Source organism: Gymnodraco acuticeps, unplaced genomic scaffold (genome assembly GCF_902827175.1).
Source record: "Gymnodraco acuticeps unplaced genomic scaffold, fGymAcu1.1, whole genome shotgun sequence".
Taxonomy (NCBI): Eukaryota; Metazoa; Chordata; class Actinopteri; order Perciformes; family Bathydraconidae; genus Gymnodraco; species Gymnodraco acuticeps.
In genome coordinates, this window is record NW_022990565.1 from 1,744,602 (window position 1) to 1,984,704 (window position 240,103).

At 41.9% G+C, this 240,103-nt stretch overlaps 9 protein-coding genes and 3 long non-coding RNA genes across 16 annotated transcripts; 11 read left to right on the forward strand and 1 right to left on the reverse strand.

The window, feature by feature from the left end:
* Positions 1-37,594: 37,594 nt before the first annotated feature.
* LOC117553747 lies at positions 37,595-39,434 on the reverse strand. The gene is made up of 2 exons (XM_034227817.1): positions 39,080-39,434; positions 37,595-38,808 (listed from the first exon to the last, which is right to left on the reverse strand). The coding sequence occupies exons 1-2, from the start codon at positions 39,301-39,303 to the stop codon at positions 37,827-37,829; spliced, it is 1,206 nt and encodes a 401-aa protein (XP_034083708.1). The 5' UTR covers positions 39,304-39,434; the 3' UTR covers positions 37,595-37,826.
* A 40,663-nt stretch (positions 39,435-80,097) lies between these two features.
* Positions 80,098-146,022, forward strand: LOC117553713 (F-actin-uncapping protein LRRC16A-like). The gene is given in 39 exon segments (XM_034227759.1): positions 80,098-80,479; positions 90,962-91,059; positions 99,763-99,813; positions 116,673-116,732; positions 117,360-117,481; positions 118,354-118,451; positions 118,538-118,608; positions 118,928-119,001; positions 119,612-119,687; positions 119,834-119,922; positions 120,212-120,306; positions 121,098-121,184; positions 121,271-121,374; positions 121,580-121,657; positions 121,976-122,052; positions 122,298-122,402; positions 122,957-123,026; positions 123,455-123,536; positions 123,623-123,722; positions 123,925-123,979; positions 124,151-124,323; positions 124,664-124,732; positions 124,843-124,936; positions 126,275-126,373; positions 126,739-126,867; positions 132,129-132,251; positions 132,384-132,559; positions 132,912-132,999; positions 133,091-133,258; positions 133,448-133,514; positions 134,487-134,740; positions 135,307-135,422; positions 135,686-135,827; positions 135,829-136,200; positions 136,812-136,854; positions 137,043-137,240; positions 137,425-137,562; positions 139,208-139,366; positions 144,317-146,022. Coding segments are annotated over 39 exon segments (4,365 nt in total). The 5' UTR covers positions 80,098-80,439; the 3' UTR covers positions 144,442-146,022.
* A 44-nt stretch (positions 146,023-146,066) lies between these two features.
* Positions 146,067-174,398, forward strand: LOC117553714 (secretagogin-like). Its single transcript, XM_034227760.1, has 11 exons — positions 146,067-146,386; positions 147,904-147,974; positions 148,408-148,503; positions 149,069-149,158; positions 149,733-149,789; positions 172,047-172,124; positions 172,201-172,256; positions 172,364-172,409; positions 172,621-172,680; positions 173,648-173,716; positions 173,844-174,398. The coding sequence occupies exons 1-11, from the start codon at positions 146,101-146,103 to the stop codon at positions 173,967-173,969; spliced, it is 1,035 nt and encodes a 344-aa protein (XP_034083651.1). The 5' UTR covers positions 146,067-146,100; the 3' UTR covers positions 173,970-174,398.
* A 1,483-nt stretch (positions 174,399-175,881) lies between these two features.
* On the forward strand, positions 175,882-176,596 carry LOC117553726 (sporozoite surface protein 2-like). The gene is made up of 3 exons (XM_034227776.1): positions 175,882-176,079; positions 176,113-176,458; positions 176,505-176,596. Exons 1-3 carry the CDS (start codon positions 175,882-175,884, stop codon positions 176,594-176,596), a joined length of 636 nt encoding a protein of 211 aa, XP_034083667.1.
* A 1-nt stretch (position 176,597) lies between these two features.
* Positions 176,598-177,110, forward strand: LOC117553701. Its single transcript, XR_004570188.1, has 2 exons — positions 176,598-176,955; positions 177,040-177,110. It is a non-coding gene; the product is annotated as an uncharacterized LOC117553701 (long non-coding RNA).
* An 8,334-nt stretch (positions 177,111-185,444) lies between these two features.
* LOC117553742 (sporozoite surface protein 2-like) lies at positions 185,445-187,811 on the forward strand. Of its 3 annotated transcripts, XM_034227811.1 has the most exons (6): positions 185,449-185,712; positions 185,800-185,843; positions 185,931-186,547; positions 186,581-187,083; positions 187,126-187,419; positions 187,504-187,811. In XM_034227811.1, the coding sequence occupies exons 1-5, from the start codon at positions 185,690-185,692 to the stop codon at positions 187,391-187,393; spliced, it is 1,455 nt and encodes a 484-aa protein (XP_034083702.1). In that variant the 5' UTR covers positions 185,449-185,689; the 3' UTR covers positions 187,394-187,419; positions 187,504-187,811. The 3 variants fall into 3 exon arrangements, with proteins under 3 accessions (XP_034083701.1, XP_034083700.1, XP_034083702.1); XM_034227810.1 differs by having other exon boundaries at positions 185,445-185,712; positions 185,931-187,046; positions 187,101-187,419; XM_034227809.1 differs by having other exon boundaries at positions 185,447-185,712; positions 185,931-187,083.
* A 7,327-nt stretch (positions 187,812-195,138) lies between these two features.
* LOC117553753 (sporozoite surface protein 2-like) lies at positions 195,139-197,086 on the forward strand. 2 transcript variants are annotated; one of them, XM_034227829.1, is made up of 5 exons: positions 195,139-195,226; positions 195,314-195,357; positions 195,443-196,595; positions 196,638-196,931; positions 197,016-197,086. In XM_034227829.1, the coding sequence occupies exons 1-4, from the start codon at positions 195,204-195,206 to the stop codon at positions 196,903-196,905; spliced, it is 1,488 nt and encodes a 495-aa protein (XP_034083720.1). In that variant the 5' UTR covers positions 195,139-195,203; the 3' UTR covers positions 196,906-196,931; positions 197,016-197,086. The 2 variants fall into 2 exon arrangements, with proteins under 2 accessions (XP_034083720.1, XP_034083719.1); XM_034227828.1 differs by having other exon boundaries at positions 195,443-196,931.
* An 11,629-nt stretch (positions 197,087-208,715) lies between these two features.
* LOC117553741 (sporozoite surface protein 2-like) lies at positions 208,716-209,943 on the forward strand. The gene is made up of 2 exons (XM_034227808.1): positions 208,716-209,788; positions 209,873-209,943. Exon 1 carries the CDS (start codon positions 209,169-209,171, stop codon positions 209,760-209,762), a length of 594 nt encoding a protein of 197 aa, XP_034083699.1. The 5' UTR covers positions 208,716-209,168; the 3' UTR covers positions 209,763-209,788; positions 209,873-209,943.
* A 10,947-nt stretch (positions 209,944-220,890) lies between these two features.
* On the forward strand, positions 220,891-235,879 carry LOC117553709 (sporozoite surface protein 2-like). Of its 2 annotated transcripts, XM_034227751.1 has the most exons (5): positions 220,891-220,979; positions 221,067-221,110; positions 221,196-222,357; positions 235,431-235,724; positions 235,809-235,879. In XM_034227751.1, exons 1-4 carry the CDS (start codon positions 220,957-220,959, stop codon positions 235,696-235,698), a joined length of 1,497 nt encoding a protein of 498 aa, XP_034083642.1. In that variant the 5' UTR covers positions 220,891-220,956; the 3' UTR covers positions 235,699-235,724; positions 235,809-235,879. The 2 variants fall into 2 exon arrangements, with proteins under 2 accessions (XP_034083642.1, XP_034083641.1); XM_034227750.1 differs by lacking the exons at positions 235,431-235,724; positions 235,809-235,879 and adding an exon at positions 222,862-222,932 and having other exon boundaries at positions 221,196-222,777.
* Positions 233,590-234,580, forward strand: LOC117553711. The gene is made up of 3 exons (XR_004570190.1): positions 233,590-234,005; positions 234,093-234,136; positions 234,222-234,580. It is a non-coding gene; the product is annotated as an uncharacterized LOC117553711 (long non-coding RNA).
* A 1,991-nt stretch (positions 235,880-237,870) lies between the features above and the next one.
* On the forward strand, positions 237,871-238,332 carry LOC117553710. Its single transcript, XR_004570189.1, has 3 exons — positions 237,871-237,999; positions 238,087-238,130; positions 238,216-238,332. It is a non-coding gene; the product is annotated as an uncharacterized LOC117553710 (long non-coding RNA).
* Positions 238,333-238,536: 204 nt separating this feature from the next.
* On the forward strand, positions 238,537-239,618 carry LOC117553728 (extensin-like). Its single transcript, XM_034227777.1, has 3 exons — positions 238,537-238,551; positions 238,658-239,029; positions 239,133-239,618. The coding sequence occupies exons 1-3, from the start codon at positions 238,537-238,539 to the stop codon at positions 239,616-239,618; spliced, it is 873 nt and encodes a 290-aa protein (XP_034083668.1).
* The last annotated feature ends 485 nt before the right edge of the window (positions 239,619-240,103 follow it).

Consider the following 240,103-nt stretch of genomic DNA (forward strand, 5'->3'; position numbering starts at 1 on the left):
GAAAGAAATATGCATCTTAAAAGCTGAACAGACAGCGTGGAGGATATATTTATGTGCTTATGAATAAATAGAATATATTATTGAACATAGAATAGCCTTAGTCAGATAAAGAAATACGAAGTCATTCTTGTTTCAAGAAAGCCCCCCTTCTCCTGAAATGCCTGACAGCTCTAGCCGCGGTGTCTGTGAGAGTATTCCCCCCCCCTTTTTTTTCTCTCTCCTGTTTTCTCTCTTCTCTAATGCCTGGAAAATGGCTGCTGAGCGTTGAATTTAAAACAAGGAGTGAATAATCAACGAGTGATCTGAAGTTGGAGTGAATAACATTGAAAATTAATAGATCAATGTGTGATTTAGGTGGTAGATATTTAAATAAATAAGAAACTATAATTTGTTGTTTTTAGCATAGTTTTTGTGGGATACAGTTACGTCACATTGTGGTTTTTATGAGAAGTTTTGAGAACTGATTGTTACTATTGCATTGCATTGTGAATTTCGTGGTATTCGTCATTAACTGAGAATTGTACTTAATTATATTTCAGAGGAATTTAATTACATACAGTAACGTTGAGGGAAAGTAAAAATAGGTTTTACTGAGTATATGAAGTACATGAGGTTAAGGTTCGATTCAAATTAATATAATAGTGGATTATTCCACCTAGATTGACATAGAAAGAGGAGAATTTGTTAAACATTAGATAACAAACTCACTGTAAGAAATATATATTGTAATGTTATTTAGGAGTTGTATTGATCATACAACAGTGAAGTTCAGCTCTAAGTGTTATGAACTGGCCTTGTCTGGTTACATTTTTATTGAAGCCAGACTACAAGTCGTATGGTTTAATTTTATTGAACTCAGTCTCCAAGCAGTGTGGTTTATATCTGCACATGTTTGAGTGTTCCCCTCCCCTTCCCCCAGTCACATGAGGTTAGTGCTATACTGCTAAGCTAGTTGGCCAGCCAGTTGGCATTACTAGATGGTGAAATAGTTGGAGTAAAGATGTACACGAACAATGAGAGTAGATTAAGTTGTTTTGTTTTTCATGCTTTTCACCAAAGCTCATTTGAATGGTTATTATTTTAATGTAGTGTTGTTTTGTGTTATATTTCAAACTATAATGTACCCACACGCATGTGGTTTATTTGTCACAGTTCATTTTAAAGTCAGCCACCTCATGGCTAGATCTCATCTCTGAGAGTCCATTGTTAATGATTAAGAGGTCCTTTTGTTCTTCAGGCCACATGTTCAGGATGATCCATCCAAGTTATTTGACCCCATGAGGTCAAGAGTCATTCTGTTAGACCACAATCTTGTGTAAGACAAATCATTGTTCTTTTGTCACATTTTGAATTACATAAGATTTAATTTTGCTAAATCAATTTATCTATAAATGTTGTAGTTGGAGTTTGGTGTTTGCTAACATTTTTAGGAACGACATAGGACTACACTTGGGTCAAATTACATTACTGTGATCTGATTAGTGTGCTCTGCAGGTTTTCTATTGTTCTAACCAAGCAGTGGGATGTTTAAGTACAGGGAGGTTCTTTCATAGTGTGTGAAATATGCGATGCTGGAAACATGTAGGTGTTGAAAAACTTAGTTTGGGTAAATATGTCACAATGGATGAAACGATTATTAGAGGGAGTTTTTGTAATATCATTAATAGACATTAATTGTGTTGTTTAGATGGCAGTTAACTACTAAGACAAATAGTATGATTAGAAAGAGACAGAGTGGAAAGGGTTGGATTTATTTAACCTCAGTGTGCTAGAATTTCTATAGGTAATGCGTCCCGAGACCTGGACTCTCTCTCTCTGCCTGTCAGACGGCTAAGACCCCGATCCGCCTGAGCAAACAAAGGCCTATCCCAACCAGGAGACTGCTCCTTCTCAATAGACCAGACAGAGAACCAGAGCTGAAGCAACAACAACAATAAGAACTGCATCCAGAACTATCTCCACCTGTGGCATCCAGAACCAAACAGCTTGCTGACAGGCAGAGATCTACTCTCATCAGTCACTCAGGCAGGGCATGAAGTTCCAAGCTGAGCCACGAGATTTGGCACAAGAGCAAAGTGTGGGACATGAGAGCAGAATCCGCCCTCCATAAAGCAGCAGAGAGACTGTAAAGGAGGAGATGAAATGCAAAGCAGTACAAGAACAGTGACAGGGCCAAAGGCTGCCTCAAAGAACTACAGCAAAATGGATTCAACAACTGAGGGACAAAGGGGGAGGAGTCAGAATCAGAGGAGATGGTGGAGCAGAATGTGAGGTGGCCGGGGTCGAGGCTTGAGATAAACCAGGGAGGGGAAGGGAATCAACGGGAATGAGTGAGTTTACACATAAACACACTTATTATAAGCGCACATTTAAAGAACTTGAATTGACTTGATAAATAAGTGAAGATAAAAAGTTGTATTAACCATGAATTAATCAATTGGTAAATTAAAAATAGCAGTAAAGAGGAAACTATTAAAGTAAAATGAGAATCATCCTAAAACACACTGAGGGATAAAGGGGGAGACATGACAGAGTAGAACCATATGCTTCAATCTTTTCATCATGTTAACAAATTATTCTTCAAGAGATTTTGTATTCACCTGTGAATAAAGTACTGATCTCATTGTTACAATATTGATCACCATTAAAAGGATAATTTTAGGAACCGCTCTATAAGACAAATCTTTATTTGTATGGATAAGGTTAAAGGGAGAGCTGGTGCCAAGCCAAATATAGTATTCCAATCTATAAAGTATTGATTTCACCATTGTGCCATAGTTATTACCATAGGATAAAGTAGGGAGTAATTGTTGCATGTTCGGACACCCGGGGTTCCACACACTGCTAAAGAATTTAACATTGTTTTTGGGTAGACCAGAATTGAAGATTAATGAAATGCAGAGCTACACAGGTCCTAATAATAAATAATAATAAATAATATTTTTATAGCGCCTTTCAGGAAACCCAAGGTCGCTTTACAAGTCGGGTAGGGGGGGGGGGGGAGTAGGGGAAAAAAGGCAGACAGGTTAAGGGGGGGGGGGGGGGGGAAGTAGCGGAAAAATAAACCTATTAAACTAACTATACAGTGGCGAAAGCCTTGGTAAAAAGGTGCGTTTTGAGGGCTTTTTTGAAAATGTCCAGGGTTGGGGCGCTGCAGATTTTGGGGGGGAGAGAGTTCCAGAGGGTGGGGGATGCCACACTGAAGGCTCTGTCACCAAAAGTCCGCAACCTGGTGCGGGGGGTGGAGAGGAGATCCTGTCCAGATGATCTTAGCTTCCGGGATGGAGTGTGGTAGCGGAGAAGGTCAGACAGGTATTGGGGGGCGAGGGCATGGAGGGATTTGTAAGTCAGAAGAAGGAGTTTATAGGTGATACGGTGCTTGACTGGGAGCCAGTGTAGGTGGATCAGGGTGGGGGTGATGTGCTGCCAGGGCTTGGTGTGAGTGAGCACCCTGGCAGCCGAGTTCTGCACATACTGGAGCCTGTCCAGGGCTTTACTGGGAACCCCGAACAGGTCCTAGTAATGGTTTGACTCAAGATAATAATTATATGCACAACTTTCTGAATTAGATCTATTAGACATGTTAATATAGATTAGGTGTTAATAAACTGCAGTAGTAGTACTATAAGGAAGTGACATTTTTTTGGCTAACACTTTTCAGGGAATGTGGGAAACAGCTGTTCCGATGAAAAGTTAGAGATATCTGGAAAATTTGTAATCGTGAATTAATTAATGATGGCGCTCCATATATGACAGGTTTTTGTAGACAAAGGATACTTGCCTATGCTGAAATATCAAAGTCTCTGCAGAGCACGACACATGGCCAAAAAGACTGAGACCAACTGACCTTTGACCCTGACCGACAGTGTAACTTGAGAAAGCACTGTCAATGACTGACTCTGGGGTGTACCTGACCAAACTTGACTTTACGACCTGACAGTGTGAGTGTGAATGTGAGTGTATGTCTGCATGTGATCAGTGCAACTGCATGATTTAAAACAATCACTAATCAAGCATGCTTTTGGACTAACACATTATTTTGGGGCTCTGTGGGAAATGAGAGGTTTCCTAACATTCCACAGAATTGCAAAACCGCACTTGTGACCCGTTTCTAATGTGATATTTCACTCCCACAGGAGTTTGCAGAATGTGAACCTCAAACTAACACATGAAGATTCTGTTTCTTTTGGGACTGAAAGATGGAGAGAAACACTTCATTTCACTGAAGTGTTTACTGTGGAAATGATGGATGTACATTTGGGAAACATTTTTGGTATTTTCTTATAATCCATTATTACCTGAAGGTTTTTCTTACCATACAGGATTTTGGTTACACATGTGTTCATGTGTAAAAAGGGGGAGTGTAAACTTCACAATCTACATTTTTCATTTAGGGACTGAAAGGAACCTGCTGCCCCAACTCGATGTTCAAATCTGACCATTGATGACAGTTTTAGAATTGACCTGCTCCATATCTGGGGATAAGATACTGTTTGATGGATGTTGACATGTTTCTAATATTGATTGAGTTATAAAAGGTAACACAGATGCAGAATCAGTGGCCAAGGGGCTATGTGAGAGATGTAATTCCAGAAGGAATACTGAAGAAGTTGACCTGTGATGATTGAAACCATTGTAATATTTCAACAGGTATTAAAGTAACTGAGGTTTGAAATGTAGAAAGAAACATATTACAGTTAAAGCTAAAACATAGTAATGTAATGAGACAGAATTTAATTTTGACAACATCATGTAATTAGCCTGGTAAAGAAGTAAAAGCCATAGACTTTATTGTTTAGGTCATTATGGGGATACATTTCATCTAAATCATAATAGAAAGACATTTGATGACAGTTTGTTGGAATTCTGTATTCATACGCAGTGGTGGGGTCAAACTGCTGAGGCCCAGGAGCCCTGAGCGTAGGCTTGAGGGATTTGTATCAGATTTCTCCACACAGGTTGGTGACGCAAAAAGGGGGACCCAGGAGGCCGACACAGCGAGTTCGGCTGGCTGAAGGTCATCAGGCCAAAGTGGCTCAACCCCAGGCTCTCCGGCCCCGACCGAGTGACCCAGCGGATCTCTCATGCCGTCCGCATAGGAGAAAGGGGGACAGCTGGTGCCAGTGTGCGGCAGGGAAACACCTGCTAGGACCGGGGACAATCAGGACGGACGTGGCCCTCGCAGAGGAGGTTGACTCGGAAGCAGCCATCAGTGGACTGGAGGAGCAGGATTCTGAAGACATCCTTACAGCAGGACTACTCGAAGCGGCTGTCAGCGGCTGGGGGACTTGTCGAGGCAGCAGAGGAGTCTACTTCTCTCTGATCAGTTCCACCCGTGAAGGGAAAGCCGCATCTCCCCCTCCCTATCAGCTGCCCTTGTTGGCTATTCCTCTGAGGGGGGGCTGGATTCACCACACACAAGGAGACTGCTTTCTAGCACTCAGGTTGCCCCTCTCATGGTTCCTTCACTGCCTATGAAAGTGGTGTTCTGTTCCCAAGATTCAAGTACTTTGGGTCTCAGTTTCTGATAGATGTATACAATATGGGGGACATACACAGTAGAAAAGAATGATAGTAGATATGTTTCAAAAGCCTTGTGGTAAGTTTATCTCTTGAGAATGAGATAGAAAGTGGGAATGTGGAGAATTAAAGATTATATTCATCTTAATGTCACCCATATTATAAGAGTGTGTTGCATCATGTATCCACTAATATAGGTGTGGTTTATATACATTCCTGTGGGAAATAAGGAGCAGGTTTGCAGGACAGGAGACTAGATGGGGGAGGGGAGCAGAGAGGGAAGTCTGAGAATGTGTGTGTGTGGAAGCTAAAGCCAGATGTGTTTGTTTTGCTTCAAACTAAGAGACTGTTTCCGGATCATCTCGGCTGGCGCGCCACTGATACGCTATGAAAGCCCATCGTTTATATATGGGCCAATAGATGACCTGTATGGGAGTAGCATCCACACAGCTCCTCCTGTTGTTTTTACAATATCTCCTGTTGAGTCCTTGTGTCCGGCCTCTCTTCCTCCTGCTGCCAAGACGAAGTAAGTAAGATTTTCCCCAGCTGGAGGAACCAGGGCCGGGTAATCCGGATTACTTTGTGATGTTGTGTTATTGTGTCTTTTGCCCATTAAATCAGAATATTTGTTATAACCTTACCAATGGTTGCTGTGAATTCTTCCTCTGTTAATCTGACCCATTCACAAAAGGACGCGCGGAGGCAGAGGGGGGCCTTAGAGGCCCCCGCCAAGAATGACGTCTGCTACAACAACACCCATATGAAACACAACTGTAACAGATTTTATTTTTCTTTATGGATATTTACAAATCACTCCCCTTTTAAACTGTATTCTTGTTTTACTGCCATAGTATTTCATACCTGTTTTTCATTTATTCTCTTATTGTTTGTATAACTATAATGATCATATGAAGGTGTGCCACGGAAATAATCTTTTGAATAATTTGTGACAAAACCGTTCTAAACACTCAGAGTCCTTTAGCTCACCTGAGCCCCCTCAGTCTGACAGGGGAGGACTCTCCAGCTTGTTGTGGAAACAGCTCCTTATGTCCGTTAGTGCAGCTAGCTAACCAGATGCTAATATCACGGTCCCCCGCTAGCACCGGTCTCCTCTCTCTCTCTCTCTCTCTCACACACACACTAAATGCGCTATTGCCACACACACACAGAGCCGAGCTGAATGACACATGCACACGTGTATTTCAATGAAACTCTCTGATTGGTCTGGTGACTTGCCTCTGTTGGCATTCACTGAACACGGGAAATTGCATTCCTGCCATCCTCTCTTGTGTCAGGATGAGGTTCACGGTAAAGCACGGTTAATGTATTATATTATTGAGGTGTCTCAAATATACGTCAATCAAGTGGCACCTGCTAACGGGGTGGTGGATGATAGGTTTACATCTAAAAACGTATTTTTCAAACATTATTATTTTTCTTTCTTTTGTTACTCTTTTTTTTAACGGTCCGCGATCTACCCGCACCACGCTCGTGGTAATCGTTCCACAGATTGTTTAGGTATAGTATCATCACTGAGCAGAGATGTTCACAAGTCTTTTTTTGCAAGTCCAAGTCAAGTCTTTGGTCACGAGTCCAAGTCAAGTCTCAAGTCTTTGTGGGGTGAGACTTGATCAAGTCTCAAGTCTTTGGTCACGAGTCCAAGTCAAGTCTCAAGTCTCTAAAAAATAAAAGTCTCATGTCTCTTCTGGTTGTAATAAGCCTTCTATTGTCCTGCTGCTATCCAGTCTGTTAAGAATACAGCACAACTATATCTAAGAAATTCAAAGCATTTGCTGTATTATTATCACTCCTATATCTATTAGCATACAGTATCAGTACTGATTAGTTGTTTGTTATATGATCACTTTAAACAGGCTATTGCAATGCAATATGAGGAAAAACATCACACTTTAGCTAAATGCAAAACAACTTATAAGCAAAACACTTCAGAATCAGAAATCAGTATCACAAATACTTATTAATCCCCCGCAGGGAAACTGTGTTAAAAGTACTTAAAAGTAAACATTTGTTCTGTGCCATTTGCAACTAAAAAAACTATTGCTGCAATATTATCTGAAATATACTGAACTGGTGATATTAAAACATGACCTGTTCCAAAAGAGATCCATCCATCCATCCATCTTCTTCCGCTTATCCGTGGTCGGGTCGCGGGGGTAGCAGTTCCAGCAGAGAGCCCCAAACTTTATTTCCCTGGCGACATCAACCAGCTCTGACTGGGGGATCCCAAGGCGCTCCCAGGCCAGCGAAGAGATATAATCCCTCCACCTGGTCCTAGGTCTACCCCTTGGTCTCTTCCCAGCTGGACGTGCCTGGAAACACCTCCCTAGGGAGGCGCCCAGGTGGCATCCTAACTAGGTGCCCGAACCACCTCAACTGGCTCCTTTCGACGCGAAGGAGGAGCGGCTCAACTCCGAGTCCCTCCCTGATGACCGAACTTCTCACCTTATCCCTAAGGGAGACACCAGCCACCCTGCGGAGAAAACCCATCTCGGCCGCTTGTATCCGCGATCTCGTTCTTTCGGTCATGACCCATCCTTCATGACCATAGGTGAGGGTAGGAACGAAAATGGCCCGGTAGACAGAGAGCTTTGCCTTCTGGCTCAGCTCCCTTTTCGTCACAACGGTGCGGTAAAGCGACTGCAGTACCGCTCCCCGCTGCTCCGATTCTCCGGCCCATCTCACGCTCCATTGTTCCCTCACTCGAGAACAAGACCCCGAGATACTTGAACTCCTTCACTTGGGGTAAGGACTCATTCCCTACTTGAAGTGGACAGTCCATCGGTTTCCTGCTGAGAACCATGGCCTCAGATTTGGAGGTGCTGATCCTCATCCCAGCCGCTTCACACTCGGTTGCGAACCGATCCAGTGAGTGCTGAAGGTCGCAGACCGATGAAGCCATTAGAACCACATCATCTGCAAAAAGCAGTGGTGCAATCCTTAGTCCACCGAACTGCAGACCCCCTCCCCCATGACTACGCCTCGAAATCCGATCCATGTATATTACAAACAGGATTGGTGACAAAGCGCAGCCCTGGCGGAGGCCAACCCTCACCGGAAATGGGTCCGACTTACTGCCGAGGACCCGGACACAGCTCTCGCTTTGGGAGTACAGAGATTGGATGGCCCTGAGTAGAGACCCCCTCACCCCATACTCCCCGCAGCACCTCCCACAGTAACTCCCTGGGAACTCGGTCATACGCCTTCTCCAAGTCTACAAAACACATGTAGACCGGATAAGCGTATTCCCAGGCCCCCTCCAGGATCCTTGCGAGAGTAAAAAGCTGATCCGTCGTTCCACGACCAGGACGGAATCCGCATTGTTCCTCTTCAATCTGAGGTTCGACAATCGGCCTGACCCTTCTTTTCGAGTACCTTAGAGTAAACTTTCCCGGGGAGGCTGAGTAGTGTGATGCCTCTGTAATTGGCACACACCCTCTGATCCCCCTTTTTAAAAAGGGGGACCACCACCCCGGTCTGCCACTCCTTCGGTACTGTTTCCGACTTCCACGCAACGTTGATGAGACGTGTCAACCATGACAGTCCCTCAACACCCAGAGCCTTCAGCATTTCCGGGCGGATCTCATCCACCCCCGGGGCTTTGCCACTGTGGAGTTGTTTGACGACCTCAGTGACCTCCCCCCGGGAGATTGGTGTTGATCCCCCGTCATACTCCAGCTCTGCCTCTAACATAGAGGGCGGAGTTGTCGGGTTCAGGAGTTCCTCAAAGTGTTCCTTCCAACGCCCTAACACTCCATCAGTTGAGGTCAACAACGTCCCATCCTTACTGTACACAGCTTGGATGGTTCCCTGCTTCCCCCTCCTGAGGTGTCGGACAGTTTTCCAGAACAACTTTGGTGCCGCCCGAAAGTCCTTCTCCATGTCTTCTCCGAACTTCTCCCACACCCGCTGCTTTGCCTTCCAAAAGAGATATCTACCATTAACACCATTTACCAGCCAAATGCTGGTAAATCATGCAAGTGGCTGGTGCTGTATGTTGCACGCACCAGCCAAAAATAACAATGGCAATCTATTGAGTGGCTGGTAACATTTCAACATTCACTAGGCTAGCCATTTGGCCAGTGGACAAAAATGTTAAAATTTGACCTCTGCAACCGTATTGTTTAATTACACTGGGTCTCTAATTACATCTTTTAAGTCTACTATAAATAAACATATTCCTATATCCTCTCACTCAAACCCAGTGTAATGGTAACCTGATAAACCTGTAACATTAACGTTACGTGGTCAACAATAAACCTGTAACCTGCCTATAAACCGACAGATGTATTTATGTATGTAACTATGTATTTTTCTACGTTTAACGTTAGCCAGTAGATGGTGGCAGCGGAACGTAATGATTAACGTTACCGACCTTTTTATGTCATGTCAAGAGTTGGATGTCAACGCCACTCAACGCAAACAAGTGTGACAAGCAAAACATTCACTCATCTTTTCAAATATTCAGTTACAAAGCTAGTAGCAAGCTAAGTTAAACATTATATAGCTGATGCTGAGCTAAACATGTTTGCTAACCAATGCTAGCAGTACTGCTCGGAGGGCCGGAGCCCGCCGACAGCATAAAACGCTGCCCGGCGGACGGCCCGTTCGCAAACCGGCCCGGCTCCGCCCCCCCCCGCGACCTTCGTAAAATGGCCGGACCCCCGGTGCGGTCCCGGGACGGTCCCCGGCCTCCGGCCGTCGCCGCGGCCCGCCCCGGCGACGACCCCCCCGGCGACCGGCGGGGTTTAACCCGTTAGGGGGCTCCCGGACGCCGTCCCGTCTCCGGCCACCAGGCGGAGGTGGCGGGGGGCGTCCGCGGAGCCCGTACGGGAGCCCTCTTTCCCGCGTATTACGCAGCGACGCTAGTATTCGCATCGCCGCGTACTTGTACTTGGGGGGGGGGGGTGTCCTTCAACCCAATATGGGCGCCCACTTACCATATATTACACAGTAACACATGTATTCGCTTGCCGTGTACTTGTACTTGGGGGGGGGGGGGTGTCCGTCAACCCAATATGGCGCCCACTTACCATATATTACACAGTAACACATGTATTCGCTTGCTGTGTACTTGTACTTGGGGGGGGGGGGGGTGTCCGTCAACCCAATATGGCGCCCACTTACCATATATTACACAGTAACACATGTATTCGCTTGCTGTGTACTTGTACTTGGGGGGGGGGGTGTCCGTCAACCCAATATGGCGCCCACTTACCATATATTACACAGTAACACATGTATTCGCTTGCTGTGTACTTGTACTTGGGGGGGGGGTGTCCGTCAACCCAATATGGCGCCCACTTACCATATATTACACAGTAACACATGTATTCGCTTGCTGTGTACTTGTACTTGGGGGGGGGGTGTCCGTCAACCCAATATGGCGCCCACTTACCATATATTACACAGTAACACATGTATTCGCTTGCTGTGTACTTGTACTTGGGGGGGGGTGTCCGTCAAGCCAATATGGCGCCCACTTACCATATATTACACAGTAACACATGTATTCACTTGCTGTGTACTTGTACTTGGGGGGGGGTGTCCGTCAAGCCAATATGGCGCCCACTTACCATATATTACACAGTAACACATGTATTCACTTGCTGTGTACTTGTACTTGGGGGGGGGGTGTCCGTCAACCCAATATGGCGCCCACTTACCATATATTACACAGTAACACATGTATTCACTTGCTGTGTACTTGTACTTGGGGGGGGGGTGTCCGTCAACCCAATATGGCGCCCCACTTACCATATATTACACAGTAACACATGTATTCGCTTGCTGTGTACTTGTACTTGGGGGGGGGGTGTCCGTCAACCCAATATGGCGCCCACTTACCATATATTACACAGTAACACATGTATTCACTTGCTGTGTACTTGTACTTGGGGGGGGGGGTGTCCGTCAACCCAATATGGCGCCCACTTACCATATATTACACAGTAACACATGTATTCACTTGCTGTGTACTTGTACTTGGGGGGGGGTGTCCGTCAACCCAATATGGCGCCCACTTACCATATATTACACAGTAACACATGTATTCACTTGCTGTGTACTTGTACTTGGGGGGGGGGTGTCCGTCAACCCAATATGGCGCCCACTTACCATATATTACACAGTAACACATGTATTCACTTGCTGTGTACTTGTAACCAATATGGGTCCCACTTTCCGCATATTACACAGTAACACAAGTATTCACTTGCTGTGTACTTGTAACCAATACGGGTGCCCACTTTACGCATATTACACAGTAACACATGTATTCACTTGCTGTGTACTTGTAACCAATATGGGTCCCACTTTCCGCATATTACACAGTAACACAAGTATTCACTTGCTGTGTACTTGTACTTATGGGGGGGGTGGTGTGTAGATGTAGGTGCCCACTTGTAGATCCCACATCTCAGGGGAGGCGCTCTCCGTCGTGCTGAACCCCTGCCCCATCCTAATATGGAAGCCCACTTGTAGATCCCACATCTCAGGGGAGGCGCTCTCCGTGGTGCTGAACCCCAATATAACCCTAACCCAATATTTCCGCCATCAAAATGTACAAACGACACATCAAATCACATCTACAGACCAAGACGAAGCGAATGGATATACTTTCAGACACCTATCGTGTGTAAATGTTTGCGAAAGTGTGAAGTATCCGAAACGGAGCATATTTCCACTTGGGTTATTGATTAGTAGTTAACAAATAATGACTATGCTATTACACTTTTGGTTTGACTTTAACAGCATGTGGTTAGCCACCATTTTAGAGGAGGAGTCACAGATGATATAAATATAAGACCCCAAAAGACGGACGCAGCAGCCCCAGCATCTCTCCATGTCATGAGCAAACAGGTTATATCACACTGCAAGGAGACAGAGCGCGAAAAGCACCTCTTTTGGGCCGCTCCAAGACCCCCAAAACACGGACGCAGCAGCTCCAGCATCTCACCCTGTCATGAGCAAACAGACTATATCACACTGCAAGGAGACAGAGCGCTAAAAGCACCTCTTTTGGGCCGCTCCAAGACCCCCAAAACACGGACGCAGCAGCTCCAGCATCTCACCCTGTCATGAGCAAACAGACTATATCACACTGCAAGGAGACAGAGCGCGAAAAGCACCTCTTTTGGGCCGCTCCAAGACCCCCAAAACACGGACGCAGCAGCCCCAGCATCTCTCCCTGTCATGAGCAAACAGACTATATCACACTGCAAGGAGACAGAGCGCGAAAAGCACCTCTTTTGGCCCGCTCCAAGACCCCCAAAACACGGACGCAGCAGCCCCAGCATCTCTCCATGTCATGAGCAAACAGGTTATATCACACTGCAAGGAGACAGAGCGCGAAAAGCACCTCTTTTGGGCCGCTCCAAGACCCCCAAAACACGGACGCAGCAGCCCCAGCATCTCTCCCTGTCATGAGCAAACAGACTATATCACACTGCAAGGAGACAGAGCGCGAAAAGCACCTATTTTGGGCCGCTCCAAGACCCCCAAAACACGGACGCAGCAGCCCCAGCATCTCTCCATGTCATGAGCAAACAGGTTATATCACACTGCAAGGAGACAGAGCGCGAAAAGCACCTCTTTTGGGCCGCTCCAAGACCCCCAAAACACGGACGCAGCAGCCCCAGCATCTCTCCATGTCATGAGCAAACAGGTTATATCACACTGCAAGGAGACAGAGCGCGAAAAGCACCTCTTTTGGGCCGCTCCAAGACCCCCAAAACACGGACGCAGCAGCTCCAGCATCTCACCCTGTCATGAGCAAACAGACTATATCACACTGCAAGGAGACAGAGCGCGAAAAGCACCTCTTTTGGGCCGCTCCAAGACCCCCAAAACACGGACGCAGCAGCCCCAGCAACTCTCCCTGTCATGAGCAAACAGACTATATCACACTGCAAGGAGACAGAGCGCGAAAAGCACCTATTTTGGGCCGCTCCAAGACCCCCAAAACACGGACGCAGCAGCCCAGCATGTCTCCATGTCATGAGCAAACAGGTTATATCACACTGCAAGGAGACAGAGCGCGAAAAGCACCTCTTTTGGGCCGCTCCAAGACCCCCAAAACACGGACGCAGCAGCCCCAGCATCTCTCCATGTCATGAGCAAACAGGTTATATCACACTGCAAGGAGACAGAGCGCGAAAAGCACCTCTTTTGGGCCGCTCCAAGACCCCCAAAACACGGACGCAGCAGCTCCAGCATCTCACCCTGTCATGAGCAAACAGACTATATCACACTGCAAGGAGACAGAGCGCGAAAAGCACCTCTTTTGGGCCGCTCCAAGACCCCCAAAACACGGACGCAGCAGCTCCAGCATCTCACCCTGACATGCAACAGTCATATTGTAATAATAATAAAATAATAATAGTTTCTATAACTATTAAATATGCACCCATATTGATTTGGGTCACATATTATGAGATTATCAAGATAACCCTAACCCAGCATATCTCCCTGCCATGTAGGGGTGTGCACAGATCAATATGGAAGCCCACTCTCAATATTATTAATAATTACAAAATAATAATATATTTTATAACTATTAAATATGCACCCGTATTGACCTGTATTGACTTGGGTAACATATACAAACGAATTGAGGGAGGTCAGGATCTGATGCCAAGGGCGGGAGTCGAACCCGGATCTCCCGCAGCAGGGGCCGACTCTCATTCCATTGCACCACAAGTGGCGCTAAAGCTTATTGAACAAAAGCATTATATATAGACTCCACTATAAAGTAAAAAGACATTTCTCTATTGTTTTGGCGATCAAAATTGACAAACAAACACATCAAATCACATCTACAGATGAAGACGAAGTCAATGGACCTACTCCGAGACTCCTAGCGTGTGAAAAACGTGTGCAAAGTATCCCCAAACGGAGCAGTAGCTGTGATGTTAGCTTTGCTGCTAGCGGTTAGCATTTACAGGCAACACATGTACCGGGGCCAGAGTGCACATGAAGCGGGGAGATATTCCTCAATGAAGTGAGGCAGCCGTTTTTTTTCCAAAAATATTTCCGGTTTCCGATTTCGCGCAGACAGTAGTCTTTTACACCATCAAAATGGACAAACGATGCACCGATAGACATCTACAGATCAAGACGAAGTGAACGGAAGTACTCCCGGACTTCTAGCGTGTGAAAAACGTGTGCAAAGTATCCCCAAACGGAGCAGTAGCTGTGATGTTAGCTTTGCTGCTAGCGGTTAGCATTTACAGGCAACACATGTACCGGGGCCAGAGTGCACATGAAGCGGGGAGATATTCCTCAATGAAGTGAGGCAGCCGTTTTTTTTCCAAAAATATTTCCGGTTTCCGATTTCGCGCAGACAGTAGTCTTTTACACCATCAAAATGGACAAACGATGCACCGATAGACATCTACAGATCAAGACGAAGCTAACGGAAGTACTCCCAGACTTCTAGCGTGTGAAAAACGTGTGCAAAGTATCCCCAAACGGAGCAGTAGCTGTGATGTTAGCTTTGCTGCTAGCGGTTAGCATTTACAGGCAACACATGTACCGGGGCCAGAGTGCACATGGGGCGGGGAGATATTCCTCAATGAAGTGAGGCAGCCGTTTTTTTTCCAAAACGATTTCCGGTTTCCGATTTCGCGCAGACAGTAGTCTTTTACACCATCAAAATGGACAAACGATGCATCGATAGACATCTACAGATCAAGACGAAGTGAACGGAAGTACTCCCGGACTTCTAGCGTGTGAAAAACGTGTGCAAAGTATCCCCAAACGGAGCAGTAGCTGTGATGTTAGCTTTGCTGCTAGCGGTTAGCATTTACAGGCAACACATGTACCGGGGCCAGAGTGCACATGAAGCGGGGAGATATTCCTCAATGAAGTGAGGCAGCCGTTTTTTTTTTCCAAAAATATTTCCGGTTTCCGATTTCGCGCAGACAGTAGTCTTTTACACCATCAAAATGGACAAACGATGCACCGATATACATCTACAGATCAAGACGAAGCTAACGGAAGTACTCCCAGACTTCTAGCGTGTGAAAAACGTGTGCAAAGTATCCCCAAACGGAGCAGTAGCTGTGATGTTAGCTTTGCTGCTAGCGGTTAGCATTTACAGGCAACACATGTACCGGGGCCAGAGTGCACATGGGGCGGGGAGATATTCCTCAATGAAGTGAGGCAGAACGGAGCTGTGATGCTAGCTTTGCTGCTAGTGGTTAGCATAATACTAGGATTTCACACATTCACTGTTCACCCTGACATATAATGTAACCCATTTTCCCTCTCTTAATTCAACACAATTGTTTTATATTTAATAATTCCAAAATAAATAAACCTATAATAATTAACCTAAAAGTAAAGATCCTTTCTCCCTAACTAATTTTAAATAATTTTCGCATTTTCATTAAAACTGCTTAGGCGGGTATCGTACCCGGGTCTCCCGCAGCAAAGTCCAACGCTTATCTCAGTGCGACACAGGGCCGCTAAGAGACTACTGAGAAAAACGTCTAATATATAGAGATATATTTCTCAGTATGTATATCAACGGAACATTATCTTTTCCGCCATCAAAATGTACAAACGACACATCAAATCACATCTACAGACCAAGACGTAGCGAATGGAAGTACTCACAGCGTGTGAAAAACAACTATACTTTCCACATATAATTCTCTCTTGACTAAATGTAAAAAATGTTGCATGCATGCCACAGCATGGATTCGAACACGCGATCAATGAGCAACCCTTATATCACTGCAACTGCACTGCTTAGAATCTGACAGGCTCGTGGTGGGGGAGGGGAATAAAATGAAATGGCTCTTAGTACTGTACACGGTCACATTTTGCAAGCGGGTTCCACACAAGTGCAACAACATACTCTCAAAGGCTCAGAGTGCCAAGCACATTTTTTGATTTTTTTTCATTTTCTTCCCCTCTGCCACCACAAGCCTGTCAGATTCTTAGCTCCAGACAGCATTATGTGAGAAAGTTTGACATTTTATTGAAAAAAAGTTCTGGGTGGGTGAAGGTTCCCATATTTCAGATTATTGATATATGCCCTATTTAGAGGCCCCCTGTGAAAAAATTATCTCTTTAGCCCTTTTCAAAGTACTTCAAACACTCAGCTTCTCAAAAGACCTTAACGGAAGGTTTTGTTACATTTTAAGCCATAACCTTTCACATTTTGTTGCACCTGAGGCATGAATCTGCATCTGCTCTCCGAGACGGTTAAAATGACATCAAGCTCAAAGCGGTCGGACCTTCTTTTGTGCCGTCAAGGGTACTGTCGGCATTGCGAATGTGACCTCTGACCTCCGTTTTGACCTTGTCGAAGGTCGCAGGGTCCCCATATTTTGCAAGGGGGTTCCACAGACGTTAAGCAACACACTCTGAAAGTTTCAGAACGCCAACTACATTTTTTCAATTTTTTTCATTTTCTGCCCCTCCCCCACCACAAGCCTGTCAGATGCTAAACTGCATTGTGTGAGAAAGTTTGTCATTTTATCAAAAAAAAGTTCTGTGGGTCAGGTTTCCCATATTTCAGATTCCTGATCTAGGCCCTATTTAGAGTCCCCCTGTCAAAAAATTATCTCTTTAGCCCTTTTCAAAGTACTTTAAACACTCATGCAGCACTACAGCATCTCAAAAGGCCTTAACGGAAGGTTTTGTTACATTTTAAGCCGTAACGTTTGACATTAGGAGCAGCAGAGGCATCAATCTGCATGTACTTTTCAAGCCGGTTCTAATGAGAGCAAGCTCAAAGCGGTCGGACCTTCCTTTGTGCCGTAAAGGGCACCGTGAAGCATGAAAATGTGACCTCTGACCACAGTTTTGACCTTGTTGAAGGTCGCAGGGTCCCCATATTTTGCAAGGGGGTTCCACAGACGTTAAGCAACACACTCTGAAAGTTTCAGAACGCCAACTACATTTTTTCAATTTTTTTCATTTTCTGCCCCTCCCCCACCACAAGCCTGTCAGATGCTAAACTGCATTGTGTGAGAAAGTTTGTCATTTTATCAAAAAAAAGTTCTGTGGGTCAGGTTTCCCATATTTCAGATTCCTGATCTAGGCCCTATTTAGAGTCCCCCTGTCAAAAAATTATCTCTTTAGCCCTTTTCAAAGTACTTTAAACACTCAGCTTCTCAAAAGACCTTAACGGAAGGTTTTGTTACATTTTAAGCCATAACCTTTCACATTTTGTTGCACCTGAGGCATGAATCTGCATCTGCTCTCCGAGACGGTTAAAATGACATCAAGCTCAAAGCGGTCGGACCTTCTTTTGTGCCGTCAAGGGTACTGTCGGCATTGCGAATGTGACCTCTGACCTCCGTTTTGACCTTGTCGAAGGTTGCAGGGTCCCCATATTTTGCAAGGGGGTTCCACAGACGTTAAGCAACACACTCTCAAAGTTTCAGAACGCCAACTACATTTTTTCAATTTTTTTCATTTTCTGCCCCTCCCCCACCACAAGGGTGTCAGATTCTTAGCTCCAAACAGCATTATGTGTGAAAGTTTGACATTTTATTGAAAAAAAGTTCTGGGTGGGTGAAGGTGCCCATATTTCAGATTGTTGATCTATGCCCTATTTAGAGGCCCCCTGTGAAAAAATTATCTCTTTAGCCCTTTTCAAAGTACTTCAAACACTCAGCTTCTCAAAAGGCCTTAACGGAAGGTTTTGTTACATTTTAAGCCGTAACGTTTGACATTAGGAGCAGCAGAGGCATCAATCTGCATGTACTTTTCAAGCCGGTTCTAATGAGAGCAAGCTCAAAGCGGTCGGACCTTCCTTTGTGCCGTAAAGGGCACCGTGAAGCATGAAAATGTGACCTCTGACCTCCGTTTTGACCTTGTTGAAGGTCGCAGGGTCCCCATATTTTGCAAGGGGGTTCCACAGACGTTAAGCAACACACTCTGAAAGTTTCAGAACGCCAACTACATTTTTTCAATTTTTTTCATTTTCTGCCCCTCCCCCACCACAAGCCTCTCAGATGCTAAACTGCATTGTGTGAGAAAGTTTGTCATTTTATCAAAAAAAAGTTCTGTGTGGGTTAGGTTTCCCATATTTCAGATTCCTGATCTAGGCCCTATTTAGAGTCCCCCTGTCAAAAAAGTATCTCTTTAGCCCTTTTCAAAGTACTTTAAACACTCATGCAGCACTACAGCATCTCAAAAGGCCTTAACGGAAGGTTTTGTTACATTTTAAGCCATAACCTTTCACATTTTGTTGCACCAGAGGCATGAATCTGCATCTGCTCTCCGAGACGGTTAAAATGACATCAAGCTCAAAGCAGTCGGACCTTCCTAAGTGGCAAAAACAGTAGGCTATAGCATGCACAGGTGACCTTTGACCTTTGGATCTTTGTTACATTTCAAGCCGTAACCTTTGACCTTAGGAGCAGCAGAGGCATCAATCTGCATGTACTTTTCGAGCCGGTTCTAATGAGAGCAAGCTCAAAGCGGTCGGACCTTCCTTTGTGCCATCAAGGGTACTGTCGGCATTGCGAATGTGACCTCTGACCTCCGTTTTGACCTTGTCGAAGGTTGCAGGGTCCCCATATTTTGCAAGGGGGTTCCACAGACGTTAAGCAACACACTCTGAAAGTTTCAGAACGCCAACTACATTTTTTCAATTTTTTTCATTTTCTGCCCCTCCCCCACCACAAGGGTGTCAGATTCTTAGCTCCAAACAGCATTATGTGTGAAAGTTTGACATTTTATTGAAAAAAAGTTCTGGGTGGGTGAAGGTGCCCATATTTCAGGTTATTGATCTATGCCCTATTTAGAGGCCCCCTGTGAAAAAATTATCTCTTTAGCCCTTTTCAAAGTACTTCAAACACTCAGCTTCTCAAAAGGCCTTAACGGAAGGTTTTGTTACATTTTAAGCCATAACCTTTCACATTTTGTTGCACCAGAGGCATGAATCTGCATCTGCTCTCCGAGACGGTTAAAATGACATCAAGCTCAAAGCAGTCGGACCTTCCTAAGTGGCAAAAACAGTAGGGTATAGCATGCACAGGTGACCTTTGACCTTTGGAGCTTTGTTACATTTTAAGCCGTAACTTTTGACATTAGGAGCAGCAGAGGCATCAATCTGCATGTACTTTTCGAGCCGGTTCTAATGAGAGCAAGCTCAAAGCGGTCGAACCTTCCTTTGTGCCGTAAAGGGCACCGTGAAGCATGAAAATGTGACCTCTGACCACAGTTTTGACCTTGTTGAAGGTCGCAGGGTCCCCATATTTTGCAAGCGGGTTCCACAGACGTTAAGCAACACACTCTGAAAGTTTCAGAACGCCAACTACATTTTTTCAATTTTTTTCATTTTCCTCCCCACCTCCACCACAAGGGTGTCAGATGCGAAACTGCATTGTGTGAGAAAGTTTGTCATTTTATCAAAAAAAAAGTTCTGTGTGGGTTAGGTTTCCCATATTTCAGATTCCTGATCTAGGCCCTATTTAGAGTCCCCCTGTCAAAAAAGTATCTCTTTAGCCCTTTTCAAAGTACTTTAAACACTCATGCAGCACTACAGCATCTCAAAAGGCCTTAACGGAAGGTTTTGTTACATTTTAAGCCATAACCTTTCACATTTTGTTGCACCAGAGGCATGAATCTGCATCTGCTCTCCGAGACGGTTAAAATGACATCAAGCTCAAAGCAGTCGGACCTTCCTAAGTGGCAAAAACAGTAGGTTATAGCATGCACAGGTGACCTTTGACCTTTGGAGCTTTGTTACATTTTAAGCCGTAACTTTTGACATTAGGAGCAGCAGAGGCATCAATCTGCATGTACTTTTCGAGCCGGTTCTAATGAGAGCAAGCTCAAAGCGGTCGGACCTTCCTTTGTGCCGTAAAGGGCACCGTGAAGCATGAAAATGTGACCTCTGACCACAGTTTTGACCTTGTTGAAGGTCGCAGGGTCCCCATATTTTGCAAGCGGGTTCCACAGACGTTAAGCAACACACTCTGAAAGTTTCAGAACGCCAACTACATTTTTTCAATTGTTTTCATTTTCCTCCCCTCCTCCACCACAAGGGTGTCAGATGCTAAACTGCATTGTGTGAGAAAGTTTGTCATTTTATCAAAAAAAAAGTTCTGTGTGGGTTAGGTTTCCCATATTTCAGATTCCAGATCTGAGCCCTATTTAGAGGCCCCCTGTGAAGAAATTATCTCTTTAGCCCTTTTCAAAGTACTTTAAACACTCATGCAGCACTACAGCATCTCAAAAGGCCTTAACGGAAGGTTTTGTTACATTTTAAGCCATAACCTTTCACATTTTGTTGCACCAGAGGCATGAATCTGCATCTGCTCTCCGAGACGGTTAAAATGACATCAAGCTCAAAGCAGTCGGACCTTCCTAAGTGGCAAAAACAGTAGGGTATAGCATGCACAGGTGACCTTTGACCTTTGGAGCTTTGTTACATTTTAAGCCGTAACTTTTGACATTAGGAGCAGCAGAGGCATCAATCTGCATGTACTTTTCGAGCCGGTTCTAATGAGAGCAAGCTCAAAGCGGTCGGACCTTCCTTTGTGCCGTCAAGGGTACTGTCGGCATTGCGAATGTGACCTCTGACCTCCGTTTTGACCTTGTCGAAGGTCGCAGGGTCCCCATATTTTGCAAGCGGGTTCCACAGACGTTAAGCAACACACTCTCAAAGTTTCAGAACGCCAACTACATTTTTTCAATTTTTTTCATTTTCTGCCCCTCCCCACCACAAGCCTGTCAGACCCATATTGGTTACAAGTACACAGTAAGTGAATACATGTGTTACTGTATAATATATGGTAAGTGGGCGCCATATTGGGTTGACGGACACCCCCCCCCAAGTACAAGTACACAGCAAGTGAATACATGTGTTACTGTGTAATATATGGTAAGTGGGCGCCATATTGGGTTGACGGACACCCCCCCCCCCCAAGTACAAGTACACAGCAAGTGAATACATGTGTTACTGTGTAATATATGGTAAGTGGGCGCCATATTGGGTTGACGGACACCCCCCCCCCCAAGTACAAGTACACAGCAAGTGAATACATGTGTTACTGTGTAATATATGGTAAGTGGGCGCCATATTGGGTTGACGGACACCCCCCCCCCCCAAGTACAAGTACACAGCAAGTGAATACATGTGTTACTGTGTAATATATGGTAAGTGGGCGCCATATTGGGTTGACGGACACCCCCCCCCCCCCAAGTACAAGTACACAGCAAGTGAATACATGTGTTACTGTGTAATATATGGTAAGTGGGCGCCATATTGGGTTGACGGACACCCCCCCCCCCCAAGTACAAGTACACAGCAAGTGAATACATGTGTTACTGTGTAATATATGGTAAGTGGGCGCCATATTGGGTTGACGGACACCCCCCCCCCAAGTATAAGTACACAGCAAGTGAATACATGTGTTACTGTGTAATATATGGTAAGTGGGCGCCATATTTGGTTGACGGACACCCCCCCCCCCCAAGTACAAGTACACACCAAGTGAATACATCTGTTACTGTGTAATATATGGTAAGTGGGCGCCATATTGGGTTGACGGACACCCCCCCCCCCAAGTTTAAGTACACAGCAAGTGAATACATGTGTTACTGTGTAATATATGGTAAGTGGGCGCCATATTGGGTTGACGGACACCCCCCCCCATACGTACAAGTACACAGCAAGTGAATACATGTGTTACTGTGTAATATGTGGAAAGTGGGCCATCATATTGCCTTTGGGCCACCTCCCATGCAGTATAAGTACACACTGGTGAGAAGAGCGCCATCTATTGTCCGATACATGACTACACACTCATATGCTGTGTAAGTACTCAAATAGCCTGCCGAGCGACGGTAAAAAGTTGAGTCGGTCCCTCCTCCTGGATATACTGCCCACGACAATGTTATCCCAATGGGAAGAATGTCCATGCCGGCAATAGACGACTTACCGTCCATATGCGTTAATGTGACTGACCTCTCCGGGTGAGTTTTCAAGTGCCTGATGAAATTTGACGTTGTTGCACCAGCATCCTTGATTTTAATATTGCAGACTTTGCATTGTGCGCTCCTTTTGTTGGTGCCGCCGGCGTTTTGTTAGAAGTTTTTATAGTTGAACCTAATTACAAGCGGTACAGCTGCAGGTGTGCCGCCGGTCGCCATGGTGTTACCATGATGTTAATGTTAATGTTAAAGGTGGGGTAGGTAAGTTTGAGAAACCGGCTCGAGATACACTTTTTGTTATATTCCATGGAATGCTCTTAACATCCCGATAGCCGGCCCGGCTAAAGTAACTGGATGGCCTACCTGCCTGTCAGCCTCCCATCGGGGCACAAACTTATCTCGTGCCCTCATTGGTCATGTGCGCGTTCGTGTGTGTTGGAGGAGGGGCTCTGTGAAGAAGTGGCAGATTGTCTCCGGTTGTGTATTTTCAAATTCTAGCGATCTCGAGCCGGTTTCTCAAACTTACCTACCCCACCTTTAATACGCCAAAAATAGAAAACACAATGATTGTTCACGAGTCCCAAAACACGAGTCCAAGTCGAGTCCGAAGTCTTTTGAGCGGGAGTCCAAGTCAAGTCTGAAGTCTCTGTGTGTGCGACTTAAGTGCGACTCGAGTCCGAGTCACAAACTCGAGTCCCCATCTCTGTCACTGAGTGATCCGAACTCGCGACAGGGGAAGCAAACACAGACATCACAACACATACCTTTACGGAGCTTTTACGGGAGATCGTCTCACCGTAGCTGTCAATCTGATCAAAAGACTTGTTGAATGGCATTAAAACGAGAAAAAACGCGGCTGAATCGGTTAATCCATAGATTGATAATGTTTCTGTGGAATAATCTTTTTTCATTTATAATCCATAATTCCATTTGTATGTAAAAATCGGAGAGTAAAAGTTAGCTGCTAATGGTAGCCACCAGAGTTATCGCAGCTTCCGGTTTTGGCTATGCGTGAGTTTCACACACACACATTACCAAATAAGGAGTAGGTGGTGTAAGAGAATATTTTCATCTGATCTGTTTATAGAGTTTCTTATTGTTTTATAGAATCTGTGATACTGCAAACATCTGCTTGTAGTCAGTCAAAGACTCCTGTGTAGGTTGAGGCTTGTCCGGATCTCTTTGAGACAAGTAGACTATTGTCTCACATCTGCTACTAATTAGGTATACGCGGGCTTTCTGGAAGCCCGCCTCTCCTCGTGTTGGTTAGATGTTTTGTGTCTTTTGGGGCAGAGATTACCTTGGTGGAGCACAAGGACAGTGTGAAACTAGGATGATCCCCGGCCGTATGTAATTGTCTGTCTCTCAATAAATATCAGTGTATTGACGGGTGAATCCAGTTTCCCTCATTTCATGATGCGCTCAACATTGCTGCAAAGAAGTTTTTACTTCACAATTGGCGTCGCGAACGGTTACCAACAAATCGTCGAGCTGGTGAGTGTAATTTCAAATCTATATTTTGACATTGCCTCGCCAGACTCTGTGATTGACGGTATAAAATTACCTGTGGAACAGATAGATGCAATATTTTTGGTTTCCTCTGTGTGTGTGCACGGCAAATATTCGGAGAGACCTTAAAGAGGGCATCAGTAATGTGGAACTTCGGTTTAAAAGCAATGTAAAGATTTGTACTGAAACGAATCGCCGAATTCTGGAGATTTCAACGGTTTAACTAGTTAAATCAACTCGCCTCGAAATGTTCCTGTTGCTGCTGCGGGGTGCAGGGTGTGGGTAATTCCCCTCCCCCCCCCCCCCTGTGGGGAGCAGCACACACGAGGATAAACACAGCACAGTGTCGTATCTTCTTAAATCGCACCATTATGAGTTTTGGAACTAAACAGAACTCTTATTAACGGGAAACGTGATACGAAATATTACGTCACGCTGTGTTTCATAAACTGAGGGGTTGTTGAATTTGGCTGTTGTTCAAATAAAGGGTACTGAATTCATTAAAAGTCTCTGCTCTCCGGATCGGGGAGGGCAGAGCACCACTAAATTAGCATAGTGGTTGTTGATTGAGAATAATGTGGTTATTACTCTTCAGCAGATTCCGTTCTTAGAATTAATTTAATTAATTAATATCTCTGCTCTCGGTCGGTTGAGCAGTTTTACCACTACATTTGCATAGTGGTTTTGATTGAGAATAAGGTCGTTTATTGCTCATCAACTGAATTAATGTTTAACAACACAGACTTGTATTTTCTGTTAATCACACCATAAGCTCAAGAACTAAATTGAGCTATTAAATGGGAAGGGTGGTGGCAGAATATAATAGATATTTCCCTACCCCCGCTGAAGTTTCCCTAATTCGGATTAAAATTAAACTGGATGAGTTTAGCTGTCACCTGATATTTGTTGCGGGTTCATGTTTGTTTGTATAATTGTTTCGTGTTTGTTTGTATACCTGCCGTCTTGTGCATGTAACAACTAATAAATTAATCAGTCCACAGCCAAGGTAAAATGAATCTAAATTTCCGCAAAAGGAAAATAAATAGCAAAAAAGTCTCTGTTTTACACCCGGGAACCTCAGAGGCATAACTGCGGGTCATCTGTCTGCTCAAATAGGTCAATGTTGTATTATTTGTTTCATTTATTCTTAATCTATGTATTGTATGGTAATAATGAAAATAAAATAACCTAATGTATTTAACACATTCCGAAACAAAGCAGATAAGACAAGACTTAGACACAATGGTGATTGAACCTTTTTGCACGATTGATGCAAAATGAAAACTTTGTCATTATCTGTTTCCAACTGGCCACTGGAATCAGATAATGGATATGAGTTGAAGTTCAATTACAGTTTTAAATATAGTTCAACATCCTTTTCTATACTCTGCTTGGTGCTGCAGAAGAAGACAATAAAATAAAACGCAAGACACGGGGTCAGAGACAAGCGTGACCTCTGGAAGGAGAAGATAATCTGAAGCAGACCACGGCGCGACCCATTTGGGGTTTTATGACCACAGCACAAAGGAAGATCTAATTTCAGCAGTCAGTTTTTTTTTGGCAGAACTTTTGAGCATTTTGAAAATGTCTTTTCTTGCCTCTGTGCAAGGCTTAGTCTTTCTATCTGTATAGCCACTGGTGTAAAGTAACTAAGTTCATAAACTCCACAAGTCCTATACTTGGGAACCATTTTGAGATACTGGTACTTTATTTGAGTATCTAAAATGTTTTGCTGCTTTATTTTTCTACTCCACTACAGTTCAGTGGTACATGGTGTACTTTTACTCCACTACATGTATTTAATACCTTTAGTTACTTCACAGATGTGGATGAATGATGTGAAATCTAATCAAGTGTTGAATCAGACTTTAGTTCCACCTGGAGTAAATCCACCAGCTACCCTGCAGTATACAAAGTACTTCAAACTAGCTTCTCCTTTACCAACTTTGAGAACACTTTAATGATCAATCATTATAAAACATATCATATATATTATTCTGAAATAAACCAATCTGCACAACGACTACTTTTACTGTCGCTATTTTCACTATATTTTGATGACAATACTTTTATACTTTTACTTGAGTAACATTTTGAATGCAGTACTTTTACTGTAACTTAGTATTCCTACACTCTGGTACTTCTACTTGTACTCAAGAACAAGATCTGAGTACCTAAGCTAACGTTAGCCAGAAACCTTCCATTTTGACACAAAGAACAATGGGGTAATTTCAAAGTAATTCGAAGTAATTCACACAGCCTCTTCCCTATGGGAGGAGCAGCAGTTTCAGTTTCATTTAAATATGTCGTGCAGTAATAGATGGATTTATTTTTTTTCATCTCAAGAGAGAATGTGTATTTTATGTTAGTATTTCAAAAATCTCCTGGGGGAGAATCCCCCCAGACCCCCTGCGGGGGTTGGGTTTTCAGCATGTCAACTCTTTCACTTGTGAGGAAATGGCAGGATTGGCTCCAGGTTGCTTTTTTTATTTGCTACAAGACAAATGTTTTTATTTTATTTTAATTTCATACAGTTCAATTTGGATTGAGACAGGGAAATATTCTAAACCTCACGCGTGGCGTTTCACTGACAAGGGGGCGATATAGCGTGTATGTAATTACATTTCAAATACTGATTTGAGCCCCACCACTGTATGGGTTAGCCCTACCATAGATTACCCAACGCAAATATCGCAAATACTCGGGAGCCGATAAGTCAATAAGTTGCTTATCGCGACAGGCACACAATAAAACAGTGGAAACAAACATGTGTTTGACTTTCATTATTTAATGAAACTGTGTGCCCTTTATAGTCTGTGTCCAATATTGTGTATTTGTATATATATATTATATATATATATCCTAACATATATGCTAAGGTCCCGCTACGGACGATAGCAGTCACTTCGTGCGCATGTGTGTAATTAAACCCATGATATCAAAATCTCACTCCAGCCAGGTACCCAAAGTTAGCAACCCTGTCCATACCCCAATTATATTTTATTGATGACAAGTTTGCATCCCTGCCTGTTATCGTTTTCATCACGGAGCTGAAAAAAAAAAAAAATGGTGTATTGATTACTGATCTGTGCAAGTCAAATTTGTTAACTGACTTTGGTTCTAATGTTAATGTTAATTTGATTTAAACCCATAAGTAATTATTTAAATTAACTCAACATTCCACATGATGGATTAGTGTTCCACATTTTTCCCACTAATTTGTTTATGATTAGGCAAATGGTAAAGAGAGACATTGATGACCCTGTGTTTTTTTGTTAGCACGTGGTTCCATTTTGTCTAATGGCGTTGGACAGCTTCACTAAGAGTCACCCAGTTCTACCCTGCTACAGTCCGGCTGAGTGGAGTCACAGAGATGCTATGGCTGCTCTACATGACATTAATGGTTTGGTCCGAGAATGGACACCATTTCCTGCTCCCAGAGAGAATGACGCTCCTCACACTGAACAATACAGCCATTGACACTGTCTCACGTGGGTCTGCTCCCCCCCACCGAGCCATGAACTGGAAGCTGGAACACTTGGAACTGTCACACCAGCACCAACCCTTGGGTCAGTTAGATGAGACTAACGGCTTCACTTAGGGCATATGGGTCAGAAATATGACTCTCGTTACCACGGAGTGGGTTGTTTGTTTTTTTAAGGCTATTCATACTGCTATGCAGAGTGAAGAGCCCCTACTATTTTAACAAATACGCCTGATGTCAGGGGCCTCTTACTGTCTACTTCTGCATGTATTCACATTATATGGACCATGTTTACACCTGTTGAAACTAGGGCTGCACGGAACTCAGGCTACAATACAACCATTTTGTTCTGCTCTAACGATTCAATTTATAAATTCTACATCAAAATAGTTCGGTTTATTGTTTCCAATGATAACGTCACCTTAAGTGGAGGAACGCAAACCTGTTTTAAAATGTAAGGTTTTGAATTTCTTTGACATTTCTCAGTAATGACACCCTCAGACGCCCACTATCATTTATGCCAGTGGTTCCCAAACTTTGTTGTGCCCAAGGCACACCAAAGGACAAGTAAAAAAAAATCTCAAAGCACACCTATTGTGAAAAGATAGCCCTTATAACACGTGTTATCACTCATATTATGTAAAGTATCTGTAAATGTGCATAATTATTTACTAATGCCAAATAAAATGTGACAAAGACAACTATATTACGAAATATTTCCGAAATTAATTTGAAACTTTATCAAATTAGGCTTCATCAAAGCAGCAACACACTCATTTACACCAGACATGTCACAAAATAGAAAATGAGGCAAAAGAAACTCAGCAGAAATTCAGCACAGACAACTGTCAATGCAAGGAAGCTGCATTGTCCATGGTCCGGAACTACAAATTATAAATGTATTACTTTAAAAAAAATGTAATATATTACACTACTTCGTTACTATCTACATAAAGTAACTCGGTACTTTACTCGTTACTTTCCTCGCCGAGCACGTACAAACTGCGCATGCGTGAGTGGCAATAACTTTCCTTACCAGCAGGCGGCGGTAGTCAAGCCCCCAGGTAGTGCGCCGGACTCAGATGAAAATATTCGTGCTGGCCAAACGGTGGTACTACACTTCCGGTTTGGTTGCCAGGCCCGAAAACACTTTTCCCATTGACTTACATGGGGAAAGAGTGGTCTGTAACTCGTTGGATAATTTTTTAACTAAATAAACTACCCAGTACTTGTATAGCCCTTATTAAAAAAACATTCGTTCCTCAAGTTGTAAAACATTTGCTAATAACGTTATTCTGAGAGTTATTTCCCTCTGCATTATGAACGCGCATCTAATCCACGGGACCGCGCAGCCCGGCACGTTCATGTTACGTGTCCCGACCAATCAGAGCACACTGTGCTCACAGGGAGGGTGCTGGAGCCAGGCTCTGGCTGGAGCTTTTGGAGCTACAACGAGCGTTAAAGGCAGAGAGTGAAATTCAGTGAATACACGTAGTTTACAGAGATGCTGTATGAGGAACCATTGTGAGTTGCGTTTATCTTTACCCATGGATGCACAATGGGAACGGATCCATATCGTCTTACTGCCATCCCACGGAGCTGTAATAATGGATATATTGCACATGTTTGCTGTAATTCATTGTCATACTACATGGGCTGTATGATTGAATCTTGTACCGTAAATGTTGTATTAAATGGAGTTAATATTACCGATATCACTAGATCATTACTAGCTAGCCGCTAGCTGCTAACTGCCGCCTCGTTCATATCAAATCCATGGCGGTAGTGTGTATTTGTCATTTAATACAGGCAACAACCGGAAGACAGAGAAGAAGAATAGACTGCGTGATATATAAATAATGGGCATACCTCCACCCCTCGATAGTTATCGCTGATTCAGCCATGTTTATGCAGCACTGCACGTGGAGATGTGGACGCGCAAGTCGCGCAGATTACGTACATAAACCTACAAAGTACTGATATAGTAAATTAAAAAAAAAAAAAAAGATTATTTTTGTGTAGTTGTATATTGAAAAAATAATGTATGGTTGTCACAAAATCCCACGGCACACCCGGATTTGCCTCACGGCACACCAGTGTGCCGCGGCACACCGTTTGGGAACGGTGGTAACTCAGATGCTTACATGGACTTGTATGTTTTTTCCTTCATATCTAACAGAAATAAGAGAGAAAGAGATGGGAACGTGAGTAAAGAGGGATAGGAAGGAGGAGAGATATTTGCGAGTTGCATACTAACTCTGAGTTTTCTCGATTAATAGCTTATATAGACAATACCATGCTTAGATAGACTCCTAAATTATTATTTCATATGTGACAATATGTAAGAAAAGGGAGGGAAGAGTCAAATTTATATTGAGAAATTGAGCAATTGATTTCATATTGGAACATTAATTTCTCAAACCTATGTTTTATGGAAGAGGAAATGTACTTCTGATAAACTAATCCTTGATCAAACGGTAAATGGTGAATTAATATAACATTTAGAATCATTGAGAAAGGGTTATTCCACAGGGACTAGCTCACATTTAACTTAATATAACATTTATCTGCTTTGGACTGATGAGTATAGGATTCTTGCATGTTAAATGACTAACACAAACCTTACATTTATAATGTGCATGTCTCAGGAAGGCTCCCAAATCATTCTGAGGGGGCCTATCCTATTTTTGTAATTGAATGATAATGTGCTAATCCATTACCTTGAGTTGTCTGCACTCAGGAAAACATCCCTATCAAGTGTTAACCCAATAACTAGGAGAGCTCTGAAGGCCAAGGGTCAGAGAGAGAGGATCACACTCTGCGGCTGCAGAGAGCAACTTATCCACGGGCAAGGAGGTCGTTCGAGATGAGAGGATTCTAATCTTCAACTTTCTGATGAGATAGGATGCTTCTTCATTTTCGCTCGCAGGACGAGCGATGGCTTCAGAGGTCGTCATACAAGGTTTCCATGTTTCATTGGAGGAGCAGATGTTTTCATAACCTCTCCCATCACGGGGGGGGGGCATCTGGATGTGCCACTTGGAATAGGCAGGTGCACTGCTCTCAAGCAGATAGCAGAAGGAATGCAGGCAGATGAGCCTCTGTTTCACTGGGAGATCATAAAGTGCTCACTGAATTGAGCCACAAAAGCAGAGCAATTGGGGGGGATTGAGATATGGCGCTCTGATGAAGAAGAGTTTTGAGCCAATCAGCACCTCAGTGCTAATCTACAGATAATTGAGTTATGGCGCTCTGATGAAGAAGAGTTTTGAGCCAATCAGCACCTCAGTGCTAATCTACAGTATCAGGATGCCTTTACACACCAGACATTCTGTGTCATAAAGAGAGGAGGAAAACATGTCTTCTAGCTCTCGTACAAAGATAACATTTGAATTGAATGACCAGATGATTACAGATGTACAATTAATGATTGTTTTTGTATTCCCAATGAACAGATATGTGTTAAATAGTGGTGATAAATATATTTTATCAGATTACACTTTCACACTAAACTAATTAATTAATTGATATTTTCAGATTTATAAGGTATTGAACAATAAGATATTTCTAATATTATAACAGACAATGTTACTATCCTTAATCATTACCAGGTAAGAACAGATGTTTTGATATTGATTACAGTTGATGCTCTGAATAAAGAACAGATGTTTTGATATTGATTACAGTTGATGCTCTGAATAAAGAACAGATGTTTTGATATTGATTACAGTTGATGCTCTGAATAAAGAACAGATGTTTTGATATTGATCTCAGTTGATGCTCTGAATAAAGAACAGATGTTTTGATTTTTTCCTTTTCAGGTCGTTATACAATAAAATGTTTGATTCTTCAGATTGTTAAACATTTTGAGAATTGTTTAGTTTTCCCTTCAGATTTTGAAATGACATAATGATTGATAGTTGAAGTAATGTAATTAATTAAATATCATGCCTTACTCTTGAATAAAGCGTAATGAAGTAAACGTAAAGTAATGTTAAAGATTGAGGACACTGTAACTTTACAGATTACAGATTGATCGATTCATCACTGTGAATTTATACCTTAACTAGGAACCTTAGCTGGATCTCTCATGATTCTGATTTAATACCTCAATTGGATTTATTATAAATCCTAAATTCTAATTGTGTTTTAATAAGTAATTGCCTTAAAGTAAATCTTTGAGATGTAAGATGATTTAGAATTTGTGTTTGATGAATGAGATTAACTGAGGGATAAATGATAAAATATCTTATTTTTGAAACATATATTTTGCTATAATATTTTGTATTCCTTGTGTTTATTATTGTACCTTTTGCCAAAAGATGCCAAGCACTGAAGAGAGATGATTTTTATTATGATTGACTGTGTTCAATCAGTGTGATTGAAGTGTTTTTCAATCTTGTTCTATTTTTAATGTAATGAATGTATCTGAGCCCACCCAACTCTGAAGACGCTTATTGATTTTAAGTATTGACTGAAATATTCTTAGACTAATGTTAATTGGTTATCAATAGATTGATAAAAGAGTGAATCTGTAAGAGAATATTTTCATCTGATCTGTTTCTTGAGTTTCTTATTGTTTTATAGAATCTGTGATACTGCAAACATCTGCTTGTAGTCAGTCAAAGACTCCTGTGTAGGTTGAGGCTTGTCCGGATCTCTTTGAGACAAGTAGACTATTGTCTCACATCTGCTACTAATTAGGTATACGCGGGCTTTCTGGAAGCCCGCCTCTCCTCCTGTTGGTTAGATGTTTTGTGTCTTTTGGGGCAGAGATTACCTTGGTGGAGCACAAGGACAGTGTGAAACTAGGATGATCCCCGGCCGTATGTAATTGTCTGTCTCTCAATAAATATCAGTGTATTGACGGGTGAATCCAGTTTCCCTCATTTCATGATGCGCTCAACATTGCTGCAAAGAAGTTTTTACTTCACAGGTGGGAGTTCCCCTCGATTCCATTGGCTCTAACGGTTAGAAAGATATGTCAATCAGCAAAATCGAGCAAGGGGGGCCAGAGATAGGTCAAATTCACCCAAATGACCCCAGAAGTGGGTTTTTTTGTCTAAATCTCTCTAAAAAGGTCAAACTTCACTTGTTTTGCATCAATCTTGATAAAGGGTACTTATTATATGTTGTAGTTTGGATTCCTATAGCTTTTAGTCTACCATCCCATCATTCAAGGGTGGTTTTCACTATAAGTAATAATAATAATAATTTCCATTTTTTTACTGTGTTCAATCTGAATTCACTTTAAAATAAAAACATTTATATTGATTCTGACACTTCTACATCCAACTCACAGGTGTAACCTTGCTTTGAGAAAAAGGATTATGAATGTAACCCTTTTAGAAGTGAAGATATGGTCATTTGTTCTGGGAATGTCATAGTAGTTAATCTATAGGTTAATCCAGTGGTTCCCAAACTTTTTCAGTCGGGACCCCCTTGGGTATTGGAAATATTTTCGGGACTCCCCAACCCGGTTCCCATCTATATTGGTAGGATTAATTGTATATTGTTGTAAAAACATTACATTTTCTCTGCTAATAATAAGAAGATACAAAGATCCAACTATAATTGTATATTTTATTATAGATTACATTTACACATGAACAAAAGTGCTTGTAATAGATACTGTGAATTAATTTGGCCTAATTAAAACTGTTTGGCCTTCTTCCCTGAGTTGTAGATTTTTAAATTCAAATTTCTTTAAGGAAAATATATTAATTAACTACTATTTCTAGTGCAGGTTGCAAACGATCACATCACTTTACCATTCCTATTCCACACTAGCTTATCAATTACTTGTGTGTGCTTGCTTTCCCTTGCAGATCTTCTCAAACCAGGGCTGTTGTTTTGAGACTGCCACTCTCAGTTCATTCTCAATGTTCAGCTTTGATCTGTATTTCGTTTTGATGGCAGCAACAGCAGAAAAAGCCTATCTCACACAAGTAGGATGTTGCAAAAGGCAGCATTATGCCCACAGCTCTCTGACCAATGAGATATTTTCGAGCAGTGTTTGTTTACAATTGAATAATAATAATAACAATACATTTGATTTATATAGGTGCACTTTAAAAACAACGTAATCTCAAGGTGCTTCACAAATAGGCCATAAGGTGAACCCTGTTATCGTTTCAACCCGCTCCACAGAAGTGAAACTACACAATCTTTAGTTCATAAAAAAGAACGAGTCATGCTTATCCACCAAAAAAAATATCGTCGCTAAAATTCCTGCCAATTCTTCTAGGCACGTAATTATTGGCTGAACTAGTCCCTTCGAAGCGTAATAATATCTTGGTCCAAAGTCGTGCCACGGTTCGTCACGTGATCATGCTACACCAATTGGGTAGCTGCATATTGTCAACAGAAGTGAAAGATGGCGGCCGCCATGGTTACGCTAAACCAGACCAAATGGATTCTAAACAGTGCTGTATGCTTGTTTTATGTCATGTTTTGTCATATGTCTTAATACATCACTAAGTCCGAGGTATTTGCGTTATATACGCGGTATTTGTGAGAGGTTTTACTATCTGGGAACAGAGTTGACCATCGAATCAACATTGACTAGCAGCGTTTATCAGCCAACTCCAGCTACAAACAATTTCCCCACGGGGATTAATAAAGTATATCAAACTCATATTTATCAAACTATCATTCCTGGACTGCCATGTTCACATCGCTAGGTTCATTGGGATTATTCCATTAGACTGAGGACTTTTTGTCTGTCTGTTGTTACCCTGTACACGTTAAATGCACTCTTAAAATAAACATGACTTGATTTCTGCGTCCAAGAAGAAGGTTAACTTGTTACGTTAAGTAATTTAGATCAATAAAATGCAGTACTTCCAGGCTGAAGACTTTTCTTTTTGTTGCTGCTTTTAATTGAACTATTCATATCTTAGACTGCACTGTAACTTTTATCCATGAATTTTTTCTTTTAATGTTTCTTTTATTAGCTTTTCTTTTGAATGACTGATTTTAAATGCCATTTTCTTAATGTCTTTAATTTTTTGTAAAACACTTTGAATTGCCTTGTGTTGAAAAGTGCTATATAAATAAACTTGCCTTGCCTTACTTATACCAATGTCCATTGATTCATTTATTTACTCATTCATCCCTCCACAAATGAAAACAACACTGATGAACCATAAAAACGAGATTTATTACAAATATAAAAGGTATGACATAGAAAACAGTAGAAGGACATGTAATGTAGTATAATTGATTGGTGTCAGGCTGGGCGGAGCGGCTGATTGGTGCTGTGATTGCCTCAGCTGGTTAAAAGAGTCCTGCTGATTATACTCTGTTCTAGTACCAAAAACAAACGTATCTATGAGTGATGTGTGAGCGCGTCGGCCAGGCACTAAAACCAAAAGAACAGAAAAGAGCTTAACAAAGATGGAAAGAAGGCTCTTTTATTCCTATTCCTCACTGTCAGTGTCAGGGCAGTCATCGTTCTCTTCCTCTGTTTCTTTTTTATTTGCACAATTTGAGCAACGACATAAGTCTGTGCAACAGAGTCCTGCAGAGAAGCATGAACATCTGCCTTTCTCACAGGCAGACTCTTTGCAGCTGCAGTGTATCACATGCAACACACTGTCAGGGGCAGGATTTCTTGTCATCCAGGTGACGTGTAAGTTCCCATCCTCTATTTCCCAACCATATCCAGCAGGTGATGGAGCATTCATTTCTCTTTTGAGACAGGACCTCATTATTGCTGCCTGGTAATTTGCCCTTTTGCAGTGCTGATGGAGGGCATCATGAGTAGGGGGAATGCTTAATTCTGGCAAGGCCGATGATGCCATACAGAAAGCCTTGTACCTAGCATCATTTACATGTTCGGCTGCTGGCTGATCATACAGGTGACATACATACCGGCAAAGAAGTGCAAATGTTGATTGCTCCAAGTCAAAGTTAGTACCTAAACTTCTGAAAGCCTTAAGGTAGTCATCTTTCTCACATGCAACAGCAAATGACTTTCTTTTGCCTTTGCCATAGAAAGCGCTTGTGAAGTCACACCCAGAGAACGTGTGAATTCCAATCAAGGCTGAACACACACTGGTTCCGAGAGCTGATGACACCATGGCAATGTCAATGATCCGTGTCCTGTTGCCAGTCCCTGTGAACACATATAAGCTGCATGGCAAATCTGCCTGCAGACTTACAGCAATGACTGCCACATCAGTGTCCGAGCTCTTGATGATGACAGCTTTGTGCTCCTGTGCAGCATGTTGGGCATGTAAAAACACCCGTGTGTCACATTCCTCATGATCACACTGCAGGTCTTCAACAACATCAACAGACTGTACACCCTCCATGACAGTTACACAGTGGCATTGATTTTGATGGGCAATGTACAAGCTGAGGTTTTTACCCACTGTTGTGAGGTCTGCATGTGTCCATGCCACATAAAGGAATTCGGCCAGTGCTTCCTTATTTTTTCCGTCAGAGAGAAACTTCTTCCACTGGGTTGGAGTTCTCTGATCTGGGCTGAAGATTGTTATTAGTTGTGACCCTGCATCAGCTCTACGGGACCGTTCTAGGCTTTTGATGCTGATGGGTGGATACCGGTCAGTGACAAAATCAATGCGTGTACACTTGTGATGCAAAGCAAGTTGGAGTATGCTCTGCAGTATGGTCTCTGCAAGCTCTCCAAATGTTGCTGGTCTGGATGGCATGGCCTGCATGACTGCCATGCCATCAAAAAGAATGGCACCACCTATTGGAACTTTGTCAACCAAGCACTCTCCACCTTTGCTCTGCAATAGATCCATGAGAGCTGATTTGTTTGTTTTGGCAAGTGAACCATCAGCACTTGCTAATGGATATGACACAGTTCCCAAGGAATATGACAGAATTTCCCTCATTTCAATTTTCCTGCTCTGGCCAAGGATGAGGAGCCTGGAAAATAACTTCTTGTCAGCACGCAAAATCACTTCCTTGCCTGCTGCAGATTTTTTGGGGGGCTTTTTCTGATCACTGAGAGTCTTGAGTTTTTGTGATATTATGGGGGCAAATATGTCAACTGTTTTGGATAACAGTCTCTGCTCCATAAACTCCTTTACAGCATTTTCACCCTTTTCTGAGGCAACAAGCAAATCCTTTGTGATTTCTCCTGTTGCTACTCTTCCAGAGCTAAGACACACAATGCCGTCTTGGTGTACATCAAAAGGGTTGAGCATGGAATCAATAGTGTCCAAGATTCTACTCACAGCCTTTGCATCAGCAGAGATGCGTGTCTTGTCCAGGTCTTTTCTTGTCCGTAGCTCAGGAGATATCCCTGCCATTGATTCACACTGTCTTGCTATCGCGGCTCTTTCATGCTGTGACAGTATCCAGCGATACACTGCAGACCGATTTTGTGTGATCCCTGTCCAGCCACCTTTGGTCTTGGCATCTCTGTTAAGCATTTGCTCAATAGCCTGGTCGCAAGCAATGGAGGCAAATCCATGAACACTTTGTCGCTGGACAGTCCACTGGCCTTTCACATTCATGTCACTGTGGCAAGAGGGATGTGTGACAGGCAGATTCATCATTTCCAGCCAGTATGCAGGTAAATATCGAGCGTAATTTACTCTATCGTAGGCAAAAAACCATGGCATCATTAACCGGACGGTTGACAGGTGAAGCTGCCAGTTTGATTCTTGCGTTGCTCTCACAAACAGGAGGAGTAGCTGCATCATGTCAATGTATGAGCTCCAGAAAGCAAATGTTGCATTCTCTGTACTCCTCCTCTGCACAAAGTCTGCATATTTCGAGCACATATTATCAAACCTCTGATCTGCACTCAAAACATCCATCAATCTGTCTGGAAAGGCACATTCCATCTCAGTGATGACATCCATGCACGCAGCTCTCTCTTGGGGTGGCAAGGAGTCCATGAAGGTGATAAACCGGATGCGCTGCAGACTCTCATATAGAAGTTTATGAGCCCTCATGCTGCGATTGTAGTGATGGCCATTGAGTACCCCATTGATGGATCCTGGGGCAACAACTTCAGATTCAATGAGGATATCTTGCAGTCCTGCATCTCCGAACCTTTTCCCTAGAATACTCAGGTAGGACATGCATGTATGGAATTCACCTAGTCTAATCACTAGACGCTTTGTAAACTCAACATCCTTCCAGCGTATTTGCTGTGCTTTGGCATATAGCCTGGTCAAACACTAAAACTATATGATCCAGTTCTAGCTGGTCAGCAATCTGGACACTTCGCTTCAGGATAGTGTTGACTGTTGACATCTCTGTTGGTGAGGCTTCAATGACTGGAAGATAATACAATGCGGACTTCTGCAGAGTGTTTTCATCCTGAAGCAGTGTATGGAACCCTGTCCAGCTTGGGATTGTACAACTATCCGTACATGTGGACTTCACAAAAGCATATGCCATTTCAGCTTGTACAGCAAAGTGGGTGTCCATTCTGCATGTCGCTGACTGCACTGGTTGACACAAGTTCTGTGGCCCTTGCCTTTTGGACTGATGGTAAGGTTGTATAGGCATTGGGGGGGGGGGCTATGAATGAGGTAACTCCCTTTCTCAGTGGCTGTCTGATTGCTGTGGACATAGGCTCGCCGGGCACACTCTGGAGCATAATTCCATTTGTATGGTGAGTAGTTCCACGACCCGATAGTGTCTCCTCACCAAAGTCAATGTTATCCCACACAAGTGTTGTGGGTGTCCGCTTTGAGAATCCCTTCGGTATTTTGTCTCTGCCTTCTACTAGTGTCAGTTGGGCAAGGCTAGTGTCTAGACTCAAAACTGTGTCCCATGATGCACAATGTCCCAGTCTGTTAAGCAGTGATACAATGCGTGATGATCCAGTTAAATGTCGAACAGTTAAACCTAAAGCCAAGGACTTGGGTGTCTGCTTGCGGCCCTTGGAAGCAAGGTACACAATGTCTTGACAAACAGACAACACTTTCAAATGTACGTCATCATCAATGTTGACATAATGATCCAGTGTTGGCTCCTCAGTGGAACCTATAATCCAGCTGAGCAGATTGTATAGTCCAATGGGGACAACAGTTTGAGATTCAGTGACATTTACATTTTCAGAAGTGGGAGGCCATGGGCATGACATGCCAGGAGTGTCACTAAGCAGTCTTTTCAAAAACAACGCTGCTGTATACAGTGTCCTTGTGTCCTCATGTGTTGTTTGGCACTTTGTTCTCCCTGTTTCATTGTCGCTGTCTGTCTGGCTCAATTCACTGGACTGTGTTGTTTCCGTACCGGATGGATCTGGTAGCATGTCCACGAGTGCATCCTTTGACAGAGTCTCAGCAAAAACCAGTTCGCAGACGTTGCGCTTGGTGGGCATGTGAAACGCTAGCTGAGGGAAATCTTGAGCCAGCCTCTTCTTCAACAGATCCTGTCTGTAACACAACAAAACAGTGACAATTACGAGTCACAGGAGTACCATCAAAAGCAGAGTGGTGGAGGTGATACAAGACATTACAGACTAGAACCTATCTGCCATACAGCACATTTAACACCAAAGAAGCCAAATAAAGGCCCACATCATCACAAACAACACTACACACTACACATCATGGGGGTTTCTCCAAACAGGCCTGTCATACACATTTTGTTTAAAGCTGGCCTTGCACATGATAAATAATAAGACTTGTATTACATTGCAGTTACCTGTAGTTTGAAGCATCAACACCTTCGTTTGCTTTCACCATGTCAATGAAGGCCTGCCTCAGCTGGCCCATTCTAAGCACCTCATTGTTGACAAGCAGCCTCTGGCGGATGATCCTCTCACAGAACAGCTTGTAACTGGCATCAAACATTGCCTCATCCCTACAACACATGAATGAGAAGTAAATAAATGGATAAATGAATAAGTGTTGTGATTGTGTGCACATATAACAGAAGGAAATTGGATGTTTACTTATAATGTTAAGTATGTGTATGTGTATATATATATATAGCCATCGCCGACACACACCTGGACTTCAGTCTGGTGGTAGTGCAAATAGGTAAAGCAATCCAAGGAGAAATAACTTACTGTTTTGTCTCTGGTTTGTCAGGTCTCAGCAAAAACATGGTGTACTGACTGTAACAGCTTTTGTGGTACCGCACCTCCAGAGCCACACAGTCTTTGTCTTTTATATGTAAAAGAACACTTTGGTCATCTTTCTTCTCAGCAGCTTTCTGCAATTTGCCTAAACGGAAAAAAAGGACAACTCAATGAGTTTGTTGACGTATCTCTCACACATAATTGTACCTTTCAGTTATTCAACCACAGAGAATGTGTGTGTGTGTGTGTGTGTGGTGTGTGTGTGTAGTGTGTGTGTGGTGTGTGGGTGGGGGAGGGGGTTTGCTTACCTGCTTTTAATGTTTCAGCCTTACACAGTTGATCCCTTTGTCGCTTGCCTGCTTTGATGATCATTTTCTCCTTCATCTTGCATATAATGCACAGGGCAGGAAGGACGGGGCCAGAGCCTGCGATTGGCAGGCCTGACCTTGATCGTAGCTTCTCTGTTTGGCTTCGGTACGTGCTGCGAGACGTCGATGGGATGGGCTCGACCTCAAGGTCCTCCCTAACGTCTTGATCTCCCTCACGTGCGAGCCGTCTTTCCACCTTCGTCATGGCCTTTGTGTCGGTAAACCTTATGTAGCATGTGTGGTGGAAGCCAGCGTCCTCAGGAATATCTTCGAACTCGAAATCAAGACAGTGCTTGTGGTTTTCAGCCACCACGTTCCGAGAGTCTCCCTTCAAGCCGAGCGACCATTGTAAGCTTGTCCTGTACGTATTCCATCTTGTATTGGTAAAACAATCAACCTTTTCGTGCTTCACAGACGTAATATGCATGTAACAATGTTTGTGTGTTGACAATTTTGACTTTTTGAGACTTTCTGGTGCGTTTTCCTCGTCTCCGCTACTCGATGAAACCATGGCGGCCGCCATCTTTCACTTCTGTTGACAATATGCAGCTACCCAATTGGTGTAGCACGATCACGTGATGAACCGTGGCACGACTTTGGACCAAGATATTATTACGCTTCGAAGGGAATAGTTCAGCCAATAATTACGTGCCTAGAAGAATTGGCAGGAATTTTAGCGACGAAATTTTTTTTGGTGGATAAGCATGAATCGTTCTTTTTTATGAACTAAAGATTGTGTAGTTTCACTTCTGTGGAGCGGGATTTATTTTCTAAAGGACTTTTCGAGGTTCACCTTGCGGCCTAAAAGTTAAAGGAGAAAATAATCAAATTAAAAAATCTTCCCGCGACCCCCCTGCAGTACCTCCGCGACCCACCAGGGGTCGCGCCCCACAGTTTGAAACCCACTGGGTTAATCCAATGTGTCTGTGTCCCCTTTGAAATGTTCTGATAATCCAACCCAGTCTCACAAAAAAACGTGTAATAACTACGTTGGTCCACAATGTAGGACGTAGTATTTCTACAAAAACGCCTCTGAAATTGTAAGATCCCTACATTTGTTTTCACCATTCATTCCAATGGCTGGCGTCTATGTCACGTGATCTTCACATTTCTCCCTGCAGAAAAAAAAAACATGGCCGAACTTCGTTTTATTCTCGGTGTAAAATGCCTATTTTAAAGTTAGTTTGGCCATTAAAATGCCTTTTGATGTCATTTGATGCGAGAAATATGAGTTGTTATTTCAGATTATGTGTGCAGTGGATGTACATGATCTTTAGTTTGCTAGTTATTACGAAGATTACTTCAGGAAATTGTGTCTATATGTGACGAAGGTAACTTCACTGTGAACTGACGGCTTCGGGCCTCGTAACTCAGCACTTTAGTGCAGGGGCGGCGCCAGGGGGGAGCTAGGGGGTGCTGAAGCACCCCCCAGGATTGCCAAAGCACCCCCTAAGCACCCCCAAGAAATATGTGTTTTTGTTTTTTTTTTCGAAAATTATTATTATTATTTTTATTAAATTAAATTAGAAATATTATTGATTACATCAATGCATATGTGAAACAAACACATTTTTGACCAAAAACATAAAGCCAACACAGGTGATATGATTAGGCCAATGGTCAGCACCCATTCGATTTTTGACCTACCCATAGGCTAAATTACTTTGTGACACTTGATTGACTTCCTGTTAGCTAGAGCGCCAAATGATTTGCTAACAGCAAAGTGAAAAATTGATCGTTTTCTAGTCCTTAAACGACCACGTGTGGACACTCAATCAAAACCAACTGAAAGCGAGAGGGATTCTGCACATAATAGGCCTCGTGAGTACAAGTAGCTTACTTCTGGGTCTCTGTGTTTCATTCAAGCCCTGCTCTGTGTGTGTGTGTGTGTGTGTGTGTGTGTGTGTGTGTGTGTGTGTGTGTGTGTGTGTGTGGCACGAGCTATTTTGTGTGCGTGCGTGCGCGAGCGAGCGAGAGAGCTCGCCTCGCGCACCAGTGGGTATCTACCGGAGATCGTTGTGGTTAGCATCTGGTGCTAGCTAGCCAAGCTAATGGATATAAGGAGCTTTTTCAACAACAAGGTGGAGGGAGAACTCTCTCCTGTCAGACGGAGAGTCTCAGGTAACCTCAACTCAGGTGAAGTAAAGGACTCTCTCAGTGTTTAGATAGTTAACTTTAGTCTAGTTATCTCAGTGGGTCTCAAACGGTTTGTTTTAAAAGGGGAGTGATTTGTAAAATATCTATAAAGAAATAGAAAATCTGTTGACAGTTCTGTTTCGTATGGGGGTTGAGATGTATCCATAGATCTCTTAATGTTGCTCTCAAAGTGCACCAGATTGATGCTTTTAACTTAAATATGTAACAAAAAATCTTCCCGGGGGAGCTAGCCCCCGGACCCCCCTAGAGGAGGTGAGGACCCTCCTAGAGGAGGTGAGGTCCGCTCCCCACTTGTAAAAATAGCACTTTACCCCTGCCTATATGCCGTGAGCTGATTATCGAGCCTTCATTGTAACAGTCGCGGGTGCACTGTGTGTGTGTGCGTGGGGAGTGTTGCAGTAGAAAATTCAACTGTAGCGCTGGTGCATTAATGGGAAACCCTAAATGTTTGAGCACCCTCTATGAAACGTCAAGCTACCCCACAGCACCCCCTAGAGAAAATCTCTGGCGCCGCCACTGCTTTAGTGAACAGTTTTGCACTTTATTAGCGTGATTGCACAGTACCGTTTGGCATGGCATATTTGCACATTTTATGTAATTTATACTAATTATTGAGATAGTATTTATTAAAGGATTACACCGTATTGATTGAAATGTCGTCTGGCAGGTGCTGGTCGGGTCCTCGGCTCCGCCTGACAAGATAGGGGAGTTAGCGAGAGCGCCGAAAGTGCTTATGCTGGGGTAGAATGACAGCGGTTAAGAATAATCCGGGTGCAAATAATATGTGGGGGTGTAGACATCATAGCGTTAAGTGGCAGTAATTGTTCAAGTGCTGACTGCGTTTAGTTGGGTTTGTATGTGTGTACTTCTGTACAGTTATAAGTTTGTGTTCTAAAAGTGTTCCCCCTCCCGTTATGTCTGTTGCTGATTGTGTGCACCTGGTGTCCTATGTTCGTTGTCTCCTTCCCCCTCACCCGTGTCTTGTTGTGCTGATTAGAGTGTGTGTATTTAGGCTCTGTTTCCCTGTCTGTTGAGGAGGCAGGGACTGTGGGTGCAACACACTCTCACTCCCTCCCTAAGCGTCCAGGAGCGACGTTTGGTCAGTGTCCGTGGCGTCCAGTTGTGACGCTCCTAGGCTCCTTCAGCGTCATAAAGGGACGCAAATAGCTTTCAACTGACTGCAATGTATTCCCATCTGCGGCGGGATTTGACGCTCATGGAAGCACGGCATTCGTTTGTGTCGGCTGCCCTTAAAGGCAATGTGAGCGTCCATCCCCATTGGATAACGGAGAATTGTACACCCGGAAGTAAGTATTCCTCTTACTGTCGATTGATTTTACAGTGATATCTGCACTACTCATCGACTAAAAAACACCAGATTATCCTTGTTAATTACACAACATTGATTGGTTTAAATTATGTGCAATGCTTTTGTATTTTTCCCCTTCGATTCGGAGAAACAAATATTTTTTCGGAGTAAAGGATGGCAGAAGACACTACACTACCCAGAATCCCCAGCTATCATTTGGACTACACCATGTGCTCTGTTTGACAAACCCCGTGATAGTCCTCAAGCTCTGTGATTGGAGAGTTTGCTCCGAGGGTTACGCCGATTCTCGAACAGCACTTGAAATGGGATGGAACCACGGCAGACTGTCCAAAACTGGATTTGAACGGGTCCACCGCGCACCCCCCGTCCCCAGAACTACACATGCTGGCTATTCTGTTTCGCAACATGTTATCTATCTATGGCACGTCTCTACTGGGAGTTGTAGTTTTAAAAGACGTTTTCGTATTTCCCATAATAAGAAGTTGCCAGTATTAAACTGTGTACATCCCTGGAGGTTTAGGGGATAGGAAACACTCAAATTTAAAACATATAATTAATAAATGGGTGAAAATTGCTTGTGCCCATAATGGGCAGCATTAATATATATACACACATGCCAGCTAAGGTCACAAGAGCTTTATTTAACAGCTGGTCTTATGTTTGTGACCCCTGTTGTTAATTGATAACATTACATTACATGAATTGATAAGCCTGAAACATGCACTTGTCAAGGTTCAGAGGCAAATTTTGCAAATATGGCAGTAGCCATCGATCAGCTTAAGATAAGATATACTTTATTGATCCCAAGTTGGAACATTTGCGTTACATCAGCATGTGTAACAGTTGTACATATGCAGTGGTGTTTATTTGTAAATCATTTAGTATAATCACACAAATTCTGTGTTTTATATTTAACAATTCTGTGTTTTTATTTATTGATTGTTCAATACCTGACAAGGCCGGAGATGAAATATCTACATACATCTTATAAGAGTATAATACATTATGTATAATATCAGTTAAAATAAGTGCTTCAACATAGTTAACATTGCTGGAGGTATGCACAAATATTGATAGATGTCTTGTCACTATTGAGGAACCTGCGACCCAAGTTTTTCATTCAATGCAGAACTACACCATAGTTATGTAGGCCTATATGATATGTCAATAAACCTTAGAAAATCTTGAAATCTCGAAAGGGATGTTTAAAATAGTCATTATATACAGTCTTTAATTAACTATTAGTAGAGAATAATGAGTAATGAATATACTTAATAGGGATCCTATTAATATCTAACAATAAAAATAATGAAATTCAATAATATGCTTTAACCACTAGGTGTCCCTTTATATCAGCTGTGCCCCGTTATGGTGTAAATACAGCCTATCTACCAATTGGATCAAATATAAAAGTTAGCCGAATTAGTGTTGATACTGCAAGCAGACGTATTGTGTGAAAAGAAATGTAAGATGTTGTTTAATTGCTGATATATGATCCTTGTCACGTTTTCAGTGTTGGCGGCAGTTCCTCATGTTTGTCTAGAAGTCTTCTCATCAGGGCTCTATAAATAGAGAACTACGGCAGATATGTAATATTTAATGCAGCCGAACCGTGTATTACAATGCCGTTATGTGATGACCTCCAAAGAAAAAAGCAAGCACACTCGGAATAAATTGTTTTCGTTATGTTTCCGGTATTTGTTTATGACGATGTGATGTGAGATGTGAGACTGGAATTGCACAGGGGAAAATAACGTATCTATGCCACAATTTTAGATGAGGATTTTGTTAAACTAATACAGGGACGTGCACAGACATTTGGAGGGGCTTTTGCTCTAAACAGGAAAAAGGGCCTCCCCCCGAAAAAAAATATAAGACCAAAACGATTATTACATTAACTAATTTGAACAGTAAATCACATCATCATCTCATAACAAAATAAGAAACTACTTGCATTCGGTGACTTGATTTTTAAAATGAAAACCAGGGAAATGTTTTGTTTGGCGGTCCATATCTCATTAAAATATCTAATGTTAGTAACTATTAAAGAAAAAATGGGGACAATTCAATGTAGTTTGACCATTGCAGACATACTGATAGAATAGGGCTTCTATAATTACCTTAAATAAACTCACTAATTAACAGAGGTGTGGACTCGAGTCACATGACTTGGACTCGAGTCAGACTCGAGTCACCAATTTGATGACTTGAGACTCGACTTGAGTAAATCACAAAACACTTGCGACTCGACTTGGACTTGAACACCAATGACTCGGGACTTGACTTGGACTTGAGCCTTCTGACTTGAGGTGACTTGATCATTTAATTCAGAGGTCTCCAACACGCCGATCGCGAGCTGCCGCTAGAAGAGAAGACTCCCGTCGGGGAGAGCAGAATCTTCAGCCGCTCCTACTCTTGCTGAGAATCCTTGCAGGCAGGGGCGGGACTTTATTTAGCTGGGCCACTATGTGGCCAATCATATGCGAGGACACACTAGGATCATACCATTATGTGAAAGAAGGGTGGGGGGCACAGCAGGTGTAGTGGTACAGGCCAGCTGCACAGAGCGACGGGGAGACGGATTTAAATGCAAGTGCGTCGGAAAAAGTCAAGAAATTAGCGAAAACCGAAAAAATAAGCATTATCTGGCTGCTTTTCAATGATATTGGAGAAAGCAAAGCTGAGTGCAGGATTTGTAAAATGAAAATAACCTTTTTTGGTTACCTTTATTTTGGTAATCACTCAGGATTTACTGTCAGAGGTGGGAGAAGTTCAGATCTTGTACTTGAGTACAAAAGTACCAGAGTGTAGGAATACTCGGTTACAATAAAAAGTCCTGCATTCAAAATGTTACAAGTAAAAGTTAAAGTACCACCTGCAGAGGGATCTAGATGCAGGTGTTCTTTATAGAGACCGCCTCGAAACACATTATCCCTTGCATAAAGATAGATTGTGGGTCCCTTATAACATGTTGTACACAGTGGAAATAAACATTCTGGTTACCTCAACATCAGGGATCTTATACATTAAACTCCTTCTGAATCAAACCGTCACGGTAGCCTTACCTTATGTTCCCTCTTAAAATGGAAAAAAACACGTTAATTTACCAGCAGAGAGAAAATGGATTATTAAATTATGAATGTGACTAATTAAGAGCTGTTTGATTATTAAGTATTATTCTGTTGATCGATGTCATTACATTTGGTGAAAAACACATAATGACTTGTTTATGACTCGTTTTGTCAAAGTTTAGGACTTGGACTTCACTTGAACTTGCCCAACCTGACTTGAGACTCGACTTGGACTTGATCGCAAAGACTTGAGACTTGACTCAGACTTGAGCGCAAAGACTTGAGACTTGACTCGGACTTGAGCGCAAAGACTTGAGACTTGACTCGGACTTGCAAAACAATGACTTGGTCAAAAGAGAGAGAGCGCCCCGTTGAGGGAGTTTACCATGGATGTTTAATAGGAGTTTACGGAGCAGATGAAAAGACACAGAAAGACAGAAGCACAATAACAAGGGTAGGTAGATGTTTTTCTGTAAATAACCGACGGTGTCAAGAGGAAGTAAAGTCCCTGCCATGAGAAAACTCAAAATCCATTTTCCAAAATCCGACACTAGAGGTGGTCTTAACGCACCGGCACCAATAGGCCTACAGTAGCTTATAATAAATATTATATATAGGCCTAATACGTAACATGTGTAATCACACACTTAGCGATATAGAACATAAATAATAAAAACGTAGGCCTAGCTGGTTTAAAACACTTTTGTGGTCATACTGTGGAATGAGTTCACACTGAAACGAGTTCTTCATTCAAAATTTCGCAGGCAATTACATGTAAGAAGAAGGAGAAGAAGAAGTAAAATAAGTAGTAGAAGAATAATGAAGCTGGTGTGTTTCCCGCAGCGAGACACTACAATACTAATTGTGGGCTTATCATGTTGATTCGACCACAACAGAAACAAAAAAAAACCTCTCGCTCTCTCCAGAGGGGCAGGTCAGCCAAAAAGGGGAAACGGGCCATTGCCCGGGCAACAATAGCCCGTACCTGTGCACGTCCCTGAACTAATACGTTTGTGCTGTGGACCAACACTATACATTGACGGGGAAGGGGGTACCAATAAAGATAACACCATTAAACAGTTACACAACATAACAGAAATAATATCGATAGCAGCGTCCCTAGCAACCACCTTGGTAACAATGAAAACGTTGTATCGACACAATTTCCTGAAGTAATCTTCGTAATAACTAGCAAACTAAAGATCATGTACATCCACTGCACACATAATCTGAAATAACAACTCATATTTCTCGCATGTTTTTTTTTCTGCAGGGAGAAATGTGAAGATCACGTGACATAGCCATTGGAATGAATGGTGAAAAAAAACGTAGGGATCTTACCATTTCAGAGGCGTTTTTGTAGAAATACTACGTCCTACGTTGTGGACCAACGTAGTTATTACACGTTTTTTTATGAGACTGGGTTGGATAATCCATAAGCAATAAAACAGCTTTTCCGTTGCTTGATATCAGGGCAGGATATGTCTCCCCTCTGCTGCAAGTTAGCATGCGCAGAGACGGCACTTTTTTTTTACATGAGTGTGTGCGGGACGATTTCCCTTGGATTCTATTGGCTCTAACGGTCAGAAAGAGATGTCACATGTCAAAATCGAACAAGGGGGGCCAGAGATATGGAAAATCCACTCAAATGGCCCCAGAAGAGGGATTTGTTTTGCTAAATCTGTCTAAAAAGGTCAAATATCACTTGTTTTGCATCAATCTTGATACAGGGTACTTATTATATGTTGTTCCTACAGCCTTTAGTCTACTAACCCATCATCCAAAGTCAGTTTTCACTATAAGTACAAAATATATTTTGGACGGACACTATAATTTACAGTTTTTTACCATGTTCAATCTGAATTTTCTTTAAAATAAAAAACATCTATATTGATTCTGACTTTTCTACATCCAACTCACAGGTTTATCATTACTTTGAGAAAAAAGATTATTAATTTAACCGTTTTAGAAGGGAAGATATGGTCATTTGTTCTGAGAATGTCATTTTCGAGCCTGAAACCTGAAAAACAGGCTTGGGGCCTAACAGGTTTTAATATGGCAATTGGCAATTTGACTTATACAACATTCGCAAGTTGTACATTTGACTCATACAATAACCCACCTTCGAGTGATGCTCTAGTTTCTTCATGTTTTGTTTTTTTCCCTCTAGCTTGCGCCGGACTGAAACTGTCTTTTCACCGACATCTCTTCACCTGCACTAGTGGCGGTATCAAAGCTGTGATTGGTCAGATGTCGATTCATTGCAACGGTGTCGGGTTACAGACGTGCTCCCCTTGTCACCTCTCACCCTCGCGGGGGATGCGCGGAGAACTTAGCGGAGAACTGCGCACAGCAGCTGAGGCCCTCTGGGCGGGGCCCCCTGATTGGCCTGTAGGGAGGGGCGGCCCTGACAATATGCATTATTTCAGGCTAAACATTTTTGCTACATTTACCTATAAAGTGCAATGTTACAGTCTGGAACTCTTTTCATACTTTTTTTCAGACATGGGTAAATACCATAGACCAGGGGTGGGGAACCTTTTTCCTCTCAAGGGCCATTTCAATTTTTACAACATCCTTCGAGGGCCGTACAAATTATTGAACTCAACGTCTGCTTAAAAAACTAAAATCACAGCCCATTGATTTGGCCTTTCTTTCATGCTGTGCAAAGAAAAAGCAACCTCTTAATCCAGATATTTGACCATGACCTGCATGCACCGTGGCATGACCACCAAAACAGAAATATATGGACACAAGATGTGTGCAAATGTATTTAGTTTCATATCCATGTGGACATGATTTAAGTGGAGGGGATCTAACCTCATCTAGGGGGGTTTGGGGGCATGCACCACCAGGAAGATCTTTTTTTAATGTTGAAGTTAAAAGCATCAATCTGGTGAACTTTGAGAGTAAAATTAATATATCTATGGATACATCTCTCAACACCCATATGAAACAGAACTGTAAGCAGATTTTTTTCTTTATGGATATTTTACAAATCACTCCCTTTTTAAACTGTATTCTTGTTTAATAATAACTTTTTTTTACTGTCATATAGTATTTTATACCTGTTTACTTTATTCTCTTATTTTTTGATAACTATAATAATCATATAAAGATGTGCCTTTACCTCACTGGTTGGAGAAAAAGCTTCTTATATTCGTTAGCATAGCTAGCTAACCAAATGCTAATAACAACAAAGTTATTGACTGTATGATCAGTAAGACAGATGAACAGATCGCCACTGGGCTTTCAGCTAAAGACACAGACACGCAAAAACTGCGGCATGTGTACAGCTCCTTGTGGGTATTGCCGCGTTCTGGTGCTCTCGGTTAGAACTACACCCCTGTCAGACGAGACATATACCACGTGATGACACGTTAGGCTCGTGTTGTGTTCAAGGACCCTGACCATGGCCAGGAAAAACAGGCACTCGCTTGTTTAATTATTCTACGGTCTAGATTTATTTTATTTTTTGCGTGTGTTTATAAATTACCTCGAGGGCCGTACCAAATGGTCTCGCGGGCCGTATACGGCCCGGAGGCCGGAGGTTCCCCACCCCTGCCATAGACTGTATATATAAATGGACGTAGAGTCTGTGACGTCAACCATAGGATTCTGCAGAGTTGCAGAGAAGCCCTTAGTAGGCATAGTCAGCCACTGTCACTACCCGATCTGCACCCCTGCCCGATCTGCACTGCGCATGTGCGAGATGGTCCGCCATATTTGACAACTACATACGGCAACTCTAATAGGACACTTGACACAGTGGCGTTTGGCAAAGCAGAAAAAGAACACTAAAAAAAACCCGACAATATTAATCTGAACGAGAGAGATGAGTTATTGTTATTACAACGTGACTTCACTATTATTTAACAACTCCTTTTATTGGGTCATTTTATTGGGTTAAGTACATTGTCAGAATACGTGAGAAATGGATTTAACTTCTGTTAGACAGCTATCATACATACTGAAGAAATATTTACTGTGAATGTATGCAATATGTATGGCATTCATAATTGATATCTAATTACATTAACTGTGAATGTCCTTCATTTTATTTCAAATAAAATAAAATAGCAAAAGATTTTTGTATAGATATTTGAGACGTTTATGACTCGCGCATGCACGATGCAAATCGGGCAGCCGTCTAGACGTCAAATATCCTATTTGAGTTGCCGAGTTGTCAAATATGGCGGACCATCTCACACGTGCAGTGCAGATCGGGCAGGGGTGCAGATTGTCACTACCCGATCTGCAGTGCGCATGTGCGAGATGGTCCGCCATATTGGACAACTCCGGACGGCAACCCAAGTAGGACACTTGACATAGTGGCTTTTGGCAAAGCTCAAAAAGAAAACTCGAGAGGGATGAGTTATTGTTATTACAACGTGACTTCACTATTATTTAACAACTCTTTTTATTGGGTTCTTTTATTTGGGGTTGTCAGAGAATATTTTAATCCGATCTCTTTGTGTCTTGAGTTTCTCAGCTATTCTGAGAAACTGTTAATCACAAAGATATGCTTTTCGTTAAATCGCATATACTCCTGCCTGTAATGTGAGGAGAACACAGGTCAAGAGGTCCTCTGTCTTCCTGTGGGTGAGGGGTTTGGCACATGTGGGTTTGTAACACAACGGGTCTTTGTTCCAATGTCTGGTAATGATTAAGATAGGAAAGCCGGGCTTTTTAGGACACTCCTTTAAGGATATATCTATCTGTGTTTCTACCCTTTGTCTTTAGAGTGCTGCTTGGTTGCTCACATGAAAGTGTGATATACTTTGTGATCTCTCCGGCCGTATTCTACTCTCAATAAATAACAGTGTTTGACTAAAGCCGCTCCAGCTTCCATCCTTTCCTGAGCCTTGGCTCTGCATTGCTGCAAAGAAGTTTCACTCACAGGGGTTAAGTACATTGTCAGAATAAGTGAGAAATGGATTTAACTTCTGTTAGACAGCTATCATACTGAATAAATATTTACTGTGAATGTATGCAAAAATGTATGGCATATAGCTGTCTAACGCGTTAATAAAACAAATTAACGCCACTAATTATTTAAACGCGATTAACGCATGTGTATTTTTTGTCCTCGGCCGTCCCGTAGTTTCAGAGCGCATCAAGTTTAAAATACCATCTACAAGCTGATGCTGACAGCCCCGCTGCCGTCCACTTGCGGCAGACCACACTTCCACGCTCACCGGCAGGCACCGACTGGCCATAGGGAGGGTGTGTGTATGTGTGGCGCGAGCGAGCGAGAGAGAACAGGCACACCTTACATGTATTGTTGTTGTTTGCATCTGGTGCTAGCTAGCTGCTAACGATATAAGGAGCTGTTTCAAGTAAAACAGAGGAGCAACATTTCGCCGACAACTGCGCCGAGCACTTGACTTTATGCAGGAAGCCAGACAGTGGGATATTGTACGAAAAGTCAGCACACTCAGCACGGATAGTGCGCGCAACATGATTGTAGCGTCCAGGCAGCTCCCGTTCGAGCATATGCCTTGAGTTGCACATAGCTCCAACGATCCATCACAGTGTCTCCACACACACACACACACACACACACACACACACACACACACACACACACACACACACACACACACACACACACACACACACACACACACACACACACACACACACACACACACACACACACACACACACACACACACACACACACACACACACACACACACACACACACACACACACACACACACACACACACACACACACACACACTTTGTATTGTATGAGAGAGGTTCCAGGTTGAATTGAGGCGGATATTTGTAATGTTCAGAGGTTGTTTTGTTTAATATTCATGAGAATATTTGTCATTGATCAAATGATAATAAACAAACATTTGCATAAAGAATATTTGTCCACTCATATGTTGATAAGAGTATTCAAAACTTGAAAAAATATCCCTCTAAGGAACATTTAGAACAGATAGAAAATGTGCGATTCATTTGCGATTAATAGCAATTAACTATGGACAATCATGCGATTAATCGCGATTACATATTTTAATTGACTGACAGCCCCTAATATATATTAGGGCTATCATTTGATTAAAATATTTAATATATATATACTGTATATATACATGTATAAAGGGTTACATCCTTAGCTGGCTAATAAGCTATATAACAAGCTGAGCTAACAAGCACACAAACACCTGCTAACATGTATAATATTATCATTTTACTCAATAAAAAAAGCTGACAGTAGACTTCTTGGAAGTTCTGTTTGTACATTCAAGCGCACAGCACGACATTTTAATTATCTAGTATTTGTAACAACATTCCCTGAAAGGCACAATCACCACGAACACGGCTAAAGGGTCAAGTACAGTAACTACAACTAGCTAACGTTGTAACCTAGCAGAGTGGACAAGTTGCTGTTAGCTGACAGTGTGGCACGTACCTGTCCATCAAAGTGACCACGCCCTAATTTGTGCAAAAACGTTAAGACCTAATATAAATAAAAGGGTTGCGTTATAAAACAATTCACTCAACAATTAATAATCATTAAGGTGGAATCTAACTATGTCCCGAATAATTTGTATTGCATCCAGGGGTAGAAACATGTTTATGTCTGCTGTAAAGTTGGGCATTTTAACATGGGGGTCTATGGAAATTCCTCCTTTCTGCAGTCATCGCCTATCGGCCAATAGATGAACTGCAGTTTGTGGCACTTCCTTATTGGCGTCACGGCTCTGCCCCAGAGTTTGCCGCTTGGTAAATACCATAGACTGTATATATAAATGGACGTAGTGTCCGTGACGTCACCCATAGAATTCTGCAGAGTTGCCGAGAAGCCCTTAGTAGGCGGAGTCGGCCACTAACGGCTCGACTGTGACGTCAGAGTCTAATCCCGCCTGCTCCAAATAAGGGCAAAGAGGCGGAGCCGAGGCGGGACCTGCTGCCTCCGAACTGGAAATAAACAGAGCTAGCTCAGGCTAAGAAGCTAAGCTAACATGAAATACATGCATACCAAGTTACTGCTAACAGTGTAGTTCCCCTATATAAACGTTACATTCATAATCAAATGAGACAATCTGCAAGAGAATTAGCTATATTTTGTTATTCTTAATGCTTGTCATTCACACGTTAAAAAAAGACGGACTCCACCGCCCGGACCTAACGGAGCCGCAGTGGGCAAGCTCCGGGACGCCGGCTGGCGCTAGCCCCCTGCGGCTCCGTTAGCTCCGGCGGCCACCACTGGGATAATTGGGTCCCCTATTAACATTTGCTCCCGTTTAGCATTATGGGCGTCATAGACTATAAAAGTCTTACCCAAGGCTGAATCATAAACTAAAATGTATATGTATTAGGGCTGCACGATATTGAAAACATCTGACATCGCGATTCCCCCCCCCTGCGGTATATATTGCGTTTTTTTTAACCTGTTAAGCCCCAAAATCCCGGCGGGTACTTTACTTTTTTTTTTTCACGACACTGTGTCTCAGGGGATCTTAATGTTTAAGAACCTATTAATGTGTTATACCAGATTAACGGAAATAATCTCAGCTAACTGAAGATACAAACCATTTTTACCAAAACAAAACACAAGTCTCATAAGAAGCATCTAAATGACCCCTGAGTGAAAAATGCTAACGCACTTTGGCACAGAACTCAAGATAAAAGTACCCTTATTACTTATCGTAGCTGCACATACGAGATATCCGATTAAAGCTGAGGTTCCACAGATTATTTAGGTATATAGTATCATCACTGAGTGATCCGAACTCGGACAGGGGAAGCAAACACAGACATCACAACACGTACCTTTACGTAGCTTCTAGGGGAGATGTATCACCGTAGCTGTCAATCTGATCAAAACACGTGTTCAATGGCATTAAAACGAGAAAAAACGCGGCTGAATCGGTTAATCCATAGGTTTTTAACTTCTCTGTATAAAAAAATGATTTCATTTATAATTCATGCATTTATCAAAGCACTTTGAATTGCCTTGTGTTGAAAAGTGCTATATAAATAAACTTGCCTTGCCTTGCATATAATCCATAATTCCATTTTTATGTAAAAATCGCAGAGCAAAAGTTAGCTGCTAATGGTAGCCACCAGAGTGGCTGCTGCTTCCGGTCTTGGCGATGCGGCAGTCCAGCGCAGTCTAACACACACACACATTACCAAATAAGGAGTGACAGTGACGCGTAGCCAAAACCGGAAGCTGCATACACTCTGGTGGCTACCATTAGCAGCTAACTGTTGTGCTCCGATTTTTACATAAAAATTGAATTACGGATTATAAACAATTGCTTCAAAGCCACAGATACATTATCAACCTATGGATCAACCGATTCAGCCGCGTTTTTTCTCGTTGTAATGCCATTGTACACGTCTTTTGATCAGATTGACAGCTACGGTGAGACGATCTCCCGTAAAAGCTCCGTAAAAGGTACGTGTTGTGATGTCTGTGTTTGCTTCCCCTGTTGCGAGATCGGATCGCTTAGATACTATACTTAAATAATCTGTGGAGTCTCAGCTTTAATCGGATATATTGTATGTGCAGTTTCGATAAGTAATAAGAGTATCTTTATTTAGAATTATGTGCTAAAGTGCGTTAGCATTTTTTTTTTTAAATGAATAAAACCGCACGTCCCTGTGGTGTGAATATCGCGCATGCGCATATTGCGGTTATCGCCATGACACGGTATATCGTTCAGCCCTAATATGTATGTATAAAGGGTTACGTCCTTAGCTGGCTAATAAGTAGCAAGCTAAGCTACCAAGCACACAAACACCTGCGAACGGGGTTAACATGTATAATATTATCATTTTAGACTTCTTGGAAGTTCTGCTAGTACATTCAAGCGCACAGCACAACCTTTTAATTGTCTGGTATTTGTAACAATATTCCCTAAAAGGCACAATCACCACGAACACGGCTAAAGGGTCAAGTACAGTAACTACAACTAACTAACGTTGTAGCCTCTATGGTTGTAGCCTAGCAGAGTGGACAAGTTGCTGTTAGCTGACAGTACATGTCCATCAAAGTGACCACGCCCTAATTTATGCAAAAGCTTTAAAGAGCCTGTGACAGCATCCCAACAACTGTTGTGCAATGAAATATTGGGCTACTAGTAATCTCGAACCGTCAGTTTAAAAAAGAAAAAGCGATACCGTTCCGTTAAATATCAATAATTTCGAACATCGCGGGGAAATTCCTTCGACTCATTTTGAAGTTTTGGGGGAAGCCGGAAGTGACGTCAATGCGGGAACGCTTCAATGTGCGGCGAGAGAGCCAAACACGGACAAAGTGTGTTGTCATGCGTAGAAATGGTGAATTACTGAGTTTAGGCACGTTAATAACGTTTTAATGAAGTTGACTACAGTATATTCATATTTGTCAGTGCTTTCATGTCAATTCGGCGAACATAAACAGAAATGATCGTGGTGAAGATGATGATTACATTAGGATTACAAATCGGTAGTGAGAGCAGCTGAATTTCCTCCCGTAGGATGTGATATAAAAACAAATCGATTATTTTTGTAGTTGTAAACTCAAGTGGATGAAACTACATTTATTAGTGCTTTCATGTCAATTCGGCGAACATATGATAGATTAAATGATCGTGAGAATGATGATTAAAAATCGTTTGTTTGTGCTGGTCTGCATTTCCTGATGAGAAAACCACCCGATGCTTTTTGTAGTTGTAGTACACCAACATGGATTAAACGTGTGGTTTTTTCACCACAATGTTGGGGAAATTAATGGATAAAATGCACGGATTATTATTATTATTATTATTCCCACTCCGATCGGGACACCAGGTCCACCGTTTCCCCGCAGTGAGGCTCCCCCCGTTGATAGTTTACCTGGGCTGGGTGCAGTGGTGCAGTGGCGGACTGCCCATCGGGACGAATCCCGATGGGCCGGTACCGAAGTGGGCCGGTCGGATAAGTCACTAGCACATCCCCCATAGGCGGCGCGTGAGGTTCAGGTTTGGGAAGGCTAAATAACTTGTTTTACCTGACGCTGTCCGCCTCCGGCGTCTATAGAAAAGAGATCAACTCAGTGTGCAGAGTTTAAATCTCTCAAGTCATATTACAGGATAAAGGAAACAGTTTAAACTGCCGTATGCAGAGAAGACGCCGACGTGTCGCACTTATCATTCATATTACATCATCAATCAGATCATCGATCATATAATGTATCATATTTCCTTATCTGAGTCAGCTTCTCCAGCCGTATCTGGCCGTGCAACACTCACAGTGTCACATACTGTATGCAGAAGAGAAGTATTATTTTAAGCAACACATTATGTTGACGAAACACTCGAGTCAAATGTAATTAAAGTAAGATCCACTCGTGTCTTAGACGGGAACGCGCTCTCAGCTGGTGAGAGAAACCCTGGCTTGATTTACCGAGTTGATAACCAGCGTCGTAGGACCGCTTAGCGAGATCTCGTTTGTTAGTTTGTTGTTGTTAGTTTGTTTGTTACTCAAACATATCCAGGGTCTGTTGAACTGGCTTCGTAGTACAGGGCACAGATGGCTAGCAGCGCTAATGTCAAAGACACAGACATTGCATTATATTTGTATTTTACCAGGATGCAGTGACACAAATATTTACATTTACTATCTACAGCACCCGCCGCCCCTGACATCCCCCACTCCCCCTGTTGACAATTTACTAGCGGTACCGAAGTGGGCCGGTCGAGAGCCCCGGGATGATTTGTAGTCCCACTGGCTACATGACCGTATGATCGCCCATATTGACGCACCTAATTCCTAAACTTCTAACAGATACAACATAAACCGATCCTTCAGCCTCATGAGCTCTCAGACACGTTCAAAATTAAACTGTCATCGCTGTCTGAGCTTGCTGCTGTGTGCGCCATCGTGCGTTTACATGCAGATGCTGGGATCCTGAACGGTGCAGTTGGAGCGCTGTGCCCGCAATGACGTCACACGTAATTTGGCGGGACTTGAAGAACCCCGAGAAGATCCAGAAAATGGTCAACATTGAAGAGCAGATTAATGGTTATCAAAGTACAAATATCCAAAATCAGTTCAGTAACGGTTTTCAAGGGGACAATATTTACTCAAATTGATGGGTTTGGATGATGGGGGAAACTCGTGTCACAGGCTCTTTAAGGCTTAATATTAATTAAACAGATGAGTTGAGAAAAAATCCACCCCCCCAATCCATATTCATGAAGGGGGGATCTAACTATACAGAGAATATTGTTTTTTGAACCACGATGTAAACATGTTTATTTCTGCTGTAAAGTTGGGCATTTTAACATGGGGGTCTATGGAAATTGCTCCCTTCTGCAGACTGCTCCTACTGGCCACTAGATGAACTGCAGTGTGTGGCACTTCCGTATTGGCGTCCCGGCTCTTCCCCAGAGTTTGCCGCTTGGTAAATACCCATCGTCGTTCAATGTCAATTGTTTCTCATCTGGTCTTTATTTTTGACCTACTTTGTCACATATAGTTTTAACATAGTCCGTTGCTACCTTGTTAACAGTTCTGCTTGTGCAGCATGTCCAAGTGAACTACACTCCTTTAAAACAGGTGAGTGAGATATGATTGACTGCAACAGTGTCATGTAAATGGTATATTGTGTGAAACCACGGCCCATAAATGTATCTCATGTCAAACAGTCACTTTGAATGTGAAATCTGCCGTCCATTTTCTTTTTATGTGTTCTTTGAGTGTAATGTATGTGCATTTACTCAGTTCAGTAGTGTGTAATGTCACTACCCTCATATCCATAGTACTGCTGAAAGTGGTATGGCGGTACAGTATGTGTCCATGGTACCTTTAAGTTTGTATGCAGAGGTGGTGCTTTTATGTTGTAGCAGGCTGGTGAGCCAAGCCTATCATATGTGAAGACCTTGGGCCGTCTGCATTGTCGTTGATGCCCCTGAAGCTCCTCAATACTGGGGTTACTTGGAGCAGGTGATGGGGCAGCATTCTCCACAGGTAGATCTTCAACGTAGCTGTCCTCTCCCTCCGGCAAGTACTGTATTAGGGTTGTATTAGGGATGCACGATATTGGTTTTTTGAAACCGATACCTTCCTGCTTCTCAAGACCGATACCGATAATAATATAATATATATATTAAATGTACCTGTAGTTTTTGCACACCTGGTGGTAAAAAAAAGACTAGTAGTGAGCATATGACATGAGCATTACTACTATGAACAAAACAAAGCCAAGAACAGTTTTGACTCTTCAAAGTGACCATATTTATTTTCTACGGTGGCCCTGAAGTAAAAGACACTACAGCATTTCAGAAAACACCACAGCATTTCACAAAACACTACAGCATTTCACAAAACACTACAGCATTTCACAAAACGCCACAGCATTTCACAAAACACCACAGTATTTCACAAAACACCACAGCATTTCAGAAAACGCCACAGCATTTCACAAAACACAACAGCATTTCAGAAAACACCACAGCATTTCACATTGGACGGAAAGGGTATTCCTTAAAGGCCCTGTCACACTGTCCCGAAATTGACACCCGATGGACACACGAATATGGAATTGTGAATTTCGCACGATGATGGCCCCGAACCACACACGAAGGCAACATTTACATTACATTTAAGACATACAACTGCAATGAAAGTACCAAAAACAATTATGTTACAGTACTATGATACCGTACTGATATCTTCAGACTTTGTTCTTTACTTTATCCGTCGTTATATGTAGAAAATATTACGTTTTCTCCGTAATGTTGTTTCCATAACAACAACAACTTCCTGTCAACTGTCCTTCAAAATAATATATTATATCCTTTTTAGTTTCACAGAACACAAATTGGGTTATTTACATAATATATTTACATGATTTTGTTGTGCAATAAAACAACCCGATGGACACACGATAAAGGAAATGTTCAAATTCGGCTGTGATCGTAGCAACATCGGGCCATTCGTGAGGGCATCTTAAGCCATCGTATAACCGCCGGTGGAGTTTCTCAGGCTCCGGCAGCAACTTCGTGAGCGGTGGCAAAATCTTTGGCATGCCAAAAAATTGCCGAAGGACCTTGCGAAGGTTCATTTTCGTGTTGAATTTGTGTGTCAATTGTGCCCTTCGTAAGGCCATCGTGAGCGCATCTTGTTATCATCGGTGCCATCGGGCATTCGCCCCGATCAGAGTGAGGGTGAATGCACCGATGATAACACGAAGATGACACGATTTGACAAGATGCCCTCACGAGTGCCTTACGAAGTTGCCGCTCACGAAGTTGCTGCCGGAGCCTGAGAAACTCCACCGGCGGTCATACGATGGCTTAGACGCCCTCACGAATGGCCCGATGTTGCTACGATCACAGCCGAATTTGAACATTTCCTTTATCGTGTGTCCATCGGGTGTCAATTTCGGGACAGTGTGACAGGGCCTTTAGGGAGAACACTTCTTGTTTGTGATTGGACAGAGCCAGCCAGAGAAGCACTGCTGTGATTGGTTGTTTTTGCTGCCAGTCAAGAAATGACGCTTCGTGATTGGTCAACACCGACAGCGAAATATGTCCCAACACATCAGCCGTTAGCACACACTCAGAGCTCACAGCTCCTCATATCTGTTCAGAAACTGGACAAAAGTTAAACATGTACAAACCACAGACTGTCTGTGTCATGGCGAATACAGTCGCTGCTTTATTTATGTCTGTATGACATTGTTGTGAGAGTGGACGGAGCAGCTACAGGTTAGTTTAGCCTGATGGATCCGATTCCATTCAGAAAACACGCATTTTAAAAGCTTTTCGCCTGCCGTCTTATCTGCAGACTTGTCAAAGCGTTAATTCATGGTTTTTACTAACCGTTATCAGTATGTAGTTACTTCGGCATCACTTTGAAACGTGTATTACAATTAAATCACGGTCAAATATGTTCATTTTGTTGGAGTTGGTATCTCCCATAGGATTTACTTGGAGATACGCCCCGCCCCTTCTCAGCGCCTCTTGTTTGAATGACAGGAGCAAACACAGCTGACAGCCGCGGTGAAACTCGAGCGATTAGAGCGATGCGAATATTGGGTGGTCTACCATAGTATTTACATGGAGATAAGCCCCTTAAAAACCATGAATTAATGAAGCATTAATTCTGTGTTTACTCCTGTCATTCAAACAAGACGCTGGAGAGGGGGCGGGCCGGCCGTATCTCCATGTAAATCCTATCGGAATCGGATCGATCAGGCTAAACTAACCTGTAGCTGGTCCGTCCACACTCACAATAACGTCATACAGACATAAATAAAGCAGCGACTGTATTCACCATGACATAGACAGTCTGTGTTTTGTATATGTTGAACTTTTGTCCAGTTTCTGAACAGATATGAGGAGCTGTGAGCTCTGAGTGTGTGCTAACAGCTAACGGCTGATGTGTTGGGCCAATCACGAAGCGTCATTTCTTGACTGGCAGCAAAAACAACTAATCACAGCAGTGCTTCTATGGCTGGCTCTGTCCAATCACAAACAAGAAGTGTTCTCCCTAAGGAATACCCTTTCCGTCCAATGTGAAATGCTGTGGTGTTTTCTGAAATGCTGTTGTGTTTTGTGAAATGCTGCGGCGTTTTGTGAAATGCTGTTGTGTTTTGTGAAATGCTGTGGCGTTTTGTGAAATGCTGTTGTGTTTTGTGAAATGCTGTGGAGTTTTCTGAAATGCTGTGGTGTTTTGTGAAATGCTGCGGTGTTTTGTGAAATGCTGTTGTGTTTTGTGAAATGCTGTTGTGTTTTGTGAAATGCTGCGGCGTTTTGTGAAATGCTGTTGTGTTTTGTGAAATGCTGTTGCGTTTTGTGAAATGCTGTGGTGTCTTGCACTTCAGGGCCACCGTAATTTTCCTTAAATAATAAATATATAAATATTATATTTATATAATAAATATATAAATAATTCCTTTGGATTCGCCACTAGTTTAGCAGCGCAGGCGTCTTCGTAAGCTTTTAACACACCATCGTAGCGATGGCGATGTTTCAGGTGACTAATCAGGTTGGAAGTATTATAGCTCGTTGCCTTTTTCCCTCCTCGTGGAACTTCTACATTGCATTTGTTAATACAAATAGCAAGCGAACTATCTAACTCTGAAACTTTGAAATAGTCCCATACTACCGACGACATGTTTGTTTACTGTCCTGGCTTCACGTCCGCACAACATTTACGTCACAGCCAGGCATGAGTTAGGGAGCGCTGGATTTGTGAAAAACTCCCCTCTTCCTAAACCACTAATACCACAGTACTGGCAAAACGGGAGGAGCCGAGTGAAAAGCAAGCGCCCCTCATCCCAATCCACCCACACCGCAGTATTTTTTTCGTTTTTTTTACCCAAAAAATATATTGTATATTATCGGGGCTATTAATACTTTTATCGGGTTTATCGGGATGACGTCATAATTCCTAATATCGGACCGATAATTATCGTGCAACACTAGAGTGTATGCATTCAAGCTCCAAAGGTGTACTAGTCAGGGTTCCCAAACGTTGCCATGCCAAGGACCCCCATATCGCATTATCCTCTGGCGGGGACCCCCTGTTGCAATTTGTATTTTATTTTTTAAATGATGTGTACAAGTGCCTCGCGATGGAGCATACAGTGTGTTGCCACTACATTTGGGGCCTTCTCCCTGAGCAAAGCTGTCACTCCGCTTTCTTTGCCTGTCATAGCCCCACTGCCCCATCTGAACACACACCCACACAACGAGACCAGTCAAGTCCATTAGAGATGATGTACTCATCTAAAACTTGGAAAATGTCTCTTCATGTGGTCCTACCTTCCAGTGCTTTGCAAAATAATATTTCCTCAACAAAGTTGTCTTCTGATATAAATCTGATGTATGCAATCAATTCTGCGACATTTGCTACATCTGTGCTCTCATCCAGCTGCAGAGCGAAATATTCACTAGCTCTCACTTGCTCCAAAAGCTGAGCAGATACTCAGTTTCACTCTCAGTAGCGGCATCTCGATTCTGATTGGCTTGAAGGGCGGTCGTGTGATTCAAAAACAAAAAATATTAAAAGATTGGCATCAAAGGACACATAGATTGATAGATATACAGTTATTAATAACATCTGAAAAAAGAAAAGAAAAAACCTGGCGCCCCCTTGCGGCCCCCCGGGGGGTCGGGGCCCCCACTTTGAAAAACACTGTACTAGTGCACGCAGGATTCACTGTCTCAGGTGGGCATGGTTTTGATTGCTGCTTAAGTGGTGCTAGATAATACTCATCATCCTCGTCCTCTTCCTCTGTTTGCTCCGCCTCCTCATTTCTCTCCACACTCTTTCTCTTAGCACGTGGCTGTACTTGAGTTTCCAGCGGCAGGTTGTCACACGGGAGGAGAAGATTACGATGTAAAACCCTTGATCTCCCTGTCCCTCTCTCAGGTCTGAGTTCATAAACAGGGATATCTTGACTCACTTGATGCACAACTGTGTGAACGGAATCTTCCCAGTGATTTCTCAGTTTGCCTGGACCACCGCGAGGTGTCATGTTCCTGATTAATACACGATCACCAGGCTGTAATACTGAGCTACTCACCTTACTGTCATAATGTCTCTTGCTTCTCATAGCAGCTTTGTGAGCATTTTCTCTTGTGATCTCGTATGCCTCCTCCATGCCCTGCTTCCACTTTTCCATGTAACGATGATGATTACTGTCCCCTTGCTCTGTGTTCAAGTCGAACAGCATATCAACTGGCAACCGTGGAGAGCGTCCATACAACAGGTTGAAGGGTGAGAAACCTGTAACACCACAAGGTATACAGCGGCCTTCCGTCTGCTCGACACCTGGCCACCAGCAGTCGTGGTCTGAAGTGGTGCGCAAGAGCTTTTTGAATGGGGTAACTTCACCGCCTCGCCTGGGTCTTCGGAACCGCTTCGCGGCCCTGTCCGACAATCTGGTCCATCCAGTTGATGCCCCCGCGGCACTGACCCGTCCAGATGATCCGGCCCGTCCAGCTGGTGCTCCCGCGGCGCTGGCCCGTCCAGCTGATGCTCCCGCGGTCCCGACCCATCCAGATGATCCGGCCCGTCCAGCCGATGCTCCTGCGGCACCGACCCGTCCAGATCTGCACCCTGCCGCCTCTGCAACTTCTGCGCCGGCAGCCGACAGCATTTGTTCTGCTTCCCAGGCCACTGTGGAGTCAACTCGGCGTCCATCATCCCGTCCGGCGACCACCTCTTCACGTCGTAGACTCCTCAAAGAGGCCGTGCTGAGACACTCGGGAAGTTTTTCGGCCCTGAAACGGCAAGGAAATCCTCTCCGAGCTCAGCTCCGGCACCCCCTCGTCCGCTGTTCGCCCCAACCACATTAATAATTGGGGATTCCATAATCAGAAACATCCGATTTTTCAACGCGGCCACGCGCTGCCTCCCTGGAGCCACCGTCCCGGTTATCCTGGAGAAACTCCCGGGGCTGCTGCACTCACCCCCATCCTCTGTCAATCGTCTAATCGTCCATGTGGGGTCTAACGATACAGCCCGCCAGCAGTCGGAGCTGACAAAAAAGGATTTTAAGAAATTTTTATTCTTTTACAGAGCTGTGAAAAGTCGTTTTTTATCTCAGGTCCGATCCCAATGCTAGGCCGTGGAGCAGGGTGTTTCACTAGGATCCTCAGCCTCCACACCTGGCTTCAAATCCGCCTGCAGAGCTGCCAATTTTGGTTTTATTGACAATTTCAATCTATTTTGGGACCGACCCGCCCTCTTTGGCACTGATGGAATCCACCCCAGCAGGCTTGGTAGCCGCATGCTAGCGGCTAATAAGCCTGCTGGATTTTTACTCCCTCAATTGCCCATGCTAACTTCTCAGTAAATTAGCTAGTTGATCATTTTAATTCTAAAATAACAAATGTCATGGATACCATTGCTCCCATTAAAACAAAGGAAGTATCTGGCAAGAAAATATCTCCATGGAGAAAAGCCATGACTATGAGAACAGCAAAAACTGAGTGCAGAAAAGCTGAACGCAGGTGGAGAAAAACAAATCTCCAGGTTCACTTGGAAATATATAAAGACAAACTCGGTTTCTATAATCAGGAAATAAAAAAGGCACAACAGTCTTTCTTCTCTGACATCATTAGCAAAAATAAAAACAACTCACGTGCCTTGTTTGCTACTGTCAACAGACTAACAAACCCCCCAGTGTCGATAGCCTCAGAATTTCTATCCACCAGGGCCTGCAATGATTTTGCCTCCTTCTTCACTGACAAAATCATGCAAATTAGACAGGCAGTCAGTGCCTCTGCATCAGGTACAGCAAATGTACTGTCCCTGTGTTCACCTAAAGCCAATTCAGACACCATGTCAAAATTCCATCTGATAAATGCTAAAGACCTGGAAGACATTATCCAACATCGGAAATCCTCCTCCTGTAGCCTCGACATCATCCCGACAGGATTTTTCAAAACTGTTTTTCATTGTTTGGCCTCAGATATACTACACATTAGTGTTGCACGGTGTACCGATACTTGAAAGGTACCGCGATACCCTGCCGTTAAAAACGGTACGATTCCTCCGTTTCATTAGTATCTGTACTTTAAGAATGACGGGGAAAAGTACTCCGGTGAGAAAGCGCCGTTTAGAAATCTGCACTGCAGCCGTGCCTGCAGTCCCGCCCCTCTCAAGCACGTTCTAAGTCCCTCCCTTATCTCGTGCACGCGGCCACGCGCTAGCTGCCAGTGAGCCCCCAATTTAACGATTTTCTCGTTAAATTTGGCGGCTTTCCAAACCCTCCGGCTACTTATTTGTGTCAAAAGCGACTAACGACTAATCTAACGATTTATAATGGTGTTATTAGGGACTTTTCTGGTGTTTGGAGACTCACATTGTTCTGCAGTTAACGAGCCGCGGGTGCTGCCGTGAGCCCCGCCTCCCTCCCATAGTACTCATAGGCGCTCAGACATAGCCGCGGGAAGTAGGGGTGCTGGGGGTGCTGCAGCACCCCCTGTTGGCGAGTGGTGTACATTTGAAAAACTGAGTGACCACCTAAATAAAAATGATTAAACTACATAAAATAGTTATGATTTTACTTAAAATAAAATTAGCTGTATACAGTAGCATATAATAGTCATAGTATATATTTGTATATATCAGGTGGCTTGAATTTATTTTCCAAATAAATAAAATCCGAGTCATCTAGGTCATAGGTCGTGGGAGAGTGACGTAATTGACGCGACACACACACTGCAGAGTGACAACTTTATAGAATGGCGCAAAAAAGGATTTTGGATTTTTTCTCCAACAAACAACCCAATAAAAAGAGTGGACCACCAGCTACTCCTCTGCCCACCACCTCTACAACTAGAGTAATATGACACAGAAGAGACTGACACATCTGACTTTAATGCATGTCCATAGTAACATTTTGGACAATGTGGATGTATCTGCTCTAATGAGGGTCTTCATTAGTGCCACCCCAGGCTACATTTGGAGTTTTGTGAAGCCCCAACACAAGGTAAGACGATGTTTCCTTCAATGCTGCTGCCGCTGTGCAGTGTTTTGCCTTGTCAATCAGTTAAAATTGAATTCATAGTTTTATTAATATTGTAAATAATATTTTCTGACTATTTGTTATGTTATGTAGGTTTGTAAGACCCATAGTTAGCATGTGGGCATGTGCAGCTGTTGCTAAGGTCTATAATGGTTTATTAAAGTTAAGGCGAGACACCCCAGGTGAATAGGGTAATTTCTCCAGTTAATTACCTACAATAAGGCAATTGTTTCTTATATTACAAGTTTTCTGAATATGCAAATGAGCCATTATCTCATTAGCGCATATTTTAACACATTTCAGGAACCGAAATCTGAACTTTGGATAAAGCCAGGTTCAAAATGCTCGTTTCATTTTGTAGTCATATTAGCATCTAAGGCTTTTACAGAAGGGATTTTGGATATCTCTTTTTATCACTCCATAAATCAGAAAATACTGTCAACAGCCCTAAAATATCAATTTTCGCCATATTTCTAGGTATAACATCTCATATAATTCAGGCTATGAATGATCTATGAACAAACCCTTCTGTAAAAGCCTTCATAATATTGATAGGAATATAACTGGAAGGTTTGGTGTATGTACGTGCAACTGAAGTGGACATTTCGAACTCAGAGTAGGAGAACAAACTCATTTTGAGGAAACGACCTTTAAAGATTGCAGTGAGGCGCTAGCTAAACCCTCCTGTTCTTTGGATGACAGCTTGCGCATCGACGCACTCCGTGAAGGTATTTCATGTTCGGGGTGATTTGTGTTTTGTATAACCTTGCTTCGTGCAAGTGACAATTGTTGTTGTCTTCTCTGTGAACGTTTTTTTCGCCGTTCCTTTGCCATTTTGAGATTTAAATTTCTAGCGGAAAGCTAACCAGGAAGTGTTTTAGCACATCACGTGACGCATCTGAACGAATCACGTTGTCAGAAGTTGACACGGGCCAATGAGATTTCGTTTCTTGGTTTAAGACCCCTTTGTGCTTTCACGATTGGTTGCTGATACAAAGGAAATGACCATATTTGGATCCGATGAGATTATGCAGGAGAGACTCAGTTTTCCAACGATGACATGGTGCAAACAGCGGTCGCGGTACTTTATGTTACGTTAGAATGCTAACTTTTGGTGAATTTAGGAGAAATATACAGACGCAAATAGACCAACTATAGTAAAATGAACACTTAAATGTGTATTTTGTACGTTTTACTTCCAAAAGCCTTAAAGAAAACATGTTATGGAATCAAAATAGTACAACATCTAAAAATTGACCAGTGCATGAAAAACGATGTTTTTGCCTGCCGTGTCTCGCCTTTAACAAACAATGTATGCGGCTCGTATCGCTGACAGCTGGGCCCGGCCCGGTGTCAGTACCAGATATGTTCGGGCTACCAGATATGTTCGGGTGTATTTCCGTCGCATCCGTCATCCGTCATATTCGTCATATTTTACGGCAACTCAAGAGGGCCATCACGGTCAAATTCCGAACATTTAAACATAGCCGACACTTCATTCTTTACTTTGTCCGTTATTATATGTAGAAGATTATACTTTTTCTCCGTCATGTTGTTTCCTTAGCAACAACTTCAAACAATAACAACTAACCGCTAGCCGCAAAGCTAGCATCACAGCCACTGCTCCGTTTTCGGAGACTTTGCACACGTTTTTCACAAACATTTTCACACGCTAGGAGTACTTCCAATAGCTTCGTCTTGATCTGTAGATGTGATTTGATGTGTCGTGTGTCCCCCAACTCCTCTCCAAAGTTCAGATATTTAATAAAATACTCAGGGGAGTTTCCTGAATTTTCATGCCCAAAGCCAAGCACTAGGCCCTGGGTAAATTAAGAGGCTGATCTCGGGCACTTTTGTCCACTTTCCCTGGTGGCCGAAACTCAAGCCAGACATCCATGGAATCGTCTCAGAGAGTAGATGATCAGTGGGGCCTTGTTTTTTACTGAATGATGTGTTTTTTTATGGGGAATTCAAATATGAGCTTATTTTTAGGATTTTCGGAGACTTTGCACACGTTTTCACAAACATTTTCACGCTAGGAGTATGGGAGTACATCCATTCGCTTCGCCTTGATCTGTAGATGTGATTTGATGTGTCGTGTGTCTCCCAACTCCTTTCCAAAGTTCAGATACTATATAAACATACTAAAAGGTAAATAAAACATTAAACATAATGACAAAATAACAACCTGAAATATATGTATTCTATCTACACATTTCGTAATTATCTAATCTAGTGGCCTTATAAAAGTGTTGGCTAAAGTAACGCAGAATATATATTTTTTAAAATTGTAAATAATTAGAAACATTATTTATGTGAACAAGTACATGGGACCCCACCATAGCACCCCACACATAACAAGCTGTCCCGAGTTCCTCCGGCTGCAGTTCCGCAGACGGCCGGTGTGTGGCAGCAGAGCGCTGGGAGCAAAGGGAGGTGAGTATATGACGGATATGACGGATGAGACGGAAATACACCCGAACATATCTGGTAGCCCGAACATATCTGGTACTGACACCGCCTTTTTTTTTTTTTTAAGCCGCTCCCTCCTCACTTTTGGCAGCACCCCCTGAGCAAAATGACTTCCCGCGGCTATGCGCTCAGACTGACAGTTGCCTGGCCGCAGCAGAGCTGCTGCTGCAGTCAGAGCAGAGAGGAGACAACCACACTCCCCCGCGTCGAGACTGCAAATGAATTGCGCATGCGCCAACTGCCAAGCCGTCCTGGTTTTGAGCGGGATTTAAATGTAAATGTTTCTTCACTCACTTTCACACTATAATAAAAGGTATGTTCTGCTTAAGACGGGGAAGCAACAAAGTAATTTTACCTTGCAGAATAGAGACATTTCTGATCTACTGTCGTCTGGATTTCACTCCGGTGGTTTCAAGTTTTGATCCTTGAAGGGTTGGGAACGTTTTTTGTACTCCCCTCTACCATGCTCTCTCCTACAGCCGCCATTACATGATATGCAAATTAGGCGATGACGTCATTTAGCGACTTCTGGCGACTTTTCGGACAGCCAATAGCTACTTTCCTTACTATGGAGTTGGCAACACTGCTAGCTGCCAGAGCATGTGAGAAAACGAGAAGCATGGCTGCAAGTGGGAGTGCAGCTGCCGCTGCGCCTCGGCTTGTTGACAAAAAAGACGCCAGAAGCGACATTTGGAAGTATTTGAGCTATATCTCTGACAGTGATGGCAAGCCTACGGACACCACGAGGCCTGTCTGTGAGAAATGTTTTAGATCCCTGCAAACCAAGGGAGCCAACACATCAGACTTGGCTAAGCACCCGCCGACCGGAATCCAGAGCTGTTTAAAGAATTTAAAGACAGACAGGTTAGCGAATGTGATAGATAACATAATTACATCATGCTCAAGCCCATGCCCTCAAATCTAAGTCAAACAAGTGTAATTTATTTTGTGACAAACGAACGTTTTCGTAGTTTGACGAGGCAATTAATGGCAATGATAACTGTCTAATATGGCTATCTTTTTAGCTAACTTACCAATGTGGCTAACATCTGCAATATACATTTTATCAATAATTATTTATATTACTGTACTATTACATGTTAATAAAATATAAAAAAAATTATATTTTATAAAACAAAAAAGTTGTTTGAGATGATGCTTAATTTTATTTAATACGAATTCTTGTCATTTATTTTGTTTAATGTTCTCATTGTTTAAAAGTTTGTGTTATGGTTATGGTTCTGGTGTGAAATAAAGCACAATAATTACATTTAAGACTGTTTCCCTTTTTTTTAGAAAAGTATCGGAATTGCAATTCTTGACTTGGTATCGGTATCGAAACCAAAATGTTGGTATCGTGACAACACTACTACACATAGTAAACAAGTCTCTTCAATCAGGTGTATTTCCACAGGCCCTGAAAACTGCAATAATTAAACCGCTCCTAAAAAAGCATAACCTAGACGCAACCATAATGAATAATTACAGGCCAATATCAAACCTTTTTAAGCAAATTGATTGAAAAAGCAGTTTTTCAACAGTTGAGTAATTTCATGTTTTTAACTGACTGTTTTGATGTGTTTCAGTCGGGCTTTAGACCAAACCACAGCACTGAGACTTCTCTTGTTAAGGTCTTAAATGACATCCATTTGAACACAGACAGTGGCAGAATATCAGTGTTAGTATTATTAGATCTCAGCGCTGCCTTTGATACTGTTGACCACAACATATTGCTAGACCGTCTTGAAAACTGGGTGGGAGTTTCAGCAACAGCTCTAAACTGGTTTAGCTCCTACTTGAAGGACAGAACAAACTTTGTCTCAATAGGCAATTACAAATCAACCCTGATAAATATGTCATGCAGGGTTCCTCAAGGCTCCATCTTAGGACCTTTGCCTTTTTAATATTGATATGCTACCTCTGGCTGAAATTATTAAAAAGAGCGATCTAAGCTATCACATCTATGCAGACGACACCCAGATTTATTTTAAAATTACACCGAGAGACTATTCTCCGATTAGAACACTGAGCAAGTGCATTGAGCACATCACTGACTGGATGACTCAGAACTTTCTCCAATTGAACAAACAAAAAACTGAGATCATTGTTTTTGGAGCAAAGAAGGACCGATTAAAAGTAATCACAGAGCTTCAGTCAGCAGACTACAAAGTAACTCACAAAGCAAGAAATCTGGGTGTAGTGATGGACTCAGACCTGAATTTTAACAGTCACATTACAACAGTTATTAGGTCTGCATACTACCACCTGAAGAATATATCAAGGATTAAAAAACTAATGTCGCAACAGGATTCAGAAAAACTTGTCCATGCTTTTGTTTTCAGTAGACTCGACTACTGCAATAGTGTATTCACAGGGCTCACTAAAAATCTATCAGAAAGCTGCAGCTGATTCAGAACGCTGCTGCTCGAGTCCTCACTGACACTAGAAAAGTGGATCACATCACTCTGGTTCTGAGATCATTACACTGGCTTCCAGTCTGCCAAATAATTGATTTTAAAGTACTACTGTTAGTTTTTAAATCACTAAATGGCTTAGGACCGAGGTACTGTATATAGACGACCTATTCCATCACTATGAAGCATCCAGGAGTCTCAGGTCTTCTGGGTCGGGTCTGCTCTCTGTTCCGAGAATAACCACTAAACATGGAAAAGCAGCTTTTAGTTATTATGCCCCAACAATTTGGAACAAACTGCCCAAATCATGCACGTCCGACCACTGAAACACTTCCTATATTTAAATCCCGACTAAAAACGCACCTATTTGCTGCTGCTTTTAATTGAGCTGCCCATCCTCACACTACAGTATGCCTTTTTAGTCATGTATTCTGTACCTGCTGTTTATTTATTTATTTATTTTATTACCTTTGCTTATTATGCCTGTTTTTAATTGCCTTTTTAATAATGTATTTATGCTGTATTGGTTCTTAAACGTATTTTGCTTTTAATCTGTAAAGCACCTTGAATAGCCACGTGCTGAAAAGTGCTATATAAATTGCCTTGCCTTTCCTCGCCTTGCCTCGCCTCGCTTTGCCTAGCTTCAATGCCCACAAAGTTAGCCAGAATTAGCAAGAACCTTCAAACAAATCAACAAAGTCTAAAATACACACTTCTCTCTCACAACGAACCACGGTGATGTAATACGGATTATATATAACATGGGTTGATAGTTTTATAGTGCTTTGTATATTGTAATTACCTTAAAAAGGGAAATAGTGAGTGAGAGAAGTGAAGACATAAAACCACGCAGCTCCCGCCTTCAGTCGTCTGAATCGAGCGAGGAAGCACGCAGTGATCCCTCCCACCGGAACCCCAAGGCATTAGCAACAGATCAACACACAATCAACCCATACAGCAGGATACATCTATCACTCAGAATTGACTATTCTTGTCTGTCACATATGCAAGGCGTAGGATTTATTTATACAGTGACAGTGAATTTAGATATGCGGGCCAACATAATAGTGAGGTAAAAAAATGTAAGCAACTGATGTAAGAAAGAAAATTTTTTTATACAACCCTTTTACGGTGGCCCTGAAGAGAGTGCCACAGTGACGCGTCCTAAAACCCGGAAGTAAGCTGCGCATGGGTTCCTTCGACAAAAAAGCAATGCAATTTCTCCATAAGATAAATGGAGAAATTGGTCTGTGGTTGACATACATTTAAGAGACGGATCACGTGTTGTTCAGTCGGATAATCTCGATAAATCTATCGATCATAAATCTATCGGTTAGATTTATGATTCGAAAATTATAAAAGTAGGGTAGACATGTGGAGATTATCCGACTGAACAAAACGTGATCCGACACCTCGTTGTCTGATGCTTCCGGGGCCGGCTTCCAAGAGGGTCCACAGCACAGGTCCGTGCGGCAGGACTTCCCGGCGGTGATGACTATGGCGGCGGAGCGTGCAGGCTTGCCGCTCCCCCCACCGTTGCCACCGAGGCCGGTGAGCCGCCTCTGTCAGGGCTTCTACGGCCGGCCCGGCCAGCGCAGCCGGCCTTCGTTTCGCCCCCCCCCTGCCAGATATCTGGCAGTGTGTGGAGGCGACGTGGCGACAGCCACTGAGAATGAAGGCTTCGGTGGCAACATGGGCGGAACGGTTCACCAGACAGTACCACAGCTTTATCGCTGGGCCCCGCAGCTGATTGCACATCCACTAACGCAGTGTTATGGGTAATGGAAGCACAGCTGTGTATTAACGGAGTGGATGGACAGGACGCTGAGACTGGGTTATTCACTCCAGTTTTGCAGCATCCCTCCTCCGTTCACAGGAAATAAAAGAGGCGAATCTATCATCCCAAGGGAAGATAGGTTCCCTCTCGGCAGAGATTCAGGCCCTGTTGCAAAAACAGGCAGTGTCTGTTTTACGCTCTCAAGACAGAGAGGAAGGGCACTATTCCCTGTACTTCCTGGTTCCCAAGAAGACAGGAGAATTCAGGCCCATTCTGGATCTTCACAGCCTGAATCTCCACATTGCACGCAGAAAATTCCATATGTTAATGTTAAGAATGTCACGAGGCTCAGGACCCAAATGCACAACACCAGAAACAGATTAGAATTAACAAGGTCTTTTAATTAAGGTCAAATACAAAACGCTCACTTGGAGGATCAAAAACTCTAAACCAAAAAACATCTACATGACTATCAAAAATATACTTCACACGATCAAGGGATGACTGGCAGGCTTGACGAGACAAGACGAACTGACACAAGACAAAGGGAGACGCAGACTATATATACACACTAGGTAAGGGGACACAGGTGGCAACAATTAAGGGAGGGGCTGACAATCACACTGGTGGGAAAAACACACCAGGGCAGGAATGCTCTGAAACGAGAGGGAAAGGTTACTACAAAATAAAACAGGAAATCACAAGACAAGGCAAAAGACAAAAGGACTGAACTAAATAAATTAACTTAACACAACTGTCTAGACACCACAGTACCCCCTCCTTTACGGACGGCCCAGCGAGTTCAGGATGGCTTTTGTAAAAATCCTTTATCAGGTTCTGGTCCACGATGAAGCTAGACGGGATCCATTCCCGCTCTTCCGGTCCATAACCCTCCCAGTCCACTAAAAACTGCTGACCCCTTCCTCGTTTTCTGACCTTCAGCAGACGCTTGACAGTGTAGACCAGACCTCCATCAATGAGCCTGGGAGGAGGGGGGGGCTTGGAAGCGGGAACCATTTTGCTTTCCTTGACCGGCTTGAGTTTGCTTACGTGGAATGTTGGATGGACTCTGAGTGATCTAGGCAGGCGCAAACGAACAGACACAGGGTTAATACACTTTTCCACAGTGAATGGGCCTACAAATATTGGTGCCAGCTTCCTAGAGACTACGTTCAGGGGCAAGTCTCTGGTGGATAGCCACACTTTCTGACCCGGTCTGTACACAGGTGCAGGACGGCGATGCCGATCAGCCGCTTTTTTCATGCGGGCCGAAGTCCTAAGGAGGACCCGACGTGCTGAAGCCCAAATGCCATGACAGCGCCTGACCAGTGCGTGTGCCGAGGGAACCATGACTTCTTTCTCTGTCTCTGAGAACATGGGAGGTTGGTAACCGTAGACGCACTGGAACGGGGTCAATCCGGTGGCAGAGGTAGGCAATGAGTTGTGGGCGTATTCTACCCACGTGAGGTGTTTTACTCCAAGAAGCTGGGTTTTGGGACACCAGGCACCGGAGGCAGGTTCCAGTTCTTGATTCAGTCCTCTCTCCGTTTGTCCATTTGATTGGGGATGGTAACCGGAAGAGAGGCTGACAGAGGCCCCGATGAGGCTGCAAAACTCCCTCCAGAAACGGGAGACAAACTGAGGACCCCGGTCTGACACGATGTCCTTGGGAAAACCGTGGAGACGACAAACATGGTGCAACAACACTTCAGCCGTTTCTTTGGCCGATGGCAGTTTAGGCAAAGCAATAAAATGTGTCATTTTAGAGAATCTATCCACCACCGTGAGGACGGTGGTGTTACCTTTGGATTCTGGCAGTCCGGTGACAAAATCCACTGAGATGTCGGACCAGGGCCGACTGGGGATAGGCAGCGGCCTGAGCAGACCCATCTGGGGCCTGGAAGAGGTCTTATTTCTGGCGCAGATGGTGCAGGCGGCCACATACTCCTTGACATCCTTCTCCATAGATGTCCACCAGAACCGTTGCTTGATGACGTACATGTTTTTTTTTACCCCAGGATGGCAGGTGAGCAGCGAGGTGTGAGCCCATTGAATGACCTTAGGACGCACAGTTTGAGGAACAAACAACCTATTTGGGGGGCAACCCCTAGGTGTCGGGCTCTCACCGTTAGCTCGTTTCACCTCTGTTTCTATTGGCCAAGTTACCGCTCCAACCACACAGTTTAGTGGAAGGATGAGCTTTGGTTCCTTTGCCGAGGGTTCAGGATCAAAAACACGAGAGAGTGCATCTGGCTTGACATTTTGTGAACCGGGTCTAAATGACAAGGAAAAGTTAAAACGAGTGAAGAACAAAGCCCATCTTGCCTGACGTGAGTTCAGTCTCTTAGCTTTTCGGATGTACTCAAGATTTTTATGATCCGTCCAGACTATGAATGGTTGCTCTGACCCCTCCAGAAAGTGTCTCCATTCCTCAAGCGCTGTTTTGACTGCCAAAAGTTCTCTGTTGCCTACATTATAGTTGCGTTCAGCAGGTGTTAACTTACGTGACAGAAAAGCACATGGGTGAAGTTTGCTGTCCTTGGCTGAACGTTGTGACAACACAGCCCCAACTCCATCATTGGAAGCATCCACCTCCACCACAAACTGCCGTAGTGAATCAGGAGTGATGAGAACAGGAGCAGAGGTAAACCGTCTTTTCAATTCCTGGAAAGCTTTGTCGGCCTGTAGAGTCCACAAAAACTGAACATGGGTTGAGGTGAGTGAGTGGAGAGGTGCAGCTATGGAGCTAAAATGTCTTATGAAACGTCTGTAGAAGTTAGCAAAACCGAGAAATTGCTGTACCTTCTTCCTGTTGGTGGGTGTGGGCCAATTTGCGACAGCACTGACCTTGCTTGGATCCATCTTGACCTGGTCCGGAGCAATGATGAAGCCCAGGAATGAGACAGTGGTCTTGTGAAATTCACATGTCTCCGCCTTCACGAATAGTTGGTTTTCCAGAAGGCCTTGGAGGACCTGGCGGACATGCTGAACATGGGACTCTTCATCAGGAGAGAATATCAATATATCATCCAGATAGACAAACACAAAATGATTCAAATATTGTCTGAGCACGTCATTCACAAGAGCCTGAAATACAGCAGGAGCATTAGTTAGCCCAAATGGCATTACTAAGTATTCATAGTGGCCACTGGGGGTATTGAATCCAGTCTTCCATTCGTCCCCCTCCCTTATCACCAAGTGATAGGCATTCCTCAAGTCAAGTTTAGTGAAGATCTTAGCTCCTTTTAACAGTTCAAAAGCAGTGGAAATGAGGGGGAGAGGGTACCTGTTTTTTACCGTTATATCATTCAGGGGAGAGTAGTCTATGCAGGGTCGGAGGGATCCGTCTTTTTTACCCACGAAGAAAAATCCGGCGCCAGCAGGAGATGACGATGGACGAATGAGGCCCGCCTTCAGAGATGAGTCAATGTAATCCGTCATAGATTGTCTTTCAGGACCAGAAATTGAGTATAGACGTCCCTTGGGAATGGGGGCACCCGGTAGTAAGTAAATTGCACAGTCATAAGGTCGATGAGGAGGCAACGTAGAGGCCCGAGTCTTACTGAAAACCTCCCTCAGGTTGTGGTAACAGGAGGGAACATTGGGCAGGTCTGGTAAGTCAGAGGCATGGTCATGAGTTACTTCCTTCGTCTCCACCTCACTACCTGAAGTAACCCTTCCTACAGACAGCCCTTCAACTTCTCCTGGTGAAACCAAACATGTATGATTACATTCTCTTCCCCAACCCTTCACCCTACCAGAACGCCAGTCAATGTGAGGGTTATGTCTTTTCAACCATGGGAAGCCTAAAATCATAGGGTGTTGTGAGGAGTCGAATAAATGGAATGTCATGAATTCTGTGTGGTTGTGATTTATGATAACCTGGACGGGTTCTGTGTGGTGAGTGACTTGAAACAATAATCTTCCATCAAGGGCACTGGCATTTAAAGGTTGAGCTAAGGGCATGGTGACAATGTTCAAGCTTTTGGCAAAATTCCAGTCCATAAAACTTTCGTCTGCTCCTGAATCAATGAGAACATTCTGTGTTAAGGTCTGCTTACCTAATTTTACTTGGATAGGAGTCAGCGTACGAGGAGAGTAGTCAGAAGTTAGTCGGCTCACCAGCGCCCTCCTCTTGCCTTGGGAGCCCCGTCTTTTAGTGAGCAAGCGGCCATCAGGTGTCCACGATGCCCGCAGTAGAAACACAGGCCCTGGCGGAGGCGCCGTTCCCGCTCCTCCAGTGAAAGTCTTGCTCGGCCAAGTTGCATGGGTTCCTCTGATGTGGTGGATGGCGTTGTCAAAGGAGGCTTGATCCAGACCCCTGGAAACGAATCCTCCCTCATCCGGATGCCACGAGGAGGCCCCCTGGAGCTTGGTGAACGAACTGCAGGATGTTCTCTTTCTTTTTGTCTATCCCAGAGCCTATTATCTATTCGTATAGCCAGAGCAATCACAGAGTCTAAATCTTCTGGAAGATCTAATGGGACTAAGTGATCTTTGACAAGGCCTGAAAGTCCATTTACAAAGGCGTCCAGCAAGGCCAGATCATTCCAGCCACTGTCTGCTGCTATTGTCCTAAACTCTATGGCATAATCAGACACTCTTTGATTTCTTTGCTTGAGTTGAACTAGAGCTTTAGCCGCTTCTCTCCCTGGCGCTGTACGATCAAAAATCTTTTTAAGGGAATCAGTAACAGTCCGAGTGATCTGCAAAGGGGAGAGTCTCTAGCCCATTCTGCTGTAGCCCACGCTGCTGCTCTACCAGTCAAGTGTGTTATCATGAAAGCTATTCTAGACTGGTCTGTTGGAAAAGCAGAAGGCTGATGTTGATAATGCAGGTCGCATTGGACTAAAAAAGGACGACAGTCACCTGAGTCACCGGAGAATTTCTCTGGAGATGCGAGACGAGAGCATGAAGAAGAAGTAGGTCCTTGGATCACAGCCTCAGGCAGGGGTGCAGCCGCGGAAACAGTTTGAGATCCAGCTTCCAGGTGGGCAAGGACACGAACAAGCTGATCTGCCAGGTGGTTTACTTGGCTGTTCACAGATGTTTGGAAGCTTTCTTGACGACCACTCAATTCTCTCACTCCCTGGTCAATTGATTTCAGCTGATCGTCATGCTGAGACAAAAGCGTGCCTTGTGAGCGCAGAGCTGCTCTGAACCTGTCTGGGTCGGCTGGGTCCATTCTTTGGTCAGTTCGTACTGTTAAGAATGTCACGAGGCTCAGGACCCAAATGCACAACACCAGAAACAGATTAGAATTAACAAGGTCTTTTAATTAAGGTCAAATACAAAACGCTCACTTGGAGGATCAAAAACTCTAAACCAAAAAACATCTACATGACTATCAAAAATATACTTCACACGATCAAGGGATGACTGGCAGGCTTGACGAGACAAGACGAACTGACACAAGACAAAGGGAGACGCAGACTATATATACACACTAGGTAAGGGGACACAGGTGGCAACAATTAAGGGAGGGGCTGACAATCACACTGGTGGGAAAAACACACCAGGGCAGGAATGCTCTGAAACGAGAGGGAAAGGTTACTACAAAATAAAACAGGAAATCACAAGACAAGGCAAAAGACAAAAGGACTGAACTAAATAAATTAACTTAACACAACTGTCTAGACACCACAGTTAACTGTAAAACCAACACATTCTCACTCCCAACTCGGCCTATGTTGACGTTATGTCAGGTCCCTGTCGTCACTTTCCAACGCAAGGGGAGGTCCTTTAGCGTTGAGTTTCAACTATCAGGGAGTCCCATTGACTTGCATAGAGCTCCCTGAACGTTGTTAATAGACAAGTTGGGATCGTAGCGAAATGCTCGCCGCAGATCCACTCTCACAGCGTTTATCAACCTTTTCTAACTCAATATCAAGCCACACTTACTGTGTTTACTTCTTTATTTTAATTGAATAATGTCGGACTTTTGTTGCCGTCAGTTAGGGGGAGTGTAGGGGCTCAGAAAACTGAAATCTGTATTGTTTCATCGTTTATTCCTTCTAATTTTGTATTCTTTTCTAAACCACACACTGTTATTTACTCAACAATAAGACACAATTATCCTTGTGTTTATTTATTTGTTTGATTGTATAATGTCAGACTTTTGGAGTCCGTCAGGACCGAGGGTCGGAGCAGCTCATAGTAGTTGCTCAAACCCCGTGATTAGTCCTCAAGCTCGGTGTCCGGACTCGGTGAGTCCGGACGGACTCCAAAAGTCCGACATTATACAATCAAACAAATAAATAAACACAAGGATAATTGTGTATTATTGTTGAGTAAATAACAGTGTGTGGTTTAGAAAATAATACAAAGTTGGAAAAAACGATGAAACAATACAGATTTCAGTTTTCTGATCCCCTACTCTCCCCCTAACTGACAGCAACAAAAGTCCGACATTATTCAATTAAAATAAAGAAGTAAACACAGTAAGTGTGGCTTGATATTGAGTTAGAAACAGGTTGATAAACGCTGTGAGGAGACGAGCGCGCAGTGCCTGTTCACTGTGTTTACCTTCAGAATCATTAGAAGGCTAAAGAGCGGTGTAGCTGATGTGTTTTAACCACACACACTTCTACACACACACACACACACACACACACACACACACACACACACACACACACACACACACACACACACACACACACACACACACACACACACACACACACACACACACACAACACGATTTAAACGCAGACTTTTGTTCCTCCATGTTTCGTTGTTATTGTTTCATTGAGCGTCCCGCGAATTTTTTTCAAACGCTCCCTTTTTTGGTCCATCTGCGGCGGTAATAGGTTGTGTGCGCTGTGATGATTCGGCTGTACCAATAATTTCAATAAGTAATCCGAAATGTATTCACTTCAGGTTTACGAAAGTAACTGTAATCAGATTACTCGTTTTTCAAATGTAACGCGAGCTGAATACAGTTAGGCCTACTTTTGATTTTTGTATTCTGATTACTAACGCCGTTACATGTATTCCGTTACAACCGGTTACAACCCAACCCTGCGCTTCAGCCACTGCGCGACCGTGGCATGGGGGTGTTCTTTTATCCAGACGACCTCATATGGACAGGTCCAGGGAATGGGCAATGTTTCACACAGCCCAAATGATGAGGGATTTGGTGGCAGGTTAGCCTTCAGTCAGCCGCCTATGTCGCGGTTTTTGCAGGGGGGTCAGGAGGCAGCGCCCAGTAGTTCCACAATAACTAAATATGTAGGCTAGTACATGTTCTAGACATTATTTGTAATAATCACAAAACACATGTACTACCCAATGGCATTGTGAGGCTGAACAAACGGACCTTTTGACTATCTAAATGTAGTCTTTAAAAAAACAAAAACATTTAGGCCTACTGACTTTTTTAGGATAGCTTAAAGTAATGTTGTAAAATTACAACAGCGGGTGAGTATTTGTTGTTGGAGTGTATTGTTGATGTTTTTAATGTCCACCAGGTGTCACGGTTGTCACATTTTTGGCAGCAAACTTTTCAGGACTACTGAAGGAGAGGAGGGGTCACTGGCACTGAGTGAAGAAATGTGCCTCCCGGATTTGTTGTCATACACACACCGACTGTCTTTACTAATGGACTATGTCTAGGTCTCATACTGAAACCACCTTTATTTAAGTCCTCCTTTCACGTCCAGCTAGTGTAATTCAGAAGTAGCGTATAGTTGTGTGTGAGTGTGTGGTTACAGGCATGGAGGATGCACACAGTTACAGTTAGGTAAGCAGGGTGTCGACAGGTGAAGAAAACGGGGCTACACCTTCACGGTATTTTACCTCTTCCTGCGGATAAACCTCCCCTGCCCTCCGGGTTCACTTCTCTGCTTTACCCGCTTCTCCTGTTTTCATCACCGGACTCCTCTTCGGGGTTTACCTCGGTAGCAGAAATGTCGGAGGAAAAAACGGATATTTCCAACGAACTGTTCGGTAAGATAACGTTTGTTGTTTGTCGATCAAGTATTGTAACTTGAGCTGACTAAGTCTTTGTTGTTGCCTAACATAGTAAACAACTTAGTTTAACCTTTGCATCATGTCAGGTAAAATTCAGGCTTTCAGTTCACGACTAAATGTCTGAAAACGTCATATAAACACACACAAAGCTTACTTAGGACAACATTAACATTTATCATACTATTGACACTTCAAAGTATGACTAAGTTATCAAAACTGGGTTTAAGCCACTCATAAAAAGTTATTGCATAATTTTGAAGCTAAAACTAGTCTTACATTGCTGACTTAACGTTACAACCAATGTCATAGGGATAGGAATAGGCCTACAAGCGAATTAGAGGTACATGTCAGGCTGATTAAACAAGACTCTCAGTAATATTTTAGATATGCTAAGTCCTACTACAAAATGTGAAAAAATACGACAGAGTTCAATAAAATATAATGATTTAATACCACAGACACAGCCTTGACTATTATGGGAGTACACTTTTCATTCTACTGGGTGTCCCTGTTAATTCACCTTTCTTCAGTATTGCTGTGGCTGCATTTCAGTATGCAGTATTTTTATGCCTTGAGGGCTAGGCAGCTACCTGAGAGCTGCTCCTCTGTGCCACTTCCTTATCTGAAGGGGGAAGCTTTGGGAAAGGGGTGTGCCCTGTGAAATTCCTTTGGATTGTGAGATATTATCAACCCAGACTGCCTGGACGACTGAGTGTCAGAAAGAAGGAGAACAAATGTAAATCACTGCGGTTTTTGTTATGGAATGTAGCCTAAACTGTTGACTTTAAGTTAAAAATGGCACTAATGCAGCCTGGTCGAATATCTTAGTTGGTTTGACCTAAATGGTCCTTTGCAGGGTGATTGTCTAACTAAAACAGTTGACATCTGGTATTTTTCGTCTAATATCTTAATGTGTAATTGACCAAACTGTACTAGACAACAGTAGGTAATGGCATTTAAGTAATACAGAGAGATGGAAGAAAGTACTCATATTATTTACTTAAGTAGCAATACTACAGTGTACTTTTAAAAGTAAAAGTCCTGCATTCAAAATTGTTTAAAGGGGACCTATCATGCTAAATGCACTTTTTAATGTCTTTTATACATAAATATGTGTCCCCGGTGTGTCAGGGAACTCACAAAGTGTCAGAAAAATAAAACCCTCTCTCTTTTCCTCCGTGCGCAAATCTCTAAAAACGGGGGTACAACGGAGCTGATCCAGATTTGCCATCCGATATGACATCAGAAACATCGCTGTATCAGAAACAATTCCCGACGTGTTTTGGACGTAATAGTCTTTGTTTACATTAGCAAGCATCGCTAACACTCAGAGCTAACCTGTACTGGAGAGAGCATGTGTGTGAAGAAGCAGGAAATAAAAAGGAACTCACCTTGCGGTAAACCCTCAAGAGAGAAAGCCTTTGAGCTCCATACTGTTTCAGAAATAATCCTTGATCTAATAATCCTTGATCTAATAATCCTTGCGTTTCATCACCGCAGCATTTTAGACAGTATCTGCCAGGTCCCGCATGAGCCGGCATAAGCTCGGCCCCCTCTTATACCCAGAATCAGCACTTTTGTAACAGGAGGAGAAATAGAGGGATATGAGGCATGGCTAGAATGGGTGATCTGTTTGGTTTTTTGACCAAAACACTTCATTGACATGTTTTTAATATTTTTGTATATATATGAGACCTATGCTATTGCTTAAAAATAGCCTGATAGGTGACCTTTAAGTAAAAGTACAAAAGTTGCAGAATGACCCAGTTAAGCACCATATATTTTTAATAAATGTATTATAATTAGTGATGATTTAATGTGTTCATCACTTCAATGTTGCACTTGGTAAAGGTGTTTTCTTTTCTTAAATGACTTTATATACTACTGCTTAACTCAACCTATATTAATATACAATAATGTATTATTTGATTTTATATTTTATATTAATTATCCAAAATCTGCAAAGTTAGGAACTTCAACTGTTAAATGAATGTAGTGAAGTAAAAAGGCAGCATTTGCCTACAAAATGTAGGGGAGTAAAAGTATAAAGTAGACTAATGTGAAAATACTCAAGTAAAGTACCTGCATTTTTTACTGAAGTACAGTACGTGAGTAAAAGTACTTTGTAACATTCCCCGACTGGAATACACCTTTATAAAACTTTCTTAAATGAAAAAATAATTCCAGGACTTTTGAGTTCAGAGTCTGTTCTCTTTATCATACTGTCATTAGGAATCAACAGCAAACCCAGTACTGGGTGGAGAGGCTGACTCACACACCCCGTGTTCTCTGTTACGGTGTCTGCCTCTCATTCTCACACTATGTCACTGGACGGACTGATGAATGGTGCTTTTTGTTGCTAGCTCCTGCTGATGTTTGTAAAAGGGCAGACCGACCTGACGCTGCTCATCAGCAGCAGTGAAAACTAAAGACGATTTGATCAGGGCTGGCCTTTATGTGGAGAGAGTGAAATGAAAAGTGGTATAGGATGGTGGACAGGGATGGGGGGGGTAATCGGATTTTTGGCACACACAGATGAGTGTCATACCAAAGCGAGTTAATCACTAGTTAGGGTTGATCATTCAAATTCAGAAATTTAATTTATAATATATTAGAAAGTAGCAAACTCCTATTTAATCCCAATTTCACCTACAGTCAACAACCCAGAGAGTTTCAGTTCACTATAACACAAATTATCAAAGAGCAGCAAGATTAGATTAGAACATATTATACTGGTTTGCTTGAAAATGACTAAAACTATACATTTAGCATCAATATAGCTCTGGATAAACCTTCTTTTGATCAACAAACTCAAATACTGAACCACGTTTTGCTTGTTTAGTCTGACCATCAGAGCTGATATCAGACAGTTGGGGCAAAAATAAATATAGTGTCTTAAGTCAGACTGAAGAACTAGGGATGTCCCGATCACCTTTTTTTGCTCCCGATCCGATTCCGATCATTTGAATTTGACAATCTGGCGATACCGATTTTTCCCGATGCGATCTTTATGCAATGCATTAAGAGAAAACAAAGGTAACGGATAATGGCTGGTCATCCAACGCGATGAATTCAGCTATCTTGGCTGTTATGTTTTTGGCCTTTTCACTGTTCTGGGGCAGTTTCTCTTTCCTTTTGAAAGTCTCTGAAAGTGTCGGTTGTTTCTGTGCCGTTACCTGAGTGGCCTCTGTGTACTCGTCGTGTTGTTGATGGTGTTTGTTTCTCAGGTGGCGTATTAGATTGGTCGTGTTGAACGTAGCTCTGTTCTTTCCACCACGCGGAACCTCCGCCTTGCAAACATTGCATCTGGCTGTTACACTGCCTTCGCTTTCAATTTTATAATACTGCCAAACTCCTGACATTTTCTCTGTCCTGACTCACGAGTCCCCATGCAAGCCCCACAGCTCCGTTTTGGCACTGGCTTTGGCAAGCCAAAGTTTCCAACCCTCTCACCAACCAGCAGCTTGGCTGACCTCGCCAACCCAGACTGCTGGTTCGGCATGCACCAGCTGCACATCAATCCAGCGTTTCTCTCACTGGATGGAGAGGATTGGGCTGCCAGTGAAGCATTCCAGATGGGTGCGGTGAATGTACATGTCATTAATGTTGTGAATGACTGTGCCGAGCATGGCGTCAAACTCACCTCAGACTTTGTGGCAGCAGCCAGGAGCGAGGAGCACCTGCAGAATGTGCTGCAGGCAGTTGAGCATGACCGCTCTAAACAGCCAAATCTGCGCCACTGCAAGCGCAAGCTGGACCAGGACTAGGACTCAATGTTGTTCTTTTTGTTCTTAAAGGTCCCATGTCATGGCCATTTCTACTGATCATATTTCCATTGTTGAGGTCTACTAGAATAGATTTAAATTGTGCAATCTTGCAAAATCACATTGGTTTCTCATACAGCATCTCTGTATAGTATGTGTATTTGCCACTCTCTGTCCTAAACGGCTTGTTAGAGCTCTTGCCCCCCCCCTCCCTGTGAGCCCACTGTGCTCTGATTGGTCGGGACTTTGTGAGGCTCGTTGCGAGGCTCGTTGCGAGGCTCGTTGCTGCTCGTTGCTGCTCGCCACTGCTGCGAGGAGTGGACAGGTTTCCGTGTCGGCGATACAGCGAGAACAAGCGAAACTCATCCTGAGCACACACACACACACACACACACACACTCACAGCAGAAGTAAAAACAATAAGTGTGGCTTGATATTGAGTAAGAAAAAGGTTTATAACGCTGTGAGAATGGGTCTGTGGAGAGCATTTCTCTGCGATCCTAACTCGTCTATTACCAGCGTTCAGGGAGCTCTATGCAAGTCAATGGGACTCCCTGTTAGTTAGCCAAGGGATCCTGGTGTGTGAGGTGCTCCGCGGATTGGTCCATGGTGCACTTTGAGGGTTTTTGACTCAACAGACCGTTCACATGCATTAAAACCTTCATAACACACAAGGGGACGGGTAATAACCTGAAAAGCATGACATGCCATGGGCCCTTTAAATAAATAAATGTTGTTCTCAAAAGCAATTTCTTGCATTTTTTAAATTGCCTAGGAAAACACCCCAAACAGCCAATTTTCATATTTTTCACATGCTGTGTTCCACCTCTAAATCTCAATGAATTTTCCCCAAACTTTGCGAAAGTTATTTTTAGGTGTGTCTGAACAAAATGCAACCTCAGACAGTTTGATATGTTGAGATTTAATTTTTGCATTGCAATTTGATGTACCCTAACGTCCAGTGGAGGTGTAGGATTTATAGTTTGATAGATATTACGAAGATGATTTGAGGTCTCGCCAGGAGAACGTGTATATGGGGCAGCTTGCATGTAAAGTTAGCGTGGGTGAAAACAGTATTTCCGGTCTCAAAGTTTTCATAATAAAACCGGAAGTATTCCCCACACTGTCAAATGATTACACAGTGATATCTGCATTACTCATCCACTAAAAAACATCAGTTTATCCTTGTTAATTACACAATATTGATTAGTTTAAATTGTGAACAATGCTTTTGTGTTTTTAACCTTCGATTCGGAGAAACAAATTGTTTTTTCGGAGTTTAGACACTACACTACCCAGAATCCTCAGCTCTCGTTTGGGACTACAACATCCGCTTTGCTTGACAAACCCCGTGATTAGTCCTCAAGCTCTGTGATTGGATGTTGGAGTGGCAGTGCGACAAGGTTACGCCGAGCATCAAACAGCTCTTTGAAATGTAATGGAACCACGGCAGACTTTCCAAAACTGGACTTGGACGGGTCCAGCCCCGGCTCCTGCCCCCCCCCCCCAGAACTACACATGCTGGCTATTGTGTGTTTCGCAACATGTTCTTTGGCACGTCTCTACTGGGAATTGTAGTTTTAAAAGACGTTTTCGTATTTCCCATAATAAGAAGTTGCCAGTATTAAACTGTATACAACCCTGGAGGTTTAGGGGATACGAAACACATTGGTGTTATCACATTTTAAACATATAATTAATAAATGGGTGAAAATTGCTTTGGTCCATATCCATAATGGGCAGCATTAATATACCCACATGCCAGCTAAGGTCAGAAGAGCTTTATTTAACAGCTGGTATTATGTCTGTGACCCCTCCTGTTGTTCATTGATGAGCCTGAAACATGCACTTGTCAAGGTTCAGAGGCACATTTTGCAAATATGGCAGTCACCATAGATCATCTTAAGATAAGATAAGATATACTTTATTGATCCCAAGTTGGGAAATGTTTTTGTTAAAGCAGCATGTACTACTGTCATGGGGTGTTCTACTCCACTACAATTCAGAGGTTAACCTGGTATTTTTACTCCACTACATTTATTTTTGTTGCTTTGCAGATTCTGATTAATGATGTGAAAAATAAACAACCCTTAAATCAGACTTTCATTACACCTGAGTCAAATTCAGCCTTATTAGTTTGTCTGTTTTGCACATCCTCCTGTTAATATCTTTGGACGTCCTGCACTAAACTGTTTTATTGTAGAGATCACAACAGTATCTTCTTGATATTTTCTATTCTATATTTCTATCATTGACCCCTATTTTGTATGTAGGCTACTCTTAATATTTAAATGTTTTCATCAAATATAACTTGTTCAACAACAAAATTCAATAATGTGCTTTAACCACTAGGCGGTGCGGGTTAAAAAACCAGTGGTCTAGTTAATAAAACATAATAATATCAAACATAATATTACTAACAACTTTATTGTGAAATTAAAACAGAACGGTAAAGGAAAATACAGTTTCAGTCTCTCGATGTGAAGCTTATGCATTGTACCATGAACCTCTATAGACCTGTAACAGTCAACTGCATCAGGAGTTGGAAAGGTAGTAAATAATATCTTTAAAAACTACAAAAAAATCCCTTTCTATCAGCTGTGCACCGTTATGGTGTAAATACAGCCTATCTACCAATTGGATCAAATATAAAAGTCAGCCGAATTAGTGTTGATATTGCAAGGAGACGTATTGTGTGAAAATAAATGGAAGATGTTGTTTAATTGCTAATATATTTATGATCCACGTCACGTATTCAGTTTTGGCAGCATTTCCTACAGTTTGTCAAAAGGTCTTCTGATCAGGGCTCTATAAATAAATATCTACGGCAGATATGTAATATGTAATGCAGCCGAACCGTGTATTACAATGCCGTTATGTGATGACTTCCAAAGAGAAAAGCAAGAACACTCGGAATAAAGTATTATTTTTTATTTTTTTTATTTTTCCGATTTCATATCGGATAAACACCATATCCCGACGTGCATTGCGGCTATCAAAACCTCTGAAAAAAGAAATGTGTCTCTCAGAATCGAAAGAGAAAAACCTATGGGAAAAACACAAAACCATTGTACACAATTTAAACCAATAGATGTCGTATAATTAACAAGGATAAACTGATGTTTTTTAGTGGATGAGTACTGCAGATATCACTGTTAAATCATTTGATCATTGGTTTTATTATGAAAACGTCGAGACCGGAAATACTGTTTTCAACCCGTGACTTTACATGGAGGCTGCCGCATACCTCAAATCATCTTCGTAATATCTATCAAACTATAGATCCTACATATCGACTGGACGTGGATTCTAAAAGTACAATATACACTTCTCGCTTGAAATCTAATCAAAAAGCGTTTTAATGGCCAAACTATCCTACAATTTAGGATTCTACACAGAGGGTTATTTGTGAATAAACGACCATCTGTAACGTTAGCATTCAACGGGAGCACTAGAGGCCGAAAACTTTAAAACGTAATTATAGGAAGTATTAAGCGCTTGAACAAACAACATATTTGGTCGTAATAAGGGCTTGAACAATCGACCCATTTGGTCGTATGAGTTGGAGGACTTGTTATTCCAGAGATAAAAGCAACACATTCTAACAATTGAGAATCGTAAATTAGCATCTGCTTAGCATTTTTGATTAAATTAACTCGACAATTTATCTGAAGCTTTTATCCAATAGTTACAGTAATTACATCTAAGCATGAATATACAAACTCTAAAAAACAATAATCCTGCAAGTAGCTTTAAAAAGCCAAGCTATAGTTCATTTTGTATTGGCCTATGTGCAGTTGAACAGGTGGAAGTGATTGTCTCAGCTCCACTCTTGGACTAGTAGGTCTTCACAACAAAAAATATGTTATGAGAAAGCTGTTGTTCAAATCCACAATGATTAGTTTTCTAGTTGAAATCCCATGTGCTCCTAGGCGCATCCATGAAAACATTTTGACCCATGGATGTTTAACATTTCACAAATGTATAGCTAATAAAAGAGATCACTGCAGGATATTAATAGAGTGTTAGAGCAGCCAGACATTATATGGGACGTGTCGCAGGTTATTACTGTAAAGTAATTAGTCCTCTGTGGGAACTCCTTGATTTCATATGAGTGAGTTGGACGCAGGGAGAAGTCCATGTGTTTCTGATCAGCCTGCACGCTGCTTCCTGCTCTAATGTTTTCATCCTCTTCATGACCTCATCATGTTTCTGGGCTCAGCATTATGTCACCAAGGGCGGGCCCACGCTCTCATACTCATTTATACTCACCCTCACTTGTTGTTTCTATATTTTACTCTACCAACTTTTTTTTCTTGGCGCCTTTTTTTCTGTCTCTCTTCCCTCACCTCCTCTCCCTCTCATGCTCTACACGTCACGTCACTTGTTAGACACTTTTATCCAAAGCGACTAACATACTCAATACTGTGGGCAATCCCCAGGAGCAATGTGGGGTGAAGTGTCTCAGGGACACAACGACATACTGACTGCAGTGGGGTTTGAACCTTTGAACCCCCCTCTTTTCCCCCATCTGTCCCCGGATGTTCCCACCACTGTCAAAGTGGGGGAAAAAACAGCATCACTGTAAATCCACCAGACCTTTTGATCAAAGTAAAGACAGCCACAGTAGTGCAGGAAGACTCAACCATCTACAGAGACAAATTGTGTTTTATCTGAATGTTTTGCTTAAAAAAGAAGAATATCCCGCTATTCCAGGGGTTATATGATGCAACATGTACTATTGACTGTAGACCAGCGGTGTCAAACTCAATTTCATCGCGGGCCACATTCGCATAAAGGTTGCACTCAAAGGGTCGGTTGTAACTATATAAATGTATAATATATATATAAAATAATGTATTATATATTACATTATTGCCTCTGATTATTATCGGATAGGATAATAATTTAGTAATTAACTACGTCTGAAAGCAGAAGTCCAGGGCAAATAATTGCAAGTCTCTTCAGTGCGCATGTCACAAAATGAGATGCATTGTGGGACATGTAGTTTATGGGCAACCTGCTTCTGTAATGCGGCATGTAACCGTATTATATTGTTGCAAGCTCTTGCGGGGCCACATAAAATGAAGTCGCGGGCCGGATTTGGCCCCCGGGCCTTGACTTTGACACCCCTGCTGTAGACTATACTTTTCACGCAGTGCTCTTGCCTACCAAACAGCTCATAAACATGTGGTGTCTTCTTTTCTGTGACGTACATCTTAAATGTTATGGTTTGTAAAACACAGTGGAAACATGGAACCAGGGCCTTATGGAGTGTTACAGTTCAGGTTTAGCGAAACTTCATGTTTTTTTATGTTGTGGAAAACAGCTTTAGGTCTATCATTGCTTACATGTTGATTTGTACAGAAGTAAAACAGCCAAAATGTAAAGAAATCAGGGTAGCATGTACAGTATTTCCCAAATGTGTGCCACTTCATTATGCAAATCAAAATGAACAAAGCTTTTGCAAATATTCTAATTACTCACGTTTACCAACAAGTATTTGTAAACCAGAGCATTTTAAGGTATTCTCATGTCTTTCTCTGATAGCATCATTTTTCTGAAGAACCTTTTATAAAGAGATTTTTGGAAAAGACAATTTCCCCGTCCTGGCAAAGAACATAACTTAAATTGATCTTAATTTTCAATCATCTCTACAAAAGCTAGAATGATTTCCCTGCGACTCACAGTCGTGTTTGAGAGGATCTCTCTGATACTACTACCAGAGTTAATGTTATACACAGCGTTTCCGCCAGGGGGCGTCTTGCCGTTATTTGACGCCCTTATTCAGCTCGGGACGCCCTGAACTCGAGCCGAGGGCGTCCAAAAATATTAATAATTCGAGAGAAGATCGAGAGTTTTTATTGCTTGAAATAACGAAAAGGAAAAAGGACAAGGACATCCCTCTGTTGGAGGGGCAAAGGAGTCTGGAGGGATTATTTTCGGAGTATTGAAGATCGTTTCCACGACATCGGTGGTGCCTGCTACAGGACAACACGGTACGTGTGCGATTTGGACGCGATGAGCGGGGAGGTTTTAGTGGAGCACGCGCGTGAGCTGCGAGCGCCAGAGCCTCGCAGTGGCGAAACTGAGGCTCCGTGGTAAACTGTGGTAACATGAAGAGCTGTTTGGGAGCCGAAACAGCCGGCGCTTTAAGAGAGCCGAGCCAAATGATCCGGCTCACTAACGTAATAAAGACAGTATCTATAAGGGACGGCTCAAGTCAAAATTCAGTCTGTTAAGGGTACCCACTATTTATGTTTTTTGTCTTTGATAAATAACTGACATTTATTTATGTTATTCTGCATTGTTGTTGTTTTAAAACTGTGCCAAGGATCAAGAAAGACTGACCTACTGTAACCTCCAGTGAGCTTCAATGAATACACTGCAATAACTAATGCTTCCACTTATGAAACTGAATACTGTACAAGTAGGTTGTTTTTGTATACTCAGGTTAATCATAGACATGCCCCCATTGTGAGGCACCCATAAGCACCAAATGATCTGCACCTTAATGAAGCCCTTGGCTAGAATAAGAGGTCTGGCGTTCAGCTCTGTTTCTGGTTAAGCAGGAGTGAAACGGGGCTTCAGGCCATAGACTCTCTACTCTGAAGCTCTTGCACCCATTGTGTAATATGTTGTAATGTGACCCAGCTGCAGTGTTAATCGTCTCCTCTTCCCCTGTCTGTTGCAGAGAGTGTGCGGGAGGCGGTGGGTCGCAGGGTGAAGCTGACCCTGAGGCGCAAAGTCCAGCTGGAGGTCAAAGGTGACAAGGTGGAGAACAGAGTGCTGGTAAGTGACAGCTGCTCAGTTTTCTAAATACTGCAAATACAGTGAGAATTTCCATCCTCCTGATCTTTACAAAAGTACTTTTCCGTACAACGAAAAGGCATTGTTAATAATATCTGGCTGGTAAGTCACTAAGCAGATGATTCAGTACAGTAGTTTACGTCATTGCACAAGGATTCGTGGGAAAATTGAAAGGAATTGAATGGATTTTTTTACAACATGGGACCTTTAATTCAAACGATGATGTTTTGTTTTTTAACATGACAAAGCTGTTTCTTTGCTTTTTTGTTTTGTTTTCTTGAGAATGCAGTTTAGTTGTATGGAAACCTAATTTTGTAGGACACCGGGTTCATTTGATTATATATGTTTGTCTTTCTGGTTTATGGTCCTAAAATGTTTAAATAATGAGGTTTGGCATTGAAATGCTTGGAGTGAACGCCACAGATTGTATTTGAACTCCACTCAAAGGATTGTAGGTCGGCACAGAAAAAGAAGCCTGTTTAGGGAACTGCCTTAGAATTATATAGGGTTATTAAAGGTCACTACTACTGTTTTAGGTCCTTAGCCCTGAATAGTAGCAGCCCAGCTTCTATAGAAAAGTTGTCCGGCTGCTGGATTTATTACATGAATGAATAATTTTACTGCTCCTTAAAGATAAAAAAACGACTCTGCACTGGCGTGGGTGTGTTGCTACAGTTGAGAATATAAAATATGAACCAGGAAGTGGAGGATTATCAGACACTCAGACACTACAGACCATAATATGCTTCGCTGAGACAGATTTTATTACCCTAACAAGTTATCACTGCAGCAGTAATTCGTTTTCAGTCCCTCCGCAAGCACAGTTTTACGCTGCAGGTCTTAAAGTCAGAATGTGTCCTATGCTGTACGCACTGTAAAAACCCTAGACAAATGTGTCATTTGTGATATTGGGATATAAATTGTATATACAATTTGATTGACTGACTGATAGATAGCTAGCACAGTTATCGTGCATGGTAGCAAATCATCAGACTGCTCACAACAATTAACAAAGGGCTCCCGTTTGTGTATCAAATCTGGCGATCCATACTCAGCTTTTTGAACGTTATGAGTGCACAATCTAATAATCATATTGCATTTTGTATTGGGATGCACCCAAATGAACACATTTGAAGTACAGTAATATGCTTATTGAGATCAGCATAGACTGATTTAGTTGTTCAGTTCTGATGTGTTGCCTGTATCTTCTGTTGTTGCTGAGCTAAGCACTGAGTCTTTAGTCCACCCGCAGAACGGCTGCATGTGGTTGTTAAATATTTTTGAATGACTGGCTTCTGGAGCTCAGTCTGAGAGAGCTGCTGCTGCTGTGGTGAGTCATTATCTGATGGCCAGTGTCTGTCTGTGGATGTCAGACCAGTGCTTCCTTGTTTCCCACTGATGCTGTTTGTATACAAAGTATGATCAGCATATTCACTGTCTTTTTTTATAAACATGTGGAACCCTCCTGGAGCTGTTTGCTCCCATTCAGCCACAAAAGCCACTAATTCATCCCAAAGGCAACACCTTGGTGGAGTTGAGTTCAAGGCTCTTTGCAGAACACATTGAAAAAACTGAAACATTGACCTTAATGAATTGTAATATGTCAACCGATTTCACACACCTGTATTTGTTAAGTTTAAACTAATAATCTTATGTTTAAATAGGTTTCACTATTATTGCTCAACTAACCAAATACAGGGTAATGTGAAATCTGTTGACATATTACAATTAATTAAAGTCAACATTTCAGTTTTTTCAGTGCAGTCAAGCTCTGAAACTCCCAACTAAGAAAACCATTCTTCCTGCATGAGGGCTTCATGTTGGAACAGGAAAGAGCATTCCCCAAACTGTTGCGGCAAAGTTGAAAACTGTCTAAAATATAATGAGACTTCCCATGGTAGGAAATAGGAAGTCCAGGCAAAACCCTAGATAACAGCCCCAGATCATAGCCAGCAGCACTGGTATTGTTTCCAGCTCGTGAGTGTGTGTGTGTCATCATGGCACATGGTTCTCCTGGAGACTCCTCCTGTAGCAGGAACGACCACAGAGAAGGATCTGAATACCTTTCAAGGTGTTTGTATTTTCGCCTGTCTATGGACTGATGTTTTACTGCGATAGCGTTGCAACCCTACAAGATAAAGCTCCAAAACTTTTCAGATGTCAAGTTGCAGTAGTGGAAAGTACATTTACTCAAGTAGTGTTCTTAAGTCATTTTTGACATATTTGTACTTTACCTGAGTATTTCCATAGATTGCTACTTTATACTTTTACTCCTCTACATTTCAGTGGCAAATAGTATTATTTTTACTCCACTACAATTATTTTGACACTCAGTTACTTTGTACACATGAGATGCTTATATGTTAGATTGCAGTCCTGCACTTCTAATCTACACAGTGGAGTACTTTTACTTTTGATACTTGAAGTACATTTAGAATTATTCCTACTTTATATTATTATAAAATTGGCCATTGTGCAGAATGAGTACATTTGAGTATATTTTCTCTTTTGTACCTAGGGTCTGAATACTCCTCCCAACAGTGTCTATGAGATCAAAGTGAAGGGCAGGTTCGACATAAGTGCTGTACATCAAGGAAGCGAGAAGTAGGGGGGGGTACCACACACACACACACACACACACACACACACACACACACACACACACACACACACACACACACACACACACACACACACACACACACACACACACACACACACACACACACACACACTTCACATACATTATTGGCCCAAATTGGCCTTGTGGCTGGTCTTTTTCCCATTATAACATTGTCTGCTGCAAAGTAGTTTACTGACAAGGTTTTCTTTTTACAATCTAGACGCTCCCAAATCAGTTTCCGTTGGGCAACATTTCCGGATACTGCTGCAGCTGCATACTAAGTGATCTGTTATCTGTGAATCATGGACGACATATTGAGTTCAACTTTTTATCTAAATGTGGTTTGATCCCGTCATTATTCAAGGTTGCAATAAAGTTTCAGTATGATAGATTTAATGCCGAGGCACAAAGTTAGGAAAGAGGCGGGTGTTTCTGAGCCAGGATCTCTGGTTTCATGTACCTGTATGGGAACTCACCTCTCTGTGTGAGCGTGTGAATCTCCAAACGAAAGCCTTATGGATGTTCTGATTTAACCTAAGCACGCTGGTACACTCAACCTTCCTGTCAACCAAGGAAGTGCTTGGAAACACGTTTTCTGTCTCGTATTTTTCATATTTATTTTCCTTTGACCACATACCACTGCAGTCGGCTCTTGTCAGGACTTGACTCAAGCAACCCACTCACAGCCACAGGGTGTTGGGACACACATGGACACACACACTGGAGCACACACACACACCACATTCCACAGCTGTACACCAGCAGATTAAGAACTAAATGCAAAACTGAATGTTTCATGCTGATGTCTGGCAGATTTGCTTCAATTGTTTAAAGAAATTCAATACAGATTGTTTCCTGAACCACGTCATAAGAAAAATAAACCATAAATCTGAAAGAGGAAGGCAAACTGCTGAAAATGAAAGTTTCCGTGAGCCAAAATGAAAAGCAAACACAGCTGAGACCTCTTCAAAGTTTAATATAAGGATAATATGAGGAATAGGGATTTATCATAACAGGGCCCTTTTGCTATCATTTTGTAGCCTAAATGTTAATCTAATTCCACTGCAGGACCTCGCACGGCTTAGCACGGCTTAGTTAGGCCTTGGTAGGCCAGGCTCACTTTAAGCTGCGTTTCCATTACAGTTTAGTAACTGGGGTAGTTACTATAGTAACGCAGTGTAGGCGGGGCGATCGGCTGTTCGGCGGGCGGAGCGACGCTGTGTAAAACTGCTGTGACGTCATCTTCAATGCGAACCACAAAACCAAAACATCCGCCGTTAGCTGTTAGCACTCAGAGCTCACAGCTCCTCATATCTGTTTAGAAAATAGACAAAAGTTAAACAAATACAAACCACAGACTGCCTGTGTCATGGTGAATACAGTCGCTGCTTTATTTATGTCTGTATAGGCCGTTGTTGTGAGTGTGGACTGAGCATATATAACGTTAGCTTAGCCCAGTGGTTCTCAAACTTTTTCTGTAAGGCCCCCCCTTTGGAGAAAAAAAAAAGTCAACACAAATAGTCACGTAATGGGCCAAGTTAACATTTATTAAAATACAACAATATGAACGTGAGCATTCCTTTCAAAACAATAAAAAAATCGCTTTGCTAGAACAGTGATAAGAAAACAATGCTCCATAAGTCTGTGTGCTCAAAAAGATAAATACATAATACAATTGTTTAGTTTTGTAGTCTTTAGTTCACTGAGCCTCTCAGTCTGACAGGAAAGGACTCTCCTCCACCTTGTTGAAAAAGCTCCTTATATCCGTTAGCGTAGCTCGCTAGCACCAGAAGCTAACAACAACAACGATCTCCGGTACCGGTGTACCGGCTCTCTCTCTCGCTCGCACACAAAATGGCTCGTTCCACACACACACAGAGCCGAGCTTGAATGAAATACAGAGACCCAGACGTACTTGTACTGTACTGTATCATATTATTTTCGAATCAATCATTTTCCAAATTATGATTTTTCTTTTCTTTCTCTCTCTTTTTTTTTTAATCATATCCATTTTTCTTCTTGGTCTCTCGCACCCCCCCCCCCCCCCCCCTGTCATGCCTCTGCGCCCCCCACTGCGCCTTATACCAACTTTTCTATGCAACTTTTTTGTCATACAAAAAGCAACAAATGCAGCCTACTAGCTGCAATGATCAGTTTAATTATTGTTTTATCTGATATCTGATTATAAACTAATCATTAGGTCATCAAAACTCAGAAAGTAGTGAAAAATACTCATCACACATATTTCCAAAGCTCAATTTGTATTTAAATATAAATAAATAATACAATAATGCAAATGTTCACGTCTTAGTAACTGGAACCAATGTAAAATCTTTAAAATTCTTGCAAATAAATGAACAGAAGGGACCGACTTGTGGTTTCCCTAACCTTAATGGACAACTTTAGAGAAGAGCAAATAAAATATCACTTGATATAACATTTTGGTCAAATATAAACACTGTTAAATAACTCCAAATGGAAAGTGATCCTGTTGCGTATCTGCCAAGGCGTTTTGGGGAGGTATTTTCTGTGTTGGAGTTTTACTCGCTACAGGGTGCACTTTGAGGGTTTGTGACTCTGCAGACCGTTTACATGCATACAAACTTTCATAACACACAAGGGGACGGGTAATAACCGGAAAAGCATAACATGGGACCTTTAATGATATATCCATAAAATGACTTGTTTCTAGTTTAGTTTTCATATTTTTTCTCAAAGGTTGTAGGAGCCATTTTATGGGTGTTGTTGGTGTCTCAGTTTATTTGATTTATATGTATAGTGCAATACTATTTTTGAACACTTGGTGGTGGGGTTTAGCTGCACCGGGTGACTGTAGGTCTGTACCCGAATATTCGAATATTCGTTCGTTGGCCAACTATTCGGGTTTCAATTTCATTATTCGGATATTCGTTTTTTAATTTTTTTTCCAAAAAATATTTGTTTTCCCCTAAATGTATGCTATCAATAAAGGCGAATTGCCATATTCTTATACTATATTTATACTTTTTAATTGCACTGTTAAAATGCGGAAATATATACAATATCAGCCTGTGCTCACTGACATCGCGTTCACTCAGTCACAGACGCAAACGGCACGCTTCACCTCGCTTCACCTCGTTTCACACACCTGAACACAAAATGCCGAAGACTTCAGCTGTGTGGGACCATTTTAAATTGGACGACGGTAAGAAGAAGGCAGTGTGCCAAATATGCGACAAGAAACTGGCCGGTGGCACAACAACTCTGAAAAGTCACCGGATGCTGTAAGTACTAGCCTAGCTTAGCTTAGCTGTTGTCAAGTTGCCATGATGAAGCTGCTTTATCCGCCGTTTAAACAGTAACGTTACACATGATAAAATCGTGCACTTACTTTGCTTGGAAAATAGTTGCAAGCAAGCAACCGAATTGTTTTTTTATATTAGTTTTTCAATTGTATCCGAATAGTGAAAATAATAGGAGCAATGTGGGAACATCTGGGGCTAAGGCAATTATTGGCATACAGTTCGTTCATTTATTTTTCGTTCTTCATTTATTTAAATACTGTTTACTGTATCGGTAACAAGTGTTACACTGTTAGGCCGACTGTTACGGCTATGTTATTAAAAGTATTGTTGTTAACAGAAATATGTGTTTTGTATCTTCAGGTTATAAAACGTTATAGACGGAATTTGGAACCAGATTTGGTCCCCGGGCGCTGCGCAGCGGCTGGGTTAAATGCAGAGGACACATTTCGTTTTAATGTATGCGAGTACTGAGACAATAAATACATATAAATCGTAATAGTATGCTCTTTCTGCGCTTCTGCTTAACAGCGTGTTGTCAGGTGTCTCGGAGCGTGTTATGAAAAAATGTTGAAAAAAAATTGTTTTATTAAAAAAACTAAAAAAACTCTCCCCAGCGAATATTCGAATATTCGCTGTTGATTACTACCGAATATCCGGAGCCCGAAAAATGGTATTCGGGACAGCCCGGCGGGTGTATACAAGTGGTCATAGGTGACAGGAGAGGAGGACACAGGAGGAAGAGCACACCGATTCCACCAGCCCGGCAGATGCTCACCACAACTATTGACACAGTATACTTAAACCTTGGTATGTAAAGCAAAATAAACATAATTCTAAACTGCAGCAAAAGACAGGAAATTCATCCGTTTGTGTCTGCGTCTGGATCACTCCAAACCCTCCTGTGAAGTAATATAGGACATTGGAACATCAAAAATTGCCATTACAAAAGTATTACTAGAACATCTCATACCAGAACACATGGTGCAGTTGAATTATTAGCTAATGCAGAGTCAAAGCTGTAGCCTATGTTCTGTGTGGTGTTCTTATGTACATGTGTTTCTGTCTATGCAGCTGCATAACATAAATGTCGCACAGCAAGATCCCATTGTTTGATTGAGATTTAACACATTTATTAAATCAATGTTTTGTGTCAATTACTATAGCTAAACTTCTGTCTTTACAAACCCACAGTGTTATCCTTACATCGTCTGAGTCATGAAACTGTGCAGTACATCAAACACTTCTAGCAGTACATCCTGGTCCAGATGTATCACTGGGACCCATCTGTTTTCAGTTATGTAGTCTGCGTATGTGGACTCATTCACCTGCTCACTCACACGAATCAACCTGCTGCTACATCTGTAAAACACCTGAACCAGGATGTTTGAATATGTTATTACTGAGAGCAGGTTGTTCAGATGCTCTGGCATCCCCTCAGTCACGGAGGACATAGCCTTCGACCTTTAGCAAATGTGACCTGGAGGGACCTTACAGGGTAACTGTTCATTGAGTGGTGCAGGAATGAGTCCCTGAACCTAAAAATGAGTTAGCTGTTTACAACTTTTGGTTCAATCATCTCAAAGCCTTTTTTTAACATGTTTTTGGTTAGATGCCTGAAATAAGATCTGTGGTAAACACAAGCTAAAGAGATTTTCACATTTTGTTCAACAGCATCAAATGTGTCAGAGCCTTCTTGTGTTTAAATAACAGAAGTTGCTAACAAGTGACTAAGTGGGACGACTAAATGCCATCACGCCGAACATTAGCCGCCTTTAGCTTAGCGTCAGTGACATTTTGCGAGCGTGGTGTAGTTAGTTTTTTACTTCTGGCTATTATATTTACATTCTTACAGCACCACTCTATTACACCTGGATCTATTTGTCTCTTTCTCAACATTTCATTTCAGTGAAAATGTGCTGACTAGCGCCTTTTTAAAACCATAACACAACACTCATGCACTTGTGATTAAAAGAAAGGTTACTACTTTGGTCAGTTGGAAACACAGTGGCATCGGCTGAGCCAGCGGCCTCAATGTGAGCTCACTGTGTGCCAGCACAGAAGTTGAACACATGGTGAAAGATAATATATGGTATTATCCCTCTCAGTGAAAAATCCTCTCCTGAGGCCAAGCTGCCAGCTTCTTTTCCAGTGAAGCTATTTCATTTCATTTAACCTTCACATGTGAGACCTTTTACCGTATCAGTCTCATGAACAATTCATGTATTTATTTAATCGTAGATCTACAACGTGTGACATGATTGTGTTTAATGATTTACTAAAGTGTGTATTATTTTAGATGTTTGTCGTGAATTTCTGAAGCTCTAAAAATGGAAGGTGTATTGATGGTTTTAATGCAGCAGTTTCTGCATTGGAGAACATAAAGTAACTTTAACCATGAAACTCTTTCAAGGCAGTACAAATATGACTAAATATGTCTGTGAACAAAGTTTTTTCGAAGAATGTAACAACACGAAACGGCACCCACATCATCAAACACTTACTATGTCTATAAATGTGATCAATAAATTGTTGATGATTAAGATTGTTTAATATTCATGACTACAGGAACAGTTTTGGGTAAAGTATCCTTCCCACGGACACTTTGTCTTGTTGGCTGCAGGAACTGGGAATCAAAACACTTACCCTTTAGTTGGTAGTGGCCCTTTTAACCCCCTAAGACAAAGCTGCCTACAAACAAAATACCATTTTTTTAAAAATTCTGTTATCTCTGATCCTTCTGTCTGTCTCTGTCTAATATGTGTCCTTCTCTGTCCTCAGGCCCTGGCCTCACATCGAGCCTATCTGCTGACAGCACGGGTCCCTTCCAAGGTCAGTAGATCTCTGAAGTAAATCATCTTTCTGAGTATGTCCTACTTCCAACCTTCGCTTTCCTCTCTACATCTGATCTTCATCTTCATTCTTTCCCTTCTTCTCATCCAATTCAAGTTGTTATCTATATTTGTATACTTCTTCCTCATACTCTTTAAGAATGTTTGTCATTTGTTCCTGACAGACATGCTGCTGCTTGTTCATCCAGAGTCAAGTTGTGGGTTTTTTTCAAGTGTGAGCACTTTCAGTAACTTAAACTCTGTCAAATAACACACATTGTCCTTCTTGGTGCCCAGAGGAAGAATGCCACTGAATTTGGGGACCTTTCTATACAGGCTTATACTTCATGTCTATGTTTGTCATTATTGTACTTAAAAAAAAAAAGATATCATATGAATGTATTTTTCCACAAACAGAGGAATGTGTGAACAAACTCAGAGAGAACACACCTAACAGTGCTTTTGTTCCACTTTTTAGTTTTTGTTTACTTTTCCAAAAAAGTGGTAAAAAGGCCCAACTTATCATAGTCAGTTGCTGGGTAAATAATGATTGTGTGATTAACTTGGCTGACAGGTCTTCAGGGGTTTTAGCTGCATCTACACGGAGACGAAATGGAGAACGAACCGAATTCGATATCAAAAAAGTATTCCATCCACACGGTATCTGCTCAAGAAACGTGTCCGTCCACACGAGACCGCTCGACCCGCTGGAGACACTGTAGTACATATGCCGGGCCTGTAAGTGGCGCTGTACTTCCGCCACAAAATACATCAAAAGCAGCTAATAAGACCTCCTGAGCATGGTTGCCCTGGTTGTCTGGTTGCCCTTCTGTTTATTCTCCGCGTGGATTCAGCGGTGACGCGGGGGTGAGCAGCAGAGGTGGGGAGAGGCAGGGCTCTGGCTGTTTCTCTTTTTCTCCCTCCCCGAAGCGAGTGTGTGCTCCTGCTGTAAAAGGCAGGTGCCACTAACTCTGAGCCTGACTCCCGAGCAGGACGTTCTCCCCGGCAGTCCACCAGCAGATGAAAAACACCCACCTCTCCGCCTCTTCCAAGGGACAAGGGAACCGTGCGGGGGGGTCTGCTGGAGGCTCCTGCTGGGTGCACTATCCTGCGAGATACCGGGACCTGGCTCGAAACACTCGGAACACTGTTGTTGTTGTTGTTGGCAAAACACATCAGCAATGACGCGGGGGTGAGCAGGAGAGGCGGGGTCATGGCGTATAGGGCGTACACACGGAGCCGTTGAGGGCTCCGTTTCCCCGGTTCCGTTACGGCCTCGTGTGGATACGATAGAGCAGTGGTTCTCAAACTTTTTCAATAATGTTCCCCCTTTGAAAAATAAATTCAGCCAAGTACCCCCTGATCAGCGCAAAAACAATTTGTCAGGGAAACAATGCCTATATAAAGAGGTACAGTACAGCGCTGCACCATCAGTGTCTGATTTATTAAAACAACAACCTTCTAACTGAGAAACACTTAAATTCTACATTTCAAATTTTTACAATCCATCACTAAATTCATGGCAAACCAATTTTAACATCATGCAATAACACTGAGACGACATTAGTTGCATTGAACTGATCTTTTTAATAAGTTGTACTAACAATATAGTGAGAAGCTTGAGCTTCACTGAGGATCTTTGTCATTCTGACAGGGAGGCTAACTGCAGTTAGTACACTTCACGTTTTGAAATATGTGTAACTCTGTTAATATAAAACCCACACTGCTCAAACTTCCTTACTTTTCCTAAAATTGGTATATCTATTTATTTATTTATTTTGGGGCGTGGGGAATGAAGAGAAAAAAAAAAGAGCATTTTATGAGCATGGGATTTCGACCCCTCATATAAACATATGCATAATGCTGCGCTATACTTTGCGGCCACACGCCGTTGCCAAGCAACGCTTATTGTTTAGGTCCTTTGATAAGCAGGCAGTCATATCATTAACTAGAACTAGCTAGATCTGATAGATTTGGACAAAAACGCGAGTGAAGTCTAACCGGACGGGAGAGAGAGAGAGAGAGAGATCAGAGATCAGATCAGCTGCTGCTGATGGAGAACACGCAGCTCTTCCGGGAGTTAGACCTAACACACTTAGCTAGTTAATCTACTCTGCAACTAGCTAAACTAGTTATAAATATATTTATTCTTTACTGTCGGGTCACTTATTACAGGTTCAGCGAGCTGCACGAGACTGACAGGCTGTCAGGAGAGGGAGAGGAAAAGAGGGCACCCCGTTTATTTTTCCCATTTTATTATCCAGAATTACTGTAAACCTTTGAATAAAGTAGTTAATCTACTATTAGTAGTTTGTTTAAATGCATTACTTATGTTGTTTTTTTCATTAACATAAAATAAATCTCACGTACCCCCTGCAGTACTCCAACGTACCCCTAGGGGTCCGCGTACCCCCATTTGAGAACCACTGCGATAGAGAACTGTAGCAGATACAACCCGTTTCGTGTCCGTGTGGACGGGGCCTTAGTTTTGCAGTATGCTGTACATAAAATAGATAGAAAACACTTTGCGTCTTCATCTGTAAAGAAATTACACAAAGAACCAAATGATTGGCTGCCTTCCTGGTCACCTTTAGTGCTGATGCATCATAACCTCTCAAACGTGCAAAGTAATGATCATGTCCACACCTGAGAAGTTAGAGAATTATCCAAAAAGTCGCTTACACTATAGGAAAATATTTGATTTCCTTCTGTATTGTTTGAACACAACATTTCATGCAGTTTAAACGTACCAATTGCACATTGTGAAATTGATTGTAATTAGAATCTAACATTAAAGGTGGGGTAGGTAAGTTTGAGAAACCAGCTCGAGATACTCTTTTTGTTATATTCCATGGAATGCTCTTAAAGGAATGGTATGCTCATGACACTCATTTTTAAATAATTATCATCCGATAAAACAGACCAGTCTCTGCCAGTCTTTTTTTAAATGTTTTTATCCGATGACATTATCAGTGATTTTAAACTGATTAATTACCGAAATAACATCAACACTGTGGGCGGCGCCATTTTACCGGACGTGACGTAAACCATACGTTTGGTTTCGAGGACACGTTGATGTTCATGTTATTTACTGTAGTTACTCTCTTCAAATATGCCTCATTGTATCGCGAAACATTGCCACAATTCTGATAGGAACAATCCACGGAATGCTCGGTTCCATCTGTTGCCAAAAGATAAGCGTAGGAAGTACGTTCGAAGGCAGTGGCTAGCGAAATGTGGCCGGCCCGAACCGAAAGATCCACAGGCGCATGTATGCAGCGAACATTTCAAGTTTCCGGACGACTACTCTGAGAGTATGATAAAACATAACATGGGATTTATTGAACAACCATTACTTAATGGAGATGCAGTACCATCGGTCTTTCTGGTGTCATCACCGACCAGGACACCAGTTCGGCCAGTTGAGAAATCGCCCTCTGCAAGTGTGAAGCGACGGAGGACCAGAAGTAGTGCTCGGAGTAAGAATAAGGTATGTTATAGCGCATTTCCATTGCAGCGGGTAGCCCCGTTTAAACGTCCTTTATCGTCCAGGCCAGGCCAGTTTTTGGTGGCCTTTCCATATAGCGTAGTACCGGCTAGTGGGTATTTTCCCCCAGTTTTTCCGGCCCCATAAAATCGTGGTTCTAGGGCCAGGGACAACGAGGCTGAGTGTGCTAAACTAGAGAGGGAATCGCTAGCAAGGGTGGTACTACATGCATACATATCTAGTAATCAAAATCATTGTATCTACTAAGTAGGCTCGAACCTGTATGGCTGAATTCCCCCATCCAATCTCTTCATATTGCTCAAAACTTCTTCCTCGGCTAACGAGTCCGAACTCAAATACTCCGCCATGTTTTCGTGTGTTTACAAAGTGAACGCATGGATGACGTCACGACCATCACGTGACTACTGAAAATGGGCAAAATGGCAGCGGCCTGACGGAATATACAGGTTTTGATAAAAAAGAGCTATAAAATCATTATTTACCGGGGAATATCGCTGATTTCTTCAGGGTATGGTTTAAACATAATGTTTCCCTAAATACTGAAGTTTTGATTAATTATCTAATGAGTGGAGCATTCCTTTAACATCCCGATAGCAATGAATATCTTAAGTGCTTTGACAAAAAATCCATAAAAAAATATCATCTCTGGAAGCCGTAGCGCTGTAAAAAGCACGACCGATCATCTGAGCCGGCCCGGCTAAAGTAACTGGATGGCCTACCTGCCTGTCAGCCTTCCATCTGTGCACAAACTTATCTCATGCCCTCATTGGTCATGTGCGCGTTCGTGTGTGTTGGAGGAGGGGCTCTGTAAGGAAGTGGCAGATTTGTTCCGGCTGTGTATTTTCAAATTCTAGCGCACTCGAGCTGGTTTCTCCAAAACTACCTACCCCACTTTTAAATGGTGCCATGTGGTATATATGTGGGTTTAGGTGAAATATTTCAATAATTGTTGGATGGGTGAATTTTAGGGTGATCCTCTGATCTTACACCAAACGATAAATAAATAAACTTCATTTAAAGGGCCCCCATTCTGCTCATTTTCAGGGTCATATCAGTATGTAGTGTCTCTACTGTGACATGTCTCCATGCTTTAATGTTCAAAAAGCTCTTTATTTTTATCATACTGCCTGTGCTGCAGCACCTCTTTTCACCCTCTGTCTGAAACCAGAGCCCAGTCTGCTCTGATTGGTTAGCTGGCCGGCTCTATTGTGATAGGTCAACCACTTAGAGATGTCCCGCCCATTAGCCCATCACGTACAATGTGTTGGAGCGCGTTGGATTACAAAGTGATGTCATTATGTTACCGAAGTAAACAAAGGAGTCCAATGGAGGCGTTTCAGGCAGGGGCAGTGTGTTGGAGAGAAACTCCCTCTGGAGGGAACACAGGGAATTTAGCCTCTACAGACCATTTACATGCACAAATATACTGTATATACTTATATAACACACTACAGGAGAGGGAAAACCCCAAAAAGTATAACCGGCTCCCTTTTTACCATGCTGTTTATCTAATCTCTGCCTTTATTCCTCGTATTGCACTTACTGCACACATTACTGCTGAGTCTTTATTTATTCCCTGACTTCTTCTTCCCAGTTCTCTATTTGTCTGACTCAACATTGTAGGGTCTCTATTCCCTTCTCTCTTTCTCTGTGACTCTCTACCCACATGCGAACTGGTCCCACCATATGGAGACATCTGATAGTTTTACCCACAATGCAGCTGTGAGAAAACAGCCTGTGGGAAAAGAAAACGGCAAGAGGAAGAAAAGTTCAACCTGGAGGGCAAGCGAAAGAGAGAGAGAAAAACACATGCTTTGAACAGGTCTCTCTAGATTGTCGTGTTCTCAAAGAGCTAAGAATGTACTAAACCTCACATTTTAACACCTATAACTAAAGCCTAAACCCTTGAACTTCCTAGTTTCAAGCTTCAGAAATCACTTTAGAAATGATGGGTCATCATAGTCCTGTATTTTTAAAAAAAAAGGAGAAGTGAACCTGGTTAAGTGCATTCTAAAATGACTGACGCCTTTTTTTCTCAGCCTCTATTTTAATGTCTCTGGTAAGCCTCCAGGTCTTTGAGGACAGAATCAAGACCGTCCTGACCTCTTCCCTCTTGGCAGTAAAAATGCCTAAATCAGCAGCCTAGCATTTATGAGTATACATTTACACTCACAAGTATGAATCCAGAAACCCAATGTGGTTTATTTTGAACCTTTATTTTGAATACCACCCATTTAGTTAGTGAACTAAAAAGTGAACTATTTTGCTGCCTAAATTCAAGATAATCAATAATCTTATAGATCAATTGAGTGGAAAGATAATAGATTGAAATATTGCTGGTGAAATTATTATAACAAGCTAGATTTAATTTGCGCCTGGATCTCCACTTAGTGAAGTCCGGAGTGCTACATTACACAGGAACTATAATATGAAGTTGGTAAAAAAATATATAATTTCACTATTTTGATGAGCAATTCATTGTTACATTTTCATGAAAATTGAAAAAAATAATTACTTTTTTCAGTTTTATTTATATATTCACTTATTTGGCTGTTTTATCTTTCTTTTTCGACATGTTATATACCAAGAGATGAATCCAGAGATCCCCTGCAGATTAATTGATTATGCTCTTTTGGGTGGATAAGAAGCTTTGCCTATCAACAGCCGTGGAAAAATATATATCACACATGATAAATACAAGTTACAAAATAACTGTCTTCAATGTATTGTTATGAGATTTTTGCTATTTTTCCAAAAGCAATTATGTCGTAAGAAGAATTTGAATATTTCCCAACCATTGACGATCCACAGAAAAATGGTCCATTATATTATCAGTTGTTAAAGTAAGTTGTTTATCCTATTCACTGTATTGCTTTGGCTTCTGGTCTGTTAAACAAGACATCTCAAACATCACTTTGGACTTGGAGAAGAAAAAAAAAACAATTCGGACACTTTATAAACCAAACAATTAATCTAGGAAACAATCTGCAGATCAATTGACATTGAAAACTCTCCTTAGCTGATGCTCTAATTTAAAAGTAAAAAAAACATGCCTATCAACAACCTGCAGGCCTCTGACTCTGCCGTGACTTCAACATGTTGGACAATGTATTACGTCAAGATACAGGTCAAAAAACTGCAATACTGAAGAAACTTAAATAACCCCCTGAATCAAACCTGCTAAACTCTGCCAGCTGACCCCTGATCTGTTGTTCAGAGGGGGCCAGTGGTTTTCCTGTGTGTGTGTGTGTGTGTGTGTGTGTGTGTGTGTGTGTGTGTGTGTGTGTGTGTGTGTGTGTGTGTGTGTGTGTGTGTGTGTGTGTGTGTGTGTGTGTGTGTGTGTGTGTGTGTGTGTGTGTGTGTGTGTGTGTGTGTGTGTGTGTTGTGTGTGTGTGTGTGTGTGTGTGTGTGTGTGTGTGTGTTGTGTGTGTGTGTGTGTGTGTTGTGTGTGTGTGTGTGTGTGTGTGTGTGTGTTGTTGTGATTGTGTGTGTTTGTGTGTGTTGTGTGTGTGTGTGTTGTGTGTGTGTGTGTGCTGTGTGTGTGTGTGTGTGTGTGTGTGTGTGTGTGTGTGTGTGTGTGTGTGTGTGTGTGTGTGTGTGTGTGTGTGTGTGTGTGTGTGTGTGTGTGTGTGTGTGTGTGTGTGTGTGTGTGTGTGTGTGTGTGTGTGTGTGTGTGTGTGTGTGCGCGCGCGGAACAGAGGGTGGTTTGTTTCTCAGTGTGTGTACTGTCCCGGCAGAGAGGCAGCAGAGGGTAAAAAAAAAAGACAATGGTGGAATTTAACAGCTGGCAAGGAAAGGAGGCGAGGGCGGGGGCACTCTTACTCTCTGTTTCTTTTTCTGTTTCCTTAGATAAAAGTCCAAATTCATTTCCCCTCCCCTCTGTCTCCTATTTTTGCATTCTAGGTCTGTCTTTTCTTTTCCTTCTTTATCCCTCCTCCACATTGTGACTCATTCCATCCCTCTTTTCCTGTATTTGTTTCTCTCCCTTTTTCCCTCCCTTTCACTTGCATTTTCTTGGCAGCGAGTTAATAAGTTAGTTATTTATACTTTCACCCTCTCTCTTGAGTCAAGGGGAAATGTGTGTGTGTTTGAGGTTGTGCTCCAAACTTTTGTTCTGCAGAAACAAGACATTCCTGATGTTTGATCTCTTTCCCGGGTCGTTGTTGTCCAGCTTCATACCAATATCTTCTAATCCATGAAATTAAAATGATTCCATCTGCACAGACTTGCATCACAAATGTGCTCACCACATGTGTCTGTCGTGGACGAGCAAGCATTCTTTTATGTAATACTAGTCCTTTCATTCATCATTTAAAGGGGCCTTATTATGCTTTTGGGGTTCTCCCTTCCCTGTAGTGTGTTCTATAGTAGTGCTGGGGGGAAACGATTATTTTGAAAATGATTAATCGGGCGATTATTTGATCGATTAGTCGACTAATCTAACGATTATTTTTCTGTTGTTCAATTCATAAAAAACGTAATGTAAAAAAAAACGTAATGTAAAACATTTTTTTTCACGATACTGTGTCTCAGGGGATCTTAATATTTAAGAACCTATTAATGTGTTATACCAGATTAACGGAAATAATCTCAGCTAACTGACGATACAAACCATGTTTACCAAAACAAAACACAAGTCTCATAAGAAGCATCTAAATGACCCCTGAGCGAAAAATGCTAACGGACATTGGCACAGAACTCAAGATAAAAGTACCCTTATTACTTAACGTAGCTGCACATACAATATATCCGATTAAAGCTGAGACTCCACAGATTATGTAGGTATATAGTATCATCACTGAGTGATCCGGACTCGCGACAGGGGAAGCAAATACAGTCATCACAACACGTACCTTCACAGAGCTTCTAGGGCGATCGTCTCACCACCGTAGCTGTCAATCTGATCAAAAGACGTGTTCAATGGCATTAAAATGAGAAAAAACACGGCTGAATCGGTTAATCCATAGGTTTTTAACGTCTATGTATAAAAAAATGATTGAATTTATAATCCATAATTCCATTTTATGTAAAAATCGGAGAGCAAATGCTAGCTGCTAATGGTAGCCACCACAGCTAGCTGCTGCTTCTGCTAGGCTATGCAGCAGTCTCAGTGAGATATACATATATAAATATCTTTGCGTTTTGGACTAACTTTAAAATATTCCCATGCTTTTGAAGACCTAGGGCGAGATGTTTTCGTTTGGGGGCTTCGTGCGCAATCCTGTGAGGAGGAGGTGGTAGCCGTTTCAGTCTCCATTGTGTTTGAAGTGCGATTGCGAACTGCATGTTGCTTTGGGTGACCCACGTGTGTGTAGCGACGCGTCGACGCGGAAATATGTCGTCGACGATATTTTGAAGTCGACACGTCGTCGACGCGTCGCTACAGCACTATTCTATAGGTGCATGTAAATGGTCTGCAAAGGCCAAAATCCTACGTATCACAAGCACTCAAACACATTGTATGGGATAGGCTAATGGGCGGGACATCTCTAAGCGGTTGACCAATCAGAGCAGACTGGGCTGTGGTTTCAGACAGAGGGTGAAAAGAGGTGCTGCAGCACAGGCAGTATGAGAAAATAAAGAGCGTTCTGAACATTAGAGCATGGAGACAGTAGAGACACTACATACTGATACACCTGAAAATGAACAGAATAAGTCCTCTTTCAGATCAATGTTCTGTTAAGAAAAACTTGTTTCCCACAGTGACTGTCTTAAGCTCTCATCTTGCTGCAAAGCTTGAAGAGAGTCATCTCAGTCAACCTGGACAGCAAGGATGTGATGTTAAACAAGATAATGTAAAGAAAAAAAAGATAAACCTCATTCCTTCTCTTACAGTCCAAATGAAAAGTATTTTAAAAGTAATTAAACTCATGCTTATTGATTTTAATCCATGATAGAGTTGGTCACTTTGTTGGGCGGGTGTCACCATTAGCTTTTGGCGGCTAGAGTTAGCATTTATTATCAGTTGTCTGACTTTATGACTCCTTTATTTGTGCTAATATATTTGATCATTTAGCATTATCCTTAAATGTCAGTTAGGAAGGTTTCAGTTCTGTGGCGTGTTGGGGCCTGGCTGCAGAGGTATACTCCTGTCCAGCAGCATGATCATTATACCACAGTGAAATTGGGCGATCCACTGTGACAGTCCAGTTGATTCCAAAGGTGTTGGAGGGGGTTAATGTCATGGCTCAGGAATGTGTTCCTCTACTCTGGGTGGAGGTATTGGTCTTTTCCCCCAGGCATTAGGTTCAAATGTTCGCAGTAAATGCACCTAATTCATTGAACTCATCCTGACTTACACCAAACGGCTCTTTATCCTAACTACTTTTACTGTGGTGTGGTATTTTTTAACAAATACATGTTTATGTGTAACTCTTGTTACTCTTGTGGCCCATGTCCTCTTGTAGTTTGTGTGTGTGTCTTCTACTGCAAACCAAATGTCCCCTCCAGGGAAAATGGAGATTCACTTAGGCCCCGGCCACACGAGGATGAACACGGCTAAACGCATAGGATTAACGCAAACGCAATCGCAAAAAAGCTTCCGTCCACACGCAATATTCACCGGATAGTGTCTGTCCACACGAGACAGCTCCATTTAGCTCCAACCGCTGGAGAAGCTGCAGTACATATGCCGAGCCTGTACGTGGCGCTGTAACTTCCTCCACAAAAGCAGCGAAGAAGCATGGTTGTCATGGTTGCCCTTCTGTTTATTCTCCGCGGTGGGGGCCGAGGGAACCGGGCAGAGTTTTTCGCCAGTCAACGTGTATTAAAGTTTAAACCTTCCGACAAAATTATAAAAGTGCCGGTCAAAGGTCTTCTTTGTTATTTATTGAGCTTTAAAACAAATTAATAACGACTATATAATATAATAATAAAATACACGGAGCCTCTCTTTTTCCTCCCTCTCTTCGGACAGCGTCAGTGGCCTTTTCTCATTTCTCTAACTCACCTCCTCGACTCCTATCCTTGTGTCTTAGTGCCGCCCACAGGAGATGCGAACGGAGGAGTCGAGGAGAGAGGAGGGGAAGCAGTAGGCGGTTAGAGAAATGAGAACTCCTCTCCTCTGAGCGGTCATTTTAAAGAGACGTCCATTAATGATGACAGGAGGCACAGCAGCCCTCTGTCTGATGGACAGATGTGTTCATGATGACTTATATATTTACTTTGAATTCATTCACAGTGCGGTATAATGAGACAATAACAGGCTACAGATGCGGACACACACACACACACACACACACACACACACACACACACACACACATATATATAAATATATACCATTTCAGAATCAAACAGAGCACTCTCATAATAACGTAACACTATCAGAGACTGGATATATCCCCCCCCCCTCTCTGGTCGCTACAATGAGGGAAATAAATTACGGGCCAAAAGTTGTATTTACAAGTATTAAAAGTAAGCAGAGGACACCAAACCAACTGAAACCTGTCTGTCCACTGCATCTACTCACTGTACAACACACACACCTACACACTGTACAACACACATACCTACACACTGTACCACACGCACCTACAGCTCCTAAAGCATATAATCAGGCTACAGCCGTTGTGTATTTTATTATGTGAAGCACTAAATGGTTTTAGAAAAATATGGACTCTTTGTTTGTAGATATCTACTAAACTAGTTTAGGTAGTTTGAGAGGTGTCTCCGTCCTGTCAGATTAGACTTCACTCGCGTTTATGTCCATATCGAGAGAAAGATAAATAATCTGAATTCAGTGTGCAGTTTACTTTGACGCGGGGGTGAGCAGCAGAGGTGGGGAGAGGCGGGGCTATTGCGCAATCATTATCAGAAAATGATCGTATAGGGCGTACACACGGAGCCGTTGGACCCCCTAGAGCAGGGGTACTCAAATACAAATCTTAAAGGTCCAAAATAAATGTTTCAATAAGACAAAGGTCCGTTTATTACGGTCATTCAAACTTTTAAACAATTGCAACAAGATTCTTAACACGAGGTTGCAAAAACTAAAATAATCTGTATGCAGCAGTTTTCATTGTTATTGTGTCTGTGCTTGACCCCTCAGAGTCGCAGTGTAAGAGCTGCACAGTTATGAATAAAGGCAGCTGCACCCTCTTTCATTCAGCATTCCCATTATTGCTTTATAAATGTCTTGCCCCCTTGTGTGTCCACTGAGGTTCGTCAGGCCCAACACATCTTCAACAAACTCCCCCTTTGCCTCATCATAAAAACTCACAAACACCAGCAACTGAGCATTGTCAGTGGTGTCAGTGGACTCACCCACAGCTAAGGAAATGCACTGTGCATTTTTTATTCCATCACAAAGCTGATGAATCAAATCACCAGCCAGTATTTATGTTCTTCTGGTTGCTGTGGAATCTGAGAGGGGGATTTTCTTGATTTGACCTGTTATTTCCTCTTTTTGTTTGCCTTCAACATGGTCTCCATCACTTCAGTCATGCATTCTTTTATACTTCAGTTATTATCCAGTGGAATGCCCTTACCTACTGGCCTAGTTAAATCAAAGTGGTTACTTTTGTTTGGCTGGGCAGTGTAGTTTTACACACCGTCTTATTTGACTTTCTCAGGACTTAAAACTGTTTTTTGGCGGCAGACCCCCTCAAAGAAAAAAATATATTTACACACGTAAGGTCATCATCTTAATAGTTGTGTATGCTCATCCGTGAGCAGAGCATCAAGTTGACATGTCTATTACAGCTGAATGCGGCGATTACCAATTTGTTCAGCAAAACGCATCACAAACGTATTAAGATCAACAGCTTTAGTGCGTTTTGATTCAATGCTGAGTACAGTCAAACTGACTGTCTCTTCTCTGTCATTGTAGACCGCAAATACCTCATTCCTTCAGTACTTGGGTCAGAATGCTTCTCGTTTTGCACCGTCCCGTTCAAATGAAATCGCCTCCAATCATATGTCCACGCTCGCGCCAGGGCCGGGGGAGGGGTTACATGACGTGCATCTTGTGCTGCATTCACTTGCACTCGGACATTAGAGACTTTCTCTCATAAATGTCCGATGAGCCACAACTTTTCTTTCAAAACAAAGCTGCCAACTGGGGTGGCAGCTGGGGTGGCAAGGCCTATTTTTAGGGTGTCAGTTGGCACCCCGGTAGGTGAAACTAGGCTACTAGCTACAGTACAGATGGAACTAAATGAGCTGTTAACTCTCGCTCTGAATTATTTTTTAAAAAACTCTCGCTCTGATGGAGCGTCCACACTACAGCTTCAAAAAAAGCTTGGAGCTGGGCGTGTCTGAAGCTTGGGGATTTTATTCAAGCAACGCGACCAACAACCAATCACATGAATCTCCCGCCCCCGACATACAAAGCAAAAACCCCCGGGGATTTTATGGGAGCAATATATATATATAAACTCCCCAAACAGGCGAAAACCTACCAGTTTCACCCACTGTCTCTGCCACCTCCCTCCATGCCTGGTTCCTCCGGTTTGTATCCGGGTAGGTGAAGAGGGTCTGGTCATACAAAACCGGGTGATTTGCTACGGCGATAATTAGTTTCTCCTCCATCTTTTTTTGAAATATAGAAATGAACGGCGGGATATCTCTCCCACCTTAGACGCGGTTTGATTGGCTACGGCTTGAGCTGTCAGATTTTCCGAAACGGGATTTGATTGGCTGGCGCTGGCTACTCCGGCGGAGACGGACCGCTATGCTACCCACAATTCAGTTCGGCGAAAAAGCGAGGCAACGTGACGTCACCCCATTCAAAGTGAATGGGCAGATTGAAGCTGTCGACGCTGTAGTGTGGACGGGCCGTGACTCAGACAGGTTGAAAGAGACGAGACACACATTTTTCCCACCCGCATTCCGCGAAGACCCGCCCTACTGTGCCTCTGATTCGCAGATTGTTTGGGGGGAAAAAACGCTGACGGAATGCTGAATGTGATTGGACCAATGCGTTGACAGACACACACAGACAGTGGAACAGGACATGCAGAGCGCTGTTTGCAGTCTATGGACATAGCGGATCATTTTGACTCGTTGTGGCGATGTCTCGCAGATAACACAGATAATACAGATAATACATATGAAAAGTATAATTTGCTCAGAGTCCAGAGACCGTTGTGGTTCGGTCCGGATCCGGACCGGAGTCCGGACTTTGAGGATGCCTGCCCTAGAGCGTTGCGTATGCCGTTCTATCCACCTTGGGACCCGTTATCGTTACCCTAGTCGTTTAGTGACATATTCGGTCGTCCTCGTGTGGCCGAACTATATGACACTAAACAGTAACGCAAACGACCGTTTTCGTCCTCGTGTGGCCGGGGCCTTCAACTGGAGCTTGTTTTGTGTACAGGAGGAGGCTAAGTGTTTTGCCTGTTCCTGATTTAAAAAAGTTAAAAGTATTCCTAAAATGTTGAAAGCCCATTAGGCGCATTCACACTGCGGTACTTTTCCCACAAAGGTTCATGTGAACTCTTTTATCGCGTTCACACCAAAAAGAGCCGGTACTAAAATTAGTTCATGTGAACCTTTTTACCCCCACGAAAGTCCCTGCTAGAGAGCAGGGACTTTCGTGCGGCTCTCTTGTGAGAAAAGAGCTATATTTCTGATTGGCTGGGCGGATTGCAAACCACGCCCAGTAAAACTCCCAAAAAGTTTTGTGAAGCCGCCATTTTATTATCCTCGCATTAGCATTATTAGCATTAGCATTAGCCCAGCGCAGAAACGCAGAGAGACTAACTTATGGCAACACAAAATAAAACATGGGAGCGGTGGAGATGAGGAGGTGTCGGCGTTCTGGCGATTTACTCGGAAGGCTTCAGTAGAAGCTGCTGGGAGTCCCAGCAGCTTCTACTGAAGCCAGTCCCCAACTCCGGGGACTTCCGGCCGGGGACTTTGGGCGGCAGTATACGCCGTGAAGTGCCAGTAAACCCAAAGCCTGCCAGTAAACCCAAAGCAGAAGAAGAACAAGTGACGTCAGCGGCTCATTTGCCTAATCCACCCCCAGGGACTTTTTCCTTCATTGAAGCTAAGGCTAGCACTAGCACTAGCAATAAAAAGTCTGCAAACTGTTGCCTTGGATACAGGGTCGGCGTCATGGGGGGTCATTCGCGGGCCATGCCCCCCCAAATGAGTCACTGTGCCCCCCCAACGCAGGGTGGGCAAGCCTTGTCACTTTGCCGATTTTTTCTTTTTTTTATCATATAAGTGAAAACGTTTCCACTAAAGGTTTTTTGTGTGAAATACATCAGAAATAAATAATACAAATATAAAACACAGCCTGAGGTGTGCTCACTGCTGCTCTCTGATTGGTGTGTTGCTTGACCAATGACCCCCGACCTTTTTTTTGTTATCATTACGTGGCTGTGTGTTCAGATGAGAGCCCGGTGGCGATCTGTTCGTCTGTTACACTGATTATACAGTAAAGCCATCGAAAATAATATGATATACAGTACAAGTACATGGGTCTCTGTGTTTCATTCAAGCTCTGTGTGTGTGTGGCACGAGCGCATTTTGTGAGTGCGCGAGCGGTAACGTGGAATGTTGTGGTTAGCATCTGGTTAGCTAGCTATGCTAACGGATATAAAGGGCTGTTTCTACACCAAGGTGGAGGACAGTCCTCTCCTGTCAGACTGAGAGGATCTTATAACGTCAGCTCAGTGAGGTAAGGACTCTCTCAGTGTTTAGATAGTTCACTTTAGTGTAGGTTATCTCAGTGGGTCTCAAACGGTTTGGTCACCATTTATGTAAGTATTTTCGAGGAACACCTTTATATGATCATTATAGTTATTAAAGAGAGAATAAATGAAAAACGGGTATGAAATACTATAGGACAGTAACACAAGAATACAGTTTAAAAGGGGAATGATTAGTGAAATATCCATAAAGAAAAAGTAAATCTGTGTACAGTTCTGTTTCATATGAATGCTGAGAGATGTAGGCTATCCATAGATCTCTTCATTTTGCTCTCAAAGTGCACCAGATTGATGCATTTAACTTCAATATTTTAAAAATAATCTTCCCGGGGGAGCATGCCCCCAGACCCTCTGGTTAGGTCCACCCCCACCTAAAACATGTTCACATGGATAGGATACTAAATACATTTGCACACTTTTTATATGGTGGCCTATGTCCATATCAAATCAAATCAAGTTTTATTTATATAGCACATTTTTCAACGATTTTTGGTCGAGCCAAAGTGCTGTACATATAATTAAAAAAATAACCTACAGTAAAGACACTTTACAGCAAATACAACAGCACAGTTTGTGCAGAATATCAGTATGAGAAAACGACACCCTCTGTCCTTATATGTTTCTGTTTTGGTGGTCGTGCCACAACCGTGCATGTATGCACAAGTCATAGGTGCACTATACAATAGCACTACACCCTGCAATGTGTGTGAAAGACAATAGACTTTACAGCATGTTTTTTTAAATTGAAGTTGGTGTTTGTGTGTTGGTTGTTGACGGCAGTGTGTGCCCCCCCTTGGTAAATGATTTCCCCCCCATTCAAGTTGTTCTAGAGCCGACCCTGCTTGGATATACTTTAGCAGGGTTCAACCCTTTTGAACAACGTATATTTAACGGGGATTATTTGACTGACATTGCAATTGCGATATGATTCGTTTAATTTTTACATCGGTATTCTATTTTTCCTAGAAAAATATATTTAAATAATGGCGATTCTTTTTTTTGTTGCACAAATATGAATGTAAAAATAATGGTTTTATTAAGTTTGTATGAGACAAGGACGTTGCTGCAGCACTACAATATTGTTTACATACATGTTGACACATATTGCACCTTTAACACATATTGCATCTTATTTGATCTGGATATTGCACTCATATTGGGATTTCAATAGGATCATAATAACCTTTTCAGCCCTTGTCTTATGTGTGAGTTTGATATTGTTGCTAATCAGATGTGCTAACAAAACAGTTATGGCACTTTATGACCTATAGCCCCATATATTGAGGTGGAGTCAAACAACTTTGAAACCAACAACCTTCTTTTCTCTTTCTCTTGCCCCAATGTTTCTTTCCATGTAAACAAATTGCTCAAAAGCTTAGAGTGAAAGCTGGATAAATATAAATGTGAAACGTATGCATTCCTTTATTGTAAGATTTGATATTTCATGTTAAATGTATCCTGGGAGACCCTGGACAAATGCAAATAAATTAATTCTCTTGAGGAACATTGTGGAGAGCAAGTTCTGTTTGGTTATTTAATGAAGCAAAAATCACAAAAAGCGGACATTATATTTGTGTGTTTTCCCAAAACGCCGCAACGGTTGATGCCTCCATGAATAAGATGTCAAAATACAAGATGAACTTGATTTATATTTACTGTCATTTCATCATCTGTCTCCTCTTGTTGATCCAGGTGGAACACTCCTTCAGCTACCTGGATATCCAGGGAATCAGCAGCAACAAACCCACTCAGGTACACACGCAAAGAAACAATAATGCAACGCTTATTGTGCATTACATTCATGTCATACAAACATTCCTTACAACACCTGAGCAGCAGCTTAAAAGTTGCACACATAAACACACCCAGATGCACTAACATCTTTCAACACGGTCTGTTTGAGAAAGGATAAGAAAGGATATTAAACACTGATTTATTGGATACATTCTTTCAAAACAGATCAAATCAATAAGGATCATTTGTTGACTACACTCACCTGCTCAGTGTAATTCATAGTAACCAAATAAAAATGAATGACATTTTCATTTTCTGGTATTGTATCTATTTAAATGGCTTTGTTAACCTTCAGACTTGAAATATTAATATTATTTAGTTAATATTTATATACGTGCCCAACTTATCTTTCATGATGTTTGTAGTTACTATGCCATCATTTTTGCCAACAAACATTGAAATTTAAAGACTCAAGGAGGACTGTTTTCTTTATAAGCTATGCTCTCATCTGACTCACTTACTACAACAGATTTGGTCAATTGTCTTTATAAATGTGTTGATTTAAAAGCATGGGTGCTTTTTTATCACCTCAACATCATTTGGAGTCGTTACATGATGTAGCTTTGTGGTTGTCGCCCCCTGCAGCTGGTGTTGGAGTATGAGCGCGGGCCGTGGAGCATGCGGCTGAGCTCGGTGGACGAGGTGGACGAGGTGATCGCTCACATCGGCTGCTGCCTGCACCGCATCCGCCCCGCCTGCTCACCTGTGTAGGTACCACCCTGAGGATCGGTGAGAAGGGAGAGACAGGGAGCCCTTCAGAAGATCGAACAGGAAGCAAACTGTTCAAACACTTCAAATCTTTATTCAGAGATTCTGTCGAGTTGAAGATGAATGACTAAATGAATGTCTAATACCTATACTAATAGTTACTCAATAGGAATGACAACACTAGAGATTTAAGTGAATCTATAATAAACGTTGGAGAAAGAAAGAAGTGTGAGGAGGACTAGTTTAAAAATAATCATACTTTAGAGGAATTTATAGAACAGTTTTAGTGAGAAACATGTGGCGCACTTAACACGTTTGAAAGACATGTAACAATAGTATTTTGGTGGCAGTGTGGTACATTATAATCAAATTGTAACTTTTGAAACTTTTGATTTAATACATTATGTGCTAGAAGTGAGTTAGTTAAAATGGTAGCTTTGCTTGAACACAGAAGGTGGACGAAGATTATTTACCGTAATCGTAGTTGTAATTATTTACAAACCTTAAATACATTTCAATTTAAATAGAAAAAACGAATATGTCAGTGATTTTCCAGATACATTCCTACTTCAGTAGACGAATAAATGAGTGCATCAACAAAACATTCATCTGAAACAATTTAAAAAAACGAATTAGCCATTATAATCGTTTTATATTTATGCAGACAATTGAGTAGTTCCTACCCCTCAAATGTGAGGATTGGCAAATGAAAGTGTGTAGGGAGTGAGTTGTCTTCTGGTTCCCTGCTTCTCTTCTCACTTTGTCTGTGAAAGTTGTGGGACTCAAATGACAATCATTTTAAATGTTCATCAAGTTTATGAATGATTGATTGTCTTTTTCCTCCCCCTCCTCCTGCCTCTCTGTAAGGAAGCAAGGTGATGAAGAAGCTGAGTCTGAAGCCTCCTGAGAGGACGGCGTCTCTCCAGGCCCTCTGGGACGAGCAGAGCTCTGCAGACCTGGGGCCCTGCGGTACATCTGCCTCAAAATGTCCAAAACATATCCAGACCAATAAAAGTGTATCAACGTGTGACCGTTTTTATTTCCTCATGTTACAGGCGGGTTTTCTCATCAGTACTGGTGTGTGTGTGATTACCTGGGTCTGCCGTACAGAGAGGAGGTCCAATGGGTCAGTGACTGAGAGTCAATCTGCTTCTGTCTCACATTTCTGTTGTTGTCTTCATTAACTCAACTCTATTTCCTGTTTTAGTAATATGTATCACCTGCAGTGGTTAGACACCTGGTGCTCCTACCTTAGTCTTCTGCCACTACTTCTTTGTCTCCTGAATGTATTCTTGTTTTTCGTCTGCTTAATATTAGTGTCATTGTGCGGGCTGTTGCTTCCTCTATTGTTATAATTTTGCTTCTTGTTCTTTTTCTACTTTCCCGTGTGTACCTCAACACACCATAGTAAAGCTATTCCCTTTCCTCTTCCATACCCCCCCCAGGATGTGGACACCATCTATCTCACTCAGGACACCAAAGAGCTCAACCTGCAGGACTTCATTCACCTTGAGAACAGGTTTGTACACTGCTCAGCACCTGTGAGAAATGTGTGTGAATATGCATCCAAATTCAAACAGTTTACCAAAGTTAAGTTACACTGATGAGAAATATGTTGACACCAGGCTTTAGAATATGTGTGATTTTTACCAAAATCGTAACAATATATTCTATTGAATGTTCAACTGTGAACATTTAGTTTGGGGTTCTGGATGGAAGGGTCCCCAGATATTTAATGCAGGTATTCTGTTGGGTGAAATACTTATTGTTAGAGCTCAATCAAATCAGAATGTAATTTTTCTTTCGACACAAACCATTATAAGGAGGCACAACATGAAATGGGACAAATTAGCTCGAACAAAGAGTGGGTATATATGGAACAATAAATAAGGTCTGTGTGTTTTTGGTTCTTTAGTGGACAGGACTGTTGACTAGGTTATTTGATTAACTTATTAACAGTTTTGTCTTGTTATTTATTCATTTTTATTTAATTGTGTTTTTGTACATGAGCTCTAGTCACATCATCAATGTACTCCCAATATCTCTATTCACTCACAAAATTAGCAATATCACTATTATCAGCAGCTGCAGTATATATTTAAGTTATTTCTTGTAATTTTTCCCTGCAGGGATCTGGTGGCGATCATCGCAGCTCTGGAGTACAACCAGTGGTTCACTAAAGTCTCCGCCAAAGACTGCAAACTGGTAACATTCATACAATCAACTGCATACATGTCTGTCTGATTCCTATGTCAAATAATCAAATGAAATAGAAAGAAGCCAAATTGTCTGTAGACATCACGTTTGTGCCTTTTAACTAAAAAACTAACGTGTGTTTCTCTGCCCTCCAGTCGACAGATATATGTGAGCAGATCTTGAGGGTGGTGGCTCGGTCCAGCCGGCTGGAAGAGCTGGTGCTGGACAACACTGGACTCAGAAGGTCAGAGGTCAAATAATAGAAGCTTTGTCCTGGTCATGGTTTGTGCTTAAATCTATGACTTAGTCAACTTAACAGTACATACAAACTCTAAATTGTTCTTCTGTAAAGTAAGAGTAAATAAGCAGACTGTGCCCAGGACCAAAGTCCATTCTGGATATCAAATGTATGTTTGCTAGTTTGTTGATTGTGCCTGATGTAAGGTGAGAGGTTATCACATTTCACACCATTCATTCTTGCCAAACCGGAGCACTCATTGTGTCATTCTGTTCCTTCTCTTTCTCCTCTTCAGTGATTTTGCTCAGAAACTGGCCAGCGCTCTGTCCCACAACCCCGCCTCCACGCTGCAGACACTCAACCTGAGCAACAACTCCCTGGAGGACAAAGGTTCAAACGTGTGCTCACACACACACATCCTGCACGCTGGATTCATTGTATTATTGACATGCTTACAGTATATAGGTCACATACTGTATGTGTCCTTGTTTTAAAATAAATACGGAGGAGATATATTTATCTAGATATGGCACATTAGATTTGTGTATTTTTAATTGTTTCCAACATATTTGCTATAAAGGTACCTTGCTTTTGCTTTGCTTTTTTGAAACGTTCAGTCTTTCAAAGGGCTCCCAGGTGTTGTGATTAGGGATGCCAGCGATTATTCGATTTTTTGAATATTCGTTACAGTCTCCATAATCAAAAATTATTTTTAAAATTCGATTTTATTTATATATTTTTGTATTATTATTTATGTTTTTCTTTTTTTTCCTGGCTTAGTTTCAACCAAAATATAGACTAATGCTAATAATAGTAATGGTATTAATAATCGTAAATGGCCATTGGTCACACCACCAGTTTGTTTTACTGTAAACTTGGAGGATGCCAGCAGCGCAGGCTGCGCTGCTACACACCGACCCCCCCCCTCTCCGTCACACGTGCGATTGATTTATTGGCGATATACAGAACAGTGAGAACAACACAACTAAAGATGAACAAAGCGGTACGTTCTTCGAACTGACAAGTGCAAATGAAGTAAAATGCGAATAATCGATTAATATTCGCCAGAGCTGTCCGATTTTCGTATTTGATCATGGTCAGTTTCTGGCATCCCTAGTTATGATGCGCCCCCTTGTGGCTATATTGGATGCTCTACTGACAGAATGTGTTACTCTCTGCAGGTGTTGCTGCTCTCAGTGCTCAAATTGCCAAACTGCCCATGGGCCTGAAGCACCTGAACCTCTCCAGGACCTCCATGTCTCATAAAGGCGAGCAGGAGAAACAAACATGAAGTCATATTTGATTATTGTCCTGAATGAAAGTTTCAGGAGACTATATTTGTCATTTCCTGCAGGTGTGAGCAGCCTCTGTCAGGCTCTCTGTGCCAACCCTGCAGTGTCCGCCGCCCTCACACACCTGGACCTGTCGGGGAACTCGCTCAGAGGAGATGACCTGCAGGTACAGCGATACCTCCTCTGCTTCTATCACACTAACCTTTAAGATGATTTATGCAACCCCACAGTTTGTTTTACTTTATCTAAAAACGTTGGACTTAATTGGAGATGGACAAGCTCCAAAGGAAGACAGTTTTTTAGGACATCTGATGTTTTTAAATGAATGCATTGATCTGTTAAGATGTCTTGTGTATTTATTTTCTGCACAGAACCTGCACAGCTTCCTGAATAACCCAAACTGCCTGGAGACTCTGGATCTGTCTAACAGTGACTGCCCTCTGGATCAGGTATAATCAGGCCATACACAAACTAACGTTTTTATCATTTATTAATTGTATTGAGTTCATATAATAAACAGAAACATTTCAAGCTAACATTTACTAAATTCACTTTGAACTAAACTGGTCCCAATAAATTTATTTAATCAGTCTAAGCATTGGTTTAAAATAGGTAAGATATAATAAGTAGAAAATACATTCAAAGGGAAATGGTATAGATATACTGTATGCACTTCCAAGTAAGGTGAACGTGTGTACACTTTCCCACCCATGTTTGGAATACAAAATGTTTTCACTTTGTGCTCAAGTGTAGTTTTGTGTTTCTAGGTGTGTGCGTCTCTGCTCGGAGGCTGCCTGAAGCATCTCTCTGTGCTCAACATGTCAAAGTCAGTCTTCTCTCACAGGTCAGATATTAGACTCGCCCTTCTATCAGCACACAATTCTATTTCTATCAAGTTCAGACCACATTATACACTTTGACTTTGGACCGGATTGGCAGATTGCTCCAACATAACACTGTTCAACAAATACTACATTAGTTTAAATGCACATGTTCCTGTTTGAGATTTACTCTACTTGTATTTTGCTCTGATTGTTTGACTGCTCTGTACAGTGTTGTTTTAACTCGTATGTCCCCCCATCCACACAGGAAGATTAAAGAGATCCCTTCGTCCTTCAAGCAGTTCTTCAGCAGCGCTCTGGCTCTGAGCTCAGTCAGTCTGTCAGGAACCAGGCTGCCTCTGGAGGCTCTGAAGTAAGAAAACACCCCTGAAACTTGAAGACCCACAGCAATACATGTTTCATTTTGTGCAGTCCAAAATTAAATCAGTTACGGCCCGTCCACACGGCGGCATGCGTTGAAGCCCATTCACTTTGAATGGGGTGACGTCACACTTTGCCGAACTGCATTGTGGTTCCGTCGCTTCGCTCGCGTTACTCGCTTCAAAAGTTGAGCAATGTTCAACTTTTGAAGCTTCGTCAGCCAATCAAATCATATGCCAGTACAAGCTCTATCCAATCAAACCGCGTGCTTGTGTGTCCGGGGCGGGAGATTCATGTGATTGGTTGTTGGTCGAGTTTCAGACACGCCCACCGGCAAGCTTCAACGCACGCTGCCGTGTGGACGCTGCGTCAGAGTTATGGATAGCTACAAAGTTGTCCGTGTGGTGAGAAGAGAAAATGTGCAATGACAGGAACAACTATTTTCTACTGTTTTAGTAATCCAAAATATAACATATTAAGATTAAGCAATGATACCACTTTCTGAAAGCTACTGTTAACTGATAAGTCTTGGGTTTTTGTCCGCAGAGCGTTGTTATTGGGGCTCGGCTGCAACCCAAACCTTAGCGACGTGTCTCTGGATCTCAGCTGCTGTGAGGTAAAACTAACCCTAAACACACTGTTTAAAAATGTGCAATCATAAAAGACACTCATAGATCCTAAAAAAAAGAGGACATACTATTTATATTTTTGTAGGTTTATATTTGTTTTTGTGCCATGTTCAAAAAGCTCTTTATTGTTCTCATACTGCCTGTGCTGCAGCACCTCTTTTCACCCTCTGTCTGAAACCAGAGCCCAGTCTGCTCTGATTGGTTAGCTGGCTGGCTCTGTTGTGATTGGTCAACCACTTAGAGCTGCCCTTAGCCTACAATGTGTTGGAGCACTAGCCAATAGAATCGCAAATGTTACATAGCGTTTCAGGCAAGGGGGGAGTGGTGTGGGAGGAAAGGGAAAACCCCAAAAAGCAGAATAGGGCCTCTTCATCTAGTTTTTGTTTATTTAAATTGTACACTCTTTTCCTCTCAGCTGCGTTCAGGAGGCTCCCAGATCCTGGAGGGCTGTGTGGCAGAGATTCCCAACATCTCCAGTCTGGATATTTCTGACAACGGTGAGGACATGTTATGTTTGAAACAGTTATGATGCCGCTGTATTTACTTTGATGGCAGCAGTTGATGTTTCTGTGCTCCTCCTCAGGGCTGGACATGGACCTGACCACCCTGCTGGTCTGGCTGGCCAAGAACCGCTCCATCAGACACCTGTCACTGGGCAAGAACTTCAACAACATCAAGTCTAAGTGGGTGACTAACTGACAAAAAAGCAGTATTCCAGCTTCCTGAAAATGACATTACTTCTGGATTGTTACATTTATCAAGTACTTTATAATAATGAAGGTGACTAAGAATGCACTTACAGTATGTGGTCCCATATATATTTAAAATGTTACTACACATTGGTTTGTCATTTAATCACATTTTGATTTTCAACATTTTCTGCAGAAATGTGTCTCAGGTCCTGGACAACCTGGTTCACATGATTCAAGAGGAGGATTCAGTACGTGAAACATTTTAACATCAATTGAACATTACGTTTTTTGTTGTGATTCATACCAGTTCTCTTGCTGTTATTACCATTAAGAATGTCCCTGTTGATGAAAAATGAACTATATGTATACAGTATATAGTTTATAATATACTATTGAATATCAATGTGTTTCCCCTGCAGCCGCTGACCTCTCTGTCCCTGGCTGACTCCCGGCTGAAGACGGACCTCTCCATCGTCCTCAACGCTCTGGGCAGCAACACCTCTCTGACCAAACTGGACATCAGCGGGAACGCCATGGGAGACATGGGGGCCAAGATGCTGGCCAAAGCCCTGCAGATCAACACCAAGCTCAGGTGAGCAAGGAAGCCGCATTATCCCGGAAAAGCTATATTCATTGTGGGAGCTGCTACATCTGTGTGAATTTGGGCCTCCTTATGGTCGGTAGAAAAGCCCATGTGCAGGGGGCTAAGTCCCCGCTGTCAAGTATGCAAGTTCGACTCCCACCTGCGGAAAGTTTGGGGATGCGGGAACGGTTAATCTGATGGAAAGGTAACTGATAGAAATCTGGTAAAATGTCTGCGAGATCATCTCTGTTCAGATCAGAGACAAAAAAAGATAGCACTTTCACTTGTTTTATTCAAATGTGTGTTTGTGTTTGGGTATGTTTGATCCTCTTGGGTTGTGTGTGTGCAGGACGATAGTGTGGGACAGGAACAGCATCAGTCCTCAGGGTCTACAGGACGTCGCTGCTGCTCTGGAGAAGTAAGTATGAAGCAGTCACTGAAGGTAAAATTCCTATGCATGCTATCCGTCCTGCTCTGACTTTGTACTAGTATTAAGTCATGTTAAGTTACTATTTTCTCCCCCCCCAGGAACTACACCATTCGCTTCATGCCTATTCCCATCATGGATGCTGCTCAGGCACTGAAGGCGAGCCCAGAGAAGACGGAGGACGCCTTACTGAAGGTCATTGCCCTGTTTATTTGATTATTTTGTAAAGAGTACTCTATACCAGTGATTCTCAAATGGGGGTACGCGGACCCCTAGGGGTACGTTGGGGTACTGCAGGGGGTACGTGAGATTTAAAAAAAACAAAAGTTAATTAAAAAAATACCATGCATGATTACAAAATAATCTTAGTACAATAAGTTAAATAGAAAACACAATTGTATATAAAATATTCCTAGAACCACTAAGGGGGTCCTCATATAAACATGTCAAATTGGTGTATTGTATTTTATAGTTTTGCATAATATATCATTTTGTTCATTGGTTTGTTAAACAGATATTACTTCAGTTGAAAAAGTCCTTTGAAAAATCAGTTTAAATTTGTTTTCTTTTTTCATGCATAAAATGAAAATATCCTTAGTTTGTTGTAAAGGAGTTAATAAATCACACACTGAGGGAACATCACTATATTGGAATTATTTGTATAGGCTTTTTCGATCAAACATTTTCGGGGTCGGTCAGGGGGTACTTGGCTGAGAAAATGTTTCAAAGGGGGTACATGACTGAAAAAAGTTTGAGAAGCACTGCTCTATATGATAAGTTAGATATAAGAGTATAAAAGGGGACATATTATGCTCATGCTCTCTCTCTCTGAAATGCTCTGTTTTAGTGCCTCTCTCTTTAAGCAGACCCTCTGAGAAAGCCTAGTCTGCTCTAATTGGCTTGCGAAGAAAATTGTGAAGGTAGTTCTTCTCAGCCATGGGTGCAGAACCTCTGATGGGGTATGGTATATTCTGATACAAAACTAAAAGTACAAGCTGATTTCACAATATTATATATTTGTATTATGTTTTTATCACCAACAATTACATGTCATATCGTTTTAATGTTTGTTAAAGTTGAACCAATTTGAGTTACTTTTTCAAATACCGGGTAGATTATTGGTAAAGTACGGAATCATATCATATCATCATCACATGTGTTTTTAAATGTACAAATGTCCTAGTAACTATGAGTGTTAAATGCATGTAGTGGAGTAAAAAGTAGATAAAATGTTGTGAAGTAGAAGTAAATGTAAAAATAAATGGAATTACTGAAGTAAAGTACAAATATGTCAAAATAGTAGTTAAGTACAGTGCTTGAATAAATGTACTTAGTTACATTCCACCATTGCCAATGGAGGGGAGCCAAATATAAAGTTATATATAAAGTTAGTTGATTCCCATGTTTTTATTTCACATTGTATAGGTTATTAGGCATTTCAAATACCCAGATGTTTGAGCACAAGCACTAGTTCCTGTCACTCTGTAATCACATTTCATTTTGACAGTTGAATAGTTGTGTTTTGTGGTGCAGATGGAGCAGTACCTGCTGAGGAACCATGAGACGCGTAAATACCTCCAGGAGCAGGCGTACAGGCTGCAGCAGGGGATAGTCACCACCACCACACAACAGGCAGGCTCTCCAACACACACACACACACACACACACACACACACACACACACACACACACACACACACACACACACACACACACACACACACACACACACACACACCATGTATACATCACTTCTGGGGACATTACATTGACTTGCATGCATTTCCTGGAGACTTATCCTAACCTTAACCATAACCAACACATGCCTAACCCTTAACCTTACCCTAACCCTAACCCTAACCAAGTTTTCACCCTAACATTAATGATTCCCCTCATAGGGACCTCCATGTTGTCCCCATAAGGGAGGCGAGTCAAATCCCATTCAATGAGTTAACATATCAGGGTTTGTATTCTGACCTCTGGTATCTGTGCTGCAGATGATGGACATGATGTGTGTGAAGGTGCAGGACCACCTGAACTCTCTGAGGTTCACAGAGACCAACTCGGTCCAGGAGGACATGAAGGTGGCAGAGAACTTCATGAAAGACGCCAAGAACTCCAAGACAGTAAGAAGACATGATTTGTGGGAATAATCCTAAATATAACGCTTCAATCCTCCAACTCCCATAGCTGACTGAATATTTAGAGACAGTAAAAAATCACCTTCTACCTGTTAGACAACACGCTTAAAACATGCATTGGATGTTAAGAGGCATATAACAATATTTTCCTCATTTATGGTGCAGATTATCAACTGCCTACTAGGCAGCCGCCCCCCCACTGTAGAGCCTTGCCCCCTCAGCTGCCCCCCTAACTTTGGTGTCCCAAAAACTGTACTTGTAGAAACAAACCTACACTATGTCCACAAGCTTCTCAAGCAACGAAACAAGCAGTTCATTAATTAAAAGTGAATCATTTTAAATATCATCTTAGGGCCGTTAAAAAACGTAGCTACGGCCCTGCATTAAACTGCGGAGCGGCGTTCACACCGACCGCGGCTCACACAGCTGCAGAGAGACCGAGTTGTCCCAGCACCTGAAGGTGGATCAGCTTCCCCTGGGAGCATTTCCCCTTCGACTGGTTTTGTTTTTAATAAGGACAAGAGCTTCAAACAAAATATGAATAAAACACTGCCGTTTGAATCGATAGCGTTTAACAGACGATCGCTGTTTGGGACGTTACTTTACAAAATACTACGCAGACAGCGCTTATTAAATCCACGTATATTACACATCACAGCAATGAGGCCAGATAAATTAAGGCAAGGCAAGTTTATTTATATAGCACTTTTCAACACAAGGCAATTCAAAGTGCTTTACAAAAAATGAAAGACATTAAGAAAATGGCATTTAAAATCAGTCATTAAAAAGAAAAGCTAATAAAATAAACATTAAAAGAAAAAATACATGGATAAAAGTTACAGTGCAGTCTAAGATATGAATAGTTCAATTAAAAGCAGCGACAAAAAGAAAAGTCTTCAGCCTGGATTTAAAAGTAGTCAGAGTTGTAGCGGACCTGCAGGTTTCTGGGAGTTTGTTCCAGATATTTGGAGCATAATAACTGAACGCTGCTTTACCATGTTTAGTTCTGACTCTGGGGACAGAAAGCTGACCAGTCCCTGAAGACCTGAGAGATCTGGATGGTTCATAATTTAGCAGGAGGTCAGAAATGTATTTTGGGCCTAAACCATTCAAAGCTTTATAAACCAGCAGCAGTATTTGGAAATCTATTATTTGACACACAGGAAGCCAGTGTAAAGACTTCAGAACAGGAGTGATGTGATCCACTTTCTTAGTGTTAGTGAGGACTCGAGCAGCGGCGTTCTAAATCAGCTGCAGATTCCTAATAGATTTTTTAGTGAGACCTGTGAAGACACCATTGCAGTAGTCCAGTCTACTGAAGATAAAAGGATGGACAAGATTTTCCAAATCCTGCTGTGACATTAGTCTTTTAATCCTAGATATGTTCTTTAGGTGATAGTAGGCTGATTTAGTAACTGTTGTAATGTGACTGTTGAAACTCAGGTCAGAGTCCATGACTACACCTAGATTTCTGGCTTTATCTGTTGTTTTGAACATTGCAGACTGAAGCTCAGCGCTAACTTTTAAGCGTTCTGACTTGGCTCCAAAAACCATTACCTCAGTTTTATCTTTGTTTAATTGGAGAAAGTTCTGACACATCCAGTCATTGATTTGTTCAATGCACTTACTCTGTTTTAATTGGAGCATAGTCTCCTGGTGAAATTGTTACGTAAATTTGTGTGTCATCTGCATAGCTATGGTAACTTATTTTGTTGTTTTTCATTATCTGAGCCAGTGGTAGCATGTAGATGTTAAAGAGAAGAGGCCCCAGGATGGAGCCTTGAGGTACCCCACATGTCATATTTGTCAACTCAGATGTGTATTTACCTATAGAAACAAAGTTTATTTTTAATTAAACCAGGATACATCCTTTACCGTCAAACTGGATCTAAACACAACTGCCTGTGTGCGTTTGATAAATACATTCTGATTTTATATTTATTATAGGCTATGCTACTTATCAGCTACATGGCCCTAACGTGTAAAGTTATACAAGCATTTGTACCAGTGCTTTTCACAAGTAGACTCGTGCAGGCTAGAGTAGCTGGAGTGATTCAACAACAACACAAAGACATATCTGAGAAGTGATCAGGACGAACAGAAAGAGGAAAAGGAAAATACAGTACACTGAAGAGATCAGGAGGGTCAGAGCCGGCGGAAGAGGAGGAGATGAAGACATTAGTGAAGAAGAAGAAATGTATGTGAGGAATAAAGATGAAGTGTCAGAAAGAGGGACAGAGGCAGGAATCAGGAGGCAGAGGAGACTCCAGCTGGACCACATGGTATGTTTTTATCCTCCTTGCACATAATCAAATCAAATCAAGTTTTATTTATATAGCACATTTATAAACGATTTTGGTCGAGCCAAAGTGCTGTACATATAATAAAAATAGCCTACAGTAGAGACACTTTACAGCAAATACAACAGCACAGATTGTTCAGAATATCAGTATGAGAAAAACGACACCCTCTGTCCTTAGACCCTCACATCGTACAAGGAAAAACTTCCAGAGAAAACCCACAGTTTAAGGGGAAAAAATGGGAGAAACCTCAGGGAGAGCAACATAGGAGGGATCCCTCTCCCAGGACGGACAGACGTGCAATAGATGCCGTGTGTAAATCGAAGAGATAATACATTTTACAGCATATAGACCGAATGTTAGGAAATGCATGTGTCTGTAATAAGAAGATGAATCCACGAGGATGTCAGCTACAATCCTGTGGAAGCCATCAGGGAAGCAGCATGACGAGACCCAAGGCAGGACCGCAGAGACAGGTTCAGCCACGACCCGAAGTCCACGACTTAATCCAGAACTCAGGATAGAGGATCCAAGACACAGGACTCCAGCAAGAGGATCAGCCTTGACTCCGGATCCCGGCGTAGATATAGATACAAAACAATAAAAAAGATTTGGCTGGGTTAATCGGAACAAGAGAATACACAGACACAGACAGAGAGGGAAAAGGTCATTGGATACAAGTTATTCTTGATAACCCTCTAGAAAGATCTCATGAACTTCCCCACTCAATCTATCAAGACCCGAACATTTCTATTAGATATAGGATAAGAAACAGAGATAGGGAGCACAACAACCTATCTCTTCGTCAGATGCAGTCCCCCGCTTATCTAAGCGACTCTGTACCCCGTTACCCTCTACAAGGCCATAGACCAGCAGAGAGAAAATGGGGGGTGGGTAAGGGTAAGGGTTTTTAAGAATAAACCGCAAGGGTCTAAAGGGAAAAAACATGAAATATAAGGTACTATATAAGTAATCCTATCTACTATTCCTATATTCGAATAATGTATAAACTATTTTTTAAATACTTTATGAAATCCTATGTTATGTTATAAATATTAAAATAAAGAACTAAATGAATAAATAGATAATTAAACAAAAGCCAGAGAGAAAAAGTGAGTTTTAAGTGTTGATTTAAAAAAAACCCGGGTCTGGGCCGACCTCACATGGAGGGGCAAAGTATTCCAGAGCCTAGGGCCAGCCGCTGCGAAAGCTCGATGCCCTCGGGTTTTAAGCCTGGTCTTAGGCACTATCAGCAGCAGCTGATCAGCCGACCTTAAGGCTCTGCCTGGGGTGTAGCGATGGAGGAGTTCGGCTATATAGGCAGGAGCCAGCCCATTTAGGGCTTTAAAAACAAATAAAAGGAGTTTAAAATCTATTCTGAACCGAACTGGAAGCCAGTGCAATGAGGCCAGAATTGGGGTGATATGGTCGCGCTTTTTATGGCCAGTGAGAAGACGTGCAGCTGCATTCTGAACTAGCTGCAGGCGTCTAATTGAGGCCTGGTCCATACCCACATACAGAGCGTTGCAGTAATCCAGTCTCGAGGTAACAAAGGCGTTAATAACCCTTTCTAGGTCTTTAAAAGATAAAAACGACTTGGTCTTAGCCAATAGTCGTATTTTGAAAAAGCAGGTCTTGACTACGGTGCTAACCTGCTTATCCAATTTAAAGGCGCTGTTGAAGGTCACTCCAAGGTTCATAACAGAGGGGAGGATATTTTTATTGAGGGAGCCCAGAATATCAACCGGGGAGACTGTTGGTTGGGGTCCAAAAAAGATGACCTCGGTCTTGCTCTCATTGAGGGTGAGGACGTTTTACAGCAGCACAATTTAACGGCTCTTAGTATTGACAAATATTGATTGAAATGTGTTGCTGCACAGGTCACCTTTAGCTCTCTTAAGAGATGGGTGATGTCATTTGTGTACTTAATTATAACTAAGTACTTTTACTGTACTTACAGTAAACATAATTCTAGGGTATCATGAGTATTTTCTGCTGTTTTATACTATATTTTAGTTTGTTTGTCTGAACACCTTGTTTCTCTTGTGCATTAAGAACTTGTGTTAGGGCATTATTTAACAATAAATAGGTTACACAGTATAGAATACCACATACGGTCCGCCCTCCCATGCCACCCTGGCATGACCTCTTGCCCCCCCCTTTGCCACCCCATGTAAAATGTTCTAGAACCCCCACTGCTACTAGTGATAAGGCATGGGACTATATGAACATTTTAACTCACGATTATCCTGGCCAAAATAATCGTGATTCACGGTATTATCCAAATTATAATAAAGAATACGCTTAAAAATCAAAAAATGGCACGCAAACTAAAATCTACATTGCATTTTGTTATACGACAAGTTTTGCCATCACAGATAGGGGCACAGGTTTTAAGTAAAATGACAAACAAACAACATGAAATAAGGTAATAAATAAACATCATAAGGTGCCCCTGCATAAATGAAAGGTTAGATCAAATGTAATAAGAAATGTGTGTGTCAGATCTTTGTCACATGATCAATCCTTTATGTATTATTCACTTATATACAATGATCATTGGCTACACAGCTTTTCAATTAACACATTTTGGATTATCCCAATAATGGAAATCATTATTTCGTTTTTTTATATATTGTAATCAGCAATATATAATTCCTATTTCATGAATTCTCTTTGAGCTGCCAGCCAAATAAATACATCTAAAGCCGTAACTTTATTACTTTCCTCCTGTTTAAAATATTTCAACCTGTTTATAACACCTGCAGTGAATAATAAAAGTAATTTGGCATTGTACTCTTGTGATTTTTGTAATCTCTCAGTTTTAAAAATATATAAATTGATAGAATATTCAAAAATGCTAATTGACCTCATAAGAAAATCAAAGATTAGTCCAAAGAAATACTTGTTAAAACGTCTGAACGACCTCATCTCTCCTCCCTGCAGCTGCTCCCTAACCTGTACCACCTGAGGAGTGGGGGGTCCAGTGGAGTGTGTGTTGGAGCCATTCAGGACAAACTGGAGTCCATGGCAGGAGAGGTTTCCCGGGTGATGGACGAACAGCTGCAGGTACTGAGCTGCTGTTATTACCGTAACAGTATCTGTGACAAGAATTTGTAATGTAATCTTACATTTATGACTTTCTAAAATCAAACCGGAATACAATGTATCGTTTAAACTGTCCTATCTCGTCGTCCCCAGACGATGCTGGTGTCCATGGTGGACACTGCAGAGGGTCTGTGTCCTCATGTGATGAAGAGGGGTAGCCTTCGCCAGGAGCTCCTGAAGGCCGGATCAGGGAAGATGACGGTTCCCCGCAGCTTCATCAGCACCACGCTGCTGGAGCAGTCCGGGGTCGACATCATCAACAAGATAAGGTCTGGTCTGCTGCATGTGTGTTGGCCAAGGTCCTAGTCATTTTGCGATCAGTAGAGAATAAATCCACTACTGTTACTTCGAGGAGAACATGTCGAACATGTCTAGTATTGAGTTACTGCAGCTGATGTGGAATTTCAAGGTGGCAAATTCATTTTTTTCTTCATACATCTGTCATGTGCCTCCATGGCAAACTGTTTTTTTTTCACGCCCCTGTGCTGATAACTGTGAAATTACAGAAGTTTAAATATATGTTTTCTTTTCTGATATTTTTAGCACCTTAGGCCTTTATGTTAAATATGAATAATGAAGAGAGTCCATTTCTGTTTTTCTGTTTTTGTTTTTATGAAACAGTGAATTGAAGCTGAGCATGGCCTCTTTTCTGTCTGATCGTATCGTGGATGAGATCCTGGATTCTCTGTCCAGATCACAGCACACTCTGGTGAGTTCCCTCTCTGCATGTCAGTCGGTCTTTCTTTTTGTGTGTTTTTATGTCCTTTCATCCCTATCCTACTTTCTCCTTCTGTCTCCAGGGTGACCATCTGATCAGGAAGAGTCAGCCACTGCTGCATCACGATCCCCCGCTGGAGGCAGAGGTTCTGGATGAGGTGGTTCTGCAGCCAGCCAATCACAACCAGGATCAGAAATTAAAACATGAGCGGGATCACAAACACAGGCTGGAAGACATGGACACATGCATTGTAAGAAAACAACAACAACTATTTTACTGCATATCAGTCCGTAAACAATGGTTTATGTAGTTCTACATGTGGTTGTGTAAAAATACATCGTCTCAGCAGATTTGCCGTTTTGAGCGCACATTGTGGATTAAATAAACCATCATTTTTACTTCTAAACAAATTGATTTAAAACCTGTTTTTGTTTTTCAGATGACCCCTAAATCAAAGAGGAAGAGTATTCTGGTCAGGATGCTGCGCCCCGTCTCTGTGGCATTTGGTGAGAGAAATCTTAATGTGTTACACATTTTTTGCTTTTTTTAGCTTTAGGTAGCAACATCCATTTCCCTTACTTATATTTTAAGAATACTGTTCCTGCCCTGAGCATTTCCTGTTCAAATCTTAAACAATTGTTACTATTAAATTGAAGTTTCCTCACCCTCTGCCGTTCACACTCATTCCAAAGTAAATGGCTGTGGATATTTGTATATCAAATACAATTTTGTTTCTAGCTCTGTAAACCAAGTGACCAATTAGATTAAGTTAAAACTATGAAAAAAATGATTTATGTGGTGATTTTATTTATAAAGCCAGTTTAATTTTGGTGGAATTGGGGGCTGTGTTTATAATGTTTCCAGTCAGGATGCTTTAGTTTGTTCTCTTTCAAAGGTTTACAAGATCTTGATATGGTCATTTCTCCTTCTTTAAAAAACATTACAACAGTTTTTTAGCTTTTTTCAGCAGTTTGGAGATATGTCAAGACCATGTCAGGTTTTTTAGGGTGTTGATACCCTGGAACTTGAAACTGTTCACACGCTCTACCGAAGCTCAGGGTCATCATCTCCTTTTTCTTAAATCAACATTCAATTCCTTGTTTTTACTGATAATGAGCAGGAGGTTGTTCTCTGAGCACCACTGGGAAATATTGTTGATTTCCTCTCTATATAAATCTACATCGTTGCTTGTAGTTTGGCAGATCATGTTACAGTCATCCATAAACTTTACAACAGAGTTCTCTTCATGAGCAACTAGAACAAGAAGGGACTAAGCACAACACCCTGGAGTGCTCCAGTGTTGGACACTAGAGTGAAAGAGGTGCAAAACGATCTGACTCGGGTCCAAAATGAGTGTAATTCTCTCAAGTCAAGTTTGTAGTTTTGATTAAGTTTGGCTTAATTCAATCAACAGGCTGCAAACATCATTATTAACTGTTTATTTCCCCACATGGCTATGCCTTCTGTCGGACCAACAGAGATGGAATTTGACCTGGACAAAGCTCTGGAGGAAGTTCCTATCCATGTCGAGGACCCCCCTCCACCTCCTCCTCCTTCACAGCCATTGGACAGAGCGTCGGCCTACTATGGAGACCTCCCCCCTCCCCCTACTCCCCTGGATACAAATTCTGTCTGTCTAAGCGAGCTGCCAGTGGTGGAGCACAAGATGCTGGAGAGTCACACCAAACAACGGCCAAAACCCAAGAAGAGGACCAAACCCAGCCGACCAACTGTAGGTGTCCCTCAGGAAGCGATTGTTGTTTTTGTTTTGTTGTCAACTGTTCAGTGGACGACAAGCATATATTTGTCATTTATTTATTCACATTCACCATTCAATCTAAATCTATAAAAAATGTATTTAGATGACTTTGCTAGCAAAAACAGTTGTTAATGAAACAAATAGACCCTGAAATGTTGGAATTTATTGTAAACCTGTGTTTGATCATAAGGTTGCATTGCAGTGCTTTTCATGTTGGGCCTATTAACACTTAGCGATGTGTGTTTCTTGGAAATAAGTCCTTTACCATGAAAAAAAAGCATTAAAACATTACTAATCTTCTAAAACAATCTATGTCAATTAACTTCCTGATTAGTTGACATAACGGGGAATACTGAATCAAAACACATATTTAGGTCATTCCCTAACACCAGAATCTATACTGTGGTCTTTGAGCCAAAAACCTTTTTTTAAAAGATGTTGACAGGAACTCAGGAATTCTGTTTTCAAGGTCTTTAATTCCCTGACAAGATTATATGCTACCAGCCTTAAATGTAATTGAGTCTCTTCTCTCCATTAAGCGGAAATCCACCGGCAGCTCGGCGCCACAAGATGCAGAGCCAAACAGCATTATGGGAAAACTGGATGAGGGCCTGGATGACTTCTTCACCAAGAAAGTCATTAAACTGAGCTTCAAGTGAGAATCAAGATACAAACATTGTTACAGAGTTTGACATGAACACAACAACGAAAAACCACAGCACTTCCTCATAGTCTTCTCAGTTTTTATCAACACATTTTTGATGATCTTTGTAAAAGACAATGCAGATTGTACAAAAGCAGAGTATGATTGTGTGTCATCAGTATAACATAAGTGAACAGATACTTTTTCACAACGTTGAAACATTTATGATTTGGTTAGTCTGATTTTTTTTAATATTATTATTTTTTATCCTGTAGACTTCCCACTGTAAGAGGCCTGTCCTCAAGCCCGCAGGAATCGGCAGATAAGAAACGTGAATCCAGGAAAAGCGGTTTCTTTAACCTCATCAAATCCCGGACATCCCGCTCGGAGAAGAGCACTGGAGCTGCCTCCATCACTCCCCCCCCACCCTGCTTCCACAACTACTGTCTCAACCTCTCACTCTATTACCCCAGTGCATGAGGAAACAACACCAACATCATCCACTGCTCACACAAAAATCCCTACCACTGCGGAGGACTCCCATCAGGAGCTCCACAGGGAACCATCCTTGGAACACACAGATTCTGAGAGGGAGGTTTCTTCGACGGACACTGAACCTAATGAGGAGTTGAAGACGGAGGAGGATGTGGAGAAGGAAAATGTTGAGGATAACGAGAACCTGGAGAAGAAGGAGAACCCCCAAATTCCCCGCAATATTGGAGTCCCTGTGATGGGCATGGGCCTGATGGCTGAAATGAAGGCAAGGCAGGAGAGAATGGCTGTAAAGAAGGTAGGTGAAACTCAGCCTTCAAGATTTGTAATAGTATTTATTAACCATCTTCAAGCCAAATATTGGTACCAGGAGTCTAGGTGCTACTTTTCTGACATTCAGTATCGATGGCAAAGTTAAAAATTAGTATCAACTAACCAAAACCGCTAATTGGAACAGCTAGTGTGATCTCTTAATGCTATATACTATTGGTAGGAAATCACAGCAAAATAAACTTTAAATAAAGATTTAGATCTTTTTATAGAATTATTATAGAACAGTAGGGGATAAAGTGCTAATTAAGTTAACTGGAGTCAGAAAAATACATTAAGCATCACTGCCTTTATTATAATACATTATTATTATTATTGTTGTTATTATTATTATTTAAAATACATTTTTTCATCATTTATTTTTATTTTATAATTACTAATACATGTATACAATTATGCAATATTTATTGTCCATTTTTTTTCTACTGATTGCAGGATTTTTTTCTTTAGACAAATTAAATGAACATTTTTAGAGGGAGCGTGAAATCAAATTGCCACCGACTGCTTCTCTTTCATTGTTGTGACAATTACAATATATAACTTTAAACATGAATAAAGCTCTCGTCTTTCGGTTTTTAGTCTGAGTCGTCATCTTTGCTGGACAAGGTGGAAGAAGACAACGGTGAGTTTCTTACATTTTGGATTTGGATCTTCAGTACGTTGGATTTTCAAGCCAAACTTAGGTTAAATATTTCAGTTTCATGACATATATCTTGATAATTGAATAGCTGTAAGTAAATGTCCTTAATAATTTGTTCATATATTACATCCCACAGTATCTACAAATTGTCTCTGTCATTATGTCTATAGCCAAGTCAGACGTCCATCCCACTGTGCCAGCAGACGATGAAGAGTCCAGACCAGAGCCGACTCCAAGGTCAAAACCACCCAGCGTCACCCCCAAACCCCCTCCTCAGGCTGCCAAACCCCCTCTAGGGTCCCGCATCTCTGGGCCCCTCAGTCCTGTCAGTCCAACCAGTCCCAGGCCGAGCAGCACCTTCATCCTCGGTAGGCAACATTCCATACACTAGCTTTAAGATGTTTTCTAATCAGCTGTGGGACATCAGGCGATATGAGAAGCTGTGATTCTTTCCATATATCTTGATATCACCACAAGCAGTATTTGTATTCCTTTTTTATGTGTTTTAGTAGTGAAAATAAATAAATAGTTGAATTGATCTCTGTTTGTCAGATGACTCTGCTGAGGCTTCATCAGGAACCTCAGCAGCCAAAGGTCCACTTCCTGCTCCTCGCCTGAAGAGGGCGCCGTCAGAGCAGGAGAGAGAGAGCACCAGCAGCAGCTCAGCAGGACCCCTGTCCCCTCTGGAAGGTGGGTTTCTCCTTATAGAAAAGGTTGAGTAGTAGCAAAATTAGCAGGATTTTAGTATTAGTCATTTTTAGTGAAGAACTGGTCACAGGTCACCTATTGTGCAAAATGTCTTTTATACATAAATATGTATCCCCAGTGTGTTAGGAGTCTCACAAAGTGTCAGAAAATACAACCCTCTCTCTTTTCCTCCTTACCCACATCTCTAAAAACTGGTGTACAACGGAGGTTACATATAAAGGGCTGGACCCAGAATCAGCACTTTACTAACAGGGCTGAAATAGAGTGGTATGAGGCATGGCTACAATGGGTGATCTGTTTGGTATGTTGAGCAAAACACTTCAGAGACATGTTTCGTATAGATATGGCCCTATAATATATTGTTCAAATGTAGCATAATAGGTGAGTTTTAATGTTGTTGTTGTTGTTGTTTATGGATTTATGTATTAATGTGAGGGTTATGTAGAAGTAGTAGAATATAACTCATATCGCTGTATTAAATATGCAACATTTTGGAGTGTCCTTGTGGCATAGTTTTAAAGATGTACACCTTAGTATAACCCAAACGTCCCCAGTTTGATTTTGGCAGGGGACCTTTGTTTCCTCTCTACTGTCACTATCAAATAAAGGCTGAATGATTACAAATATATTATTATTATTATCTTATTTTCACAAATTTAAAGAAGATAAATAACTTAAAATACCAGAGGACTTCAAGCATGCTCTGTTTCCTATTTTCCATTATTCACCCCATCTTAAACACAAATCAAGAAACCCAAAACACTGAAGGGCGAAAACTAAAATACAATGCATCTGCAGGGAATCTGCAGGCTCTACATGAGATTGAACTATTGAGAACATAGAAGCTGGGTTATTTCCCTCTCATATGTTCTTTCTTCATGATGAAGGTAGCATGACTCATGCAGAAACACTCAATGTACCAGGTTACAACGTGTTTAATGAATGCTTTGGAGGCCGTATTTGACGCCTTCACACACCAAACACATCTGAAGCAAAGGTTAAAGCCTGTACTCGACATGTCAGAGTGTCAGTGTGTGTTGGAGTTTAACACTCGACTGTAATTAAGCCTTTAAAAGAACTCTGTCTTTTTCCTTAAAAAGCATTTATTCGACGTAATCACAAAGGCAAGTTGTTGAGCAAAAAGAGGTGTTATTAAATAAGAGACAAGCTGAAGTTAATGGACACATTTAAAGAGCGTTAATTACACCCTGAAAGAAAATGTGAGATAGTTATTTACAGAATGTTAGCTGTAACAATATCTTATAATCCTAATTAAGTCCATTAAAATATCAAATAAAAATAATAAAATATAATTAATTAAAAGTAGGCACTGCAGATTAAAAAAATGTATGTATGTATCTTTCTTTTTTAGCTGTGTATTTATTCAGGTAACAAAATATTTCAAAATTGAGGATTACAATTCTAATCATACCAGTAAAACCCAGGAACATATACTTGCATATTTTCTAATAAGTTTATTGTTTTCTGTAGTTGTTCAACTCACTCCAGTCTCAACTCTTCCTAGGTCCACGTTAGGGAACAAACTAATAATACAAAATGTTTGATGAAATATTTCTTTAGGATCTTTCTATACAAATCAGATTTGTTGTTTCTCTTCTGCCTGCAGATGAGTTTCCTGGGGATGGTGATGCGTTTGAGCCACTCAGTCCAGCGGGAGATCACAGCGTTGGTGGCAGACACTGGTCCTCTCTGAAGAGCTCAGCTCCTCCTCATCTTCTCTCCAGCGAGGACGACCGAGAGAGAACCAAGTCCCTCCCAGCCTTCGGTTCGAATAAACTCAGTCTTTCCAGCACACAAATCCTCTTTAAGACTCTGCATGGTTGTCTAAATGAAGCCACAATCACCACTCTGTATAGTAACACATTTCAATCAACCATCAAGGAACTATTGAGAACCTTTCAATGGTTTAAAAAGGTTGCTTTCAGGGCCTGCTTTCACTGTTGGTAGCTCAAGAATACTTACGAACAACAGTAGACTTTAGCCACAAAATGATTTTTTATATACAATGAATATCCCGGTATTATCCTTAATCCTTATAAAAAAAATTACTAGTTGATTTATATTTGGTATTAATAATCTGAATCTGCAAAGTAGCTAATAACTAAGGCTAAAGATAAATGTTGTTCAGTAAAAAATACACCGGCCTACAAAATATAGTGGAGTAAAAGATTAAAGTAGCATGATGTAAACATCCGGGAGGGACTCGGAGTTGAACCGCTCCTCCTTCGCGTCGAAAGGAGCCAGTTGAGGTGGTTCGGGCACCTAATTAGTATGCCACCTGGGCGCCTCCCTAGGGAGGTGTTCCAGGCACGTCCAGCTGGGAAGAGACCAAGGAGTAGACCTAGGACCAGGTGGAGGGATTATATCTCTTCGCTGGCCTGGGAGCGCCTTGGGATCCCCCAGTCAGAGCTGGTTGATGTGGCCAGGGAAAGGAAAGTTTGGGGCTCTCTGCTGGAACTGCTACCCCCGCGACCCGACCACGGATAAGCGGGAGAAGATAGATGGATGGATGGATGATGTAAACATTTGGTTAGGTACAAGTACCTAAAATATTTAGTTAAAGGGGCCCTATTGTGCTTCATGGGGTTTTCCCTTTCCTGTAGTTCCTATGTTTACTATTGTAACATAATAACATCACTATGTACTGTAACACTCGCACTTCTATTGGCTAGTGCACCACCACCTTGTACGTGATAGGCTAAGGGACGGGGAATCTCGAAGGGGGTTGACCAATCAAATTAGCCGGCCAGCTAATCAATCAGAGCAGCTCTGGTTTCAGACAGAGGGTGAAAAAGTATGAGAAAAATAAAGAGCTTTCTGAACATAAAGCATGGAGACATGTCACAGTGGAGACACTACATACTGATATGAAGCTGACAATGAGCAGAATAGGGCCTCTTTAAGTACAGTACATGAGTAAGTGTGATTAGTTATATCTCTCACAGGCTCCGCTCTCTACTGGACTCTATGGGTACTACCTTACCCTGCGAGCATTCTCCCACTGAGACTTCTATAGACATAGACGTAGCCGGCCTTGGGCGGGCCTACCTGAATGCGCGCGCATCACACCATATAAAAGGAGGCCTCGCCTCCTGACTATCATCCTTTTCTCTTCAGCAGCGGAAGTGATTCCACGAGAGACTGAGATGTTTGAAAGAAGAAGAAAGAGTTATCATACCTCCAGGGAGTCGCCACTGCTAGAGACCCGGGCCTGTCCTTCGTGCCCTGGCTGAAATAGCGGGCGCTGATCCCCACCACCTTTGCGGACCAGGATATGGCCGAGGCGGTGCCATTCACGTTCGCCATTCCTTCCGGGTCTGGCGTCCATGGAAGTCCACCGCCCAGGGCTGTACTCTCCCTGGGTGATGATCATGGCGGCGGGTGACTACTCACTCATTGCTAGAGATGCCCCCGCCTCACCAGGTCAGAGCGATTATTGGGCCGCAAGGCCGAATAAGTAGCTTGGTCCACGGGCCTTGCCCCAGGCCCGGTTCCCCCGGGGACCGGTGCTCGGTGGCTTCACATTATATAGGGTCGACCCTACTTCATCACAGGTCGCCGCCGCTGCCCGCCGTGTGATGTCCCTGGGATATCACGCCGCGTGGCACTTTCCAAAGAGGATCGCGTTGATCTCCTGGGAGCCCCCGTGTTTATGGAAGGGCTCTTTGGATCGATCTCCTTGCTCACGGGATGAGGAGTAGTCGCAGCGTGGCTGCTTCTTGCCCATTCCCAGAGGAAGAGACACTGTCCTACACTCCCCGCCCCTGCTGTAAACCCCAGTATAGGGAGCCAGCAGGTGGGCATGTGCACGTGAGTGGAATAAACTGAGTGCTGTCAAAGCACTGTGCGGGTTCAAGAGACGCTATTGCCGGCGTGCTGTTGTCAGAAAACACACCTTGCCTGGTATAATAGCTCCGATTAATGCATTTCACCGTTGCAATGGGAAATACAGCGTTAATACGAGGGCGCGCGGCCCTCGTGAGAGTGGGCGTGCGGCCCTCGTGAGAGTGGCCGCGGTGCGTTCAGGGACCCCCGCAGGAGAACGGTGGTTTACATTTGTAAACTCTAGTTCTGGAGTGAGGTGTGTGTGTGGGAAAAATGCATTCAGTAAAGACTATTGCATTTATCCCAGAGTGAGAGTCCTTTCTCTCCACAATTCCACTTTTCCCCATAATGTCTGTTTCAAAGAGACAGCATTGTGACGGCGCGCGCGGCTCCCCTCCCCCGAGGGCGGGCCACGGTGCGTTCAAAGACCTTAGTAGAGAGGTGAGACGAAGGGAGAGGTGCCGGCACGGAGATCCCGTGCCCGTGGCGCCCTCCACCTTTTCGGCCCACCCCGTGGAACCGGCGTGCCGGCACTCACGGGGACGGGCTTTCCGTCTTTACGCATCTGACTGGCGGGGGGAGAAAATCTCCCCGCCCGGGACGAGGGGGCGAATCCCGCCTCCTCCCTGTATAATGCACATATCACTATGTTTCTAATAAGAATGAGGTTGATCTGTATCCAAATCTAAGTGTCTTTTGTTTCCACAAAGGCTACACTTAGGCCTACACACAATGTTAACCGTACAAATTCCCCATTCGCTGCCCCAGCTGTAGCTCCTGTAAAGGAGGTGGCTAGTGGGCATGCGCAGATGAGAGGGATGAACCGCAGGGAGTGCTATCTAAAGGAGAGCGCTATGCGGGTACACGGACATTATGGCCGGCGTATTACTGTCAGAGAACACACTACACCTAGAGCAAAGACTCCAATGCAGTTTTCCGTAGTGGTAAAGGCTGCATTATGGCGGAGCCCGCACTCACACAAGAGCACGTGGCGGTGCGTTCAGGGACCTTAATAAAACACTACGCCTATAAGGACTCCGATTAATGCTGTTTACCGTAGTGGTGAGAACAGCATTAGGGTGGAGCGCGCGCTGGAACTGCAACAACTTATAGTGTGTGCGTTCCATGCTCACTTTACAGCGAGAAGCTCATGGGGCTTTCCCGAACCTGTGTCGAGATCTGGAGTTAAATGAAATCTCAGATTTGCCTTCTTAATAGTTTGTTTGGGTCCCTCACTTCCGTTTAGCTTCTCATGCACTGATTCGCTAGCTGAACAGCCAATCAGAGTGATTTCTTTTGCCGACTGCCTGCCGATTTTTGTCCGAAAAGGCATCGGCACGGCTGATAAGACCCGACAGTGCGCGACACACCAATCTGAGTAGGGCGTGTCGACGCTCATCGTCGGCCTGACGCCCACCGACGCTGATAATCGGCCTGGTGTGTCCGTGCCTTTAGACAGCCCTTTAGTCTTGCCCATGGTGGAGAAGTTGGAATCTGATTGATTGATTGATTCTGTGGACAGGTGTCTTTTATACAGATAACAAGTTGATATTAGATATGAGTACTTTCTTAAAGGAAGAGGACTTATGTAACCATCTGTGGGAGCCAGCATCCTTGTTGGTTGCAAAGGGATCAAATGCTTATTTCCCACAATGCAAATCAATTTTTATCTTTTATATAATGTCAATTTCTGGATTTTCTTTTTGATATTCTTACTCTAAACTTCTTGGTCAAAATGCATGTATGCATGGTATGCAATGTTGTGCTAGTTACTGAAAACCAGTAACTAGTTACCATTACTAGTTACTTCATGTCAAAAGTAACTCAGTTACTTTACTAGTTACTTACACCCAAAAGTAATGCGTTACTGTGAAAAGTAACGTTTTCGTTAGTTGCAAAAAATGTCTCCCATTAATGCCCTTATAGCCTTCATTTCAGTACTGTTATTGCATTGGAGAATAATACAATCTGTTGATCAACTTGACATGCATTATATGCAATCTGGATTGCATCGATATTAGCTGGCTTTCCATTTTTGTATATTCTTTCTCCAGGTAGTTGGAAAAAGTGTTCCGTCCCATATGCCGTGTGCCGCCCGGACATGCTATCATGCTAACTAGCTCCCTGAAAGCGGGTGACTCCACTGTAGCAATAGCCTGCATGTGTTCTACAACATACCGTGCAATGGCTTTATCGACTTTTCCCTGGCCAGCAGTCCCTTGGTTAAAATCCAGCCGCTGTTGCTTAGGTGGAGGTGGAGTGGCGTCGGCTGAGTCTCTGTGGTCTTAGCTACTAGCTTCGTCCCAGCATGTTGTTTTTGCAGATGTTTTAAGAGATTTGAATTACTGGTTTGGGCAGTAGATAAGATCTTTGACCCGCCAAGACACAACTCACATTTAACTAAAACGTTCTTTTCTTTGTGCTCGACAAAAGTGAAATAGTGAGAATATCTCCAGGTGGAGAAACTAGACTTGAGCTCCGCCGCCGCCATGATAGTCTTGTTAGTAAACAACACAAATACGCCCACAGCCCGTCTCCGCATGTGACACAGGAAGTATCTAAGTACATTTACTCAAGTACTTAAGTACAGTTCTCATCTCTGTTCGCCTGGCTGTTGACTATATAAAAAAACTAACGCAGTAACGGAGTAACGCACCATGTAGTAACGGTAACTGAGTTACTGAATTAAAAAAGTAATGCGTTAGAGTACTAGTTACTGCCAAAAATAACGGCGTTACAGTAACGCGTTACTGTAACGCGTTAGTCCCATCACTGATGGTATGTAATGTGCATTCAACTGCGTTAGTTTTTTTGTTGATAGTCCTTCGAATATCTTCCATTGTTTTAATCCAGCTGTTTCCCTCATGCTTTTTCTTCATCCTCCCTGCAGTGAGTCCTCCATCCCTGGCAGACACTGATCTCAGTCCAGCTGAGGAGGAGTTTTTATCTCGGACCGCTGATCTGAAGTCTGATAGCAAATCAGAGGACGATTCAGACGACTCCACTTCAGTCTGACACCATCGACATGTCTTCTCTTTTAAATCCTGATTCCATCTACATTTGAAAAACAAAACAAAACAAACAAACAGTCAAGGCAGAGACAGTGGACAATGATTAATTTTTACAATTCCTGGTGAGGACACTGTAAATAATTTAGAGTCACGCTATAATCAGTTTCCTGACCCTGGATCAGTGCCAGCTGCTCAGCCATGGACACCAGAACAGCTCCATTACCGCCTCTGTCAACAGCTCTAATAGGACCATAAAGACATGTTGTATCTGCTGCAGAGACATCTGTTAGATAACCACATCCAGATATAAAAAGGTCAGTTAGTCCAAAGCACTGAGGAGAAGGAGTCTCTCTGTGAGGACGTCCAGGTGGAGGCAGTTTGTTTTACTGTGTTTCCCCTCTGCAGCTGAACCAATGCTGGGCACTTCTACCAGTAGGTCTTCTGGAGATAAGGCTCTAATACATAAATATGTTTTTATCCTCTAAACATTCACCGCTCGCCTTGAAACATTTACTGTCTGTAAATTAGAAAATGTCAAAATTACAACAAGAAAGTGTAAAAAAACAAAGATAATTCTGCTGCTAAAGCCAGAATGTAACTCTTTTGTTTTATATGTATCAAAAGTTCAAATGAATGTTAAGAAAAATTCCCTCTTAATTTTTGAAGAACGTCCATCTTGTCCATGACTGCTAAAGGTGATGTGGTTGAACGCTCTGGAAAAGCCAGAAAGTGGGCTTTGATTTGGGATTTTTTTTTGTTTTATGAAATTACTATTTCCAAATTCAAGAGGCTCAATAACGAGGTATAAATCATTTTTGAAAAAATACATAAATAAATAATATAATAAATAGGTTTATTTTCAATTAAACAGATGTTTCTTACACTGAAAACATACACTTTGTGTGGTGTGAAATGCAGAAAAACAACTCTTGGTTGAGTTTCTTTGTTCATATCATGTCGTCATTCTGACTTAAATAATATGTACTATAAATATATACATACTGTTCATTTTAACATCCACGTTTATGTAACACAAACTCAAAGAAGTTTCTGAAATGACTGTATATCTGATCTGGTGTCTAATAGTGCCTGGAAAGTCAAACCACACTGACAAGAGCAATAACCTACAATCCTATGCTGTAGTTGTTTCCACATTTAGACTTGTGAACACTTTTATTTCCTGCTGTCACAATTCAGAATGTCCACTGTGAGATAACATGTTAGCATATGAAAAGATACATGTTGTATTCCTTACATTCATATTTAACTTCAGCTTTCAAGCTGTGTCTTGGCCTATAACAAACTGCTTTATGTAAATCATGTACTGCTGCACTTACACATGTATTATGTATCAATGTAAATATGTGCTAACAACACTATGTTTATGGTTGTGTATAAAATAAATGGGGTTTATATCAGAGTGAAATGCACAAACTCTGGGGGTTTATATTGTAAAAAAAGTACTAGAAAAACATGCTGTTGAATCTGCATTAGTTTCCATTTAAGGTGATGGTTTTTATTTTATGGGGAAATATTTTTGACATTATTTCAAAATAAATCTGATCTTTTTTAAAGACTTGGTAAATAATGTGTTTTATTGTGTGTTTCAGTGGATCTACAAGCCTGGAAATGTGACATTTCTGTCAGATATTTCTGTATTTCTATGTTTATACCAATAAATCCTGTTGAACTGTTCAGTCTCTGTTTCTCTCCCCTCCTTTTTCCCTCACTCTCTCCCCCTCCCTCCCTCCCTCCTTTATATACAAGCTGTTGGGTCCCTCTTCAGTGTCATTTCGCTGAGAGACGATTTGAATCAGAATACTTTTTCTCTCAGAGAATAACGGATCATCTGTGTTTGGTTTCTTGTTTTCTTTGTTTTGTTGTCAGCACCATGGACAGACTGGACGCTGCCGCCTTCCTACAGATCTGGGAACATTTTGACCTGGAAGGTATGAAGATGTTATGGCTCTGATGTCAATATGAGAGTCAGTTTTGTCAGTATATTCAGTCTAAAAACTGAGTAAATAATGTGTATTGTACCTGCAAATGTGTCTAGTTTAAGGTAAGATGAGCCTTTATTGATCCACAGCGGGGTGATTGAATTATTGGAGCAGCACAAAGACAGGATTGGTACAGATAAATAGAGGAAGTCAACAGAAAAAATAAATGGTACAAAAGACAAGAAAATACAAAAAATGAACAACAAATGGAGACATACATTGTAATATAATAGCGTCAGTGTATGTTGTTTGTTAGGTCTATGTTAACAGTGTACGCCATACCAATTGCATGTCTTCAAAATAATGTATTCATCCCAAGGGAATAGGAAATTGTGACAGATGCTCTATTTATAAAAAAAATTACATTTATATATTTAATATATTTTTAAATAAAGTTACTGTTTGTGTTGATTTAGATATTTTAATTAAATAGAATGCAATGCAAAAAAGGGAAACATATTAACATAATATAGTATTTCCTGTTAAATTATGATGAGCTATATAGGTATAGGAAAAAGTATGGTTATTATGTAATCTATGGTAGAGTAGAGAAATATAAGGGTAGAATGGAATAGAATACAATACAACAGGATAAGGCCCTTTTAACCTATAGTGCAATATTATTTTAATAGTTAAGACAATATTATTTTAAGTGATGATATTACAACAATCAAAATATATGTATATGTCCATTCAAATGCTCAACGTTTTACTCTGATATGTTGTTTCAACAGTTACTATTTAACTTTATCACTTTATTTTAAAAAAATGGTATCATTATTTAAATTTGTATTCTATTTGATCTTTATTACCTTGTGTGAATCCTGTGTTTCACTCTGACCCTGTTGCTGCTATAAACGCCTGAATTTCCCCACGGGGATAAATAAAGTCTTATCTTATTAACAGACAGCTGTTCGACCGCAATTTAAATGCAGGTAATTACAGATGACTCGATTATATGTACAAATGAAATTGATGAATTGATAATGTAGGTCATGTTCAAACATTTGTTAGATATATTTCACTAAAGTTTTATTTATTATTATTACTTGCCTTTAAAAAAAACAAGTATTGTACAACACATCTTTTATGATAGGTTTAGGGGAAATAAAGCTGTCAGGAACCAGAAATACTTTTTGTGATTTTAAGCAGCATCATTATTAACTTATCAAGAGTGGAAAGACAACAGAATTAATGAAATAATAATGATGTTGATGATTCTTTAAATAATTTTTCCTGACAATATCAGTGATAATCAGTTGGAAGCTCAAACATCCAGCTATACTGGAATGAAACCATAGCAGATAAACTTGCAAGCCAGAAACATATCAACACGAACACAAGACAAGGTTTAAGGTCTTCTGTCAATCTACACATGAGCAATTTTACACAACAAAAAAATAATAAAACAACTTTTCCTCCATTTTATCCAGTTGATTTTACAATATGAATGTTTCTTTTTTAAGATAACGGTTACATCGAAGGAAGGGAGCTGGACGCCTTCTTTCAACACATGCTGGAAACATTTGGATTGAAGGTAAAGAGATCACATATAAGGCTATGTGTTATCGTTTTACTACCCAATTGTTGATAGAAAATAATGAAATATAGTTATGAGTGACCATATAAAAACACCTTTAATTTTTCGATTTCATCTAGTTGGCCTTATATGATCAGCAAATATTTTAACTTATTCTCATGTTTATATAAAAATAAGATAGCTTTCAGCCTTTCATTTTTAAATGGATATCAATGAGCAACACTCTGCCACACTGTTTTATGTGATGCTACCACAAGGGGGCACCAAAGTAAGAAATGTCATAATGTGCACATCCCGGCTTTAGAAATATAGATTTACTAACCAAGTATCTACTTTGAAACATCCATTCATCATTCAGCTAATACATTTTAACAAATAACACACTATCTGAGTTCATTGGAAATCTCCATAAAGTCCATGTTGTTTTCAGAGAGAGGAGATAAATGAGGAGAAGATCATCAGACTGAGAGAAAGGTTCATGTCTGCGTATGACACCGCAGCTGACGGACGCCTGCAGATACAAGAGGTACACTCCCCCTTTGTTAGGGTACCTTTGTATTTAATACTGCGCGTACACTTTGCCGATTATACTTACAGTGTGTTGTTTTTTATGCTACTGCAATGCAAACATGTCCTAATTTGTGATCAATAAAGTACCTCTTATATTATTTTACTTACAGTAACATATTAAATGCAGGACTTTTGCTTGTAATGGAATAGTTTTACATTGTTAGTACTTTATCTCAAGTAAAGGATCTGAATACTTCTTCCACTCTTGCATCCAAACAGATTATCTGTCTTAAACACTTCTTTCAGGAGATAGAGTTTCCTGCAGTTTGAGATCAGCGATACAATAAATACAGCCAAAATGACCTCTACAGAATGAAAGGTTCAAGTGTTAGGGAAGATCTTTACCTGGAAAGAAAATCTGAAAATATAGTGAGGTTCAGTTGTTGGTGGACACACACAGTCTTACATTAAGCCATCCTGACAATTACAGGGTTCACCAGATCCTAGAGTGATTTGGATTTACATTCAAACTGATGTATCATGTAAAGCCTCTTCAGTTACAGTTGATGTGTTTTCCCCAGCTGGCCACCATTATGCTGCCAGAGGAGGAGAACTTCCTGCTTCTGTTCCGCAGAGAAACACCGCTGGACAACAGCGTGGAGTTCATGAGGGTGAGGGTCAAAGGTCAACATATGATACAGGTTCAACATATGTGAGGTGTATAAAAAGAGGAGAGGGGAAGCTCAGGAAATATAGAACAACACAACACAACACAGCATCTGATTTGAAAAAGAGCTGAAGAAGACATGATGAAAATAAACAGCCCTTTTCAGGTTTGGCTCTTTTATTAATACCTAAATCTAATAGTGATGCTGAATGGATGGTGACTGGTCGGTCAACCTTGGAAAACTTGTTAGATTTTGTTAATTATTTCTCCGTAGAAAGATTCTTAAAGTTGTTGATGACATTATCTCTCATTCCTTTCCAAAATCTCCACTTGTACAAAACAAATATTGTGATATGAAAGAGTTTAATAAACCTTTTGAGTTGTTAAACGCTTTTTCTATTTTTGGAAAAGCACCAACTACACAACAAACTCATTTTTATTTTAAAGAAACATAGAGAATTATAAGTGTATTTATGGTTTATATAGTGATGGTTGTAATTAACATTGCAGATGTTAGACTCAAACTTTAGCATATTTCATATTTGTTGCATTTTCAGTGATGTGTCTCTTGTGTGTAGATCTGGAGGAGCTATGACGCAGACAGCAGCGGCTACATCTCAGCCATCGAGCTCAAGGTATCTGATGAGTTCACACTAGTGTTAATTTCGTCAGCTATTTTTAATTTAGTTTTAGTCTTAGTCCTGTGTTAAATTTCCTTTTTAGTTTTAGTCATATTTAGTCACCTTCATCCTGTTTTTATTTAGTCAAGTTTTAGTCGACTGTTTTAAGTCTGAGCATTTTAGTCTTATTTTAGTCAAAGAAAACTAATTATTTAGTCTACTTTTTTACAATTAAAACTGTTGAGTCTTTTTTAGTCATCAGATTATATAGAACATTTCAGTCAAACTAGTCTAGCCAAAACCAATATTTGTCATTTTAGTATATATAAATAAATAAGGTTATATCTTGTCCTTATTTGATGAAAAACACAGGTTGAATGATTAAGAATGCAGCTTTGCAGAGAGTATCTGCTCAGGTTTGTGGTGTTTTTACCTGTGTTATGGCCACATTGATGCATTCGCTTTTTTTCTCGGCCTCATTGTAGCGAAAATGGGCACAATTTATCACATTGTTTCTTTCTCCCAAGCAGTGGTGGCTTTAGACTTTTTCGTTGTCAGTCATTTTGACGGACAGGATCGTAACATTTCCGTCATAATCCATTATTATCCATCGAGTACACAATTTATCCCTCACTCGCGCTGACGGGGGGGGGGGGGTCTTCGGTTAACGCGAGTGCGACCACTGCTCCCAAGCCCTGTTGTTGCCATTTTATTTTCTGTTAAATAAGGTTAGTTTAGACCATGAGTTAGAGCCGAGTCTTCCTGACAGTTCAGTGTGCCGCTGCCCGGTGTAATTCAAATGTACCGCAGCGCGCAGCACAGACACACAGCTGCTGCCCAGCCGCAGCACCGGAAATGGAACTGCTGGGAGAAAAACTGACTATCAGAGATGTAACGTTATCTTTGATAATATTTCGTCTCCTCATTTTTCGTCAACGAAAGTAAAGACAGATTTTGGCATAGTTTTTATTTAGTAAACTACATTTTCGTCTCGTCACTTTTCGTCAACGATATTGCATGATGATTTCGTTACAGTTATTGTTTACTGCCGTCGGTGCCGTCTCGTCATCGTCTCGTTTTCGTCATGGAAAAAAATGGTCGTTGACGAACATATTTCGTCATAGTTTTAGTCAACGAAATTAACACTAGTTCACACGTGCTGCAGCATGCACCTAATCCAGTCTGTGGTTAGATCACAGAGCTGATCTGGAAATGTGTGACTATTGATTTATACTGTAGTCAGATCTTTAAAATATAAATGCAGCGTTGATGTTTTATCTTTACTCAATTAAATATCAATTGAATGTAAAATTAGAATATATATGAGCATTATATATATCCTTTATTTAACCAGGTAAAAGTCTCATTGAGATTCAAATCTATTTTCCAAGAGCGACCTGGCCAAGAGGGCAGCATGAACAAAGTTACAACAGATAAAACACAGACAATACACGCAGACGAATACAGCGGTCGTAAAACACAGATGAAATGGCACATTAACCAGTAAACATGCAAGTTAAAGAAACTATTATAAATCATTAAAAACTGGCACAATTTAAAACGACTTCAATTATGGGATATACAGTACGAGCAATCACAATGCCCAATAGATTTGTGTTCTCTGTCCTTTAAGATGGACTTGAACTCCCCCATAGTGATACAATCTGAGAGTTTCAGCTCCCTCCGCAAAATGAGGCCCCATCCGCGAGGGGTCTGCGTGATCTGCGTGTAGGGAGGCGCGGCCCTGTATATATAATAACGTCATATTAAATGCATTAATTTGGTCTTTAACAACAGCTTGTGAGAGCAGTGCATTCATCGGTGTTCGTTTGAATGCTGCCAGTTTGTTGACGGCCTGTGTGTTGATGGGACTTCTCATGCTCCCTAAATGTTTCCCCTGCCTTTCGCCAGTTCTTAAACCCTGCTTTCACAAAACTCCCATCCCTGATCTTGTCAGCACTGACAAGCTTCTTTTCTATAGCAGAGCAACAGAAGAAGCACACCGCATTATCACTTTCTCTTATATAGTGAAGCTTTTTTATAGACTGCTTACACTAAAATGCTAACTCAAAAATAGTAACTCAAAATAAAACTTTTGTATTGATTTGTTTAGTGAACATTTTGGCATTGCAGTTACAATTCTTCGTCAACTGATGGGGATGCTGCAGCCCCCTCCGCACCCCCCCCCCCCCTTCCCGCATCCCTGTTGGGAGCGCAGGCCATATAGACTTTGTTTTTTACACATATATGTGCAAATATAAGAGGGAACCAGCCCAAGCAGAGATTTTATATAAAACCCAACCAATGGGAAAGTCTGCGTGCAGACAAATATGGCCAATTAGCAGCAGCATACAAAGTGCAGTGGTGTACAGTACAAGATATCCACATCCAGTAACAAAACGTAATGCACAATGGTACACAGTATAAGATAAGATAAGATAGTACTTTGTTGATCCCAATTTGGAAAATGTTTGCGTTGCAGCAGCATAAAAAGACATAGCAGCAGTATCCAAACTCATTATATGTATATACTGTATGTTGTAGTTTCCTTTTTATGTGTTTTTTTGTGTTAAATATTTAGTTGTATTGCATTTTCAGAATTTTCTTTAAATAAGAAGGCACCTTGGTGTGAATTTTTCAAGTGCACCTCTATTAGTTTGTTCACTGAAATACTTGAGAAGTCAAAATGTCCCTAAAGAAAAACGTAATACATAAACAAAAATAAATACAAAAGTTCTATATTTGAGACAATTAAAGAGTTTTAGTAAGTGGATTTAGCGGCAACATTTAATACATCATCCTGCTAGCGCCTAAAAAAGCAGTAAATTAGGTTATTGGTGTTATGTTATATTGCTCTAAATTGTAATTAAGCTTTCTTCAGACAATAGGTATTGTAGGGTTATCATATGTCACTCTGTCTCAAGAGATTTGCCACTAATGACCACTGACAATGTGTGAGCATTGAACTTCACTGTTACATTGCTGGTGACTGTGAGAGGACGCTGGCACGGTCTGTTGTCGCTTCTCCCTCGTAGCCTCTTTTAGCTATTTTTTAGCAAGGATTCTATTGCTTTTTGTTGTTGCACGGATTCAATGGATGCTTATACCAACTATAACCAGACAATATTCCACTGTCCTGCAAATCCCTCGTCGGCTGGACGAGCTACTAACGTTTAAGCTACGAGTGGCTACTAAGGTTGAGCTACGAGTGGCTACTAAGGTTAGCCGCTACGCCAGCAGTGACACCAAGCGGCAAACTCTGGGGAACAGTCGGGACGCCAATACGGAAGTGCCACACACTGCAGTTCATACATGGGCCGCTAGGAACTGGCTGCAGAAAGGAGCAATTTTCCATAGACCCCCATGTTAAAATGCCCAACTTTACAGCAGAAAAAAACATGTTTCTACCCATGGATGCAATAAATATTATTATCGATATAGTTAGATTCCACCTTCATGATTATGAATCTGTGAGTGAATTGTTTTCTAACACGACCCTTTTATTTATATTAGGTCTTAAAGTTTTTGCATAAATTAGGGCGTGGTCACTTTGATGGACACGTACATGCCTCACTGTCAGCTAACAGCAACTTGTCCACTCTGCTAGGCTACAACCATAGAGGCTACAACGTTAGTTAGTCATAGTACTGTACTTGACCCTTGAGCTTTAGCCGTGTTCGTGGTGATTGTGCCTTTTAGGGAATATTGTTACAAATACCAGACAATTCAAATGTCGTGCTGTGCGCTTGAATGTACTAACAGAACTTCCAAGAAGTCTAAAATGATAATATTATACATATTAACCCCGTTCGCAGGTGTTTGTGTGCTTGGTAGCTTAGCTTGTTACTTATTAGCCAGCTAAGGACGTAACCCTTTATACATATACATTTTAGTTTATGATTCAGCCTTGGGTAAGACTTTTATAGTCTATGGCTATGACGCCCATAATGCTAAACGGGAGCAAATGTTAATAGGGGACCAGATTATCCCAGCGGTGGCTGCCGGAGCTAACGGAGCCGCAGGGGGCTAGCTCCAGCCGGCGTCCCGGAGCTAGCCCACTGCGGCTCCGTTAGGTCCGGGCGGTGGAGTCCGTCTTTTCTCAACGTGTGAATGACAAGCATTAAGAATAACAAAATATAGCTAATTCTCTTGTAGATTGTCTCATTTGATTATGAATGTAACGTTTATATAGGGGAACTACACTGTTAGCAGTAACTTGGTATGCGTGTATTTCATGTTAGGCTAGCTTCTTAGCCTGAGCTAGCTCTGTTTACTTCCAGTTCGGAGGCAGCAGGTCCCGCCTCGGCTCTGCCTCTTTGCCCTTATTTGGAGCAGGCGGGATTAGACTCTGACGTCACAGTCGAGCCGTTAGTGGCCGACTCCGCCTACTAAGGGCTTCACGGCAACTCTGCAGAATCCTATGGGTGACGTCACGGACACTACGTCCATTTATATATACAGTCTATGAGTGACACCTACCAAAAACAATTCCAGCTCAACTTCTCCACCCAGCTCGATCATCTGCCATGCTGTGGATCGTTCTGTGTTTCTGGCTCTTTCCCCATCTCTGGTCGGCAGGTCCGTGGCAAACACAAACAGCTAGCAACTCTGCATCTGTCCTGACCGGCATGAAGCTAAAGTACTCAGTACTAAAGTACGCAGCTGCTCGAGTTAAGACATTACAGCACTCTAAACTGTATCTCAGCACTTGGAATTCTATGCCGACGCCGCTACATCCACAGAAGCTCCCGTAGAGAGTTTGTTTATTCCTAATCTGGAGACTCCATTCCATCACTCTGGTCAACTGAGCGCACTGTCGCACTATTACCACGTCATCCGACTACCGCCGCTCCTGGAACTAGTAGTAGCTCTGGAAACACCGCGAGACTTCTACACACCAAGCGGGGCAGAAAACGTGGAGTGGATTTCAGTCTACTACTTCCTCTACAAACCACCGTTTCATCAAGCCTCAAAATAGAACTATTTAACACACAATCGCTCACTAATAAATCATGTCTCATTCATGGTCACATCCTAGATAGGGGGATTTACTTAATGTGTCTTACTGACATCAGCCAGAGGCCTATTCAGTCCTAAATGAAACCTGTCCTCCTGGCTATAATTACCTGAAGAAAGCCCGCCACACTGATCGCGGTGCAGGCTTAGCCGTAATACACCGCAGTGACCTGAAACTGACCCCCTTGTCTCTTCCTGACCTATCCTCCTTTGAATGCCTTGCATTCAAACGCAAACCCTCTTTCCCCATGACTATTCTTCTCATCTACCGGCCTCCCAAACCAAACCCAGCCTTCATCTCAGAGATAAATGAACTTCTCTCTTCAGTCTGTACCACATCTGCAAATACTGTCATACTCAGGGATTTGAACATCCATGTTGACACCCCCTCCCGCCAACCTGCAGCTGACTTCCTACAACTACTGGATGTTCTCAACCTCAAACAGCATGTGGATGTCCCCACGCACATCAGGGGGCACACGCTTGACTTGGTTATCACTGACTCTGCCCCCATCGCAAATCTGTTGGTGTATGATCTGGGAGTGTCGGATCACAAGGTTGTTTCAATGGAGTTCAAATTGTCTCACCTCATCAAGCCCAAACGTCAAATCCATTTCAGAAATCTGAAACACATCGACACAGACATCATGACTTTGGACCTGCAGCAACCCCCCCCCCCCCCCCCCTGCACATTTCACAACAGTCAGTGAATCAGTGGAATTCTACAATAAAACCCTGAGTACTGTCCTGGACTCACTGTTCACAGATTAGCAGTCAGGATCATCAAAAAACCTATTCAAAGTCACTCAAAAAAACACGGTCACAGTTCTACTTGTCAGCCTCACAAGTGGTGTCAGAAGTGGGATTTACCAAGTAAGGAGTTGGAAATGCAGAGAGGGGAAAAAAAACGACCAAATGGAGGAGCCCGATGGCGGGGTGACTAGGCATGGAGCTGACCAGGGGGCCACGGCTGGTGAACCAAGGGACAGGTTTGAGGAACTGTCTGAGATGATGAAAGCACTCATGCAGTCTCAGAAGCAGCAGGAGACAAACTGGCAAAGGCTTCAAGCCCAGGTATCTGAGATGAGAGCGGGGCCGCCAACAGAGCAAGACAGTGATGAGGAGCAGCCCAGAAGAAGAGGGGACTTCGGTGATGATCTGGAGCAGACGTCTTCATCCAGGCGAAGGTCGCCAAGACGTCAGAGAGAACAACCGCTTCACCGCGAGCCAAAGTTGTGGCCACTGGGGCCAGATGAGGACATTGAACAGTTCGTCACCACCTTCGAACGCATGGCCCAGGTCTGTTGTTGGGACCAAGAAGAGTGGGCTGTCCGATTGGTTCCCCTGCTGACTGGTAAAGCATGCAGTGCGTACGTGCTAATGGACATTAGAGACTCTGAGGACTACAAGCAAGTCAAAGCAGCAATCCTGGCCAAATACGAGATCACCGCTGACACCTAGGTTTTGTGCCCTCGACATCCAACAGGACGAGACCCCACGTGAGCTGTACGTCCGACTGAAGGACCTCTTCTGCAAGTGGGTTAGGTTTGAGACGTCCAGCATCAAAGACATTTGTGAGATACTCATCCTTGAACAGTTCCTCCGCATGGTAAACCCAGAGATGGAAGTTTGGATCTGGGAACATGATCCTAAGTCTGCGGAGGACGCGTCCCACCTCGCTGAAGTATTTCATTCAGCAAGGAAAGAAAGCAAAAGCTTTGCGAACTGCCAGAACCGATACCCGTCGGGCAAAAGTAATGCTTATGGGGGTGAAAAGGGTAGTGGTTACACCTATGGTAGCAATAGCAACGGCAAGCAAACCACGCCAAGTCGAATGACCTATGCTAAGAGGCAAATTCAGCCAGAAGTAAGGTGCTACCATTGTAATGAGTTTGGCCACACACAACCCACATGCCCAGTGGCTAGGCAGAGTAAGCCCTCTCTTCTTTGCACTGTTCCCAGACCCACCAGGCAACCAGTAGTTAGGCAGGAAAAAGCACGTATAGTTCCGGTACTCATCAATGGTCAGCGTGAGGAAGCACTGGTGGATAGTGGCAGTTTCCAGACAGTTGTGAGGTCAAGTCTTGTTGGCAAGGCGCAGTGGGCCCCTGATAAAGCTACCATCAGTTGCATCCACGGAGATGAAAAGCCTTACCCCACCGCCGAGGTCTTTTTGACTGTCGGGGGCAGACTTTCCTTCTTCCTGTGGCACTAGCACCCAAGCTGCCTTATTCAGTCATTTTAGGCCTGGATGTTCCAACGTTGCTAGATCTTGTGCAAGAACAGCCATCACCAAGTGCCCTATCAGTTCCTCCACCAGTCATTCCCTTAGATCCCCAGAGTGTAGAAGTGCCCGGGAAGCCCGATCCCTTCGATGGGGAGTTCAAGGTAAACTCAGACACCCAGATTAGGATGTGTAATGTCGCTACAAGGGCGCAGACGGCAAAGACGACCCTTGGTGAGCTACCATTTTATAACTCTGAGCTAAAGGCAGGTACAAACAAGCAGCGCCTGTCCAAAGCGCAGAAACGCAGGGACACATTTTTGGCTGCCCCTAAGGAAAGCATTGAGCTCCCTGTACCTAGTCACCCGCTAGACATTCAGATTCCCCCCGATGTAGGTGAGCTACAGAGGAAGGACCCTTCCCTTACACAGTGGTTTGAGAAAGTGTCAGAGGTTGATGGTGTAAAAATAGCAGATGCAGGATTTAAGGAGGATGCTACTTACCTCATTAAACAGGGTATTATGTACCGTCGTCAGGGTGAGATTGAAGCATTAGCTTTAGCCCAGTTACTCAGAAACACGGTAATGAAACTCGGCCACTCAGTTCCTTGGGCAGGGCACATGGCATTTAATAAAACACTGCGTAGAGTGGGTCGTCGTTTTGCCTGGCCAGGCCTGTACACCCAGCTGTCCCAGTTTTGCCAGGCCTGTGAGACCTGCCAGAGCACATCTAGGCAAAGGGTAGCTAAAGCCCCGTTACAGCCCTTGCCCCTCATTGAAACCCTGTTTGAAAGAATAGGTATGGATGTAGTTGGGCCTTTAGAGAGAAGTACATCGGGTAACCGCTACATACTGGTAATTTGTGACTATGCTACCCGCTACCCCGAAGTGTTTCCCTTGAGATCTGTTAAAGCCAGGTATGTGGCGAATTGCCTACTACAGTTGTTCTCTAGGGTAGGCATAGCCAGAGAGATACTTACTGACTGCGGCACAAACTTCCTCTCCAAGTTTCTGAAGGAGGTGTATCAGCTGCTAGGAGTAAAGGGCATTACGACCACCCCTTATCATCCCCAAACGGACGGGCTTGTCGAGCGATACAACCAGACCTTGAAGAGCATGCTGCGCACGTTTGTTTCAGAGACAGGTTTCGACTGGGACCAGTGGTTGCCATACCTCCTCTTCGCCTACCGGGAGGTGCCACAATCCTCAACCGGGTTCTCACCTTTTGAACTGTTGTATGGACGTGAGGTGAGACGTCCCCTGGATCTGCTTAAAGACCACTGGGAGAATCCGAAGCCTGCTGGTGAAAACATTGTATCCTACGTGGTCAAGATGAGGGAGCGGTTGGAGAAAATGGCAGCCCTGGGGAACCTGATGAATGCCCAAAAGACTCAGAAAACCTGGTATGACCAGAAGGCCAGAGAAAGAGTGTTTCAACCTGGTCAGAAGGTGCTGTTGCTGTTACCTTCCAGTGAGAGCAAGCTGCTGGCTAGATGGCAGGGCCCATATGAGGTCACCAGACAGGTCGGAACAGTCAACTATGAAATCCATATGCCGGACAGAACCAAGAAGCACCAGACATTTCATATCAACCTGTTAAAAGGATTCCAAGATCCACCAGACACCGTGTTGCAACACTTTTTCATACAGCCAGTGGAGGAAGAGGAGGTGGAGGAGCAGTTTTTCCCCACGGACCTACCTGAACCAGGTCTATTGGATGTAACACATCTCCCATCGGTCCAGCAAGAGGAAATCAACGATCTATTGGATCCAGAGCTTTTCACAGAGCAGCCTGGTTTCACCAATCTGTTCCAGAACGACATCTACCTCAAGGAGACTGCTCCCAGCTGAAAGAAAAGCTACCGTATCCCTGAGCGGTTGGTGCTGGCCCTGAAGAAGGAGATAAAGCTGATGTTAGAGCTGGAGATCATCAAAGTGTCAACCAGTGAGTGGTGCAGTCCAGTGGTGCTTGCACCAAAGAAAGATGGCTCCTTACGATTTTGCATTGACTTCAGATATCTTAACAGCACACTGACACACACAATGGCATAACAGTGGTCTCCAGTGAACACTATTACGGGCAATATAGAGCATGCACAAGAGCGCGAGCACACACACACACACACACACACACACACACACAGTCAGGGGTGGACTGGGACACAAATTCAGCCCGGGACGTTCAGACGCACAGGCCGACACACCGGCCCGCCGCCCACACATGCGGGCCACCCTTGTAGCCTACAGATAAATTATACATCTACTATGCTCATATACTGTATACTGTTATGGCTAGATTCCCCAGAGTCAAGCCATAACATAAACGAGATGGACAACAGGAGTAAGGTGCAAAATGAAACCTTCCTTTAGTTAAGGTTTCTTAACAATGTCCGTGTCATGTGTGAAGTGTGTCAAAGTGGATATGTAGGAGTCAGTAGCCTACAATAGTATAGCAAATGGGTATAGTCAAAAATGGTTGCCTGTGCCTGGCTGTAAACAAAAAGAAGTGCCAATGCACATGCAGCTCAGACATTCAATCAATGCCATGTGGTCTAACCAACAAATGATTATAATAGTCATTATGAGAGCACTTGTCCAGTATTAAATAACTAACTTCAAGGAATACAATATCATGCACAGTAATGTCAATCACTAAAAATGAATGCAATAGTGAATTGGCCACACATCTCTGTGTCCTTATTATTCAATATTAATATTATTGAATATTAATATTATTTAATATAATTATTTAAAATTATAACATTAATATTATATAATTTAACTTGGAATATCATGAGCATATGACTCTATCCTAATCAGTGGCGGCGCCAGAGATTTTCTCTAGGGGGTGCTGTGGGGTAGCTTGACGTTTCATAGAGGGTGCTCAAACATTAAGGGTTTCCCATTAATGCACCAGCGCTACAGAAGATTTTTTTTTAAATATTGAAGTTAAAAGCATCAATCTGGTGCACTTTGAGAACAAAATGAAGAAATCTATGGATATACTGTATCTCTCAACATACATATGAAACAGAACTGTAAACAGATTTTCTATTTCTTAGATAAATCACTCCCCTTTTAAAACAAACCGTTTCAGACCCACTGAGATAACTAGACTAAAGTTAACTATCTAAACACTGAGAGTCCTTTACTTCACCTGAGCTGAGGTTATCTGAGACTCCGTCTGACAGGAGAGAGTTCTCCCTCCACCTTGTTGTTGAAAAAGCTCCTTATATCCGTTAGCTTGGCTAGCGAGCACCAGATGCTAACCACAACGATCTCCGGTAGATACCCACCGGTGCGCGAGCTCTCGCTCGCTTGCGCACGCACACAAAATGGCTCGTGCCACACACACACAGAGCAGAGCTTGAATGAAACAGACCCAGAAGTAAGCTACTTGTACTCACGAGGCCTATTATGTGTAGAATCCCTCTCGCTTTCAGTTGGTTTTGATTGAGTGTCCACATGTGGACGTTTAAGGACTAAAAAACGATCCATTTGTCACTTTGCTGTTAGCAAATAATGTGGGGCTCCAGCTAACAGGAAGTCACTCAAGTGTCACAAAGTAATTTAGCCTATGGGTAGGTCAAAAATCTAATGGGTGCTGGCCATTGGCCTAATCATATCACCTGTGTTGGCTTTATGTTTTTGGTCAAACATTTGTTTGTTTCACATTTGCATTGATGTAATCAATAATTTTTCTGATTTAATTTAATAAAAATAATATTAATAATTTTCGGAAAAAAAACAAAACACATATTTCTTGGGGGTGCTTAGGGGGTGCTTTGGCAATCCTGGGGGGTGCTTCAGCACCCCCTAGCTCCCCCCTGGCGCCGCCCCTGATCCTAATGCATCTAACTTTATGCACAATATAATAGTCTGGCCACAGCCCTGCAGCCCGTTCTAGGTTCTGATTGGCTCTCTAGGTTGGCATTCTAACTTCTGACTGGCATATTATACTAGTCGTAACATCGCTAAACTTTTTTCTTGACGGTTTTCTCAGTTAACTAATGCTATTGCTAACAGTAACATCAATTAACACAGCCCTGCACACTGCACCTGCTGTCATTGTATGCCGGGTCTGTGGTTCATCATCTTCCTTTTCATTCTCCTCCTTATTACTGCGACTGGGAGCGGGAGCCCTTCTACTAAACAGCTCTGTGATTTTCGAAAATGTTCCAGCATCTTCCTATAGCAATTTTCGTTTTTTCATTCTGGCTTTTTCAGCCCCACCACCCTTTCTTTTTTGTACTGTTCTTCATCTTGTCTTTCTCAATTTCGCTAGCTAACTTACTGATCAATCATCAAATGAAGCTAGGGAGCTTGTCTGATGAGTGGACCTCTGACGCGGGCCTCGCTCTCTTTCCAATTGGAAGAGACAACTCATATCTCCCGGCAACCCCTTCAGATATATATATCGACATGGCTCATCAAACCCCAAAACGTTAGGTGTCGGGTCTAGTCAACTGCACCACCTGGTGTGTGGCCATGGCTAGCGTTAGCCACAGCTGAACTGCTAGCTCCAGTTTCATCGGTGCTGCTGCTGCTGCTGCTAGGAGGCGGGTGCTCGTTGTTGGTGGTTGTAGACAAATGTCCTGCCCCTGCATCTTCTAATTCAATATTTTTAGCAGATTTAGCGTTGTTAGAGAGAACAAATTCTGATATCCGTTTTTGCGCCATGTCAGTTACTTGTGTTGTTGTGTGTCACGTTAAAAGTAGCCGACTAAAACTATCAACAAACTTTTTTTCCACATCTTTTTATTTTTCTTCCCTGAAGCAAAATAATGTATTACATAGTTTTAAATTATCATTTGAATAATATTATAAAATATAATCTCAGGCACAATGAAATGAAATAAATATATAAAATACAAATAAAATACATTTGCAGGCAGGGGTGCTGCAGCGCCCTCAGCACCCCCCTTCCCGCGCCCCTGATCACCACATTGGACCTCACTAAGGGGTACTGGCAGGTGGCACTGGCACCTGAGGCCAAGCTGCTGACGTCCTTTACTACCCCGTTTGGACTGTTCCAGTTCCGGGTAATGCCCTTTGAACTGCATGGTGCCCCTGCGACCTTCCAGAGGCTCATGGACCAAGTACTGCGGGAGTTTGCAACATTTTCCGCAGCTTACTTGGACGATGTTGTGATCTTCAGCCAAACATGGGAAGAACACAGGGATCACCTACAACAGGTCCTCCATGCGATCCAAGCTGCTGGACTGACCATCAACCCCCGTAAATGCGCCTTTGCCAAGGAAGAGGCGGAGTACCTGGGCTACGTCATTGGGGGAGGTGTCATCCGCCCACAGCTGAGTAAGATCGAAGTGATTACCTCCTACCCCGTGCCAACCACAAAGAAGAAGGTAAAGTCCTTCTTGGGGTTAGTCAATTGGTATCGGAAGTTCATTCCTCAGCTGTCAGAAAGAGCAGTTGTGTTGACCAACCTCACCAAGGCCTCGGTGCCAGCCAAAGTCCGCTGGAACGAGGACTGTGACAGAGCTTTCAAGGACCTGAAGCAAGCCATTACCACTGAGTCAGTCCTTCACTCACCAGACTTTAATCAGCTATTCACCGTTCAGACAGATGCCTCAGGGGTAGGCCTTGGAGCGGTATCAGAGTTCCCGTTAGAATATTTTTTCGCCGGTCAACATGTCCGTTAAAGTTTAAATCTTCCGGACAAAATGAGAAAAGTGCCGGTCAAAGGCCTTCTTTGTTATTTATTGTGCTTTAAAAACAAATTGATATGATTCGATATTAAACAAACTAATTATAGTAGATTAACTATTCAAAAGTGTACAGTAATTTATAATAACACGGGAATAATAAACGGAGCGCTCTCTCCCTCTCCTGACAGCCCGTCAGTATCATGCAGCTCGCGGATCAGTAATGAGTGACCCGACAGTAAAACTAAACTTATCTATAACTAGTTTAGGTAGTTTGAGAGGTCATTAAAATAGCTACGTGTGATATTCTAACCTGAAGTGTATGTTTTGTCCGCTCACCGCTGCAGGTGATCATGCAGAGCTGCGTGTCGACTCGTCAGCAGCAGCTGATCTCTCTCTCCCGCCCCAGATGAGACTTTACTCGCGTTTATGTCCATATCGATCAGATCTAGCTAGTTATAGCTAATGATAGGACTACCTGCTTATTAAAAGACACCTAAACAATAAGCGTCGCTATGCAACTGGGTGAGGCCACAAAGTATAGCGCAGCATTATGCATTTGTTTACATGCCCATCGGAACCCGGAGGCATTACCAACAGATCAACGCACAATCAACCCATACAGGACATCTCTTTCTCCACATTAAGTGTTAGACATTAGAATGGACTATTCTTGTCTGTCACATACTCTTGTGTCTGTCACATAAGTGGCGCAAGTTGCGCAACTGATGCGGTATTGCGCTAAACGGAAATTATTTTGAACGGACACTTTGACTGGAGAGATTTAGATTTGCCGGTCTTCAGCATATGCGGTATAATGAGACACTAACAGGCTACAGATGCGGACATATACACACACATATATTTATATAAATATATACAATTTCATAATCAAACAAGTATGAGAGCACTCTCATAATAACGTAACACAATCAGAGACTGGATATCCCCCCCCCCCCCCCCTCTCTCTGGTCGCCGAAATGGGGAATTGAAATTACGGGCCAAAAGTTGTATTTACAAGTATTAAAAGTAAGCATAGGACACCAAACCAACTGAGACCCGTCTGTCCACTGCATCTACGCACTGTACCATACACACACACACTGTACCACACACACCTACAGCTCCTAAAGCAGGGGTGTCAAACTCAAATACTCAGTGGGCCAAATAAAAACATCGGTACTAGTGGAGGGCCGGACTGGTTCAATGTTTATTGCAAAACTTATTGAAATGAACTTATTGCACATATTAAACCTGGAACTAACAAAGCTTAAATGATTGCCTATAAAAACAACATTACAAATTAAATAATCAGTTGCATTCATTTCTTATGGGCTCTATCTGCAGCTTTTCCAGAGTAATTTCTTATGATTACATTTTTCCACAGGCCAACAACAGCTTAAAAAAAACAGCCAGAAGGCAAAGCTCTCTGTCTTCCGGGCCATTTTCGTTCCTACCCTCACCTATGGTCATGAAGGATGGGTCATGACCGAAAGAACGATATCGCGGATACAAGCGGCCGAGATGGGTTTTCTCCGCAGGGTGGCTGGTGTCTCCCTTAGGGATAAGGTGAGAAGTTCAGTCATCCAGGAGGGACTCTGAGTTGAGCCGCTCCTCCTTCGCGTCGAAAGGAGCCAGTTGAGGTGGTTTGGGCACCTAGTTAGGATGCCACCTGGGCGCCTCCCTAGGGAGGTGTTCCAGGCACGTCCAGCTGGGAAGAGACCAAGGGGTAGACCTAGGACCAGGTGGAGGGATTATATCTCTTCGCTGGCCTGGGAGCGCCTTGGGATCCCCCAGTCAGAGCTGGTTGATGTGGCCAGGGAAAAGAAAGTTTGGGGCTCTCTGCTGGAACTGCTACCCCCGCGACCCGACCACGGATAAGCGGGAGAAGATGGATGGATGGATGGAGTCCGGCCGTGCGTAACGCCTCCACCGTTCTCGGAAATGCATCCGTGGAGCGGAGCCGTGGAGGACCCATCAGTGTCTCCTCGGTTAGAGCTCCTCCAGAGAGCCTCCTCGATCCTCGGTCCTCGATGTGCATTTAGAGAAATTAGATGTCCTTCAACATGGCACGCTGAAATCCATTTCCGGGTCACTACCGGAGGACCGAGGAGTCGAGGAGGGGAAATTAGAGTATTGAGAAACCTCTAGAGAGAACAGCTGTGAGGTCCGTGCAGAAAGCAGAGCAGTAATATATATCACTCAGTATAACAGGCCTACTCTCTTTATTTGCTTTAGTTTAGTAGATATCTACAAACAAAGAGTCCATATTTTTCTAAAACCATTTAGTGCTTCACATAATAAAATACACAACGGCTGTAGCCTGATTATATGCTTTAGGAGCTGTAGGTGTGTGTGGTGTAGGTGGGTGTGGTACAGTAGAGGTTTCTCAATACTCTAATTTCCCTTCCTCGACTCCTATCCTCGATACTTAGTGCCGCCCACAGGAGATACGAGCGGAGGACTGAGGAGGGGAACCGAGGAGAGAGGAGGGGAAGCAGCAGGCGGTTAGAGAAATGAGAACTCCTCTCCTCTGAGCGGTCATTTTAAAGAGACGTCCAGTAATGATGACAGGAGGCACAGCAGCCCTCTGTCTGATGGACAGATGTGTTCATGGTGACTTATATATTTACTTTTAATTCATTCACAGTGCGGTATAATGAGACAATAACAGGCTACAGATTGTAATTGTAATGCCTCCATAAACAATTTAAACATTTGAGACTATGTACAAAAACTTAAAAAACAATTGCATTAGCAATACTTGCATATATATGTATGTATATATATATGATGTATATCATATATATATATATATATAAGTTGAAGTTTATTTGCATTAAAAACGTGTGTTTAAACCCTTCTGTTCAAAGTTGATATTTTGTTTCTTAAAAGATTACATCTTTAAAAACATGCTGTTTGCCATTTTTAAAGTTTGATGGAAGAAATTAAAATATAGGTCACTCACGTGGAGCTTTAGGCCTGCAATGCTTTAAAAAAAATGTTTTAGTTGTTTCAGTTTTGAAGAGTGATATGGATGTTAAATACACACATTAGTATGAATAATCTTAAACAAGAACACATGATCACAACATGACCCCTCTAGAGTCTGAGTGCCAGGGACTTCAAATTACGTCTGTCATTAATGTTAAATCACCCATTATAACAATTTTATTTCCTTTTTTCTCTTGTCTTAACTGAATAGTTCTGTCTTTAAGTATAACCCAATATAAAGTCCTTTTCCTGCACCATTTTAAGGCTTCAAAAACAGGCATTTTTACTGTATGTGTTTGAAGAAATGACACAATCAATGGCCCAGAATTGTACTTTATAAACTATGAATCTTGTGGTGCTTGAAGAAATACACACTGGCTAAGCCGGCCAGGTTATATATATATATATATATGCCTTTTTTGGAGCCCTTTTTTGCAATATTTATTAAAATGTCACTAGTTATTTAAACAAACCACTATCTGAGGATAATACAAGAAACCATACAACGCCCTTTATCTAGAGAGCCACAAATCTTTTCAACTGCTGTAAGTTAGGGCACTATCTGTGCAGAACATTTTAAATATTCTTTATTTGCAGTATTTTTGTTAAAAAGTGTTCAGAAAGACTGCATCAATTATATGCTATATATATATATAATATCAATATTTTTATTAACTAACCAAAGTCAATTTAAATAGCGGGCAAAAATGGGTTAATTGCCATGCATCTGGTGTTTCATATAGTTTACGTTCAATTTCAACTATTTTAGGCAGAAAAACGTATTGACTAAAACTTTTTTAATAATTTATTATAATTTAGAAAGGTTTTTGTGAGAAATCATTTCAAAAGTAAAGTTCATTCAGTATTTCAGTATGAACTATTTGATAGCCCTTATTATAATCATTAAGTCCTTAAAGTTGTAAAAGGCACTAAAAGCCGAATCTCGATTTATTTTCTGTCTCCATTCATTCTACTGAGCCGAGAGTGGGAGCTCGGGGGCGGGGCTTAAGGGGCGCATGCTCTGTGAAAATCACATATTACGGTTCCCATGTTTGTGTTTGAACTTCTGTGAAGATTGATGGGCGAGGTCTATCTTAAGAGCCAATAGGAGACCGATATGCATCCACTAGTTAACTAGTTGCAGTTCATATGGCTCACTAGTGAACGTGAAGGCCATACACGTTCACTAGTGAGCCTCTATATGCAAATGAAGCAGGCGGGACCCAGATTCTGATTGGTCAGTTCAGCTCTGTGAGGGAGAGCCTGAGGGGGCGTTCTTCTGCGGTGTTTTTAGCAACGTCTTGAAGACGTGAGGTGCATCAGTCGGGTATTTATGCCTACTGTTAACATATTGTCCGTGGGAAGTCAGTCAGTGTGTGTTTTACCTAGAAATATACATGTTTCTTGCTTCGCTATATTCCGCTTTGTGTGTGTGTTTTTGTTGGTGCGAATGTGCGCACGCTTGTGTGTGAGAACACCGGCACTCGAGACACAAAAGTATATGATCGTGGGACATTTTATAAGCGGTGCTCATTAATAAAGCAGAAACACTGGACAGATCTTAAAATCAGGGTAACGATAGATCCGTATGAAGATAAACAACCTCTCCATATTTGCCAAGACTAATATTTACGGAAGTCACGGCGATCTCTCAAAGCTGTGATCCGAAGAGGGTTACTTCCTCTTTCAATCCATCAATAATGTCACTCTTTTATCACAATGCCATTCTAATCCAAGCACCTTTCAAATTGCAGCTTAATAAAATGTTTTAAAGAGGATCTATATTCGTGTCTGCAGTCATAAGGCAACTTTCTAATTTTAAGAAAGTCTTCAATGTTCTTACCTAATTTGATATATAATGATCATAATTACACAAATACTTTTGTTTTATATTTTTGTAAATATGGTCATATTTTAAAACAGTGTATTTAAGCTCTTAAATAAACTATTTGGGCTGGGTGGCGCTCTATATCTTAGGGCCAATAGGAGACCTCGATGCGTTCTTTCCCCTCCTCCTCATTAGCATTCTGTGCAACTAGTGTGACTAGTGCACATTTGGGATCCACTAGTGCAGGGGTGGCCAACCCGCGGCTCTCGAGCCGCATGCGGCTCTTTGCCTAGTTTCATGCGGCTCTTCAGTTCATATCGAATTGTATGTGTGTGAGTTTGGGGGAGAGACACTGACTCCGCACGGTGTACCGATACTTGAAAGGTACCGCGATACTCTGCCGTTAAAAACGTTACGATTCCTCCGTTTCATTAGTATCGGTACTTTAAGAATGACGGGGAAAAGTACTCCGGTGAGAAAGCGCCGTTTTAATAAGAGCCGTGTGTATTCAGCGCTCTGCTTCCACTCCCTGCACTGCAGCCGTGCCTGCAGTCCCTCCCCTCTCGTGCACATGCTAAATCCATCCCCTCTCTCGTGCACGCGCTAGCTGCCAGAGCATGTGAGAAAGCGAGAAGCATGGTTGCAATTGGGAGTGCAACTGCCGCTGCGCCTCAGCTTGTTGACAAAAAAGACGCCAGAAGCGAAATTTGGAAGTATTTTAGCTATATCTCTGACAGTGAGGGCAAGCCTACGGACACCACGAGTCCTGTCTGTCAGACATGTATTAATTCTTGTCATTTATTTTATTTATTGTTCTCATTGTTTAAAAGTTTGTGTTATGGTTATGGTTCTGGTGTGAAATAAAGCACAATAATTACATTTAAGACTGTTTCCCTTTTTTTAAGAAAAGTATCGAAAAAATAATCGGAATCGCAATTCTTGACTTGGTATCGAAACCAAAATGTTGGTATCGTGACAACACTAGCTACTCCTGACAGTTAAACCTGATAGTTAGTAGGTCTGTTAAGTACTGAATGCTGATAATTCTGACGTAATTTGGCCGGTCAAAGTTGTTTGGGCTCGGATAAAATCGCTCCGTTACTTTTGTCCCGTGTTACTTTCGTCCCGGCTCTCCCTATACGTGTGTGGTGTCAGTATGAGAGGATGACAGCGCGTCTAATTTTGATGTGGCCCAAGAGCCAATCACAATAATACCTGCGATGCAGTGAACCAATCACCTTTGAGGGGGGGGAAACCTATCGTTGATTAAACACTATCCAGTGTTTCCCCTACCATTGTCTTGGAGGGGCGCTGCGCCCCGCCAACGGAGCCCCGCGCCCCCCCCTGAAATTCAAGGTGTTTAAAAAATATATATTATTATTATTTTTTTATATATATATATATATATAGCACCAAATTGCAAATAATCTATATCTACTGTCACGTTTCACATTGAACATGTGCTCTTTAATTAAATAAACTAAACACTTTCATTTTAAGTTGTGAGTTTAGTGTTTTTGACCCTAAGAAACACTGATGCATTCATCAATAACAATAAGCTCCTCTCTCTGCTCCAGAGGATTTAAAAAATATATATCCCAATGCCACAAAAATGCATCAGTGACGTGGTTGAAATCTTGTCTCCAGAAAACAAAAAACTGAAACAAGCGGTATCAGTGACTGTGTGTTTGATGTGGCTCTTTGCAGTAACATAGACAAAATGTGGCTCTTAACCTCTGACTGGTTGGCCACCCCTGCACTAGTGCTACTAGTGAACATTTTAAGCCTCACTAGTTCACTAGTGGAATTTAAACTTCTCTCACTAGTTAACTAGTAAAAGGCAAAGGGTTCACTAGTTAACGTGTAGACATTTTGAGCCCCACTAGTTAACTAGTAAGGTCAAAAGAGGCGTCAACTAGTTAACTAGTGAACATTTTGCCTTTACTAGTTAACTAGTGAGTGATTCTGGGTGCGACTAGTTAACTAGTGCGCTGCAAAATCTCTGACATGTTAACTAGTTGTGCTTCTTTTGTGTGACTAGTTAACATGTCAGAGCTTTTGCAGCGCACTAGTTAACTTGTAAGACTTTTAGGGTCACTAGTACGGTCAGAGGGCCACTAGTTCATCAAAAAGCTTACACGTTGGGAATTTGGCGCTACTAGTGCTGCTCCTGGCGTCACTAGTAAGGCATACGTGTTAACTAGTCGGACAAAAGTGCCACTAGTTGCTGAAAAAGAGCGACTAGTGAAATGTTTTATTTAACTAGTAAAGCAGCGTGCCTAACTAGTTTGACCATATATCTAACAAGTGAAATCAAAGAGCCAACTAGTGTAGTCCACTGCCGTCTGATATCAAGGAAATTGAATAAATACTCAAATGGCTTGCCATACCTCTGTACTAAAGCATACAAATAAAGTGTGGAATGTAGACCTGTCACTTATATTATTGAGTGATATTATACATACTGTTCTGCTTTCTGCACTGGCCTCAGCAGCTGTTCTCACTGTAAATGTCGGCTCAGAATTCAAGCAGTTGTATTAAAAACATACATAGCCTAATATCAAGAGGACATGCGTTTAGTGAGTAAACAAATGGTCAAGGGCAGAAATTCTGATGCCACATTTGATCATCTTAAATGATCAAAACGCTGTGCTTCCTTGACATTAGCTGCGTGCTTGGGGGGGGGGGGGCCTCAGATGATTTGAGGCCTAATATCATATTTAGACTTTAAAAAAAAAAAAATTAACATATTGTTACACAATACATGATTGTATACATTACAATAGACGTATACAAAATAATTGATTAAGTTAGTAGCTAATAAAGGCATAAAAAGACAGAAATGCATACTTTTTTCTATAATAAATATACAATAATAATATAATATAATAGAAATGTTTCTTCTGCGCGTAAAGTGTCCAAACCAGGCTTGTCTGGATAAGCGCATTTTTAAAACAGTCATTGTCCATGCCGGTTACAGTTGGATTATTTGTCACAGTTGCTCCGATCAGATCGGTCTCCTCCATTTTGTAGATTATTTACGATTTTTGAATCCACATAAACACATCGGCAAAATCCGGCTTACTTTGAGCATGTGTTTTAAACAGTTTAATCCCTCTGTGAATTGTTTCCACTTGTGCCGTCCTTTAATTTCTTCATACAGCGGGAATCCAAATGAATTAATCCTGAGTCCAATAACCATCAAAGTCACTTCAATAGTGCTCCTTAATTACGCTTTCATCCTCTTTTAACAACATACTTCACATTCATCCAGTTTGTGACAGTAGTTGTTGCATTTGAGACTTTTAAACTTTAATTACCGCTGTTGCCTTGTCTGTTGACCCCCCCCCCCCCCTTGTGTGTGTGTGGGGGCGCAACTTCCAACAGGAGTAATTTGGGGGGGCTCTCTGGGAAAAAGGTTGGGAACCCCTGGTTTAGAGGACATATTAACCTGTTACATTGTAAGTTAAAGGAGCTATCTGTGCAGTATATTACATGTTTATATTTGTAATCGTTTTATTGCAACCTGCCTGTTGAACAGTTAATTAGCCTTGGAGAATATGTTCCATTGAAGAGAAAGTTATGCTTATTGTTTGCTGTATAATATATTCAAGTAACTGGTTATCATTATACTTGTAATTTTGTATTTCTCTGTTATAGACCACACGTACATATAGTCCAGGTCTGCCAACTTTAGAGTTCAGCTTGGAGTGAGATGACAATATTAGTTTTTGGTACACTGATTAATTTTGATGCTATTAATTATGTACTGCACCTCTTTCCATTAGTCTTTACTCTTTTCAGTGAAAATATTATATTTTCTACTGTTGATATGTGACTATTAACTGTTAGTGCTTATCTTTACAGTTTAATGTATTTTAATTATACTTAGACGTATACCTGTTTACATTCTACTATCTCTCAACTATAGCCTGTTGTGAATAAAGTTTAATTTAATTTACACCCGGTCTCTGTGGCCTGAAATCGAGAGAGCCTCTTCTCTCCTCTCTCTCCCCTCTCTCCCCTCTCTCCTCTCTCTCCTCTCTCTCCTCTCTCCTCTACTTCAGTGTACCCTCGGTTACGGCTCCTCCAGAGAGACTCCTCTCTCCTCTAAATCAGTGTATCCTCGGTTACGGCTCCTCCAGACAGCCTCCGCGATAATCGATCCTCGACGAGCCTTTCGAGAAAGTTGTTTTCCTTCGAGACGGCGCGCCGACATCCGTTTCCGGGTCGCTGCCGGAGAACCGAGGACTCAAGGACGTGAACATTTGAGAAATGAGAAACGGCTCATTTCCCAGGACTCGCGCACGTCTGCTTGACGCCGGGGCGACAGGCGCATAGACGCAAAGGCCCGCCCACAACTGCGTCCACTTCTGTGACCGCAGTTTTAATTATTATTATTATTATTATTATTCTTTTTCAGTTTCATATCTCCATACTTTAGACTTATGGCTGTTGGCAATGGACATTATTTTAAATGATGTGAGGCTAGAGGCAAAGCCTCCATTATCTCTCTGCATTTTAGTTCTCTTTTTGTCCCTTCAGGGCTTCCTTCATGACCTCTTCCTCCAACACAGGAAGTCCATCACCCCTGAGAAACTGGAGGAGTACACTGACACCATGGTAACCTGCTCACATGTCCATGCTGCTGAACTCTGTTTGTCTCTGACTGATTCCTTCTTAATGTTTCCTCCTGTAGATGAAGATGTTCGATCGGAACAGGGATGGCAGGCTGGACTTAAATGACCTGGCCAGGTACTGTTGACCTGTGTCATGTGACCAAGAGGACACTATTTTTTTGGGATAAAAACAGAATTATAAATATGTTTCTAAATAGAAATCATTGTTTCTTGTTGTCTCAGAATATTGGCCCTGAAAGAGAATTTCTTACTGAAGTTTAAGATGGACGTAAGTTTCAACAAGTTAGATGTTTTTTCATTTAATATTACAATTTTTTGCAAGAGAAAACACTTACAACTCACCTCAATCTCCCTATTTATGTCTGAAGGAGATCTATGCTTTTAGAAGTTGCATGCTAACAGTAGACTCATGTTTCATGCAAATATTGAATTCCTAATTTTTACTGTTTAATTATTCTCCATACTGTGTTTGGTCTCAGGCTTGCAGTCAGGACGACAGAAAGAGAGACTTTGAGAAGATTTTCGCTCACTATGATGTTGTAAGTTTGAATTTAGATGTGTGTTAAATGACTGACCAAACAGAGCAGGGGAGTTATACAAATTGAAAACATCAATATCCTATAAAAAAAACTTGCTTGATTACTACCTTTTATGAATATGTGGTATGAACAGCAAAACGTGTAAAGGGGCCCTATCATGCTTTTTGACATCACTATGTAACACTTGTGCTACTATTGGCTAGCGCTCCAACACATTGTACGTGATAGACTAAGGGGCGGGACATCTCTTAGTGGTTGAGCAATAACAACAGAGCCGGCCAGCTAACCAATCAGAGCAGACTGGGCTCTGGTTTCAGACAGAGGGTGAAAAGAGGTGCTGCAGCACAGGCATGAGAAAAATAAAGAGCTTTTTGAACATTAAAGCATGGAGACAGTAGAGGGAACAAATACTAATATTGAACCTGAAGATGAGCATTTTAGGGCCCCCTTAAAATGTTAGCCTATGAGCCGTCCTTCAAATTGGTTTTTCAGCCATCACATTTCTTTTTTTATTTAATAAAATCACAGAGAAGCTCATCTAAAGAACATTAGCAATTTAGGTTGTCCATCTGTCCATAATTTGTGGGATTTCCTTTACATTTGGCACATATGTCCACCTGGACAGTTTATCCATTTATGGATAAACTGATTAGAATTTGATGGACAAAGGTCACTATGACCTCAAAAAACACATATTTGGCCATAACTGAATAATTAATATGCCTATTATGACAGTGTGCGTGCATGCAGTAGCAGTGTGGCTTACCTTGGAACCAGATGGTCAGTGGTTCAAGTCTCACAGGTGCAACTATGGCAGCCCCTTTGATCAGACACCTTTCCAACAATGCGTTTAGATAAATAACAATGTTATTTCGGGCCTAATGTGTATAGGTCCTGTTAGGCATGTGTGTAACTGTTAATCAAAAACAAACACTGAGAGAATTAAAAAGTATGCCTCCTTCTATAGAGTAAGACGGGTGAGCTGGAGGGCCCTGAGGTGGATGGATTTGTCAAAGATATGATGGAGCTGGTGAAGGTGCCCTTACATTCCCTTATATACAGAGCTGATACACAATGTTATTGATCAGATATCAGTCAGTGTCATTCATCAGGAGTCTTCTGACCTCTCTGTAACTCTTCCACCCCCCGACCCTCTCCTCCAGCCCAGCATCAGTGGCACAGACCTGGACAAGTTCAGGAAAGCTCTGATGGGTCACTGCGACATCAACGGAGACGGAAAGATCCAGAAGAACGAGCTGGCTCTCTGCCTCGGCCTCAAACTCAGCTAACAGACCCCTACAACGTTCACACATTTTTCTTTCTTTCCTCTATCCTTCTTTCCATCTTCCTTCTCTCTATGTACAGTTCTAAATTATTTCATTTTTCAATTTAAATGTGTATCTTTTACTATACTCTTTTACTCCAGTCTAAATCATTACTTCTACCTCCCTATTTTAGCAGTATCGCCTCAATTAGTGGCTCTCAGTTGGTGTTTTAAGAATGATGTATCTACATGTGTTATGCTCATATATATAATATGTTATATATTGCTATAATATTTATATTAAAATATCTAGCAATTGAAATAATGGTAAATGTTGGGACATACAAATAGTTTACTTTCTTTGTAATGTAAAAAATAATGAAACATTGTTTGAATTACATTTTTTGTGAAACCAGTATCATGAATGATGGCTAATAAAATAGTTTGTGTCTTTGTCAGCTGTGTCTCTCTTTACTGAAACCATAAGTGTGCTCCAAAAAGTGCTTTCAGTCACTGCAGGTGACTTTTATAGGGCCCTATAATCAATGGCTGCTTGGAGGAAAGAACATTTACAGTAATTTAGTCTAATTATAAGCAGTGATATAAAATATGTGGTTTTCAATAAGCCAAAACACTTCCAAAATCATTTTCAAATCACAAGAACATTTGTTTTTAAGTAATCATACAGTGGTAAAAGGTCCCATAAGATCTCAACTTCAGTGGAAGAGAACAATATCTTATTTGCAGTGGAACATATATATAAATTAAATCTTAAACATATGTTAATATGTATACATATATATATGTGTTTGATTTGAATACAGCTTGTCATTTCATAGTGTTTTAAGATCAAAAGCTTACACTTTTTAGGTCTTAGTTTCTGGGTCTTACTAAAACCTCTGTGGAATTGAAGGAGGACAATTAAATCAAAACCTCAATAAACAAAAACAAAACTACGATCAAACTATTATCGCCTGTCAGGGGAATTTTGCCTAGCGGCCAGGTAAAGGTTATCATTTGGTTAAACTGACTTTTGAATCAGATCTGCTGACAGAATGAAATGTTGAAATGTGTCAAATTAGCTAAAGTGTGGACACCTGCCCAGGTTGCCAGAGGGCGGAGTTCCCAAGCTGATTCCAATGACTTCATCAGTGCGATGATTGGTCAGCTCATGAAACGACACTTTAAAAGGACCACTGTCTTTGCAGCAGTCATGAATCTGAAATAATAGATTATTTTTGTATTTGCTGCACACCGCTTACAGACTGTTTGGTTTCAGTTTTACAACAAAAATGGGTTTTGGATTGTGTGTGAGGTAAGATATTCTTATTTTGGCAGATTTCTTATATTTATTCTACTTAACTGTTTTTGGTTGGCTCATGTTTAATTCCTCTTTTCTTAGAGTTCTTGTGATCTCACTCTTGATTTTTGGGCAGCAAGCAAAGGGTAAGGATTTATGGTTCACAAGCTGCAATTGAAATGTATAATTTTCCTCTAAGGCTGTCTTTTAAAAAATGTGTTCTCCTTTTAGCACTCAGCTACAGAAGTGGAGGCTCCAGTGGCATTACACCTCACTTTGATTTTTCAAGAAGCCTTAAACCCGCTTCCACTTCCAGTGATGATAGTTCAGCACAGCCTGAGAGGGTTTTGGGTAGTTATTCACCCTTTCATGCTGATGGGGCTTTATCTGAGACTCTGAAGCCAGCTGCTGCACCAAGTGCAGGAGGTTATAGTGGCTCTCATGGAAGGCAAGTAGGTGGTTACAGTCCTGAGGGAAGTGTTTCTAGTTACGGGCCAAGCCAACCAATAATTCGTAAGCCAAACCAACTACCTAGTGCAAATGGTGTCCTTCCAAGCAAAGCTGCCCCGTGGGCTTTCCCTTTGCCCATAATCCAAACTCTTTTCAGTCTGGTATTGCTTCAAGTTCTGCAATTGTGATGCACTCTGGTCCCTACTCCAAGCCCCAGAAGCCCAAAAACCGTCCAAAGCCCCAGCAGGCCGGCTACCACCCTAAGCCCCACCAGCCCAAACCTCAGCAGGCCGCCAACCCTTCAAATCCCCTGCAGTCTTGGTACCAGCCCAAACCCCAGCAGACCAAGCCCAACCAGCCCTCCTACCCTTCAAATCCTCAGCAGGCCAAGCCCTACCAGCATTCAAATCCTCAGCAGGCCAAGCCCTACCAGCCTTCATACCCTTCAAATCCTCAGCAGGCCAAGCCCTACCAGCCAGCCTACCCTTTGAATCCCCAGTGGGCTACCAACCCTTCAAGTCCCCTGCTGTCTAGGTACCAGCCAAAACCCCAGCAGCCTTCTTACCATTCAAATCCTCAACAGGCCAAGCCTCAGCAGACCGAACCCCTGCAAGGGGTGCTCCAAAGTAAAGCTGGCATGTGGTACTTTCCTTCCGAAGGAAGTGTTTCTTCTGACTCTAATGTGCAGGCCAAGCCCTACCAGCCAGCAAACCCTTTGAATCCCCCAGCGGGCTACCAACCCTTCAAGTCCCCCTGCAGTCTCGGTACCAACCCAAACCCCAGCATCCTGCCTACCCTTCAAATCCTCAGCAGGCCAAGCCCTACCGGCCTTCATACCCTTCGAATCCTCAGCAGGCCAAGCCCTACCGGCCTGCCGACCCTTCAAATCCCCTGCAGTCTAGGTACCGGCCCAAAACCCCCAGCAGCCTTCCTACCCTTCAAATCCTCAGCAGGCCAAGCCCTACCGGCCTTCCTACCCTTCGAATCCCCAGCAGGCCAAGCCCTACCAGCCCGCATACCCTTCAAACCCTCAGCAGGCCAAACCCCTGCAATGGGTGCTCCAAAGTAAAGCTGGCATGTGGAACTTTCCTTCCCAAGGAAGTGTTGCTTCTGGCTCTAATGTGCAGCCCACTGACTCAAACTCGCACTTGAATCTTGACCCAAGTAGTTTGAGAGAAATTCCAATGCCATTCCCGTACCAGCCCAGGTGGCCGCAGCAACTGGTGCCAGTGTAGAACAGACATCATTGACCTTCCTAACTGTAAGTTGGTTTAACTTAAAGATTGCTACAATGAAGTAAGGGAAATGCTTTGCAAATGTTCTAAATTGTATTTTCTGTTCTCAGGTTCCTGAACTTGCCTGGAAGAAGTCTGAACTGGCATCAACTTTGAATTTAATAAAATACTTGGAACACACTCTCTTTGGATGTTATTTGAAACTTGACTTGTGTGCTGTGCTGTAGACAGTGCTGCACCCTTACTTCCTGAACATGTCCACAACCACTTGCTTGTTTCCTTTGAACTTCAGGGGTTTGTTTTCCTGGCTAGGTACAATAACATTGTGAACAGCAGCTCACAGTAATGTGTATGCAAATATATGTATTGACCAGCAAGTTTAAAAGACTTGACTAAGAATGTTCTTCACTTAACATTTGAAAGTTTGATGACTTAAAGGCTATGAGAACTTTCAAGGATGAGTGTCCAATATTATTTCAAAGTGTCAGACTCCTAATGAGGTTTATTGGACTACACATGACAAACTTGTATCACTTAAAACAACATCTTGTTCATGTTGACGATGATAAAAATAGCCTTACTGTTGCATTTAACTCTATATTAGATTCTGTTGGTTTTTGTCAGAGTGTAAATAAACCAACCCACTGCTATAATCACACTCTCGACCTTGTTCTGACTTATGGTATTGAAATTGAGCAACTATTAGTCGAACCGCATAATCCTGCTTTATCCGACCATTTCTTAGTAACTTTTGAAGTACTGTTACGAGACTACAAAGCATTAGTCAAAAGCTCCTGCAGCAGAAACCTATCTGTTAGTGCTATAGCCAAATTTAAGGAAGAGATTCCACCAATACATTACATTGCATTTAGCTGACGCTTTTGTCCAAAGCGACTTACAATAAGTACATTCGACCAGGAAGACACAACCTTGAAGAAAACAGAATCATATAAGTATATCAGGTTTCATAGAGCCAAACATTTCAAGTGCTACTCAACTGGCTTTAGGTAATCCAGTCCTTTATTAGTATAAAAGTGCTTCGTTAATCGTTCTAACGCTCGAAGTGGAGTCGAAAGAGATGAGTTTTCAGTTTGCGCCGGAAGATGTGCAAGCTATCTGCCGTCCTGATGTCAATGGGGAGCTCATTCCACCCATCTTGGAGCCAGGATAGCAAACCCACGTGTTTTCGCCGATGGGAACTTGGGTCCCCCTCGCAGCGAGGGGCGCAACGAGTCGTTTGGCTGATGCAGAGCGTAGTGCACGCGCTGGGGTTGTACGGTTTAACCATGTCCTGGATGTAGGAAGGGCCAGATCCATTCGCAGCACGGTAAGCAAGTACCAGTGTCTTGAAGTGGATTCTAGCAGTTACCGGAAGCCAGTGAAGGGAGCGGAGGAGCGGAGTGGTGTGGGAGAATTTAGGAAGGTTGAAAACCAGACGAGCCGCTGCATTCTGGATGAGCTGCAGAGGTCGGATGGCACATGCAGGTAGACCAGCCAGGAGGGAGTTGCAGTAGTCTAGGCGTGAGATGACGAGAGCCTGGACCAGAACCTGAGTCGCTTTCTGAGTCAGCTGGGGACGTATCTTCCTGATGTTGTAAAGCGTGTATCTGCAGCAGCGGGTTGTAGCAGCGATGTTTGCAGTGAAGGACAGGTTGTTATCTAGGGTCACACCCAGATTCCTTGCAGTCTGAGTCGGGGAAACAACTGAGGTGCCGATGTTGATTGTCAGGTCAAGGGTTGGACAATCTTTTCCCGGGAGGAAGAGCAGCTCAGTCTTGTCAAGGTTGAGCTTGAGGTGGTGAGCAGACATCCACTGAGAGATGTCAGCTAGACAAGCAGAGATGCGTGCGACGACCTGGGTCTCTGAGCGGGGAAAGGACAGAATTAATTGGGTGTCGTCAGCGTAGCAGTGGTAAGAAAAACCATGCGGGCTAATGACTGATCCGAGCGAGTTTGTGTACAAGGGAGAAGAGGAGGGGACCAAGAACAGAGCCCTGAGGGACCCCCGTAGTTAATTGACAAGGGTCGGACTCAGACCCTCTCCAAGTCACCCTGTAGGTACGGTCTTTCAGGTATGAGGTGAGGAGGGAAAGTGCAGAGCCTGAAACTCCAAGTTTTTGGAGAGTGCGAAGGAGGATCTGATGATTCACCGTGTCGAATGCAGCAGACAGGTCCAACAGGATGATGACAGAGGAGAGGGATGCAGTTTTGGCAGTGTGCAGTTCCTCCGTGACAGCAATGAGAGCAGTTTCTGTGGAGTGACCTGCCTTGAAACCTGACTGGTGCGGATCCAGAAGGTTGTTCTGATTGAGATAACAGGAGAGTTGTTTAAAGACAGCGCGTTCAAGTGATTTAGACAGGAACGGGAGGAGAGAGACAGGCCTGTAGTTTATAACATCAGACGGGTTGAGAGTGGGTTTCTTTAGGAGAGGGTTTTACTCTTGCCTCCTTGAGACTGTTTGGAAAGTGACCAGAAGTTAGAGAAGTGTTGATGAATGGGTGAGAAACGGTAGAATATCAGGAGCGATAGTCTGAAGGAGGTTTGAAGGGATAGGGTCCAGAGGACAGGTGGTAGGGGCGGGCAGAGGTAATGAGGGTAAGAACCTCACTTGGAGAGAGAGGGGAAAAGGAGGTTAGTGTGTTGGTGGAAGGAAGGTCTGGTGACCCAGCGGTGAGTAAAGGTGAGTCAGAAAAAGAAGAGCGAATATCATTAACCTTTTTTTCAAAGTGGGTAACAAAGTCGCTTGACAGAAGTGAGGAGGGGGGAGGAGCTTTTGGAGGGTCCAAGAGGGTGGAGAAGATGGAAAATAGTTTTTTAGGATTGGAATAGGAAGATTGGATCTTATCTTGAAAGAAAGTGCTTTTTGCCTGAGAGATCGAAGCAGAGAAAGAGGAGAGGAGAGCTTGATAGGTTAGGAGGTCGTCACGGTGTTTGGATTTCCACCATTTTCCGCTCTGCTGCCCTAAGGACGGTTCTATTAGCACGCAGTGCATCATTTAGCCAGGGAGCCGGAGGGGACTGACGAGCCTGCCGAGATGTCAGAGGACAGAGCGAGTCCAGAGGTGGATGAGAGAGTAGAGAGGAGAGTTTCTGCAGCAGAGTTTGGAGGCAGTAGTTGGAACGAATCAGAGGAAGGGAGGGGCTGAGAGCACAGACGAGGCAAAGGTAGAGGGAGAGAGGGAGCGAAGGTTACGGCGGACAAGTGTAGGATGGGAAGAGATTAGTTTGTTATGTTGGAAAGGGATAGAGAGAATGAAATGAAGAAGTGATCGGATGTGTGGAGCGGGTTTACAGAGAGGTTAGAAGTAGCGCAGTTCCTTGAGAATATGAGATCAAGGACATTGCCAGCTTTATGAGTCGGTGGGGACGGAGAGAGTGAGAAAGCAAAGGCGGTTAACAGAGATGTTAGTTCGTCTATCTTCCCCATCTGGAGGTTGAAGTCTCCGAGAAGTACAGCGGGAGGGCCAGTTTCAGGGATGTGTGAGAGGAGATGATCTAATTCCTCCAAGAAGTCCCCCAAGGCGCCTGGTGGACGGTAGAGAACAACAATGGTTAACTGTATAGGATGGGTTACTGTGACGGCATGGAACTCAAAGGTGGAAGGAGTAAAGTTAGGTAGCTTGAAGAGGGAAAAGCTCCATTTGGGAGAGAGCAAGAGACCAGTGCCACCTCCTCTGCCAGTGGGTCTGGGTGTATGGGAGAAGGAATATGCAGTGGAGAGAGCTGCTGGGGTGGATGTGTTGGATGGAGTAATCCAGGTCTCAGTGAGAGCAAGGAAATCCAGAGACTGCAGGGAGGTGTAGCCAGAGATGAAGTCAGCCTTAGGAACAGCTGACTGGCAGTTCCACAGGCCACCTGAACTAGATGTTGGATCTCAGTGGAGCACGTGGGATAGACGAGAGCAGGCCGGTTATATCGATTACGAGATACACGGGGCCAGTGGATAATTGCGAGAAGACACATGAACAGGAATGGAGAAAATACACATGATTATAGCATGAGGGGCTAAACAACAAATTAAAATTAAAAACACCAACGATACTTAGCTCAATCAAAGTAGGATTTGCCTCCTCTTTGCCTCCCTCGTGACTCCTGTAGGACTCTAATGTCTTTGTCAGTCTTACTCCTGTAGGACTCTAATGTCTTTGTCAGTCTTAGCCTGTCTGAAGCTGACGCTCCAGGAAAGAGCTACCCGAAATGGACGCCTGATTGCCCAGTTCTCACAGCTGAAGTTAATTAGTTAACTATCTACAGCTGATAGACTGGCCCTGCCTATGTTAATAATGCAGGCTTGAGTGCTGAGAGCTGTAAAGCAGGTTTCGCCTGAGCAGATCTGAGATTTAAAATCTCTCAAAAGCGATTTAGCCGTTTAAGCTACAGTAACAATTATACAGAGTCGAATAAATGAAACCGAGAAGTCTAATTAAACAAGAATATAACTTACAGTGGTTGCTGCGTCAATAGGTAATGTTGTCACCGGGTCCAGATGCACACTGAGTTCATCAGTTTCTCTAAATGCGGTATTTAAATGCTTTTTGAGCTAAAGGATGACTGAGTCACGCGGTTCTACTTCACGCAATCAATAGACTGGCCCTGCCTATGTTAATAATGCAGGCTTGAGTGCTGAGACCTGTAAAGCAGGTTTCGCCTGAGCAGATCTGAGATTTAAAAATCTCTCAAAAGCGATTTAGCCGTTTTAAGCTACAGTAACAATTATACAGAGTCGAATAAATGAAACCGAGAAGTCTAATTAAACAAGAATATAACTTACAGTGGTTGCTGCGTCAATAGGTAATGTTGTCACCGGGTCCAGATGCACACTGAGTTCATCAGTTTCTAAATGCGGTATTTAAATGCTTTTTGAGCTAAAGGATGACTGAGTCACTCAATAGTCAATACTTAACTCGATAGCATGTCTGCATGTAAGGGAGGAAACTTATACAAAATGTACACCACCCCAAATTGATCATGTTGTTGATAGTGCTACAGATGCGCTGCGAATAAAATTAGACTCTGTTGCTCCTTTGAAAAAGAAGAAAATAAAACAACATAGATTAGCTCCATGGCATAATGCCGAAACCCGCAAAATAAAGCAAAAGTCGAGACAACTTGAAAGGATATGGCGTTCCACTAAACTTGAAGAATCTCGTTTAATTTGGCATATTACTCTCAATGAATATAAGAAAGCACTGCGTAAAGCGAGAGCAGCCTACTACTCTTCATTAATAGATGAGAATAAGAATAATGCAAGATTTCTTTTCAGCACTGTAGCCAGGCTGACAGAAAGCCACAGCTCGATTGAGCCTTCTATTCCCATAGCACTCAGTAGTAATGATTTTATGTGCTTTTTTAACGATAAAATTGTTACTCTTAGAAACAAAATTAATGACCTCTTGCCTTTGACCAGTATAGTGTTATCAACAGCTCCCGGAAACGTAAGTTCTAATATTACACTAGATAGTAAACTAGAATGCTTTTCAGCCATAAACCTTGAACAATTAAATTCAATGATTCTCTCTTCTAAACCATCAACGTGTATGTTAGACCCAATTCCAACTAAGCTGTTGAAGGAAGTTTTTCCATTAATTAGCACTTATTTATTAAATATTATGAATATGTCTTTATTATCAGGCTATGTTTCCACAATCATTCAAAGTAGCAGTGATAAAACCGCTTCTTAAAAAGCACAACCTCGATCCAGAGGTTTTAGCCAATTATAGACCTATTTCCAATCTTCCGTTCCTCTCAAAAATTCTTGAGAAAGCGGTCGCAAAACAACTGTGTGATTACTTAAAAAACAATGATTTATTTGAAGATTTTCAGTCTGGCTTTAGAACACATCATAGCACAGAGACAGCTCTGGTTAAAGTCACAAATGACATTCTAATAGCCTCTGACAAGGGACGTGTCTCTATTCTTGTTTTGCTCGATCTCAGTGCTGCATTTGATACTATCGACCATGATATCCTATTGCAAAGACTAGAGCACTTAGTTGGCATACAGGGAACTGCTTTAGACTGGTTTAGGTCCTATCTATCTGAACGCTCTCAGTTTGTACGTGTCAATGATGAATCTTCCACGCAACCAAAGTTAGCCATGGAGTGCCACAGGGCTCAGTGCTCGGACCTATTTTGTTCACATTATATATGCTTCCGTTAGGCAATATTATAAGGAATCATTCTGTACATTTTTATTGTTATGCGGATGATACTCAACTATATTTATCAATCAAGCCTGATGAAATTAATCATCTAAATAAAATTCAAGACTGCCTTAAGGACTTAAAAACGTGGATGACCTTAAACTTTTGATGTTAAACACGACCAAAACTGAAGTTATTGTACTTGGCCCGAAGAATCTACGAAACAAATTATCTAAGGATATATTAACCATGGATGGCATTAATTTGGCCTCCAGTGAGACTGTAAGGAATCTTGGTGTTATATTTGATCAGGATTTATCCTTTAACGCCCACATAAAATCAATTTCAAGGACCGCCTACTTCCATCTACGTAACATTGCAAAAATCAGGCATATCTTGCCTCAAAACGATGCAGAGAAACTAGTCCATGCATTTGTTACTTCAAGGCTGGATTATTGTAACTCTTTATTATCAGGGTGTACCAAGAAGTCAGTCAAGTCGCTTCAGCTGATTCAAAATGCTGCAGCTCGTGTACTAACCAGAGTTAGGAAAGGGACCACATTACTCCTGTTCTGGCTGCCTTACACTGGCTCCCTATAGAACACAGGATAGAATTTAAAATTCTTCTTCTCGCCTACAAGCCCTTAATGGGCAGGCGCCATCTTACCTTAAAGAACTCATTATACCCTACTGTCCTACTAGGGCATTGCGTTCCAAGAATGCAGGGTTGTTGGTTGTTCCTAGAGTCTCTAAAAGTACAATGGGAGCCAGAGCCTTTTCTTATCAAGCTCCACATTTGTGGAATCAGCTTCCAGTTTGTGTTCGGGCGGCAGACACCCTATCCGTTTTTAAGAGTGCGCTTAAGACCTTCCTTTTTGATAAAGCTTATAGTTAGGGCTGATTAGATTCAGCCCCTAGTTTTGCTGATATAGGCTTAGTTTGTTGGGGGACATCTTACTTCTTCCTTCTCTCTGTCTATACCTGTGTACTCTCATGTTCCGATTAACCCAGCTTCCCCAAATGTCTTTCTTTTGGTGTCTGTATACGCCGGGATCCGGAGTCATGGATGATCCTGCGCTCCTCTGTCCTGGATCTTGAGTCGTGGCTGTGGTCCTGGATCATAGGTCCTGGATGGATATCCTCGTGGATTCATCTTCCTATTATACACACATGCATTTCCAAACATTTGGACTACCTATGTTGCAAATGTATTATCTTTTCAATTTACACACGGCATCTATTGCACGTCTGTCCGTCCTGGGAGAGGGATCCCTCCTCTGTTGCTCTCCCTGAGGTTTCTCCCATTTTTCCCTTTAAACTGTGGGTTTTCTTCGGAAGTTTTTCCTTGTACGATGTGAGGGTCTAAGGACAGAGGGTGTCGTATTGTCATACTGATATTTTGTACAAACTGTAAAGTCCACTGAGACAAATGTAACATTTGTGATATTGGGCTATATAAATAAACATTGATTGATTGATTGATCTTCAGAAACATTGCAGTTTATGCTTTATTCCATGCTGCTGAATTGATGTCATATAATGCATATGTTTGTATTTCGGGCCTAATGTGTATAGGTCCTGTTAGGCATGTGTGTAACTGTTAATCAAAAACAAACACTGAGAGAATTAAAAAGTATGCCTCCTTCTATAGAGTAAGACGGGTGAGCTGGAGGGCCCTGAGGTGGATGGATTTGTCAAAGATATGATGGAGCTGGTGAAGGTGCCCTTACATTCCCTTATATACAGAGCTGATACACAATGTTATTGATCAGATATCAGTCAGTGTCATTCATCAGGAGTCTTCTGACCTCTCTGTAACTCTTCCACCCCCCGACCCTCTCCTCCAGCCCAGCATCAGTGGCACAGACCTGGACAAGTTCAGGAAAGCTCTGATGGGTCACTGCGACATCAACGGAGACGGAAAGATCCAGAAGAACGAGCTGGCTCTCTGCCTCGGCCTCAAACTCAGCTTTTTCTTTCTTTCCTCTATCCTTCTTTCCATCTTCCTTCTGGTGGTAAAAGGTCCCATAAGATCTCAACTTCAGTGGAAGAGAACAATATCTTATTTGCAGTGGAACATATATATAAATTAAATCTTAAACATATGTTAATATGTATACATATATATATGTGTTTGATTTGAATACAGCTTGTCATTTTATAGTGTTTTAAGATCAAAAGCTTACACTTTTTAGGTCTTAGTTTCTGGGTCTTACTAAAACCTCTGTGGAATTGAAGGAGGAAAATTAAATCAAAACCTCAATAAACAAAAACAAAACTACGATCAAACTATTATCGCCTGTCAGGGGAATTTTGCCTAGCGGCCAGGTAAAGGTTATCATTTGGTTAAACTGACTTTTGAATCAGATCTGCTGACAGAATGAAATGTTGAAATGTGTCAAATTAGCTAAAGTGTGGACACCTGCCCAGGTTGCCAGAGGGCGGAGTTCCCAAGCTGATTCCAATGACTTCATCAGTGCGATGATTGGTCAGCTCATGAAACGACACTTTAAAAGGACCACTGTCTTTGCAGCAGTCATGAATCTGAAATAATAGATTATTTTTGTATTTGCTGCACACCGCTTACAGACTGTTTGGTTTCAGTTTTACAACAAAAATGGGTTTTGGATTGTGTGTGAGGTAAGATATTCTTATTTTGGCAGATTTCTTATATTTATTCTACTTAACTGTTTTTGGTTGGCTCATGTTTAATTCCTCTTTTCTTAGAGTTCTTGTGATCTCACTCTTGATTTTTGGGCAGCAAGCAAAGGGTAAGGATTTATGGTTCACAAGCTGCAATTGAAATGTATAATTTTCCTCTAAGGCTGTCTTTTTAAAAAAATGTGTTCTCCTTTTAGCACTCAGCTACAGAAGTGGAGGCTCCAGTGGCATTACACCTCACTTTGATTTTTCAAGAAGCCTTAAACCCGCTTCCACTTCCAGTGATGATAGTTCAGCACAGCCTGAGAGGGTTTTGGGTAGTTATTCACCCTTTCATGCTGATGGGGCTTTATCTGAGACTCTGAAGCCAGCTGCTGCACCAAGTGCAGGAGGTTATAGTGGCTCTCATGGAAGGCAAGTAGGTGGTTACAGTCCTGAGGGAAGTGTTTCTAGTTACGGGCCAAGCCAACCAATAATTCGTAAGCCAAACCAACTACCTCAAGCTAACCCTAGTGCAAATGGTGTCCTTCCAAGCAAAGCTGCCCCGTGGGCTTTCCCTTTGCCCCATAATCCAAACTCTTTTCAGTCTGGTATTGCTTCAAGTTCTGCAATTGTGATGCACTCTGGTCCCTACTCCAAGCCCCAGAAGCCCAAAAACCTTCCAAAGCCTCAGCAGGTCGGCTACAACCCTAAGCCCCACCAGCCCAAACCTCAGCAGGCCGCCAACCCTTCAAATCCCCTGCAGTCTTGGTACCAGCCCAAACCCCAGCAGACCAAGCCCAACCAGCCCTCCTACCCTTCAAATCCTCAGCAGGCCAAGCCCTACCAGCCTTCAAATCCTCAGCAGGCCAAGCCCTACCAGCCTTCATACCCTTCAAATCCTCAGCAGGCCAAGCCCTACCAGCCAGCCTACCCTTTGAATCCCCAGCGGGCTACCAACCCTTCAAGTCCCCTGCTGTCTAGATACCAGCCAAAACCCCAGCAGCCTTCTTACCATTCAAATCCTCAACAGGCCAAGCCTCAGCAGACCGAACCCCTGCAAGGGGTGCTCCAAAGTAAAGCTGGCATGTGGTACTTTCCTTCCGAAGGAAGTGTTTCTTCTGACTCTAATGTGCAGGCCAAGCCCTACCAGCCAGCAAACCCTTTGAATCCCCAGCGGGCTACCAACCCTTCAAGTCCCCTGCAGTCTCGGTACCAACCCAAACCCCAGCATCCTGCCTACCCTTCAAATCCTCAGCAGGCCAAGCCCTACCGGCCTTCATACCCTTCGAATCCTCAGCAGGCCAAGCCCTACCAGCCTGCCGACCCTTCAAATCCCCTGCAGTCTAGGTACCGGCCAAAACCCCAGCAGCCTGCCGACCCTTCAAATCCTCAGCAGGCCAAGCCCTACCGGCCTTCCTACCCTTCGAATCCCCAGCAGGCCAAGCCCTACCAGCCCGCATACCCTTCAAACCCTCAGCAGGCCAAACCCCTGCAATGGGTGCTCCAAAGTAAAGCTGGCATGTGGAACTTTCCTTCCCAAGGAAGTGTTGCTTCTGGCTCTAATGTGCAGCCCACTGACTCAAACTCGCACTTGAATCTTGACCCAAGTAGTTTGAGAGAAATTCCAATGCCATTCCCGTACCAGCCCAGGTGGCCGCAGCAACTGGTGCCAGTGTAGAACAGACATCATTGACCTTCCTAACTGTAAGTTGGTTTAACTTAAAGATTGCTACAATGAAGTAAGGGAAATGCTTTGTAAATGTTCTAAATTGTATTTTCTGTTCTCAAGTTCCTGAACTTGCCTGGAAGAAGTCTGAACTGGCATCAACTTTGAATTTAATAAAATACTTGGAACACACTCTCTTTGGATGTTATTTGAAACTTGACTTGTGTGCTGTGCTGTAGACAGTGCTGCACCCTTACTTCCTGAACATGTCCACAACCACTTGCTTGTTTCCTTTGAACTTCAGGGGTTTGTTTTCCTGGCTAGGTACAATAACATTGTGAACAGCAGCTCACAGTAATGTGTATGCAAATATATGTATTGACCAGCAAGTTTAAAAGACTTGACTAAGAATGTTCTTCACTTAACATTTGAAAGTTTGATGACTTAAAGGCTATGAGAACTTTCAAGGATGAGTGTCCAATATTATTTCAAAGTGTCAGACTCCTAATGAGGTTTATTGGACTACACATGACAAACTTGTATCACTTAAAACAACATCTTCAGAAACATTGCAGTTTATGCTTTATTCCATGCTGCTGAATTGATGTCATATAATGCATATGTTTGTATTTCGGGCCTAATGTGTGTAACTGTTAATCAAAAACAAACACTGAGAGAATTAAAAAGTATGCCTCCTTCTATAGAGTAAGACGGGTGAGCTGGAGGGCCCTGAGGTGGATGGATTTGTCAAAGATATGATGGAGCTGGTGAAGGTGCCCTTACATTCCCTTATATACATCATCTTTTATTTAAAGAGACTCTTGGTCCATTATTACAAAAACATACAACACTCAAATATAAATTAAAAAAGGCAGTTATACCAATGTTTCCACAGAGGTGACTGGTATCGTACAGCACTGAAACACGGATTTGACAGCAGCATAATGACAGAGTTATGAGAAACATTCAATCGACAGATGAATTTGTACATTCGATTTCTCAAAAGAGCATGGAACGTGTTGACTCGTGCGTTACAGAACATTTCACTTGCACTGCACCGCCTTGGTTTTCTAAGCAGTATACGCAAACAGTCATTATATGCAACCTGGAGCTTCTTGAGGCTCGCCTTCTTATACTTGACCCACAAGGGGGCAGTATAGAGAGGAGTGCAATAAGCTCTAAAGAGGTTCACCTTAACCTTATCTGAACACCAAGAGAATTTTCTAGCCAACATGTTGGCTTGCATATATAAGACACGCCGCTGTCTATACATGTCATCATCATCAGCCATTTCATCTGTGATGATGTGTCCCAGATACTTAGTGTTACAGCAAACAGACAGCATCTGTCCTGACAGGTAGAATGTTGGAAAACAAAGGTTCTTATCCCCTTTTGCTCTGCAGATCATTACAGCGCTCTTCTTAGCATTGTATTTAACGTCAAATTTGACTCCGTAATCAGAACAAACATTTAGCAACTGTTGAAAACCAGCACTGCTAGGAGAAACAATAGCCAGATCATCGGCATACATAAGATGGTTTACAATCACATTACCAATCACACACCCTGTTTTACAGACACTTAAATCATCTGATAGATCATTCATATAGATATTAAAAAGGCATGGTGAGAGGAGCCCCCCCTGGCGGACTCCATTACCAACACCAAATGGCGCAGAGACTGCATTCCCCCATTTGATCCGCATGCTCTGGTTGGCATACCAATAAGCCAGGATCCTAATTATACTGTTAGGCACACCCCTTTGTCTCCATTTTAAAAACAGTTTATGGTGGTTAACTCGGTCAAAAGCCTTAGAGGCATCAATGAAACCAATCAGAACAGTGGAATTCTGTCTTCTATATGTTTCTACCATTTCTTTCAAAGCATAGATGCATAGCTCAGTACCATGCTTAGCCTTGAAGCCAAACTGGTTATCTGAGGTACATAAATAGGAACATAGTCTATCTAACAAAATTCTTTCCAAGACTTTGGATAACACACTGGCTAGAGCAATTGGTCTATAGTTATCCAAGCTCCCTACCTTGCCCGCTTTGTCCTTAATGACAGGCACCAAAGTAACAGTCAACATGGAGTCTGGCAACATACCATGAGTCATGAGGCCGGTAAAACAAATGGCAAGAAGAACTGCAACCTTCGGGCTTGCCAGTTTAAGGTGCTCTGCAGTGATTCGGTCAGAGCCGCATGCTTTATTATCAGCTAGCTGTGCAATTGCTCGATAAACCTCTTTAGCTGTAATTCCCACTGTGTCACTCTTCACAACTTCACCAACTTTGTAGGGGTCACTTTTAACACAATTAAGTATATTAGAGTAATGTTGCCTCCACAACTCAGCTATGTTATCGGCTCCAGATACTCCCTCTATGGTACACGGTAATGACGTACTGGCCCTGTTCAGAGCTCTCACCTCCTTCCAGAAGCCAGTCACATCATTATGAAGCAGCTTTTCAGCCATAGAGTCCGCTCTCAATGTTTCTGTGTGTTTGTTGACATAACGAACTGCATATTTATATCTAGCATTTGTACGCTTTTTGAGATCCAGGACAGGCCCCTCTCTGGGCCTACCTGCCTGGACCCAGGCCCCAAAAGCATTCTTGGCTTCAGCGTATTGATCAGCCACATGTTTATTCCACCCTGGCTTGACGTTGTGTCTCTTCCTAGAGTAGGTACAGCACGGTCTACTGGCCTCCCATACAGCTCCCACAATACAATCATACATGTTACAGAGGTCTTCACGGTGAGAGTTTTCATTACAACCCACATCAACACACAGAGTTGCCACTTTGGGTAGATATACATCACTCAATAGGACATCAGTTCTCCCATAGTACAATAGCCTATCCTCATTTGTGAGCTTGGACCAATCCACTTTAGTGTTACAGGCATTTTTAACCTCCTGAGACATCTCAGGGAGACTATCACAATCTAGTGACATTATAAAAGGAATGTGATCTGACATTGATGCCTCATACACAATCTCGATTGATCTTACAGTGTCATGGGCATTAGCAGTGCTTATGCAATGGTCAAGCCATGAAGTTGTATGCCAGGCCTCGCTTATATATGAATAGCTATCTGTAGGCAGAAGTATTTGGCTTGATAATATAAGATTGTTATCATCACAAAACTGTAGCATATGCTTAGCAAACAAGGACCTTTTGTCTGATATGTCAGCATTCATATCACCCACTACAAAAACACTGGTGGAATGATTATCAGCAATAAAAGAATGTATAAAAGCAAGTCTGTTCAGGTATTCATCTTCATTATGCTGTGACTCATATGGTGTATATACATTGAGAATGCTAAACTCCTTGTTATTCATTTTGATCTGTACAACAATACACCAGTCAACTTCAAGCCTGATGACATTAATGACAGTGTCCAGCTTTTTGTGCCACAGGATAGCCACGCCCCCTGCTATCCTTCCTCTCACTATTCCCAGAGATAGGTCCGTAGTGGACTCACCAGCCCCGTGAAAATTGTCATTAAGAGAGTTCAACTTTCCCAAGTCCTGCTTTGGTAAGAAAGTTTCTTGCAAGCATAAAATGTCACATTTTTGTAGCAAGTTGTCCACCACTACACGTCGGATCCTATCAGCAGCGCTGTTGCCCAGGCGCAGCCCGCGACAGTTAAATGATCCAACCCGCATAACGTTTAGCTAAGCAGCTCAGCCGTAGCCCCATTCAGTACCCTCGCACCAGCAAAAGGTCTAGCTCTGCTAGCCCCTATCACCTCCGCTTTACGTGGTTCATAGTATCTTCTCACAACTGAGCCTTCAGGCCAGAGTTCTGGGTTAAACATCTCCGCAACTTCATTGCACTCAGCACACACTTTAAACGAGCTATATCTGCTGCTTGCAGTGTCAATACGGTGACAGTTAACATCACGGCCGAGTTGTTCAGTTAGATATTCGGACAGTGTCTCAGCATCAAGGTCTGGCGAGAATTTGGTAGCAAAAACACTCACCAACTTCGTACGGATCACTTTGATATTCCCTTGTGCAGCAGTGCCAACAATAGGCTTAGGCATCCTCCGTTCAGGTTTCCCAACAAGCTGTTTAGATAAGGCAGACTGGCCCTCGGCCCTATTCCTCCGACCTCGGCCCTGTTTCACAACTTGACTCCATACCTGCGAATTTACCGCAGTTCCTCCAGGGCTCACACAGGCACTCACGGTCCCTGACGCAGCGAGCGGGTCAACACAGTTGGGATGTACTACATCAGTAGAAGAGCCGGGGGGGCTCGCATCCTTCACCAACACCGCACCATTACCCTGAGCGCTCCCACAGGTAGTTTCAGCGTCACTTGGTACAGCCAGTCCTCCACCATGACTCGGCTCCAACTGGCGTTTTACGGCAGCAACTCTGCTGTCCATGGTCGCAGCCACAGCACGCAGGTCCTCACCGATATCTGCCTGAACTTCCACTACGTGTCTTAATGCGCAAACCTCGCTGTGCAGTCGCTCCATCTTGCTCAGCAGGTTGGACACATCCAGGTTGTTAAACGTAACAGGCGGCAGCTCATCCAGGTAGTGGGAGACAAAACGGGGGATGTTTTCACCGCATTCATTTAGCACTTTTAGGCAGCTTTTAATATTGTTTGCATCCTTCTGGTTGCCTTTAAAGGCCACACACCGCTGCTTGGTTTCAGGACAGAGTTCAAACAACGTCTTTTTAGAAGTCTCGATCCATTCGGAATCGAAGGTGTTAGAGGCTACAAGGACTAGCTCGTCCTGGGTCATAGTTTTAATTTTAACCACCAGGAAGTTGAGTAACTCATCCTCTACAATAACTAGGCCGTCAACAGTCTTATATATTGTAGGTTTTAGTCGAGGCCGGTGGTTTGAATCGGGAGCTACCGAGCCATAACACACACCATCAGCCATCTTGTAAGACTATCAGTGAACCACCATACAGAGCTGATACACAATGTTATTGATCAGATATCAGTCAGTGTCATTCATCAGGAGTCTTCTGACCTCTCTGTAACTCTTCCACCCCCCGACCCTCTCCTCCAGCCCAGCATCAGTGGCACAGACCTGGACAAGTTCAGGAAAGCTCTGATGGGTCACTGCGACATCAACGGAGACGGAAAGATCCAGAAGAACGAGCTGGCTCTCTGCCTCGGCCTCAAACTCAGCTTTTTCTTTCTTTCCTCTATCCTTCTTTCCATCTTCCTTCTCTCTATGTACAGTTCTAAATTATTTCCTTTTTCAATTTAAATGTGTATCTTTTACTATACTCTTTTACTCCAGTCTAAATCATTACTTCTACCTCCCTATTTTAGCAGTGTCGCCTCAATTAGTGGCTCTCAGTTGGTGTTTTAAGAATGATGTATCTACATTAGAGATGTTAAGATTCACCGATTCGCATCGGTGCACCGGCATAAACGTTCAAGATGCGAGTGCACCGGTTGAAAGAGGGCACATCGGCTACAGTTTGAGTTGAACCGGGTTGAACTCGCGATGCATCGATTGCGTAGCGTCTTTGCATCGGTAAAAAACCGATTCATTCATATAAAATCCCCTCATCTTGTCAACGCTCAGCAGAGACGATCTTTGATATTTGCTTCGCCACTACGGAGGCCGAGAGTCTCAGTTATCAACACACACGGAAGTTGAGGAGAAAGAGAAACACAGCGCACCGAAAAATACCTACAAATCAAACGTTTGTCAAGACTTCGGATTGTTCAAGAAAGACGGTGTAATAGTCCTTTATGCTAGGCTATATAGTTGACGTTGATAGTTCATGGAGAGTAATAAGGTATCCGTAGACCTTTGTATGAGGTATCTTTATTACTTAACAGGTCTACAGCCATGATACATAGATCCGTCCTAGATGCGGTCTTGCATACACACAGTATCACTCCGCAGCCGCACCCCATCAGTAACGTCCTGATGGTATATGTGCGCGGCACTATATACTACAGACGGTCAACTTGAAAAATCGCTCGCAAATTGTTAACGATGCCGAGCCGATTTAAAGTACACAAGTAGTACGAGGAACTTAGCGACGCACATAAAGAGGCGACATGGGGTCTGCGGCTGAAAAGAGAAACCTGAAAGTTAGACATGAGTTAAATCACTCAGTGAGGTGTTCTGTCAGAGAGTGGTGTTTAGTTTACAGCAGACTGTGACGGCCAATAATAATAATTTAAATGTCTTCCTTACTGTAAGCAGTTATGAAATACCTGTTTGTGAAAGGTTATTTGTATTCTTTATTGTTCCTATAGAACCCTCTGCTTTCTGCTATCTGGTGAGTTAGCCTATGAATGAGTGTTAAGCACATCAGGCTGGCAGCTGTATGGGCATTGCTCTATGGTAGCTGTTATTTGCACATTGTTAATCATGAGCAATGCATCCTTACATTGTTTAACTGTGAGGTGTTATACAATTGTACTTTACTCTGGAGAGCTTTTAAAGGTAAACAAATAAACGGCATGATGGGATGTGCAGTACCAAATATGTAAAGCACTTTTTTGTTAATGTATGATTTGCTGCACATAAGGAATAAAACAAAAATCCTCTGTCGTACCATATTGAAGTATCATTATTTTTGCATCGTGTTGAATCGCATCGTATCGCACCGAATCGCATAATGTTGAATCAAATCGTATCGAACTGTATCGCAACAGGGGTGAATCGTATCGTATCGCATCGCCTGGTGTTTCAAATGTATCGTTAATGTATCGTATCGTGGCAACGTATCGAGATGCGCATCGCATCGGCCTCAGTGATGGAGATGCACATCCCTAATCTACATGTGTTATGCTCATATATATAATATGTTATATATTGCTATAATATTTATATTAAAATATCTAGCAATTGAAATAATGGTAAATGTTGGGACATAGAAATAGTTTATTTTCTTTGTAATGTAAAAAATAATGAAACATTGTTTGAATTACATTTTTTGTGAAACCAGTATCATGAATGATGGCTAATAAAATAGTTTGTGTCTTTGTCAGCTGTGTCTCTCTTTACTGAAACCATAAGTGTGCTCCTAAAAGTGCTTTCAGTCACTGCAGGTGACTTTTATAGGGCCCTATAATCAATGGCTGCTTGGAGGAAAGAACATTTACAGTAATTGAGTCTAATTATAAGCAGTGATATAAAATATGTGGTTTTCAATAAGCCAAAACACTTCCAAAATCATTTTCAAATCACAAGAACATTTGTTTTTAAGTAATCATACAGTGGTAAAAGGTCCCATAAGATCTCAACTTCAGTGGAAGAGAACAATATCTTATTTGCAGTGGAACATATATATAAATTAAATCTTAAACATATGTTAATATGTATACATATATATATGTGTTTGATTTGAATACAGCTTGTCATTTCATAGTGTTTTAAGATCAAAAGCTTACACTTTTTAGGTCTTAGTTTCTGGGTCTTACTAAAACCTCTGTGGAATTGAAGGAGGACAATTAAATCAAAACCTCAATAAACAAAAACAAAACTACGATCAAACTATTATCGCCTGTCAGGGGAATTTTGCCTAGCGGCCAGGTAAAGGTTATCATTTGGTTAAACTGACTTTTGAATCAGATCTGCTGACAGAATGAAATGTTGAAATGTGTCAAATTAGCTAAAGTGTGGACACCTGCCCAGGTTGCCAGAGGGCGGAGTTCCCAAGCTGATTCCAATGACTTCATCAGTGCGATGATTGGTCAGCTCATGAAACGACACTTTAAAAGGACCACTGTCTTTGCAGCAGTCATGAATCTGAAATAATAGATTATTTTTGTATTTGCTGCACACCGCTTATAGACTGTTTGGTTTCAGTTTTACAACAAAAATGGGTTTTGGATTGTGTGTGAGGTAAGATATTCTTATTTTGGCAGATTTCTTATATTTATTCTACTTAACTGTTTTTGGTTGGCTCATGTTTAATTCCTCTTTTCTTAGAGTTCTTGTGATCTCACTCTTGATTTTTGGGCAGCAAGCAAAGGGTAAGGATTTATGGTTCACAAGCTGCAATTGAAATGTATAATTTTCCTCTAAGGCTGTCTTTTAAAAAATGTGTTCTCCTTTTAGCACTCAGCTACAGAAGTGGAGGCTCCAGTGGCATTACACCTCACTTTGATTTTTCAAGAAGCCTTAAACCCGCTTCCACTTCCAGTGATGATAGTTCAGGACAGCCTGAGAGGGTTTTGGGTAGTTATTCACCCTTTCATGCTGATGGGGCTTTATCTGAGACTCTGAAGCCAGCTGCTGCACCAAGTGCAGGAGGTTATAGTGGCTCTCATGGAAGGCAAGTAGGTGGTTACAGTCCTGAGGGAAGTGTTTCTAGTTACGGGCCAAGCCAACCAATAATTCGTAAGCCAAACCAACTACCTCAAGCTAACCCTAGTGCAAATGGTGTCCTTCCAAGCAAAGCTGCCCCGTGGGCTTTCCCTTTGCCCCATAATCCAAACTCTTTTCAGTCTGGTATTGCTTCAAGTTCTGCAATTGTGATGCACTCTGGTCCCTACTCCAAGCCCCAGAAGCCCAAAAACCTTCCAAAGCCCCAGCAGGCCGGCTACAACCCTAAGCCCCACCAGCCCAAGCCTCAGCAGGCCGCCAACCCTTCAAATCCCCTGCAGTCTTGGTACCAGCCCAAACCCCAGCAGACCAAGCCCAACCAGCCCTCCTACCCTTCAAATCCTCAGCAGGCCAAGCCCTACCAGCCTTCAAATCCTCAGCAGGCCAAGCCCTACCAGCCTTCATACCCTTCAAATCCTCAGCAGGCCAAGCCCTACCTGCCAGCCTACCCTTTGAATCCCCAGCGGGCTACCAACCCTTCAAGTCCCCTGCTGTCTAGGTACCAGCCAAAACCCCAGCAGCCTTCTTACCATTCAAATCCTCAACAGGCCAAGCCTCAGCAGACCGAACCCCTGCAAGGGGTGCTCCAAAGTAAAGCTGGCATGTGGTACTTTCCTTCCGAAGGAAGTGTTTCTTCTGACTCTAATGTGCAGGCCAAGCCCTACCAGCCAGCAAACCCTTTGAATCCCCAGCGGGCTACCAACCCTTCAAGTCCCCTGCAGTCTCGGTACCAACCCAAACCCCAGCATCCTGCCTACCCTTCAAATTCTCAGCAGGCCAAGCCCTACCGGCCTTCATACCCTTCGAATCCTCAGCAGGCCAAGCCCTACCGGCCTGCCGACCCTTCAAATCCCCTGCAGTCTAGGTACCGGCCAAAACCCCAGCAGCCTTCCTACCCTTCAAATCCTCAGCAGGCCAAGCCCTACCGGCCTTCCTACCCTTCGAATCCCCAGCAGGCCAAGCCCTACCAGCCCGCATACCCTTCAAACCCTCAGCAGGCCAAACCCCTGCAATGGGTGCTCCAAAGTAAAGCTGGCATGTGGAACTTTCCTTCCCAAGGAAGTGTTGCTTCTGGCTCTAATGTGCAGCCCACTGACTCAAACTCGCACTTGAATCTTGACCCAAGTAGTTTGAGAGAAATTCCAATGCCATTCCCGTACCAGCCCAGGTGGCCGCAGCAACTGGTGCCAGTGTAGAACAGACATCATTGACCTTCCTAACTGTAAGTTGGTTTAACTTAAAGATTGCTACAATGAAGTAAGGGAAATGCTTTGCAAATGTTCTAAATTGTATTTTCTGTTCTCAGGTTCCTGAACTTGCCTGGAAGAAGTCTGAACTGGCATCAACTTTGAATTTAATAAAATACTTGGAACACACTCTCTTTGGATGTTATTTGAAACTTGACTTGTGTGCTGTGCTGTAGACAGTGCTGCACCCTTACTTCCTGAACATGTCCACAACCACTTGCTTGTTTCCTTTGAACTTCAGGGGTTTATTTTCCTGGCTAGGTACAATAACATTGTGAACAGCAGCTCACAGTAATGTGTATGCAAATATATGTATTGACCAGCAAGTTTAAAAGACTTGACTAAGAATGTTCTTCACTTAACATTTGAAAGTTTGATGACTTAAAGGCTATGAGAACTTTCAAGGATGAGTGTCCAATATTATTTCAAAGTGTCAGACTCCTAATGAGGTTTATTGGACTACACATGACAAACTTGTATCACTTAAAACAACATCTTCAGAAACATTGCAGTTTATGCTTTATTCCATGCTGCTGAATTGATGTTGTAAAGGAATATTTTGGTCTTGTTAAAGTATATAGAGTTTAGTGACTTGTCCTCGGGAATCTGTTTAATATGGTTGAAGTGTATTCCTGCCTGTAATGTGATCCATAGCTTCTCCGGAAGACACAGGTCAAGAGGTCATCTGATGTCTTGTGGGGGAGAAGCTTGGCTCATGTGGGTTTACAATGCAACGAGTCTTTGTGTCGACATCTGGCATGCATTAAAGGAAAACCCGCGTGTTTTAGGGCCCTCCTCTTCTCTTTGTATAGAGGGGTGCTTGGCGTTTTTGGGGAGAGTTGGCTGGTATCTTGCAGAGAACTGTAATATGCTGTGAACTCTCCGGCCGCTCAGGCTCTCAATAAATATCAGTGTATTGACAGGCGAATCCAGTTTCACTCATTTCATGATTGGCTCAACATTGCTGCAAATAAGTTGTATCTTCACAATTGGCGTCACGAACAGTTACCAACAAATCGTCGAGCTGGTGAGTGTAATTTCAAATCTATATTTTGACATTGCCTCGCCAGACTCTGTGATTGACGGTATAAAATTACCTGTGGAACAGATAGATGCAATATTTTTGGTTTCCTCTGTGTGTGTGCACGGCAAATATTCGGAGAGACCTTAAAGAGGGCATCAGTAATGTGGAACTTCGGTTTAAAAGCAATGTAAAGATTTGTACTGAAACGAATCGCCGAATTCTGGAGATTTCAACGGTTTAACTAGTTAAATCAACTCGCCTCGAAATCTTCCTGTTGCTGCTGCAGGGTGCAGGGTGTGGGTAATTCCCATCCCCCCCCCCTGTGGAGAGCAGCACACGAGGATAAACAAAGCACAGTGTCGTATCTTCTTAAATCGCACCATTATGAGTTTTGGAACTAAACAGGAACTATTATTAACGGGAAACGTGATACGAAATATTACGTCACGCTGTGTTTCATAAACTGAGGGGTTGTTGAATTTGGCTGTTGTTAAAATAAAGGGTACTGAATTCATTAAAAGTCTCTGCTCTCCGGATCGGGGAGGGCAGAGCACCACTAAATTAGCATAGTGGTTGTTGATTGAGAATAATGTGGTTATTACTCTTCAGCAGATTCCGTTCTTAGAATTAATTTAATTAAGTAATATCTCTGCTCTCGGTCGGTTGAGCAGTTTTACCACTACATTTGCATAGTGGTTTTGATTGAGAATAAGGTAGTTTATTGCTCATCAACAGAATTCCCCTCCCCCCTGTGGTGAACGGCACACGAGGAATGTTTAACAACACAGACTTGTATTTTCTGTTAATCACACCATAAGCTCAAGAACTAAATTGAGCTATTAAATGGGAAGGGTGGTGGCAGAATATTACATTCACACTGTGTTTAATAAACTTACGGATTATTGAATTGGATGTTGTTTAAAAAAAAAAAAAAAAAAAAAAGTAAAAATAAGTACTGATATTTCCCTACCCCCGCTGAAGTTTCCCTAATTCGGATTAAAATTCAACTGGATGAGTTTAGCTGTCACCTGATATTTGTTGCGGGTTCATGTTTGTTTGTATAATTGTTTCGTGTTTGTTTGTATACCTGCCGTCTTGTGCATGTTTTGTAACAACTAATAAATGAATCAGTCCACAGCTAAGGTAAAATGAATCTAAATTTCCGCAAAAGGAAAATAAATAGCAAAAAAGCCTCTGTTTTACACCCGGGAACTTCAGAGGCATAACTGCGGGTCATCTGTCTGCTCAAATAGGTCAATGTTGTATTATTTGTTTCATTTATTCTTAATCTATGTATTGTATGGTATTAATGAAAATAAAATAACCTAATGTATTGAACACATTCCGAAACAAAGCAGATAAGACAAGACTTAGACACAATGGTGATTAAACCTTTTTGCACGATTGATGCAAAATGAAAACTTTGTCATTATCTGTTTCCAACTGGCCACTGGAATCAGATAATGGATATGAGTTGAAGTTCAATTACAGTTTTAAATATAGTTCAACATTCTTTATTAAACTGTTTCAAATTATTTCTAGTCAAAATCCCCTCCTTTTCTATACTCTGCTTGGTGCTGCAGAAGAAGAAAATAAAATAAAACGCAAGACACAGGGTCAGAGACAGGCGTGACCTCTGGAAGGAGAAGATAATTTGAAGCAGACCACAGCGCTGTGCGTTGGGGGTTTTTATGAGCTTGAGCACAAAGGAAGATCTAATTTCAGCAGTCAGTTTTTTTTGGCAGAACTTTTGAGCATTTTGAAAATGTATTTTCATGCCTCTGTGCAAGGCTTAGTCTTTCTATCTGTATAGCCACTGGTGTAAAGTAACTAAGTTCATAAACTCCACAAGTACTATACTTGGGCACAATTTTGAGATACTGGTACTTTATTTGAGTATCTAAAATGTTTTGCTGCTTTATTTTTCTACTCCACTACAGTTCAGTGGTACATGGTGTACTTTTACTCCACTACATGTATTTAATACCTTTAGTTACTTCACAGATGTGGATGAATGATGTGAAATATAATCAAGTGTTGAATCAGATTTTAGTTTCACCTGGAGTAAATCCACCAGCTACCCTGCAGAATACAAAGTCATTCAAACTAGCTGCACCTTTACCAGCTTTGAGAACACTTTCATGATCAATCATTATAAAACATATCATATATAGTATTCTGGAATAAACCAATCTGCACAGTGACTACTTTTACTGTTGCTATTTTCACTATATTTTGATGACAATACTTTTATACTTTTACTTGAGTAACATTTTGAATGCAGTACTTTTACTGTAACTTAGTATTCCTACACTCTGGTACTTCTACTTGTACTCAAGAACAAGATCTGAGTACCTAAGCTAACGTTAGCCAGAAACCTTCCATTTTGACACAAAGAACAATGGGGTAATTTCAAAGTAATTCGAAGTAATTCACACAGCCTCTTCCCTATGGGAGGAGCAGCAGTTTCAGCTTCATTTAAATATGTCGCGTAGTTATAGATGGATTTATTTTTTCCTCTAAAAGAGAGAATGTGTATTTTATGTTAGTATTTCAAAAAATATCTCCTGGGGGAGAATCCCCCCAGACCCCAAGCAGGGGTCAACTCTTTCACTTGTGAGGAAATGGCAGGAGTGCCTCCAGGTCGCTTTTATTTTTTTATTTACTACAACACAAATGTGCCTTTTATTTCATACAGTTCAATTTGGATTGAGACAGGGAAATAATCTAAACCTCACGCGTGGCGTTTCACTGACAAGGGGGCGATATAGCGTGTATGTAATTACATTTCAAATACTGATTTGAGCCCCACCACTGTATGGGTTAGCCCTACCATAGAGTGCAACCAACGCAAATATCGCAAATACTCGGGAGCCGATAAGTCAATAAGTTGCTTATCGCGACAGGCACACAATAAAACAGTGGAAACAAACATGTGTTTGACTTTCATTATTTAATGAAACTGTGTGCCCTTTATAGTCTGTGTCCAATATTGTGTATTTGTATATATATATTATATATATATATCCTAAATATATGCTAAGGTCCCGCTACGGACACGATAGCAGTCACTTCGTGCGCATGTGTGTAATTAAACCCATGATATCAAAATCTCACTCCAGCCAGGTACCCAAAGTTAGCAACCCTGTCCATACCCCAATAATATTTTATTGCAGATCAACATGAATCACACAAACGACCTATTTTGGATTCAAAACGGCAAATTTCCCCAAAAGATGACAAGTTTGCATCCCTGCCTGTTATCGTTTTCATCACGGAGCTGGAAAAATGGTGTATTGATTACTGATCTGTGCAAGTCAAATTTGTTAACTGACTTTGGTTCTAATGTTAATGTTAATTTGATTTCAACCCATAAGTAATTATTTAAATTAACTCAACATTCCACATGATGGATTAGTGTTCCACATTTTTCCCACTAATTTGTTTATGATTAGGCCAATGGTAAAGAGAGACATTGATGACCCTGTGTCCTTTTTGTTAGCACGTGGTTCCATTTTGTCTAATGGCGTTGGACAGCTTCACTAAGAGTCACCCAGTTCTACCCTGCTACAGTCCGGCTGAGTGCAGTCACAGAGATGCTATGGCTGCTCTACATGACATTAATGGTTTGGTCCGAGAATGGACACCATTTCCTGCTCCCAGAGAGAATGACGCTACTCACACTGAACAATACAGCCATTGACACTGTCTCACGTGGGTCTGCTCCCCCCCACCGAGCCATGAACTGGAAGCTGGAAGTCTGCTCTGAACACTTGGAACTGTCACACCAGCACCAACCCTTGGGTCAGTTAGATGAGACTAACGGCTTCACTTAGGGCATATGGGTCAGAAATATGACTCTCGTTACCACGGAGTGGGTTGTTTGTTTTTTTAAGGCTATTCATACTGCTATGCAGAGTGAAGAGCCCCTACTATTTTAACAAATACGCCTGATGTCAGGGGCCTCTTACTGTCTACTTCTGCATGTATTCACATTATATGGACCATGTTTACACCTGTTGAAACTAGGGCTGCACGGAACTCAGGCTACAATACAACCATTGTGTTCTGCTCTAACGATTCAATTTATAAATTCTACATCAAAATAGTTCGTTTTTGTTGTTTCCAATGATAACGTCACCTTAAGTGGAGGAATGCAAACCTGTTTTAAAATGTAAGGTTTTGAATTTCTTTGACATTTCTCAGTAATGACACCCTCAGACGCCCACTATCATTTATGCCAGTGGTTCCCAAACTTTGTTGTGCCCAAGGCACACCAAAGGACAAAAAAAAATAAAATCTCAAGGCACACCTATTGTGAAAAGATAGCCCTGATAACACGTGTTATCACTCATATTATGTAAAGTATCTGTAAATGTGCATAATTATTTACTAATGCCAAATAAAATGTGACAAAGACAACTATATTACGAAATATTTCCGAAATTAATTTGAAACTTTATCAAATTAGGCTTCATCAAAGCAGCAACACACTCATTTACACCAGACCGGTCACAAAATAGAAAATGAGGCAAAGGAAACTCAGCAGAAATTCAGCACAGACAACTGTCAATGCAAGGAAGCTGCATTGTCCATGGTCCGGAACTACAAATTATAAATGTATTACTTTAAAAAAATGTAATATATTACACTACTTCGTTACTATCTACATAAAGTAACTCGGTACTTTACTCGTTACTTTCCTCGCCGAGCACGTACAAACTGCGCATGCGTGAGTGGCAATAACTTTCCTTACCAGCAGGCGGCGTTAGTCAAGCCCCCAGGAAGTGCGCCGGACTCAGATGAAAATATTCGTGCTGGCCAAACGGCGGTACTACACTTCCGGTTTGGTTGCCAGGCCCGGAAACACTTTTCCCATTGACTTACATGGGGAAAGAGTGGTCTGTAACTCGTTGGATAATTTTTTAACTAAATAAACTACCCAGTATGAACACTTGTATAGCCCTTATTAAAAAACATTCGTTCCTCAAGTTGTAAAACATTTGCTAATAACGTTATTCTGAGAGTTATTTCCCTCTACATTATGAACGCGCATCTAATCCACGGGACCGCGCAGCCCGGCACATTCATGTTACGTGTCCCGACCAATCAGAGCACACTGTGCTCACAGGGAGGGTGCTGGAGCCAGGCTCTGGCTGGAGTTTTTGGAGCTACAACGAGCGTTAAAGGCAGAGAGTGAAATTCAGTGAATACACGTAGTTTACAGAGATGCTGTATGAGGAACCAATGTGAGTTGCGTTTATCTTTACCCATGGATGCACAATGGGAACGGATCCATATCGTCTTACTGCCATCCCACGGAGCTGTAATAATGGATATATTGCACATGTTTGCTGTAATTCATTGTCATACTACATGGGCTGTATGATTGAATCTTGTACCGTAAATGTTGTATTAAATGGAGTTAATATTACCGATATCACTAGATCATTACTAGCTAGCCGCTAGCTGCTAACTGCCGCCTCGTTCATATCAAATCCATGGCGGTAGTGTGTATTTGTCATTTAATACAGGCAACAACCGGAAGACAGAGAAGAAGAATAGACTGCGTGATATAAAAATAATGGGCATACCTCCACCCCTCGATAGTTATCGCTGACTCAGCCATGTTTATGCAGCACTGCACGTGGAGATGTGGACGCGCAAGTCGCGCAGATTACGTACATAAACCTACAAAGTACTGATATAGTAAATTAAAAAATAAATGATTATTTTTGTGTAGTTGTATATTGAAAAAATAATGTATGGTTGTCACAAAATCCCACGGCACACCCTGACTTGCCTCACGGCACACCGTTTGGTAACGGTGGTAACTCAGATGCTTACATGGACTTGTATGTTTTTTCCTTCATATCTAACAGAAATAAGAGAGAAAGAGATGGGAACGTGAGTAAAGAGGGATAGGAAGGAGGAGAGATATTTGCGAGTTGCATACTGACTCTGAGTTTTCTCGATTAATAGCTTATATAGACAATACCATGCTTAAATAGACTCCTAAGTTATTATTTCATATGTGACAATATGTAAGAAAAGAGGGGAAGAGTCAAATTATATTGAGAAATTGAGCAATTGATTTCATATTGGAACATTCATTTCTCAAACCTATGTTTTATGGAAGAGGAAATGTACTTCTGATAAACTAATACTTGATCAAACGGTAAATGGTGAATTAATATAACATTTAGAATCATTGAGAAAGGGTTATTCCACAGGGACTAGCTCACATTTAACTTAAAATAACATTTCTCTGCTTTGGACTGATGAGTATATGATTCTTGCATGTTAAATGACTAACACAAACCTTACATTTATAATGTGCATGTCTCAGGAAGGCTCCCAAATCATTCTGAGGGGGCCTATCCTATTTTTGTAATTGAATGATAATGTGCTAATCCATTACCTTGAGTTGTCTGCACTCAGGAAAACACCCCTATCAAGTGTTAACCCAATAACTAGGACAGCTCTGAAGGCCAAGGGTCAGAGAGAGAGGATCACACTCTGCGGCTGCAGAGAGCAACTTATCCACGGGCAAGGAGGTCGTTCGAGATGAGAGGATTCTAATCTTCAACTTTCTGATGAGATGGGATGCTTCTTCATTTTTCGCTCGCAGGACGAGCGATGGCTTCAGAGGCTTCATACAAGGTTTCCATGTTTCTTGGAGGAGCAGATGTTTTCATAACCTCTCCCATCACGGGGGGGGGCATCTGGATGTGCCACTTGGAATAGGCAGGTGCACTGTTCTCAAGCAGATAGCAGAAGGAATACAGGCAGATGAGCCTCTGTTTCACTGGGAGATCATAAAGCGCTCACTGAATTGAGCCACAAAAGCAGAGCAATTGGGGGGATTGAGATATGGCGCTCTGATGAAGAAGAGTTTTGAGCCAATCAGCACCTCAGTGCTAATCTACAGATAATTGAGATATGGCGCTCTGATGAAGAAGAGTTTTGAGCCAATCAGCACCTCAGTGCTAATCTACAGATAATTGAGTTATGGCGCTCTGATGAAGAAGAGTTTTGAGCCAATCAGCACCTCAGTGCTAATCTACAGTATCAGGATGCCTTTACACACCAGACATTCTGTGTCATAAAGAGAGGAGGAAAACATGTCTTCTAGCTCTCGTACAAAGATAACATTTGAATTGAATGACCAGATGATTACAGATTATTAATTAATTGATATTTTCAGATTTATAAGGTATTGAACAATAAGATATTTCTAATATTATAACAGACAATGTTACTATCCTTAATCATTACCAGGTAAGAACAGATGTTTTGATATTGATTACAGTTGATGCTCTGAATAAAGAACAGATGTTTTGATATTGATTACAGTTGATGCTCTGAATAAAGAACAGATGTTTTGATTTTTTCCTTTTCAGGTCGTTATACAATAAAATGTTTGATTCTTCAGATTGTTAAACATTTTGAGAATTGTTCAGTTTTCCCTTCAGATTTTGAGATGACATAATGATTGATAGTTGAAGTCTGATTTATACCTCAATTGGATTTATTATAAATCCTAAATTCTAATTGTGTTTTAATAAGTAATTGCCTTGAAGTAAATCTTTGAGATGTAAGCTGATTTAGAATTTGTGTTTGATGAAGGAGATTAACTGAGGGATAAATGATAAAATATCTTATTTTTGAAACATATATTTTGCTATAATATTGTTGTATTTCATGTGTTTATTATTGTGCTTTTTGACAAATGATGCCAAGCACTGAAGAGAGATGATTTTATTATGATTGATTGTATCTCGTCATGGTGATTGAAGTGTTTTCAATCTTGTTCTACTTTTGATGTAATTAATGTGAGTGAGCCCACACAACTCTGAAGACGCTTATTGACTTAAGTATTGACTGAAATATTCTTTAGACTAATGTTAATTGATTATCATAAATTGATAAAAGGGTGGATCTGTAAAGGAATATTTTGGTCTTGTTAAAGTATATAGAGTTTAGTGACTTGTCCTCGGGAATCTGTTTAATATGGTTGAAGTGTATTCCTGCCTGTAATGTGATCCATAGCTTCTCCGGAAGACACAGGTCAAGAGGTCATCTGATGTCTTGTGGGGAAGAAGCTTGGCTCATGTGGGTTTACAATGCAACGAGTCTTTGTCTCGACATCTGGCATGCATTAAAGGAAAACCCGCGTGTTTTAGGGCCCTCCTCTTCTCTTTGTATAGATGGGTGCTTGGCGTTTTTGGGCAGAGTTGGCTGGTTGCAGGGAACTGTAATATGCTGTGAACTCTCCGGCCGCTCAGGCTCTGAATAAATATCAGTGTATTGACAGGCGAATCCAGTTTCACTCATTTCATGATTGGCTCAACATTGCTGCAAAGAAGTTTTATCTTCACAGATGTCATATAATGCATATGTTTGTATTTTGGGCCTAATGTGTATAGGTCCTGTTAGGCATGTGTGTAACTGTTAATCAAAAACAAACACTGAGAGAATTAAAAAGTGTGCCTCCTTCTATAGAGTAAGACGGGTGAGCTGGAGGGCCCTGAGGTGGATGGATTTGTCAAAGATATGATGGAGCTGGTGAAGGTGCCCTTACATTCCCTTATATACAGAGCTGATACACAATGTTATTGATCAGATATCAGTCAGTGTCATTCATCAGGAGTCTTCTGACCTCTCTGTAACTCTTCCACCCCCCGACCCTCTCCTCCAGCCCAGCATCAGTGGCACAGACCTGGACAAGTTCAGGAAAGCTCTGATGGGTCACTGCGACATCAACGGAGACGGAAAGATCCAGAAGAACGAGCTGGCTCTCTGCCTCGGCCTCAAACTCAGCTTTTTCTTTCTTTCCATCTTCCTTCTCTCCATCTTCCTTCTCTCTATGTACAGTTCTAAATTATTTCCTTTTTCAATTTAAATGTGTATATTTTACTATACTCTTTTACTCCAGTCTAAATCATTACTTCTACCTCCCTATTTTAGCAGTATCGCCTCAATTAGTGGCTCTCAGTTGGTGTTTTAAGAATGATGTATCTACATGTGTTATGCTCATATATATAATATGTTATATATTGCTATAATATTTATATAAAAATATCTAGCAATTGAAATAATGGTAAATGTTGGGACATAGAAATAGTTTATTTTCTTTGTAATGTAAAAAATAATGAAACATTGTTTGAATTACATTTTTTGTGAAACCAGTATCATGAATGATGGCTAATAAAATAGTTTGTGTCTTTGTCAGCTGTGTCTCTCTTTACTGAAACCATAAGTGTGCTCCTAAAAGTGCTTTCAGTCACTGCAGGTGACTTTTATAGGGCCCTATAATCAATGGCTGCTTGGAGGAAAGAACATTTACAGTAATTGAGTCTAATTATAAGCAGTGATATAAAATATGTGGTTTTCAATAAGCCAAAACACTTCCAAAATCATTTTCAAATCACAAGAACATTTGTTTTTAAGTAATCATACAGTGGTAAAAGGTCCCATAAGATCTCAACTTCAGTGGAAGAGAACAATATCTTATTTGCAGTGGAACATATATATAAATTAAATCTTAAACATATGTTAATATGTATACATATATATATATGTGTTTGATTTGAATACAGCTTGTCATTTCATAGTGTTTTAAGATCAAAAGCTTACACTTTTTAGGTCTTAGTTTCTGGGTCTTACTAAAACCTCTGTGGAATTGAAGGAGGAAAATTAAATCAAAACCTCAATAAACAAAAACAAAACTACGATCAAACTATTATCGCCTGTCAGGGGAATTGTGCCTAGCGGCCAGGTAAAGGTTATCATTTGGTTAAACTGACTTTTGAATCAGATCTGCTGACAGAATGAAATGTTGAAATGTGTCAAATTAGCTAAAGTGTGGACACCTGCCCAGGTTGCCAGAGGGCGGAGTTCCCAAGCTGATTCCAATGACTTCATCAGTGCGATGATTGGTCAGCTCATGAAACGACACTTTAAAAGGACCACTGTCTTTGCAGCAGTCATGAATCTGAAATAATAGATTATTTTTGTATTTGCTGCACACCGCTTACAGACTGTTTGGTTTCAGTTTTACAACAAAAATGGGTTTTGGATTGTGTGTGAGGTAAGATATTCTTATTTTGGCAGATTTCTTATATTTATTCTACTTAACTGTTTTTGGTTGGCTCATGTTTAATTCCTCTTTTCTTAGAGTTCTTGTGATCTCACTCTTGATTTTTGGGCAGCAAGCAAAGGGTAAGGATTTATGGTTCACAAGCTGCAATTGAAATGTATAATTTTCCTCTAAGGCTGTCTTTTAAAAAATGTGTTCTCCTTTTAGCGCTCAGCTACAGAAGTGGAGGCTCCAGTGGCATTACACCTCACTTTGATTTTTCAAGAAGCCTTAAACCCGCTTCCACTTCCAGTGATGATAGTTCAGCACAGCCTGAGAGGGTTTTGGGTAGTTATTCACCCTTTCATGCTGATGGGGCTTTATCTGAGACTCTGAAGCCACCTGCTGCACCAAGTGCAGGAGGTTATAGTGGCTCTCATGGAAGGCAAGTAGGTGGTTACAGTCCTGAGGGAAGTGTTTCTAGTTACGGGCCAAGCCAACCAATAATTCGTAAGCCAAACCAACTACCTCAAGCTAACCCTAGTGCAAATGGTGTCCTTCCAAGCAAAGCTGCCCCGTGGGCTTTCCCTTTGCCCCATAATCCAAACTCTTTTCAGTCTGGTATTGCTTCAAGTTCTGCAATTGTGATGCACTCTGGTCCCTACTCCAAGCCCCAGAAGCCCAAAAAACCGTCCAAAGCCCCAGCAGGCCAGCTACAACCCTAAGCCCCACCAGCCCAAACCTCAGCAGGCCGCCAACCCTTCAAATCCCCTGCAGTCTTGGTACCAGCCCAAACCCCAGCAGACCAAGCCCAACCAGCCCTCCTACCCTTCAAATCCTCAGCAGGCCAAGCCCTACCAGCCTTCATACCCTTCAAATCCTCAGCAGGCCAAGCCCTACCAGCCTTCATACCCTTCAAATCCTCAGCAGGCCAAGCCCTACCAGCCAGCCTACCCTTCGAGTCCCCAGCGGGCTACCAACCCTTCAAGTCCCCTGCTGTCTAGGTACCAGCCAAAACCCCAGCAGCCTTCTTACCATTCAAATCCTCAACAGGCCAAGCCTCAGCAGACCGAACCCCTGCAAGGGGTGCTCCAAAGTAAAGCTGGCATGTGGTACTTTCCTTCCGAAGGAAGTGTTTCTTCTGACTCTAATGTGCAGGCCAAGCCCTACCAGCCAGCAAACCCTTTGAATCCCCAGCGGGCTACCAACCCTTCAAGTCCCCTGCAGTCTCGGTACCAACCCAAACCCCAGCATCCTGCCTACCCTTCAAATCCTCAGCAGGCCAAGCCCTACCGGCCTTCATACCCTTCGAATCCTCAGCAGGCCAAGCCCTACCAGCCTGCCGACCCTTCAAATCCCCTGCAGTCTAGGTACCGGCCAAAACCCCAGCAGCCTTCCTACCCTTCAAATCCTCAGCAGGCCAAGCCCTACCGGCCTTCCTACCCTTCGAATCCCCAGCAGGCCAAGCCCTACCAGCCCGCATACCCTTCAAACCCTCAGCAGGCCAAACCCCTGCAATGGGTGCTCCAAAGTAAAGCTGGCATGTGGAACTTTCCTTCCCAAGGAAGTGTTGCTTCTGGCTCTAATGTGCAGCCCACTGACTCAAACTCGCACTTGAATCTTGACCCAAGTAGTTTGAGAGAAATTCCAATGCCATTCCCGTACCAGCCCAGGTGGCCGCAGCAACTGGTGCCAGTGTAGAACAGACATCATTGACCTTCCTAACTGTAAGTTGGTTTAACTTAAAGATTGCTACAATGAAGTAAGGGAAATGCTTTGCAAATGTTCTAAATTGTATTTTCTGTTCTCAGGTTCCTGAACTTGCCTGGAAGAAGTCTGAACTGGCATCAACTTTGAATTTAATAAAATACTTGGAACACACTCTCTTTGGATGTTATTTGAAACTTGACTTGTGTGCTGTGCTGTAGACAGTGCTGCACCCTTACTTCCTGAACATGTCCACAACCACTTGCTTGTTTCCTTTGAACTTCAGGGGTTTGTTTTCCTGGCTAGGTACAATAACATTGTGAACAGCAGCTCACAGTAATGTGTATGCAAATATATGTATTGACCAGCAAGTTTAAAAGACTTGACTAAGAATGTTCTTCACTTAACATTTGAAAGTTTGATGACTTAAAGGCTATGAGAACTTTCAAGGATGAGTGTCCAATATTATTTCAAAGTGTCAGACTCCTAATGAGGTTTATTGGACTACACATGACAAACTTGTATCACTTAAAACAACATCTTCAGAAACATTGCAGTTTATGCTTTATTCCATGCTGCTGAATTGATGTCATATAATGCATATGTTTGTATTTCGGGCCTAATGTGTATAGGTCCTGTTAGGCATGTGTGTAACTGTTAATCAAAAACAAACACTGAGAGAATTAAAAAGTATGCCTCCTTCTATAGAGTAAGACGGGTGAGCTGGAGGGCCCTGAGGTGGATGGATTTGTCAAAGATATGATGGAGCTGGTGAAGGTGCCCTTACATTCCCTTATATACAGAGCTGATACACAATGTTATTGATCAGATATCAGTCAGTGTCATTCATCAGGAGTCTTCTGACCTCTCTGTAAGAGAATATTTTCATCTGATCTGTTTATAGAGTTTCTTATTGTTTTATAGAATCTGTGATACTGCAAACATCTGCTTGTAGTCAGTCAGAGACTCCTCTATAGGTTGAGGTCACAGGTCAAACGCTTCTCCTATGTCCGTGGGGGGTTGACCTGGCAGCATCTCTTTGAGACAAGCAGACCATTGTCTCGCATCGGCTATTGATTATACGCGGGCTTTCTGGGAGCCCGCCTCTCCTCGTGTTGGTTAGATGTTTTGTGTCTTTTGGTTCAGAGATTACCTTGGTGGAGCACAAGGACAGTGTGAAACTAGGATGATTTCCCGGCCGTATGTAATTGTCTGTCTCTCAATAAATATCAGTGTATTGACAGGCGAATCCAGTTTCCCTCATTTGATGATGCGCTCAACATTGCTGCAAAGAAGTTTTTACTTCACATTTTGGCGTCACGAACGGTTACCAACAAATCGTCGAGCTGGTGAGTGTAATTTCAAATCTATATTTTGACATTGCCTCGCCAGACTCTGTGATTGACGGTATAAAGTTACCTGTGGAACAGATAGATGCAATATTTTTGGTTTCCTCTGTGTGTGTGCACGGCAAATATTCGGAGAGACCTTAAAGAGGGCATCAGTAATGTGGAACTTCGGTTTAAAAGCAATGTAAAGATTTGTACTGAAACGAATCGCCGAATTCTGGAGATTTCAACGGTTTAACTAGTTAAATCAACTCGCCTCGAAATCACCCTGTTGCTGCTGCAGGAAGAGGGTGTGGGTAATTCCCCTCCCCCCCCCCTGTGGGGAGCAGCAGAGGATAAACAAAGCACAGTGTCGTATCTTCTTAAATCGCACCATTATGAGTTTTGGAACTAAACAGAACTCTTATTAACGGGAAACGTGATACGAAATATTACGTCACGCTGTGTTTCATAAACTGAGGGGTTGTTAAATTTGGCTGTTGTTCAAATAAAGGGTACTGAATTCATTAAAAGTCTCTGCTCTCCGGATCGGGGAGGGCAGAGCACCACTAAATTAGCATAGTGGTTGTTGATTGAGAATAATGTGGTTATTACTCTTCAGCAGATTCCGTTCTTAGAATTAATTAAATTAATTAATATCTCTGCTCTCGGTCGGTTGAGCAGTTTTACCACTACATTTGCATAGTGGTTTTGATTGAGAATAAGGTAGTTTATTGCTCATCAACTGAATTAATGTTTAACAACACAGACTTGTATTTTCTGTTAATCACACCATAAGCTCAAGAACTAAATTGAGCTATTAAATGGGAAGGGTGGTGGCAGAATATTACATTCACACTGTGTTTAATAAACTTACGGATTATTGAATTGGATTTTGTTTAAAAAAAAAAAAATTTAAAAAAAAAAAAAAAAAAAAAAACAATAAGTAAAAATAAGTACTGATATTTCCCTACCCCCGCTGAAGTTTCCCTAATTCGGATTAAAATTAAACTGGATGAGTTTAGCTGTCACCTGATATTTGTTGCGGGTTCATGTTTGTTTGTATAATTGTTTCGTGTTTGTTTGTATATGCCGTCTTGTGCATGTTTTTTAACAACTAATAATTAATCAGTCCACAGCCAAGGTAAAATGAATCTAAATTTCCGCAAAAGGAAAATAAATAGCAAAAAAAGCCTCTGTTTTACACCCGGGAACCTCAGAGGCATAACTGCGGGTCATCTGTCTGCTCAAATAGGTCAATGTTGTATTATTTGTTTCATTTATTCTTAATCTATGTATTGTATGGTAATAATGAAAATAAAATAACCTAATGTATTGAACACATTCCGAAACAAAGCAGATAAGACAAGACTTAGACACAATGGTGATTGAACCTTTTTGCACGATTGATGCAAAATGAAAACTTTGTCATTATCTGTTTCCAACTGGCCACTGGAATCAGATAATGGATATGAGTTGAAGTTCAATTACAGTTTTAAATATAGTTCAACATCCTTTTCTATACTCTGCTTGGTGCTGCAGAAGAAGAAAATAAAATAAAACGCAAGACACGGGGTCAGAGACAGGCGTGACCTCTGGAAGGAGAAGATAATCTGAAGCAGACCACGGCGCGACCCATTGGGGGTTTTATGACCACAGCACAAAGAGGAACATCTAATTGCAGCAGTCAGTTTATAATTTTGCCAGTACTGTTGAGCATTTTCAAAATGTATTTTCATGCCTCTGTGCATGGCTTAGTCTTTCTATCAGTATAGCCACTGGTGTAAAGTAACTAAGTTCATAAACTTAACAAGTACTATACTTGGGCACAATTTTGAGATACTGGTACTTTATTTGAGTATCTAAAATGTTTTGCTGCTTTATTTTTCTACTCCACTACAGTTCAGTGGTAAATGGTGTACTTTTACTCCACTACATGTATTTAATACCTTTAGTTACTTTCAGATGTGGATGAATGATGTGAAATCTAATCAAGTGTTTAATCAGACTTTAGTTCCACCTGGAGTGAATCCACCAGCTACCGTATGCAGTATACAAAGTCATTCAAACTAGCTTCTCCTTTACCAGCTTTGAGAACACTTTCATGATCAATCATTATAAAACATATCATATATAGTATTCTGGAATAAACCAATCTGCACGACTACTTTTACTGTCGCTATTTTCACTATATTTTGATGACAATACTTTTATACTTTTACTTGAGTAACATTTTGAATGCAGTACTTTTACTGTAACTTAGTATTCCTACACTCTGGTACTTCTACTTGTACTCAAGAACAAGATCTGAGTACCTAAGCTAACGTTAGCCAGAAACCTTCCATTTTGACACAAAGAACAATGGGGTAATTTCAAAGTAATTCGAAGTAATTCACACAGCCTCTTCCCTATGGGAGAAGCAGCAGTTTCAGCTTCATTTAAATATGTCGCGTAGTTATAGATGGATTTATTGTTTCCTCTAAAAGAGAGAATGTGTATTTTATGTTAGTATTTCAAAAATCTCCTGGGGGAGAATCCCCCCAGACCCCCTGCGGGGGTTGGGTTTTCAGCATGTGAACTCTTTCACTTGTGAGGAAATGGCAGGATTGGCTCCAGGTCGCCTTTTTATTTACTACAAGACAAATGTTTTTTTTTTATTTTAATTTCATACAGTTCAATTTGGATTGAGACAGGGAAATATTCTAAACCTCACGCGTGGCGTTTCACTGACAAGGGGGCGATATAGCGTGTATGTAATTACATTTCAAATACTGATTTGAGCCCCACCACTGTATGGGTTAGCCCTACCATAGATTATCTAACACAAATACTCGGGAGCCGATAAGTCAATAAGTTGCTTTTCGCGACAGGCACACAATAAAACAGTGGAAACAAACATGTGTTTGACTTTCATTATTTAATGAAACTGTGTGCCCTTTATAGTCTGTGTCCAATATTGTGTATTTGTATATATATATTATATATATATATCCTAAATATATGCTAAGGTCCCGCTACGGACACGATAGCAGTCACTTCGTGCGCATGTGTGTAATTAAACCCATGATATCAAAATCTCACTCCAGCCAGGTACCCAAAGTTAGCAACCCTGTCCATACCCCAATAATATTTTATTGATGACAATTTTGCATCCCTGCCTGTTATCGTTTTCATCATGGAGCTAAAAAAAATGGTGTATTGATTACTGATCTGTGCAAGTCAAATTTGTTAACTGACTTTGGTTCTAATGTTAATGTTAATTTGATTTCAACCCATAAGTAATTATTTAAATTAACTCAACATTCCACATGATGGATTAGTGTTCCACATTTTTCCCACTAATTTGTTTATGATTAGGCCAATGGTAAAGAGAGACATTTATGACCCTGTGTCCTTTTTGTTAGCACGTGGTTCCATTTTGTCTAATGGCGTTGGACAGCTTCACTAAGAGTCACCCAGTTCTACCCTGCTACAGTCCGGCTGAGTGCAGTCACAGAGATGCTATGGCTGCTCTACATGACATTAATGGTTTGGTCCGAGAATGGACACCATTTCCTGCTCCCAGAGAGAGCTCCTCACACTGAATAATACAGCCATTGACACTGTCTCACGTGGGTCTGCTCCCCCCCACCGAGCCATGAACTGGAAGCTGGAATTCTGAACACTTGGAACTGTCACACCAGCACCAACCCTTGGGTCAGTTAGATGAGACTAACGGCTTCACTTAGGGCATATGGGTCAGAAATATGACTCTCGTTACCACGGAGTGGGTTGTTTGTTTTTTTAAGGCTATTCATACTGCTATGCAGAGTGAAGAGCCCCTACTATTTTAACAAATACGCCTGATGTCAGGGGCCTCTTACTGTCTACTTCTGCATGTATTCACATTATATGGACCATGTTTACACCTGTTGAAACTAGGGCTGCACGGAACTCAGGCTACAATACAACCATTTTGTTCTGCTCTAACGATTCAATTGATAAATTCTACATCAAAATAGTTCGTTTTTATTGTTTCCAATGATAACGTCACCTTAAGTGGAGGAATGCAAACCTGTTTTAAAATGTAAGGTTTTGAATTTCTTTGACATTTCTCAGTAATGACACCCTCAGACGCCCACTATCATTTATGCCAGTGGTTCCCAAACTTTGTTGTGCCCAAGGCACACCAAAGGACAAAAAAAAAAAAAATCTCAAGGCACACCTATTGTGAAAAGATAGCCCTGATAACACGTGTTATCACTCATATTATGTAAAGTATCTGTAAATGTGCATAATTATTTACTAATGCCAAATAAAATGTGACAAAGACAACTATATTACGAAATATTTCCGAAATTAATTTGAAACTTTATCAAATTAGGCTTCATCAAACCAGCAACACACTCATTTACACCAGACAGGTCACAAAATAGAAAATGAGGCAAAAGAAACTCAGCAGAAATTCAGCACAGACAACTGTCAATGCAAGGAAGCTGCATTGTCCATGGTCCGGAACTACAAATTATAAATGTATTACTTTAAAAAAAATGTAATATATTACACTACTTCGTTACTATCTACATAAAGTAACTCGGTACTTTACTCGTTACTTTCCTCGCCGAGCACGTACAAACTGCGCATGCGTGAGTGGCAATAACTTTCCTTACCAGCAGGCGGCGGTAGTCAAGCCCCCAGGTCGTGCGCCGGACTCAGATGAAAATATTCGTGCTGGCCAAACGGCGGTACTACACTTCCGGTTTGGTTGCCAGGCCCGAAAACACTTTTCCCATTGACTTACATGGGGAAAGAGTGGTCTGTAACTCGTTGGATAATTTTTTTAACTAAATAAACTACCCAGTATGAACACTTGTATAGCCCTTATTAAAAAACATTCGTTCCTCAAGTTGTAAAACATTTGCTAATAACATTATTCTGAGAGTTATTTCCCTCTGCATTATGAACGCGCATCTAATCCACGGGACCGCGCAGCCCGGCACGTTCATGTTACGTGTCCCGACCAATCAGAGCACACTGTGCTCACAGGGAGGGTGCTGGAGCCAGGCTCTGGCTGGAGCTTTTGGAGCTACAACGAGCGTTAAAGGCAGAGAGTGAAATTCAGTGAATACACGTAGTTTACAGAGATGCTGTATGAGGAACCAATGTGAGTTGCGTTTATCTTTACCCATGGATGCACAATGGGAACGGATCCATATCGTCTTACTGCCATCCCACGGAGCTGTAATAATGGATATATTGCACATGTTTGCTGTAATTCATTGTCATACTACATGGGCTGTATGATTGAATCTTGTACCGTAAATGTTGTATTAAATGGAGTTAATATTACCGATATCACTACATCATTACTAGCTAGCCGCTAGCTGCTAACTGCCGCCTCGTTCATATCAAATCCATGGCGGTAGTGTGTATTTGTCATTTAATACAGGCAACAACCGGAAGACAGAGAAGAAGAATAGACTGCGTGATATAAAAAATAATGGGCATACCTCCACCCCTCGATAGTTATCGCTGACTCAGCCATGTTTATGCAGCACTGCACGTGGAGATGTGGACGCGCAAGTCGCGCAGATTACATACATAAACCTACAAAGCACTGATATAGTCAATTGAAAAATAAATGATTATTTTTGTGTAGTTGTATATTGAAAAAATAATGTATGGTTGTCACAAAATCCCACGGCACACCCGGACTTGCCTCACGGCACACCGTTTTGTAACGGTGGTAACTCAGATGCTTACATGGACTTGTATGTTTTTCCTTCATATCTAACAGAAATAAGAGAGAAAGAGATGGGAAAGTGAGTAAAGAGGGATAGGAAGGAGGAGAGATATTTGCGAGTTGCATACTCACTCTGAGTTTTCTCGATTAATAGCTTATATAGACAATACCATGCTTAAATAGACTCCTGAGTTATTATTTCATATGTGACAATATGTAAGAAAAGAGGGGAAGAGTCAAATTATATTGAGAAATTGAGAAATTGATTTCATATTGGAACATTCATTTCTCAAACCTATGTTTTATGGAAGAGGAAATGTACTTCTGATAAACTAATCCTTGATCAAACGGTAAATGGTGAATTAATATAACATCTAGAATCATTGAGAAAGGGTTATTCCACAGGGACTAGCTCACATTTAACTTAAAATAACATTTCTCTGCTTTGGACTGATGAGTATAGGATTCTTGCATGTTAAATGACTAACACAAACCTTACATTTATAATGTGCATGTCTCAGGAAGGCTCCCAAATCATTCTGAGGGGGCCTATCCTATTTTTGTAATTGAATGATAATGTGCTAATCCATTACCTTGAGTTGTCTGCACTCAGGAAAACATCCCTATCAAGTGTTAACCCAATAACTAGGAGAGCTCTGAAGGCCAAGGGTCAGAGAGAGAGGATCACACTCTGCGGCTGCAGAGAGCAACTTATCCACGGGCAAGGAGGTTGTTCGAGATGAGAGGATTCTAATCTTCAACTTTCTGATGAGATGGGATGCTTCTTCATTTTCGCTCGCAGGACGAGCGATGGTTTCAGAGGTCGTCATACAAGGTTTTCATGTTTCTTGGAGGAGCAGATGTTTTCATAACCTCTCCCATCACAGGGGGGGGGGGCATCTGGATGTGCCACTTGGAATAGGCAGGTGCACTGCTCTCAAGCAGATAGCAGAAGGAATGCAGGCAGATGAGCCTCTGTTTCACTGGGAGATCATAAAGTGCTCACTGAATTGAGCCACAAAAGCAGAGCAATTGGGGGGGATTGAGATATGGCGCTCTGATGAAGAAGAGTTTTGAGCCAATCAGCACCTCAGTGCTAATCTACAGATAATTGAGTTATGGCGCTCTGATGAAGAAGAGTTTTGAGCCAATCAGCACCTCAGTGCTAATCTACAGTATCAGGATGCCTTTACACACCAGACATTCTGTGTCATAAAGAGAGGAGGAAAACATGTCTTCTAGCTCTCGTACAAAGATAACATTTGAATTGAATGACCAGATGATTACAGATGTACAATTAATGATTGTTTTTGTATTCCCAATGAACAGATATGTGTTAAATAGTGGTGATAAATATATTTTATCAGATTACACTTTCACACTAAACTAATTAATTAATTGATATTTTCAGATTTATAAGGTATTGGACAATAAGATATTTCTAATATTATAACAGACAATGTTACTATCCTTAATCATTACCAGGTAAGAACAGATGTTTTGATATTGATTACAGTTGATGCTCTGAATAAAGAACAGATGTTTTGATATTGATTACAGTTGATGCTCTGAATAAAGAACAGATGTTTTGATTTTTTCCTTTTCAGGTCGTTATACAATAAAATGTTTGATTCTTCAGATTGTTAAACATTTTGAGAATTGTTTAGTTTTCCCTTCAGATTTTGAAATGACATAATGATTGATAGTTGAAGTAATGTAATTAATTAAATATCATGCCTTACTCTTGAATAAAGCGTAATGAAGTAAACGTAAAGTAATGTTAAAGATTGAGGACACTGTAACTTTACAGATTACAGATTGATCGATTCATCACTGTGAATGTATACCTTAACTAGGAACCTTAGCTGGATCTCTCATGATTCTGATTTAATACCTCAATTGGATTTATTATAAATCCTAAATTCTAATTGTGTTTTAATAAGTAATTGCCTTAAAGTAAATCTTTGAGATGTAAGATGATTTAGAATTTGTGTTTGATGAATGAGATTAACTGAGTGATAAATGATAAAATATCTTATTTTTGAAACATATATTTTGCTATAATATTGTTGTATTTCATGTGTTTATTATTGTGCCTTTTGACAAAAGATGCCAAGCACTGAAGAGAGATGATTTTTATTATGATTGACTGTGTTCAATCAGGGTGATTGAAATGTTTTTCAATCTTGTTCTATTTTTAATGTAATGAATGTATCTGAGCTCACCCAACTCTGAAGACGCTTATTGATTTTAAGTATTGACTGAAATATTCTTAGACTAATGTTAATTGGTTATCAATAGATTGATAAAAAGAGTGAATCTGTAAGAGAATATTTTCATCTGATCTGTTTATAGAGTTTCTTATTGTTTTATAGAATCTGTGATACTGCAAACATCTGCTTGTAGTCAGTCAGAGACTCCTCTATAGGTTGAGGTCACAGGTCAAACGCTTCTCCTATGTCCGTGGGGGGTTGACCTGGCAGCATCTCTTTGAGACAAGCAGATCATTGTCTCGCATCGGCTATTGATTATACGCGGGCTTTCTGGGAGCCCGCCTCTCCCCGTGTTGGTTAGATGTTTTGTGGCTTTTGGGGCAGAGATTACCTTGGTGGAGCACAAGGACAGTGTGAAACTAGGATGAGTTCCCGGCCGTATGTAATTGTCTGTCTCTCAATAAATATCAGTGTATTGACAGGCGAATCCAGTTTCCCTCATTTGATGATGCGCTCAACATTGCTGCAAAGAAGTTTTTACTTCACACTCTCCTCCAGCCCAGCATCAGTGGCACAGACCTGGACAAGTTCAGGAAAGCTCTGATGGGTCACTGCGACATCAACGGAGACGGAAAGATCCAGAAGAACGAGCTGGCTCTCTGCCTCGGCCTCAAACTCAGCTTTTTCTTTCTTTCCTCTATCCTTCTTTCCATCTTCCTTCTCTCTATGTACAGTTCTAAATTATTTCCTTTTTCAATTTAAATGTGTATATTTTACTATACTCTTTTACTCCAGTCTAAATCATTACTTCTACCTCCCTATTTTAGCAGTATCGCCTCAATTAGTGGCTCTCAGTTGGTGTTTTAAGAATGATGTATCTACATGTGTTATGCTCATATATATAATATGTTATATATTGCTATAATATGTATATTAAAATATCTAGCAATTGAAATAATGGTAAATGTTGGGACATAGAAATAGTTTATTTTCTTTGTAATGTAAAAAATAATGAAACATTGTTTGAATTACATTTTTTGTGAAACCAGTATCATGAATGATGGCTAATTAAATAGTTTGTGTCTTTGTCAGCTGTGTCTCTCTTTACTGAAACCATAAGTGTGCTCCTAAAAGTGCTTTCAGTCACTGCAGGTGACTTTTATAGGGCCCTATAATCAATGGCTGCTTGGAGGAAAGAACATTTACAGTAATTGAGTCTAATTATAAGCAGTGATATAAAATATGTGGTTTTCAATAAGCCAAAACACTTCCAAAATCATTTTCAAATCACAAGAACATTTGTTTTTAAGTAATCATACAGTGGTAAAAGGTCCCATAAGATCTCAACTTCAGTGGAAGAGAACAATATCTTATTTGCAGTGGAACATATATATAAATTAAATCTTAAACATATGTTAATATGTATACATATATATATGTGTTTGATTTGAATACAGCTTGTCATTTCATAGTGTTTTAAGATCAAAAGCTTACACTTTTTAGGTCTTAGTTTCTGGGTCTTACTAAAACCTCTGTGGAATTGAAGGAGGAAAATTAAATCAAAACCTCAATAAACAAAAACAAAACTACGATCAAACTATTATCGCCTGTCAGGGGAATTTTGCCTAGCGGCCAGGTAAAGGTTATCATTTGGTTAAACTGACTTTTGAATCAGATCTGCTGACAGAATGAAATGTTGAAATGTGTCAAATTAGCTAAAGTGTGGACACCTGCCCAGGTTGCCAGAGGGCGGAGTTCCCAAGCTGATTCCAATGACTTCATCAGTGCGATGATTGGTCAGCTCATGAAACGACACTTTAAAAGGACCACTGTCTTTGCAGTAGTCATGAATCTGAAATAATAGATTATTTTTGTATTTGCTGCACACCGCTTACAGACTGTTTGGTTTCAGTTTTACAACAAAAATGGGTTTTGGATTGTGTGTGAGGTAAGATATTCTTATTTTGGCAGATTTCTTATATGTATTCTACTTAACTGTTTTTGGTTGGCTCATGTTTAATTCCTCTTTTCTTAGAGTTCTTGTGATCTCACTCTTGACTTTTGGGCAGCAAGCAAAGGGTAAGGATTTATGGTTCACAAGCTGCACTTGAAATGTATAATTTTCCTCTAAGGCTGTCTTTTAAAAAATGTGTTCTCCTTTTAGCACTCAGCTACAGAAGTGGAGGCTCCAGTGGCATTACACCTCACTTTGATTTTTCAAGAAGCCTTAAACCCTCTTCCACTTCCAGTGATGATAGTTCAGCACAGCCTGAGAGGGTTTTGGGTAGTTATTCACCCTTTCATGCTGATGGGGCTTTATCTGAGACTCTGAAGCCAGCTGCTGCACCAAGTGCAGGAGGTTATAGTGGCTCTCATGGAAGGCAAGTAGGTGGTTACAGTCCTGAGGGAAGTGTTTCTAGTTACGGGCCAAGCCAACCAATAATTCGTAAGCCAAACCAACTACCTCAAGCTAACCCTAGTGCAAATGGTGTCCTTCCAAGCAAAGCTGCCCCGTGGGCTTTCCCTTTGCCCCATAATCCAAACTCTTTTCAGTCTGGTATTGCTTCAAGTTCTGCAATTGTGATGCACTCTGGTCCCTACTCCAAGCCCCAGAAGCCCAAAAACCGTCCAAAGCCCCAGCAGGCCGGCTACAACCCTAAGCCCCACCAGCCCAAACCTCAGCAGGCCGCCAACCCTTCAAATCCCCTGCAGTCTTGGTACCAGCCCAAACCCCAGCAGACCAAGCCCAACCAGCCCTCCTACCCTTCAAATCCTCAGCAGGCCAAGCCCTACCAGCCTTCATACCCTTCAAATCCTCAGCAGGCCAAGCCCTACCAGCCTTCATACCCTTCAAATCCTCAGCAGGCCAAGCCCTACCAGCCAGCCTACCCTTTGAATCCCCAGCGGGCTACCAACCCTTCAAGTCCCCTGCTGTCTAGGTACCAGCCAAAACCCCAGCAGCCTTCTTACCATTCAAATCCTCAACAGGCCAAGCCTCAGCAGACCGAACCCCTGCAAGGGGTGCTCCAAAGTAAAGCTGGCATGTGGTACTTTCCTTCCGAAGGAAGTGTTTCTTCTGACTCTAATGTGCAGGCCAAGCCCTACCAGCCAGCAAACCCTTTGAATCCCCAGCGGGCTACCAACCCTTCAAGTCCCCTGCAGTCTCGGTACCAACCCAAACCCCAGCATCCTGCCTACCCTTCAAATCCTCAGCAGGCCAAGCCCTACCGGCCTTCATACCCTTCGAATCCTCAGCAGGCCAAGCCCTACCAGCCTGCCGACCCTTCAAATCCCCTGCAGTCTAGGTACCGGCCAAAACCCCAGCAGCCTTCCTACCCTTCAAATCCTCAGCAGGCCAAGCCCTACCGGCCTTCATACCCTTCGAATCCTCAGCAGGCCAAGCCCTACCAGCCTGCCGACCCTTCAAATCCTCAGCAGGCCAAGCCCTACCGGCCTTCCTACCCTTCGAATCCCCAGCAGGCCAAGCCCTACCAGCCTGCATACCCTTCAAACCCTCAGCAGGCCAAACCCCTGCAATGGGTGCTCCAAAGTAAAGCTGGCATGTGGAACTTTCCTTCCCAAGGAAGTGTTGCTTCTGGCTCTAATGTGCAGCCCACTGACTCAAACTCGCACTTGAATCTTGACCCAAGTAGTTTGAGAGAAATTCCAATGCCATTCCCGTACCAGCCCAGGTGGCCGCAGCAACTGGTGCCAGTGTAGAACAGACATCATTGACCTTCCTAACTGTAAGTTGGTTTAACTTAAAGATTGCTACAATGAAGTAAGGGAAATGCTTTGCAAATGTTCTAAATTGTATTTTCTGTTCTCAGGTTCCTGAACTTGCCTGGAAGAAGTCTGAACTGGCATCAACTTTGAATTTAATAAAATACTTGGAACACACTCTCTTTGGATGTTATTTGAAACTTGACTTGTGTGCTGTGCTGTAGACAGTGCTGCACCCTTACTTCCTGAACATGTCCACAACCACTTGCTTGTTTCCTTTGAACTTCAGGTGTTTGTTTTCCTGGCTAGGTACAATAACATTGTGAACAGCAGCTCACAGTAATGTGTATGCAAATATATGTATTGACCAGCAAGTTTAAAAGACTTGACTAAGAATGTTCTTCACTTAACATTTGAAAGTTTGATGACTTAAAGGCTATGAGAACTTTCAAGGATGAGTGTCCAATATTATTTCAAAGTGTCAGACTCCTAATGAGGTTTATTGGACTACACATGACAAACTTGTATCACTTAAAACAACATCTTCAGAAACATTGCAGTTTATGCTTTATTCCATGCTGCTGAATTGATGTCATATAATGCATATGTTTGTATTTTGGGCCTAATGTGTATAGGTCCTGTTAGGCATGTGTGTAACTGTTAATCAAAAACAAACACTGAGAGAATTAAAAAGTATGCCTCCTTCTATAGAGTAAGACGGGTGAGCTGGAGGGCCCTGAGGTGGATGGATTTGTCAAAGATATGATGGAGCTGGTGAAGGTGCCCTTACATTCCCTTATATACAGAGCTGATACACAATGTTATTGATCAGATATCAGTCAGTGTAATTCATCAGGAGTCTTCTGACCTCTGTAACTCTTCCACCCCCCGACCCTCTCTGTAAGAGAATATTTTCATCTGATCTGTTTATAGAGTTTCTTATTGTTTTATAGAATCTGTGATACTGCAAACATCTGCTTGTAGTCAGTCAGAGACTCCTCTATAGGTTGAGGTCACAGGTCAAACGCTTCTCCTATGTCCGTGGGGGGTTGACCTGGCAGCATCTCTTTGAGACAAGCAGACCATTGTCTCGCATCGGCTATTGATTATACGCGGGCTTTCTGGGAGCCCGCCTCTCCTCGTGTTGGTTAGATGTTTTGTGGCTTTTGGGGCAGAGATTACCTTGGTGGAGCACAAGGACAGTGTGAAACTAGGATGATTTCCCGGCCGTATGTAATTGTCTGTCTCTCAATAAATATCAGTGTATCTACAGGTGAATCCAGTTTCCCTCATTTGATGATGCGCTCAACATTGCTGCAAAGAAGTTTTTACTTCACATTTTGGTGTCACGAACGGTTACCAACAAATCGTCGAGCTGGTGAGTGTAATTTCAAATCTATATTTTGACATTGCCTCGCCAGACTCTGTGATTGACGGTATAAAATTACCTGTGGAACAGATAGATGCAATATTTTTGGTTTCCTCTGTGTGTGTGCACGGCAAATATTCGGAGAGACCTTAAAGAGGGCATCAGTAATGTGGAACTTCGGTTTAAAAGCAATGTAAAGATTTGTACTGAAACGAATCGCCGAATTCTGGAGATTTCAACGGTTTAACTAGTTAAATCAACTCGCCTCAAAATCACCCTGTTGCTGCTGCAGGAAGAGGGTGTGGGTAATTCCCCTCCCCCCCCCCTGTGGGGAGCAGCAGAGGATAAACAAAGCACAGTGTCGTATCTTCTTAAATCGCACCATTATGAGTTTTGGAACTAAACAGAACTCTTATTAACGGGAAACGTGATACGAAATATTACGTCACGCTGTGTTTCATAAACTGAGGGGTTGTTGAATTTGGCTGTTGTTCAAATAAAGGGTACTGAATTCATTAAAAGTCTCTGCTCTCCGGATCGGGGAGGGCAGAGCACCACTAAATTAGCATAGTGGTTGTTGATTGAGAATAATGTGGTTATTACTCTTCAGCAGATTCCGTTCTTAGAATTAATTAAATTAATTAATATCTCTGCTCTCGGTCGGTTGAGCAGTTTTACCACTACATTTGCATAGTGGTTTTGATTGAGAATAAGGTAGTTTATTGCTCATCAACTGAATTAATGTTTAACAACACAGACTTGTATTTTCTGTTAATCACACCATAAGCTCAAGAACTAAATTGAGCTATTAAATGGGAAGGGTGGTGGCAGAATATTACATTCACACTGTGTTTAATAAACTTACGGATTATTGAATTGGATTTTGTTTAAAAAAAATAAAATAAAAAAAAATAAATAAATAAAAAAAACAATAAGTAAAAATAAGTACTGATATTTCCCTACCCCCGCTGAAGTTTCCCTAATTCGGATTAAAATTAAACTGGATGAGTTTAGCTGTCACCTGATATTTGTTGCGGGTTCATGTTTGTTTGTATAATTGTTTCGTGTTTGTTTGTATATGCCGTCTTGTGCATGTTTTTTAACAACTAATAATTAATCAGTCCACAGCCAAGGTAAAATGAATCTAAATTTCCGCAAAAGGAAAATAAATAGCAAAAAAAGCCTCTGTTTTACACCCGGGAACCTCAGAGGCATAACTGCGGGTCATCTGTCTGCTCAAATAGGTCAATGTTGTATTATTTGTTTCATTTATTCTTAATCTATGTATTGTATGGTAATAATGAAAATAAAATAACCTAATGTATTGAACACGTTCCGAAACAAAGCAGATAAGACAAGACTTAGACACAATGGTGATTGAACCTTTTTGCACGATTGATGCAAAATGAAAACTTTGTCATTATCTGTTTCCAACTGGCCACTGGAATCAGATAATGGATATGAGTTGAAGTTCAATTACAGTTTTAAATATAGTTCAACATCCTTTTCTATACTCTGCTTGGTGCTGCAGAAGAAGAAAATAAAATAAAACGCAAGACACGGGGTCAGAGACAGGCGTGACCTCTGGAAGGAGAAGATAATCTGAAGCAGACCACGGCGCGACCCATTGGGGGTTTTATGACCACAGCACAAAGAGGAACATCTAATTGCAGCAGTCAGTTTATAATTTTGCCAGTACTGTTGAGCATTTTCAAAATGTATTTTCATGCCTCTGTGCATGGCTTAGTCTTTCTATCAGTATAGCCACTGGTGTAAAGTAACTAAGTTCATAAACTTAACAAGTACTATACTTGGGCACAATTTTGAAATACTGGTACTTTATTTGAGTATCTAAAATGTTTTGCTGCTTTATTTTTCTACTCCACTACAGTTCAGTGGTAAATGGTGTACTTTTACTCCACTACATGTATTTAATACCTTTAGTTACTTTCAGATGTGGATGAATGATGTGAAATCTAATCAAGTGTTTAATCAGACTTTAGTTCCACCTGGAGTGAATCCACCAGCTACCGTATGCAGTATACAAAGTCATTCAAACTAGCTTCTCCTTTACCAGCTTTGAGAACACTTTCATGATCAATCATTATAAAACATATCATATATAGTATTCTGGAATAAACCAATCTGCACAACGACTACTTTTACTGTCGCTATTTTCACTATATTTTGATGACAATACTTTTATACTTTTACTTGAGTAACATTTTGAATGCAGTACTTTTACTGTAACTTAGTATTCCTACACTCTGGTACTTCTACTTGTACTCAAGAACAAGATCTGAGTACCTAAGCTAACGTTAGCCAGAAACCTTCCATTTTGACACAAAGAACAATGGGGTAATTTCAAAGTAATTCGAAGTAATTCACACAGCCTCTTCCCTATGGGAGGAGCAGCAGTTTCAGCTTCATTTAAATATGTCGCGTAGTTATAGATGGATTTATTGTTTCCTCTAAAAGAGAGAATGTGTATTTTATGTTAGTATTTCAAAAATCTCCTGGGGGAGAATCCCCCCAGACCCCCTGCGGGGGTTGGGTTTTCAGCATGTGAACTCTTTCACTTGTGAGGAAATGGCAGGATTGGCTCCAGGTCGCCTTTTTATTTACTACAAGACAAATGGTTTTTTTTTATTTTAATTTCATACAGTTCAATTTGGATTGAGACAGGGAAATATTCTAAACCTCACGCGTGGCGTTTCACTGACAAGGGGGCGATATAGCGTGTATGTAATTACATTTCAAATACTGATTTGAGCCCCACCACTGTATGGGTTAGCCCTACCATAGATTATCTAACACAAATACTCGGGAGCCGATAAGTCAATAAGTTGCTTTTCGCGACAGGCACACAATAAAACAGTGGAAACAAACATGTGTTTGACTTTCATTATTTAATGAAACTGTGTGCCCTTTATAGTCTGTGTCCAATATTGTGTATTTGTATATATATATTATATATATATATCCTAAATATATGCTAAGGTCCCGCTACGGACACGATAGCAGTCACTTCGTGCGCATGTGTGTAATTAAACCCATGATATCAAAATCTCACTCCAGCCAGGTACCCAAAGTTAGCAACCCTGTCCATACCCCAATAATATTTTATTGATGACAATTTTGCATCCCTGCCTGTTATCGTTTTCATCATGGAGCTAAAAAAAATGGTGTATTGATTACTGATCTGTGCAAGTCAAATTTGTTAACTGACTTTGGTTCTAATGTTAATGTTAATTTGATTTCAACCCATAAGTAATTATTTAAATTAACTCAACATTCCACATGATGGATTAGTGTTCCACATTTTTCCCACTAATTTGTTTATGATTAGGCCAATGGTAAAGAGAGACATTTATGACCCTGTGTCCTTTTTGTTAGCACGTGGTTCCATTTTGTCTAATGGCGTTGGACAGCTTCACTAAGAGTCACCCAGTTCTACCCTGCTACAGTCCGGCTGAGTGCAGTCACAGAGATGCTATGGCTGCTCTACATGACATTAATGGTTTGGTCCGAGAATGGACACCATTTCCTGCTCCCAGAGAGAATGACGCTCCTCACACTGAATAATACAGCCATTGACACTGTCTCACGTGGGTCTGCTCCCCCCCACCGAGCCATGAACTGGAAGCTGGAATTCTGAACACTTGGAACTGTCACACCAGCACCAACCCTTGGGTCAGTTAGATGAGACTAACGGCTTCACTTAGGGCATATGGGTCAGAAATATGACTCTCGTTACCACGGAGTGGGTTGTTTGTTTTTTTAAGGCTATTCATACTGCTATGCAGAGTGAAGAGCCCCTACTATTTTAACAAATACGCCTGATGTCAGGGGCCTCTTACTGTCTACTTCTGCATGTATTCACATTATATGGACCATGTTTACACCTGTTGAAACTAGGGCTGCACGGAACTCAGGCTACAATACAACCATTTTGTTCTGCTCTAACGATTCAATTTATAAATTCTACATCAAAATAGTTCGTTTTTATTGTTTCCAATGATAACGTCACCTTAAGTGGAGGAATGCAAACCTGTTTTAAAATGTAAGGTTTTGAATTTCTTTGACATTTCTCAGTAATGACACCCTCAGACGCCCACTATCATTTATGCCAGTGGTTCCCAAACTTTGTTGTGCCCAAGGCACACCAAAGGACAAAAAAAAAAAAATCTCAAGGCACACCTATTGTGAAAAGATAGCCCTGATAACACGTGTTATCACTCATATTATGTAAAGTATCTGTAAATGTGCATAATTATTTACTAATGCCAAATAAAATGTGACAAAGACAACTATATTACGAAATATTTCCGAAATTAATTTGAAACTTTATCAAATTAGGCTTCATCAAACCAGCAACACACTCATTTACACCAGACAGGTCACAAAATAGAAAATGAGGCAAAAGAAACTCAGCAGAAATTCAGCACAGACAACTGTCAATGCAAGGAAGCTGCATTGTCCATGGTCCGGAACTACAAATTATAAATGTATTACTTTAAAAAAAAATGTAATATATTACACTACTTCGTTACTATCTACATAAAGTAACTCGGTACTTTACTCGTTACTTTCCTCGCCGAGCACGTACAAACTGCGCATGCGTGAGTGGCAATAACTTTCCTTACCAGCAGGCGGCGGTAGTCAAGCCCCCAGGTCGTGCGCCGGACTCAGATGAAAATATTCGTGCTGGCCAAACGGCGGTACTACACTTCCGGTTTGGTTGCCAGGCCCGAAAACACTTTTCCCATTGACTTACATGGGGAAAGAGTGGTCTGTAACTCGTTGGATAATTTTTTTAACTAAATAAACTACCCAGTATGAACACTTGTATAGCCCTTATTAAAAAACATTCGTTCCTCAAGTTGTAAAACATTTGCTAATAACGTTATTCTGAGAGTTATTTCCCTCTGCATTATGAACGCGCATCTAATCCACGGGACCGCGCAGCCCGGCACGTTCATGTTACGTGTCCCGACCAATCAGAGCACACTGTGCTCACAGGGAGGGTGCTGGAGCCAGGCTCTGGCTGGAGCTTTTGGAGCTACAACGAGCGTTAAAGGCAGAGAGTGAAATTCAGTGAATACACGTAGTTTACAGAGATGCTGTATGAGGAACCAATGTGAGTTGCGTTTATCTTTACCCATGGATGCACAATGGGAACGGATCCATATCGTCTTACTGCCATCCCACGGAGCTGTAATAATGGATATATTGCACATGTTTGCTGTAATTCATTGTCATACTACATGGGCTGTATGATTGAATCTTGTACCGTAAATGTTGTATTAAATGGAGTTAATATTACCGATATCACTACATCATTACTAGCTAGCCGCTAGCTGCTAACTGCCGCCTCGTTCATATCAAATCCATGGCGGTAGTGTGTATTTGTCATTTAATACAGGCAACAACCGGAAGACAGAGAAGAAGAATAGACTGCGTGATATAAAAAATAATGGGCATACCTCCACCCCTCGATAGTTATCGCTGACTCAGCCATGTTTATGCAGCACTGCACGTGGAGATGTGGACGCGCAAGTCGCGCAGATTACGTACATAAACCTACAAAGTACTGATATAGTCAATTGAAAAATAAATGATTATTTTTGTGTAGTTGTATATTGAAAAAATAATGTATGGTTGTCACAAAATCCCACGGCACACCCGGACTTGCCTCACGGCACACCGTTTGGTAACGGTGGTAACTCAGATGCTTACATGGACTTGTATGTTTTTCCTTCATATCTAACAGAAATAAGAGAGAAAGAGATGGGAAAGTGAGTAAAGAGGGATAGGAAGGAGGAGAGATATTTGCGAGTTGCATACTCACTCTGAGTTTTCTCGATTAATAGCTTATATAGACAATACCATGCTTAAATAGACTCCTGAGTTATTATTTCATATGTGACAATATGTAAGAAAAGAGGGGAAGAGTCAAATTATATTGAGAAATTGAGAAATTGATTTCATATTGGAACATTCATTTCTCAAACCTATGTTTTATGGAAGAGGAAATGTACTTCTGATAAACTAATCCTTGATCAAACGGTAAATGGTGAATTAATATAACATTTAGAATCATTGAGAAAGGGTTATTCCACAGGGACTAGCTCACATTTAACTTAAAATAACATTTCTCTGCTTTGGACTGATGAGTATATGATTCTTGCATGTTAAATGACTAACACAAACCTTACATTTATAATGTGCATGTCTCAGGAAGGCTCCCAAATCATTCTGAGGGGGCCTATCCTATTTTTGTAATTGAATGATAATGTGCTAATCCATTACCTTGAGTTGTCTGCACTCAGGAAAACATCCCTATCAAGTGTTAACCCAATAACTAGGAGAGCTCTGAAGGCCAAGGGTCAGAGAGAGAGGATCACACTCTGCGGCTGCAGAGAGCAACTTATCCACGGGCAAGGAGGTTGTTCGAGATGAGAGGATTCTAATCTTCAACTTTCTGATGAGATAGGATGCTTCTTCATTTTCGCTCGCAGGACGAGCGATGGTTTCAGAGGTCGTCATACAAGGTTTTCATGTTTCTTGGAGGAGCAGATGTTTTCATAACCTCTCCCATCACAGGGGGGGGGGGCATCTGGATGTGCCACTTGGAATAGGCAGGTGCACTGCTCTCAAGCAGATAGCAGAAGGAATGCAGGCAGATGAGCCTCTGTTTCATTGGGAGATCATAAAGTGCTCACTGAATTGAGCCACAAAAGCAGAGCAATTGGGGGGGATTGAGATATGGCGCTCTGATGAAGAAGAGTTTTGAGCCAATCAGCACCTCAGTGCTAATCTACAGATAATTGAGTTATGGCGCTCTGATGAAGAAGAGTTTTGAGCCAATCAGCACCTCAGTGCTAATCTACAGTATCAGGATGCCTTTACACACCAGACATTCTGTGTCATAAAGAGAGGAGGAAAACATGTCTTCTAGCTCTCGTACAAAGATAACATTTGAATTGAATGACCAGATGATTACAGATGTACAATTAATGATTGTTTTTGTATTCCCAATGAACAGATATGTGTTAAATAGTGGTGATAAATATATTTTATCAGATTACACTTTCACACTAAACTAATTAATTAATTGATATTTTCAGATTTATAAGGTATTGGACAATAAGATATTTCTAATATTATAACAGACAATGTTACTATCCTTAATCATTACCAGGTAAGAACATTTTTTTTGATATTGATTACAGTTGATGCTCTGAATAAAGAACAGATGTTTTGATATTGATTACAGTTGATGCTCTGAATAAAGAACAGATGTTTTGATTTTTTCCTTTTCAGGTCGTTATACAATAAAATGTTTGATTCTTCAGATTGTTAAACATTTTGAGAATTGTTTAGTTTTCCCTTCAGATTTTGAAATGACATAATGATTGATAGTTGAAGTAATGTAATTAATTAAATATCATGCCTTACTCTTGAATAAAGCGTAATGAAGTAAACGTAAAGTAATGTTAAAGATTGAGGACACTGTAACTTTACAGATTACAGATTGATCGATTCATCACTGTGAATGTATACCTTAACTAGGAACCTTAGCTGGATCTCTCATGATTCTGATTTAATACCTCAATTGGATTTATTATAAATCCTAAATTCTAATTGTGTTTTAATAAGTAATTGCCTTAAAGTAAATCTTTGAGATGTAAGATGATTTAGAATTTGTGTTTGATGAATGAGATTAACTGAGTGATAAATGATAAAATATCTTATTTTTGAAACATATATTTTGCTATAATATTGTTGTATTTCATGTGTTTATTATTGTGCCTTTTGACAAAAGATGCCAAGCACTGAAGAGAGATGATTTTTATTATGATTGACTGTGTTCAATCAGGGTGATTGAAATGTTTTTCAATCTTGTTCTATTTTTAATGTAATGAATGTATCTGAGCCCACCCAACTCTGAAGACGCTTATTGATTTTAAGTATTGACTGAAATATTCTTAGACTAATGTTAATTGGTTATCAATAGATTGATAAAAAGAGTGAATCTGTAAGAGAATATTTTCATCTGATCTGTTTATAGAGTTTCTTATTGTTTTATAGAATCTGTGATACTGCAAACATCTGCTTGTAGTCAGTCAGAGACTCCTCTATAGGTTGAGGTCACAGGTCAAACGCTTCTCCTATGTCCGTGGGGGGTTGACCTGGCAGCATCTCTTTGAGACAAGCAGACCATTGTCTCGCATCGGCTATTGATTATACGCGGGCTTTCTGGGAGCCCGCCTCTCCCCGTGTTGGTTAGATGTTTTGTGGCTTTTGGGGCAGAGATTACCTTGGTGGAGCACAAGGACAGTGTGAAACTAGGATGAGTTCCCGGCCGTATGTAATTGTCTGTCTCTCAATAAATATCAGTGTATTGACAGGCGAATCCAGTTTCCCTCATTTGATGATGCGCTCAACATTGCTGCAAAGAAGTTTTTACTTCACACTCTCCTCCAGCCCAGCATCAGTGGCACAGACCTGGACAAGTTCAGGAAAGCTCTGATGGGTCACTGCGACATCAACGGAGACGGAAAGATCCAGAAGAACGAGCTGGCTCTCTGCCTCGGCCTCAAACTCAGCTTTTTCTTTCTTTCCTCTATCCTTCTTTCCATCTTCCTTCTCTCTATGTACAGTTCTAAATTATTTCCTTTTTCAATTTAAATGTGTATATTTTACTATACTCTTTTACTCCAGTCTAAATCATTACTTCTACCTCCCTATTTTAGCAGTATCGCCTCAATTAGTGGCTCTCAGTTGGTGTTTTAAGAATGATGTATCTACATGTGTTATGCTCATATATATAATATGTTATATATTGCTATAATATTTATATTAAAATATCTAGCAATTGAAATAATGGTAAATGTTGGGACATAGAAATAGTTTATTTTCTTTGTAATGTAAAAAATAATGAAACATTGTTTGAATTACATTTTTTGTGAAACCAGTATCATGAATGATGGCTAATAAAATAGTTTGTGTCTTTGTCAGCTGTGTCTCTCTTTACTGAAACCATAAGTGTGCTCCTAAAAGTGCTTTCAGTCACTGCAGGTGACTTTTATAGGGCCCTATAATCAATGGCTGCTTGGAGGAAAGAACATTTACAGTAATTGAGTCTAATTATAAGCAGTGATATAAAATATGTGGTTTTCAATAAGCCAAAACACTTCCAAAATCATTTTCAAATCACAAGAACATTTGTTTTTAAGTAATCATACAGTGGTAAAAGGTCCCATAAGATCTCAACTTCAGTGGAAGAGAACAATATCTTATTTGCAGTGGAACATATATATAAATTAAATCTTAAACATATGTTAATATGTATACATATATATATATGTGTTTGATTTGAATACAGCTTGTCATTTCATAGTGTTTTAAGATCAAAAGCTTACACTTTTTAGGTCTTAGTTTCTGGGTCTTACTAAAACCTCTGTGGAATTGAAGGAGGAAAATTAAATCAAAACCTCAATAAACAAAAACAAAACTACGATCAAACTATTATCGCCTGTCAGGGGAATTTTGCCTAGCGGCCAGGTAAAGGTTATCATTTGGTTAAACTGACTTTTGAATCAGATCTGCTGACAGAATGAAATGTTGAAATGTGTCAAATTAGCTAAAGTGTGGACACCTGCCCAGGTTGCCAGAGGGCGGAGTTCCCAAGCTGATTCCAATGACTTCATCAGTGCGATGATTGGTCAGCTCATGAAACGACACTTTAAAAGGACCACTGTCTTTGCAGCAGTCATGAATCTGAAATAATAGATTATTTTTGTATTTGCTGCACACCGCTTACAGACTGTTTGGTTTCAGTTTTACAACAAAAATGGGTTTTGGATTGTGTGTGAGGTAAGATATTCTTATTTTGGCAGATTTCTTATATTTATTCTACTTAACTGTTTTTGGTTGGCTCATGTTTAATTCCTCTTTTCTTAGAGTTCTTGTGATCTCACTCTTGACTTTTGGGCAGCAAGCAAAGGGTAAGGATTTATGGTTCACAAGCTGCAATTGAAATGTATAATTTTCCTCTAAGGCTGTCTTTTAAAAAATGTGTTCTCCTTTTAGCACTCAGCTACAGAAGTGGAGGCTCCAGTGGCATTACACCTCACTTTGATTTTTCAAGAAGCCTTAAACCCTCTTCCACTTCCAGTGATGATAGTTCAGCACAGCCTGAGAGGGTTTTGGGTAGTTATTCACCCTTTCATGCTGATGGGGCTTTATCTGAGACTCTGAAGCCAGCTGCTGCACCAAGTGCAGGAGGTTATAGTGGCTCTCATGGAAGGCAAGTAGGTGGTTACAGTCCTGAGGGAAGTGTTTCTAGTTACGGGCCAAGCCAACCAATAATTCGTAAGCCAAACCAACTACCTCAAGCTAACCCTAGTGCAAATGGTGTCCTTCCAAGCAAAGCTGCCCCATGGGCTTTCCCTTTGCCCCATAATCCAAACTCTTTTCAGTCTGGTATTGCTTCAAGTTCTGCAATTGTGATGCACTCTGGTCCCCTACTCCAAGCCCCAGAAGCCCAAAAAACCGTCCAAAGCCCCAGCAGGCCGGCTACAACCCTAAGCCCCACCAGCCCAAACCTCAGCAGGCCGCCAACCCTTCAAATCCCCTGCAGTCTTGGTACCAGCCCAAACCCCAGCAGACCAAGCCCAACCAGCCCTCCTACCCTTCAAATCCTCAGCAGGCCAAGCCCTACCAGCCTTCATACCCTTCAAATCCTCAGCAGGCCAAGCCCTACCAGCCTTCATACCCTTCAAATCCTCAGCAGGCCAAGCCCTACCAGCCAGCCTACCCTTTGAATCCCCAGCGGGCTACCAACCCTTCAAGTCCCCCTGCTGTCTAGGTACCAGCCAAAACCCCAGCAGCCTTCTTACCATTCAAATCCTCAACAGGCCAAGCCTCAGCAGACCGAACCCCTGCAAGGGGTGCTCCAAAGTAAAGCTGGCATGTGGTACTTTCCTTCCGAAGGAAGTGTTTCTTCTGACTCTAATGTGCAGGCCAAGCCCTACCAGCCAGCAAACCCTTTGAATCCCCAGCGGGCTACCAACCCTTCAAGTCCCCTGCAGTCTCGGTACCAACCCAAACCCCAGCATCCTGCCTACCCTTCAAATCCTCAGCAGGCCAAGCCCTACCGGCCTTCATACCCTTCGAATCCTCAGCAGGCCAAGCCCTACCAGCCTGCCGACCCTTCAAAATCCCCTGCAGTCTAGGTACCGGCCAAAACCCCAGCAGCCTTCCTACCCTTCAAATCCTCAGCAGGCCAAAGCCCTACCGGCCTTCCTACCCTTCGAATCCCCAGCAGGCCAAGCCCTACCAGCCCGCATACCCTTCAAACCCTCAGCAGGCCAAACCCCTGCAATGGGTGCTCCAAAGTAAAGCTGGCATGTGGAACTTTCCTTCCCAAGGAAGTGTTGCTTCTGGCTCTAATGTGCAGCCCACTGACTCAAACTCGCACTTGAATCTTGACCCAAGTAGTTTGAGAGAAATTCCAATGCCATTCCCGTACCAGCCCAGGTGGCCGCAGCAACTGGTGCCAGTGTAGAACAGACATCATTGACCTTCCTAACTGTAAGTTGGTTTAACTTAAAGATTGCTACAATGAAGTAAGGGAAATGCTTTGCAAATGTTCTAAATTGTATTTTCTGTTCTCAGGTTCCTGAACTTGCCTGGAAGAAGTCTGAACTGGCATCAACTTTGAATTTAATAAAATACTTGGAACACACTCTCTTTGGATGTTATTTGAAACTTGACTTGTGTGCTGTGCTGTAGACAGTGCTGCACCCTTACTTCCTGAACATGTCCACAACCACTTGCTTGTTTCCTTTGAACTTCAGGGGTTTGTTTTCCTGGCTAGGTACAATAACATTGTGAACAGCAGCTCACAGTAATGTGTATGCAAATATATGTATTGACCAGCAAGTTTAAAAGACTTGACTAAGAATGTTCTTCACTTAACATTTGAAAGTTTGATGACTTAAAGGCTATGAGAACTTTCAAGGATGAGTGTCCAATATTATTTCAAAGTGTCAGACTCCTAATGAGGTTTATTGGACTACACATGACAAACTTGTATCACTTAAAACAACATCTTCAGAAACATTGCAGTTTATGCTTTATTCCATGCTGCTGAATTGATGTCATATAATGCATATGTTTGTATTTCGGGCCTAATGTGTATAGGTCCTGTTAGGCATGTGTGTAACTGTTAATCAAAAACAAACACTGAGAGAATTAAAAAGTATGCCTCCTTCTATAGAGTAAGACGGGTGAGCTGGAGGGCCCTGAGGTGGATGGATTTGTCAAAGATATGATGGAGCTGGTGAAGGTGCCCTTACATTCCCTTATATACAGAGCTGATACACAATGTTATTGATCAGATATCAGTCAGTGTCATTCATCAGGAGTCTTCTGACCTCTCTGTAACTCTTCCACCCCCCGACCCTCTCCTCCAGCCCAGCATCAGTGGCACAGACCTGGACAAGTTCAGGAAAGCTCTGATGGGTCACTGCGACATCAACGGAGACGGAAAGATCCAGAAGAACGAGCTGGCTCTCTGCCTCGGCCTCAAACTCAGCTTTTTCTTTCTTTCCTCTATCCTTCTTTCCATCTTCCTTCTCTCTATGTACAGTTCTAAATTATTTCCTTTTTCAATTTAAATGTGTATATTTTACTATACTCTTTACTCCAGTCTAAATCATTACTTCTACCTCCCTATTTTAGCAGTATCGCCTCAATTAGTGGCTCTCAGTTGGTGTTTTAAGAATGATGTATCTACATGTGTTATGCTCATATATATAATATGTTATATATTGCTATAATATTTATATTAAAATATCTAGCAATTGAAATAATGGTAAATGTTGGGACATAGAAATAGTTTATTTTCTTTGTAATGTAAAAAATAATGAAACATTGTTTGAATTACATTTTTTGTGAAACCAGTATCATGAATGATGGCTAATAAAATAGTTTGTGTCTTTGTCAGCTGTGTCTCTCTTTACTGAAAACCATAAGTGTGCTCCTAAAAGTGCTTTCAGTCACTGCAGGTGACTTTTATAGGGCCCTATAATCAATGGCTGCTTGGAGGAAAGAACATTTACAGTAATTGAGTCTAATTATAAGCAGTGATATAAAATATGTGGTTTTCAATAAGCCAAAACACTTCCAAAATCATTTTCAAATCACAAGAACATTTGTTTGTAAGTAATCATACAGTGGTAAAAGGTCCCATAAGATCTCAACTTCAGTGGAAGAGAACAATATCTTATTTGCAGTGGAACATATATATAAATTAAATCTTAAACATATGTTAATATGTATACATATATATATATGTGTTTGATTTGAATACAGCTTGTCATTTCATAGTGTTTTAAGATCAAAAGCTTACACTTTTTAGGTCTTAGTTTCTGGGTCTTACTAAAACCTCTGTGGAATTGAAGGAGGAAAATTAAATCAAAACCTCAATAAACAAAAACAAAACTACGATCAAACTATTATCGCCTGTCAGGGGAATTTTGCCTAGCGGCCAGGTAAAGGTTATCATTTGGTTAAACTGACTTTTGAATCAGATCTGCTGACAGAATGAAATGTTGAATGTGTCAAATTAGCTAAAGTGTGGACACCTGCCCAGGTTGCCAGAGGGCGGAGTTCCCAAGCTGATTCCAATGACTTCATCAGTGCGATGATTGGTCAGCTCATGAAACGACACTTTAAAAGGACCACTGTCTTTGCAGCAGTCATGAATCTGAAATAATAGATTATTTTTGTATTTGCTGCACACCGCTTACAGACTGTTTGGTTTCAGTTTTACAACAAAAATGGGTTTTGGATTGTGTGTGAGGTAAGATATTCTTATTTTGGCAGATTTCTTATATTTATTCTACTTAACTGTTTTTGGTTGGCTCATGTTTAATTCCTCTTTTCTTAGAGTTCTTGTGATCTCACTCTTGATTTTTGGGCAGCAAGCAAAGGGTAAGGATTTATGGTTCACAAGCTGCAATTGAAATGTATAATTTTCCTCTAAGGCTGTCTTTTAAAAAATGTGTTCTCCTTTTAGCACTCAGCTACAGAAGTGGAGGCTCCAGTGGCATTACACCTCACTTTGATTTTTCAAGAAGCCTTAAACCCGCTTCCACTTCCAGTGATGATAGTTCAGCACAGCCTGAGAGGGTTTGGGTAGTTATTCACCCTTTCATGCTGATGGGGCTTTATCTGAGACTCTGAAGCCAGCTGCTGCACCAAGTGCAGGAGGTTATAGTGGCTCTCATGGAAGGCAAGTAGGTTGGTTACAGTCCTGAGGGAAGTGTTTCTAGTTACGGGCCAAGCCAACCAATAATTCGTAAGCCAAACCAACTACCTCAAGCTAACCCTAGTGCAAATGGTGTCCTTCCAAGCAAAGCTGCCCCGTGGGCTTTCCCTTTGCCCCATAATCCAAACTCTTTTCAATCTGGTATTGCTTCAAGTTCTGCAATTGTGATGCACTCTGGTCCCTACTCAAGCCCCAGAAGCCCAAAAACCTTCCAAAGCCCCAGCAGGCCGGCTACAACCCTAAGCCCCACCAGCCCAAACCTCAGCAGGCCGCCAACCCTTCAAATCCCCTGCAGTCTTGGTACCAGCCCAAACCCCAGCAGACCAAGCCCAACCAGCCCTCCTACCCTTCAAATCCTCAGCAGGCCAAGCCCTACCAGCCTTCAAATCCTCAGCAGGCCAAGCCCTACCAGCCTTCATACCCTTCAAATCCTCAGCAGGCCAAGCCCTACCAGCCAGCCTACCCTTTGAATCCCCAGCGGGCTACCAACCCTTCAAGTCCCCTGCTGTCTAGGTACCAGCCAAAACCCCAGCAGCCTTCTTACCATTCAAATCCTCAACAGGCAAGCCTCAGCAACCGAACCCCTGCAAGGGGTGCTCCAAAGTAAAGCTGGCATGTGGTACTTTCCTTCCGAAGGAAGTGTTTCTTCTGACTCTAATGTGCAGGCCAAGCCCTACCAGCCAGCAAACCCTTTGAAATCCCCAGCGGGCTACCAACCCTTCAAGTCCCCTGCAGTCTCGGTACCAACCCAAACCCCAGCATCCTGCCTACCCTTCAAATCCTCAGCAGGCCAAGCCCTACCGGCCTTCATACCCTTCGAATCCTCAGCAGGCCAAGCCCTACCAGCCTGCCGACCCTTCAAATCCCCTGGCAGTCTAGGTACCCGGCCAAAACCCCAGCAGCCTTCCTACCTTCAAATCCTCAGCATGCCAGCCCCTACCGCCTCCTACCCTTCGAAATCCTCTAGCAGGCCAAGCCCTACCAGGCCCTCATACCCTTCAAACCCTTCAGCAGGCAAACCCCTGCAATGGGTGTGCTCCAAAGTAAAAGCTGGGCATGTGGAAACTTTCCTTCCCAAGGAAGTGGTTGCTTCTGGCTCTAATGTGCAGCCCACTGACTCAAACTCGCACTTTGATCTGGCACCCAAGTAGTTTTGAGAGTAATTCCAAATGCCATTCCCGTACCAGCCCAGGTGGCCGCATGCAACTGGTGCCAGTGTAGAACCAGACCTCATTGACCTTCCTAACTGTAGTTGGGATTAACTTAAAGACTTGCTTACAATGAAGTAATGGGAAATGCTTTGCAAATGTTCTAAATTGTATTTTCTGTTCTCAGGTTCCCTGAACTGTGCCTGGAAGAAGTCTGAACTGGCATCAACTTTGAATTTAATAAAATACTTGGAACACACTCTCTTTGGATGTTATTTGAAACTTGACTTGTGTGCTGTGCTGTAGACAGTGCTGCACCCTTACTTCCTGAACATGTCCACAACCACTTGCTTGTTTCCTTTGAACTTCAGGGGTTTGTTTTCCTGGCTAGGTACAATAACATTGTGAACAGCAGCTCACAGTAATGTGTATGCAAATATATGTATTGACCAGCAAGTTTAAAAGACTTGACTAAGAATGTTCTTCAC

Bases quoted from the DNA above. Each gene is read 5' to 3' on its own strand.
- LOC117553726 (XM_034227776.1), top strand. From the start codon at position 175,882: ATGCACTCTGGTCCCTACTCCAAGCCCCAGAAGCCCAAAAACCGTCCA. The intron at 176,080-176,112 runs GCCAAGCCCTAC...AATCCTCAGCAG, and splicing joins ACCCTTCAAATCCTCAGCAG to GCCAAGCCCTACCAGCCTTC. The intron at 176,459-176,504 runs GTACCAACCCAA...TCAAATCCTCAG, and splicing joins CAAGTCCCCCTGCAGTCTCG to CAGGCCAAGCCCTACCGGCC.
- LOC117553714 (XM_034227760.1), top strand. From the start codon at position 146,101: ATGTTTATACCAATAAATCCTGTTGAACTGTTCAGTCTCTGTTTCTCT. The intron at 172,257-172,363 runs GTACTGTTGACC...TTGTTGTCTCAG, and splicing joins GACTTAAATGACCTGGCCAG to AATATTGGCCCTGAAAGAGA. The intron at 172,681-173,647 runs GTAAGTTTGAAT...CTCCTTCTATAG, and splicing joins TTTTCGCTCACTATGATGTT to AGTAAGACGGGTGAGCTGGA.
- LOC117553709 (XM_034227750.1), top strand. From the start codon at position 220,957: ATGGGTTTTGGATTGTGTGTGAG. The intron at 220,980-221,066 runs GTAAGATATTCT...CTCTTTTCTTAG, and splicing joins GGTTTTGGATTGTGTGTGAG to AGTTCTTGTGATCTCACTCT. The intron at 221,111-221,195 runs GTAAGGATTTAT...TTCTCCTTTTAG, and splicing joins TTTTGGGCAGCAAGCAAAGG to CACTCAGCTACAGAAGTGGA.
- LOC117553742 (XM_034227809.1), top strand. From the start codon at position 185,690: ATGGGTTTTGGATTGTGTGTGAG. The intron at 185,713-185,799 runs GTAAGATATTCT...CTCTTTTCTTAG, and splicing joins GGTTTTGGATTGTGTGTGAG to AGTTCTTGTGATCTCACTCT. The intron at 187,084-187,125 runs GCCTGCCGACCC...CAAGCCCTACCG, and splicing joins TACCGGCCAAAACCCCAGCA to GCCTTCCTACCCTTCGAATC.
- LOC117553728 (XM_034227777.1), top strand. The intron at 239,030-239,132 runs GCAAGCCTCAGC...TCTAATGTGCAG, and splicing joins ACCATTCAAATCCTCAACAG to GCCAAGCCCTACCAGCCAGC.
- LOC117553741 (XM_034227808.1), top strand. From the start codon at position 209,169: ATGTGGTACTTTCCTTCCGAAGGAAGTGTTTCTTCTGACTCTAATGTG.
- LOC117553753 (XM_034227828.1), top strand. From the start codon at position 195,204: ATGGGTTTTGGATTGTGTGTGAG. The intron at 195,227-195,313 runs GTAAGATATTCT...CTCTTTTCTTAG, and splicing joins GGTTTTGGATTGTGTGTGAG to AGTTCTTGTGATCTCACTCT. The intron at 195,358-195,442 runs GTAAGGATTTAT...TTCTCCTTTTAG, and splicing joins TTTTGGGCAGCAAGCAAAGG to CACTCAGCTACAGAAGTGGA.
- LOC117553747 (XM_034227817.1), bottom strand. From the start codon at position 39,303: ATGTGCACACAATCACAACACTTATTCATTTATCCATTTATTTACTTC. The intron at 38,809-39,079 runs GTAACTGCAATG...GTTGTGTTACAG, and splicing joins GTTGATGCTTCAAACTACAG to ACAGGATCTGTTGAAGAAGA.